At 37.8% G+C, this 248,009-nt stretch overlaps 9 protein-coding genes across 13 annotated transcripts in view; 5 read left to right on the top strand and 4 right to left on the bottom strand.

Annotated features, from left to right (window-relative positions):
• Nucleotides 1-12,880: 12,880 nt before the first annotated feature.
• Nucleotides 12,881-60,360, bottom strand: tbkbp1 (TBK1 binding protein 1). Its single transcript, XM_026915940.3, has 10 exons — nucleotides 60,118-60,360; nucleotides 34,456-34,692; nucleotides 31,023-31,148; nucleotides 30,184-30,288; nucleotides 29,456-29,603; nucleotides 26,985-27,187; nucleotides 23,617-23,678; nucleotides 19,444-19,559; nucleotides 17,242-18,047; nucleotides 12,881-15,514 (listed from the first exon to the last, which is right to left on the bottom strand). Exons 2-10 carry the CDS (start codon nucleotides 34,669-34,671, stop codon nucleotides 15,383-15,385), a joined length of 1,914 nt encoding a protein of 637 aa, XP_026771741.3. The 5' UTR covers nucleotides 34,672-34,692; nucleotides 60,118-60,360; the 3' UTR covers nucleotides 12,881-15,382.
• A 1,841-nt stretch (nucleotides 60,361-62,201) lies between these two features.
• Nucleotides 62,202-69,330, top strand: pdk2a (pyruvate dehydrogenase kinase 2a). Of its 3 annotated transcripts, none has more exons than XM_026915632.3 (11): nucleotides 62,202-62,460; nucleotides 63,224-63,365; nucleotides 63,975-64,046; nucleotides 64,137-64,321; nucleotides 64,846-64,935; nucleotides 65,042-65,119; nucleotides 65,439-65,515; nucleotides 65,610-65,708; nucleotides 66,662-66,769; nucleotides 66,966-67,079; nucleotides 67,952-69,330. In XM_026915632.3, the coding sequence occupies exons 1-11, from the start codon at nucleotides 62,343-62,345 to the stop codon at nucleotides 68,093-68,095; spliced, it is 1,227 nt and encodes a 408-aa protein (XP_026771433.2). In that variant the 5' UTR covers nucleotides 62,202-62,342; the 3' UTR covers nucleotides 68,096-69,330. The 3 variants fall into 3 exon arrangements, with proteins under 3 accessions (XP_026771433.2, XP_034165390.1, XP_034165391.1); XM_034309499.2 differs by lacking the exon at nucleotides 62,202-62,460 and adding an exon at nucleotides 62,781-63,039; XM_034309500.2 differs by lacking the exons at nucleotides 62,202-62,460; nucleotides 63,224-63,365 and adding an exon at nucleotides 63,415-63,676.
• A 6,880-nt stretch (nucleotides 69,331-76,210) lies between these two features.
• LOC113527562 (uncharacterized) lies at nucleotides 76,211-79,908 on the top strand. Its single transcript, XM_034309181.2, has 8 exons — nucleotides 76,211-76,347; nucleotides 77,118-77,192; nucleotides 77,412-77,477; nucleotides 77,563-77,625; nucleotides 77,722-77,791; nucleotides 78,127-78,558; nucleotides 78,676-78,771; nucleotides 78,946-79,908. The coding sequence occupies exons 2-8, from the start codon at nucleotides 77,118-77,120 to the stop codon at nucleotides 79,347-79,349; spliced, it is 1,206 nt and encodes a 401-aa protein (XP_034165072.1). The 5' UTR covers nucleotides 76,211-76,347; the 3' UTR covers nucleotides 79,350-79,908.
• Nucleotides 79,909-80,178: 270 nt separating this feature from the next.
• Nucleotides 80,179-143,845, top strand: myo1d (myosin 1D). The gene is made up of 22 exons (XM_026914807.3): nucleotides 80,179-80,752; nucleotides 91,723-91,931; nucleotides 92,701-92,794; nucleotides 94,224-94,389; nucleotides 96,253-96,306; nucleotides 96,726-96,821; nucleotides 98,314-98,430; nucleotides 98,563-98,766; nucleotides 99,751-99,896; nucleotides 100,004-100,118; nucleotides 100,236-100,406; nucleotides 108,961-109,031; nucleotides 110,257-110,331; nucleotides 110,417-110,549; nucleotides 110,653-110,819; nucleotides 112,023-112,230; nucleotides 119,587-119,810; nucleotides 121,712-121,850; nucleotides 121,960-122,064; nucleotides 122,162-122,275; nucleotides 126,600-126,754; nucleotides 140,862-143,845. The coding sequence occupies exons 1-22, from the start codon at nucleotides 80,658-80,660 to the stop codon at nucleotides 141,016-141,018; spliced, it is 3,015 nt and encodes a 1,004-aa protein (XP_026770608.1). The 5' UTR covers nucleotides 80,179-80,657; the 3' UTR covers nucleotides 141,019-143,845.
• Nucleotides 143,846-144,901: 1,056 nt separating this feature from the next.
• Nucleotides 144,902-151,186, bottom strand: cdk5r1b (cyclin-dependent kinase 5, regulatory subunit 1b (p35)). Its single transcript, XM_026914596.3, has 2 exons — nucleotides 150,530-151,186; nucleotides 144,902-149,007 (listed from the first exon to the last, which is right to left on the bottom strand). Exon 2 carries the CDS (start codon nucleotides 148,774-148,776, stop codon nucleotides 147,862-147,864), a length of 915 nt encoding a protein of 304 aa, XP_026770397.1. The 5' UTR covers nucleotides 148,777-149,007; nucleotides 150,530-151,186; the 3' UTR covers nucleotides 144,902-147,861.
• A 2,653-nt stretch (nucleotides 151,187-153,839) lies between these two features.
• Nucleotides 153,840-160,533, top strand: psmd11b (proteasome 26S subunit, non-ATPase 11b). Its single transcript, XM_026915662.3, has 13 exons — nucleotides 153,840-153,999; nucleotides 155,129-155,230; nucleotides 155,671-155,867; nucleotides 155,982-156,039; nucleotides 156,322-156,516; nucleotides 156,775-156,919; nucleotides 157,860-157,920; nucleotides 158,024-158,086; nucleotides 158,180-158,305; nucleotides 158,510-158,545; nucleotides 158,759-158,810; nucleotides 159,479-159,621; nucleotides 159,785-160,533. The coding sequence occupies exons 1-12, from the start codon at nucleotides 153,909-153,911 to the stop codon at nucleotides 159,619-159,621; spliced, it is 1,269 nt and encodes a 422-aa protein (XP_026771463.1). The 5' UTR covers nucleotides 153,840-153,908; the 3' UTR covers nucleotides 159,785-160,533.
• A 3,097-nt stretch (nucleotides 160,534-163,630) lies between these two features.
• uts2r2 (urotensin-2 receptor 2) lies at nucleotides 163,631-182,379 on the top strand. Of its 2 annotated transcripts, none has more exons than XM_026915929.3 (9): nucleotides 163,631-163,811; nucleotides 164,436-164,647; nucleotides 170,066-170,141; nucleotides 170,224-170,266; nucleotides 172,394-172,458; nucleotides 172,873-172,929; nucleotides 173,630-173,783; nucleotides 177,119-177,196; nucleotides 181,323-182,379. In XM_026915929.3, exons 1-9 carry the CDS (start codon nucleotides 163,744-163,746, stop codon nucleotides 181,368-181,370), a joined length of 801 nt encoding a protein of 266 aa, XP_026771730.3. In that variant the 5' UTR covers nucleotides 163,631-163,743; the 3' UTR covers nucleotides 181,371-182,379. The 2 variants fall into 2 exon arrangements, with proteins under 2 accessions (XP_026771730.3, XP_026771729.3); XM_026915928.3 differs by having other exon boundaries at nucleotides 163,633-163,811; nucleotides 177,073-177,196.
• A 4,432-nt stretch (nucleotides 182,380-186,811) lies between these two features.
• Nucleotides 186,812-189,014, bottom strand: LOC113527660 (urotensin-2 receptor). Its single transcript, XM_026915677.3, has one exon. It carries the CDS (start codon nucleotides 188,110-188,112, stop codon nucleotides 187,030-187,032), a length of 1,083 nt encoding a protein of 360 aa, XP_026771478.1. The 5' UTR covers nucleotides 188,113-189,014; the 3' UTR covers nucleotides 186,812-187,029.
• Nucleotides 189,015-244,259: 55,245 nt separating this feature from the next.
• The window catches only part of LOC113527436 (urotensin-2 receptor), a 24,392-nt gene continuing 20,642 nt past the window's right edge, over nucleotides 244,260-248,009 (bottom strand). The window contains exon 3 of one of the 2 annotated variants that reach the window (XM_026915250.3): nucleotides 244,260-248,009. This exon is cut by the window's right edge and continues 16,374 nt beyond it. The gene's annotated coding sequence lies outside the window, so the exon portion shown is untranslated. The other variant, XM_026915249.3, reaches the window with a different exon arrangement.

The following is a 248,009-nucleotide window of genomic DNA, read 5'->3' as shown; positions in this document are numbered from 1 at the left end:
ATTTAATAACATTTAATAACAGTAAAGTATAAAGTATAAGTATAATACACTAAAATAATACTCAAATATACTAATGAAATACAATTAATCAAGTACTTTCCTATCATGATGAACAGAATGAATAAATTATTATTATTTTTTTTAAATTCTGGAATGGAAAAGAAATAGAAATCTTGAATGGGGAATTGGTGATTGGTGATTAGACAAAAATGCAGCAGTCAGAAAAATGCAATGGTAAGACGGATGTTGGTATTTGGTAAAGAACATGTGGTTTTTGGCACGGTTAATGAGCACAATGTAGCAGGCAGGAGATCAAGAGGAGGAGGGTGTAAAAATATATTTGAGAAAAAAAAGCAGCTGTAGCAGGCAACACCAGTGGCTGTTGTGTGTGACTGAGAGAGAGATTGGCCATGTAGATGTGTGACTGCCTGCACGGTTGCAAGAGGGCCTTGTTTGTCAGCCTGCTCTCTCAATATAAGCGCTCTAATTGCTCAGAAAATTACAGCCAATGCTGATTACAAATGACATGGGCTGACATTACAGTGATGCTGTGACACCCCATATGTCTCCCTCCCACCCCTCCTTTCCTCCTTTCCTGCTCCCTCTGATACTGTGCTATCCCTGGGCGACCTCAATCATGCCCCTGGTGACCGCCTGCTGCCCTCTGCTTGTTTAAGCTGTCGGGTGGAGAGATGTCCCAAAGTTCAATCTTGTCATGCTCTGGCATTGCTTTCTGCCACTCCCTATCCATCAGCCTAGCTGTTTGTGGATCATGATGATGCCTGTGTGTGTGTGTGTGTTGTATTCATCACACTTCCCCCACCTGGTCATAGACCATCCGTATGTTTTCGCTTACTGAAAACAGAATAGCCATGATTTTTGTGCATGAACTGAATACTAATGGTATGTGTTATTTTCTTGATTTAAAACAAAACAGACAAGGGTGTGTGTGATATCTACTGAATGCATGTGGTGTAGTAAGTACAGTAATAACATGGGGTGTATTACTGTACATAATAATCAATGCACTGCATGCACTATATACATATGGCCAAAAGTTTGTGGACACCTGACCCTCACACCCATATGTGCTTTTTGAACATCCTATTCCAGATTTAGTCCCTTTTATAACCTGTTATTATAACCTCCACTCTTCTGGGAAGACATTATGGCAACACTTTGGGGAAGGCTCAAGTTTGGCTGGGATGCTCAGGTGTCCACAAACTTTGGCCCTGTAGTGTAGCTATAAGATGGTGTATGAAAATGATAAACTGTTAAAGACTGGTAAAGATAAGCATAAAATAATTGCATCATCCTATAAGATGATGCAATAGCAATCCCCCAGTTGCAAATTGTTGCTGCTTCACTTTGCTTTATGACAACTGTCTGTGGCATGCTGTAAAAGTAAAAAAGAAAGAAAGAAAAGAAACAAAGCAAAAGAAGAAACAGCAGCAGCAGCAGCAACAACAACAACAGCAACATCAAAAACAGTGATACCAAACTGAAAATAGCCATAACTGGTTCAAGCTTTATAAAGAGCTTTGGCACCCTTTTCACAAATAAAGAGATATATTAGTGGGTAGGTGTTTGTCCAGATCTGCCTGTGTGTGTAAATGCAGGGTGTTCATTCGTGTGTACATGAATCTGTACTGGACCCTGAGGGGAGGATATGTCATCCCTTTGTCCTATCAATGCTAATGGGAGTTTCAGCAGCCAAATACTGGGACTATGATGTATCAGCAGATTGCTAATCCTCCTTTTTATTCTTTCCCTCCTTCCCACACTGCTCCATCAAAAGTGCTACACCTTCCCCACCTTCTCAGGTGCCATTAAATCAATTTCAGGTCTAAACCTTCTGATCTGTGATACAGGGCTATAAAACCTCATCACCTACCTTCTCCCTTGGGTCTCAGCAGCGAGCTTCCGAAGGGGAGGCCATGTTGGAGGAATGAGTTAGCTCAGGGCGAGCAGGCAAAAGGGGTGCTTTTCACTGCTGTGAATCACATTCTCACAAAACACAAACTGTGATTCACCAGTGTTTAAGGTGTCAGCATGTGTTACTTGTGATCAATAGGGAAACCTGGGAACAACGCATTCGGTATTGTCAACAAATACAAACAGCCTTTAAAAGCTGACTCCTGGTGTAGAGGCTCACCCAGTCTTCGCAAGATTCTAGTTGACACGTTTCCCTCTTGACCTCTCCGCTGAAGCTGTGTGAGTTCTATTAAAATCTAGCAGACAGTGTCTGAAGAAACAGTTAATCTTGTCATGTTTTGGCATACTGGCGGCATGAACAGTGAACTTGTGATAAACTTCCTCCTTTATCTTTTTATTCTACTTCATGTTTCATGTCAAAAACAACACCTCAGGCCTGTGACAATTGCAAGAATGTGTCTCGTTATTTGTCTGCATTTATAATATATCCAGTTACTTAACATTGTGCACAGTGGGGTGTATTAAGAGTTGATGACTTAAGCCTATGAAAAGTTACATGTATTCATGTCAAATGTAATATGATGTAACATAAAATCAGGTCAAAAATATTTTAAAAAATTTATAAAAAAAACAATATAATGATCTATAAATGAGAGCATGACTAATGATAGTTTAATGCAAATTTGGTTTAATTTAACAATATGGCTTCCAAGTTGTACAACTCATAAAATATCACTTGGTCCAGCACATCCTATTATTTAGCATTAAACTTTTTTATATTGTGAGCTGAGAGTTAATTGTGTGCACAAATTAATGATGAAGCCATGAGATACAAAATACAAAATTGATGTGCTCTCTTGTAAAGCATACATGCCCACAGTTTGAAGGATAAGCTGACGAGACAACCAATTTTATCCATAAAAATTCACTCCACAATATAACCAGTTTCTCGGGTTAAGAACTGATGCCCTCCGTGCAGAAATATAATTTATCATCATATCGGTTCCAAACGCCATAGTTTTTTGAGTACATTTACAGCAAAAAACATGAATTTCAGCATGAAACATTGTGTTTACCTCAAACTGTAAGACAATAGTGCTGGACTTAATACTGCTCCTTGCTCGAGCTGATATCGCGCAACAAAAATGAGCTCCAATGGCCAAAGTCCACCTGCTAAACTTCAGAAGTCCATAGTTATGCCTGAAGGCCTGAATACTGATATGATAAATCATCACTGCGCATGCTTAACTCAACTCTGAATATAGCCATCTATTAATTTTTCCTCCCAACAGCATACTAAACAAATGACTTGGCAGCTACACTGGGAACCATGAGCATGAAGCAAACCACCAATCTTTAAGTGCGTGGGATGTAGGCTAACCCAAAATATTAAAATGAAAAAAGTGATCATTGAGTCAGGAACAAAGCTCAGTGCTACATCAGGATGTCGAGTTGAAAGACAGCTCAGATACCTCAAGCGTCATTACACTCTAACTTAAGACACTCTAACTTAAGGAAGTCCAACTAGATGGTGATTGATAGAGCCACAGCCAATCAGAAGAGAGGGAAACAATGTGAGAGTATAAATAAATGGGAGTGAGAGAGTGAAAAAGTATGATAGTACATTATAACAGGAAAAAGAATTCAGGACATATTCAAATATGGAGAGAGAGAGAGTGTGTGTGCGTGTGTGCTACTGGTAGATTGATAGAGAGATGGATGGAGAGAGTGTGTGGCATTGATAGAGAGATAGACGAAGTGAGAGTCTCTGTTACAGGTACACTGACAGAGTGAGAGGGAGAGAAGAGGGGTTCAGGCCGTGTGCACAAAGGTGTGTGTGTTTTCACAGTTGGAGTTTGAAATCTTGAAACATTCCAAACCAGGCTCTGAACATTCTGTCTATGGGAGATTTTGGGAATCGTCCGCTACTGGAAAACCATAAGTCTGATCAGTTAGAAAAAATACAGCATGATTAGTTTGAACAGCTTGAAGGACTGTGCTGAGTTTGGTGGAAGTGGCTTGAAAGCTCAAGTTCCAGACAGAAATTTTCAGTGAGGTCAATGGGAATTTTGGCAACTTTGAGCTGCCATAACCAGAAAACTGTAATTCCGATCAGTTAAAAAAGTCATAGCACACTAAGTCAGAACAGGTCTGTGGTGAGTTTGGTGCATGTAGCTTGAAAGCTCTAGGTGGAGTAGCGTTTAGAAATTTCGGGTCTCATAATAATAATAATAATAATAATAAGCTTAAACAGCAGAACAGAATGTTGATAACTAAATTACATAACTAAATACAAGCAGAATACAGATGTGGTAAAAAAAAAAAAACAAAAAAAAAAAAACAGGAGTTATAATTTTGTTCATTACACTACATTTTCAGTAATTAGTTAGAGTTAGCATTCTAGCTGCACATAACAGCACTACAGATGTGCAGAGGCTCGGGGAAACCTTCAGTGCTTGTGCGTGCTTACAGTGCAGCAACCCATTTCCCTTCAACCAGAGGTTATATGTTAGCTAGCTATCCCAAGCTGGTCATTTCAGAAAGGAAAAGGTTCATTAGTATACCCACTAATGCCACTACTACCAAGACAGCAGGTTCAGAGGGAAAAGAAAAGCTTTAAAACTACCTGGCTGGTGCATCTATAGGCCTAAGGTTTCTCCAGGAAATAAATATTTCCTTGTCATTATTGATTGGGTTACCTACTGAGTGGAAGCATTCCACTTATATCAACAAGGAGCTGAGACCACAGCAAAAAAAGATTTCTGTTTGACTCACTACTAGAAATTCACACTGTTCATGGGAGCGAATTGTAAAGTGTCCTGTTCAAAGTTTCCTGCAAGTGAACAAGACACGTATTTCAGATATTCTTAAATGGTCACACATTTTAATTGAACACTCTTGAAGATAATCAGGATTCCCAAAACTGGGGTGAACACTTTCCTGTGCTTACTGCCACCTATAACTGAACTCTAAATTCAGCAAGTGATGGTAGAGAGTAGAGGCAACCTGGAAATCCAAGAACCCACCACAGTTTTCCCAAGAGCTCCAGGTTAATCACAAACATGCTCACTAGGTAGCTTAGCAGAGCCTTCATCACAGCACTGTCAAAAGAACATACGACTTACATCTATTTTAAAAACAGTGCAGGCTTTGCTGTGAATAAACCTGGCTTTTTGGCTCTATAGGCCGGAGCATCACTGCATTTGCACTCTGTTTTGTAATCTTAGTCAGGACGAACACCACATTAAGTTGCTGTCTCCACCATAAACAAGAAAAGGCAAATTCAGCAATGTTTTTAATATTTTAAAACATTAACTTAAATTATTCTATTTATTTTTAATTTTAACCAGTTGTTCTTTTGGACAAAGCAAATTCTGGAATTAAAAAAAAATAATTCTACAACTGTTCTTAGAGTGACACAAATCAGAAAACAAAATTGCATATATTTTGCAATATTGCATATTCCAAACTACCTACAACATCTGTTTTTATTATTGTACTTTTAAAGTACACAATCAAAAAAAGTAAACAGTTTGAACCAAAAAAACAACAAACAGCAAGAAATTAGCTCTAATGTAAATTAGCTTTAATCTAATTGTCCCATCTTATTGTCCCTATATACTCTATTTCTATAAAATATAAGGCCACAGATCCATTTTGATCACTAGTGTTTGTAGCCAAAAATATTAGGTCAAAAATGCTACTCATTAGCCTTGACACAGAAAATGAGCATATAAGTATGAGTTATTGCTCATAGACCACAGATTTGACTAATTGTTTGGTATTATTGATCTTATCTATAATTGTTACCTATACTGCATCAGAAAATTGATCAGTGCTTTTGTGTAGGTGTACTTCTATGTAATGAAAATTTTAGCACAGTTATGTACTTTTTCTACCCTGTCTTCTATATTTGTTCTGTGTTAAGTATCTGTGATGTGCATTTGTGTGTGTGTGTGTGTGTTTTGCCTCTGTTTGACCGAATGGTGGACATAGCACTGATATGTTGTGACAGCGGGTGCCCTAGCTGGTAAGCTGTGAGCGTACGCCACCATATTGCTTGACTCCCTGGGGAAGGGGGATCAGCGTGCCAGCCTTGCCAGGAAGTGATAATAGGCACAACACGTCTTGCTTTCTCACATTACGGCAAGTGAAGGGTGACAGATCGGAGCTGTGATATTGCTGTGTGCAAAAAAGGGCTGCGGCACCTATTTGCCATGTGGCCTGGGATAATGATGAATCTGCTAAACTATGCTGTGCCACACAGCTGCCAACCACAGCAGTGACATGGACTGCGAGAGTGAAACAGGATTTTATAAAAGGGACCACATGTGAGGTTCCTAATATAATTTTTAATCATGAAAGTAATAACAATAATATTGAAATAGAATACTGTTTCCAGTGCCTTGCTTTATAGGTTTTATAGTTTTTTTTTTTTTTACATATTTTGTTTTACAAATGGATCCATCCTGACACTTAGGTGTGCATCCGAACATTATCAAATGTCAAAAATCTCAATATGTGACTAACATGAAAAAAGAATGCATTAGTAATTTCTGGGCCAAATAAAATCAAAACTTTTCTTGACGTTACTGAGTAAAGAGAAAGTGGGTCACTTAGGTTTTACATGCAATCCAGCAGGACTCACTGGCCACAAAAAACAAACCGATACCACAACATTGTAGTCACAAAGAACAGTGCTGTGCGTAAGCAGCACTGTAGACGTTCATTGGCTGTTAGCATCTAACTGTAGACGTTCATTGGCTGTTAGCATCTAAGACGCTACTACTTTTGCTGTCAGTATGTAAGTACACAAAACACTTACTTTAAGGTAAAACCAGACATTTCTCATGCTCTCACATTTGGGTTGTTTGGTTTAGGTCCAGGTAATGAGTGGCTAAGATGTGGTTACTTTATATTACAGTATGAGACCTGGCTACATTACTACTCAGAAAAAAATGTGTAGACCAGAAGGATCAATAAAAGTTCCAACAAGATTTTAAAATGTGTGGAGATAGTGCACTTTTAGGCTCCCTCAGGTTAGGGCAGGGTTTAAACTCTGAGCCTGTTGAGTTTATGCTCACTAAAGCTGGCCTAAAGGCACAGCTTGATGTTTGTTTTTTGATGATCTATTCCCCTTCTTCCACCCTAAGTAATTATTCTGATCCAAAATCTCACCAAATAAACTTTGCTTCAACTCTGCACTCTACTCCCTCTGCCTGGCAGTGCTCTGCCTGCTGCCTCCTCCCCTCTGCCCTTGCAGCTTCCTCGCCTGAGGCCACGCTGTGCTTGGTGAAGAGCTCTGCAGTGAGTGAGTGAGTATGCGTCCTGCCATCAATAGGGGTGAGTTACACAGGTTGGCAGTTCAAATACAGGTCACAGCTCTGTGCTCTCTGTGATTGGCCTTCACCATGCTTCCAACCTCACTGCACTTAACATGCAATAGACACAGGCAGGGGCACAAGGCCAATCCAATAGACTAACACCAAAGGGCGACACAGTTTTTTTCAGATGAATGATCACTGTGAAAACAATCCAGGAAGTGAAATATACTGCAACTGCTATTTTGGCTACTACCATGGCTAGTAGCCAAATATATATAATATAATTGTAGTGTAATTGTAATTTTAATTCTACTAGTACTGGCATATTACGAATAAGCTACAATACCAGTAGTGTTTAGCTGTGAAACACTTACTAACTAAAAACTTTCTGTATATGTAATGAGATGTTTAAGATGCAAATTTGCATTGCAGTAAAGGGTACGTATATGAAAAGGATGGTAAAAAGAGCACAGATGCACAGATGAGAGATACATAAAAGCAGACATAAATTTTTATTTTCAGGGCTTGAAATTAACTTTGTGGACCACCAGACAGTTTTTATAGAATTTAGTAGCCAGTCACTATTTTAGTTTGCAACTGTATGCTTAAATTAATTCAAATGAATCAGTTAATATGTTAAATATCTGTTTATTCTTTGTTATCTGATCAAACATACAGTACAGCATTTCATGCAGCATTGCTGCAAGGACAGTGTGTGCATGTGTGTTTGTGTGTTTGTGTGTATGTGCGTGTACGCATGCGAATGTGCATGACATGAAGCTGCAAGTGATGTGTTTTTACTTGTTTACCTTGCCATTTTTGCATGATGTCTGTTTAACATAGGCTCACACATGAAAAGTTCTTAGCAAGGGTTTTAATTGGGTCATATGAAAAAAGAGTAGGTACTGACGGTTAAGGTTATGAGTAGGGATAGCATTTGTATGTTTTCTTTCAACTTTTGTATTACATCAGTCAAAATCAATCACATTGTCCTTAGTTGCTCTAAATCATACATTTTTTTTTTAAATCCGGGTGCTCTGTTTTCTTACTCTTTGTCCTGCCGGCTATATGTCGCAACATTTGGCCTAGCTAACCTTACCTCAAGGCGAGAATAGAAAAACTGCACAGAAGTCACAGTGTACATAATTAGCTATGAGATAATCTGCCATAGGAGGCTGATAACCTAAAAGAAACATAACAAAAGTGCTACATACTGTATATACACTATAAAATAGTGATTTTTTTTTGAATGTGCATTCCATTGGTTTACCCATCAAAATGGCGGGCAAATTTACAGTGTAAGCTGCCAATGACAAATTTTACATTTAGAGTGTGTTGTGTTAATCTGTGTATGGGGAGTACAGCAGAAGATCTGTCCTGCTCTGTGAGTGGGAATGATGGTGAGGGTGGATGTTCTTTGGTCTGTCTGGCCATCTAGTGGAGTTTTTGGGATATACAGGGATCATGTACAGTATATAACAAACAATGAAGGAACAAAGTGACTGTGCTACCTGATTAAATGTTTCAGTTCACTTGATCCACAGTAGATCTATACAGACATGTGGGGAAAAATTATAAACAGGATAAAAGTGCAACAGTATGGAAAGCACTGGCAGAGGCTGTGTCCGCTTTTCTAAATGACATTTTAGCCTTATGTTTTTCCTCTTTGTTGTACAGAAGGACCTGATGGGTTAGGAAATAAGCTTTAAAGTGACAGATAACGTGACAGTCAGTAGAAGACAGCTAGATGAACTACAGAAAAATATATATTCATTATCAGAACATAGTCAGGCACTAGCTTGTGTAACTCGGACATTAATTTCAGTCAACCAGTGAGATTAAGGTGTTATACTTATTTAATGTGATCACAAACACATACAATTTTTAACATCCTGTAAGCTATTCTAGAGGTCTACGCTTCATCCATACTGTTCAATTTTTAGATCATCTACTAATGTATAATTGCATAGCAGAGGTGAGATGTTGTAAAGGAACATTCTGAGTCGTAAAAATTCTCCCTGAAGCTCATGGTGTGACTTACACTGAGACCTAATTCAAGATCTCTGTCTTTCCTGGACTCAAAAGAAGAAGTACCAAGATAAAGTAGTGGTATTTCAGTGCTTCAAGAGTATAAGATACTTTTAATTAACTCTTTACTGGTTTACTTCTGCATGGATGGTTACATTGTTAACTTACTACCCTGGTCTATTATCATGTTCTCACCTTGCTAAAGCATCTGTAGACCTCATCAGGATGCGTGAATACAAAAATAATCCACAAATAAATTTGTTTATTGCTTTTTGTACTGACTATATGATTTCATGTGACCTGTGCTGCGGTTCCTAAAAGCATTGCAGTTTAAAGATTATTGGTAAAGGGTAGAATGAGTGTTACACTGCTGACCTCTTTCTCTACCAGTTAAGATGATCTTAACTTTATAATGCTTTGGGAAATTTGGCCCTGAATGAATGAGTAAAGAAACCACATCAGAGGAAAGAAGGAGGTGTTAAATGCTTTAACAATCTGTAATATTTCTTTATTCATTTGGAAAGGAAACTATTTAACGGTTTGTTCCTGGAATATAAAGTGAAAGTTTGTCACATACATTTGGAAGATTTACTATAAAATACAAATGCAATCTTGAGTCATAGTTATCCAATTTAAGGATCAGTTTTATTAACATAATCAGTTTTTATTGACTATTTTATAGTACCCAGGGTATATTAGAGTAATAGGAACTCTTTATATTTAAGTTGTGAAATATTTATGAAAAATTGGTAATGGTTGTTTTATTTTATTTTATTTATTTATTTACTTGTTTATTTGTTTATTTGTTTATTACCATAATGGCTTTTAATTTTTTTTAATAGTTTTTATGATCCTTCATAATCCCACATTAGAGAGATGGATTTTACTGAGGTAGATATGATCTAATTCAGAAGTACCCCAGTTAGCTGCAACTTTGTCTAAAACTTGTCTAAAATATCACTGTTGATAGCAGCATATCTCATGTCATTTAATTTGCGCTGATGCAAAGTAAAGGTAAAATACAATATGTATTTTATTTGTGTTTATTTGTGTTAATTGTGCTTAAAACATTAATAAACCCTAGCTACAGCACTTAGAAAAAAGCATTTCTGCCTGTCCCAGCCCACTGTAACTAAACTGTAGCTTGAAATACAATCATTCAAATAGTTCAAAAATCATATATTTTTTAATGTGCAAATCTATTTGGCAGCTCATGCTCGAAACATGGGCTTTTTTAGTTTTTTAGTTTTCCATGACTCATCTATTATAAGTTATGAAAAATGTACATTTTAGTTTCCCCACAACACTAACTTGAACACATTCACCTCTGTAAAATATTTGAAAGAAGAAAATAATGTTGTCTCATTTTTTTCCCTTTATTTTTTAATGATATTATGATACTGACTGATGAGATTACTTTAAAGAGGTCATTCTGTTGCCCAGATTATAGATTGAAAGTAAATTATTAACTTATAAAAATCATTATTATGTTCTTAAAAAGAAGGTAAACTACAATAAAGTTACATTTTTATGACTCACCACAATCATGGAATCACCTGAAACACTGATGCTGTAGGAGCTGTATAGTATATTCATTTGAGAAAGTTGATTCTACTGGACATGAACTGTGTGCTACAAGTCAAGTTTCTTTTATAAATATAGTACAAACAGTAGCACCTAGACCCAGACCCAAAAGGAGACTGTTTGTGTTAACAAAGATGGTGTCTGAACATGTTATGGGCTATAATGTTATAGGCTTTTGACATGTTATGGGCTAGATATATCAGCAATTAAATTAGCTATAAGGTAGCTAAAAAGACTTGCATTTGTTATAAATTATTAGAATTAACAGTAATAGGTGGTTATTGTATTATTGCTTTTACTTCTTCAGATCAAAATATTCTTTCATCCTTTACATTCATGATTACATACTAGAAATACTGACAGTATATCTGATAGATAGTTTGCAGTTTTTAATTTTTTTTTTTTTTAAATTGTTTTTGTTGATGCTGTAGTCTTTAAGGTAAAGGGTGGGGATCGGGGAGGCTTTATTTCCGCTTTTCTTTGAAAGTAAAATCTTTTTATCTTATTTATGGGCTCATGAGTTCATGTTTTGCTGTGTGACCGACTGCTGGGTTTGGGTGTGTGCACGTTTATAATTAAGCATCTAAGCATCAATGCTTGATGTGTCTGAGAGAAAGAAAGAGAAAGAGAGAGAGGGAGAGAGCAAGCGTATGTACTGCGTCTCTGAAAATGTGGTTTTGGGGAGCGGATGGGCGGGTCATCCTGTAAAGCGCATTAAACCCTGTGAATGTATGCGCCTGTCAGAGAAATAGAGAGAAAGGATAAAAAGTAAGACAACAGGGGGTGGAAATGGGGGTGGGGGGATTTCAGGGGGAATTTGAAGGAAAGACATTTAATAAGAAGATTTGGCTGTATTGTGACAAAATATGAAGTGTGATAGTTTAGAATTACAAATCAGTCAATTATTCCATTCCATTAATCAGTCCACGATTAAGCAGGGCTACAGCTCAGGAGAAGAAACTGTCTCTGTTTTTGTAGATTTTTACAGTCCAGTATCTTATTCCTGAAGGAAGTGGCTGAAAAAAAGTGTGTGTGCAGTGTGAGGCCAGTGATCTTCCCCTGCACATCATAGTTTGGTCTTCTCCTGAAAAGTCATTGAACTAAACCAGACAGTAATGTAGAATGTGTGAACGACTTTCTGATGGAAGTGTAGAACTGTAAGAACTATATCATCAAATATCAACTAGTTTCAGCTCTTATAGGCTCAGAGACACTTTGCTTGCACAGCTCTGATGAAGGACTTCTCTAGAAACACTTTACAACATCCACTATTATCAGTGAAGTACAGTGCAGTTACCTCATGTACTGTATACACATATACACACTCACCACACCCTTTAATAGGAACATCTGTACACTTCCTCATTCATGCAATTATTGTATGAATGATCATCCAGTCAAGTAGTAGCAGTGCAATACATAATATCATGCAGACATGGGACAAGCTTCAGTTAATGTTCATAGCAAACAAAAGAATGAGTCAAAATGTGATCTCAGTGATTCTGGCATGGTTGTTGGTGCCAGATGGGCTGAATTGAGTGTTTCAATCACTGCTGATCTCCTGGGATTTTCACACACAACAATCTCTAGAATTTGTTTTGTGAAAAACAAAAAAACATCCATAAGTGGCAGTTCTGCGGGAGGAAATGGACTGTTGATGAGAGAGGTCAGAGGAGAATGGCCAGACTGGTTTGAGTTGACAAGAAGTCTATGGTAACTCCAATAACCACCCTTGACAGCTGTGGTGAGCAGAAAAACATCTCAAAATGCACAAGATATCAAACTGGATGGGCTACAACAGCAGAAGACCATTGAGTTCCACACCTGTCAGCCAAGAACAGGAATCTGAGGCTACAATGGGCACAGACTCACCAAAACTGGTCAGGTGAAGACTGGAAAAATGTTGCCTGGTCTTTTTCCAATACATATACCATATATTCTATATCTAGTAAATACTGTATATAGACAGATTACAGTGACAAAAAAAAAAAAGACGAACAACAGCAAAATGAGTGCATGTTCCATTTTATTTACCATCTTATTTACAGAAACAATAAAATATGACACATTATGCATTTATTTTGAATATTTCTTTTTATAGAATTTTTGAGGTCACTCCTTGCTATCACAAAAATATGTCTATGACTACCTAACTCTTTAGTGCTCTCTCTGCTCTCACAGATTTGGCGAGTGATCGCTCTGTTCCTGTGAATGATATTTTGGAGTGCACGGTAACAGGAGCCATATTCACAAAGTCTTATCCCCTGAGTTATTTAAGAATATCACAAAGTAGTCACACACCAAACGACAGGGCTAGAAGAGAAGAAGATCCAGAGAGGGCTTGCATTTTTTTTCTGAGAAGTCAGTTCTAAGGATGAGAAACATCAGCAATAGCTCTTTAAATAACTCCTGAGTGAACTCTTGTGAATAATGGCTTAAGTTTTGCTTCGTTTCTACACTGTAGGACTCTGGATAAAGGTGCTAGACTGACTCAAAATGTGTGTGAGTTGTATGTGCTGTTGCGTGATTTTGTAGCAGACACCCTGCGCATGCACCAGTCTGCACATCCAGCCACAAGATAAAAACATTAGGCTTGCACTTTAACCAATATGAAGATGGTATGCTTGATTGGTACTTGGTCATTATTTTCAGTCTAGATATAAACCTGGTTTTTCCCAATCTGTCTCTGTGATGATCATAGTGTACTGTTTGTCTAATTTCTTGGCCACTCATATGGCCACACTAAATGGTCCTCTTCATATAGCATGATATCAAGTGTATTTCTCAGCCATCAGGTTACTAAACTGTCTTCATTTCCTGTTTATAATTTTGCCAGTGCATTTAGTTTTGGTGGTCTTCCCTTGCTATGTGACAGCCAGTGTCTGCTCATAGTTATATTTGAGTATGTAATTTAGGCTTTAATGGCGTGATCATGCTGTTCTAGTTTCTCTCTTTAGTAGCTCAATAATTGGGTCACTGGGATATTACGTGTCCTGGCTACTCACCGTGGTATTAGAAATTGCAGAAAGAGTTCACAATACAGGACACACTCTAGAGAGAGTAGCCAGAAATGTAGCTAATTAACATAGCTTACTGTATTCTTGTCTTTGCCTCCAGGGTAGAATTAAAACAAAGCATGTAATTCTTAGTTAGCAAACTTTCCTTTTGCTCTTCAGGAAGCTATTTTCTCTCCTCTGAGCTTGCAAAATGCCTATCTATATACATAGTAGATTTTACAATTTAATACACTTAAATAGTTTTAAATACAGATCAAGTACATTTATGGTACATAAAGTAAAGCATTTTGATACAACAGCTTTGCAATTTGGTCATAAAAAGGATCCTTATTTTGTCAAGTACATCTTAGAGGCATCCATCCTATCGAGTGTTTAGTTCACTGGAAAATGAGTCAGTTTCAGAGTGCTGACTCTGTAGGAAAAAGATTATGTTTGTATAATAAGTGGAATAACTGTGATAGTCATATTAATGCTGTATTGAAAATGCAATATCATCATATTTAGTCTTGTTAAGCCTAGGAACTTAAAACCTGGTAAAAATTAAATTTAAAAATGTCCTGGTAATGTTCCTTAATTTTCTTCATTCAAGAACTTGGTATACAGGAAGACAAACAATAGATGCAGTTCCAAGTTGACATATTATGCGTACTATATTATGAACTACATACATCTACATGTATAGTTTTGTTAAAGGGACATTCTAGCAATCTAAGATGTAATTAAGAGAGACATTTGGTAATATTAAAAATAAATATAATCTATACTGCATGTTTTTGCCTTAGTGTTTAGTAATATTTGTAAAGATAGATTGGATATTAAGGGTTTGTATAAAGTGCTGAAATTTAGACCCACATACAAATGTAGTCATTGGCCAGTGTACTATATTGACACTTTTGCAATGGCCATGATGTCCTGCCCTGCAGGACACCATCTTCTCTAAATTCACACAGTCTTCAATCACTCATTATGAAGTTTAACTAACTGTGTGGCTTTTGGATGCGCCTCTATGGGCAGGACTGAAACAGACAATGAAGAATTATGGAAGCTATAGTTTAAAATAACAGAAGAAAGCCTGCACAGCAAAAATCTCCAGTGTCGAAATAATGCCTCTTGTTTTTTTAGAAGTCAGCCTGGAGCCAAATGAACACTGTGGTTATTGCGGCGTATCTGTATACGACTGTTTTATTGTCTGCTTAGGAGAGTTGGCCTGTAACAACTCTAAGATTTAGCTTGACATCAAAATAGATAATAGTTGAAAGAATGAAATTAAGCCAACATTATGTTAGGAAGGTGTTGTTAAACCTTTATCTCTTAGTGCCATTCCTAATTATAACCTTAGACACTACATACTGTAAATCTCTGATAATCCTCGGGTTATGTGGATCTGGCTCAGATGGCCCGCTCTCCTCTTAATTTAAAATCATCCACCTAAAGCTGTTTTAACAGTTGATGAGTGTTAAAGTGGGTTTTAGGGACAGCGTGGTGATTGTGGTATCAGATCTTGCTGTTCTCCAAGTGTGAGTCAATGTGCTTGATCAGGGCATCATCAGGGTAACCGACAGGAAAGATGAGTTGACACAGCGGGCAGCTCCTCACATCACTCTCCTCCTCTGTCTCTATCCACAGCTACAGACAGAGCACAGATACATATTCTATTATAAATGTACTGCACACATGATCATAATATACCGTATATAGATGATCCTCATTTGTACTCTAAAAAATTCATTTTAAATATATTTAAAACTTTTATTTATTCATACAGGGGTGTTACAGTTTTCGATTTTCACAGTATGATAACCTAGTCTAAAAATGTCTTAGTTTCATGGTAATAAGTCTACATGCACAATCCATATACATACAATACATATACGATCAAATTCCCTAATTGTTTTTCTTTCTGAGAAATGTTTTTGGAGAATGACTTTTCCATAAAATCTCTTACATTGTCAGTATTTAGCATGTTGAGAGTATCATTTGAAAGAGAGTGGCTGCAAAGAAATGTGGAGCACTGAGCCAAAGAAAAAATCTAACTAGCACAGAAAGGCAGCTTAAGCCTACAGCAAACTACACAATTTTAGCCACAGTCCCAGTCCCAGTCCCAGAGGAAGCTGGGGAGTACACCTCCCAACTCAGCGACTACTAGCTGTGCACTCCAGGGTTGACTGCTTGTGTAATGTGCAAGGTCCAGGACACAAATTTCTCTTTTGCAAGTGATTGAGAGTGATTGTGGAGGCTCCAATATTTTCAAGCATGTTTGATGTTCTTGGCGATGAATCCCATAGTGTGACACCCCCTGGGATCTATGAACCCATTTTATTATCCATCTATTTGTGTGGGAGGGTGAGGGCAAAATACGGAGAGAATATATAGACAATAAAGAACAACAATATCACTTATATAAGATTCTATGAGAAATGATCTGGCATTTCATACACAAATGGTTGTTAGGAACAGCAAAAATAAAAACACATGCAACATGATTCCTGCCAATGCAGAATATAAAGATAGCTGTGTTTTTTTTCACTAGCTATATGCTGTTGCCTGTCTTCCAGACAATATTTCCTGTACATCTTCTCTTATTTCACCGCACAAAATAGTGAAAAAGTCACATGATAGACAGCTCTCACATCTTTTTTTGCGAGACAGCGGGATTTGGGGATCAGCCACGCTTTGGCGGGGATCCCTCCAGGTGAAACATCATGTAGTGTGCCTTGTCTGTGTAGTGTGCACACCCCTACAATACCAAACAACTGGTCACATGCCATTCCAGTCATGTTGTGTGAAAGGGTCAGTGATTCAGAGATGTTTAAAGTCATCTAGACGTTTGTCAAAAAGTTACAAATATGCTAGTGGCAGCAGTGGTAGCAATGTAACATGTTTACAACAGTAGCAGATTACACAGCCAATGGATTTGCAGTGCAGTCCGCATCTCCTGTGCAGAGAAATGGAGGATGCTGTAGTATAATTTAGGGGGAGTCCAGAGGGAGAGGGTTGCACAATTTTTGGGGAGCCCCAGCCAGGCACAAGAGGTATGACAACCATTAGAGTAAGGAACTTGATTAAAAGATGAATGTAATAGTCATCATTCAAATGTAATGTACAGTAATAGACGGAACTCGATTTTAATCATTATTTTGAGAAACTCAATGGGGAGGTAACTACTCCGATCATACTACTATCAGGCATGTACACATACACCCACTGATTTTCGGCCTTTGTACAGACTAGTTGAGGTTTACAGGCCATTCTCCAGGGCCCATTAGTGGTGCCTAGTTCTACCAGTTCCAAAGGCTAAATACCCAACCAGAATTTTTTTCTGGGTATCAAACAGAGACTGGTTGCCTACTTACATTAATAGAAGGCCAGGACTGGGCATGTTCTGCATGCAGGTATCCAGGTGAGTGGCAGCTTAAGGTGTTGGGGCGAGCTGGGATGGGGAAGGCTGAACAGGAAGCAGGGCCTCTCATGCTGGAGGTGGGGCCAGAAGTCCCCAGAGTCCGCGGGGGACTGATGGGGTGAGGGCAGGTCCACTCTTCTTCATCCTCTGAAGAGTGTGGTGGCTGGGGAGAGGTATGAAGTGTTGCTGGAGCAGGCTGAGGCTCATAATGCAGATGTGACAATTCTGCATGCTGGAAAGAGAGCTCTCTGGTGTGTCTAGGTGATTCATGAGCCATACTTCCTTCCCCTCCTATGGACTGAATCCCAGGCTGGGAGCCTCGCCTTTGGGCCAGGATATGGCCATGCTGCTGCTGCTGTTGCTGTTGTTGCTGCTGTTTGTGGTAGCTCTCAACGTAAGGACGGGGCTTAGGCAAGGTGGACACGGGGTCAAGGGTGAACCGTGGTGGACGCTGATAGGCTGAAGGGTCTGCAACCTCTGAATAACTGCGGCGCCCTTGGAAACTGGCTCTTAGGTGTTGAGTAGCAGGTCTGCATGTGTAGGAAGCCGGGCCATCGTTAAGTTCGGCCAGGGGCGAGCGGCGGTGCATGTCCGGGGAGAGACGCTGCGGCACTGGAGAGCGACGCTGCTGAATAGGGGAATGGTGCTGTTGAATTGGGGAATGACGCTGTTGGATGGGGGAATGGCGTTGCTGGATGGGGGAATGTCGTTGCGGAACAGGCGAGTGCCTCTGGTGAGGCACAGGAGAATGGCGTTGAACTAAACATAAGACATACAACAGAAGAAATGTTAAAAAGTTCAACACAGCTCTTATCTCTGTCATGACATATCTTAGACGTTTCATCTCATGGTGTCCCCCCCAAATGAGGTGTACACAATGCGTTGTACACAGTGTTTTGATTGGGCTACAGGAGCAAACCCCTGATGATAAACAAAAAAGGAATTGTGCACCTCCAATTGGTAAATTGAACATTGTCTTTGTCCCATGAGCTTCATTCTCATGCTCTTAGTGAGTGTGAAGTATGACAGTAAAATTCTCCCACTCGCGCATCTTTTTTGTTGTGCCCTGTGGGATAGCAGTCCCAGATGCCCTGTAAACCTTCCTGGCAAAAAACAAAAACCTACTCCATAGTAATATAGATCAAGTGTATAAGTGCATAAGAACAAACTCAAGGCACTTAATATGCTCATTGTCTTACTACGTAAACCAGTTAATGTTTCAAAAGTCAGGACTGGAACTTAATAAAAAGTTGCATATTTGCAAATGTTCAGCATATCATTAGAATGACTCATAGGACACATACAGCACTCTAAAGATACACTGATGTCTTTAATGACTTCCCCTTTCTCCTGTGTTTCTTTTTTTAGCCTTCATCATTTTTCCAAATCATGTGTGGGTGAGCTTCATCTCAGCCAACCATTTCTTTGATTCTAAATAACCTTTACACATTTGACTGCAATAGGTAGAACAACAGCCGGTTTCACTTACATGGAAAATACATAATCAAACAAATTCATTTTGATCTGACTGAGAAGTGACAATTGAACCTGAGACTACCAATAACATATGTGGGGCTTCCTGCAAGGGAGAGATAGCAATCAGCTATCAGCTATTGAGAGAGTGCATCACCACTAACTTTGAATCAGTAGCAGTTTTTCACTATCTTTGCTTCTGCTTTTGGTCTGGTTTCCTTTATCAAAGGGGAAACAGCATTTTTGGTTGTGCGGTTGGGTGCAGAAGTTTAAACAGATAAGGAGTTAGCTGTTTATGCATTCAGCAGGAGGCTCTTACAGCAAAAAGTAAACATTCTATAGAAATGTACAATTGTAAACTGGATATAACATAATGGTCTTATTATATTTCACATTCATAGGTGCAACAGTATTATTCAATTCAATTTTATTTGCATAGCACTTTTAACAATAGACATTGTCTCGGGCAGATTGTGTAGACGGTGGATGTAGCGTTCTATTTTGATATATTTACATAATTCTCTGTTAGAGATGCTCATTATAAGCACACTGATGATGGAAATAAATGGCATGCCATGAGCTAATGAGTCACAATGAGTATCATCCATTCTTTCACAGTCTTACCCGGTGACAGTGTACATTAAGGCTAGAATACTAATGAATCTTGATGAGTGTTTGGTACCTGGGCTAGTGTCTTCCTGTGAGGCTTTCCTCAGGATCTCTGTCTGTTTGGTGCTCAGTGCCTGCAGCCTGCTAAGCTCCTCAGTCAGCTCAGTGTAGGCCAGAGCCAGATTCACTCTGAAAGAGAGAAATGGGGGGGCGTATATGGTTGATCTTTGTGTCTTTGCGACTGCTAGAGATCATATTAACACACTCTGCAGTCCACAGAATAACTGAGAGTTCACCATTATAGCCTTCACATAAGTTTGTTTCATACATAGCTAGCGTGCTTAATTACGGGAATCTAGTAGGAATAGCAATAGAACTGGTGCTAGCGCGCGCACACACACACACTTTCAAATCAGTATCACACCAACTGACTCCTTCACCATGGCAACCAAGCAGCAGCACAACCATTGTCAATTTGCTTAACGTCTCTGTCATTATCAATACAGCAGCAGAGAAAACTACATGCTACAACATTATTCAGATTACAATCCTCTTTTCCATTTGCACTCTGTGCTTTTTTTCTTTTTTTTTAGAATCTGATACCTTAATCATAATTCTTTTTGGTAACATCTTAAACCAAATGCAATTTAATTCACTGTTTTATTTTCACATATTTTTTAAACTTTGCTACCCTTTGGTGGTGAAAAAAATTAACACTCAATTATTTACCAGTTAACCACAGTACAGTGTATACTAAAATGAATCACTATCTCATTTCTACTCTAACCCAAAGATGTACTGCAGATTAGGCTTGAAATGACTTGTCATTAAACAAAATAAAAATAAGAGAGGTGGAGATAAGTATGAAAGACTGTGGCAGACTGAAATTCCATCTGTCATCAGATCACCTTTATCTGATCACTTCCAAACCAATTTCGCACAAACCACTGGGGCTTTGCAATAAAAAGGCAGTTCTCTACTCATAGCTCTTCTGATGGTGTCAGATAAGGGCAATGGGGAGAATTTAGACTGACTTGGCATATAAGCAAGTGCACACAAGAAAAACAGCATGCTCTTCTCCCCCCCCCCCCCCCCCCCTCTCCTTTCCAACCTTGTATTTTCACAGGAGGTTAATTAGAGTAGTTGAGAAACTATCCATTATAGCACTATAACCAGCTGCCAACATTCTCCTAGAGCATTCAGCTCAATTAGTGTGTGCTGTGCTCTCTAACTAACTAAACACTGCAAATATTCATGAGTGTTCTCACTCCCATTAATAGTCAAAAGTCACATGCAATACCCAAAAAAAAAAAAAAAAAGGCAGGATGGCAGTTTTTACCTAAAACAGAATTAAGGACTTTATCCTTTATTGTGTTTTATTCTGCGCTTAGTGACTATATAATATAAAATAACTACAAAAACTGCTTTCTTTGTAATATCTAATATATATTACAACTTGGGCATGAAAATAAATTGCCTGAAAAGGCTATGTGAAGGAGAAAGCTAGGGAATGCAATTACTAGCAAACAGGCATGTTATATTTAATGAGGAAGTCCCACTCTATTCATGCAAATGTGTCACAAACTTTCGTGGCTAAATCTAAACGTCAGGAGGAAGCGTAGGACAGCACAGAGTCAAAATACACCTACTACAACAAGCCATCCAGCATATACAGTTTCGTGTCTTACAAATTCACGTTATAATCAGTAAATATTATATAAATTAATTCTGGTTCCTGGTACTAGTACTTCAAGCAAAAAAGATGCAACGTGCAAGCTTCTCTGCTGTTGTTCTGTAAGCTGTAGCATTAGAGCTTTACTCTTACCGTAGTGCTCATCACGTCCCAGCACTGCTGCCCTGGCCATCTGGGCAATCCACGTGCCAGACTACACTCTCACTCTAAGCGGGAATGGTCAGAGGCTCTGAGTCTCTCCTCTTGCTACAGGTGTCTGGCCAGAAACTCATTCTCTCATCATACTGTCTATAGTGAGACACTCAAAGGATCTGTGGGGCTCATTGCTTAATGTTTTAGACAGTGTGACTTTTCACACTTCCACACACACACACACACACACACACACGCGCATGCACACACACGCACACACACACACACACACACACACACACACATGCAAAAATTTACTGACAGTCTTGTAAAAGCTTCACCTCTAGCTTAGAGCACCTGGAAGTCTTTGAAAGTGTGAACTCCTTCCGATAAATGTGTAAAACGGTGTTGTGCAGAGGAAGCTAGTATCATCACAATAACATTGTCTGTCAGCCTAATGCTAGTGAGTATGGACATAAGCACATGTGCGTCATCTATAGATGATCTATAGAGTGGATCTTTACAGAAATGTGACTCTTCATGTGTAAGCATGTGTGCGTGCGTGTGTGTGTGTGTGTGCGCGTGTGTGTGTGCGTGTGTGTGCGTGTCCTGGTTTGAGTGGGCATGCATGTTTATGCGTTGTGGAACCTTTGAAATGATATGGATGAGTCTAAGAATGTACGTGTGTGGGAAGTTGATTCGAGAGGGCCGCATGAGCTGTATATGACCTTTGCTCTGAATCTAGAAGTTTGAAATTTTGTTTACTTGACACTGACAGATGTTGCCTCACAGGCTGCGTATCATGCATTACTGAATAAAACATGAATATCAAATTGTTCCAACAATCTCAGTTAGCACAGCCCACACTCCGTAGTCTACAATCTCTTCACACACCAAAACCAAGCACTTGTGACAGCCTAGCTGTTATTATCTCATACTGGAGAAAGAACAAATACAACCAGAACAGAACATTTGGATGATAGAAAATAAAAACCAAACTGTGTGTGAATAAAATATTAAAATGAGAACCTATTGTCTTTCCAATCCCTCAGTAACTGTATTGCTTTTATGGCATTTTTGTAGTGTCTTGGAGTACTTAGCATGTGCTGCTGACACAATTTGTATGAGGAAAGAATTTGCTGTATAAAACGACTACGTTAATATAATGTGAAACTTAATAATATGCTTTGATGCCATTTATACAACTGCTACTGAAATGACATGTTATTTGCATCATTACAAACATGCAAGTACAAACAGCTTCCTTTCAGAAAAAAAATGGTCAGAACGCATGGTCAGGAAGTATAAAATATGTCTCTCAAAAAGCTTCTTATAATATTTGTTTTTACACTTTTTTTTTTTTTTTTTTTACAGTTCTAGATTCAAAGATTTTAGAAATGTTTTATGACAGGACACATTTTTGTAGTAAAGAAAAGACACACAGTAAACATATTTTAAGATCATCTACTACAAATAAATAAACCTACAATAAACTAAAAGCATAATTCCTATAACTTTAGTAGTTCGGAAAGATACTATAAAGTTGATAAGGAAATTGTGTTGCTAATTTAGTATAGTTTACACATTTCTTCTTTCTTACGAAAAAGTAAAAAAATAGTGCTGCAAAGATACGTAGTTTAGGATTCTTTGGCAGTGATTTATTCCGTTAAACTGCTTCAAAGTTCATCAAAATTCAGTAGATTTACAGGAAAATGCCCATTTCAGTTAAGAATTTCTTTAAAAAACTTTAGCAAATCACCAACCACAAACCACAGAAAAAAATTTTCAAGGAAAATTCGAAAAAATCTTGCAACTAGCTTTGACCATTTACATTAAATGCCAGCACTTACAAGAACTGGCTTTGCGATTCAGACAGAGAAGACGAAAAGAAAGGGGAAGCCGCTGCAAAATTTTGAGGTGAGTGAGGTGGAAAAGGAGTGGGTTTCTAAATACACATCTCTGTCAAGTGCGTACTTTCAATTTTCTCATATTTTCTCCATCAGACAGCAAATGCCAGGCTGGTAGGTAGAGGAAAACAGAGAGTGGAGGAGCTCAGAAAACAACTCTTACAGAGGAAATAAAGACTTGTATTTTTTAAGTGTAAATCTTCAGGAAGGATATGAATGTATTAAGCCACTGCAATAAAACCTTGACAGGGGCTTGGTGGTTTAAAAAGTCCTATCTTTGTCATAGCCATAGTGCCCTCTGCTGCTCAAAGTAACATTCACTGGGTGACGCAGAGACTCTGACTAACTGTGAATGCTGTGTATGACTGTGAATGCTGTGAACTGCTAATAAACCTAAATAAATAAATCAACACTGAAGGCCAAACTCTGAGGAGCAAATGTGGTAAAGCTCATTAACTGCACTTTATATTACAGTAAATGCTTTGAAATAAGGATTGTGTATGTAATTACTTACTGTTCATCTCCCACCTTCTTTATCCATTCCATGTCACACTGGGCACAAGTGGAGCTCACATCCTGCAGCACATACAAACACAAGAAACACACATCACAGCCTCATGTGCAACACATGCACATGTAAATCCATCATGTAATGCAGGGGTACAGATCCTGTCTGGATGAAACAGACAGAATACAGTAAATGCTTTCAGAATGCTGCACAAACCTCTCCACAAACACAACTTTGCTCAGTGTCTAAAGTTTTGTGTTACATGTGTGTCTAACTAAGAAATAGATCATGACAGGACATGCTGTTATAGGAAAATAATCACCAATGGGGTGGTGTGTTGCAGCCTGATGCAAAGTGGAGTTGCTCTTACCACTCCGGAGTTGATTATTTTCCTATAAGAGCATGTCCAGATGTGTTTTTAATTTAATTTTAATTTTTAATTAATCAATCATCATCATGCTTTTTTAACTGTTTATAGTTACATATAATGATGTGGAACGGCCATGAGAGAAGTTCGTTCCTGTTATCTCTTAAGTAATAGCATTTATAATAAACTCGCTCCCACACCAGCTTCTCTGTTTTCTGTCTTTAAGTTAATAAGACAAAAATACTTCTTGTGATGTTTGCAAGAAACCCAAAAGTGCAAGCTCCGCTGTCCTAAAGAGTCTCCCATGGTGAAAAACCTGCTGACTGTTACAAAGTTCTGACACTGGAGACTCCTTCCACAAATGTTAAATAAACACCTCTTTAGAGAAAGCTTCACCATATCAATAATCACCACACTTTTTTATACGTTTATTATTAGTTTTAGATTACATGGAAAGTCTGCTGTGAAAGCTGTGCTGTTATAGAAAATTAATCAACATCTTGTGCCCAATGAGATCAAAATCAACAGCGCTGTGGTATAAACTATTTTGAAGCGGAACCTTTCAACTATTAATAGGAGCGAATAGGAAATAACTCTGAAAGCAGAAGAAAATCAGAAAAGCAGAAGTCTTGTCAGTTTTTAGTATGTATGTAAAACATGAGGAAGGATATGAATATTTTAAGCCACTCCAATGAAAGGTTGATAGGAGCTTAAAAAGTCTAACATTTGGCAGAAACCACCGCTGTGGTATAAACAATTTTATACCACAAGACTGAAGTTTTGATTCTGGTATGAGCTATAGTAAAATTATACCTTTTAAAATAATTATGAAATGATTGTACAGTATTGTGAATGTTACTGAAAAGTTACTATGTATAGGTTAATGTTAACTAGTTTAAACTTTGAGTCTTATGTCAGTTTTGTCATATGCTAATGCTAAATATGTCATATGCTAAATTTGGCTTGCTAGTATGGCACTGTAAAATGTGATTGATTACATCTTATTGTTGTAAAGATTATTATGATAAGATGCAGTAACAGCAATAACTGAATTGATACTACTGTAAAGTAATAGTACAATATTGTACTTTTTACAGAATTATTGTAGTGATGTTACTGTAAGCATGGAGGAAGTCTTCAGGAGAGAGGACTTTGTGCTTTGCGGTGTCTCTATAATGTAACAAGTTGCACTGTGTGATTAATTTTTTAAATAATTATGTGTTCTACATTTTTGTTTTTATGAAAAGATGAATATGAAAACAGTTAATATGATATTGCTAAGCTTCTCTAGTGAAGCACACAATCCAAAGACTTAAACAGGAGTAAAAAAAAAAATCAAAACTGATGAAGAACAGGAGAAATGGTGGGAAATGAAAGCGATTCAGAAATGAATGAGCTGTTGGTCATTGGTGCTGAGGACAAAAATCAGATAAACAAGTACAAAAAACAGCTCTTTTACATCATATGTGAATGTATGTATCCTGGGAAAATACTGTTTGAAGGTTGCAAGTGCATAAAGCGTGAACATGATAAATGTATGCCAATAATGCCCGAATTTTCAGTATTAAAGTCGTGTTGTTCTTTAACAAAGAAAAACGTGTAATATGCGAGTTCTCATGCTTTACATGGAATAAGTGCTTACTAGCCTAGTGCATATCTTGAAGATACACTCAGTGATTTTGGCAGAAGTTCAGGGAGATTTAATTCAATTCAATTCAATTTTATTTGTATAGCGCTTTTAACAATGGACACTGTCACAAAGCTGCTTTACAGAAATAAATGGATTCACAAAAAATATATTGTAAATATGTGAATTTATCCGTAATGAGCAAGCCAGAGGCGACGGTGGCAAGGAAAAACTCCCTGAGACAATATGAGGAAGAAACCTTGAGAGGAACCAGACTCAAAAGGGAACCCATCCTCATCTGGGTTCTCCGGATAGTGCAATTATAAATAAATCCCTTCTATACTGTGTACTATATGGACGAATAGTACAAATGTGCAACCAGTAAATTCATCACAGTTTTTGCAAGAAGTCCGGTTGGTTAAAATCTATCCACCGTCCACTGATGTAGTCCTGAGTACGAAGGTGATTTACAATTCTGTAATAATGCATGGAAGCATATTTGCATTGTGAAGCACAGAGTGGGTTTTGAAGAAATGTAGCACACTACAGGCTAATGGAGGAGTTCATGTCCCAACTATTCAAAATCTCAACTATGCAGTTGTGATAGCATATGTAGTGTGGAGAATGAAAGCAGAACTTGCACTAAAGCAAAATGGAGGAGGCTAAGGATTGATTAGCAAAAGAGGTATAACATTATGAGCACTTAAATAAATAATCTACAATAAATTACACAGTTACAGAAGAGAATTATTTATAATCACACTATCTCATGTCATCCAGGTGAGGATGGGTTCCCTTTTGAGTCTGGTTCCTTTGGCTTCACCATACAGTATAAACAAGAACATCAACACAATAACCTATAAAACAACAAAGCAAAAACAGAAAAGGTATAAAAATCTAAAACTCAAATATAAATTATACTTCAACATACACATATATACATTCCCATATGCACACACACACACACACACACACACATATATGTGGTATATGAGTCACACCTACTCATATACCAACATTTATGACTTAGCATTTAATATTTTGCTGCATTTTATTTATAATATTTTACAGCATTTTACTGTATTCTGTACTTTTCCTCCAAAGCCACACCCCCCAAATAAGATGTATACTCACTGCTTAGGCTAGAACACCTGAATGCTAGTGGAAGAAGGGAAGCTTGAGATAAAATGACCAACGAAAATGTCCTCACTGTTTGGAGGTTGGGGTTCCATATAATATTTTTTTTCAGAGTTTTGTCTTTTATTTTATATGTTTATTTTATAAACTGATACTGGAATTTAAGGGTTTTTTTTTTTTTTTGGTTTACTTTACCTCATATACAACTCAAACTTCTCTAAACTCTACCTGGCGTGTACTGACCTGTTGTCTCTGGTTGTTCTGAAGCTCTCTTAGCTCCTCTTGCAGTCTTTCACATTCAGCCTTTAGCTCCTCCTCCCTCTGACACGCCCCTTGGGCCTCATGCCGCGCCCCTTCTAGCTCCGCCTCCAGCCTCTGCAGTTTCAGGTCGGAGAGAGTATCCAGACTGCGGGAGCTCTGGAGGGTCAAAGCTGGGCAGTCTAGCCCTGGTGTGGAAAAACACAAAACATACACACCGAGTGAGCTATTTATGGATGTCTGAATATTTTTTTGCTTTGATTTTTTTTTTTGTATTATTAATGTAAATATAGACAGAAGAGAGGCTTGTTTATAGCTGATAAAACGTAAGTGATAACAGGAAATAACTTGTTTTGTGGACATTCCATGACGATAAATGTAACTATAAATGAATAAAAAGGATGATGTGCCATTTTCTAATTAATTAAAAAAAGTTCAGGTACTTTCTGCCTAGTTCAGTAATATTTTTTACTTGATTTTGCTGTTGAAATAAAACATGCCCAAGATTAAACCTCAGTTTCTCATCACCAGGCCCTGGATATTTTAATTCCACTTCATATTCACTTCATGGACAGTATCCTGAGCACAAATACACACACTACATTCAACAAATACGGAGGTGATCCTCAAAGCAGCCGCTGTGTGACAGCCTATAATCTCATGTTTGATGTCCGAACAGGCTTTGATCCTTTTTCAGCTCACAGCCTACATTATCAGCGTGTTTTATCAAGCCAACAAACAACTGGAAAACCACTGGACATGCTGATACCTGCTTTAAAAAGCATATGATAACCAAAAACCTACAGTGACTTAATAATAAGTGCTATCATGTTTAATGTCTTTCACGAACACACAGTAGCTGCCGCAGTGCTGAAAGCATGTGCCACGCAGAGGGCAGCGGGCCAGCAGGGCCTCCTCGTTTCATCATGCCAGGCATGACGGAGTGGTGATGATGATGGAGGATGGGAGACTCAGGCGCATCCCGCACTTCTCCCCCAGCGTGGGCGCTGTGATTCAGCTGCTCCGAAAGAAACAGTCCTTGAGCAAGCACCTATTGTGATGGTTCAGCAATAAGCGAGCATGAACTACCACACACCCACATGCACGCCCACATTACCACAGTTTTTCTCTACACTCTGGCCATCAGTTCATATGCTCGCAGCCAAGAACTAATTTCTAATCTCTTGCAGAACAACAGTTTTTCCTTGTGTTGTACAAATTGGTAGAAGTGGATGCTGAAATACATCTTGCATTTCTCGATGGCACTGCATGAGTCAGCTTTTGAGAGAATCTTCCCTCCTACAGGCCAAGGGACAGAGCCTGGTTTATGACCACTGCTGTTGTGCTGATCTGTGAAGTTCTCTTATCTCTTGTGGCTTGTTCTTAACATAAAATGTGAGTGGTGTCAGTGGGAAGATCTGCTCCAACAGCAATCAGAGAACACGGAGAGACTGCAACATCCTGGAAACAAGGAAACATTTATTCTTTCTAGGAGCTGCAGAATAGGGGTGTAATGCAATGCCACTATCTGTAACTGCATGTTTATCTGCATCTGATTAGTGCTCTAAATAGTCACATCTATATCTGTATCTGTAACCTGAAGTGGCTTAAACCAGAAAGATTATTTATTAACTTTTACAATTACGTATGAACCCTATGACTCTCTGCCTATTTACGCTAAGGTAGAAATGCCAGCACTGTCAGTGTTGTCTGTGAATTCTGGCCCTGACAGTTCCTCAACCTCTTATCACTTGGTGCGTAGAATTATTTTTAATCCCGCTTGCAGGGTTATTAGTTTTGTTTGTACCTGCTTGTGATATTCTCTAACAAATTTAGTTGGTCCTATGTTCCAAACTATAAACAAACTACTAGCCAAAATTAAATCATGTGACCCAGAAAAGGAATTTAATAAGGAACTCCTCTTCAAGTATGTTTTCTGCAGGATCCCAGTTCTGATGTACACATCTCAACCAGATTCCCTGTGATCCTTTCTGGTAAAAATAAATGAACAAACAAATAAACATACAAACAAACAAACAAATAAATAAATAAAATAGTGCAGCTCCTATTCATATTTGTATTTTCATCTAGTATTTTCGTATATTTTCATATATCTCGTATATTGTTCAATACAAATGATGTATTCATATTTCTTTACATCCCTACTCCACAAGTAAGAGAGTATGGCATCAAATAAAGCAATGTTTAAAAAATGTCTCAATGTTTCCATGCTACTTTGTTTTCATGATGAAAAATGGCTAAAATTAATTGCTAACAAGGTGTCTCAAAAACAGCGTGAGGATATGTCTTTCAACAGACTCTTCAATTTACTTCTGTATGCTTTTTTCACTTGTCTTTTATGTGAGATACATGGCAAGAAAATAAAGATGTGCATGAAAAAGGGCTCAAACACACAGACACACAGACACACACACAAAGAGCTATTAAGGACTCACTGTGTGTGTCAGGACTGGCATGTAGCTGCAGGTACTGCATGTCTTTGCTGTGCAGTTGTGTGTTGAATTTGTGTAGAGAGCTGTCTCGCTGCCTCAGAGCGGCCTCCAGACTGTGGATGCGCTCCATGTGCTTCTCCACCAGAGATGTCTTTGACACAGAAAGTGTATATAACATACAGAGACATATAATAAAAGCAGTCAGAGACATAAAGACAGGCTAATAACAGAAACAGACTACGGCCATTGTTCTTCAGATTCATTATAAATGCTTTACGCTAATAACAAAAGATGAGCTTGTGAAAATGCAACAGCTGATGGCTAACTGAATGTGTGAGTGTGGCGAGAGGCACAGATGCTCTGACGCTTGCATCATGTAATTTACAAAGCCGGTCTTTTGGCCAAAGCCAAACATGAAGCCATTTGGGATGGATGAATAATATTGTCAGTATTATCATACATATACAGTTAAGGATCTTCAGATTTTAGAAGTAGGACTTGATACAGTGCAAGCCTGAGAACAAAATCTTTTGGCACCTCTTGGGCCCTTCCCCTATTAGGAGGTGTGCACGGTGCAGATTAATCAAGCAGACACCTGGTTAGATAAAGGATTAGAGCAGATGTCAGGGCTACTTATAATTCCTGCCAGTGGTGTCTGGAGCCAAAGTTAGAAAGCATGGCTATGAGAGTTTTGTATGAATGTTTTAGTAAGCACCAGTTCTCAATCTCACCATCTTGTCCAGGTCTCTTTGGAGATTAGTCTTCTCCATGTGGATCTTCTCATAGGCCTGAATAACATCTTCCAGCTGCTCCTCCCGCTCCTTACTCTTTTGAAGCTGGACAACACACACAAAGTGAGTGAGAATTTTTAAATGTAAAAAGTCTAGACCTCCATTGTATAAAAGAAGTACAGAACATCTCCATGAATGTGTTCTAACTAAACATACAGTAACATTAAAAAAACCTCAAATGATAGCCAGCCACTTGTTTCCAGCTTCAGCGATTATCCTATTCTAAACCTCTCGACACTAATCTCCTGCTCTTAGAGATAATGGTGGTTTGTATCAGGCTTCATTAAACCAGATAAAGGCAATTTATTTTAAAGGGCTTTACACCAGGTCTAGCTTAGTAAATCTCTGGGTATGAGCGAGAGAAATAAACACGCAGGAAAAGAAAAAAGCAATGGTTTAGACTGAAATAAAAGATGAAGGTCACTGGTGTATAAGAAGGCAGGCGGGGAGGTGAGAGATGAGGGATGCAGTTATACAATAATGTACGCTAGAGAAATGCCAGAGGCTACTGGTTGCTTATGGAAACCGATAGCAGCTTTCATTAATTGGCAAGTAACAAGTAATGAGAAGCATCAGAAGTAGACTGAGTTGCAGCAAGAGTGATCATCTCTTTACATTGCTGCTAGAGGAACACATTTCTACTTGCCTAAACGCAGCATGAAAGAATATAAAATCTGATTAAATCACAAAGCTGGTTCCACAGTTACTTCCTCTGCCAGAAGGTGGATAAACAGACAAACAAAACTGTGTTGTGTTGCATCATAAACTTCTCCTCTCACCTCATGGGTGAGGATGTTGATCCTCTGCTGCAGATTGCCGTTCTCAGACTGGAGCAGGGCTGTATCTTTGGGCTCGAAGGAGCAGTAGGAGTTCCTGTCCTCGCCAAAGTCATTGATCATAGGAAACTGCACACAAAACACCATTTGAGGTGAGAGCGCATCTTTTACATCATACTATAAAGATCTCATAATCAAATACTTCCCATAATAGGGTGTAAACATGTAATTGTTGCTGAGAACACAACACTCTCTGGTGGGATAATATTAACACACTGATTTAGATGAACAAACAACAAACCGCCCGGGGTGCAGAACACTTGAGATTAAATTTTTTTGCATTATGAGATGATTCATGAGAAACTGAGATGAACAGCACAGAAATTTCAACACTAGATATATGAATATGTGGCCGGTTTTATACTGTGGTGCCTTATGAAAGTCTGCTGTAATTTTGGAGGACACATTTATTTAGTGATTCCATCTCAAAGCTAGAACAAAGTGTTTATAAAAGTAGGAGGAATACGCCAGGTTGTTTTGCAACTCATTTTATGGTATACAATCTCTGATCTGATGATAGAAAATGATTGTGTCTTATCGCTAAAAACAATGGCTCTGTGCCTGGAGGTCTGCAGGCCTGGAATGTGTCTAGTGCTGAAACGAGTCCACTTTGTACTTTGTACAGTCCCTTGCCATATGAATTCAAACACAATCGAAGCTGCCGTTGATGAAAGTTCTGAAGTGATACTGTAGATTTTCAGACTGCTAGGTAACTCTGTTTGACATGGCATAAATAATGTTATTGGTTATATGCTCTGTGCAACTTGGCAGTGCTGGGAAAATATATTGCAATTCAAATGATAAGGTTAAATATATTATTATGCAACTACCTATAGCCTGATATCTGTAATTTATATTGTTGTATTTAACCATTTACTAAAAGCATGACAACATAAAAGACAGAGGGGCAAGAAAAAGCAAAACACTGCACTGCTTTCTTAAACCTCCTGGATAATGCTGAATTGTCATTTAAAAATAATTTATTAATAATAATATTAATAGGCTACAAATTAGAAATAATAAGCTCCAGTTAGTTTTACACTATAGCAATATGTGATTTTTGTTGTCAAAATAGGCTATAAAAGTGATTCTTGATTAGCAACAACAACGTGATGTGTTTTCTAGATATATTTTTAATTAAGTTTAAGCATTATTGTTACCAAATGAAAAAAGACAAAAACAAGGTAAAAAAACAGTCATTGCTTTTGTGTATGTATGTATATATATATATATATATATATATATATATATATATATATATATATATATATATTATACTCAAAACAGTGAGAGAGCTTTGTGATATTAAGATAGAGAGAGAGAGAGAGAGCGAGTGAGAGCACAAAAGTAATCAGTACAAGACACATAAAAGATGAGGACGCACAAAACAGAGCAACTAGAGGGAGAGTTGTGTGTGTGAACTGGCCTGTCACACATCACTGTTATTACTAGGTACAGTATCATTTACTGTTTAATTTGGATGACATTATTAGGGAAAAATGCATTACCCGTGCCAGATAATGATTTCATCTGAATATTCAGCTCATATTTTTGAATGGCAGGTGATATTTTGCTGGCTAGTTAATGACATAGCTAATGGTGAGATAAATGCTGCGAATATCTAAATGTCATCTGTGCTACAATGCATTCATGCATTTGAGAAATTCCTTATTCCTGGTATTGTGCATTTGTGTCAATCTGGAAGACAAAAAAGCTTCTCGGTTGTCCCACACTTGCAGACCAACAAATAAGAAAAAAATCATTCTTTTTACGCATATGAATTAGCTTAGTGTCAGCGCTGAAAGAGGAGCCCTGGCAAGGAGATGACTAAGTTTTACATCACACTCTACCTCAACTCAAACATAACACACTCATTTGTCACCTAATTGTTGCACCTTGTACATTTCACCATCACACAAAATGCATTAGGAGCTTTAAAGACAGAACTGTGTGAATTCGATTCTGAGTGTTTGTCCCTGAACCGAGCACTGTGAGGTCTGTGCTGAGCACCATGTCTCTGAAAACAGCTGCTGTTCAGCACCTAGTCCTGCTGTCACACCTACGTACACCTGCTAAGGAAGGAGTGACTCAAAGAGCTATAAATGGAGCACTCTTTCTCACCTTGACCTGCATAGCAAAAACAACAGTGTTCCTTTAGCACAAGTACTATCACATATAAACTGCTCTTGTCCATATGGTCTTGAATGTGCACCTGGGAAGTTGTTAGCACCTTGTGTAGACCCTGGCAGTCTGGCCAGAGTGTAGAATCTGACAGGAAGAGCAGACTAAATGCCCCAGGGAAGAGGTTAGAGTGGATCATGGTCATCCAGCAGTGCTGAGTGCAGCAATATCGCTCGGCCTCATGCTACAGCAGCACCGGGAAGATTAATGAGGCAATTACAGACAGCAAGGAAGAGGCTACATTCTTTTGGGTGCACAGGGTTGAGGATGATCTTAAATGATGCACAAACATCATGTTGAGTTCATGTAATTATAGGTTAATCTATAAATGGTCACACCGAAACATTGCAGTTCATAATATTAATATGAGCAATATGTCCCCTGTGTTTTCATTGTATTCCATTATCCTCTTTTTGGTGATATATTTTAACTGCATATTTCTTATGGTGTGTGAGAGTGTGTGTGGGCATAGTTTTATATCTTGGTGTGGACCAAATGTCCTCACAAGCATAGGACAAGAGTTTCGACTCTGTGGGGACATTTGGCTAGTTCCCACAAGGAAAACTGCTTTTTTTCACAAAACTGCAGCTTTTATTAAAGAAAAACTGAAAGGATTACTTTTAGTTACTTAAGTTAAGGTTACGGTTAGATTTAGGTGTAGGCCTAGCATTAATTAGCTGCATTAATAATTATGTCTGTGAAAGGTTCTCTCATGGAAAGAAAGTCTGTGTGTTTGTGTGTATGTATGTATGTATGTACAGAATATATTGCCATCGCTGTCATTGTATTCCATAAACTTCTTTTTTTGTAATATATTTTGTAATATATTTTCATCCTATATTTATTATTGTGCGTGTCCACCCTCACACCCTCACCTATTAGAGAAGGTGAGTTGTTTATATACTACCAAGCTTGCAGTCCAGCTGGGTTATAAATAAAGCTCTTTTATACAGCACATCTGGGTCTAAGCAGAGCTCTTCTGAAGCTCAGTTTGGTCCCAAGTGTGATTATTAATGTCTCCCACAGAGCTCAACCTCTCAGTAACAATAGGCCTGTTCATTTATTCAGCCAATCAAAGTGCTCACTGATCACAGCTGCTCCACCGGGCGAGTCTGCACATAGGAGCTGACATCTGATAATCTTTCGATTTGATGCCCCATCTCTTGTGGCATGTTTTCCTCTGAGGCTACATTACCTTTATCTCGTAAAGCTTCAGCTTCCTTTTGATGTCGGTGTTCTCCCTCTCCAGGCCGGCCAGTCGGGTCTTGATGTCCTGGTAAGCGCTGATGAGGGCGAAGTGGGATGCTGAGTACATATCCTCAGGTAAGGGCGATCCTGCCCAGCAGCCATCCTCCTTCAGGCCCTCACTTCCTCCCAACAATCCCAGCTCCCCTCCAAACAGAGACTCCATCACTCACTCCTCTTCCTCAGCCTGGGACAGAGAGACAGAAAGAGATTTATCTGTGTTGTTAAGTTGCTAACTCTGGCTTGACTGTACACATTTTGGTCTCACTTCATTAGCACCAGTGGCTAGGCTGCTGTCCATGCAACCCACTACTCAGTGTTACACACAACATTCCCTAGAGATGGGGAAATATGCAGGACCTTCAGCCTGTGAGGATGCTGTAAGAAAGTGCAGGGGTTACACACTAGGTGGTTGGTCTTGATTAAATATTCAGTAAAGTCAGGACTAGTTAAAAATAAGGATTCCCTGGCCACTCACAAGCTGGTTTATGTCCAATGCTTTATTCAACAATGTTTCACATACGGCAGGATTGAAAGCTTAAGAAAAATTAAGAGAGATATAAAGAATATGTTACATCAAGTTATACATTTTGTTAAGTATTAATCGAAAGAAGGTTCAATTAATGACCTAGGGTATGCAAATATATTTCAAGGTCCTTTACAAAATAATAAAACATAGTAGTTTCTTTGAAAATTTACATTTGGGGACAGCATTTAGCTAAAAAAAAAATAAAAGTAAGTTTGGAAAAAAAAAAAGTTTTCACTGACATCCTCATCTTTTAAAACTGCACCAAAACCAAGTATTTTTTGATTAAGATTACAAAGGAAAATACTTTTAAGATATGGAGAATTTGGCCATCCTTGTTTGATATATCTGTTCATACTAAACCTACGAGTGATCCATGATATAATGTGATTGGATAGCACTAGGTTACTTAGAAATACACTACAGATAAGGAGATGATGATATCACCTTGCACCTAGCCGGAACTGCAAAATAAATTGGAGTCTGTGGATGAAATATGTGACTTGTTTTCCTGTAACAATACCCAAGTGCTGTGGTAAGACTTTTCATGTGTAAGTATAAATGTAAAAGTTGTACTTCATTCTTTTAAAATTTACAAAACTGACATTAGCTTATAAATACCTGGCATTAGCTTACTAACTAACATTAGCTTATATGTAATGTTTTCTTGCATAATGTTATGTAGGGTATAGTTTACTAAAAGGGATAGCCAAATTAGTTATCTATATAAATTAGTCAGCAAGTTTTCTCTGCAAGCATGAAAATGTAAAAAAAGGTATTATCCTTAGCTTATGTGCAATGCTAGGCAGTACATGCACAAGCTAACATTGGTAAAGAGACATTGGCTAAGTTAGTTAGCTAGCTAATTTAGTTAGCCATTTTTCAGTCAAGATTAGCCAGTTATTGAAGCTTGCTATAAGGCGATTATTTATTTGATAACTCCCAGTTAATTGAATAAGACAACTCAGTTGTTTTGGGAAATAAGTCTCTTTTATAGACAGAAAACCTATTTACTTACATTTATATACAAAATTGTCCACTTTGTTATTGACAAGTTAAATAACAAGCTGAAAAAAAATTGCTGTTCATTATGGTACTTACTTATTGAGGAGGTAGTGTGCATCGGCAGTACTATGTATATATTGTGCACCATAAGTAATAAAATAGTGAGCTATCTAGGGAATATAATTTGTCCACTGAGGGTCAGGACAGCACAATAAAATGGCTGACACCCAAATAGAGCACTAAACGATAGTGATGGGATGGATTCAAACACAGCACAAGTCAATAAACAGCACTTACTTCCAGGATGTACGCACTATTGACTTCAGTAGGCCTAGAGTGCCATCTTCACTATTCGGGTTTTTAATATGTACTGTTTGGGTTAAATAGACATTGACAGCAAAGGAGTAATGGCCCACTGTTGGCCCACAATCACTATGGAATCACAGTAATGAACTCTGAATTGGCATCGGTTACATTTGGATAATTTTAGGCCCAAATTCTAAATACCAGTAAACGTTTTGGGCTATAATACACTTGGCACTACCATAACTTGCCCCTATGTGGCAAAACTAATCATTGTCCTGGAATTCTTTGCCATATGGAGGGTGAGGGGACACACCAAATTACCCAAAATTAGTGCAAGAACTCTCTCACTTTCAGTATGTGCTTTATCTGGGCCAGAGTCACTGACAGGGAACACTGGGCATCAGGCAGGAATACACCCTGAATCTGATGCCAGTCCAATTGCAGGGTGCCATGCACACACACACATTCATGCCTAGGAGCAATTTATCTTAACTGGAAAACCTGGAGGAAAACCACAGGCATGGGGAGAACATGCAGAGCCAGTAACCGAGCTCCAGATCAAACCGGGGACCCTGGAGCTGTGAAGCGGCAACATGCCCCACTGTGCCACCCAAAGTGCAAGAACTATAAGTTATAAAATAATGTAAGATAGGTCTAGTCATGTATAGTCCAACACTTTCAGCATTTACCTGACTACTGAATAAGGATATGACTAGTATAAAATGTGAACACACATTGTAGAGTCAGTTTCTGAGTGAAAATGTTGTAGTGAGTTGCGCCTGGGCAATATCATGAATTGGAAAGACAATGCTGTAATATATCAGGGCTCTGGTGTGCTGAGTCTGTACTCTTGAATGTGTGTGGTGTTCAGCTGATGATGAATTGCACCGGTGATGTCACTGACCCCCGTTTATTGACCAGAGCCCTGGGCAGAGCAGAATCACCATGAAGCATACACTAGTGTCAAAACATGGCTACCAACCTGATGAAGTATGGAGGTGTGAAGAGAATTCACTGCACACAAAATGAGTCAGCTGCACCATGCTTATTGAACTATTTTCAGTCGCTTGTGTGTATCATACTGTATATGTAGAAAAATTCTTGGCCAGGCTCCTTCACTTTCTCCATTTTTCTTCCTCTCCTCTCTCTCCTTCAGGGGTAATCCAAAAGAACACCCACACACACTGATACATTTGCTCAGGCATGAGTTAGCAGCATGTACACAGAAGGAGGAAGGGAGAGATTGCTGCTCTGATGAGAAGAAATGTGTTGTGGTGGAGGACAGTAAAGTAATTTCCGGGCATTTGAAATCTTGATATCAACCTATGCATATCCTGAAGCCTAGCCTGAGCTTCTATTTCTGTAAGAACCAGGTGTGTGGCTGACACTTGGCTTGCTTTTTTTATAATCACCACATGTATGGTCTAAGTAACCATGGGAAGAGGATGATTCAGAAATCTCCATCCATCTCACCATTACTGTGATGTCTGAAAGTACAGTGATTTAAAAAATAGACATCTTGTCAAAGCTTGAAATCCTAGTATGATAAGAGGGAAGCTATTTGGACAGTATGGACATTAATGAGGTCACTGAGAGCACCTAGTATGATAGGAATCTCTCCCCCTCTCCTCCAGCTTAGTATCTGCTTTAGAGAGGTCTCAGGTTCTCCACACTCACATTAAGAACATTTTGCCTCCAAAACACACGCACACACCTCTTAGACTAAATCACCTGAATGCTAGTGTAAAAGGCAGAGTGACACCAACATGACTGATAGGCAGGCGGCACGGTGTGCAGCACGTAGTGTTACCACCTCACAGCTCCAGGTTCCTGGTTCGATCATGAACTTGTGTTACTGTGGGTTTGGAGTTTCTATGCATGTTCTCCCTGTGTCTTTGTGGGTTTTCAGTTCTCCGGTTTTCTCCCACCTCACAAAAACATGCCAGTAGGTGGATTGGCTACTCTAAATAGCCCCGAGGTGTGAATGAGTGTGTGAATGTGTGTGTGCATGGTGCCGTGCAATGGACTGGTGTCCCATCCAGGGTGTTTTCCCACCTTGTGCCCAGTGTCCCAGTACAGTCTCCAGACCTTGAATGAATGAATACTTGACAGGCAAATACAGACACAACTTTATCCTGGTTGAATCTTGTTAGTCCATATCAGTTGTTTTTTTTTTCTATTGTTCAGCACTGTTGTTCTGTTCTGTCGTTTTCCATGGCACCACAAAGACTGGAAGAGACATTTTATTGACAGCTGGCAGTATGTGAAGAGAAAATCAAATATTACGAAGCGCATTTAAAGACACTTTAAAGATTTAAGTACTTTAAAGATTTAAAGTATTTAAAAAACGTTGGGCCAAGGATAACCTGTGGACATTAAACCTTCCAAGTATAAAAGCATCCCCTTTTAAACTGCCAGAGATTGAAAGCAGGTATACACAGGTATGCAGACACACACACACACACACACACACACACATTGTCATTTAGCCAAAGAAGCATTCAGATCTTACAAGCTCATTTACAAAGTGAGAGTAAATTAAGAGAAACTTTAATGACAAATTACTGTCTCAGGGGTTTGATAAAGTGAGAAGTACATCATGTGCGAAATCAAAGCTCTACACCAGTGATCTGTGACACTGGCTAAATAAAATCCTTGCCTATACTTTGTCTTTAGCTAATTAGGGATCTTAAAGTAAACATATTGATCAGAATCAGATGATTATAACGTTCATTCTCTTAATCTGGCAGAATGACAAAATACTGGACTTGCACAGAAACAAGAGAGCATCAAAAGACTGGGAGTACCATCATTTTTATAGATTTTTTGCATTTAAATATAAAATGCACAATAAGAGTCATAACATTTGTGTCTTATTGTTTGTGACTGTGACGAGGAGGGAGGGGCCAGGCAGTGAGGACGCACACTCAGTTCCCGGGTTTTGGCACCAATGTAACAAACGTCAAAGACGGGCAAGGAGGAGGCAGGAACCGAGTGAGCTCAAACATAAACTTTAATCGTAAACAGAACGTAAAACACAAATGTAAGGCAAACATAAACCACGCGTGCATCTCTCTCTCCCCCTCAATGTCTCCAGCTGCTCCTTTATCCCTCTCTCCCACTGATTAGTCAACTCAGTGCCAGGCGTGCGTCCTCACAGCCTGGCCCCTCCCTCCTCCTCCTCGTCACAGTGATGTTTTACTCAAGCTCTTCCAATTTACAATTTTGAGCCGTTTGCCTAACAATATACTACAATAACACAATAATCTCACATAGCAGATTTATTAATCAATGTACACTCTTCCACAAAAACACCACTGCCCAATCCACATGCTCGTCAGCTCATCTGATTTAGGGTCAGAACAGTGATCGTTACTAATGTGACATGAAATATGAATACCTCAAATGGATATAAATATATAATTTGTAGAATATACCCAATGATTTGCGAGTGATTCCAGAGAGCCAGTATATCACAAAAGCTTTATCATATTCTTAACCTCTTATCTTGGACACTGCTGCCCGACTAAAGGCAAATATTGGCCGGTGTTTTTATTTTATGCTGTGATAATATGTGCCGTGTTTTGGGTTAGGACTGTGTGATGCATATGTTAATGGCAGCAGATTGTGTGTGTGGGTAAGTGCACTCCTAACTGAATCTATATGTGCTTGGCTTGGAACAGCTGACTAGAGAAAACAAAACAAAACACAAATCACAGCTAGTGTAATGATTGCCTGCAATGTGTTAGAAACGAAATGAGCAAGTGTCTGTACAATCTGGGCCTCCAAGTAAACCCTCACAAAAACGAATCTCTGTCACCCCCTCTTCCAGAAACAACTACACACACACGGCTTCGGTAGCCTTCTGCCCACCGGGACCACACATGTAACTTGTGGATCTGTTTGTCTTTTTTAATTAATTTATAGCCTTTTTTTTGTATATTTTGTCCTTTTGGACTGGATATTCAGATTTTTGGCTTTTGTTCTATGATTGTTATCTGGTTCTGCATATTTATCTTAGATTGTGGGTTTGTGGATTATGGCTTTGTTTTATCTGGCTCTATTAAACTCTACACTGAGATCTGATTACTCAAATGTCTCAGATGCAGATCTACATTCTATGTGGTGGAAGTACACACACACTTCTCTGCCATTACATGCATACACATAAGCTACATTCACACTGCATGTGGCACAAATCAGACCTTGTATTCAAAGACATTTAATGCTAAAAGTTGCTCTTAACTGACAGGTTTCAGAGAAACTCTTAAAAAATGGAAGTGTTAATATTAAGAGTTCTAATTTTTTCTGTGTATGAGTAATTCACAAACAATTTTAGCACTAAAAGTAGGTTCTAAACAAAAACTTCAGAGGACTCCTAAGTCACTAAAAGTGAATCACGAAAAAAACGTAAAACGTTGGCGTAGTTAACGGTTGTGATAAAGTGATAAAGACTTTAAATGGTGTCCTGCTGATTGCAGGACTGTTTCAATGATTGTGGAGTTGTAAGTGCAGACACCTCATCTATTAAGTAATGCAGTACTGCTGGACATCAACATTTACACACCTCTCTGCTACTGCTAATAGCAATTGTTGCTACAGAAATTGAATTTAAGAACTGAACATTAAAAGTGACTGGCTGGTACAGAGGTCAGCATTGCACTATGCTGCACTAAAATTTAAATGCTCACAAATATTTTCTTTTATAAATTTACAAAATTGACTATATTCCACTTGAACATCCTGTCAGATTATCGTATGTTACCTAGCAGGCTATCATTAACACTTCACTGCAGTGACAAGCGTGTACTAAAGCAATACATAACACTTCGCTAATATTTTGTATATTCATTGTAGTAAATTAGTCCTACTGCATAAAATTTACCCTCAAAATAAATCGGCACCTGATGTGATGAGTGAAGTTCCCATGATTCAGTGCCACTTATAACTTCATGAAAAATCATGTTATTACTATAGTATTTTACTATATTGTAAAAATCTTTTACTATACAGTAAAATATACATTTTAGCCTATGAGTTGGGGGAGGCAGCTGACTTCTGTTGACCTCAGGGCCATCACAGAGCAGAACGCTGCAGGAAAAAGGGCAGGATGATGTTAATTATGGGGAGACTGGGAGGTGTTGAGGGAAGAGGATGAGGAGCATGTCCTGCCTTTGTCCTTAGCTAAATATGAGGCACTAAATACGTGGCACAATACACATGATGTGTTGCCACCTCATAGCTCCAGGGTCCAAGCCTGATCTTAGATTACTGTCTGTGTGGCTCCAGGTTCTCTGGTTTCCTCCCACCTCCCAAAAACATTCCAGTAGCTGGACTGGGTATGCTGAATTGCCCCTAGGTGTGAATGAGTTGCCCCTAGGTGTCAATTGTGTATGTGCACGGTGGCCTTTGAAGGACTGGGGTTTCTGGGTGTGTCCTCTTCCCGCTATCAGTGTTCACAAGTTCACAAAAGGCTCTGGATCCACCACGATCCTGATCAGGATAAAGGGTTTTCCCCAAACTGTTACCATAAAGTTGGAAGCACACAATTATACAGGATGTCTTTGTTTGCTGTAACATTACAATTTCCCTTCACTGGAACTAAGGGGCTGAAACATGACAGCATGACAACGCCCCTGTGCACAAAGCGAGGTCCATGAAGACACGGTGTCTCAAAGGTGGAGTGGAAGAACTTGAGTGGCCAGACGTCAATCCTACTAAACACATTTTAGATGAATTTGACCGCCCAGTGCCATGTTCCGAAATCCCAGAAGAGTGGAGGCTAATGTAACAGCAAAGGGGGAACTAAATCTGGAATGGGATGTTCAAAAACACATATGAGAGTTAGGGTCAGGTGTCCACAATCTTTTGGCCATATAGTGTATATTTTAATTACAACATTATTTCATACCTCATTAAACTGACAATAACCTTTTAACAATAAAAGGCTTTATTTGTCTTTAGATTATTATGTCTACGGATTTTAATATAAAAATTTACTCAGAGTGATTTAATAAATATCAGCCCAGAAAATGATCATATATATATATACATGCATGAACGATCATAATGAAAATGGTCATATCACTGCTGGTTTCAACCACATCTACTTGTCTCCTTCCCAGTAATAACTGCACAAACATATGCATCTGGTCTCACTAACCTCCACTGCAGTATATAATCTTTGTGATGAAGCCTTGCCCTGCTAGCTCGTATATCACCTCCACTGCAATGATGGATTCTCTTCTGCTGTTCATTACGTGCATGTTATTGATTAAAAACTTTACACAGTGATGGTATATAATGCAGCCTAATCACACACACACACACACACACACACAAACACACAGGTGATAGAAGATGCTGAGATGTCCATTAACAGTCCTGCGGACAAGGTGCGACTTCACAGGCAGTGATAAAGTGTCCAAGCTACAGGTATGCAAATTCACACTCTCTCTTTCTCCCTGTTTCTCTTCTCCCATTTTGTTTTTTAACACACTCACACACATACACACACACACACACAGTTTTATTTGGCCAGAAAAGACATATTGAGCCCACAAACGTGTTTATGAAATGAGTGTGAGTTAATTGAAACGGTAATGACATATTAATCCCCAAAACTTTACTAAACAAATGGAACACAATGTTCTAGAAGTTGGTTTACATTAGAAGCGTGACACAGAAAACCTCTACACCAGTGAGAAAAGACGTCCCATAAAGTCTGCACAAAAAGATGAAAATAGCATCAAAGTTTGCACTTTGTCATTAAATAATTGTCAGCAACCTTAGAAATCAGACTCTGGAGACCGAAGCAAAGCATCCCACCAGCAAAGCATCCCACATCAGAAATATGCTGGACTTACAAACACCTTCATTTACAGTCGACTGCAGAATTATTAGCAACCTTAAAGAAAATAGGCAAAATGATTGTATAAAATTACTTATAAGTATTCAAATTCACTATTCAACCATGATTTAATTTTTATTTTAAATAAATATATGCACCCCTAAAATAAATGCAAATAAATTGTCACTTAGTGAAAAAAAAAATTCTTGGAAGGCACTCTCTAAATTCTGGAAAACCTATGAAAATAGGAAAATAGATTTTTTCTGCCAGTAATATACTTTGACATCTCTACCTTAAGAAAACCTAAACATATTTTACCAAGTAAGGAGCCAATTCAACAATTGCAGCAGTAAATGCAGCTAGCATGCATAAAGATGTCTAAAACCTTGCTTTTCTTATAATTTGATTCAGGTTTTGGATAGTTACAGTACATTTCATTGCGAAATGAACATACGCCTAATCATTTTAGTTAGTAATCAGATACATACTGTCAAATTATCCATGATGCACTTTCACATCATCATCCAAACAGAAAAAAGTGCTTACATACTCTGTACAGATGAGAAAGTTTAAATGTTTAAATGACTTAATAAAAACACATTAATAGGAAGGAATTTAGTCAACAGAACAGAACTGACTGAATTAATCAGCAATTATTTCCCCACTGATGTTAGCGGGAACAGAGATCAGAGGAGTGAAGAGACAGTGATGAGTTTCATGTTCAAATGGCACATGCGGCATTTACCTCAGGTGATGAGACAGAGACTGATGAGTATGATGCTGATAATTAAAGTGATAACTCGTTTCCCATTGTAAACTAGGGTTAGGGTTAGGGTTATAGCTCTTTCAAATTTGGCAGTAGTTTTTGTAGTTTTTCTCTAAGTAGATTAAGGTATAAATGTAGAGGTAAGCGTGTTTTTTTTTTTTCAGTGGGATTGGAACAAAATCAATAAATGCAATTTTCTCCACTTTCACTTTTGGGATTAGCTAGGTTTTGAAATGACAGAACTTTCTTAGGGTTGAGATATACGTAGAAACATATTTCAGTTCAGGAAAATGTCAAAATGTCATTATGTAAAGGGTTTTTTTTGTAAGTCACCGCATATTTGTTTTGGAAAGATTTTTTTTTTGATACATTCATTGATTCATCCATCTTCAGTAACTGCTTTACCCTGATGAGAGTTGCGGTGGATCTAGAGATCTGGGAAAACTAGGTGTGAGGTGGGAATACACTCTGGATGGGCAATCTGAACACACCTTAGGGGCAGTTTACTGCATCAAGTCCAACCTGTCAGTATGTTTTTTGGAGGTGGGAGGAAACCGAAGAAGACGTGGGGAGAACATGCACAGAGATGCAGCACAGACAGCGCTCAGGAATCGTCAGGATCAAACTGGGAACCCTGGAGCTGTGAGAAAGCATTGCTACCTACTGCAACACTGTGCTGCGTGGCTGTATACAGCTCAAGAAAAAGTCAGAGCAGTGAGTGTGTTTACGTATACCATAATAAACCGATCATGATCATGTAAGCAGCAAATTTCTATAGGTTAGCTTAAACTGAATGAAAGCTGTTATCATATTTCGAAAAAATCTGTTTGATATTAATCATGATTTGTGATTAGCTTATCAGAATCACTTGTATAAAGTTGGAGAATATCTCATATCACAGTCAATAGGCAATTGAAAACCCCAGTGTATTAGGTGTTTGTTTTGACCTTGACAGATCCATTCCTTCTGTGTTTTCCACCCTGTTCAGTGTAGTGTGTAGGAGGATGGTCCTGCACAGGCTGGCCAAGCAGAGACACACCGCACTGAGCAGCGAGAGTGAGAGAGAGCTGAGTCTGGTGGGCAGGTTTGAGTATTTTTACCACCGAGTGGGAGTCACGCAGGCACTGATACTACAGCTGCCTGCTCCTACCATCAGAACTTCAGAGGCTCTCATGTGGTATTGGCATCTACCATCAGCAGTGGAAATGCGCCTTAGTAATTTACAAAATACAATGAGAAGTGTGATGTCTAAGTCCCCCAGGAGAGAACATCTGGTTGGAAGTTAAGCTTATTTAGATTAACATTTAGGAGGCTTGAAATAATGAAGTTTGGGAGAAAGATTATGCCTGAAACACCACATTCCTCCTAGTTGACGTCCTATATATTACCATCTCTCCTTTCGTTCCTTGTCGTAAAGTTTTTGCACCCACAACCTCACCATCTCCTCCCTACTCTTCAACAATTCCTACTCCCACATCTCTCCAATGGGGGGGAAGGGGGGGGGGGGGGGGACGACTATGTGTATGACTTAAAACAGATGCTGTCTAGAAATGCAGCCCAAATTCTGAGTTCTCCCTTTACAGATCCACGGTCCCTCTCCACAACACTGTCAAATGAAGGTGTTGGAACTATACAACATGATGATATGATATTGCAATATATTAATGCCATTAAATACTTTCCAAATGTTGTGGGTATCACCAGGTGCCATTGTTACGTACTATAATATTCATTCATTCATCTTCAGTAGCCACTTTTTTTCCCCCTGGTCAGGGTTGTGGGGATCCAGAACCCATCCCGGTAACACTGGCAGCGAGGTGGGAATACACGCTGGATGGGATACTAGTCACTCACTCATTAACTATAGGGGCAATTCACCTACTGGCATGTGTTTGGGAGGTAAAAGGAAACTGGAGAACCTGGAGGAAACCCACATGGACACTGGAAGAATATGCACAGAAACTCCAAACAAACAATAACCTGAGCTCAGGATTGAACCAGGGACCAGCTGTGCCACCTCCTTGTTGTAACAAGTAACTGGAGATCTATTTACATACCAACTGATTTAGTATCTTGTCTTGGCTCTGTTAAATGTTTTATTATTTTGATCCACTGTTGCAACACACTGGAAAACCGACGTATCATGAAGATGTCTTCAAATATCACCGTTACAACATCAATCTTTCTTTCTTTGTTATTTTTAATTCTTCAACCTACCCTGGTCCTACCTCCTACTCACCCATCTATCTACGCCTGTATCTCTTTTTCAACACTTGCCTCTAAAGCTGCAGAACCACTTTCCCAACTGATATTAAAAGTTCAGTATTAGTCTCCCCCCACCTGAAAGAATACAGAATTATATTCTGTCCTAGTGTGGCCCTGTAACTATTTACATAAGCCTTTAATCTGTCTCATTATTATAGCCCAACTAACAATGTGGCTGTGTTGCTAACAAAAAGTCTACAAGCTCAGTGAAATTTTAATCAGATCCCTCATACTGCATTCCTGCCAAGCCAACCACCTCAAAACACTACAATTATGCACACAAAGGTTCCTTACTCTTGCTTAGTAAGGCTCTGCCCCCAACTAAGGAAATTAGTGTGTAACAAATGACAGAATTAAACAGATATGTGTCTGAAAATCTGCTCACTGATACAGTTCTGCATGCTCAGATCATCCACCCTCACCTCAGATACTGTTTAAATGCCATAAGATGTTTTATCAGGTTAAAACATTTATAAAAGATGCCAGTAGTAGCACCTCTTGATATTGCAGAGCACAGTTTGCAGTTTGCTTTGCTTTGATTACCATTGTGTCATCTATTCATTAGGGCAACAACATACACTATCACATAGTATCACATGGTTTGTATCAGAGCATTTTTTTGACAAGTACCAGTAAAATAAATGAACATGGTATTGGACCGATACCCTATTCCAGTATCGATATGGATCCATCCTAGTTTAGTTAAATTGTTATGGAAAACAAATTCCTTAATATGTTGCCAAAATGTTATCATTTAGGGGCTTACTTTTTTAATTGTAGTTAATAAACAGTTTACAGTAATACAATATGCTGTAACAATGACTGTAATATCATCATATTTACACATACATTTGGCCACCATCTATTGAGTGTTACTGTAAGTATAAAAAAAAAAAAAAGAAAAGACACACTTTCAATGTCAACCAATTTATGCAATCTCATTGAATGCCAAAAGTCACACATCCAACCACAGACAGTCACACTTGTACCCCCGCACACTAATCACGTCCTCATAAATTCAGTCGAGCTCACTGCTGCTGGTGCCTCCAAGAAAGTGACAAGTTGAGGATGAAGTGTTTAACAGAGTACTCTACTGTGGTTCACACTCATTACTTCAAGGACAGTATACACATATGAAAAACTCTTCATACAGGCTCTCGTCATACGAAGGTCCATCCACATTCAACCACAACTCTGTGGATATGAGCTCATTTAAAGCTTGGCTTTCTAAACAAAATTCAGAGGATGTGCTAATGTATTGTCACATGTGGGTGATTCATGAAGGAAAGCAGTTTTAAAGGAAAGGCTAGATTGAGTTTCTCTTCTGTGTGTGTATGTATGCAAGTGAGAGTATATGTGAGAGAAAGAGAGAGAGACTTTGTATGTGTTTTGATGCATTGCTCCATTACTCAAATGAAAGAACCGAAGTGTCCTTGGCAAGGACATATAGAACTGCCAAACAGCACCCCCGTCACTCCAACCTTTAGAGAGATTAATTTAAAGTAAAAAAAAAAAAGAGAGGCATTAGCCTGCGTTATCCTGGCACAATCTGAATGAAAAAAAGTGTATGTTGGTGTCACCGGTGTCCTCATGTGCACACTAATGATTTCCATCACATAAACTCATCCCAACACTCCTGTAAAAATCAGGCATGAGAAGGAGAGGGAGGCAGAGTGCGAGAGGAGAAAGAGGGAGGGTGAATGAGGGAGACGAAGATGACAAGAGAGGGAGTGATGTGCAGCAACCAAGGGAGAGAACATTATAAAGGAGGGGACAGAAAATGGTTCATCACACAACATTGTTAATCCAAAGATGGAAAGAGAGGTGGATTAAGCAGCGAGAGAAGAGGATAAGGAATGAATAAGGAAAGGAGAAACAAGGATGAAGAAAGGGGAAAAAGATAGGATGGGATAAGGAAAGGAAAAGGAAAGGGTAAAAGAGGATGAAATGGATATGGTAAAGGGAAAAGGGGATATGATGGGTTAAGGAAATCACACCTGTCATAGAATATCATAAACACTGAGTCTAGTTTTCAATTAATTAGAGCTAGATTTCATTGAAGCCAAATCTTAGGTGAAGGAGGGTTTGAAAATTAGCTCATTAACTGTATAAGGTTTGTTTAATGTAGGCAAAAACATGACAGGGCAGGGAATCTCCAGTCAAGAGGCTCTAATTTAGACCACAGACTTTCAGTAGGGTTTAAATCTAGAGACTGAAATGGCCATTGCAGAACATTGATATTTTTGTTTCCCCTTCTGTATAGATTTAGATGAATGTTAAGAGTCATTATTTTGTTAAAACCTGGCCAAGTCTTAACCTCCTGGCAGAGGTTGCTGGGCCTTGGACGTCTGGTACTTAGCCAAATTATTGATGCAATAAATCATTACAAAAGCATTAAACAGAATCAAGTATTAATGATTCACCAGCATAATGGAAGCTATTCTTGGATCTGGAAGCTATTCTTGTATTCAAGTCCCTGCTTTTACCAAACAGGATGAAAGTGTGGAAGGGCTTCTTTCGTGCAAGCCAAGCAGCTTGTTCCAAGCAGCTTATTATGAAGCAGATAGCAGCTAATAGTTGATTTTGAAACTATTAGCGATTTGTATCCTATGGGACCCAATAGAAAAGCTGGAGAAGCAGGAATTTCTTACTCTCATCAGGGTGGCAGGTCATTGTATATGAAACTCACAACACAAACAAAGGCCACGCTGATTAACGTGGAAGTGTATTGGACGCTGCATGGTGTGGTCCATTTACCACATCTGGTATAAACTGGGCTTTACTCATTCATTCATTCATTTATTCATTCATTCATTCATTCATTCATCTTCAGTAACTCTAAAGAATCAGCTAAGTTCATTAGAAATTATGCTATCTGTACAACTAAACTTAACCCTGACCTAAATCTCAGGAACCATCATTTAGTATATATTTTCTTTTTGTTCTTCTGGTAAAAGTCAACAGTTTCAGACATTTCATGTTTTTCAATTATCTTGAGAGAGAGCAAAGTACACAAGCACACATGCATGACTGCGCATATACACCCTCACACACACTTGCATGTGCTTTTTTTGTTATAACTGTGGGGGCACGAGTTGTAATTTCTCCTATATGCTTGCTCTTATGGCCACTTCAACTGGAAATCTGTCCACTCTCCGTGCTCTGTTGCCAAAGCAATAATTTACACACACACACACACACACACACACACTTTTGTCGTGCTAAGGCAATTTCCCTCTGCGGCATTCTCATCTGAGCAGACAAGAAGAAGAGGGAGCTATCTGATGCTACAGTCTGATAACGTTCATCTCTTTTCATCCCAGTATAGACTAATGGAAAACAGGCTGTTTTGGTTTATTAGTAAAAATATCAGGCTTGTTAACAGTACTCATGATCCATCTAATGGCAGCACTGTGAACAATAGACTCAGGCCAACTGAGGGTGAGAAACGAGGCATGGGCGAATATACAAGATAGAGGGACAGACAGAAAAAAAAGAGCAAAGCAAAGAGTTGTACAGGCATAGATGGTTATTTTTAAGGTTACCTGAGGGAATTTTAGAGGTCCGGCACTGAGTGCAAGGCAAGTGGGTAACCTGGTTTTCCCTGACTGAACAACCCTCTAAGAAGTGCTACACATACATTCTCAACACATGGACGCATTCTTTACTATACCATACTTCATTATTTCTTCTCTTACATTAATAGAGTAATGTTCCTGTATAATTCATGCTCTGCTCTTATCCTGTTGATTACGGCCCTGATTTAATGGTTTGTGTATATACTTAGTTGTAGTAGACACATGAACAGTACTTACTGAAAGAACTTTTATCCCCACATACAGCATCACTATGCAGGAATGGACAAGCCCAGGCACCCAGGACAGGCATATTTCATGTCCAGGTTATAGGTTTTTTATTTATAGTTGGCCAGTTGACAGGGAGATTTAACAAACAGAAAAAGAAAACAACCTACTCAACCTACTGACTTTAGCAAAAAAAAAAAAAAAACATTTTCATTTGGGATGTAACTATATTTAAACTTAATGCTCTTCGCAGCAGTGTGACGCACATCAATAATATAACTACAGTGCACACTACTCCTTCTCATTCCCACCATCTGCTGCACTACATACATCTGCAGAGGCTCAAAGAACATTTATAGTAGGTGATTTAACTAGTCAGCACAAACGAGATGAAATTTTTCCGCTTTAGGAACATGCAGTTATGTGGAAACACTAACGAAACCAAGCAAACTAAAGTTTGGAATAAAGTTTGTTTAACTATATCAAGAGAAAAGATGATAGCCAGACTTCTAAGATTAAGACTAAGAAGATTATCTTCTTCTATCAAAGTTTCTATATTTGATCATTGTGTTTTTGCTATTTGAATAGTAGCTTTTACATGCAATGTGAGGACAGGACACCGCATCTCATAACTGAAAACTTGACAGTACTCAAACACAATGTGCTACATTGGAAACTCTGTTAGAAGAAGATTTTCTTCTTCTGGTTATGAGATGTGGTCCTCGCATTGCTTGTAAAAGCTACTATTCAAGTAGCAAGAACATATTGATCATAAAGACATTTCTTTCACAAATTCTATATTAATGCACAATTGCTATGTTTCATTAGCTACCACATTTTAGTCTAGTCAATTATGTTTCAGGGCTTGCTGGGCAAGCACACTGGAACTGGAACCTGGGATAGCTAAACAATTTAGAATGTATCCAAACAGGGTAACGTTTAACCAGCCAACACATAGGTAAAATATTAAATGCTATAAAAGTGGGCACAGAACACAGACACCACTGAGGAGACCAAACAGAAGAGCAGCAGGAGCTCCTGTGGCTTGCTCCTGGCTAAACCTTCCCCTGAGAATGTTAAGACTGCACAGAGGAATTTGAACGTTAGCACCTCTATATCTAAGTGAGATGGAGACAGATATAGCAAGAGGGAGTGAAGAAACAGAAAAGAAGTCTCTAGAAACAAACAGAAGAGAACTATCATGGAGAGAAGGACAGACAAAGTAAATGAGGAGAATATGAGAGGTCAGGAACATGCAGCAACACTTTAGTTAAATTCCTCAGCATGTGCAGCATTCCTGTCTGACACTCAGATATATGGAGGGGCAGAAGAGCAGAAACTGGTGGGAGTACTACACCTCTCTTCAGTTATTTTGTCACGAAGCAGTGCTAGGGATTAGTGAATGTGTTTGTACAACTGCATTTCCCATAGTGAGGAGTAAGCATTATTGTTTTGTTATATGGTCAGTATAATAGTTTAACTTAATTTTGTGTTTTGTATGCTCAACTGGAGCCGCTTTTCTCTTTGAAGTCAATGCAAGCTCATCTCAGACAATGCACCACCATATTATCTGAACAATAAAACATGTGCTTCCACATATTACTATCTGTTGTTTACTACCCACCCTTTCTTTGATGAACAGCTAAGATCCTCCTCCTGTTCTGAAAACCTATGAATGTTCAATATTCCTACCGAAGTATCATTTGCGATGAAGCATAAACCAGGAATACAGTGAAGAGAATGCAAACCTGTGGCCATTTCTCTGACATGACTCATGATTCATGTTGTGCTCTTGTGTGGAACTGCAGTCAGATGCCTGCAGCCTTGCTATTGATCTGCAGTCAGCGTGTTTACAGAGGACTGTAATACTAGTGTCACAGTGATGAATGCCAACTGCAAGAGTAACATAAGGACAGGAGGTGGATGAAAATGTCAACTTTGAGAAATGTCTGCTCATACAATTATTCGGACCTTTTACATTTTTGGCCATTCAATTTTCTTTGTTTTTTTGGGGAAAACAAGGAATGTCACATTATTTATTTATTTATTTATTTGTTATATAAAGGTATATATATATATATATATATATATATATATATATATATATATATATATATATATATATATATATACAGATCTCTTCATAACATTAAAACCACCTGCTTAATATTGTGTAGGTCCCCCTTGTGCCACCAAAATAGCTCTGAACTGTCGAGGCATGGACTCCACAGAACCTCTGAAGGTGTGCTGTGGTATCTGGCACCAAGAGGTTAGCAGCAGATCCCTGTAAGCTTGGTCTGCAACAATGTTTAGGTAGGTGGTACGTGTCAAAGTAACATCTACATGGATGCCAGGGCCCAAGGTTTCTCAGCGGAACGTTGCCCAGAGCATCACACTGCCTCCATTGGCTTGCCTTCTTCCCGTAGTGCATCCTGGTGCCATCTCTTCCCCAGGTAAGCGACGCACACGCACCCGGCCGTCCATATGATGTAAAAGAAAGCGTGACTCATCAGACCAGTCCACATTCTTCCATTGCTCCATGGTCCAGTTCTGATGCTCACAGTCCCACTGTAGGCCCTATGGCAGTGCACAGGGGTCAGGATGGGCTCTCTGACCAGTCTACGGCAATATGCCAGTATGCGGGAAGCTGCGACACACTGTGTTCTGACACCTTTCTATCACAGTCAGCATTAACATTTTCAGCAATTTGTGCTACAGTAGCTCTTCTGTGGGATCAGACCAGAGGGGTTAGCCTTCTCTCCCCACATGCATCACTGAGCCTTGGGCGGCCATGACCCTGTTGCTGGTTCACCGGTTATCCTTCCCTGGACCACTTTTGGTAGTTACTAACCACTCTATACCGGGAACACGCCACAAGACCTGCCGTTTTGGAGCTGCTCTGACGCAGTCATCTAGCCATCACAATTTGGCCCTAGTCAAAGTTGCTCAGATCCTTACACTTGCCCATTTTTCCTGCTTCCAACAAATCACATTCGAGAACTGACTGTTCACTTGCTGCCTAATATATCCCATCCCTTGACAGATGCCACTGTAACAAGACTTCACCTGTCAGTGGTTTTCACTTCACTTCACCTGTCAGTGGTTTTAATGTTATGGCTGATTGGTGTGTGTGTGTGTGTATATATATATATATATATATATATATATATATATATATATATATATATATACATCCCATGGTACCTGATTCAGATTTGTCATAGAAAATTTGAAAACAAGAAACAACATCCCTGACATTTATGGGAGGAAATTAAAATGACTGTACATGCCTGAAAATGATTGGTCTTATTTTTACATTCAGTTGGCTTCCTCACCCTGGAAGTTAATGATGCAAGCCTCTTGTTCATACTGGGGCCTTTTTGCAATGAATGTTTTAGAATTAATCCTCAGATCAAACATCTCCTTTAAAAGAGAGCAATATGATAGAGAACATGCAAAATATTTCAGGTGCTTTTAGTGTAAAATCTAGCTTTACTGTATTTTTGTCTCAGAGGAATGCAATATATGCTCCGTTTTTTTTATGTTAACAGGAATGTATATGTATAACAGTAAATTATATTTCATCTAATGTTAACATAACATATTTATGTTAATTAGCACTATAGTATTTAAGTCAGGTCTTTGTTTCTTGCTCTTTGTGTTTTGTGTGTTCTCACTTGCAATAATTCACTTGATATAATAATACATTATTATACACTTATAATAAAACACTTGCATCCACCTCCTCTACAATTCTTGACACACAAACGTATTTGATTACGTTGCATCTCAGACCATTCCCTTCACTGCTACCTCTAGCTACCTCTTTCTACCTAGTAAACTACAACAACTAATAACAACTAAAAACAACTACTGCTGCTCCCGGGAAAAATTGGGATACACAAGCATGTACACCTCCTCAATTTCATATGCCAAATCAGAATTTGAAACATGGATAGTTCATATTTTTAACACAGGAAATGTCAGATAAATACCAGACGTTTCCGTTTTCACTTTTCTTGTTGCAAAAAGGAAGCTGAATAGCTAGAATGGACCACATATACACCGGCGTGCCTATTTTACAGCTATTAGATATTATAAAAAATGGCTAGCTTCCTGCCAAACTGACACAACTCCATGTAATCTGTCAGCTTCTGCAAAGGCACTTCAAATCCTATCCAAAATGGCCCTACTCACACAGGCAAGTGCAAACTGCCTCTGTACCCCTGTGGTCTGTGAGAAGTGACACGGTTGACATTTCTGTCACTGATTGATTTTCTTTGCTTATTTCTTTCCCCCTTTAGACACACTGCCACGCTGCTTATCAGTAATACCATTAATTTGGTTTGAAAAGGTTCTTGTTTGCATATCAGTCACTGACTACTAGTGAGTGAAGGCTAGATGACAAAGCAGAGCATTTGTGCACTTGAGGCTCTGTCCGTCTTTAATAGAAGCATTTCAAAACCAGAGCAGGCTTTTTTACCTCAGGAAACAGGAAAACTCAGAAAGGTTAAAGAGGATCAAAAAGGACATTTTACCGTCTGTTCTGTGCTGGCTCAAACCAGGCTGAAGACAAAACGCATGAACAAAAGAGCATGGGAGGTGGAGTGGACTGATGAATATTCTGACAGGCAAGATAAAGATCTGAAGCAGTGTACTACTTCAGATGCTCTTTCTCGGCTCAAATCACCTCTCTCCCCTTCTCATGTCTTCTTTTCTCCTTGCTTTGCTCTCCAGGTGGCCTTTGTGACCTGCCCAGACGTGCATGAATATTCCAGAGCAGCACAAAGCTCCCCAGGAATATCTGAGTTGCTGCTGGTTGTCACAGGCAAACCTTTGTTAGACTATTAAAATGTCTTACATAAACCTACCTCTTGATTAATTTTGTATGGGAGGTATGAGGTATGAAAATTGTTTTCTTTTCGCATTCAGCAGTTTCAGCATGCGTCATGCTTAGTGAGCCAGTAGATATACAAAAAAGTGCTTTGTAAGTGTATTTATAGGCCATTGTTGCTAATACTGCTGGCCTACAATTCATTGTACACAAGAAATGTGAATCCAAATTGCAATGGAAAATAACGTAAGGTTAATTATTCACCATAACGAAATGCATCCTTACTTTTGCACATAAAAAATATAGAATTTAAACTCCTTTAATTAACCTTTAACCCCTAGTAGGCATGGAACTGCACCTACTATGAAGATTAGGGTCCAAAACTACAGTGAACATGTTCAGTAAAATCGAAGCATGATAACACAGACCCTTACGTTATTAGCTGAATCAAGCTTAATTTAATGCTGGTGATTTTAATGTGAAGTCAAAACAAAAGCTGGCCAATTTGAGATAGTTACAACACAACCTGCTGCTATTTTATGACATGAGATACAAGATGACGACGTGAATCGTAATGAATTAATGATAAAGCAGGGCTCCATAATGAAGCAGCGCTACGAGGCCAAGGGCATACATTATTAAACCTGGAAGAGGATAAGATATTTATGAACACATTTAGATACCAAGAATAATATGTTTCCATCTGCTATCTGCATTTAAAGAAGATTATTGAAGGCACACATAAATCACACAATTTTAACATGTACCTTTTTAATGAAAACTAAACTAATTAAATTGCTATATAATGCGTATAAAATGCATGGCTTGAGATTTGCACATCTCTATTTTTTCTTAAATAAGGTCATTGCTAAACTGTACAATCTGTATGCACGACAGAACAAAAGGTTAACTTTATTTTAGTGCCATGAGTTTGTAGATGTTAGTAGTGACAGACGTTTTACTAGAATCAAGTAAATACCTTAAGCGAAACACAAAACAAAAATGGAAGTCCCACCAGACCCTGGTTATATTACTCAGATTAGCTTCAGGGCAAAAGTCACGATTCACCTCTCAACGTCACACCCTTAAATTAGCTCATGCAGGCAGTTTTCCACAGGCAACATGACAACAGCACCGCAAATGAAGTGCACAGTAATCAAGTGAAGCCTCAAAACAGAGAGAGAGAAAAAATACACCTACCTGTCTGCTATTATAAAGCAATAGCTCTTGAAAAAAATATGATCGCACACAAATGAAAACGTGATCTCACGCAAATCTGTAACAAGTGCATGAATCAATTTGTATGGCAAGTTACAAAAGTTACAGTCATTTGGACCTGTTGTTATCCTACATTTATATGAAAGTGAATAAGATCCAACGACAATGCCATAACGTGTTTACATTCATAGGAACCTTTCATGAACTCAGATTGGATAAACTATGTAGTCAAATTAGGGCGATGGCAAAAGATTTATTATGTTTTAACCAACCAATGAACAGTCACTTATAAATTTGCAGGTTCAGTTCATTTGTTGTAGTGTGACTGATGATTCTTCAGGCCAAAATCGTGAAGCTCTTCATTCTTACCACATAATCTGCCTTGTAAACTGAGTCATACTCATCTGTCATAGAGACAGCTTTCCAGCTGTTTTAAAAGTGCCTCCAAAAACAAGGCCTAAGGACAACAGGCAAAGTTTAAGAGAAGACTAAAGCTGAGTTTGGACTGTGCGATTACAGTGGTCTTTTATGATAATTACTTGTCACACTGTACAAGATGATCCCAATAAAATCGTGGCTGAATTCTAACAGACTGTGCAACGTGTTCTGCATGTCAGATTATACGATGAAGATCTTCTAATGATAGAGATCAGACTAAACAAAATTACTATATTCTGCATACATATTCATCAGTCAGTGTGATCCGGGCTAGTGCAGAAAGCTGTGTCGCAGAAAAAGAAATGTTCTATCCATTCGCATGTCTAGTTTATATTTCGCCATTGCTTCTAATGTATCTGTAGTTATCCTATGAGTTTTGTGTAGTCCTACACTGTGCTCCTATTGGAGGCTTTTGGTTGAGTCACAGCAGCATACACTGAGATTTTAATCAAAAAAAAGACACTGTCAGAACTTTGTCAGCAGCTGTCACAATAGTACTAAATTGGCTGCCGGTGAGCATGGCACAGTATGTGTTCTAAGACTGCGAAACGCAACTCACGACCAAAGAATTCCTTCACGATGTGAGATTTTCGTCTGCAGCAAAGTCTGCCTAAAATTTTACAGTGTAAAGCCGGACTAAGAGAAAGTGCAGCCATGATTTATCCTATGTGATGTATACCTTAGACTGGACCACCAGCACTACGATTTAAACCTTAGACTGGACCACCAGCACTACGATTTATACCTTAGTATGGACCACCAGCACTAGGATTTATACCTTAGTCTCGTCCAGCACTACGATTTATACCTTAGTCTGGACCACCAGCACTACGATTTATACCTTAGTCTCGTCCAGCACTACGATTTAAACCTTAGTCTCGTCCAGCACTACGATTTATACCTTAGACTGAACCACCAGCACTACGATTTAAACCTTAGACTGAACCACCAGCACTACGATTTATACCTTAGTCTTGTCCAGCACTACGATTTATACCTTAGACTGAACCACCAGCACTACGATTTAAACCTTAGACTGAACCACCAGCACTACGATTTAAACCTTAGACTGAACCACCAGCACTACGATTTAAACGTTAGTCTGGACCACCAGCACTACGATTTATACCTTAGACTGGACCACCAGCACTACGATTTATACCTTAGTCTCGTCCAGCACTACGATTTATACCTTAGTCTCGTCCAGCACTACGATTTATACCTTAGTCTCGTCCAGCACTACGATTTATACCTTAGACTGAACCACCAGCACTACGATTTAAACCTTAGACTGAACCACCAGCACTACGATTTAAACGTTAGTCTGGAACACCAGCACTATGATTTAAACCTTAGTCTCGACCACCAGCACTACGATTTATACCTTAGACTTGACCACCAGCACTACGATTTAAACCTTAGTCTCGACCACCAACACTACGATTTAAACCTTAGACTGAACCATCAGCACTACGATTTAAACCTTAGTCTGGACCACCAGCACTACGATTTATACCTTAGACTCGACCACCAGCACTACAATTTAAACCTTAGTCTCGTCCAGCACTACGATTTAAACCTTAGACTGGACCACCAGCACTATGATTTAAACCTTAGTCTCATCCAGCACTACGATTTAAACCTTAGTCTCGACCACCAACACTACGATTTATACCTTAGTCTCGTCCAGCACTACGATTTATACCTTAGTCTCGTCCAGCACTACGATTTATACCTTAGTCTCGACCACCAGCACTACGATTTATACCTTAGTCTCGACCACCAGCACTACGATTTATACCTTAGTCTCGTCCAGCACTACGATTTATACCTTAGTCTCGACCACCAGCACTACGATTTAAACCTTAGTCTCGTCCAGCACTACGATTTAAACCTTAGTCTCGTCCAGCACTACGATTTATACCTTAGTCTCGTCCAGCACTACGATTTATACCTTAGTCTCGACCACCAGCACTACGATTTAAACCTTAGTCTCGTCCAGCACTACGATTTAAACCTTAGTCTCGTCCAGCACTACGATTTATACCTTAGTCTCGACCACCAACACTACGATTTATACCTTAGTCTCGTCCAGCACTACGATTTAAACCTTAGTCTCGTCCAGCACTACGATTTATACCTTAGTCTCGACCACCAACACTACGATTTATACCTTAGTCTCGACCACCAACACTACGATTTAAACCTTAGTCTCGACCAGCACTACGATTTATACCTTAGTCTCAACCACCAGCACTACGATTTATACCTTAGTCTGGACCACAAACACTACGATTTAAACCTTAGTCTCGTCCAGCACTACGATTTATACCTTAGTCTCGTCCACCAACACTACGATTTATACCTCAGTCTCGTCCAGCAGTACGATTTAAACCTTAGTCTCGACCACCAGCACTACGATTTATACCTTAGTCTCGACCACCAACACTACGATTTAAACCTTAGTCTCGTCCAGCAGTACGATTTAAACCTTAGTCTGGACCACCAACACTACGATTTATACCTCAGTCTCGTCCAGCATTACGATTTAAACCTTAGTCTCGACCACCAGCACTATGTCAGTGAACAGAAACATCACATATTCTCCCACACTGTGGATTACACAACAAAGTCTTCACTAAGCCTAAATTTAAACACACATTTTAGACAGGCTCAAACACAATGAGCAGACTTCTGGTGATTTTTTTTAGGGAAATGGTTCTTATTCAGCTGCCACACTTGGCAGTTGCTGTCAGGTGCTGTTTGTCATTTTGCTAAGGTTTGTGAAATATGCTGGCATTAGTTCGGAGCAGTGTGTGGTGATTTATGATTTCCTGTCAGCTGACTGACAGACAGGAAATGGAGCCCGCGTGCACGCGCTTTTCCCGCACTTTTCCTCCAACGGCTATTTTCATTTCACCACGCACACACGTACACGCACACACACACACACACACACAGCACAACAAACACGACACACCAAACTCAATAGTCCAGCTACATAGCAACACAAGTGAAATGGCAATATGACAAACTGGAGCTTAATTATTGGCACCTCTACAGCTAAAGCACGTTTTACAGACTGTATGTTTATAAACAGAATAGAACGCACACACATTCGGGATATTTATCAGAAACTTAGCTTGTGTTTACTACAATTAGTCCTCATTTTCAGCTCTCCCCTTACAATAGCACAGCCTGTTCACTGGCATGTTAAAATGAACACAATAGTGCCTCATTCCGAGGCGTCACCTTGAAGATTTCTTTTTACTCCATCTGGTGCACTAGTGTGCTGAGACGCTCTTACTTAAACCGCCTGCGGGGTGTTTGCATGGATCAGGAGATCTTGGATGAAAGCGTGCGCTTCTGCTCTGCTGGCATCTAAGAAACGGTGTTGTCTGTGCGCCCCGTTTTGCGTTTGCTTGCTGGTGTGTAGTAGCGCGCTGTGTTAAACATGGCTGTGCGCGCGGCGCGCTCTCCGCCACCGTGCACCTCCTGCGCGCACAGGATCAGGATGATGAGGAGGATGATAATGCAGACCTGATCGAAGTCTCAAGCAAAGGACAATCAGAAGTGGATCAGAAGAGGATGAAATACTCACGGTCTGCCATCGATCGGTCTTCAGACGCCATGTCTTAAGTAGGGGGCAAGGCACCCCGGCAAGCGCTCGGATTGATGCCTGCTGCTGATGCTGCTGATGCTGATGCTGCTGCTGCTGATGCTGTGTGTAGAGCAGCTCTCTCCTTCACTGCGCTGCCCAAAGGAGGGGAGATGAGAGACTCCTGCGTGGAGATGCCTCAAAATCCGCGTCACTGTTTCTCAGAAAACATTGAGCACCCAGTTTCCTGCGGTTTTAACAGAAAAATGAGTGATTTGAATTGAAAACCCACGACTAGAGTTGTCTGGAGTGTTTCAGCACACATGCCAGTCTCAAGAGTTAGCTACACATATGAAGAGTTTTGTGCTGTGTGCATTGCAAAGGCTGTGATAGAGGGATAGAGATGGGAATAGGAAACTGACCACAAAAAGGCATTTGACATAAACCCCAATTACATAACGTTATATAATATTACATAACATTAAAAAACACGTGAATAATGTAAGGAAATCTATTGTATTGAGAGAGAGAGAGGGAATGAGAGAGAGAGAGAGAGAGAGAGCTTTGAAGGTATGAATCTGTTAATGCTGCTCTAGTGTAAATCAGGGCATCATGTCCTGGGCTGAAACACAAAGGAAATTTCCACTCAATCTCTTTTTCCTATCCAATGCATGTAATGGCTATACAAGTGCTAGAATCCATTATGTATGTCTTCAGGCTACTACTGTGTTGAGAAGTGGAAGGTGGCCCGAGGACTCAAATGTGTATTTGGTTAGGGAATGGAAATGTACTGGCATGCTGTCTGACCATTAGGACATATGAGCTTCTATATCCTGGTACTCTGCTTGCAGTTTTAAGACTGAAATATGATACATTTAATAAAATGTAAAAACTAAAGCCCTACTCAGATAGATATACATAACCTTACTGGATAAAGATGAGTCAGAGTCTAGTTAGATAATAGCAGAATTGTGATAGATCTTTCCTGTTTTGAGGGAGGTTTTTAGGCATAATTGAGATATTCTATAGCTCCATTTAATAACAAGAATAAATCTTACCGAGGACACTTAATGTTTCAAGGAAAGTAAGTAAACCCCTAACATTTTGTGTAATGTAAATAATTCAAACAATCAGAAAATAGTGAATATCTCTTTCAAAAGCCATTCGATTTTAAGATAAGCCACATGGACCAGTGGCTAGAATAATATATTGGGTCAGAGTGATGTTCCCACACTGACCACACAGTGGTGCACTTTTACTTTCAGGTGGAGAGTGACAGTGAGACTAACACACAGATATCATATATGCTTTATATAACCAAACTAAATACTATATGAAATAGACTGTTATACCTGAATGATTGCTGAACATTTAGTCTTACAGACTCCATAGTCTTAATTTTGCACTGAATAATTTTATTATTCATTTGACGTTTTTTCTTTAATCTTTTTTGTTTTTCTTTTCTTTTTATAGGGCATAATAATAATAATAATAATAATAATAATAATAATAATAAAATATCACTTCTACTACTACTACTACTACTACTACTACTAATAATAATAATAATAATAATAATAATTATTATTATTATTATTATTATTATAAAGGAATTAAATAAAGGAAATAGGAATACAAAAAAAAAGAATAAAAAAGGAAAATCAAAAAGAAAAAGACATTATTCTGCAAACCCCATTAATTATAGTTTAAGTATATTATAATATTATAAGTACTATTAAGCATATTACAGTATAATTGGACAGTGTATTTTATTGGCCAGTTTCAGTTCTTTATATGCTCTCAGAAACTTGGCTAAGGATTTATTTATCAGTAGGTAGAACAGCTCGTCCACTGCCCCACACCAGTCGTCACGTTTCCACGTTGCAGCTGATGTGTATATTAAGCTATCTCACGTTCTGTGACGTCAGAAAAACCGGCAGAGACCGCTTCAAACAGCGATGTTTACTGACTGCTGCTCCAAGCAGCTATACGTAACATGAATATTCATTAAAACAAGTCCCGCCTACATGTCTGATTGGACAGAGCCGGACACGAACCTCAAACCGAGGGCTCTGATTGGTCGAGGACTTAAATTCAGGAGAAGCCTTTTCAGGGCAAACGAAGCGAGCCTTGTGTTATGTTAGACATTGTGTGCTGCTAGTTTGCTTATAAACAGAAAAGCTTTGATTCTAGCTTAATCTTTTCGCAAGGCTAAGCAGCATTTCACTATGAAGTTCGTGAGGTTTATTATGCAGAATTCGGCCTTGGCCAGCGTGCCCAAGCACATCGAGCACTTCTCGAAATTTTCACCATCTCCTCTGTCTATGAAGCAATTCCTAGATTTCGGTGAGTAGTTTTTGTGTTTGTGTTTGGATGAGCCTGACTTGTGCATCGTGTGATTTCTGGGCATTGCTGTTTTAGGGGGAAAAATCTCACTCGAGAATAGCACTGTGATCTCAAGCAGAATAAACAGCATAAATATGGCTTTATAGGGTGTAAGTCGGCGATTTTCTGTGTTGCTTTAAATGATGTGGTAGATGATGTAATTTCGTGCTTTTTATGAAAATTTGGGAGGTGTGATTAAAGATTTTCCAGAGCACAGACTGAGCGAGGCCATTGCTGCAGGGATTGCATCATGTTGATTAGCTGGTCTGTTAGGTCTGTTCGATATACCGAACCCATGACCTTTGTCCTACTGATACTGCAGAAGCGCGCGATAACAAAGGATCCCTTTGTTATCTCACTTTTTTTTGACTAATAGATGATTAAACCTTAGTCTGGAGTGTTTCTGCGAGGAATTTGTTGAATGATCAAACAACAATGCCATAATTTTGCTAACACTAACACACTCCAGTGTTTACTAGTGTGTTTTTAGGTTATTGTAGGGTGTATCACACCTGAAGGATGTAGCAGCTTAATTTCTCTGTAATACTTGTTGGTCTTGCTTTGGACATACCTGCCTGTCTTTTTGTTTGTTTGTTTGTTTGTTTGTTTGTTTGTTTGTTTGTTTTCAACTCTGGATAGCAGAGAAGATATATTACTCTGAATAGTTGTCCTTAAGTCTTAGATATTTGGCATTTTTGTTCTACAATGCCCTTTTTTCTGCCAGGTTCAACAAATGCATGTGAAAAGACTTCCTTCGTCTTCTTGAGGCAAGAGCTCCCAGTGCGTCTGTCCAACATCATGAAAGAAATCAACTTACTCCCAGACAGATTGCTTACTACTCCATCAGTTCAGATGGTGCATGGCTGGTGAGTCATAAGTCATCAAATTACAAAATAACTAAATAATAAAGACTGATGTCTTACAGCCTTTAGCTATGGCTTTTTTTATTGTTGTAGATATTGTAAATATTGTGTTATTTATAGCCCAAGATTTTAGTTACTTAGTAACAGCCCTCTGTGGTTGACTTGAAAAAGGGTAACACGGCTAAGGCTTGGTGACGTCGTGCTTGTGAACTTTGTCCTAGTTTGTGTGCAGTGCGGGGCTGGGCTATGCAGCTCCTCCAAGAGGGTCTTTGTACACATTGTCCTATTTTCACTACCTCTTCTTCTCCTTGCTCGTGTGTATTCTTGTTTTACGACTGTTTTGTTCTCCTTCCTTGTGTGTAATCTTGTTTTACGACTGTTTTGTCCCACAGCTCACATGCTTACTTCCACTGGTTACATTTATCTGCTCAGTTAAGGGTTTGGAAGCTGTCCATAACCATTTCATAATTAATAATTAATACAAGATATGTTTGAGGAAAATATGAACTTATAACTTAAAAAAAAAATTCTCTAGTACATTTTCAAAAGAAAAACAAGGTCCGTAGCATGTCCTTTTCTGCGTTTGGTAAAACTTTTCTGTTTTGCTCTCAGGTATGCTCAGAGTTTGATGGAGATCCTTGAGTTCTTGGATAAAAGTCCCACTGACCACAGAGTTCTGGGAGAGTAAGTGTAATATTACTTCCTCCATGACATGATTATGGCTTATATTTAATGACTTTTCTCATGATCTTGCATGCTTGTTCTGACCCTCAGCTTTGTGGAAACCCTGGTGAATATTAGAAATAGACATAATGATGTTGTTCCTACAATGGCGCAAGGTGTGATTGAGTACAAAGAAGCTTTTGGTCAAGATCCACTCACTAATCAGAACATCCAGTACTTCTTAGACCGATTCTACACGAGCCGAATATCCATCCGTATGCTTATCAACCAGCACAGTAAGTAACAGACCTTGCTTACAGGGTATATTTCACTCTGGGTGTTTTCACATGTAGTGCTTTTTAAATGAACCATACTCAGTCCTGTTGAAGTGGACTCAAAAGGGAACTCGCTGCAAATGGCCTCAGTGCTTTTGATGTTCACAATACGAGCAGACTCAAAAGGGGACTCGGTTCTCTTTCTGGAAATTTTAGCATTGATGAGATCAGTGTTGCTTTATACACTGCCTCAAACTGACATGCTCCTAATTTTTTTTTATGTAATTGTTTATCAGTTATCCAATTGTTTTTAATGTGTTAAAATAGTTTCCAAAGTTAGTGATGAACCCAGGACTCAAGCTACATGTAGAAACTTTCCTATAAATTGTGTTTAAAATATAAACAGTAGTATGTGCTTATCTGCCAGCTATGAAACTAAGGATGGTGGAACGTAGAATGCTGTGGAGATGTGTGGTGTACAGAGTTGATTATTTTAACTTTTACAAAAGAAATTGTTCTAATGTTCTCCAATAATCCCTTTATAGCTCTAATCTTTGATGGTGCCACAAATCCTGTTCACCCCAACACCATTGGAAGTATTGATCCTCACTGTGAAGTAGCAGATGTTGTCAAAGGTGAAGTATAAATGTCTTCTTGACCTTATGTGGTAGTAAATTGAATTTATGTTATAGATATTTTTACATTACTTTTTTTTTTTTAATACAATTTGTCCACATGCAGATGCCTATGAGAGTGCCAAGATGCTGTGTGACCAGTACTACCTCAGCTCTCCTGACCTGGTGCTGCGACAACACAACAGTGAGTGAGGGATTATGTTTAGTGTGTTTAGTCCCAGCATCTGACCATTAGATAATTGTTCTCTGCAGGTTACATAACAGGCCAATAAGTCCCAATGTGTTTGTTAACTCAGCCAGTTCTGCTAATTAGGACTTGTGTACTTTTGCATACTTTTGATTCATACTTTTGTATGTTCATAGATAATTGCTCAACTGTTTGAAACTTATGTAATGTTTGAGGCGATATGGTTGACTGACTCAAGCAGTATTGACACTGCGAGTGAGCTTTAACTGATGCAGGAATGCTGATGCTTAGTACTTGTTCCATTTCTGTCTTGCAGTTAACAACATGAACCTGCCTATTAGCATAGTGTATGTGCCTTCCCATCTCTACCATATGCTGTTTGAATTATTCAAGGTGAGCATGACCTCTTCTCATACTAATCTCCAAAGCTACGTCATTCGCATAACGAGAGCTCAGTGTTGCCATGACAATATTTTTCTTTCCACAGAACGCTATGAGGGCAACTATTGAAAACCATAATGAAGGCACCAATCTTCCACCTATTGAAGTTATGGTGGCTATTGGTGGAGAGGACCTTTCTATCAAGGTCAGTTGACTCTGACAGCTTATAAATTGTATTGTGCTAGGTTTGAAGCTTTTGTCTTTTCTGCAGTGCTAGTTTGGTCTAGCAAGTTCATTGTAACCATTAATACACTCAAACTCTGGTTGTTAGATTTAGATAAGGCATGTGCTATTTGATATTAAGAGTCCATTAACCCAGTGCCTCAGTAACCCATGCCCTCTCAGAGTGGCTCTCCATTTACTGCAGTAGTATTGATGCACACGGACACATTTGTAGTGCTGTGGTTCCTCGCACCCTCCCAATCTGCCCGCTTCATGCTGATGCTTCTTTTCTTGGAGCTTCTGCATTTGTGACTCACTCTCTGCTGCTGTGGATTGTCCCACATAAATACCCTATAGATTTGCAGTTCCCAGAAACTGTTTATGCCTAAGTCTCACCCTTTCTTCAGTGGATACTCTCACATGGATACTATAGACTTGTGCCTAAGCACTACTGCTGTAATCATAAAGACCATAATGCTCAAACTGCACATCCTTTCAATACCTAGTCCCATTTGACGTTATAGTATACAATTGTAGCAGAGTAATGATTTATAATCACACCAACTGCTGTTACCCAGAGGAGGATGGGTTCCCTTTAGATTCTGGTTCCTCTCAAGGTTTTGTCTCAGCGAGTTTTTCTAGCCACTGCCGCCTCTGGCTTGCTCATTAGAGAGCTAAATGTAAATCTGCATCCAGATTTCTGTAAAGCAGCTTTGTGACAGTGTCTTGTGTAAAGCTCTATAAAATTTGAATCGAATTGAACTGAATTGCTGCACACGTCAGCTTACTCTGCACATCAGTGGCCATTTTGTGTTGTTTTTCACACATATATTTAACATACTGTCTCTCTGCCAGTTTTGTGTTTTACTTTGATCTGTTCCTTGAAATTATTTTTATGGTTATACTTCTTTGTCACTTTTCCCTGTATGTCTACAGATGAGTGACAGGGGTGGTGGCGTCCCTTTCAGGAAGATGGAGAATCTGTTCAGCTACATGTATTCAACAGCTCCGACTCCTCAGATTGGCCAGCATAGAACTCCTCTGGTGAGACAGTCTTCTCTTTACAGTTTTCATTTCTTAATTCCTGACACAAAAGTTTCACAGCGTCTTTAAACCCAGACAGGCTATGAAGGAAATATGTATAATAATGACATTTATATCTCCCATCAGCACTCTGTTATCTCTGTTATTTACAGCACATGGAGCATGGCACTGAATTCTGCTCTTGTTTTGTCAATAGGCTGGCTTTGGTTACGGGCTGCCAATCACGCGCCTCTATGCAAGGTATTTCCAGGGAGACCTCCAGCTCTACTCTATGGAGGGCTACGGTACTGACGCTGTTATTCACCTGAAGGTACAAGTCCTTTTGATCAATTATGATTTGTATGGGCCCATTCTTGGGGATTAGTGAATTAATTAACTACAATTTTAATTAATCTTGGCTCCACTTTTTATATAAAAATGATGGTTTAAAACATGAAACAACTTATGTTGCTGGATGATATCTGTGATGATCGTGTCTGATTAGATAAGTGATCTCCTTATAAATTACAGCAATGGAATGTCTGCATAATGTACATATTGCCATCGCAACAATAAAAGGAAATATAGAATAGTCTCTATCTAAAGTTATTATGAACTAGAAGATAGTGACTTGTTTTTCCACTTAAGTACCATATTTACAAGTCATACTGTAATCCTACACAAATATATCTTTAATGCAAGCTCAGTTTTTTTTTTTTTTTTTTTTTTTTTTTATTAGAATCGCTTGTTGCAGGGAGTGAGTCAGTGCACGTTGAGCTTGATCAGTATAACAGTAACTTACCTAAAGCTGCTGGAAGCATAATTTCTCTGAAAACGCCTTTTGAATATTGTCTGTATTTTGTTGTTCGGCATTTGAAACTCATCCAAAACCCGGTTTCAGATTGATTTCATCAGATAACAACAGGAAAAAGCACTTACTGATGTGTCTCCATATTTATGAAAATGATGGAATCTTCACCATCAATTCAGACAGGTTATCTATTACCTGGGGTTATTTCTACTGATTATTTTATAGAAGGTAAAATTTGGCATAATCTTTCCTGACAGATTGGGAAAGGAATAAAAGCCCAGAGATACTCCATTAATAATTACACTATCCTACCTCCCCATGTAAAACCAAACCAATGCAAATAGGGCTTAAACCTGTAAGTATAAATGACATGGTGTTTTTTTCCCCCTCAGGCTTTATCCACTGACTCCGTAGAAAGGCTTCCAGTGTATAACAAGACGGCTCTACGGAACTACAAAGTGAGCCAGGGAGCAGATGATTGGTGTGTGCCAAGCAGAGAGCCGCTGGACCTGGCAGGATTCCGGCTGGCTAAATGAAGACCTTCCGCTTGTCTGGAGTCTCCTGGCTCAAAATAAAGACAGTCCTGGCATTAGGGATCTCACATGGGGACCAGAGAGAGCAATACAGTGTCTGCTAGAAGCCCAGACACTCAACATGAAGCCTTATCACTAGTTAATGCATGCAGTGGATACATCGGCACCATAATCAACCCATGAATTTTTGTGGTTTGCGAAAATCTTTTCTTCCACAATGTTACCTGTAGACCATGTGTGCATGAGTGAGAGTGTCAGAAAATGGTTATTTGAAGATTACAGCTCTCTCCTATGAAAGGTGGAGTATTACAGTGTGGGAGAGCCTGAGCTGCTAACTTGGTTAGTGCGTAGGTGGAGGGCAGCATGATCTTCCAGGGCAGATGGTGGAATCAGTGTGTAGTATAAGGCCTGAGCAGAGCAACTTCATGAGAGCAGTGATAGAAAGGGCCAAAAAGAGTTGTTCTTGAAAGTCTAATATGAATAATACAGCGATTTGTATAAGAGTACATGAGAAGATCTCAGTGTTGTTATAATGTCATCAGTGGTTAATGCAGTCATTACAGGGAGTATTTTCTAGAACATCCATCTTCCAAGTCAGAGATGATGATGACATAGTGGATTATTCCATAGTGATTAGAAGGACCGTTCTTAGAGACCAGTAATGAAAACCTCTGGGTTTATGAAACACCTCAGTGATGCGCCATGATTGTATTATGAAGTCAGACAAAATAACACTGATGCAATAGTGTTTAAATAGAAAGCTAATAAAAGGACATTAGAGTGTAGTGCAGCGGTTGGTTCCATACATTTTAACATTTTTGTTTTGAGCTTTTAAATGCTTTTAAAACATTTTAGTTTTGAGCTTTTTTTTTTTTCCCTTTGCTTTTGAGTTCATTCATATATATTCTCAATTGTGTTATACTGCTATGTTGTATTCTTAATTGTTGTATGTAAGGCCAGTCAAGAAGAAGATATTCTTCTAAATTTGAATCTAATTTTCTGTGCCTCTACTTTTGGAAATGTATTTACTGTATTAAACAAAGCAGCTGTTCTGAACTTGAACCATGCAGAACCATGCAGCTCGTAAGTATTCTTTGTTATGTATATCATGTCTGCTAAGATTTTATATGAACCTTTTAACTTCATGTCTGAATGAGTTATATTTTGTGATAATCTATTTTCCATTGTATCTATAATGAATGTAAATGTAATGGAAATAAACATGACATTTCATTGCATATCCCTCCATCTGGTCACATTAAAGCGTACCAAGATTTTTTTTTTTTTTTCTTTAATCAATTTTGCTTGAACATCACAAGTCATGTAATCCAATCATAGTCAGCATGTTGCCAGTGAGCCACCAGATAAACTGTGTAAAGCGAGGCTTAAGTATCAAGACCTTCACTAGAAAACATAATACCAACTGTGTGTTAAGACGTCACATGCTGGCCATTTGCCCACTCAGCCAAAGGTTATAGACTCGTGTAGTAAACAACTTCCTGTGAAAGGTTACAACGCAGAGAGAATATAGTACATGCTGACGTGTTTATCTGGAGTGACTGAATGGAAGAAAAACTTTGATAAGACCTCTTAAAATAGATTAAAAAAAGCAACATGCTTCCATAATGAGGATCTAATGGGTCTAAAAGAGAACAAGGGTTGAGAATTTGTAAAACCGAATGGAAAAGGAGAGAAAAAATCCCAATACATGAATAAAATTGCAATATTTGTAAAAAAGAATACCTGAAAGAGATTTTGTTTTTGTTTGTTTTATCTCTTTATTATTGTGACTTGAAACACTTGGTGTTTAACTGTTATTCTGAATGACAATTTTGCATGTTAGAATTTTATTCCTTCCTTACTCCAGCTTTTTTTCCCCTGTAAACATGTTTATAAGACAACAGTCACATAATACTGGAAGGATATCATTTATAGATAGGAATAATTTTACATAAACATACTTTTGATGCAAAAAGAAACATTTCCAACAAATTTGTTCTATATAGTGATCTAAATGACTAGAATTTGATGCGCTGTTGCTGAATAAGATTCATTCAAGACCATTTAGGCCATAACATACTGTATGATTTACATCATTTTCATACTCATCAACCTATTCAGTGAGCCCTTCGATCTCTGTGGATAGGGACACTGTCATCCTGGAACAGAGCACACCTATTAGGATAGAAATGTTTCATCACAGGATAAATGTGATCAGTCAGAATAACTTTTTGTTGATTTGCAGTGACTCTTCTCTCTAAGAGAACAAGTAAACAAGAGAGCCCCTTTTCTCCCTTTCCTTTCTGTGTATTTTAAAAGAAAGTAGCTCAGCTAACTTTACAGTACATGGCACACTGTGTAATATATGCCTACTGGTGTTCTATGGTCGAAATGTGGTCGACTCGAAAGGGCCTGAAACTTGAAGGTAAAGCAGAGAAAAAATATAGTACCTTTTCTTTTCTTTTCTTTTCTTTGTGCCTAGAGTGAATATGTTGAATGAATTTTCATAGATAAGAAATGGCGTAAGGAGAATGTTCTGCAGATTGTTTTTTTCCAGCAGAGGGCCTCTGAGTGTGTTCCAACCTACAAAAGCAGGACGGTGTGAAAATGGCAGAGATGTGCAAGTACAGAAGAGAATTGCTGCATGGAGTCAGTTCCAGGAACTCTTCAGGGAAAAGAACAGCTCATCACCATAAACAGCAGAGTGTGTAGTAGAAAGAGGAGAGGGGTCAGATGTGTGCTCCCTGCAGACGCCTCTAGCCTGTTTGTCAGAGACCGTGTTCTCTCCGTGTGGCATGCCTGGCATAGCTCTGCCCTGTTTACTGTGCTCATGAGGACTGCTGATGGTGCTCTCATCCCCATGTTCTCTCTGTCACATTATTGCCTGGTCACATCTAACCGGTGTAGAATGATCACGTGGAGGTGTCAAGTGAGGAACATGACAACCTCCAGATGTATCTGTCTATAATATTACATACAGATTATTATGTGTAACATTTCTTCTGTGTAAGAAAACAAATAGGCTTTAGTTAAAAAACAAACAGGGACAAAAACAATGGAATTAGAATTTTTTTTAAATATAGTTTGTGATTTATATATCTATCTATATCTATATATCTAGATATATATCTATATCTATCCACACACACACGTATATATATGTTTTGTAATATATGTTCTACTTACTTTTTTAAATTACATCATGATGATTATTACTTCATTTGTTCTTTTCACTGACTTGAATATTTATGTAAGTGGACTGGATAAACAGCACAGACTACATTATATTATAAAGTAAACATACTAGATTCCTAATGAACCTGTGTGAAAACCCCATTTTAATTTACATCACTATTGCCATCCTGTGTCCTTTCTATGTTACTGCAGTCTGTTATCCTCTTCGTGTGTAGTGCAGTCTTCATGACCCTCTCTATTTCCCTGTACTTATTAAACCTAAAACCATGCTTCCTTAATTCATGCTTAGATACACACACTTTTAGGCTTTCTTATGCTTCCTGTACACATTTAAAGTAGGGAACTGAAACATTTTAAGAGTGAAATGTTTTGCCAAACATGATCATTTTTATTGTATACTAATATGGCTGGTATAGTAGTACTGCATGCTTTGCATGTGATATACATTTACATTGACATTGATGGCATCTGGCAGATGCCCTTATCCTGAGGGACTTACAAAAGTGCTTTGAAGTCTCTGAATAAATGCATTCTGATGAACAAGGGCATGATGGTTTTATGTATATAAGGTTTGCATGTAGTAAGAAACTCAAACACTACACTACAGAATATTTTAAGATCTCACCCATCTCACTTTTGCTGATAGTGTCAGAATCTTTCACTCAGTCTAACCAATGACTGAGCATGTGCGGTTGCTGCCTGATACTTACACAGGCAAAATCCTAAACAGTCATAAGATACTGTAAAACTGCACCCTTTTTGTAATGCTGTATCTTTGCTGCCAAAAGACAAAGAGCTTCAAAAATAGATATATTAATCAGCTTTTAAATGAGAATTTAGAGTGAGTTTCCATTTTTGCTAACAACATACAGTTTATATCATACAGTGTGACATACAGGCAGTTATTTGTATAACACAGTGCAAGTCACTATTTACAAAAGATAATTAATCCAAATTAATTAGGCCAACTACAATGTTAAATATATAAAATACCAACCTGTGATATACTATCAGGCAAAATAATCAGTACAGAATCATGAAATGGAAGATTTCCAGGCAGAAGTGGTTTTGAATGGATAAACATATCCTTAACATTGCCAGTGGGCTGACTTTCTCTTTAATACAGCAAAGCATACAACAGATTGAGGAATTATGTTTAATATTGTCCCAAACATTGTCTAACGCTAGTCTTAATACTATAATATAGCTTGAAGAAATATGTCATTGTATGGTATTGCTGTAGAAAACTCCAGTCTTGGCTTAAAAACAAACAAACATAGAAACAAACAAATGAAATGTACTCATTTACAAATTCTTACATACTGCTGTTTTTAATTCACTACTCTCGGGATTGCAAACTGCATTTTTGTTTTATTTCAATTTACCGCATGGGTCTTAAGTCATATTTGCAAAGGGCCAGTGTAGCTGCAGGCTTTCATTCAAGCAGGAGTAGACTTTATTCCATTTATTATTATTATTATTATTATTATTATTATTATTATTATTATTATTATTATTATTATCATTCAAATGACTATTAGGCGAGGTTCTTATATATGACTAGAATGAAGACCCACATTTGTCTCATTGAGTATAAGACTGAAGATTGACCCCTGATATATAACACAGTCCTACCATAGTTGGAAAGTTTCTGGATTTATTATATATTTTTTGCTGATCTCATCAGCAGTATCTGACCATAGCAAGTTTTCATGTGCACGTTTCATGTGCTCTTCCATATCTTCCAAAAAAACTGTGTAAAACGAGGCTTAAGTATCAAGGCCTTCTCTAAAAAAAACATAATAGCAACTGTGTGTTAAGACGTCACATGCTGGCCATTTGCCCACTCAGCCAAAGGTTATAGACTCATCCAGTAAACAACTTCCTGTGAAAGGTTATTTATGAATATTTATGTAAGTGGACTGGATGAACAGCACAGACTACATTACATTATAAACATACTAGATTCCTAATGAACCTGTGGAAAAACCCCATTTTAAATTTCATCACTATTGCCATCCTGTGTCCTTTCTATGTTACTGCAGTCTGTTATCCTCTTCGTGTGTAGTGCAGTCTTCATGACCCTCTCTATTTCCCTGTACTTATTAAACCTAAAACCATGCTTCTTTAAGTCATGCTTAGATACACACACTTTTAGGCTTTCTTATGCTTCCTGTACACATTTAAAGTAGGGAATTGAAACATTTTAAGACTGAAATGTTTTGCCGAATTTTTATTGTATACTAATATGGCTGGTATAGTAGTACTGCATGCTTTGCATGTGATATACATTTACATTGACATTGATGGCATCTGGCAGATGCCCTTATCCTGAGGGACTTACAAAAGTGCTTTGAAGTCTCTCAATAAATACATTCTGATATACAGTGTAGGAACAAGGGCATGATGGTTTTATGTATATAAGGTTTGCATGTAGTAAGAAACTCAAACACTACACTACAGAATATTTTAAGATCTCACCCATCTCACTTTTGCTGATAGTGTCAGAATCTTTCACTTAGTCTAACCAATGACTGAGCATGTGCGGTTGCTGCCTGATACTTACACAGGCAAAATCCTAAACAGTCATAAGATACTGTAAAACTGCACCCTTTTTGTAATGCTGTATCTTTGCTGCCAAAAGACAAAGAGCTTCAAAAATAGATATATTAATCAGCTTTTAAATGAGAATTTAGAGTGAGTTTCCATTTTTGCTAACAACATACAGTTTATATCATACAGTGTGACATACAGTCAGTTATTTGTATAACACAGTGCAAGTCACTATTTACAAAAGACAATTAATCCAAATTAATTAGGCCAACTACAATGTTAAATATATAAAATACCAACCTGTGATATACTATCAGGAAAAATAATCAGTACAGAATCATGAAATGGAAGATTTCCAGGCAGAAGTGGTTTTGAATGGATAAACATATCCTTAACATTGCCACAAAGCATACAAAGCAAAGCATACAATAGATTGAGGAATTATATTTAATATTGCCCAAACATTGTCTAACGCTAGTCTTAATACTATAATATAGCTTGAAGAAATATGTCATTGTATGGTATTGCTGTAGAAAACACCAGTCTTGGCTTAAAAACAAACAAACATAGAAACAAACAAATGAAATGTACTCATTTACAAATTCTTACAAACTGCTGTCTTTAATTCACTACTTGAAAACTGCATTTTTTGTTTAGTTTTAATACAAAGCATGGGTCTTAAATCATATTTGCAAAGGGCCAGTGTAGCTGCAGGCTTTCATTCAAGCAGGAGTAGACTTTATTCCACTTATTATTATTATTATTATTATTATTATTATTATTATTATTATTATTATTATTCAAATGACTATTAGGCGAGGTTCCTATATCTGACTAGAATGAAGACCCACATTTGACTCATTGAGTATAAGACTGAAGATTGACCCCTGATATATAACACAGACCTACCATAGTTGGAAAGTTTCTGGATTTATTATATACATATACAGTCATGTGAAAAAATTAGTACACCCCATGAAAGCCTGTGTTTTTTTTAATATAGTTAAACATATGGACATTTGATCTTCATTTTAACAATATTGGGAGATTCAAGTAATATAACTAAACAAATAAAACCAAAGAAAAGTGTGTTTAAAATGTTATGTAAAACGTAATTTAAAAAAATTAAATTTCTTGTGAGGAAAAAGTAAGGACGCCCCCACATTTATTTGTAATTAAAATGGCTAAAATTACCTACAGGTGTATCACATCAGGTGCAAATTATTAGAACATCATTACAGAGCATTATGAAGGAGGCTTGCCTTATTTAAACCTCAGACATTTAGTTTGGTTTGCTCTTAATTGTTGAAGTGAGAGGTATCACCATGGTGAGATCCAAAGACTTCTCTGGGGCCTTCAGAAAGAAGATTGTTGATGCTTATGAGTCTGGTAAGGGATATAAAAAGATATCAAAAGAATTTGTAATCAGCCATTCCACTGTCTGTAAAATCATTTACAAGTGGAGAACATTTAAAACAACTGCCAACATAGCCAGGTCAGGCCATCCAAGCAAATTCATCCCAAGAGCAGACTGCAAGATGCTTAAAGAAGTCTTGAAAAACCCTAAAATATCATCACGGGACCTACAGCAAGCTCTTGTTACAGTTGATGTCAAAGTGCATGAATCTACAATCAGCAAGAGACTGCACAACTTTAATTATCATGGGAGGTGTGCAAGGAGGAAACCATTGCTGTCTAAGAAAAACATGAGGGCAAGACTGAGGTTTGCCAAAGAACACACAGACAAAGACCAAGACTTCTGGAATAATGTGCTTTGGACAGATGAGTTTAAAATTGAATTATTTGGACACCATAACAGAGGGCATGTTTGGTGTAAACCAAATACAGCATTTCAGCAAAAGAACCTCATACCCACTGTGAAACATGGAGGTAGAAGTGTTATGGTTTGGGGATGCTTTGCTGCAGCAGGACCTGGCCAGCTCACCATCATAGAATCCACTGTGAATTCTACATTGTATCAGAAGCTGCTTGAGGAACATCTGAGACCATCTGTAAAAAAAAAAGATGGTTGAAGCGGAACTGGACCTTGCAACATGACAATGACCCAAAACATACCAGTAAATCCACCAAGGACTGGCTGAAAAGTGAAAAATGGAGAGTTCTGGAATGGCCAAGTCAAAGTCCAGATCTAAATCCTATTGAGATCCTGTGGGGTGATTTGAAACGGACTGTGCATGCAAGAAACCCCTCAAACATCACACAGCTGAAAGAATTCTGCATTGAGGAGTGGGGGAAACTTTCTTCCAGTTGATTTTTTTTTTTTTTTGCTGATCTCATCAGCAGTATCTGACCATAGAAAGTTTTCATATGCATGTTAGCATCTTCCATATGAAGTGTAAGAACAGACACTGGTGTGAAAGCCTAACTTCCTTTTTATGAAAGCTTAACTTCCTTTTGCCTGCTGCAGCTCACCATGCTCTAGTGAGATATATAGTCAGTACACAGAGTTTAGGGTCACTGTCTGTGATCTCTTCTTGCATGACGAGGTAAGAAGCAAGCTGTGTAGTAGTAGTAGTAATAATAATAATAATAATAATAATAATAATAATAATAATAATAATAATAATAATAGAAGAATGAATGCCCTATGCATTTTTAGAATTGTGTAGCAATAACCAATAACTAAATTGCATACACATATTTGCGCAGTAATGCTAAAGTCTTAGGCACCCTATTTTTTTTAGTACAAACTTTGTTATAGATTTTTAGTTTATGACTTCTACATTATTGATTCAGTACGAAAACATTTTAGATTTCCAAAGATTAGTTTTCCAGCACAAAATTAAATGTTACAGAAAAATGTTTGTCAGTAAAGAAAGCAGAATATTATGTAAGAGACCACTTTTTTGACAAAAAAACATAATGAAGGCTACTGGGCTGCAAAAATAAGAAGCAAGTGTGACAAAGTCTCCAGAAGAACTGTAGCTGGTTCTGCAGGATGCTCAGTAAAACTTACAGCTCATTTCCTTATAAAACTACACAAATTGTACCTGAGACTACTAATTTTTTTTTTAAAGCAAAGGGTCATCACAGCAAATGTTGACTTTGTTTCATTTATTACTGTTTACTGCTCTTTATAGTATTTTCTTTAAAATAGAAACATATTAATTTAGTTATTTTTGAAGGCATCTTTGCATCTACAGCATTTCTTTGCATGTGCCTAAAACTTTTGTACAGTTGTGTAGATATATTGTGTTTATATTGTTTTACAAGTGATATCATACTTGTTACTTATTTAAGAATTTGTCACATGCAGATGGGGGTCTCAAGCATTCAGATGCTGTCAGTGCTGTTGGTCTGTGTGGCCAGTACAAAGCAAACGGAAGGATCAGTAAGCATGAATTAAACATAAAAACTATTATATTCTGATTTTAAAAATGTTTTGTAAAGCTAATATGGCTTGTTCTATAATATTTTTTTTCTGTACATTGTTCCAAAATATTATCCAGACCTACTTAATAATTAATTAATTATTTAATAATTAATAATATTTATTAAATAACTTAATAATTATTTATCTTTGAATAATTGTGATAACATTGTGTTTTAGTATGCACTGAAAATGTGGAGCAAGGGAGACCATGCTTTTCGGGAACAACTCGCTTTAATGTATAAGGTAGAGAAGGACCACACAACGGTGTTTTCTGGTAACTAACACATCATCCCATAGATTTTACAATAAAATCCTCTGAATTTTTCAGGAAATAGAAGCCCTGAGACATGACCAAAGTTTGATGAAACAGAAACAAGAAGACATGACGCAGGTAAGAGCAGTATAAAATTCATAACGTCATGGTGTAAAAGTAAACATATTGATAAAATATGATGGATTTGAATCAAATATGTACATATTTGTGTAGGCGGTGATGCACTGTACACAAATGCAAGCAGACACATATAAGGAGGTGAATGTGACTTCCCTGGAAAAAGGTCAGTATATCTTTAATCTCATATACATATACCCCCAAACTGCTCCCCAGGCGCCGCAGCAAAAAAGGCTGCCCACTGCTCAGGGTGTGTGTTCACAGTATGTGTGTGTTCACTACTGTGTGTGCACTTGGATGGGTTAAATGCAGAGCGCAAATTCTGAGTATGGGTCACCATACCTGGCCACACGTCACTTCACTTCACTACATAAAAACACATAAGGCTGTTTTATTGTCTTCCTAGTAAACATGATATGATACTGAAATATACAAGAGGATAAAAATTACATGAATCAGTGAATATTATCTGATAGTTTTCTTACCTGCTGTCTTGACCAGGCAGCACCTCTATGCTGTACTCCTTTTCCCAAGAGGAGGAGGGTGATGTCAATGATGAAGGCCTCAACCCCTGTTACAGCTACAAGTCACTCAACCAGGACTGGAGAGCCACCAACTACAGCACCAGGCAAGTTTCCTGTGATCGCAATGTGAAGTGGAATGGCTGGTATCGCCTGTTTTACAGGGGAAAAAGCATCCAAATGCCTGAGCTGTGCGTGAAGAGGGAAAGATGTGGCACACATGCCCCGCTGTGGTTAGTAGGTGGTCACCCACGCAAACGTGATGGAATTGTCACACGTAAAATTTGCGGCCATTGGAACAATAACTGCTGCGCCTTCCAATCCCCTCCCATCCAAGTGAAAGCATGCCAGGGCAATTACTATGTCTACAAGTTTGTCCAGCCACTGGCCTGTCATCTGGCCTACTGTGCAGGTGAAAACTCAAATGTGATTTCCTCAATTCAAACCCAACTTGCTAAATGTGATTAAACATTTGAGAAATCAAATTCATTATTGCGTTCAAACGTTTTTTGTGTAAACCTCATTTCAGATGTTAACACTCTTGTCTGTGGGAAATGTAAGAAAAATGAAATTTGTACCAGCAAAGACAAGATCAGGTGGTTTTGTAAGAAAACAAAAAGAAGAGGCAAGTATAAATATTTTCTCCACCTTTACACATTTACATCTACTGAATTTGTGTGTTAGAATTAAGCTAAAGTTAGAGACAAACTTAATTCTATTGAATTAGATCAGCTAAATATAGATAGAGGGATTATATTTTTTTTGTACCATCATTGCAACATTTTTCTTTCTCTTACAGTGAAAGCCAAAGTGCACTTCTTCGCTGCCTACCCTGGCTCACTGTCTGGCAAAGTGAACCAAATCCGGTACAGTAAGGTGTATGTGAACGTGGGCGGGGCCTTCAACAGGCTCACGGGTGTGTTCACGGCTCCAGTCAAGGGCATCTATCAGTTCTTCTTCTCCACTCAGGCTGCGAGGACTGGGCGTAAGACTGACCTGTGGCTCGTCGTGAATGGCTATTGGGTTTCAGTGTCTCACACTCATGTCAGCGTCTCAAACACAGTAGGAGCTCTTTCAACATACATGACCACTCTGCGCAAAGGTGCCTTAGTATACGTGACCCATAACTGTGGCAACTCCTATGCTAACTCTGCATCCAACACCATTGTATTTGGGGGTTCACTGCTTTTAGCACAAACATGAAGAAAGAGATTTAGCTACCACCTAAATGTGTTCATCTTTAATGTTTTATAATGAAGATTATCTTAATACTGTGTACAGCTGTCAGTCAGGGCCTAGAAAATGACATGTCATTTAAATTTGGCCTAATGGTTTTGTGTGTGTTTACATGCTTTTTTTAAAACTTGCATGTTACTGTTTATCATGCTTGATTTTTTTTTGCTTTGTTTTATTTTTGTTCCTGCCTAATTTTTTAGTAACTCTTTCCTGATATTAATGAATTACTTTCACAGCTGAAAAATTTCCTGCTTTTTACTTTTTTTTATTTTATTTTTTAAGTCTAATATGCCTACTATTGTGTGGAGGTAACTGGTTGCATTGTATGACTGTGATTCCTTGTTATGAACATAGTGGGGCAGTAAAGTTACTTCTGTGTTTAATAGTCTGACCATACACAAGATGGCCCCTCAGCCACAGGTAATTCAACACACATCTGTCAGGGAACCTGCATTAAATTTAGTCATGTTCTTGTATCTTGTGTGGTTATTGAAGGTGTGATAAATAAAATTCCCTGTAACATTCATGCTTAAGGGGTTACTCAGGTAATGCCAAACTCCACCAAGTGAATGATCTTTGCACTTCCCTATCAGATTTAAAAAAAAAAAAAAAAAAAAAAAAGGTTTTGAAAGACAGCTAGACCATGCTATGTGTTTTAAACAAATACACCATGATTGCCTTACATGGCTAAAATCCTGTGATTACTCCTGTTATTATTTTGGCGATTCACCTCTGAAGTCAGTGCCACGGCCATGTGGAGCTCACACACACACACACACACACACGCTGCGAGGTTTAGGTCTGGCCCTTGAAGAGGAGGAGCAGCTCTTACGGTGTCAGCTCAGAAAGTGTGTGTGTGTGTGTGTGTGTGTGTGTGTCACAGAAGAGCTGAGGGAATTTCACACACAGACATGGAGCTGCATTCACTTTAACAGGGGCAACACAAACAGCACTCAGAGGCAACAAGTCGCCCAAAATGATCTAAAGGACAAACCGCGGTTTACGCTGGACTTCGGGAAACAGGAAATAACCAGAACAGTGTCTTTTCTTCTTTTAATTTTAAGGAGACGTGTGAAAAGTAAATGAATTTCACACATAAGACTTGCGAACAGATAATGAATTATAATTCTTCTTCCCTCGCATTGTCCCTTGTATAAGCTGAGCTCACTGTGCTGCGTTCAACTGCTCCAGCGTTTCGGCTGAAGTTTGTTGCTGAAGAGTTGTCGTGGGTATTTTTCTGTTTGTTTGTTTGTTTTAATTAAAACAAAGCGCATTATGGCCGAACACGAAAGTTTGGAGTTTGGAAAGGCGGATTTTGTTCTTCTGGACAATGTGTCTTTGGAAGAGTTTCTGGCCAACCTTAAACTCAGGTAAGCAGAAGCAGGACAGTCTTTCACCTTCACAGGGCTACACACACACACACACACACACACACACACTGCCAGTGTTATTCTGTATCCTCACAGTCTATGTTTACCTTCAAAACACTGAAGCATGGCTATTAAGTTTCCTGTGGGTAACCGGTTTTTACCATGTTTTACAAATAATATTGACAATTTAAATTCTCTCTCTCTCTCTCTCTCTCTCTCTCTCTCTCTCTCTGGTAAAGCATTCGGTTTCATGTTTTTTGGCTGTCAAACTGTTTCTCAGCTGGTTCATTCAGTTTGATACTTATGTATAAGTTTCTGATTTACTTAATTGCAAAAAGCTCAGTTTGTCTTTATACCTATACTTTCTCTCTCTCTCTCTCTCTCTCTATGTATGTATGTGTGTATATATATAGCCTATATCTATCTATCTATCTATCTATCTATCTATCTATATATATATATATATATATATATATATATATATATGCACTTAGTATAGATATTGATATGACTGTTGGTTACTATTAAACACTTTAACAAAGAATAATGTCCCACAAAGTTACATGTTAATGTCACATCCACAGACAACATCTGTATAAGTTTTCAACTCATCCAAGTCATTAAAATGTCTAGTAGGAGTAAGTCAAGGTGATCGAACTTGTGTTTTAAGATTAAATAAGTTTTCTGTACAAATCATGTCACTTTAACTTTTTTAAACTATTAGATATATAAATTTGACATGTATTCAAGTAAGTGGAGTTGCTTAACTTTACTGGATTAGTGGAAGATTGTACTTTCTGAGTACAATACAAGATTAAGATTGTAATCTTTGGTGGCAGTTTACAATGATCAGTCTAGAGAAAGGAGAAAATGTGTTATTTATCCATGCTGTTAATAGAAGGTCCAACTTCGATTCCACTGAGTTTGTATTCTGTAACCACTTTTAACTTGAAATTTTATCACCGTAATACCTGTTATAATCAAAAACCATGGTATGGCATGGTACACCTGAGCACAAAACACTTAAGTCTGTATTTTAGGCACTGTGTTGTACAAAGCAAGTTCACTCATCATGCACAGGATAAACTACAGAGGTTTTTACTGCCTTCTTTTATAAACATATTTGCCATGTTTTTCTATGCATCATGCACAGTGATTGCATTAACCACTGACTGCACCTGTTCAGGCTGGGTGCAGTGTTTGGGTTGGAGGGTGTGAATCATGGAAATTCTCCTCCCATCTCCAACTCTCTGTTAACCTCACTATAACTACAGTGTTATTTTTCAAAGCTCAGCAGTTTTATTATAGTACTGATAATGAAAAATATACATGTTAATTAGTTTCTATATGTTCACTTGCATTACATTGTAGCTCAGTGCATGATACTGATATCGTTTGAGAGATTATTAACTCTAATATCATGGCATCTAGTTTTGGTAGTGTTTGTTTTGTGAACCATTTATAAAGTTTGATTGCACTGACAGCAGGGTTATATAGTGTCCTTGTTCTTCTAGCTACTTCAGAGCTACTTCAGACTTCAGGGCTGAGAGTGTTTGATTTTCTGCAAGCCGGAGATGGCGTGTGCACTTTGTTATTTGCAGAGGGTGTGACCAGGCATGCTTCCTGCTACTTCCCCTGCTCCACATGTGTGTGTCTGGAGCTCGCTGTACAGCAGATATAGCAGGGGGATGCGTAAAAAATGATGAAGGGGCACTTTAGTCATTCGAGTTAGAAAATTTATGCAGCAGCTTTAAGGCTTGACTTTTATTTAGGACTGTGATACTTTACAAATTGCTGAGGAGAAAGCATTATAGGTGATTCCTCTTATATTTCTTATCTTTTATTATGCATATTCTATTAGCTGTGTTTATAAAGATCAGTCAGCCTTTTAATAGCAGCTATTCCATATAAAACAAGAGACTAAATATATAACAGTTGGGATTAAAGCCTTTTCTTAGGATTAAGGAAGGGGGGCATTTTATGAGAAAATCTCCTTCTTGGGGAGTTTAACATACATGATTGAATCCCCCACTCAGCTGTCAGAGACCACTTACGCTCCACAAAGTGGAACGTGTAAGCTAAACAAACGTCAGTACAGTACTATATGGTGTTTTATATTTTAAGTGTTTACATGAATCCCACATGTTGAACGTCGTTTGGGTACCTCTTGAGCACTGCGCAGTTCACGTGCCCTCACTGCCTGCCTTTATATGGCAGTGTTTTGTCTGCCTTGAGGATCTTGGGAAACTTCTGCACATTTCCAAAAACAATTCTGAGGGCTGCCTGGGACATTTTCTGAATTTTTCCCGGCAGCGCCACTGATAGTACAGATGAAATAGCTGATAACCACTATGCCATATCAACAGTATGACTTAATCCTCTCCTGCTACCTCTTTGTCTCACACACATCCTGAGGCACTCTGTAAACAAAATCAAGCCTAAACTGATAATAATATAATGAAAAATCTGGTTCTTAGGTTTGTTGGTCCCAGGTTAGAAATTGCATTTGTCCTTTCTTCTGTTAGAATGTAGGAACTTTAAAAGCATGTTAACAATGATCCACAATTAATCCTTTATCCCAAGAATACACTGTCACGATATTTGGAAATTTTCTAGTCATTGTCTATTGCTTATTTGCAATTTTTGTATATAAAGCCTAACTGCTAATCTTTAAAGATTAGCACACATTTAACAGATAATAGTTGGCTCAGCACCCTCACACATGTAGTTTACAACAGGACTGGAAGAATCATCAATATAGCACACTGTGAAAGAAGAAAACATTAGTCTGCAATCTGATCTGGTTCCTGTGTGCCTGATCCTTGTTGAAAGTCCTTTGTCCATAACTAATGGAGAATGTGGTGTCTGAGGCAGCGAAAGGTGGAATCTCAATCTGTATCAAATGAACACAAGCAGTCACTGTGGTGCTCATTCAGGACTGGAATGCCACTAGAACCTGATCAGCTGGTTGTCAGAGATCTAAACTATTTAATTTCTATGCAACTATGAAACTATAGGACAAATAGGCACTGCAACTCTCCCATTTCAGGGGCGTAACCATTCACTTGTTGCCTTAACAGCAGACTCTTGCTGCATGGATCCCAGCTGTGACACATGGCAACCTGATTCCGTCTCTGTAGAGCAGGCGCACGGATCAAAGTCTCCTTAAAGCTCAGGTGCAATGAACTAGGCTTGACACAAAGATAAAGGTTCTCCTTCCTCTTTCTACATGAATATGAATGGCGAAGCAAAATATGGCCATTAAAAGGGAGGAAACTAATGTTGAAGTGCACACAATGTTATCTGTGTAGACAAATATGAAAGAGTTTTTTTTTTTCCTTGTTAAATATCCCAGAACAGCACTGAAGGAATATTTTCCATAGACTTTGCTAAAACCCTGGGGATCCACCTCTTGCTCTCCCACATTAAGATCCTTGGCCCAGAGATCTATCTGCTCTCTAGAGTCTGGAGCAGTGGCATGCCTGCCCATAGTGGGGGCTTCTTCCTTGGCCAAATCTCCCATAGCTCACTCTTTGTTCCTCCTGCTAATAAAAACAGACAGATAAAGAACACAATGTCCAGTTCAATGCTGACTCTTGTATGGGAAAAAAAATGGCTAAAATCTTAATTATCTATGGTAACAAGACATTTTCATTTTAAAAGAAAGTTTTGGAAGATTGGATTTTCACCACCTATAGCTTTGAAATTATGTTACCTGCTCTTTGAACAAAATATCAACACATATAAAAGTTATGATTATGTAGGAACTTTGGCATTTTTTGCTACAGATGTACTGCAGATATTAGCACCAACACTTGTGTGATTTTGATTACTCTGCCCCTACCTTACCTCTCTTTCCCATCGCTTTCCCGTGTGTAACTCTTTGGTATTTCACCGTAACCAGTTCCTACACTCTACAAGTTAAAAAAAAGCAATATGACTACTCTGTAATGGTGAAAATATTTCTCTTTTCCTGAAAGGCTGGATGAGAGGCTGTTTTTTTTTTCTCGAAAACAGGCCCCTTTCTCTCACTCTCGGGCAAAGAAAAGCGTTAGTCTCACCACAAGAATTTCCATACAACCCTAATAATCTGAAACACATTACTGCCCTTACATAAACAGGACGGTGCATTTTGGCCTTTATTTCCCCTCAAAATAAGATCTAAGACACACCGACGTCTCATTTGTGGACTATGAGCTTTGGCAGATGGGCAGTAAGAGAGCTAGTAATGTTTGAGATGCTCTCTTTTTCCCATATTTCCCTTTCATTCTTTGTTCCTTTGTGTTTATGGTCTCACTATTTTTAGGGTGGCAGCCGATTCCTCACTCCCTTGGTATCTGTTTTTCTTTTTCATGTTTCTCAATTGTTCCAGATTTGTTCTGAGGAATAGTATGTGATTATACTGACACATGATTGACATGAAATAATCAAATCTTTGTTTTTTAAATTGTCTTATGAAAAGAAAAAATAAATGTCTGGGCTGTTCCATTTTTAGAGAATCTATTCATGTACCACTGGCAGTATGAGATTATGGCTATTCTTTTCTAGTCCTTTATTCCCCCCATGTTATTTGAACTGGATATTAAGGCCTTGTGGTTGAACTGACTATATGTTGAGAAGTGAACCTTTACTTTGGTTTAGGAGCATATTCAGCAATAGGGAATTATGATGTGTAAATGTGAGATGTTGCAAACGTGGACAGGGGTTAGATCATTCTGGAGTGTCTGTCCGTCTACCTGTTGATACTGAGCTCTGCTGGCAGAGTGGTGAAATTGTTTGACAGCCAGGTTTGAGTGCACTCATTCTGGGCATGACTCAGACTTAGGGAGAACTTTTAAGACCGCTTTGCTTCTCTACCCTCACTCCTCAGCTATTTATTTACAGTACAGCACGAGTCAGTGTCCTTTTTAAGCTTCCTTCTCTCTTTCATTCGCTCTGCCTTTTCCACTCTCTTTCTGTGCCTTTTCTGTTTTTTCCCCCAGCTTTTCTTTTACCCTGATCAAAATCATAGAGTTCTCCTGAAATAACATGCTGAGTAATGTCTGAGTTTGCTGGATGGCCTCATCTTTTTGTCCCCCCCTTTGGCTTTTGTCCCATCATCACTTTTTTTCTCTGACATTGGGTCAGGATAAAGCCAGTGTGCTAAAGAGAAGGTGGCCCGTGGCCAGCCTTACCACCAGATCTGCTTGAGTCACTTTATTACCCACTTCTGAAACCAGATCCCTGAAACCTGTCCCATTTCTCCTCATTGTCAGGCAGACAGGAGAACAAAAGCAGCTCTGATCTCAGCTCCACAGAGGAAGGCACTGGCCAAAGTGACAAATTTCAAATAGTTGGCTCAGAGGTACATCAGGCTAAAATTTCTGAACTATCAATACAGCATTAATAAAGGTTTAATCCTCAACTTTGTGGATCACACCATCAACTCAATTGTGTATTTTTATTATTAGTCCTTAAATAAATAGTTTGCACTTCAAACGATGACCTGCTTTTCCCTTCTCTTGGCTCATCCTCTACATGCAGACCCTTTATTTTTTACCCAACCACTGCTCTTTTGCGATGTGTCTACATCAGTGTGTCTGAAAAGGAGACAAGTTGGAGGACCAAGACAGGAGTGTGTGTGCCTGACTGAGTCTAGACCAGCAGGAAGGCATAAGACTCATCAGACCACTGAGACTGATTTGTCTGAGTTGGTCAGTGGTGGGAGTTTTTTCTGCTGTAGCTGTCAGTAGTGAGGGAGCTGCTGTTTAGCGCTAAGTGGGTGTTACCCTGGCAGAAGTGCTGCTAATGCAACTCCCAGATGTGTCAGAGAAACAGGGGTGGTGGCAGAAAGTGGGTGTAGGAGGCTGGTACTGAGATCAATTTCAAAGGCCAAGAAAAAGACTTGTCTAAAGTCAAATTAAAGATTATGCAGTGAAGCTGCATAAAATGTTGGAAGAGAATTAAGGTTTTTGAAAGACTAGTTATAGGTTATAGTTTTTCTGCTATAATCTTAGTGTTTATCTGTCACATCATGCCTTATTCAGGATATATGTATGTTTTAAAGGGATTTAATCTAAAACAGAGCTGTACCACCTAATGAAAGACACTATAGTATCAAAGCCTGAAGCGTACATAGGGATTTTGATAATTTATCATTTAGAAATTCAAAGTGGATTTGTTTCAGTCATTTAGCAAACCTCAGCATACATACAGCATCATCTCATTGTTTATGACAATTATTCTGTTATTTCAAAACAGGACAGTAATGCTGCTAATCATTCATTTTTAATGCAGCATGCATAAATGTCATATAAATCTGGCTACACAACAGAGACGGACTCATTATCAGGTCAGACCCATCATGCACTTTGCTGAGCTGTGGGTTCTGGGTCATAGTGAATTATTGATGGTAAATTGCATCTGAGGTATAAATGTGGATAAGAGAAACATTATAACCTTGTTGATACAGTTGAGATAAAAGGATATCATTGTCTGTCTCTGATAGAGGTGTAAAAAATGCACCGTTGCATCATGTTTTTGGATTATTATAACGGACATGATGAATTGTAATATTCAATATAGTATGTGTTATAAGAATATTGTCCTATATTAAGTCGTAGTTTAAGCTTGCATAGTTATTTTCCACTGCTGTGTAAATACTTCCACCTAGGCGTGTAAACCTCAGGCCACATGATACGATAGGATTTCGATTCTTAAAGCAATGATTTGATATTTGACAATATCACTGAACATGGTAAACTTGTGTGTTCATGATGCCCTGGATTAAACTGTTGTGAAGTCACACACACATGTACATCACACTTTCCCACTGCTTCCATTTTTACTGGTGTTTTAACTGATGGCAGGGAATGTTGGTTGCTCTCCACCCTTTATAACGATGGACAAATAACCACAAGAGAGACCCACCCAAACAAGGCTGCAGGCAGTAGTTATCTTCAGCCTGGCCTGTAATTCCACTCTAAAAATGGAGTGGCTCTCACATGGCCTGCGGTGAGGATTTCGCCCCTTGTCCTAGGTGAACAAGGGTTAAAGCTATAGCTTTATCGACTAGCAAATAAATCTGATTAAAACACATACCTCGAGTGTATTTTATCACTGTGAATGCATTCCAGGTTGTTACAAATATCACAGCTTATGATGGTATGGATGGTATGGAATTTAGGGAGGAGAAGTGTTTGTCACATTCCACAAAAGAAACATCATGTTCGTTTATAACATATCGAGTTCATAACCGTTTTCGTATATGCTCACTGAATTGTTGGAGTTCGAGTTTGGATGAATGAGTATCAGTGTGTATGCATAATGTCTGAAGGAGAGCGAGTGTGAGGCACAGTGCTGCAGCACCAGGCTCTGTTGGGAGCGAAAGTAAGGTGGACCTTTATCCCTATCCAGAGCAGCCATTCCAAAGCCTGATGGGAAACAGGGCCAGGAGGAGGGTTGGGGATATACCACTATAACCCCTTTTTTTCACTTTTTCAAAGAAACACAGCTTGAAACCCTGGTGCCATTTCGTATCCTTCCCTGGCTATACTCTGTTATATTATTGGTTTCATTCACAAAATAGCATATAAAATGGTGCTTAAACTGCAGCACTGCCTGAAGGCTTCTATTCTTCAACATTCCTGTGGTGTTAGTTAATATTTTATTCTGAATCTGTTTTTTTCATTATATATTAAATCTCTCTGAGATTAAGCAGTTGTGTTGTGTTTTATCATTTTGCAGTATTTCATGTACAGCTGGTTCTGCATTGGCCTGCTGTTTCCTTAAACTAGGAAGTGGTGATGAGTTTGGAAATTAATTATGACTATTTTTACATCATGGCATCAACAGGATTTATCCACAGGATTTATCTTTCGGCAGCCAATCATATTTTGGACAGGATGCTCTGGTGGAACATATGGCAGCTCTTGTATAAAAGCAGGTGCAGTTCTCTCATTGTTGTTGTGCTGTTGGTAAGTGAGGATGTCATTTATAGGGTTGGTTCAATGCCACTATTCTTTTAGGTTTGACTCAGTAACCTGCTGTCCAAAAGAGGAATAGAAGAATAAACATTAGATTATTAAACATAATGGTTCTATAATCCTCTATGTCCTGTATGCCTAGGATGTCTCTGGCATATTGCCTAAGCCAATAGATTGTCAGGACAGTTTGATTTTTAACTCACAGAACCCACAGTGCCATAATAGTGTGATTGCATAATGATCTTTATCTTAGATTAAGGGCTTAATGAGGTTCTTCAGGCTTACAGGGACTTTCTAAGCTTTATGAGTAGCAATCAATGTAGCATTAAATGGCTCATGGTCGTAAAAACAGTACCCTGCATTTGCCCTCTGCTAGCAGGTTTTGCATATATTGGACCTCATTTATCGATCTTTTAGCAAAGTTGTATGTGGATGTTTTCTGATTTGCATTTAGTGACAGCACAAATCTCTATAAAAGGCAAAGCTCACAGAGATGAAAATGACAAAATGATGACTAAACTTCCATGTTAGTGTGCTAATTTTCCATTGCAAATGCTCAGCCATTGCAATGGGTTGATTATCACAGGCAATGATGAACTATTCCTTTTTGTAGGGTGCTATCAATTGTCTTAATGTAGTATTTTAAAACTTAAAAATTTAAATTTTCATTTAATTTGTGTGTAATTCAATTTAAATAAGATATTTATACCTGACAGAGTAATCCGTATATAAATTTGGAGTAACTCATTCCAGGTATACAAATTGAAGCCTGTCAGTTAAGGAGTCTCGTTACACGTAATTATATGTAAACTCGGGAGCTTTATTAGGATATGAACATTTTTTCAGAGCTACTTGTATTTTCATGGATTCAACATGTTTTGTGTAAATGCTGCCAGTGATTTATGATTAAATTTATTCATGACCTGTTTGATAAATGAACACAGATGACTTTAATAATTATAGTGCCCCAGTTTCCCATGGAGTGGCCACTTTCTGTATGTTCAGTATACTTTCTATAGCCTTATTGCACAAAGGCACACTGATGCTCAGCCATAGGACTGGTGGTGGGCTGTTGTGTAGGGCTGACCTATGCCCCTTACACACAGACATTGCATTGATAGGAGAACAATGGAGCAGGAGACAGACACAAAAGAACCTTTAACTCCCTCTGAACAACTCCCAACCATCAGTCAGTACAGTGCCAGCATCACAGCCCTGCCACGCGACCCGCTGCTCGCTCCTCCCTACTCCAGCAGCACACACAAGCCTTTCTATGTGCACTTTAGCTAAGCTCATGCTTCAACATTACGAATGACTATGAAGATTTGTATTGTTAAGCACTGAGAACTCTTAAAGCTAATCCACCAATGTTTTAAAGCTCGTTCAGGCAGTCTCTTAGGAGGATTTGATGAGGGGACATAGGAGACCATCCAGAGACCATTTCACTTATTCAGACTGTAAACAAATTAAAATATACTGGCATTCCAGACGCACTTTTACATCTGCATTATTTGGTTTGGTAATTTTAAATTTTGGGAAGTGGTAATCAAAGCATGGCATAATATTGATGATAATATTGTAATGTTATAATACAATATAATGTAATGCAGTTTCACACTGCTTTACAAAAGAATGCTTTCAATGTCTATTACTGTGTGTATACATTTGACTTTGGAAGTTACTTACTTTCCGTGAAGGAATCAAAAGACAATTTAATGTTATTAACTACTGATCGGAAGGTCATGAGTTCAAATCCCAGCACTGCCAAGCTGCCACTGCTGGGCTCTTGAGCAAGGCCTAAGCCTCAACTGCTCAGCTGTATAAATGAGATATATGTAAGTTCCTCTGGGGTCTATCCAATGCCATGAATGTAAATGTAATGTAAATGTACAGAGAATGTAAAATCTGGCAATTGTATGTAGTTACACTGCCAAATTATATTTAATTAAATTAAGTTGTTGAGAACTCCACATAATAACATTTAAATTGAATGGTACTGTTCCTATGGTATTGTTATGATATTGTGGGCACAGAAGAAAGAAGTGTTTCCCTATGTCTTAAATCCCAGCTTAATTCTTGATTAATATAAATAAAAAGATGAGATGTAATTGGTGATTTATTTTGTGTGACTTAATAAGACCAAACTTTTCACCATTTCTTTTTGTCTACTTCAAAACCCATGTCCGCTCCATCGGTACAGTGACAAAACTACGGCAGTGTAACAGCTTAAGGGTTTTTTTTAAACCCAAACTCAAACAAACCAGGTCTGAAAATGGCCTAAGTTCACATAAATACAGCATTTAAAGCATTTACATTCTGTAAAGGTGCAGCGAGGCAATCATCATGTCTGAATAAACAGAGCTAGTGATGCCTTAAACCACTGCACGTCCTGATGGGGCAGAGGGAGCTTGGCAGAGGTGCTAGTGGAGAAGAAAGAAAGCTTTATTCTGAGCATGACCCAGGGCTTCTCAGAAGAGGAAGGAAGTGAGGCTTTCATTCTCCAGGGGCCTGAGCCCAAAACAGTCTGCTCCAGCTAGACAGAGAGATTTCCAGCCATTACCTCTCCATGCTCTACAGCTGGACTGTAAACTGGTGGCCTGCTGTGTGATTTTGCCTGGTAGCACCAAACATACAATGCACCATTGCTGTAGGGCGTGCAATAGATAAAGTAAATTGTCAGGGATTTGTGTCATTAATTACAGCAAATTCTCTTTGATGGTGTTCTGTATTAACAGAGGATTTGTGTGTCTGTGTATGGTGGTCAATGACCATTTCATTCAACTATAAATAGGTTACTACACTGTCAAAACATAATCTGAACTCTGTTTTGTGGCTTTTTGTTTTCAGTGTGTGTAAATATGAATGCATTATTTGTTGTTTCTCTCTCTCTTTTTTTCTACACAAAGCACCGACCTCAATACAATACAATGCGTGAATTGTGGGAATACATTGCCCTTTGCTGTAACAATCAGATCCAGTTACTTACCAGGTTATTCTCTACTGTAGGTTTGAAAAGGGTCGCATCTACAGCTACATTGGCGAGGTGGTGGTATCAGTGAACCCTTACCGTGCCATGAACATCTACGGACGGGACATGGTGGAGCAGTACAAGGGCCGAGAGCTGTACGAGCGTCCGCCTCATCTCTTCGCCATAGCAGATGCCGCTTACAAAGCCATGAAGAGACGAAATAAAGACACCTGCATTGTTATCTCAGGTTGGCTACGCTTACGGTGTGAAACACTAAAATAAAGCTATTGGCATTGCCCGTAGCAGATTGACAAATTATTAATCAAATAAATATAGATTGCCTTATTTTGCTTCTTACATGCCTGTCATCTTGATACTACTTAGTTTTTAAAGTGTTGCATTTTTAGTCTGTTTTCCTGGAAATGCAGTTCAGGCTTATATGACGGGATATGGAGTGATTAGATCTGTGGTTAAAGCAGAATTACTCAGTGCTGGCATGGTAATGGTTCCTCACCAAACAGAGAAAGTCGTTCCTCACAATCTAACACAGTACACAGAGCAGATAGCAGATTATTGGACTCATCTATAAAGGGCCCTTTCATGTGACTCAGAGTATTTGTGGTTATTCCACAGTACTGACTCAGTGACTCTTTTGTACATATTTATATTCTGTTGGGGAAATTATTCTGAGGTGGGACACATGGCTCAGGGGATATGAAGGAGCAGTTTAAAAGAACAGACTCTTATATAAAACACTGATAAAACACTGGTGATTCAGACTCGCCACAGATTATGACTGCACTGCAAAAATATTTGAGCCATTTAGTGTCATCTAGTGGTCAGAGGAGATACAGGATCGTTTCAGCTTAGTATTAGGCTTTATCATATGAGTCATGACTTGAATATTCTGTGAATGCTGGGCACTTGCCTCTGATGCATAAGTGAATTAAAGTGTGTACTCATACCACAGGGCCTATTAATCAAATATCTGGATTTTCTGGATTCTCACTTTGCAGGGGAGAGTGGAGCCGGAAAAACAGAAGCCAGTAAATATATAATGCAATATATTGCTGCTATTACAAATCCTAGCCAAAGAGCAGAGGTGGAGAGGTGAGTAAAAAAGTATGCTTTTGCTCCTTTTGCCAAGTCTCATGTCTACAGTATAATAGCCATTAATAATAGCAACTAACTTTACTATAAGGTCCATAAATAAACATATATTTAATACTTAATTAATCTTTTCATACTGATGAATTAATACATGCACTAATCCGTAGCATATCAGGAAATAATAAAGTGTATACATGAACATCCTCTGAGTCCCGTATGAATAGGCATTAAATTAATTGTTGTAATAGTTAAGAATTAACACCTTGTTAACTCATTCTGTTCTTCCTAATGTAAATGATCTTTATTAATCATGATTATTAAAAGAATGAGCTAAAAGATGTTACTACTTATCTATTACGATTATTATGGCTACTCATATATGACTCGGTTAATGTATACACTTCATTATTTCCTGATGTGATAAGGATTAGTGCATGTCTTAATCCACCAATTGTGAAAGCATTAATTAAGTATTAAATATCTATTTATTTGTTGACCTTATAGTAAAGTGTTAACTTGTTGGCTTCATAATTCACAAGCATAATTCATAATGTAAGCACTGCTTAGCTGTTTTAGAGCAGGATTAGTCTCAGATTGAAGCTTTTGAATTGAGAAATGTTACTCAAGCTCAGAAGTAAATAATACATTAGCTTTGGCTTAAAAAGGGATGATTGCAATGGAAGTGAAATATAGAACAGAGTGAAAATAGGCCTGGGCTGAAAAAAGTGGCAAAATGCTGCACTAAGCACTAGTTTTACTCAACTGTATAATTTAAATCTGAGTTTCTGTACAGTAGAGGAATGGTGGATTGGGCACATGAATAGTTTGACAACTTTGCCGTTATTATCTGTAACTCTGACTGCGAATAAAGGCGTCAGTTAAACCACCTGTAATCCAGTTTATGTTTATGGCCCACTCTGGTGATGTTATCATTAGCCTTGTGGTCCAAAAGTCAGTTTTTTAAAAAACAGGCCAGAGTTTAAGTCTGGAACATGAGCATTGCTCTTACACTAATATTAAAATCTGCTGACACAGGATTCACCCAGGCCTTAGTGGAAATTTCCTGGTGGACGTTTTCCTGTGGGTGTTTCAGGCTGGGGTTTGTATAGGTCATAGCAGTGATGTGCAGACTGTGGTTTGACCCATGAAGCATAGCATAGTACACTTTCCACCCTGAACAGCACTCACTGTACTCATTTCTATTGTGCACCATGATTGGGAACAACACTTGACCATGGTGGTGATATTTCAGGCCTGTATGGTCATGGACACATGTGTACCTGCCCATAGTGGCTGAGACTAGGATGTATTTCAGTAGCCAACAGATCTTTTAGCCCATACTGAAATAACTGCGGCCCAGTGAGTGGTTAACTGATCCACAAGGGGCCAATAAAAACTTCAGAAATGTTAACAGTGTGTGTTTTTGCAGAGTGAAAAACATGCTGCTGAAATCCAACTGTGTCCTGGAGGCTTTTGGAAATGCCAAGACCAACCGCAACGATAATTCTAGCCGCTTTGGAAAATACATGGATATCAACTTTGACTTTAAAGGAGACCCTATTGGTGGCCATATCAGTAATTACCTGCTAGAGAAGGTAGGAAATGTTGCAAACATTGAAGTAGAAAAGACAAAGCACCAGCTTAGAATGTTGTTACATTTGGTCCCTATAATATGCAGTTATACACTAACTGGTCATTTTAATAAGAACACCGGTACCCCTGCTCACTCATGAAATTATCCTATCATGGGGCAGCAGTGCAGTGCATAAAATCACGCAAATACAGGTCAAGCGCTTCAGCTAATGTTTACATCAAACGGCAGAATGGGGGAAAAACAGGAGACAGGAGCGGACCACACTGGGTTCCACTCCTGTCAGCCAAGAGCAGGAATCTGAGGCTACAGTGGGCACAGGCTCACTGTAAATGGACAGATGAAGATTGCAAAAAGACCAGGTGATATTTTGCCAATCTTCAACTGTCCAGAACTGGTGAGTCTGTGCCCACTGTAGACTCAGATTCCTGCTTTTGGCTGACAGGAGTTGAACCGATGTGCTGTTGTAGCCCGTTTGCTTCAACGTGTGATGTGTTATGCATTCTGAGATGCTTTTCAGCTTAGCACTGCTGTAAAGAGTGGTTATTTCAGTTACCGTAGCCCTCCTGTCAGCTCGAAGATCAGAAGTTTCTGAAATACTCAAACCAGCCCATCTGACAAAAACAACCACGCCACAGATAAAGTCACTGAGATCACATTTTTCTCCATTCTGATGTTTGATGCTTGGCCTGTATCTGCATGATTCTGTGCACTGCAACATGATTGGCTGATTGGATAATTGCATGAATGAGCATGTGTATAATGTTTCTATGTAAGTGGCCAAAGAGTGTATGTATGTGTGTTTTATATTCTAATATTAAACTGTATGTTTGTTTATGAAATTTTTCTGTGAAGTACTGTGCAAAATTCTTTAGAAAATATATTTACTGCCCAGATAAATTGCTTCAACCATGTGTTCATTTATAGAATTCTATATAACATTAGAATAAATGCAGCTGTACAGTAATGCAATGGAAGTAATATTTAGCATTTTCCAAAAAAGGTGATCAGGTCGAAAGAACTTGTATTTGTTTTCCAAAATTTTCCTCAAGGCACTCAAGCTTTTCCCCACGTTTGGTGAATTCTGGCACCAGCACATCTGATTTAATTTAGTTAGTCACTGATTAACCAAACTAGGTGTACTAGCAGTAGAATTTGACGAACATATTATTGTATTGGATGGTGATTACATTTACCTTTGAGGAGGGGAGAGGTTTGAAAATAGCTAAGCTAACATTCTGACAGACATTTCATAATTTTGTATCAACAAGGATATAGCAAGTGGATGGATATGCAGTAGGACCAATAAAATTTTAAATCCACTTAAATGATTACTCTCGAGTTAGTTAATAATTGCAGTTAATATTTCTTGAAGTTAAAAACACAGCTTGTCATGTTACTGTGAAACCAGAAGTCCTGAATTAACTGCACTGGTTAGACATGTTTTTTGTATTCCTTCCTGGTTAAAAAATAATCTCTGGACTTTTTTAATAATGTGATTTCACTTTTTGTTTTGTTGCCACTTTGATTGCAAACTGAAATTTCACGTCACAATTTCATATGATCTATCTTCAAGTATAAATATATGTTTGCCGTATCTTTCACACCTGCCTTCAACCTCAGTGCTTAACTGTCTGGGACACCTGATCATGAAACTCAATCATGAGCTACTTAAATGTGACATAAAACAAAAGAAACCTTAAGAACCTAAGAAATCAATGTTTTTTTTTGTTTATCCTAATGGTATAAGGTGATATTTAAAATAACCAGCTTTTATTAAGATCAATTACTTTAAACATTATCTATATCTACGGGTAATCTACTTTTGAACTATATTTCATGTCAGTCAAACCTTCTGCCTCTTCAGTCTAGAGTGATCTTCCAGCAAGATGGAGAGAGAAGTTTTCACTCCTTCTACCAGGTGAGTCAGGAGCTGGGTAAAAAATGGTAATAGGGTTGTTTTTGTCTTTGTATCCTGGTTTGGGATGACTCACATTAGCCAGATGCTACAGAACCTATATTTATAATTCCAAAGTCATAGCCATCTCCTGAAAATAAACCATTACCCAGTGTTATGCTACTGTAGGGAAATTACTGTTTTCTCATGTATGAAATGCTGTTTTTGACGTGTTTACAAGGTTGCACAAGCCTTATGTACAATACTTAGTTATTAGACAGCATCCTGGACTTAGTAGATAATGAGTTAAGGTTTGTCTGTATTTCCACTTCTCGTAGTGGACCAAGTTGTGAAAGGTTCCAGGAAATGGATGAAATGAGTACATACAGAAGCATACTTTGGACATCTTGGTGTTTAACCTCTGTGATCTTTATTTGCCCCAGCTGGTGAAAGGCGCTCCAGAGACTCTGCTGCGGTCCCTGCACATCCAGAAAGACCCTATAGCATATGATTACATTAAAGTTGGAGGACATACCAAGGTATTGCATTTAATTCTGCTGAATCAAATTAAGCAGTCTTTAAAATAATTGCGGTGTATCTTTAAAAAGCTAGGACAATATATTGTGTGTCATGTGTGGTATGGATTGTCCACTGTCCAAAATGTGTAATATTTATTACATGATGGTTAAGGCTCTCCCCAGATGAGTGTGTGAGTAAAATAATAGAGGGGAGCTCAGCTGTCTCCACATGAGCATTTAATGGGAGAGAACAAAAACACATTTATGGCAACAAACAATCTGACATCATGGAACATACTGAGTTGTGTGGTTAGCTGAGCCGTGGCACACACCAAAGTGGTTTAAACATTGTGGGCCAGGCTCTACTTTTTTTTTTTTTTTTATAGGAACACTTTCGGGTCAAGCTTCCCTCTGTATCCAAAAGGGTTGTGGTTTCCAGGGTTACCTCCTGTTGAAAATAAGCCCCAGACTGCAGGAAACATTAGCCACCAGAGGATCGGAACGATTAGGAAGTCTGGAGTTGTTGTTCCCTGAGACTTGGGGAGATGGGGAAATTAGTTTCTGCATCAGTGATTCTCTGTCTTTAATTGTGGAGCTATAAATGTAATGTGAATGTAACACATTAAATCAGTTCCTTAGCACAAAAGCAAGGCTGTAAGTAACACAGGATGAATATTGTTTGCCCATTTGAAGAAAAAAAACAAATGTTTTGTTGTATTTAATGTTAAAAGACCCCACACACTCTGCCTAAAATTTCTAAGTTATTATTCAGTTATTCCCCTAAACGCATATTCAAACACTACTATCAATTATTCAGTAACTACAGTGAAACTAATAGGAAGCAAGTTTAGTTACAAGAGTGAGGAATTATATGTGATGCATTCCTTTTTACACTTCAAAATGAAACCAAGAAAACAAGGGAGTAATCAATTTTTTCCCATAAAATTACTGAAAATTGGACTCATTTTTAATTGTTTCCACTTGTTACACCGCACAGACTCTAGAAATCAAATATTCTTAAATTGCAGCACCTGGCTATTTTTTTATCGTCCTCTTTTACCATTACACTGTTTCTATTTTTAAAAAGCGCGTAGTGATCCACATTAGTGCATCAGGTACTAACAACAATATTTAATCTACTCTTCTTGCTACTACACAGTAAATGCTGATACACACCTGAGCCATTCGGGCTGGTTCTTTAACTTTAGCCCAAAAATGAGCCTGAAATGATTAAAAACAAGCAAAGGAGAAATACGAGAGCTTTTTCTTTTTGTAATATTTATCGTTTTTAAAGCCAAAACCATTTTGAACATCTAATTTGCATATATATTTTTTACATTTCGAAATGAAAAATGAAGAATCATAACATATATGGTCCACTGAGGAGTGTTTAGTCCATTTTACATGTTGCACATATTTAAACAACATATAATATTGATCCTTGATTGATATTTATTAATGATACTTGATTTTACTTATTGATACTTACTGTTCTTTTCTGTCATTTCTGTAGTCCTCCATCAATGACAGTGCAGATTTCAAAGCTGTAGCAGATGCCATGAAAGTGATAGGATTCACCACAGAAGAGATCCAGACTGTCTACAAGATCCTTGCTACCATCCTGCACCTGGTACCCATGTTATTTAAAAACTGTGATGAAATATTGGCCTTTGTTTTTCTCACATCTCATGCTCATAAAGTTATAAGTTAATGCTGGTAAACGTGTTGCTTACTGCTGTACACTGTATTTAATTTTTCTCAGGGGAACCTAAAGTTTGGCAGTGACGGTGATGCAACTCTGATTGAGAACTCGAAATTAGTGGCTGTGCTTGGGGATTTGTTGTCCACTAAAGAGGAGAATGTGGAGAAGGCACTGCTCTACCGCACTGTGTCAACCGGCCGCGATGTCATTGACAAGCAGCACACAGACAAAGAGGCCAGTTACGGCCGGGACGCTCTGGCCAAGGTACAGCAGAACCTGCTTTAACCATCCTGCTCATATCTGTAAGAGCAGTCCACACCTGATGGATGGATGGATGGATAGATGGATAGATAGTTGTAGTTTACTGATCCCTAAGGGGAAATTTGGTTTTTATCTGGTAGCCCACATGTTATAAATACTCAAATGAGCATGAACATTTTGACTGGTGATGATCAGTGATGCATTTACTCATTGGGAGTCCGTTATTATAATCAAAGGCCTGTTAACACTTTTACTCAAGTATTTTAAACAGGCATCAGATGCAGTAGATACACATCCACTGGTTTAACCAGTGTTTAACCCTTAATAGTCTGTAAAGGTGCCAGCGCTGTGAAAGATGTTTGCCTTACTTACATAATAATGTAGAAATTATTTGGCATAGAGACTTACTTTGCGTCTTGTCACAAAGATCTGTGGCTTAATAGGGAACAAATCACAAATGCATATTCATTAGTAGCTTTGCAATTTTTAATTATTTTGTTTAGTTTATAAACCAACACTTATCAATGGTTTTGTATTTTTAATCATTCAGTTTTCAGTATTCAAGGTGGATGTTAGTTGTACTGTAAACACAGCTTTCAAACAAGATTCAGTCCAAAGGTCAAGTGTAAGTCTGGTCATACTGCGACAGGTTTGTGTGTGTCATCTACACATCTGTCCTGAAAAACTGCCATAAAACACTGTTTCAAATGTGGACATTTTATTGACTGTTAAATCTAGAGATTAACAATACACACAATTAAGCATATACCTCTGAGGGTTATTGTAGTGCAGGACATAGATGCAGCAATTCAGTACACAATCACGAATTTTGTCAAAATGCAAAAGATACAGTACTGCACCAGAGAATAGTGAGAATAGTGTTCCTAATAAAGTGCTCTGTGTCTATATATGTAATGTACAGTATATTAAGAATTATCACTACGTTGACCAATCTAGTAATGACTTATTGTGTTGCGTTCTGCCTAGGCCATTTATGAGCGCCTCTTCTGCTGGATTGTGGGAAGAATTAATGACATTATTGAAGTGAAGAACTATGATGCCAGGATCCATGGGAAGAACACAGTGATTGGTGTGCTGGACATCTATGGCTTTGAGATCTTTCAGAACAACAGGTGTGTCTCAAATCTAATCTCTGCACGGAGACTTTGACTTCACTGATACAGCACTGTTTCTGACATCTCGCTTTCTGTTTCTATTTCATTTTTTTTACATTCTCCAGTTTTGAGCAGTTCTGTATAAATTATTGCAATGAAAAACTCCAGCAGCTCTTCATTCAGCTGGTGCTCAAACAAGAGCAGGAGGAGTACCAGCGAGAGGGCATCCCATGGAAACATGTAGGACCATGACACGATTCTGTCTCACAAAACTCCATGCATTATATCAGTTTGATCAGATTGTATGATATACTTGTATAACTCATGTATTTTTTTGTATCTGTGTTTTTTTGGCAGATTGATTACTTCAATAATCAGATCATCGTGGACTTAGTGGAGCAGCAGCATAAGGGGATCTTTGCTGTACTGGATGAGGCATGTATGAATGTTGGGAAGGTGACTGATGAGATGTTCCTACAGGCGCTCAACGGCAAACTGGCCAAGCATGCCCATTACACCAGCCGCAAGGTATGGCTCAGGACACTAATTGGTGTCTAGATTCAGCACGCAGGGTTTTAAATTTAAATCAAATCTTGACAAAAGCACTGCTGTATGCAAAAGCGGCCTGTGATACAAGCTCACAGTATAACAGCTGTAAACAGTTGTTCCCTCACTTTCTTTTTTATCTCTTTTGAAGTTAGTAAAAAAAAAAAACACAGCTTGTCAAGTTACTGAGAAACTGGAAAGTGTAAAATTAAAATTTAATGGATCTGAATCACACTGGATCAGACTTGAATCAATTCATATCAGTGCTGAACTGAATCACATCGGATCAGTAATGAAATGAAGTGTATTGAATAGTTACTTGTTTAACAGTATCTTTCTTTGTACTGTATTTTTTACTGTGTATTGAGATTGATGTATCGATTCACATCCTTAGTACTTGATAACACATTTTAAGAAACTGGTAACCTGAATCCCTGAACAAAACAGAAGAGCTGGAGATGTTTATTAAGGTCTAAACCCTGGTTAGGCATACCTTGCTTTGACTCTGTCCATGACAGCATGTTACCCTGAATAGACAGAAGAGGGCATCAGTGATCATTGGAAAATCCCCTGTATCTGGCTCTATATTGAGCTCTAGGTGATGTCACTGCCAACCAATGGGAGCTAGTGAGACTGCAGTCAAGATGTTACAGAGAAAGAGAGGTAGAGATGGAGATTTACTTAGTACTAAAAAGTGAAGCTAGGACAGTGAAGAAATGAGACTTTAGTTACGTCTCGTGTTGACCAGTTCTGATGCCAGCTCTGGTTGCATGAGTTCGTCCATGTTTGTTCTGTTGTCTATCTGTGAGCTGAGTCTGAACATGGACATGCTGATATGCAAGTAAAATCATAAATGTCCCTAGGTGTATGTTTAGCAACTGGCCAAGACAGCTCATTTGTAATGTAGAAGACTACTGCCCACTGTAGAAGTGCCTACTGCAACTACATCAACCAGGAGAGAGGAAGTGATTTCTGCTGTTAGTGTGTATATGTGTGTGGGTGCTGGTTGTATAGATTGCATATTCCATACAAACGTATGTATTCTTAAATCTCCTCTTCACTAAGGCCAAGAAAGTGTATGTACAAGAAAGAAAAGAAAAGAATAGACCTGCTGATGAATGTACTCTGATACTGATGTTAAAACCATATCACACTTTCTATTTTTCATTTCTTCCCTGCTCCATTACTTACCTCTCTAACATTTTATGTATTTTATTTCCTTAAACTGTTCATGTTTTAACCCTGGCATAATTAAGGGACACTCATTAAATGGCTACAGTCAAATCCACAGAGGATTATTTTTTTCTTTTTTTCCTTTCTTGTTTTGCTCCTCATATTTTCTCTGCAGTCTGCCTCCTACAGGAAAATTACATACATCACTGGTTCTAGCTGTGCTAAGGCTTTGCACCCTGGATGATTTGAGGCAGTTCTATTAAAGCACTTATTTTTCCATTAATTGGGAAATTTTTGGGCTCAAGGAAAGGAAAAGAGAGAAGAAAGACAGCAAGGGAAATGTAGATTACATAGGCTTAGTCTCGGCCTTTGAGTGTGTGTATGTTTGAGAGAATTCACACTAGTCTGTCCTGGAGCACCAATTGATTGCCTCCTCTCTGCTTTTAAAGCTTGTTTCCTTGCTAGTTGTCTTCCTTTCACAATAGCAAGTGAAACCGCTTTTAATGGCCTTTTACGACTGTCAAGAGATATTGTGGTGTTCTCATTGGTTTTCATTAAAAATCGTTTGGGGAAAGCCCATTACCGGGACTTTCCTATTTAATATGAGTTAATGCAGATGTACTGACATGCACATTGCTCACAATGCAGATAATTACATGTGTAATGCTTTTGGGAATCCTCACCAACTTTAAGTCCTCTGTCAACATGCCTGCCAAGCATTTACCAAAGATAGGTTTAAAAATATATGTTCTTAAATACCTCATTGAAGTGTCAGCTTATTATTTACTATTTAAAGCATATTTATCACGAACTACAGTTAGACTAATAGAAAGATTAAAAGATAACGTAAAAAGATTTGTAGTTACATGAGTGAAAATATCTGGCCTCTCTGACAGATCCTGGGAGTTTGTTAGAAATTAAATGCTACAAAAACTCCTACTGCTTAGAACTGTGTGGGCATTCCAGATCACTGAACGATAGTCCGTGTCGTCTTCCTGGCAACCTAAACAATTTGCCAACAGAGGTGGAATTAATTAGCATAGAATCATATTGCAAGCGGCGCTGCCATGATGCACAAGAGGTGCGGTTACCACGGTGACCACTCTCTAAAAATAATTCATTGGCTCTACTTAAAAAAATTGAGGTAGCAGCTTGCACAGATCTTTTTATTATGCTGCTTTCAGAATAATACAACTAGATTATATACTTACAACATGATTTTCTTCATGCTTAGACAAGTAAATTAGGTTGAACTAAAATATTGTTAGCTAAAGGAATATGAAGGTACCATCAGTCTTCGTGACACCTGATTACAAGGACAACATATTACCACTAAACCAGCCAGTGTAGTTCTGCACTACACTGAAAAATGAGCATGCATACTCTTAGCTTAGTTTTAAATGTTTAACTGTTTACTCTTTTCAAATTTGTTTTTACTTTATAAGTTAAAAGCTGTGTGTATGACTAGTTACACCATGTTGAAGACTATGACTTTGTGTATCAGGTAATTTGTAGAATAAAACGTATGTGTCTGCAGGTACAAGGGGAATAAAATGGTAGTTATTCATTTAATATGATTGTCTCCTTGATTCACTATGTAGGAGTTTTTTTTTTTTTTTTTTTTTTGGTGTCTTGCCCAAATATTTTATTTGATCCTCATGAGGTGCCTGTGCTTGAGTGGTTGCAAAATTGTGCATTCAAATAGCTTAAAAAATGCATTGAAATAATGGCACTTCAATTTTATGCTAAATTTTCTTGCTTATATTAAGATTTATGTCACTTTGTGTTGATTAAATTTCTATAACAGCACAGCTCTGATAGTAGTTCTGGACGTAACATAAATGTTAGGTTTATATTATTGCATTGTTCTAACAGATATAGTTACATCCACCTCAGACTGCTCAAGAAGATAGAAATCTCTCAATTAATTTTGCAGCTGATAGTACTTTCAGCACAGAAGCCACAGACAATGCTAAGAGGCTAATCATGAAACCGGGATTGCGTATGCTAGTGAATTTGTACAGTACACACTAAGCATGTATACTGTATGTAGTGTTGAATACACTAGAAGACCAACAGTATTGGCAGATACTGGCATATCTTATGTTATGATATGTAATCTTTCATGATAAAATGTTTTATAATTCATATCTATTTGCAAATCTTATATTCATTTTTCTTATAAACTTTCCCCATGTTCTCAGTGTCTCCCACACTCTCACTGTGACCCTCCCGTAATGGCTTTGATCATCCCAGATGTGCGTTATTTTAAAGCCTTGCTTCCCAGCAGCTCTTAATTACAGTTATTTGCTGACACAGACATTCACGCAAGGATTCTATGTTTGGGGAAGGGTGGGTGGGCTTCAGTCCTCCCTCTTGTTTGCTTGTATTTCTGTTCTCTTCCTCCTTTCCCTGAGCACATGGCGGGTGAAGGTGCAGGCATGTGACAGGAGGCCGCCGATGCAGATGGCTGTATGGAGGCGAGAGCATGCTCATTAACTGATGAAGCTTTGATTAGACAGGACAGGCCAGTGAAGCCCATTAGCGGCTGATTTCTGAACCCTGCTCAGAGCTGCACAGAGCAGGATAGAGCCACCAGAGAACCATTTATTACACCAAGAGATCATGCTTCAGTGTAAAATAGTATTGCTCTTTGCTATTTTTTGGAATGAAAATATATGCTTTTAGTAAATATATGCGACAGACAGTGAATTAAATGACTTGGGTGCCAGAGCAGGAGGATCACATATTTTTTATGTTTGTTCTATGGAAATAGACACATGGATTTACTAATGGTCTTTTTTTTTTAAGTTTTGGGAAAAGATTTTCCATCTGTAAGAATACACTGCTTCATTAATCACACATTTTGAGAGTCTGGATGGTTTCTTTTTTGATCACTAATGCTTAGAGAGACTTTTTTTATGTCTAGTAGGTCAACAATCTTTTACTTGTGCCCAGTTTCATTCTGGCCTTCCTGATTTATGTATTTACTTATTAATGTTCTAAAAAATTAAAGATAATTTAACTAATTTAAAGCAAAAAAATATTTTTTCATGGACAGGATATCAAGACGCTTTCAGGGCTGGAGAAGTGTCCAATATGGGGAGGCTAAAAGTAATATCACAGTTATTTGTAGAAGACTTTCAGTATTCTTAACAGTGACAGTTGCTATTATAGTCACTGTAGAGGTCTGTGGCAGTGGAGCAGGCACTGAGTTTGAAAATGAAATTCTGTCTTTACTGGTCATTCTGTGTCCCCATCCTCCTCTATGGTCACGAGCCGCAGGTAGTGACAGAAACAATAAGGTCGCAAATGCTGGGTTTCTCCACAGGGTTTGCTCCATTTTAGGGTGAGGTGCTTGACAATCTGGTAGAGCCTCTGAGAAGAGCTGCTGCACCTCCAAAATTGACAGAAACCAGTTGAGGTGATTTGGGCACCTTACAAGGATGCCCCCTAGTCAGCTCTTGGTAGAACTGTATCAGGCATGTCCCACTTTACGGAGACCCTGGGGAAGACCCAGGACCTGCTGGAGAGATTATATCTCACAGTTGGCTTGGAACCGTCTGGGGTTCCCCAGTAAGAGCTGGAATCTGTGACTGGGGATGGAGAGGTCTGGACTGACCTTCTCAGTCTGTTACTAATGCAATGACTGCCAGGAAAAACAGAAGGAAAATCTATGAATGAGTGAATTTCAAGCAAAATTGTCCTAAACTGCTTTGATGTTTTGACCTGGGTCAGATGTGCTGGTTGAAATTACCGTCCTTTACATTTCACACTTTACAGTTGTCTTCTGTTAATGGTGCCTGTTTATACGTTAGATGTGTGTTGATTTATAGATGTGCAAAAATGATCAATGTCACTTAGCTTTGCTTGTATAGTTATGTCATTTATTAGCTGCTACAGAAGTTTCATAAGCTCATTATGCTTGATATATTAATAGTGCTATTTCTTTGGGAAGTTTGGACCAAAAGTATAAATATTAATAAGAATAAATATTTATTTTGATTATGTATCGGGATAGTTTTTCTTGTCGCCTCAGGGAGTTTTTCCTTGCCACTGTCGCCTCTGGCTTGCTCATTAGGGATAAATTTAAATGAAAGCTATATTTCATTTCAAATATAGGATTTCTGTAAAGCTGCTTTGTGATATTTTTATTGTTAAAAGTACTATACAAATGAAATTGAACATATGGCACATACAATCAGTTATTGTATCTGGAATATGCAGAGAAGCAAGCATGTCTAATTCTGATTTGAGCTTCCACAATTAAATCTAATATGTGAGATAATGTGCTCTTCAAACTGTTTTGACCTCTGCTCTAAAATACAGTGATTCAGATTAAACCTATCCTAACTAGAGGCACTTGACTGTCTAGTTGAGGACTGGAGTTAAACAAGCAACATGGCTGTAACTGGTTGATTATTTGTATGGCAGGTTTGGAGTCCTGACAGTGGTTAGAGTGAGTATATTCTGGTGCCATCGTTATGATCATGCTGTTGAAAGAAGCACAGGTGGTGGGCAGAATGGCACACTGTTGGGGGTGGCAATAGAGCTGGAGGGGGTGGGGGTGGAGCTGGAGTCTGGATGATCCATCAAGACCTAGCCTTAAAGCTGTGCTCACTTTTTTGCACCTCAGAAAAACCTCCTGTCTGCTGGCTCACACAACTCTTCATGCGCTTCATATTTACATCATACACACACACGCTAATCTAAATGAAAGCAACCAGAGTGCTGCATACATACCATGTCTTCTGTAACTTTTTCCTGCTTATTAATGTAGATATTTACTTAGCAACTAATCTGCTCTCATCTCTCACTTGTCTGTTACATGTCACATCTGCTTTCTTTTGCCATCATCAAAAACCAGGGTGTGTTAGAGACTTAGAGGCATTATGTTGAAGATGCTCTCTATATTTAGATGAGGTGCGAAGCCTTTCTGCTTCTCAGTTCCCTCACTTTTACCCCTTTCTGCCGTGTGACTTATCTCTGTCTGGCACCCTCCTTCCATTTCCATCCGACTAGATAATCAAACGTGCATTGTGCATCTGCATATTCTGTTATTGCGCTGATGAACCTTGATGTTCTTTGTTTATAGCTGTTTGTGTGTGTGTGTGTGTGTGTGTGTGTGTGTGTGTGACTGTGTGCGCACAAGCGTGTAACTCAGACTGTGACTGATTGAGATAGATGTGGCGAGGAAGGGAACTCAGCAGGTTGCTGAAGGCTCTGTCTGATCCATCTGAAGCCTGGCCTGTGCTGGCCAGCCGTGAGGTTGTCAGAGCTGTGCAGGCAGATGGGATGGGAGGGCAAAGAATGGAAATGTGATCTGATTCTGGCATTCAGGTCCAAAAATAATCCTCAAGGCTTCTCTCTTTCATTGAAACTGCACCTCTCTTTTGGTATCCTTCCCATCAGTGTTTAAATTGGTCTTTACCCAGCTCCTGATTGTCCCACTTTCTGTGAAGTGCTCTGTGAAGTGGCCTCTCCAATCCTGACAGGAGCTCACTCTGCTCCCTCAGAAGTAAGCTTACTGTCTGCTGCAGTTGAAGCAAACACACACCAAAAATATGCCCATAAAGCCTTGCAGCAGCACCGAGACAATAGCAACAATCCTGCCAGGAATGTTATAAAGAGCCTGAGCAGTGACAGGCAGAAATATATACATAAACCTATGACACAGTGTGCATCATCACACTCTGCTCCCACTTTGGTGTATTAGATGACGGATGGTGTTACTGTTTCATAAGATGCACTGCTTGTCATAAATATAATATTATCAAAAGGATTCTGTGCAATTTAGATGTAGTACAATTTAATGGTTGGTGGAGAACAGTGATATTTTCCACATACCACTCTACTCACAGTCCACTTTAGTAATGGATGGTACACTGGTATAAGTAAGACACTGACAGAAAAACCAAATGGCAATCAGTGACATTTCAAAAATAGTAAGTTGTCTTAAAACTGTACTCGTGGGAAAACTGCTTCACATATAGCCATGCCATTGCCAAAGTGGTGTTCTGACTTTAAGCACTGAGAGTCACGTGAATGAATGAAGATGTGTGTTCTCCCTGTAATAAATGAAGTAGTTTGGTCCCACCTGCCAAGCCACTCCTCCCCTCCAACAGCTGATTTAATACCTTATTTTATTTGACATTTTATATTATACAATGGATTGCTAAGCCATCTATCAGTTTAACTATTACTATTTAGCTATTCTGTATTAACTTATGATACTATTGGCAGGCTAGCTAGATTGCTAGTAAGTCTTGTATGTTTCATCAATGAACAGGAAACACCTACTTTCACAGAAAGAGGCCATAAAATTTACTTGCTTTTATTTCAATTAAAACTCTTGAAAAAATCTTTTGAAAAATATCCAGTGACCACTGTATATCCTCCTCACTGCACAGTATTCAAAAGTTTGTTTTCCAATTACAACCGGTGTACACTGATGTGCAACAAGCCAAGCCGATTGCAACCTTCAAGATTCTGAAGCTAGTGGCCAGAAAAGTGTACAAAAGATATAAGATGCTCCCTGAGGTTCTTGGTGACGTGTCTGAGGCTAAGACTAATGTTTAGGTTACCTACTCCAATGGCCTTGTTGCAGTGCTGGCTAGTTTATTTAATGGCAAGCTAATGTGAGGAAGCAGTGCGCCCCCTAATGTTAGCTCTCTCAGATTCACATAGCAAACATTTTAATAGGATGTTCGAAACATGAGATATTGCACTGCCACTGGACTGGTTTATGGCAGAGCACATCTCGATTGTTGTGTTTTAAGTTTTAATGAAGATTTGTTCTGTGTTTTTAATAGCAGTTTTTACTGAATGATACCAAGTTTCTTATCCAAATTTAAGTCAAAAGCTAAATTTCTGTATCCATCTGCATAACAAATATGTATATCAATGACCAATACATCATCTAAAATGCTTAAAGTATCAGTATAATATGATCTAAAAGTCTCTTTAGTTTCATTGTATTTTCTCTGTCTTCTGTTTTTAAAACCCATTTTTGCCTGCATATTGATATAACGTCTTCTCAGCACTGTTGTATCATGCCAGATAATGCAGGCTTCAATCATAATTTGTAAGCATAAATTTATACCAAATTCATCCTCACTTTCTCTGTTCCTGTGCCAGTCTCTGTGCCTTTCGTCCATTTTCACTTTGTGAGGATTGTTAGACCAGTGCTATGGGCTCAGCTATTGCCTTAATGTCATTCAGTGTTATACTATATCTCTGAGTGGGGGGGTTGCTGCTGTTAGGCAAAAAGTTTCTTAAAGTTTTTTAAATCACAGAAGCGATTGTAATTACCAATGAAAAGCCAGATTCATCTCTTTTTTTTTAAATCTGTGTCTCTTTACAGCTGTCCCCCACTGACAAGAGCCTCGAGTTTGACCGAGACTTTCGCATTCGTCATTATGCTGGTGACGTGGTGTAAGTACACATGAAGAAGGCTTAAGTGCTTCATCCTCCTGAGTTCACCATAGTTACAGGTGCTGGAATTAGCCAGTAGAGTGCTGCTGGTATCTAAATACTGCTATAAGTATACTGAAGAAAAGACTCACTGTGGGATGGAAGATGTTATTTAAGTAATGTATGATGGAAAAATTATACAGAACAGTCACAAATTAAAGGAAATTCAATATGCATTGGCATAGATTCTACATTCATTGCAATTCATCCAAAAGATATTCCCTCAATTGATGTTTTGATGTTGGTGGTGGACAGTGCTGTCTAACAATCTCCCATATGTGTTCAACTGGGTTGAGATCTGGTGATTGTGAAGGCCATAGCATATGATTTGCAGCATTTTCATGCTCATCAAACCGTTCAGTGAGCCCTTGTGCCCTGTGGATAGGGGCATCGCCATCATGGAGGAGAGCACTCTTATCAGGATAGAAATGTTTCATCATAGGATAAAGGTGATCGGTCAGAAGAACTTTATGTTAATTTGCACTGACCCTTCCCTCTTTCCCTACCCAGGTCCTGGAGTACCCACTGTCCTGCACATTTTAGTGTTTTTCCAGCTCTCACAAACTCACTTCAACATAACATGGGCTGTTAATTAGATGATTAATTGGATTGGGAGCAGGGAAAACACTGATATTGTAGGACTGTGGGTAAACCAGGACCAGGCTTGGAAACCTGTGCTCTAAGGGGACAAGTGGACCAAAACTATGCCAAGAAATTCCCCAGAGCCACCATTTTTTTCTTTAATATGGCACCTGTCTGCATTTTCTTTCTACAGTGCCAGCTCTGAAAAACCTGTATTGTAAGCTGTCTACATTAATAATTGGACTTTTTCCATAACTAGCCGAGTTGAGACTGTATGTACGTTAGGTGGTTAGGTTATGTGGTGCTAAAAATACCTTTGTTATTGAAAGTGTATGAGAAATAGAGCACTCTGTGAGTCAGTGGCATGATGCTGTTTTTCTCTCAGGAACCTGAAACACTTAACGTAGCACTTAGATGTCTGAGATTGAGTAGCAAATAAATCTGCCACCCACCTCCTGTCATTTTCTCGGCTTAGGGTTCAGATACTTCTATAATGTTTCAAGTCTTTCCATTAAACAAGGAAGTTTAAATGCACTCCTTCTGTGTGTATATTTAGAGAATTTGTTAACTAATGTCACACTGTGTTCTAAATCTTCCTTATCAGCTACTCTGTGGTGGGCTTCATTGACAAGAACAAGGACACCCTTTTTCAGGACTTCAAGAGGCTGTTGTACAACAGGTCAATATCCTCACCAGCCTGCTTGCTTATTCATGGCCAACATCACTGCTTTGCTTTCATTTAACCGTTATGACTTGTTCTGCAGCTCGAACCCTGTTTTGAAGGCCATGTGGCCTGAGGGTAAGTTGAGCATCACCGAGGTCACCAAGCGTCCTCTCACAGCAGCCACGCTCTTCAAGAACTCAATGATCTCACTGGTGGAGAACTTGGCCTCTAAGGTCAGAATTTAGACAATGTTTGTACCTGCTCGCTTGTTACGGAGGTGAACACATGAACACTAATGTACTGTAATGTTCTATCACCCCCTGTTGGTGTGTACAGGAACCCTACTATGTGCGCTGTATCAAACCCAATGACGTGAAGTCCCCACTTCTGTTTGAGTATGAACGCTGTAAGCACCAGGTAGAGTACTTGGGCCTGCTGGAGAATGTCCGTGTGCGTCGTGCTGGCTTTGCTAACCGTCAAACATACCCTCGCTTCTTACAGAGGTAAGCATCCTCTGCGCACCCTGTCTATTTAGTTATGCCTAAATGCAAAGCATGGTGAAGAGATGATAATAGTTTGGGATGGCTTTTGTGATGCAATGAGTCCAACTTATATTAGGAAATTTTACAGAAAGTCAGTGCATGTCAGAGTTTTTTTCACGCAAATGAAATAGGGTTGGTCATGCAATATGAAAATCACAGCAGTGAGTGTGGCTTATGACTCAGACAGAAGCAATTCCATATTTTTTAATAGTCTAATGACCTCAAGCGCGACAACCCAAATTACACACAAATTAAATAGAGGAATTGTTTTCACTGATGTTCTCACTGTAAATCCTTATAACACTCATACAAGAGCTCTAAAGAGCTGATCAGATTCAGTTCGACACTCCCGTTGCATAAAGACTCCCTGTTAGTAACTCTAATTGAGAGAGATGTTTTAATGTCCCTCCCCAAAATGTTTCTGTGTCTCCAAACTGTCTAAAAGAAGGCCATGACCATGCATTGAATATAATCTCTTATTTAGATAGTGGGGCATGGCCTAATGGCACTGTGGGAATTATTCCAAAGAAACTTATCCCACATTATTTTTAAACACATACAGTGCATTCTGATTGTGTCCTCATTTTAATCTGTTATGAAGTACTAGTATGTAGTTTTTCTCATGAATCTGCAAAAATGCAAATAGAAGAGTTCTCAGAATATTTTGTAAATACATCAACAATAAATAACTGAATACATATAATAAGGTGAGTAAATTTCATTTACACAAGTATTTAGACCCATTACTCAGTTCATTGTGGAAGCACACTTGGCAATGGATTTGATTCTGCCAGCTTGGCACAGCTGGATTTGAGGATCCTCTTCAATTCCTGTCTGCAGAATGTCTCAATCTCTTTAAGGTTGCATGAGAAGTGTCATTATTACACTATTGTCTGATCTGTCCCAAAAAGTTCAGTCAGGTTCAAGTGTAGGCTCTGGCTGGGCCTCTCAAGAACATTCACAGACTTGTCCTAAAGTCACTCCTGTATTGTTTTTGACTGTGTGTTTTGGATCATTGTCATGTTTGAATGGTGAAACTTTACAAACTGAGGTCCTGAGTGCCATTACACACATGACAAAAAGACACCATGAAGATTATACCTTGTCATGGTGACAGGTTCAGTTTTTCACGGCTCTCCCACTCTCCCACTCCTGTCCTGTTAGGTATAAGATGATCTCTGAGTTCACATGGCCGAACCATGACCTGCCCTCAGATCAGGAGGCAGTGAAGCGTCTACTGCAAGGGTGTGGCTTTGAGCATGATGTGGCTTATGGCAAGACCAAGGTGTTCATCCGTACACCACGCACCATCTTCAGCCTGGAGGAGCAAAGAGCCCACATGGTGCAGAGGATCGTCCTTTTTCTGCAGAAGGTGAGAACATAACTTAATGAAGATTGCTGACTTGTTGAAAATGTTGAATGCATGCTGCCACTTGCATAAGCATAGTTAAAAGTAAGTATATCCTCGACCCAAGGAAAAGGAACAGAGATCTAAACAGAAATGTAAACAGAAACAAATAATAGTTAGATTCCTTGTGTGACAATATTGCACGTCACTGTCTTTCTAAGATATTTTTTAAAATTATATAATTATTAAACATTGCAAACTTTACTTTTAATGCTGTTTTAGCCAGCTGATATGCTTTCTTTAGCTGGTTCCCATTTTATATGATTTTATATATTTTATGAGTTTATCAATTCATGACACCTGCTATGGTATCCCTGGATATATCCCTACATGACTCTGTACTATGGATCATATGGCTGTTCCTAATCCTGTAGCAGCAGACATCAAAGTGTTGAATCTGCACTCTGCCAGTATCTGAGATTGATTGTATGACCTTTGTATTGACACAGCCATGCGCTGGCTCACAAACATAGATATTGGCTTGACACCACTGTGTTTACCTTATCCCCTGAGGTAAAGTCCCATTTTCAGGGACAATGCCACTTTATTAAGCACGCTGTTCACCCCCAGGCAATAGCTGTCTCATCAGAGTGTAATATCAGTGCCTTAGCTGAGTGACTGGCACCGAGGTGCTAAACACACACAATCACACACAAGGCGCATTGTGAATTGCGCTCTTCGTGTGGATCTGTCTCCATGCTTCTTGCTATGTCTCATTGTGTCTGTTGTCAGTGTTAGATCATCTGGCCTTTTATCAGCACCTAGCAGACTGAAATGCTTTATGTCAAGAGTACCAGTGTTGGGAGATTTGGCAGAATCTGTGCCAAGGCTCTCATCCCTGGAACAAGCTCACTGACAAAAATATAGAGACTCACAGAATGGCTGCCATTTTTTAGAAATAGATTTTTCTCTTCTGATTAAGGAGGTGCCCCCAGGATGTGTATATCTCTCATCTATTCTCAGGTCTAGAACCAAGCAAAAGAGCTCTGAGCTAAAAGAGATGTGATTTGCATACACATCCGCCTCACTCTGACCTTCAATCCGTCTCAATTCACTGCTCCTTCACTGCTTATTTCACACTGCCATTCTAAACCTCTCTGAGCTGTTCCTCTTCTGTTCTGCTCCCTGTGCTCAAAGACTCACAAAGCTAACACCCATCACATATGGCTTTGAAAAAAAACATGTAAAGCAAAATGGATTAGCAGCTACTAAATACATTCTCTGCATTATTCATGAACCTTCTTCTCCTTTAAATTATTTTTTAATATGTTTACGCCTGGCTGTCCACATCGCATGGAATGTCAGCGTGTAGTTCCAATCTATTAATTAACCTCTGTGTTACAATGTCAAAGGTTTATGAATTAAAATATCATGAATATGCTATTTACTGTAAATGGGTATATCACAGTGTCCTTTGTAGAATGTAAAAGATCTACGCAGCATGATTGATGTGACTGGATCCTCCTGGGCTGCTTCCTGTTGTTTATTTGAATTCCTGTGATGGATTTTTCTGACATGTAGAATATCCAAATTTTAACTCAACAAGCCTCTTCAAATATCTGACAGTCACCTGGGATTTACTTTTCCTAATCCTTCCATTTTGACTTGTCATATAAATCTGTAGACTTTTATTCAAAGAAGCGTTCCTGCGTAAAATTACCATTTAATATATTTTTTGTTGGGTAGTATTCTGTTGTGCACTATTGCTTCTTGAAACCTCTGGTAAAAGGTTTTTTTTTTTTTTTGGCTTCATGAATTTGTATTGTTGTCATGTTTGTGTTCATTTTTGTTCCAGCAGTACAATACTCGGTGTACATTATCCAAATATGTCCACATATTAGGAACAGTTCCATACACTGTTAGTATAAAGGGTTTCTCAAGGGTTCTTTTAATGGTTAAGGGTTCTTAAATGTTCTAAAAGAGGTTCTATTCAGAATCCTCTCTGAAAAGAAAACACTGTATAATTATATTATTTTTCAAAAAGGAACCAAGGGTTTACCCAGTGGGATAAGTGTACTACTAATAGAACTAATATTAGTGACATAGCTCAGTTATAGCCTGGACTAATGTTCTTGAAACTTCTTTCTTGGACAAAAACAACAATTTAGTACAAAATTATTGTAGGGTGCAGCAAACCTGGTATGAAAATATGAAGTGGTACATGCTAATGGTGGCTTGCAGCTGTAGGAAGGTATTCTGTTAATATCTCAGAATAAATGGTCAATGAGAGAATTCACCAATAGAGATTTACAAATAAGAAAAACTGTGATTTTTATCTATATTACACATAGTAGAGTCGCCCTCAGTTACAAAATAGTGGTGTTAAACTGAGGTGAGTTAGCTAACACATGTTACTGTTGATAGTGTTTGTTAAGTGTAAAAGTTAGCTTGCTAGCCATTTAGCTAGTAGGGGTGTAACGATACATAAAATTCAAATTTGATATAATGCAATGTGGTGGTGTCTTGATATGATATATTTCTGATATAGCAGCATGTAACAAATGTAGAATGTAATAAAACATGGCTAATTAAGTGTTAGCTCTCTGTCCAAGCTTTTACTGGTGTTACTTAAAGACGCGGTCGCTGTCTGAAGTGCAGGGCTTTTATTTGTTTTACATTGTGCTGTTTGCTAGTAGTACTCTAATGTCTCTGCAGCATTAGATGTGTTTTGAATCCGGTGTTCTCCACTACTGAGAAGTGTTCTATATTTGCAACTATGAATGCACCTGTGCGTGTGCGTGTTGCTTCATGTTTTCGTCTTGTCCCAGCGACCGTCTCTTTCAGTTGCTCCTTACTGCTAACCATAGCCCGAGCTAATACACTAATAATCACAGTATACTAGAATATTAGCTTGTGAAAAGCAGCATGATTAGGAGAAGCTTGTTTATTTTAATCCCCAGTAGACTCTCCTGATTTGAGATAAAGATGAAACTACTTTTCCAGAGGAGGGAGTGTGGGCTTGATTAAGTTTAATGAAAAACCTTTACTGATGTTGCACAGCATATATTGCACAAACAACCACACATATCTGCACCTTATTCAAAATACAGTCGCACTGTATCTGCCACCGATCTTTGTATTCCTTATATCATATTTTTATATTTTTCCATTACTACCTATATAGTAGAAAATTCCCGTTTATGTAAATTCTATTTTTATATGCAGATGTATTGAATTTAGAGCTTTGTATCGAGCTATACGATACAATACACCATACTGACACACCCCTAAATGCTAGGTTTATGAAGTATCATCATTGATTCTTAAATGTGTCCTGCTACAAGCATGGTTTGTATACTTTACATATTTGGGTCTGTTGAATTTAGGCAGACAACCAAATAACTTACTTTGATATGTTTCTTTTTTTCCCCCACTTTTTTCCCTTCACGTTTGAACACGTTTGATGTGTATGACTCTAATTTCAAGTCTAGGCCATGACTGCGAGAGAAATAGAAATGGCACTGACCCCAATCAATGAATGTGCTAAATACACCATTAATAAGCACTTCTCAAGGTCTGCTGCATAACTCACTGAGAGATGAAAATGGCTTTTATTCATTATTTTGAATGGAATCTGTTGAGGCTACATTGGTACATTGCTCAATGTCAGTAGTTAATTGACGTCTTGTGACTTGCCAGAATTTTGCTTTACCTGTAGCTCTATGTGAAAAGTCTTTCTATAGCAGCAAACGTTGACATTCATAGTGCTTAGGATGTTGAATGTCGTGTCTGTCATAAGACACAATGAACAAAATGAAGAATTCTTAGTAAAAAGTGATTGGTTGTTATTATTTCAACATTTGTCAAATGTAAAAGTCCACTGATTTTAATTAGACATATGACTAATTACTAATTATGTGTCAGAAGAGAGAAATGTTTAGGTGGATGTGGAGGCAGTGACAGTTACGTCAGTGGCCATGCTGTTGCAGTAATGACAGCCCCCTACACACATGCGTGCGCGCACACACACACACACACACACACACACACACAATCAAACAAGCCCACTCCAGCAGTCTGTTAGAGGTCGCAGAAAAAAAAAACATGGTGATCTCCTTCACAGTTGCATGCAGCTTAGCCCTGCATTATTGATTTATGAAAACAGTACTCTCTCTCTCTCTCTGTCTCCTATTCTGTCCTCACTTTCCCAGAGTCTCTGGTGATTAGCGGTTAGGATCTGTTGTGCCTGTGCTAAACCATGTCGCACTGTCAGAGTGTGATGCTATCAGGCCAGAACCCTTGCATCAAGTGTTTTGTGGAGAACCGCAGATATTCCCCAGGAGGTTTAGCACGTGTAGGAATTGTGTGCCTGAATTTGACTCCTGATTGTTTGGGGTGGTTTTGCTGCACTGCGTGCCTGTCCGGCTGATTAATGATAAGCCAGCATGCATTTTCTCAGTCATCTGTAACTGGTGACACCTGAAGGCAAAAGGCACATATAGGAATAGGAGATGCAGTGCTTTTATGATTCAAGATAGAAGGATGTACAGTGATCATTTGTAAATATATTATTTTGTGGAGGGATATTGATTCCTGTGAATGCAACCCAATGTCTGCCAACAGGCTAACTGGCTATTATCATGTCTCTTCAGCCAATGAGTCAATTAAAAAGCAAATCAGAGCTAGTTAGCATAGCAATCTGTCACACTTTATTGCAGTGAGACTTCTGCAGCCTGGCTGTAAATTTGGAGCATAAAAGCACAGGGAGGCGATACAACAATGTGTCCAAGTAGTTAACACACCAATTCGACAGGCTTATAGGAGGGGAGGGGGAACCAGGGGCTGCTCCTGGCCTAATTTACCCACATTCCCCTGGGTACAGCCCGTCTGGCTGCACTCTTGTCTAAATGTCTCTACACAGACTCGGTGCACACACAATAAGTATCCGGCTAGAAACTTTCAATTTAAAGTGACAGGAGGCATCTTGGTATATTGGTTCAAAACAGGAAATATTGTGACAGAAGTGTCAGGATCAGATGTGATGTAGCGTGACTGTGTCGCCGGTTTGGATTGTACTGTGCGGAGCAATGACTCACTCCGATCTCTGGTGGGTTAGAGACATACATACAGAGGGGCGTGGAGAGAAAGGTTGCAGTTTTCTCTGCAATCTCTATCAGCCTATTTAATCTTATTATGGATCTTGTAGAAGGATCATAAAGATGGGTGTTACAATAGCACTCACTGTAACTAGCACACAGATGCAAAGAATAATAATAATTTTTAATAAGCATTCTAACTGCTAAGAAAGTCTACAATGCTGTTTAAAACAGAAGTGAGTCACTGATGAGTCAGTCCTAACAGCAGGATCGGATTATTCAGTTGTTCTTAATTATCTGCTTTTTTCTTTTTCTTTTCTTTTCTTTTCTTTTTTTTTTTTTTTTTTTGGTCAATAGCAAATCTATGACCATATCCGGCTGTCAGTGCAGAATCTAAAAGTAGTATGTTGTTCTGCACAGGCTGAAGTGGCTAGCTGTTTTCATTGACCTGCATCATGACTCACAGATCACACTTTCAGCACATGACGACTGGCTGCATGTTAATAATTAGACTAATTACTCTTGCTCACCAGCAGTAACAAATTATGGCTTTCCCAGCATGCAGCAGTTTGCAGTGACTTTTTCCCCCCTGGATCTATTGGAAATCAAAGCGTGATTTGTTGATTCCACCAGCCAATTTTGAGCTTTTGTTCCAAACCAAAACTTAACAATGAAATTAGGCTATTACTACAATACTTACAGGTTTATACAACAAAAATGCTAATTCTGTGAAATATGACAAAAAAAATGTTTTTTAGCCCACCCGTATTGACACTGGGAGGATATCCAAAACTCTGCACAGTTTCTGTTGTTTGTGTAGTTTATGTCTCTTTCAACTGCTGTGTCAAATATTTCTATTTTAAAATGTGAAAGCATAAGACGTAGAGTCTGTTCAGTGCAAATTCTGATTGTCTGAGACTTCTAAGTCTACAATTTTGGAAAAAATCATTTTCATTCTAGTAATCATCACTAATACCTGCTCATACGTTGGGAGCACTGTTGGTAAAGCATTATTCTTTATATATTTGTGTAGCTCTTTTTCACATTTTGATTCTGAAATCTTGAAGTCTTATGTTTAAAACACTAGAATATTTTAATGTTGATATTTTGTTCAATTACTATGTACAAAATAATTCATGGATCAACGTATTTAAATTAAGGGCACAAGTTCAACAAAAGTAAATAAATAGTGACCGGTTTATGTTACACCCTTTAAATAGAAATACATACATTTACAAAATTAATTTATTGTACTAACTTGGACATTATATCAATATGTAAAAGCTGCGTTATAACTTGCATGGAAATTCTGCCCTTAATATGCTGATCAACAGATGATTTTCTTCAGTGTAGTAATATATTAAGCATAAATCAAACTAAACAAGTTCATTTATAAAAACACCTAATGGACATTTTTGTAATGGTTTCTTGAATACTATTCCAGTGCAGTGCTCAGCATGAGCTTTAGTGCTTTAGGAAATCAGCAAAATGACCACATTAGTAGTCTGGTGTCTGGTCCAGCTAATGTGTTTAAAAACAAAATCTAGCAAACACTTTTGTGATTTACTAATTTTGGGCACTAGTTTCTTTGATTCCATTTATTACCTAATTATTCTTGGTTTTAAAATGCTTTTAAAAATATGTTTTGGTTTTGAATAACAATATATATTTGAGCAAGAGCTACATAACCACTTATATCCAGCCATGGTCACATTACAAACAAGGATAAATGCTTTTAGCTGCTTGAATCAATGTTTGATGACTGGCATCTTTGAAAAATTGGAAGAAAAGGAAATCTAGTCCCAATCCTGGACTACCAGGACATTTCTGGAGCAGATTTTGATGCATGGTTTACTAATGACTGTCTAGTCATGCATGTTCAGATATGAATATTTACTTTTCATGCAGTGTAAAAAATGAGTAAAAGTGCCCATATGTCTCTATTTATACGAACATTCATTCAAGCACACATTAGCTGCCCCGAGTGAGTGAGTCGTTGTGGACAGAAGGGAGCGTGTGGCACTAGCTTTATTGAGAGCTGAGCAGCTTAAACAGCTCCCTGGAGATCCATTACCCTGTATTGTTAATGTTCAAGTCAAGGACTACAGCACTTTGGCCATAACAGATCACCGTTTGTTTTTTCAATCTGCATACATATGTGTGATTTTATTTTCGCAACCCTTGTTATCTCTGTAATGATTTGCATTAGTGATTTTTATTATAATAAGCTGAAATTATGTCTGTTTTCTGTTCCTTTCTATTTTTTCCTCTCATTTTCCTAAAGGTATGGCGCGGCACTATTGCTAGGATGCGTTACCGTCGCATGCGGGCTGCACTCATCATTCTGCGTGCGTACCAGCGTTACAAGGTCAAGTCGTATATCCGAGAGGTGCACCGGCGCTTCCAAAACGTACGCAGCATGAAGGACCACGGCAAGCATGTAAAGTGGCCCACACCTCCCAAAGTACTGCGCAGGTTTGAGGAAGCGCTAAGAAACATCTACAACAGGTCAGAGCCATAGTAAACACAAAAACTCATTATCTTTCTTCCTCTATTTCCTGTCTCACGTACACATAGATGCTCACGCTTCAGGAGCTGAATGGGAATCAGTGCTCTGTTGCAACGTAGGAGTCGATAATGACTCTAGCTCACGGTTAAGTCCTACTCTAGAGCAGTGATAATTAACAGCATGTTTATCTGTGACGCATGTTTTCTTTGTAGAGATCTGGCATAGTAATCACTTGACTCATACAGTGTGGCATGTGATGTCACGTTAGCCTCCACACTCACCCAGTCATTAGCTTTCAAGAAAACTGACCCCAGGCTTGTTTCTCTTACATTTCTGAGTAGATACATAGATACATGCATAGATACATAGATCTGAATTTGTCAAAATCCAGATATCTCTATCCACTCCCACACTCGTATCTGTATCTACATCCACACTACTCTATACCTTTATTTTGTGGGTGCGAATCTCCTTCTTTCTGAATATAAGGTACAAAAACATTTCAATGATTTGCTTATATGAAAGATTTTGCTCATCCTGGTCTATGAAGGGCATGTTGGTAAGTCAAAGGGACTATGCTTGTGGTATTTGGTTTCCAAAGCGCATAACACACCTGATTTAATGTGTGACATGGTCTAAAGGCTTCACATTTGCTTATAGAACAACTATAAATAATATAGCTGCAGATATGAATGTATTTCCAAAGACGAAATATTGAAATGGAAAAAAAACATGTTTTGACAAGACTTTCAGCAAGTAGTTTTTATTTAGAACATAGTAAAAGCAGCAAAATGCACTCAGCATGTGTGTATGCCAAGAGGGTGCAAGGCTGTCATCTGGCTTCTTGCTTTGATTTAACACTTTTCGGTCATGGTATAATTCCTTATGGGTTATTTTATTCCTAATGTTTTCACTATTATTATACAATGTGGAAAATACAGAGGTAAATATGTAATAAAGTAAAAATGTGGAAAATAGTAAAAGCCCATGAATAACACGTAGGATGATGTTTTAAAATATGATGATGCTGTATAGTTTCCAATTTTATGCGTTATGCTTTTGGGTTGTCCGACTATGTGTCTGCCTGAGATTCTCTTTGGCGTGATATTAAATGTTATAGGATTTACATAGAGTTGTCTTTGTAATGAGCAGATCAACTGATTAGATTTTGGAATTGGTCCAAACAGGGTCAAGGTAACAGCAAGGTCAAATGCCTGCAACAGTTTTTCTTCAATAGCTTCCTTCCTGTTCATATTTTAGGAGTATTTTAGGCATGTAGGTTTGTTACAAAAAGGACTAGACTTGTTGGCAGATGATGCATTAGTCTGTCAGCACTATTTGGCATTGAGTTCTACTTGTTTTTTTTCAGCTGTTTTATTTTAGTGCAATATTTTGTACATAACACTGGAATCATAATTATGTACACCCCTACAGTTAATACTTGGTGATGCTTCGACTGATTAACAGCACTGAGCCTCTTCCTGTAATGTCTAACAAGGTTGAGTAATCATGGGCCACAACTCTTTATTTTCTGTTGAAAGCCTTTTGTTTTTTCCTGAAATTTTGTGTGGATTTTACATGTGAGCAGCATTATATTTGGTCAGAGGCAACAACAAGCTCGATTATGAATGACTGAGCTTGTTTGACTATGAACAATCTGTTTGCTTTTATTTTACGTATTCTTTAGGGGTGTCAGTAATTTTGTCACCTGTTTTTGAGAGAAAATAGTATTATGTAAAGTAGACGTTTTTATGAAAATGATTTTCCTTAGGCGAAAGGAAGTTCTCCAGTAGGTTATTTTTGAAACTTCTCCTGAAGGACACTAATCATTCTTGGCTGTAAGTCTGTTGAGAGTAAATTTTTTTCCTCTTTTGTGTGTGTTTGTGTGTATGTGGTGAAGGTGGTGGGCCTGGACCCTAATTAAAAACCTGTCTCCGGAGGAGATGTTACAGGTCAGGGCTAAAGTGGCCACGCTGGAGTGCCTGAAGGGTCAAAGGGCAGACCTCGGCCTGCAGAGAGCCTGGGAGGGCAATTACCTGGTCAGTGTTAGATTGATGTAGGAGCTAAATAACAAAGAACAACACTTGAATTGAATAATGAATGAATTTTGTTTTCACTGTTCTATACTGTGTGTGTGTTGATGCTCAGAAGCGGGATAGTCCTGAGGCAGCATCTTCCTTCACCTTGGTGTCCAGTGACCTGCAGAGGAAAGATAAGTTCATGAGAGTCCTCTTCTCCTGCAATGTTCGCAAGGTACAACTCACCTTTACATCATGTACTTGTATTTGTACTGGATGTCTTTTCTCCGTTCTTCTATAATTTTTAATGAATGTTAATTTTGCTTCTGTAGATCAACCGCTTCAATAAGGCAGAGAACCGGGCAGTGCTAATCACTGATCGTCACCTCTACAAGATGGACCCACTGAAACAGTACAAGCCCATGAAGAGCATCCCACTGTACAATGTACATATCTACTACTAACATCTTTTACTTTATTGCAAACACTGCTCATTTCACCTTCTGGGTTTGAACTGGAAAACTGCATTGGTGAAAATAGAGATATCTGTATCTACACCCACACACATACCATACATGTAATTAATCTCTTTCTCAGATGATTTGATACACATACTGATGCGTAGCGTGCACAAATGATCTTGTAACGATTCAATACACTTCAATTCAGTAGTAATCCAATATGATTAGTTTTAACACCAATACAATTTATTTCAGGCCGAAACCGACATGATTCACTTGAGTTAAATTTAAGTTTTCAACCACCGGAAAGTCTTCTGGACAGAAGACATTGTGCTTTCTGCTTTCTCAGTAACTTGAAAAGCTGCTTTTGTCTTATTATCTTCAAGAGAGAGAAAAAAGAAAAGCTGTTCATAGCTGCTTTAGCATAAGTTATATTAGGAACTAATGGTTTCCTGGGCGTTCTACAACCTTAAACATAATGATAAACTGATCAGTTTATAAACATTGTATAAACCAACCAGATCTCTATCAGTTTTTGACCATTTTCCTTATTATTATTGTTATTTAACCATTTTTCTTATTAACCAGATCTTGTGGCTGTATTGTAGACTGTTGATTTCTTTTTTCCGATTTAAATAATTTTTTTTACACCTCTACCTGCAGGGCATCTGTTTTTGTCTCATTTTGCAAGGAAGAACATTTTTGAAAAAAAGTTTCTTTTTTTTTTTTATACAATGCGTTACAAGTTTTGGATAACATTGCCCAGCTTTGTGCCTTATTAAATTGTCCGTCATGCTTCAAGCAGTGCTCAAGTTGAGCCCTTCACCTGTCTTGCGGATTAGCTGTCACTAGACAGGCTTAAACCTGGAAGGTTGACCTCCACACAGCAGCTATTTTTTTCCCCCCACTTCAAATCAAATGATGCAATCATTCAGCCCCAGACAGTGTGGTTTCCTGAGTTATAGCTGATGAGAAATCGGGATCGCTATAACCTGCAGTTCCAATCCATCTGTAGTGTGTGGCGTGGCTGTCTCAGAGCTGCAGTGGGCTTGAGGCCATATTTCTAGCAGAGCTCTATAATACTGGGCTGACAATGAAGGAGGGGGGTTGGCTCCTGTTCTTAGCACAAAGTATGTCTACAGGCTGTGTATTCGACCTTCTGTCCTATAGAAAAGCCTTACAAAAATATCCATCAGACCTGGATCCATATCTGAATGAAAGAAATGGCATAATTGCACATGTATTTTTTTCATTAAATGCATTTAATTAAAGTATCAGTAAATAATCAGTAGAGTGAAATTCGATTTGACTATATTATAATGGATAAATTAATCACTGTATTTAGCAGGATGATACGTGCATATGGCTGCTGTTTAATAATTGAAGATTAGTTGAAGGAGAGTATCACTTAATGGTTCCTGAATAGGGAAAAGCTTCTGCCCCAACTAACCCTTTTCTGACCCCATAATTATTTATTGCTCCACTGAGGAACAGGGCTCTGTGCAATGATACCATCAAGGTACAAGTGTTTTAGGATGATTTATGGTGATTTGTGATGCCGAAGGATTCTGTGTCCCAGAATACATGTTCAAATGGAAAATGGAAAAAGCATAGCGATATTAAAATAATCTTGATTGTAGTCCATCCCTTGCCCCTCACCCTCCAGCATTCCACTCTGTTCCTCGCTATCCGTTTTCCTCTCTGCTGTTGTCATGCCAACATCCCAGGAGATGGGGTTGTCATGACGACGGAGTGGGAAGAGAAATCAGCTGACGTCTGGTAGCGTTCAGGCATGTGCACTGATTTGCCTCCTCTGTGTTTTCCTTCTGCTCTTTCTTAGATCAGTCTCTTTGTCTGTTCTCTCCCCCTTTGTTTGACTTATTTGTTTATTATAGCTTCTGCTGATCTCTCATTTTTTACTTTGCTAGTTTATTGGATGTTTGATTTGGAAAGATCATAAACATCAACTGAAGCTGGTAACTGTGTATTTGCACCGATGAGCCATAACATTAAAACCACCTGCTTAATATTGTGTAGGTCCCCCTTGTGCCACCAAAACAACTCTGACCTGTCGAGGCATGGACTCCACAAGACCTCTGAAGGTGTGCTGTGGTATCTGACACCAAGACGTTAGCATCAGATCCTTTAAGTCCTGTAAGTTGTGAGGTGGGGCCCCAAGGATCAAACTTGTTTGTCCAGCACATTCCACAGATGCTCGATCAGATTGAGATCTGGGTAATTTGGAGGCCAAGTCATCACCTTGAACTCTTTGTCATGTTCCTCAAACCATTCCTGAACAATTTTTGCGGGGCAGGGTGGCAGGGTGCATTATCCTGCCCGTGACCAGTCGCCAGTTCACTGGTTATCCTTCCTTGGACCACTTTTGGTAGGTACTAACAACTACATACCGGGAACACCCCACAAGACCTGCCATTTTGGAGCTGCTCTGACCCAGTCGTCTAGCCATCACAATTTGACCCCTGTCAAAGTTGCTCAGATCCTTACGCTTGCCCATTTTTCCTGCTTCCAACACATCACCTTCGAGAACGGACTGTTCACTTGCTGCCTAATATATCCCACCTCTTGACAGGTGCCAGTGTAACGAGACTTCACCTGTCAGTGGTTTTAATGTTGTGGCTGATTAGTGATAAATTGAAATAATTTTAAGAAATAGTACTGATCCTGGAAAAATATTATAGTTAAACCAGGGGAGGTGAGATGAAAATGAGTAGATATATTTAGGATCTTAGGATAATGCATTTTGCTCTCTCTGTCTCTCTCGCTCTCTCTCTCTCATGCTCTCTCTCATGCTCTCTCTCTCTCTCTCTTTATCTCTCTCTCACATAAACACACAGAGGAAGAGAGAGAAAGGGAGTCAGTTGTTATGTAACACATTTTCTCAAGAATGGATGAGGGAGGGAGAGTGAGGTTGCTGATCCCTCCTGCCATTACTGCAATGGTTATTACTGGCAGTACAGGACAAGAATAGACCAGGCTGCTCAGCAGTTCTTCCCACTCCTCATTTCCCCATAACATTTGCTTGGAATTGCCTTGTTTGACATCCATTATATACTACATCCAATCTTGAATACATCATTTTATGAATCCAGTGTGGCCACAACAGCTGTCTCTTTTCCACATACAATGCATGAGTATTTTTTATTCTGGACTAACAAGCCATGCATATCGACCGCTCTGTTTGATATCATCTAACGGTATCCTCTCAGTTGAAAGCGGGGATAAATGGTGTTCACAGTGTGGTGTGGTGTTTCTGTTTGCTTAGTCATAGTGATTTTGATCCATTGCAATGTCCATTAGGCTGTTTTCCAACCTGGGCTGATTCTCTGCTCTCCAGACCTCATGCTAAATTCAAGAGACACAGTCAGAGAAAGAATAACATGAACTATGCTAAACACTTCATCTGGAACCAAATACAAACCTAGCTTCACACTGCCCATCATCTCAAAATTTATATTTGAGCCTCATTTGATACCATTTCTCCACATAACACCTTCAAATTCTGTGATACAAGATTATGTATGGCAAGACTGCTCTGTTTGTTGTAGTTACTGAATAATTTATGGTAGTTACTGTATAATAATGTGCCTTGCGATGACTAACTAATTGATTTACAGCATTAATGGAAATTTCTGTCTACTTCATCTGTAGCTCATGAGCTATTACCCAGAACAAGAATTTTGACGCATTGACATGTACTGAGACATGAACGGAAACAACCCATTCTTTGATATTCGCATATAATAAAAGTCTAAAAGTTGATGAACATCAGTAAACATTTGTGTGAAACGAAAAGTTTTTGAAGAACATTTTCATGAATATTTCAGTCTTATGATATATGTCCAGTGTTGGAAAGTGAATAAATACGATAAAAATAAATAAGGTAAGGCATTCTCGTATGTCTGTCTCATCTTTTATTTAACGATAAGTGTACATGCAAACAGTGTAAAGTGCTGATTTTTCTGATATATTTGCATATTTTAATATTTAATTACTGGCCATTGTAAGTGAGATTTTAATAAACAGGCTTTCCGTTCTTTTCTCAGTACAGGGTAATAATATCAAAATTGTTGTCTGTGGTAATCACCCATAAGCTACATATGCGATGGATTGCCGTTAGGTTGAAAAATCCCTGGACTGTTCTCTTGTTCTCAGCTCTTGTGTTTGTCCCTGATGAGTGTGACTCCAGAGCACTGGGCCTGCACTTCCACATTCAGGGAAAACAACAGCAGAGCTCATTAGACTGTGCTCCATTTTCACCCTCCCTCTCCCCCTGCTCTTGTTCTCCCAGGTGACTGGCGTGAGTGTGTCCCCGGGGAAGGACCAGCTGGTGGTCTTCCACACCAAGGACAACCGAGACCTGATCGTGTGCCTGCAGGGCATGGTGCCAGCGGGCGAGAGCCGCATCGGCGAGCTAGTTGGCACCCTGCTCAGCCATTTCAAAAGGTACCAGCTCAGGCAAAACCAGGGCACACTGGCACACATATCAGCCTGTCAGACTTTTCACACAGCCATGACCTCCTCACACCAATATTCTCACTATTATGCAGCACACTGAAGTGAATCATGATACATGTGGCTCACAGAGACACCAAAAATATTGCAAATAGTACAGCGTTTTCTGAAACAGTGATTATACTAGAGTTCAGCTGAGGCAGTGTTAGGCAGAGTGTGACATATGAATTGATTTTTTTTTTGGCGAGAGGGACAATCAGGGAGGATGTAATAGCATATGAATACACTATTCAGAATGAACCTTTTTTAGGTTACCAGAAATCTGGTTGAGACTAGAGGTGTGCATTGAAGTGGGATCCTCTGAATGCAAAAAATCATACTTACATGCACGTGAGAAATCAAATATGAAACTTGCAGGACAAAGAACAAGCACATTCATTAATGTGAACATGAGTTGCTGCATGATGCTTTTACGAGGTTCATTCAATCGCCTGTGCTCTCTGCCTGCTCAGGGCTGCAGTGGTTAAATTAGGCTACTTGATTGTTTATATTTTGGAAAATAGAACCAGTAATAATTAAGCAAGATTAAAAACCAATATCATGCCCAGCTGCTGAGACCAAATATGAACTTTAGTGAGATTGAGGAACTGTCAGAGCCAAAATTCACACACCATGCTGATAGACTACCTCTGTGTTGTGTGGTAGGGTTCATAGTTAATTAAAAAATCATTCTGTTTAGACCTCCCTTTAAACTTTGGGTTTAAATTTAAATACAGTTATGAATATTTTGAACACTAAATAAAGATGCATTGTGTTACACCCCTACTGGGCATGTTTTTATGTGTTGGTTTGTTCTAAATGTCCTCACAAGAATAGGAATATCTGACAGTTTTGAACTTGTGGGAACATTTGCCTGGTCACCATGAGGAAAACTGCTTTTCTACAAAAGCTAAATTTAAAAAAGACGAAAAGAGCCCAAAGATTTCCTTTAGGTTACTGGGCTTAAGGAAAGTGTAAGGTTTAGTTTTATCTGTAGGCATAGCTTTAATTAGCTGCGTTAATAGATATATCAGTGGAAGGTCCTCACAAGAATAGTAAGACAAGTGTGTGTGTGTGTGTGTGTGTGTGTGTGTGTGCTCATGTGTGTGGTGGGGGTGATATCAGCTCACTGGACACTTTAGGACAGAGAGCTGTGTATGAGGTTAAAAAGCTGCTTAAATGCACTCATGCACAAACACACAGATACTAAGCTTGGAAAAAACCCACTAGCGTAATGCTCATTGTCCTTTACGTCACTGCTTACAAAACTAATATTGCAGCACTTTGTGTGAACATAAAGATTAACCAGATGAACTTAGAATCACCTTACAGTTTTTACCTATACTATGTGGTAATGTTTTTTTTCATTTAAAAGGACAGAATGTCAGGCATTTTCATTTTAATGAATTTCATGAATCATTGAGCTGATATTCAGGACTCTTTAAGACAAGAGGATAATGTTGATGGTAGTATTCCGTATTCCTATGGATTTTATATATATATATATATATAATAATTCATGAAGCTGAGAAAATTCTTGTGCTGTAAATAACTCTTTCTTTCCAAGCATTCTTTCCTTGTCCTATGATTACAGAAAATTATGGCTTTGTTTTGTTATCACTACAAACCCTAACAGCTACAGTGTTTAAAAACCCCAGTATCTGATCAGCGGTGGTCCTATGGTGATAGCTTTTCATTATACACAGGGCAGAGGACAGCTGACAAATGTGCATATATGTTTGGTGAACCGGATAAAATGGCGAATACGTCATAGGTGTGGCTCAGTGGTTAAGGCTCTGGTGTAGTGATCAGAAGCCCCATTCCACCAAGCACCTACTGTTGCTACTGGCCCTAGAGCAAGGCCCTAAACCCTGTCTACTCCAGTTCCTCTGTATCATGGCTGACTCCAGCCCTCTGACACCACCTTAACCACAATCTGGAATACCTGAAGATGCAAATTTTCACTATTCTGTATTTGTATATGTGAAAATAATTTTTAACACTCGGGTTTTTATATGCTTGATTTTGTCCCCAATAATTTTTTGAAAGTGGCATCAATTAAAAATATTTTATATAATAACTTTCAGGAGAAACTGATCCAAACATTTTCTAAAGCTATTGCTCAAGCTGTGCTATCATTATGTACGTCATTAATTTATTCATAAAATTATAATTAAAATCAAGATATTTTGGCATATCCAATTATAAACTGAGTCTTTATAACAGCTTATAGGATTGCACTTCTTGGTTTACTTTTTTCTTTCCTTCTAACAGCTCCCAGTGAAGACGTGTAGGTGATAAAACAAATGGACTAAATGTGATTGCAGGAGGTGGCAAAAAAGCTGGTGTGAATTTAGGTGCTGGTTAGAATGGAAGTGCGTCTTTTCTGTGAGATGCGCTTAAATTAAATCGCTTCAGAAAAGCTTTTAGTGGGCTCTCAGACCTGCTGTGACGTGGATTTTTTCCTCTTTTTTGTCCACAGTACTTTTTAAAGCATATAAATTACCTAATAAACTGGCAGTTCAGCATATATTTCATTATTAATTAATACTTATATTTATTTGGGTTTATTTATTTAATTAATATTATTATTTGTTTAAATAAATCTGGCAGTAGTTCTGGCTCTACTTCAGCTGATAGGGTTATATTAATCCACTTGTTCTAATACATTATCATTTTTATAGTAACAGTTCATTCACTGGAACTTGTATGGCAGATGATCCACATAATCTAAGCCTAATAATAAAAACATTAAAAACAAAAGCAAAAAAAAAAAAGCTTTCTGTAAACAGATGCTTATTTAACATTTATTGTCTTGCAGATGTTCCACAACATTAGATGTAACTTTAATCAGTTAAAAAGCATGAAATGTTGTTGATTAATTAATTTAAAAAAAAATTCAATTATCAGCAAATTGCAGCAGTATATGGGAATAAACCACTTTCACTTTGCGTTGGGCTGTATCACATCTCCTCACATCCTATCCCATGTTTTGTTCCTAGAAAAATACATGTTGGCTTTATCTCCTTTTTTTAGTCCCCTTTACCATGGTCTTAACTTGAGCCTTACACAGTCTTAAACCCAGGTTGAATAGCTCCAGTGCGGAAAACACCTTCATTACACCTCTGTGCTAATGATCAGCGGTAAGATGCCCTCTCTGTGGTGGTGTCTATCTGAGTAATGATGATACATGTGCTGAGCAAAAGACTCTGCTCAGAGACTACACGCTGCTCCCTGTAGATACATAATTAACCTTTAGCTCTCCTTCACCACCATCACAGCAGCCTCAGCCTATTTAGCAAAGCCTACGAAGCAGCTATAGCCTCTGGTCCTATAGCACACGCTGCCATGGTCAAATGTATGTGATATGTATGCTTTGTGTTATATAACCTAGTTTTAATCTTATACCAGGATTAACTGTAGCCCCTTGGAATGAATGCTGATTACTCTTAAGCAGTTTGGATTGTATTTTATCTACACTTTGTACATCAGTTCTGCGAGTCCTTTTCTGAGTCCACAGTGCTCCTTTTTTTTTGATTTGGTGCTGAGCTAACAAAATGCAGAATAACCGCAAACAGAATCGTGTTTTTAATTTGCGATGAATAGATGCTAAATCATCCTATCTAACCCAAATCAATCTGAATGAAAGACTATGTGGGTAAGAACATAACCCTCTTATCTCTGGTGATGCCAAACTGTTGTCTCTGATAACACTCCCTGCTCTGTACAAAAATAGTGGATTATATTATTGTCATCATCTAGCTCTCTTTCTTTTCCGTGTTTTACTTTTCCCTTTTTTGCCACCATCCTCAATTTACCTCTCTGCTTCTCACACTTCCTTTGCTTTCTCTCCTCTTCCTCCTGGTGGAAATAAATTATTTAGTGCTGCTGCAGCTCTATGTTTAGCTAGATACTCGGCATTGAGATGTGCACCATGAAAGATGGACTGCAGCTTTCTTGCACTCTCTTGCTCTCTCGTCCTTATATGTTCTTCTATAATTTCTTCTAGCCTGCTAACACACACACACACACACATCCCACAACGCTGCATTATTCAAGAAAGACTTGAGTAACGTTGTCAGCTATCACTAAGTAAAATATATATGACACTGTTCACTAGTCTGTCAACTATTTTCGTATGAAATCTTGACTTGTGAGCTGAGGTGAAACACTGTTGACTCTTTTGACTGTGTTGTTGCAGCCAATAAAGTTTGTCAACTGTATTGATTACCTCTGCAACTTTTTCCAAAGTGAGAAAATCCTGCTGCGCGATACTAACTGCACTGAATCTGTTTCAGTGTGGGATTAAGCTGGGCTGTTCACAAAACTCTTTGGATTCTGTTCCTCTCGGCTCCCACGCTCAGACAGCTGAATGAGAACCCCGTCTCCGTTGATATCTGGCACTAAATCTAAATCTGAAGCCAATTTACCACAGGAATTCATTAACTCTGTATTATTGTAATGTTTTTTTGGTGTAATGAATCATATTAGCATTCCAGCCTCATTTTTCCTCCAGGTGCATTCTTAAAGACGGTTTTTACCTAATCCTAAGATGTGGAGGACATTAGGATTCAAAAATGGCTCAAATACTAAAACTCTAGGCTGCAGGCCACCAAGTGGGTCATCTCAACTTCAGACATTCTAGCCACTTATCTATAAAAAAAAACTTGCCCATTACAGTGTCGTGGACTATCCATATCACTGTGTGTATGCCACCAACAACAATGAGATTTTCAATGCAAGCTATTAACTTCATTAACTGCTTTATCCTGGTCAGGATTGCAGTTGATCCAGCGCATACTTAGGGAGCACTGCGTATGAGGCAGGAATCCGTCCTGAATGGGATTCCAGTGCAATGCAGGGCACCAGGCACACGTACATTCTCACACTTATTCATACCAATTTCAGGAGTTTTGGGGAGTTTTTTGGGAGACCAAAACCAAAGAACCCAGTGGAAACCCATGAAAACCCAGGAAGAAAACATAAAACTCCACACAGACCGTAATCAGAGCTTGGGCTCAAACCCCAGACTCTGGACCTGTATGGTGGCAGTGCTACCCACAGTATCACTGTGCCACCCCAAGATGTGTTTACTAGATTAAAGAAAAAAGTTGAGAGGTTCATGGCATTCCATCTTCTCTACCAAAAGCTAGAAGTCTGACCAAGTCATTGTAAAGCTTAATTTTCAAGCTTCAATGCTTGATGTACCATTTGTTCACATTTAGCTAGAGTTTATTTTCAAATTCTCAATTGTCTGACATGAGTGACAACTCTGTGATGATTGCATTGACCTGTTGATTGTTTACCCATAAATCCCTGTTCAGTACTCTTGGAACGCTGGCAAGAAGGGTAACCAAATTCATCAAAGTTACTTTATATAACAAAAATACACAGTCGTGGATTTGGGACTGTGGTGCATCAGCCCTGGTGTCTGTTTGTCATGTCTACCTGTCTCCCACTCTATTATTCCCTCTGTCCCAGTCTCTCCCTCTGCAGTACCAGTGTCTCTCTCACTGTTGACTTGGCAGACTTGTGCTCCATTGCTCTTTATTGCTCTCCACCCAGCCTTTGATCATGTTTAATACAGTTATTACTCTTAGTGCTTTATGGTGCGCCCCGCGTTTTTGATGCTAAAAATGAGCCACTCTCCAGCCTGTAATAATAAAGCCTAAAAAAAGACATAGAGCATTGTGATGAGCATAGATATTATGCATCCTTTCATGGAATGTGGAATCTAATATAGTACACTCTTGAATGAAGAAATTTGAATAGAAGCTGACAATAAGCTTGTTTTTCTTTTTTGAATACTCCAGCAGTGACCATGTATGTGTAAAATCTCTAACATTTCATGTTGGCAGAGAAGCTTTTTAGGCATTAATTAGTGGTTGGTCATTTGCGTTGTCAGTCAGATGGCTCTTTCTGTGAACATGGGCAATTCATGGACAATTAATTAATGTCCATGTTGAGGGGAAAAAAATACCAGACTTTAGCTAGAAGTCTTTAGCTAGAAGTGCTCTTTAATAATTCTTTAATAAGGAGAGAGGAATAATCATCCCTTCCAATTCCTACCACTGCTATTTCTCCTAAAGATTACAAAGCTATGAAAGAGGGTTGAAAAAAATGGTTCTTAAAAATGGTTCTTAGCTCCTAAACAGTCCTGACTTCTAGCTCAAGTCTGGTAGATTTCATCACTCAGCATGGCTAAGAAACACCTACATTCACAGAAAGAAGCCTTTTGATTAATATGTGTTGCTGTTGGAGTAGCCGTAACAGTGAACAAGGTCTGTTCATTTCTTCTCAAATAATTCTTGCCAGTGGCACGGCTTTTGTCATAAACTGTATCTCAAATCACATACTATGTATATTTTTATTAATATTTACTCTATAACAATTGCTGTACATAAGAGGTTTGTTAAATTCATACACCAAGTCCCTGGCAGGGTAATCACATTAAAAATCCTGTGATGTAAACAATATACTCATAAATTGTCTAGAATAGTAGATCATGCAAATAGAAATAGTTTCTCCAGTCTGCTCATGATGTCAACTCACCTTTCAGTATACTGTTTCCACTGTTTATGTTGGTATCATGTAGACATGTACAGTAGCTTAATTTCTGTGTTATTAAATGGTTTAGCATTCCCTAACAAAAAGCATATAATAGTGTTTTATCAAATATTTCAACAGTGTAAAAATCAGTGCATTTTTTTAGACAGTGTAGTAAAAGGTATAAGCCTGGACTTGGAGTGTGTGTGCTAGTGAAAGTGTGTCAGCATGCTGGCCTAAGCTCACATCTCCTTCAGCAAGGTCATTCTTTGTGCTGAATCCCAAACACAGACTCCAAAGAGTTATGCTCCTTCTCCCCTTGTCTTTCTCTTCCTCTCCCTCCCCCCTCACTCTTTTACTCACTTCCTTCATCCTTTCCATCTCACCACCCCTCCCCCGTTTCCTCTTTTCTCCTTGCCTGGTTTCTTCCTCTACCTCACACCCTCCTCCTCTCTTGCACTCTCTCACCCCACCTCTCCGTCTCTGCTGCAGATGCAGTTCCCATAGCAACCAGTCAATCCATGCTCGGCTGATATTAGTCCATTAGTAAGCTATCCAGGCAAAGAATGCTAATGGCACATCTTGTGTGTGTGTGTGTGTGTGTGTGTGTGTGTGTGTGTTTGTTTGTGTGTTTGTTTGTGTGTTTGTTTGTGTGTTTGTTTGTGTGTTTGGGGGGGGGGGGGGGGTACATATAATCAGATAATTGCATTATCCTTAATGTAAACCCGCATTATCCTTAATGTAAATACAAGTTTGAGGTCAGTTGTGTTTATGCTGCAATTCTCACAAGGCTTGATTTAGGTCAGAGTGGTATTCCCTGCATCAAGCTGCTCTTACTGTATCAACATATTGGTGCAGAACAATGAATTAGCCTTCTGTTACATTACTTTCATAATATGTGGTTGCTCACATATATGCACGTCCTTCCACACTCCCACTGATCCCTGTATGTTTATTTACTCCTTTCTTTATTTCTTGAAAGTATGGTGATTTCCACTGAGCTATAAATAAGGTGGGGGGGGTTTAAAACATTGGTTTAGCGCATGAGTATATGAGTGTATGAATATGACCTACTTTCTCCAACCCTGCATCAGTACACCTCTGCTTCTTTCTCCCTCATGCCCTGCATGCAAACCAGCCAGAGACAGAAATCCAGCACTGCTAGCCCACAGCATAGTTAGCTCTCATGCAACATGCATTCATCTTTTCCTTGTATGTGTGTATCTAACAAGGCAGCTGTTACCAACCTCATGCCTTTTCCTTATCCCTCTAAGCCTCCATACCGCACAAGAACTGACATTAATTAACACTTCTCCTGCTGTCTGTTCCTGCCTCCTACTCAATCCATCCTTGCATTTTATTCCAGTCACCAGCCATTAATCAATGGTGAGCCTCGTTAGCATAGATGGAGTGAATTCTGACATTAGTGAATGGATGTTGGAATAGATTGAGAGATTGAGTTGTTAGTCAAGGATGAATTCAGACCAAAGTGGTAATACAGACACTCCTCTTTCGTCTAACAGTGCTGATTTCTTTAACCTCTTTCAGCATATCAAGTAATATAATTCAAAGCATTTTTCAACCTAACCACTATCTACCGAACCTGTCTTTAGTGAATGTGTGATTACCTTGGACAATAAGTTCGACATGTTTCCATGTACTGAGAAAAGACCAGAAAATAGTTTTTAAAGTAATAGAAGTCTAAGGGCAGTTGTTGTGGCAGTCAATAAACCTTTATGCAAAACATCCAAACTGCAGCATTTCAGACTCCAGATATCCAGTGTTTGGTTTTTAATACCAGTTTCCTTGTGAATGTCCTCCAGACTCCCCAATTTCATCCTACCTCTCAAAAACATGCCACTGGGTGGCTTGGCTACACTATGCCAGTAGATGTGAATGACTGTTTGAATATGTGTGGTGTCCTGCAGTGGACTGACGTCCGATCCAGGTGTGGCCATAACTTTTACATTTTGTTCATATTGTGAACTTCTTGATAAATGACTCAATGAATGACTCAAGTGGAGAGGCCTAGAAAGCTCACACTAAGAAGAAGAGAGTTATCAAGAGAGTGGAAAAAGACTAGCTATTATTATTATTATTATTATTATTATTATTATTATTATTACCACTACTACTAGTAGTAGTAGTACTAGTAGTAGTTGTAGTAGTATTCATACTGTATTTGACTGTTATTTTGTTGCTTTTTAATGCTTGAATGGTAGTCTTTTTTTCATCAAAACAATAAAAGATTGAAATGCACTTTCAGATATTTGCAATAGATACAGTTTCTGAACAGATTACATCTAGACAGTGGGGTTTGGGTGTGTTGTAGAATGCTTTCATGTATTCTTCTCATCAAGGTTTATTTAAGCTATGAACCTCTGTAATTTTTCTTTGTAGAGTTGTGACTACTTTTTAAGAGGAAAGAATTCATGGACAGGGGCTAGCAGCACATGGATACCACAAATCATTAGGGAAAGTGCTGGAATAGATTTTAACTGCACTGCTCCAGCATGCATTAACGTCAAATAAAAATGACATAAGAGTACAATATTCTGTGAGAGTGAATCAAATGAAAACTATATATTTTTTTATTTTGCATTTTTGTTTATTGCAAATAGGTGTCACTAAAGTGTATAATTTTTCTTCATAATCTCCGTTTCATTCAATGCAAATGTTCCAGTACTTAGCCGGTCTCCGGATTCTGCTAGAACTAAATTTACTTCTAATTTATGTCGCACTTTTAAGGTTTTTATTTGACTCACCCTCGTATCATGTCTTTCTCATTCTAAGACTTTTAGTGTTAAAATGAACAGTTTAAATTTGCATAATATATTTATATATTTTAACATTTCAAGACATTGGAATTCGTTCCATTCTTGGAATTTTAAGGTTCTGTCTGACTTTTTTTGGCAATGTTGATTTAATGTTGTAAATATGTAATTTACAATATATTGCTTTTTATAAGTATAAAGACTCTAAAATATCATAATCACAGAATTGTCTTAGATTATGGCTCTATGATCTTATAATTCCAAGCTCTAGATTTATTGATGGAATTCAGCAGCTGCACATCCTTAGGATTCCAGCGTATATGAGCTTTGAGTGAAGGTAAACACACGAAAATGATTTTAATGGCAACCACCAAACTCTACTAATATGGAGAATAGAAAACATTCAGATGTATTCCTTTAAACACACCAACATAAAGCATTCAGCCTTACAGCAGAGTAGATGTTTTATTAATTGACACAGTTAATGGATGTTATTATGACTGGACAGTAGCTATGGAAAAAAAATCCCTTTAGGAGTTAAAAGCATTTTGTGCTGAAGGAGAGGATTACAACTGAGGGAGGATGTACATGCTCTCTTTTTTTTGGGTTGGGGGGCATCTGTCCCATTGTGCTGGGAACTGTTAGGAACAGATTGTCCTGTGCACAGCTGTGAATAACGTGTGTTTCTTGTCCTTGTCTGAAGAAAAAAAAAGTCCATCTGGAAGTTGACAATATGAGCACCAATTTGCTCTACACTTCCAGTGAATCTACTCACAGGTTAAATCCCGTCAGTGTGTATTTATAACCTTGAGTGTAGATAATACGGCACACCTCGTGATGAAGTTAATCTAGCTGTGCTCACACAGAGCCATGATTTAGTCTCTCGAAATAATTAGTAATTATCCCTTTAAAGCACGCATGCTTAGTTTGGCTTATTTGTGAAGTCTGTATATGCATAATGCTGATGCACACAGCTCCCGGTGACACTGAGATCTTCTATAGGGGGCACAATCAGCGTTCTGCTTTGATTTTCTTGGTATCTGTGCATTGCCTTACAGCTCTCTCAGTATCAGTCAGTCTCTCAAAATTCCTTCCTCCTTTGTTCATGTTCTTCCTGTTCTTTTTGCTGTTAAGCTGTTTTCTCTATGTCTCTAAATGACCTACTTGTTAATCTTCTTAAAAGTATGTATCTTCTTGCTTCTTCTCAGAGAGAGAGAAAAGAAAAGAGAGGAAAGAATTTTGCTACAGTTATATGCCTCAGGATCTATCGAAATAGAAAGTTTTCCATGTCTTATACAGAGGAAGTCATGGGACAAAAGCACAGGGAGCACTTTTTTACCCATATTTGCATTTGACATCATGCACAATGCTAATGACTTTGAAGATGCAGATCTGTCACACGCTGAAAATTTTATGGAATGTATATATGGATCTAGTACACTTATTAACACAAAAGACAAACATTTACTAGCAGTTGCTGTATATCGGTTTTTATAAAGTGTTCAGTCGTGTTTATATAAAAACAGGAATATTATCACAGTAAATTCTGGGGCAAATGTAGGACACAGCAAAGTAAATGATAATTATAGAGACATAAACAAAATTTTACTTATAATTACCTTTAATGCACAGAGTGAATTGCAGACAATAGCATACCTCACCCAAACTACATCAGAGAGAGAGAGAGAGAGAGAGAGGGAGAGAGACCTGTGCATGTGAGGAGTGTGCATGCTACAGCCATGTGAGCAACAGAGTGACAGAAAAAAAGAGAGAACTCAAGAAAATGTTCTGTGCCAGGAGATAGGGAGTCTTTCTTCTGAAGAAGAATGAAATGAAGGATGCTGTGTAGCTGCTCCCCAATTCCCATGAAGCGCAGTACTCTTCTTTCTGAAGTGGAGGGGCAAATTAGCCTGAAGCATGTCTGCTATATTTGGAGAGCAGGGAGAGAGTGAGAATTTATCTTCTCCCCATGTCTACTCTATTCTCTCCCTTTTTCCCCAAGTAAACCTGGTCTCCCTCAGATTGGATGCCGATAACCCACAGGCACTCTCAGAAAGTATTGATCAGAGGGGACTGGTGTTTTTAGAGCTGTCTAAAGCTCAGTAGCATATGCTGGTGTGTTAGTAAAAGATGAAGGCCAGGCCAGGAGTCTTTCCCAAACAGCCAGTGTGAGGTTGTTTTTTCTTTTACGTCCATCCAAAGTGTCCTGGAGGGGTATCATCCTTAAACCCCCCACTGATGAACAGATACACCATGCCCTTTCATTTTTACTTTCTCTCTTTCTCTTGTCCTCTGTTTCCCTTTTTGGTCTTATTGAACCACTGAAGGACACAGGCATGGGGAGAAAAAGAGAACTGGAAAGAATTGATTTTCCAGTGGGCCATGTGGCGTGCTTTGCTCCTGTTCCCCCAGTGAGTAAGTCTGGCACAGAGGAGGTGACCCTTGAGTGGGCAGTTCACAGCCTTTCTTCCGTTTTGATTTGCAGACGTCCCTGTTGCTAATTATCTGTCCAGCTGATCAATTGTGGCATTTGGCATCAGTGACCTTAAGAAGTAATGGACTAAAGCCACTGTAGTCACTTGGAAATAGCATGTCAAGTCAGATTTGATTTATCACTAAGTTTGTATCAACTACCATAGATACAATATCACCTGTACACATTGAGCTGCTGCTGTGGATTCAGTCCTCCTACCTGACGGACACTGGACATTTTCTGATGAATCACATAGGACATGATCAAAGCTTAATAAGATTCCGACTGCGATTCCTGTGCTTTTGGTAAGCGATTCTTCAGTATACCTGCAAAAAATCAGTTTGGAGCTGTTCCTGCTATCCAGAAGGGTCATACATGGAACCTTTTCTTAACTAGAAAGCTTCTGTTCTACATAAAAACATTCATGTTCCCATAGACGGACAAACCAAAAACCCCTTTAGGGTAATGGATGAAACCTTTATTTGTAAATGTGTAGTTGGTGGTAACAACCACAGGCTTTGACTATAACTGTTTAACACTCTGAATATGTTGCATTTGGAAATCAGCAATTAATATGTTTTAAGTTGATCATGAATCTGAAATGTCTTGAAATGGACAGACTTGAATAGTTGGAATTGACACTCTTAAATATCCATTACAGTTAAAAATTGTATTATGATGGCTAAAGGCAGCACGGTGGCACAGCAGGTAGTGCTGCTGCCTCACAGCTCCAGGGTCCCGGGTTTAATCCGTGTTGGATTACCTGGGTTTCCTCCCATCTCCCAAAAACTTGCATGTTGCTATGTGGCTATGCTAAATTGCCCCAAAGTGTGTGAATGTGTGTGCGTGGTGCGCTATGTTGGACTGGCATCCCATCTAGGGTGTATTCTCACCTCTCACCCGGTGTCCCCAGGATAGGTTCAGGATCCACCATGACCCTGACCGGTACAAAGTGGTTACTGAAGATGAATGAATTATAACTAGCTAACACATTTTTTTTTCTTTTTTGAGGAACGGAATGTACGTGTGGGAGTTAAAGAAAACGCAGGACTTTCCATTGACAAATAAGCAATCCACATGCCTTTGTTGTGAAATATTCAAAAATCCAAAATATTGAGAAAATGGCAGTGGTGGTACAAATATGGCATTGGCATTCTTTTATTTTCCACGGGAATGCCTTCGAGCTCTGAAGGCTGCACTCAAAATATAATTCACCCTCTTCTTTGGTTTGGCTCTTTCCTCTTGCTGCATATTGAAGTGAAGCTGGTGAGCATCAGTTGTGTGGATTAAAGGTTATTGTATTTCTGTGACTAGTTAGGCTGCTAGACAGAACGGCTCAATTGCAGATCTTCTACCCAATTTTGGAAATCACTGTAGTCTGTTATTTTTTTTAATAATCTTGTTGTGCAGATCAAAGAGGCTCGCTTATCTGTATTTTATAATAGATGAATGTTTCCAAATGAAGTGATGAGATGGCAAGTGGTGCAAGGAAAGCTTGTTGTAAGAGGAGACGGTTATCAAATGATAGCATCCTGTTGGCCGTCAGCAGTGAGCATAACACAAAGAGGACTTTATTGGGTTGCCAGAGAGACGAGTGCTACAGCAACCTGGCTCGTGATGTAACTTGGGTAGATGTGGGCGGAATGGCAGATTTATTGTTGAGGGGTTTTTTTTCATGAGGGGAATTTCTTGTGAAAGCTTCCCTGTGAAGGTCATCCCCCAGTTTAGCAGAGTATCTGCAAGTCTCAGAGATGATCTCGTATAAGAGCTTAAGCTTTTTTTACTAGTCCACCTGCTTTTTTTCAAGTTCTAGGTCTCATTTAAGGATATTGTGTTTGTCATCAGCTGTGTCTTGTTTCTTCATTTTATCCCGTTTTCTATATAAAGTGATCCTGACTACATTGTATTATGGTTGGCTGAAAGCAGCAACAACTTAATGGCTGTGTACTTGAGGGGTTTAATTAAATCTGATTACATACTCAGTAAGCACTTGAGATATACTGCTATCTAAGATTATTGCTTGAAGCTAGAGAGTTTGTAATTGTGCTTTTCCATACTTCCAATCATGTGGGAGCCTTTCAATCTCGCTCTGAAAAACACCCATATGATCTGTTTTTTCATGCTTTGAGCTAATTGCTAGACAGAATGGTATAAAAATGTCCACCCAAAGTAACTGTCGCACTCAGCTGACTGAATGAACCAAAGTGTATGGATCCTTTTTGTTCTCTTGATCTAATCTTTCTCTTTTTCTCATTTTTTTTTCTAGTGAGAAGAGGAAGCTCCAGGTGAATATTGTAAGCCCCATTCAGTGCAGCATGAATGGTCGAAAATGTACCATCGTGGTGGAGCCCAAGATCAACCAATCACAACCTGACTTTACTAAGAGCCGTTCAGGCTACATACTTGCAGTGCCAGGCAACTAAACGACAGCCGCTGTCATCAAGTCAGGAATTTCAAAATGTAAGCCATACTGAATTTGATAGAGAAAGATGGTTCTCTATAATAGGACATCTAGAGAGCAAACACCATGTCCCTGAATTTCACATTTCTACTCAGTATAATCATGAAACATAGGATGAATGATCAAAAAAACATTCCTAAGTGATTATATACCCCTCGCTTGAGAAGTGCATTAGCAAGATCAGTGATGTCATGGTAGATTTATTTATTTGCGCTTTCAGCCAAATGAAGGGAATGACACACATGCCATATTTATACACTACACAAAGAACACAAAGTACAAGCCGTAGGAATATGGAAGTAATATTTTGACATGCTGGAAAGTGTTTTTTTTTTTTTTTTTTTTTTTTTTTTTTTTTTAAAGAGAATATTTCTGTTTTTGATATAGCACTCATTTGGGATCCAGTGTGGATAGAGTATAGCTTTATGTATATCACAGATCATAGTGGCCATATAGGAAATATTTAGACTTATTCAGCATACGTTTTGTAGAAGGATGTGTTGAGCATATCCATAAACTCACTGAGTGCTCAGAGAGGAGCATTAAAATCTCTCATAACTTAAATACTTGTCATGCATATTTTCATATATGAAACTTGCAGATGTTGTATGTGGATGTAAAAGAGGAGAGAGTGAACACAGTTTATATAAATTAGATGCTGTTTATATACAAATACCAAGTCACTTTTTGTAGGAAAGTAAAACATTCCGGCAAAGAAAGGGAAATTTCTTTTCCCCCAAAGAGCTGTCATTTGTTTTTCTTTATACATGGCTTAAAGGGTAGCTCTTTTCTACACGGCTGTCTTTCAACACTTTAATAAATCAAAGGAAGCCAGAGTGTTCATTCTTCAGTTCTGAACCTGCTCACACTTGAAAATATAATAATGATCATAAGTTCTTCCTTGTGCAATAGTAATTCAAAGCAAACATCTAGTGTTAGAGCCCACTTCTACATTTCCAAAGAAAGATCAGAACATTGCTGTTTGACAAAATTGGAAAGTTGATTTTTTTTTTTTGAAGAAAAGGTTTCCAGTCCTTCAATCCTCAATGTAAAGCCTTTGGTTATTCATATTAACTGCTTTAGAAGCGTATAGTTTTAGTGGAAAATCCCAGGATGTCTGGCCTAGATTTAGAAGTGGCTGAGGAAAGTAATGATAAAGTACTAAAGAAATGTGCTGCTGGTCATTCCAAGCAGAGCTGCATAAATCAGTTTAATAATTACCATTTAATTCCTAGGGGTTTGAGGGTGTAGCACACGTCTGTTGTATATTATCCACTATGCTGATACTAATGTGGTCTAATTGTGCTATAGCATTCAGCAGCATTACATTTAGTGCCTACTGTAAGTCGCTTTATTAACATTTATAAGTGAATGCACAGACTTGGAGCCAGTAGAGTTTTGGCGGCTTTGAAAGGAAAAGACTACATGTAGAGTTTAATGTAGACTTTCATCATTGGCTCCTTTTTCAGCCTCCGTGGTCTTCACAATACTGCTCACATACACTTCTGAGACAAAATAAAATCTAAAAAAAACTAATCATAATCACATGCTCTAGTTTCTAATTCTGTCCTCTACCTGATCTCATATATATGTATGTGTGTGTGTGTGTGTGTATATATATGTATATATATATATATATATATATATATACACACACATACACACACACACAAGAAGTTCTGTCCTCTCCCTGATCTCTCCATTGTATACATCTTTCCTGCACCTTTTGGCTGTTTGCCTGGCAGGCATAATCTCTGCCACACTGAGAGAGGCAGACACCATGTACACACATAATATATCCCCACGCCATGTTGACCCAGACATACACACACTTTTCTGTCTAGTATTAAGACAGCACCCTGCTACAGATTCCTCATCAGCCAGTAACGCTCTCTGCTCAGGAGGAAAGGACCAAGCCTTTATAGTGCACTCTACATCAGAGCAGTACATGTAACACTAATACTCGCATCCCATCATTTTGCATATTGAATTTAAAAGTGATATATTTTGCCCCTTATTTTATTCTTTGTTTTTAGTTTGTTTGTTTCTTTTTATTTATCGGCTCCCCATATAATTTTTGTAGAACCAGAATGGATATCAATTAAGAAGTCTTTGTTTATTTGAGATTCAGCACTCTTGGCTGTGTTCAGAAATGTGTACTGTACTTCACATCCTTACTACTTTCCATCACCTTGTTAAAGAGATGTAGTGATTGTTAAGTTGTATGAAATCTTGTTACATTCACTCTCAGTCTTGAAATATAGCCATCGCCTTCTCTTTGTTCATGTGATCTTTATCCGTATTGTGTATTTCTGTGATTTGGTTCAAATACCAAATAGTCAGAATGTTTGTTTCCTGTTCTAATCTGTATAATTTTGCTCTTCCATCTGAAAATGTATGTGCCTAATTTTATATTTCATTTATTTAATTACTTGCTTAATTTTGATACACAGAATTCAACCAAGTGAAAAGGGAATATTATGAATGTGCATTTTTAATGGTAAATGGTCTGACCAGGGCTTTTTGAATTGTATATTAGTGTTGTCTTTTGGTCAAACATCTGACATTTTAGTCATCCAAACACTAAAGAAAAGACATTTTATTTTTCAGTTTTTAATTTGTTAAGTAACCGTAAATCAAAATGGGTTTAAAAAAAAAAAGGAAACAAAAAAAAACAAAGAGAGACCTGCTCTATTTTGTTGCCTAATCTTTAATAATCGTCAACTATTGGGTATATGATATGTTATAACAAATATCACTGCTCAATAAACATCCAGTACTTGATCCAATATGTTGGTATATGGTGATGTAATGTGTTGTTTTTCTTGGTGGTGATAAATTCTGCAGGAACGAGTGTAATGAACATTATGAATCACGATGACAGCACTATTGTTGGCTGATCATTTAGTCTTCATTCTACATGTAGTGATGAAGCTTTTCTCCCACTGCTACTCTGAAACCCAGACACATCTCACACAGCTCTAACACCCACTTCACCAGTCTGGGATTCATACTGGATGCAGAGAAACCTGAATAATACACTGAATCAGTTTCAGTGCTGAGCAGGCAAAGCTTTAGTCATGTCTGGGCTTGAAAATCATCCTGTTCAGTGAACTGTGATGCATTAATCTTTTACTATATTTGCTTGCATTCTTGTAATATACAATGTCTCAATCATTTATAGTTCAGATCAGAGAAAATGGGAACCTGAAAATGACTAAAATGACTAAGACCAAGATGAAGCGATTTAGTGAGAAATAATCCCACTGAGCTAATTATGCATTACAATGAATCAAGCAGCTATAATAATTATAAAAGAAAGAAAATATATTTTTAGTTCATAGTCTAAAGACCTGGATTAGCATTGTCTATTCATAATAAATGTAAAAGTAATAGTATCTTATTGAGACATGATACAGAACATTGTTTTCTGCAGCTATAATATAATGTAGAAGAATACATTTTCCTCCCTAATTTGGTCAATTTGGTCACCCCTATGATACGACAACTACTAGGGTGGGTGGGGCTAAAACATGATTCCTCTGAGACAGGTGAAGCCAGCCTACTGTATCTTTCCATCAACTGTTGCTCATGCTGTGACACAGGGCAGTGTAACACACTTAAAGGTAGACATTATTTACCCTCTTCTGCATACATGAGCTCACAGTCACCCATGATTGACTAGTGTCACTGTGATTGACAGGGGAATGATTAATGCCATCTCTCTCACCCAGAGAGCACAGCCAATAGGCTCCTAGCCACAGACGGCTGTGGCATCATCCGAATCTGAACCCATGATCTCCCGACTATAGTGCAACTTCTTTTCTGTTGTGCCACTCAAGAGCTGATAAATACAGAGTTTAATGAAGGAAATACACTTAGAAAAAAATAATGACAGCCACACAGTTGTGCATCTTTAACGATCAGTGCATTTTTTCCATCACAGTACAAAAATAAATAAAAATAAGCAGAACCGAACTGAAAAAAAAAAAATCTATTACAGCAACAGCTTTTTCTATTGTTCTTGTAACAGTTCAGTGCCCTGCCCACCCACCAGTCCATGTTGTTTTCTCATCTTAAAAGCATTGCCTTACATTGTCCCCAGCCCCCATAGGAAAAAAATACCTTACACACTCTTCTATACAAATGATCTCTCACTCTCACGCACACATGCAGTCATTGAGAGAGCCTTTCCTTTTTTTGTTTTGAAACACTGTTTCTTTTTTGTTCAACAAAGAAATATGACAAGATACTGAAATAAAGTGACGTAATTTTCTCTCGTTTCTTTCTTTTTAAGTTTTAACAACTGACTAGCCAGTGATGTAAGTGGGGGGAAAATGGCACGTTGTTGTGATCGGTGGTAAGTGATGGCAAGCAGGCAGTGAAGGGAACTCCCCTGTATTAGTCCCTATGATTTGAAAGCCCCTTCAATTTTCCCAGAGTAATATCTGGAGAAAAGTGCAAGTCTTTATGGCCTTATGGTCCTTATTCGGCTTTAATATCTGATCCACACATTGCACATTAACAACCACCTCTCACATTCTCCTCTCGATTCCAGTATGCCCTCTGTCACACATAGCAATGCAGCAGCAAGGGCATGTATTCATACAGTTCCCCTTCCATCCATTCATCTTCAGGTCTCAGTGGTTCGAGGCAGCCTTCAGCCATCATATCATGAGAAAATAGCCAACATGGAACAACGTACTGTACAGAGCTAAATGTGACAATGTGTGCTTATATGATGAGTAGCACTTTTTCTATGTCTGTAAAGAAATATTCTACTGAAAGAAAGCATGCGTAATTGATTACTGCTGAGATGTATAGAAAGATCAACTTTGAGGTTTCAGTCTAATATCACAATGCAACTGCAGGTTCCAAAATTACAGCAAGGTTTTTCTGCCCTAATAAAAAAAAACTGACGTGATGACAATGTCAGTTATTCATATTTAGAACTAATTCATAACATTATTTATTATTATTACATTAATTAAGTATTCGCCTGTGATCAACTGTTTCATTCAGTGATATCATGCCTAAAGATCCATGTCAGATTTTTAAAAAATTCTTCTTAAATTCTGGACGAGGATCAAACACATTCGCACCTTGACCATTTCCTTCATATTTGGCTTATGAGTGCATGAATCAATCACTCTCTCAGGTGTTCGTTCATCATCCATGGTGATGTTACGTGACATAAAATGCCAGAACTAGACTGTCTGTAAATGATTATCTCTTCTACCTGTTGTTTTATTAAAAATGTGGTACATCTCAGCAGAGGAAGAATGGTCTCAGGTATTTATAGGCTGAAACCAACAGCGTCTCCTTGTTGCACAGATGAATACCCTTGGTGATACTCAGATTTGTCAATGGATATGGATGAAGCTCTTAGATGGAATATCCTTAACTAAATCCTTCAAAACGCATCACCCACAATCTTCATTTCCACCAAAGGTAACCAGGTTTACCACAAATCACCTACGTCTAAATGCTACACGTGAAAGTAGCCATTGTACTAGTCATTTATACAATACATTAATAAACTTTTAAATACAATGGATGTGCTAAGAGAATAAATAAACAACAATAAATTAAGACTGAATAGATATTCTTACTTAGAATTAATGAACCATTTCAAAGATTGCCCCCCTTTGGTGTATTTTTTTAGACCTACATGATTTTCATCAAAGGTATGGCACTGGTTTTGCAAAATTTACATTAAGCTTTTTTTTTGTCTATATGGATCGTTGCCCAACTAGACAGTGACACAATGTGACACAAAACAACAAAAGATACTTTGTACAATCATGGCTCACTGTAGCAAGCATAGCTAAATAAACTTACACTTTGATTAAAAAAAAAAAGGCATTCCCTAATTGCAGATGCAGTTGGTTCTAAAGATTCAATGGAATTAAATAAATAAAACATTTTTACCCTCAAAACACCATACAAAATTGCATGGCACACATGCATCCGGTTACATTTCCAAGTAAAAAAGAAACAAGTAAATCAATGGATAGAGCCCCAGAGTTGCACTGCAGAGTAGAACTTAAATCCATATTGATGAAAATAAAGTAGGCCTTTTACAGCGGTGTGCCTAACACCTTCCACCTTCCACCCCGCTGTGCAGTGCTGCCACAATGTCAAAATTCATCGATAAAATATATGTATCACTGGAGCTCCCCTTCTCCTTATTGTCATCACAAGACATATTTATACATACTGCTACTAAAGCCAAAGTGTGTGTTATTTAATGAGCATCCAACAGCGTGGCTGCAGTGTGGGTGTGATGTCCTCTGCCTCGTAGTCACAGTCTCAGTCCTCACTGTCTGCAGCGAACCAGTCTGGTAAGACACCATTACACAAAAGGCAGTACACATCTCCAGTACTCTGTGGCCGGTCAGGCTTCTACACATTCATACTTAAATTGATGTTCCTATTCCTAATGTTTTCTTTGTCGTGTTTTTCTGTTTTTTGATCTTCTTGATGTCTTTTTTTGTGGGTGAATTTAAATATTAATCATACAAGACTACTTGGGTGCACCCAGGTCTGGCATATCTGCCCTGAACCTTCATCATATACAAACCTGGTGGAACTTTAAGATCAAATTGTTAAAATTCAGTAGTTTTGTCAACATCTGAAAGTAGTAATGATCAGTCGTACCTTGAAAAGGGTAAATTTGTATAGATTTCATACATATTAAATGCATTCTCATAATATAGAGACTGCTGTCTACTAAAACTTTTGGAATCCCATTCAAAAATGCCAGACTAGGGTGCGATCCCACTTTATACTCTTCAGCGTTCCCTCACCGGTCTAGCCCAATGAGTAAACGGCTCCTCTCCTCTTCCTTCTGGCTCTCGTTCTTGAGGTCTGCGAACACCTGGGTGAAGTAGTGTGGGTCTGAGTTGATCTGCAGCATCTTGGCACTCATCAGGTTGATTATGGACAGGCAGCGGTCCCAGAAGGTCTCCTTTGAGCTTTCCACCAGGAATGGCTTGAGAGGATAGGAGATTTCATTGCCCATGTAGGAGTAGGACAAGTAGAGACAGGTAAGAAGCACTGCCTGCAGCTCATGTTCTGTGGCTAGTTCTGAAGAGACCACATCTCGACAGAGCATGTAAACAAAGACAACGTTAGCTGGTGTGATGAAACCTTGGTCCTGCCAGCCTTGCAGCAGCAGGGAACGGTCCACGCTGCGCAGCCATAACACTGGGTCAGTAGGAGAAAGGTGCTTGAGCCGGTAGCACCTCCGGCACAGGAATTCACCGAGGCAGCGCAGCAGCTCACTGGTTGAGGCCTGAACGATCACCCTCTTGGGCGTGCCAGGAGCCACACTAGAGTTGGACAAGGGTGCTTTCTTGACAGATGAGGCCACATTGTTAGAGCTTTTAGAGCCTTGGTTGGATGGGCTTGACTGCTCCTGGGTGAATGTGGAGAGGTTGGCACAGGACTGTGACTTCTTCAAGTTCTCATTGTTCAGATGAGTGACGTTGTTCTGGTATGTCGTATTGGGCTGCACCTTCTTAGAACCCTTTTTCTTGGTCGAGACAGCTACTATCCGCTTCCACGGTAACACGTTGATGAGCGAGTGACGCTTCAAATTCTTGTCTTTGGCGTTCTTGCTGTTTTGAACAGCCGTGTAGGGGCCCACTGTGGCTGGACCATCCTCAAACAGGGCAGCCTTCCGGTAGCTGGGAGAGAGCGACAGGACGGTTCCCATGATGCCAGAGATGGATGTGCAGAGTCCTCACAGCAAATGCACAGAATATGCCTGGTACTGGAGCTGAGGATCTTGCCTCACTGCTTCCAAAAATGGAGACCCAGACACCAGGCTTAGTGTAAGGTCAGCATCAAAATATGAACTGGTGCTCAGCCTAGACAACAATGGTGTCTGGGTGGAGAATGACTGAAGGAGCTCTTTCCTTCTTCCAGAATTCTTTTACTCCACTCCCTGTAGGAAATTAAGTTTAAATTTCATTAAGTGTTCACATACACACTATGCAATTTTATTATTTTATTCTGTTATGCTAGGTTGCATTTCTCTAGTTTTTCAGTGGAAGAATACTATCATTGTTATTGAATTATTTTATTTATTTTTTTTTTTTTTACATGTGTAGCCATACCCATACCATCAGCCATAATTTTTTATTGATCTAAGGTAAGATATTGTGTGCACAACTGCTTAACACTTAAACACAATGCAACTATAAGTCATCACTGGGTTGTTTTTGTCTTTGCCAGTGCTGGGCCTAAATGTGTAACAGATACCAAATCTAAGATATCATGCTCAGAATAAAAAGCCATTAAATAGTACGAAGGATCAAATAATTGCTGACTCACTACTCACTATGTATATATGTATTTTTAAGTTATATTTTTGTATTTCTGCACAGCAAATTCTTTATATTGGTATTTATGCTGACATCTGCACCAAGAACAAATCCATGTATCTGAACATTGTGATTCTAATGCAGATCTACCTTAGTAATTGGTACAACTAAGAAATATTAAATGTCCTCTGCCACACCATAAAATCCACCAACAATAACTGTTATTATTATTATTATTATTATTATTATTGTTGTTGTTGTTGTTGTTGTTGTTGTTGTTGAGGCAATTTTTTAAAATAAATTGTCAGATAAAATCTCATTGTCTCTTTGGTGTTTTTCACCATTATGAAATACCATCATAATGGAGGATCCCCTTTATCTGCCATGTTGTAGCCTGTATTTCACATGTACTAGGCATATTAATCAGAAAGTAGTTTGTAGGCTTAATACAAACCCTTAACTGCTATTTTGCAAAAGCCATAACTGTAAAAATGAAAATTTTTGATTACAAAAACAGACTATATGGTTTACTTATTATGGACAGCTGTTGACATTACAGATGTGGAAAACCCCAACGATGTACAATACGTAGAATATTCCTGTTGGATGAAGGGGGTAAAGCTGAAGATAAGTGATAAATCGATCTGTTCTGCAGCAGAGATCGACTACATCTGCTCTCAGGAATACGCAGCTCTGGATTTCTCCTATTTTGCTAGATAATCTGTTGCATTACAAGATGCAGCATTTTGTCAGTAATGTGATGTTTATGAGTAACTGATGAACTGAGGAAAGGGCGATGCGGGATGTGATGCGGCTGTCCAAGGTTCTGAAAATGTGCAGAGCTCATAAAACCATCCTCTGATGGGTGTAGGCCTGCGGATATTCCCTTTCCTCCTATATGTTTTTCTTCACATCTCATTAACCATCTGTATTCAGGAATATTTCAACCAGCCCATGTTTACAGTGAAGGCAGTGAAATCAAACAGAAGCACATTTACATAAATCGGGCTATTAATCTAACAGATTATGATCGATCATTTTTACACTTCATCCTCTTCATGTCTGATCTCCATGTCTGATCTTCATGTCTGATCTTCTGATCTCGCTATAGCTGGGATCCATGAGGAGATTCATTGTACTCACCGCACGATGTTCCTCTCCACGGTGTGAGAAAACACGAGCTGCAGTAATGGCTGCTTCTGTATATCCTGTAATACGCTGCGCATCAAGGGAAGACTCGAACAACCATATCAAGAAATGCGTTTTAAAATAAAGAAATAAAAAGTACGAATAACGTATTTAAAAAACGAATCCAAAAAGAAAATGGCGTTAACAACAACAACAACAACAACAAAAATAAAAACAAGGAGAATCCGTCAGTCTTGCCAGAGGTGTGGGCATGCAGTCTGTGATGTGCTCTAGTGCTTTTGCCTCTCTCTCTCCCTCTCTCTCTCTCTCTCTCTCTCTCTCTGTGTCGGTTAGAGATGCCGAGATGGAGGGATGAAGCAGTGCTATCTCTCTCTCTCTCTCTCTCCCTCTCTCTCTGTGTGTGTGTGTGTGTGTGTGTGTCGGTTAGAGATGCTGAGATGGAGGGATGAAGCAGCGCTCTCTCTCTCTCTCTCTGTGTGTGTGTGTGGGTCAGAGATGCTGAGATGGAGGGATGAAGCAGTGCTCTCTCTTTCCCTCTGTGTGTGTGTGTTTGTGTTGGTCAGAGATGCTGAAATGGAGGGATGAAGCAGCTCTCTCTCGCCCTCTCTCTCTCTCTCTCTCTGTGTGTGTGTGTTTGTGTTGGTCAGAGATGCTGAGATGGAGGGATGAAGCAGCTCTCTCTCTCTTTCTCTGTGTGTGTGTGTGTGTGTTTATGTTTGTGTGTGTGTGTGTGTGTGTGTTGGGGGGGGGGTCAGAGATGGAGAGATGGAGGGATGAAGCAGCTCTCTCTCTCTCTGTCTTTCTCCGTGTGTGTGTGTGTGTGTGTGTGTGTGTGTGTGTGTGGGGGGTTTGGGGGGGGGGGGGGGGGGGGGGGGGGGGGGGTTGGGGGGGGGCTGGAGGGGGGAGCGCTGGGGGGTGTCATGCTATTGGTCCGAGCTTCTCCTCAGCGTTGTGCTGTACAGCAGTGATGGAGCGCCTCTCTGCGCCCTGCCCCTGCTCCTGCTCTCACACAGCTCCTCCCACACACAGCACAGAGAGCTTAACCAAAACCCTCCAACATCCTCATCTGCTCTAACACCATGCCTTCAGTGCTGTCATTTCACTTCTGAACAGCTGGTTCCCTCCCGGAAATAAATCACATTTCACATACACGGGTTTGACATGTGAGTAATATGTGATCAGGTGAAAGTGAAATTCAGCATGCTGTCTGTCCTGAAACTGCACACGTGAACTCAAGTGAACACGTGACACTATGTGAATAAATAAACAAAATGTCCTACATGTGAAAAATAAATGAACCATATGAAAGAAATAACGTGATTGGTCATTTGGATTGAGTGGGTTTAATCTAAACCCTTAACTAAAAAACAAGCAGGTCTATAAATGATGTCAACTTTAAATCTAATGACAGTTTTAATAAAACTGTTTTCTGTGAGTGCAAAGCTCAGGAATAGAAAGCTCTATGGCTCTAACAGTTAGTCTAACTATTATTCTACACATTTAAATGAGCCAATTGGACTATGTTCCTGTAATAAATGATTTGTGTGAGAAATTCACATGTGAAAATAAATTAATCATGTGAAAAAAAAACCTCTTCTTTGAAAATAAATAAACCATGTGAAAAATGTGTAAGAAAATAAATTGTGAAAAATCACTTGCGAAATAAATGAGTCATGTGCAAAATCAAATGTGAAAATGAATAAATCTTTTGAAAACAGTCACATGTGGGGGAAAAAAATTACAAATTTTTTTTGTAATTTTCACATATTAATCACGTGATTATTCCCATGTGGAGCTCATAAGACCTTCCTGTAAGGCTCTATGGAACCCGGGACCTGCTGTTAGCCCTGCTGCACTGCACTGTAACACTGCTTGCTGTTGAGATTGAACATGGCCATTCATAATAAACTATTTAGAGTTAATATCATATATATGCTCAGACTATAAGCCATCATGATCCTAAAACAGGAGCCACATGGGTGGCACAGGGTGGCAGCTTCCACCCCTGATACAACCCCACACTAATCACCCCAACTTCAACTCTGACCTCAGATTAATGTCTATGACACTGTGTATTTCATACAGACTTAATGTGTCATACATTCATAAAGGCTTCCTTAAGGGTTCTAAGGATTCGTAGCTTTTTTTTAAGCAGTTATTCTCTTGTAGTGAAACACACTAAAGAACCTTGAAGGGTTTCTCCAGAAAGACAAGTGAAAGGACACTTACACTTAATGTTTTTCTACATTTAATATTTTTCCCTAAGACTGTTTGTAAGCTTTTTTTTTTTTTTTTTTTTTTTAACAATTAGGAACTAGAGAGTAGAATATTGAAACCATTCATTTTGTACAAGTAAACAAATGAGATATTCTGCAAAAGTTGTTTAGTCCTATACATCTGTGGTACTCAAAGTGAGTTCACTCCCAGTGAGCCATAAAGAAAAGTCAGTGGGCCTTTGAACATTATAATTTTTATTTATTTATTTATTTTTCCAGTTGTGGAAATCATCTGGAAATTTATTATTGAGTCTGAGTTTAAGTTCTTTATATGTCACATACAGAGAATTATACAGTGTGTAATTCTTGCAGTGAACTGAACTGTGTAAACATTACAAAAAGCAAAGACACACAAGGCACATATGACATGTACACCACAAAAGACACATAAGACATAAAGTGCAAATAATGCAGGACAATACAGTGCAGGGAAAATAATAATAAATTTCTCTGCACAGAATGCACATTGGGATATGCAAGCACATCTGATATACTGTATGCTATTGAGTTATTATAGTCACTTTGGATTGAGTGGGTTTAATCTAAACCCTTAACTAAAAAACAAGTAGGTCTATAAATGATGTCAATTTTAAATGTAATGACAGTTTTAATAAAAATGTGTTCTGTGAGTGCAAAGCTCAGAAATAGAAAACTCTATGGCTCTAACAGTTAGTCTAACTATTATTGTACACATATAATTTAATGAGCCAAATATCTGAATAGATAGTTGGACTATGTTCCTATAATAAATTCTGTGGAATAGAGGTCTTGGCTGCAAAAAGTTTGTGAACCCCTGCTGTACATCATTAATTGGTACCACAGTGTGCTATGTAATGCATTTGTAAAAACCTGGACAAACTCATATAATTCCGACCTCACAGTGCTCAGAAGCCGGAATAAAATGCCTTCTATCGTGGCAGGGAAATCTGCATGACTTATATTCTGATATTTAGATTATAATACGGCGCGAGGAGGAGCAGAGCCGATGGGAAACCACGCGGCACTGCAAGCCCCACAATGCTCTCGCTCCTATTTGACTACATATTTGTGGTGCTGTGCGCAAGGGCTTGTGGGTAGGTAGGTTTTGAATAGGGAAGATGGCAGCCGCGGCAGTGGTTGAGTTTCAGAGAGCTCAGTCTCTTATTAGTACGGATCGAAACGCTTCTATCGATATTTTACATTCAATAGGTAAGCCGTTTCGGGTGTTTTTCACTATCTGAGTGTTTTCAGTAAGATGTGTGCTAGCGGTTGTGTGGCAGTCTTTCCCCAGGCGTGAGCCGGCTGCCGCGGTGCTGACTCACTGCACTGTGTAGCCGCTCTAATCATGCTAACTGGCTAGCCTGCTTCACCAGCCATGTACACCACATTAGCTTAGCCTGCTATGCTAACCAGCCTCGCACTGGTCAAGGCCGCGATGACAGAGATGATATTTAGCTGTGTAATGGGAAAGCAAAAGAGCAAACCGTTCAGTTACATAATTCTAAAAGCTTTTATTTCTAACAGTGGTGTTGTTCCCATGACTTGGCTGGGTGTCCAGGTGAAATCACATTAGCCAGACATTAGCTAGTTAATCAACTTGTGGTGCACCCGGGTTTAGAGAAAGACAGAGGATGTTCTCGCGTTCTGATTTAGCTAGCTAGCTAGCTAGCTAGCGAGTTAGCTTCCTAGCTACCATTTTAGATTAGACAGTAGCGGTTAATGTTAATGCCGCTTCTACAGCGAGCGTTAGTCAGCGGTTTAGTTAAAGTTTACCGTTCATTAGTAAGATAGCTGACTATCTTTGTGTGCTTAGGTATGTTGCCTGCCTTTAGACCTTAGTTTATGATAATAGTTTGTCATGGTAATGTGAGTACATGGAGTTTAAGATGTTTCTAGAAAAAGTCATTCTAATTCTTTCGCATAAACTATATTAAGACGGTAAAGTAGATATTAGCTAGCTAATGCTAATGTCACTGAATGAACTAGCTAACTGAATATCTAGCTAACTAACATTAACAGACTAGAGGATTGCTGTGTCTTATCTTAATCCAGTTTCTCGATTTTAACTTGCATTTCCAAATTCAAAAGTTTGGTTGAAATTTTAATAAAAAAAAAAAAAACCAATAGTTAAGGTTTTTGCTCAGTAGCTGAACTGTGGTTCTCTTACAGTACAGCACCTTAAACACAGCTTCTTTGTGCTCTTTTATGTTTTAGCGTTTATCGCTACCGAAGTTCTAGGTGTGCTAAAGTTGTGTGCAGACAGGTTACTGTAGTTTCACTCTTTCAGCCTTGTATACAATGACTGTAAGCACCTAATCTGTGCCTGATGTTTCCTCAGTCAGGCGAGATGTTCAGCAGGATGATGAAGAGGCAGTACGTGTCAAAGAGCAGAGCATCCTGGAGCTTGGCACTCTCCTGGCTAAGACAGGACAAGCTGCAGGTAAGATTCTTCATCCTGTAATCAACCTGTAATCATTTGTGTTACAACAACCCTGGACATCAATCCCATTGTTAGTAGTTTTCATGATGTGTTAGCATTAGTGATAATACCAGTGTCCGATCACTGTATATTGGCTGAAACTGACACTGTCACAGTAACTAAGCCGACTCTCGGAAAGCTTCTGATGCCAGGTTGTACAAAATGTCAGCACTGATTTAAGACAGGTTGTGTCATGATTTGTGTTGTCAGTCAATATGTGTTTACGCCATAAAATACTTTAGTAGATCAGATTTGCAAAAAGCTGGGTCTGATCGAGTTCCAGTGTTTCAGGCCAGTGTCAGGACTCAGTTTGTTGGATTGGCACAACCGTAGTTAGCATTAAGACCCCTTGTTTGATCCTATCACACACATCACCATGATGTTATAATTTGTCTTTCCAGAGCTTGGAGGGCTCCTGAAGTTTGTCAGACCTTTCCTGATCTCCATAAGCAAGGCAAAGGCGGCACGACTGGTGCGCTCTCTGTTGGATCTTTTCCTGGATATGGAGGCAGCCACAGGACAGGAGGTTGAGCTGTGTCTGGAATGCATTGAGTGGGCCAAAGCTGAGAAGAGAACATTCCTCCGACAGGCTCTTGAGGTAACTATGTTTGCTGTATACACTTTGACATTTAGAGAGGCTGCATGGATGAGCAGTATTGTAAGAAAGTGAGAAAATGATACTCAGGTGTGATGCATCATTTTTGTCCAATAGGCTCGTTTGATCTCACTTTATTTCGACACTAAGCGGTACCAGGAGGCTTTGCAGTTGGGTGAGTTATTTTACAGAAAGTTCCTTTTTTTCCTCAGTGCAGTTTGTCTGAAGCACTGATTTTGTTTCATTTGCACTTGGGCATTACATATTACCACTCTTCCTCCTTCTATGATTCAAGTTTCATAACATTAGTTATGAATAATGGAGCTGATGCATTGTAAAGAATGAATAAATATATTGTCCTTGCAAAACTGGTGTGTCAATGAATTGAGAAGTGATTGAGAATCGATTTTAATTAGATGCAAGGATATGTTGGATAATCTGTTGAATTGTTCTACAGGCTCCCAGTTACTCCAGGAGCTAAAGAAGATGGATGACAAAGCTTTACTTGTGGAAGTCCAGCTGCTTGAGAGTAAAACCTATCATGCGCTCAGTAACCTGCCCAAGGCCAGAGCTGCCCTTACCTCTGCCAGGACCACAGCCAATGCCATCTACTGTCCACCCAAACTTCAGGCAGCTTTGGACATGCAATCAGGCGAGTCTTAAACACATACTGCCCAGTGTCATGGTTGAACATTGTAAATATTGTACATGGTTGAACATTGTAAATATTAAACCTTGTAAACCCATGGCTTAGTAACACCGCATCTAGGATTAGTTAATTAGCTAATTTTAGCTCAGCTCACCAATATTGCTGTCAGTTATGTTTGAGTAATTTAATTTTGCTAGGGCTAATAACAGACGGTAAGAATTCTGTATTATCTCTAACATGAGGTGTTTGTATGTTCTGTAGGCATTATCCATGCTGCTGAAGAGAAGGATTGGAAGACAGCATATTCTTACTTCTTTGAGGCTTTTGAAGGCTATGATTCCATCGACAGTCCCAGGGCCATCACTGCGCTGAAATACATGCTTCTCTGCAAAATCATGCTCAACTCGTAAGTAAAAGAGCAGCTTGTAGATGCTCTCTTAAGAGTCTAAATTGTATGTTTTGTCCTCTCTTCAGTAATGTTTTTGTTATGTAAGGTTCTATTAGGTAACACTAGATTATTTGCAGGTACATACATTGTGTAAATAATGGCCATTTCAGCAGTGCGATCAATCTATTAGTAGAAAAAGCATAGAAACTGATACTGGAAGAGATTTTCACACACAGACTGGAAGTATTTACTCCTGAGCAGTGATAGCTCACCCTACATGCACACTACCACATGACAAAGTGACAGGGGACCATTCATTTTCTGTGTACATGCACAACACAGAGCCATGATTTCAGTGACTGCAGAAAGTGGCAAGTGCCAATTAAATTGAGATTTTTTTTCAATTATTTGCCAATTATGTATGGTGCAGTACAGCGACAAATCAAACCAATTACCTCAAATGATTGATTCAACCAATCCAATGGCAAGTGACATTTCTTCAGTTCAATGCTTTGCAACCTTAATTCCTAATGTACTCTGTGACTCAGAAAAATGAAAGAAAAACTATCCTGTTATAGACAAGCTCTCATTAAATGTGTAATGTAGAGCTTGGAAGAAAGTAGCAGAGGTCATTTGGTGCCTCTGGTGAGTGATTATAGCTAGTGCAGTTAACTTCCTTTGCTACTCTGCCTACGAAGCCTAGCATGTGACATGTAAATCAAACAACCGGTTTCACTATTTAGTGAAAGTTTTAATATCATTACTACCATTTAACATCAAGAAAAACCTGCTGAACAGTGCATGCCCCCAAGTGACACCAGTGCTGGTACACATCCATAAGAGACGAGCTACCAGTGTGATGAACGACTTGTTGCTCACTAGTGTGAATGTAGCATCATGCTGTTAGTGGGCAAACTGAGGTCAGTACACACTCCTGAAAATCTCACTTTGTTTCCAGGCCGGAGGAAGTCCAAGCCTTGATCAGTGGCAAACTGGCCTTGCGTTATGCCGGGAGACAAGTAAGCCTTGTTTCATGCCCATATTCGAGTGGTTTGTGTGAGGATTGTTTTCCTGTATGTGTACAAAGTGTGTACTACTTCTTTTCTGCCTTATCTATAACAGACAGATGCACTAAAGTGTGTAGCGCAAGCCAGCAAGAACAGATCATTAGCAGACTTTGAAAAGGTGAGACTTGCTGAAGCTTACATAGGCAAATTCAAGTTTTCCATCTTTCGTTTATTGCCTAAGCTTGTTTCTTGTGCATGTCCACTCATGAAGGCGCTGACTGAGTACACGAAAGAGCTGAGAGATGATCCCATCATCAACACACACCTGGCCAAACTCTATGACAACCTTCTGGAGCAGAACCTTATCCGGGTCATTGAGCCCTTCTCCAGAGTACAGGTAGTGCACACATCCTAAACAATAACCAAACAAACTAAACCACACATAATATAAGCACATTTGTCAGGTTAATGAAACGGCTTCTGCAGTAGTATTGTTGGTGTAACTTAAAAACAAAAAAAAACTGTGTAATGCTGTTTTTATTAGATTGTTTGGCTTTATTGGCTTTTGACTCTGATGGTCTTATTTTGTTTTATTTTCTAGATAACACACATATCAGATCTCATCAAACTCTCAAAGGTAAGTTACTTGTGTAGCTTGGGTCATATGGAATTTATTCTTCTCATTTTTACTTTTTTGAATTCATAATAGACTCAATTACTTCACTAACACAAGAGACACGTGCCAATTAGTGATGTGATGAGACATCAGAACCTGCTAATAAACTAAGCTGACATGTAACCAAACCTTTTGATGTTATAAACCTGGGTGCTTAATTGTTTTGTCTTACAGGGTGATGTTGAGAGAAAGCTGTCGCAAATGATCCTGGACAAGAAATTTCATGGTAAGTCATTCGATTTCATCCTAACTGTGGGGGTATTTATAAAGGATTGAGCTAACCTAGTTGTTACAGTGGTTATTATTGCCGCATACATATTATTGCCGCATACAATATGGCCAAAAGTTTGTGGACACCTGACCATCACACCCATGTGTGGGTCTTCCCCAAACTGTTGCCACAAAGTTGGAAGCACAAAATTGTCTACAATGTCTTTGTATGCTGTAGCATTAAGATTATCCTTCACTGGAACTAAGAGTCCCAAACCTGTTCCAGCATGACAATGCCCCTGTGCACAAAACAAGGTCTATAAAGTCAGGGTGTGTGAAGGTTGCAGTAGAAGAACTCGAGTGGCCTGTACAGAGCCCTGACCTCAACCCCACTGAACACCTTTGGAATGAACTGAAACACTGACTGCACCCCAGGCCTCCTCGCCTGACATCAATGCCTGATCTCACTAATGCTCGTATGGCTGAATGGGCAAATTCACACATCCACGCTCCAAAATCTAGTGGAAAGTCTTCCCCAAACTGTGGAGAGTATAACAGCAAAGGGGACTAAATCTGGAATGAGATGTTCATAAAGCACCTATGGGTGTGATTGTCAGGTGTCCACAAACTTTTTGCCAGTGTAACCACTCCCTAGCATTGTGTGGCTCTGTCTCTTTATTGTAGGCATCCTTGACCAAGGTGAGGGAGTCCTGATCATATTCGAGGAGCCTCCTGTTGATAAGACCTATGAGGCAGCCCTCGAAACCATCCAGAACATGAGCAAAGTTGTGGACTCACTGTACAACAAAGCTAAGAAGTTGACATAGGTATGCTTCAGAGTAATTGCACTTCCATTTTTGCATCCACAGATTTATAAAGCTCTGAGCTATAGATATTTAAACTGTTAATGATGGTGAGTTGTAAGGTGCTTTATTTGTCTTTTGACCTGTGGTTTGAATTAGTAATTATTTTCTTCTGTCTCTCTTGCAGAACAAACACAAAAGGATGCTGCTCTGCAGAGTGGATGTGTGTGAGTGTATGTCTGCATGTGTGTGTGGCCAACATGTGGAACCTTTTTTTGTCAAGGCGAGAAGGGACAATATAGAGTAAGAATCACAAATTTCAACGGGATTCACTTGTTCCAACTGAGTTTTTAACTCCTCTTTCAATGGACAATTTCATCCTTCTCTTCTTAATTTTGATGGTTTTTTCCTCCCCGATGTATCTCTCATCGGCCAACATGGCCATCAGGGAATATTGTACAACTACAATAAAGTCTCATAAAGTCACCGTATAGCATTGTATAACTCTTCTACGGTTTAAGTTACAGCCTCTTAAGGTGCAATACTGACCTCACTGTGGGTAAAGGGGGAACTGTGGGTAACTGTGGCTGTCTCCATTAGTCCTCATGGGAACATATATTATCCTGCGTGCAGGAAGATACCATTAGGAAGTGACATAACCAGGCATTTATTACATTTGCATGGTTAGGGCCTTAGATAGTTCTGTAGCAAGCACAGTTGCCAGCAGTCAGACAGTCTCAGCCATTTTGTTCAGATTATGTATTATACAGTTTAACATTTGCTCTGGCAGTATACTTTTCATTATACACATTGTCTTTAAAATCTATAAACATGTTTGCTGTATTAAGCACCCTAGAGTTGTCCTGTTATGAAAAAAGCATTACAAATGCTAACGTTTGACTGCAGTAGAAATAAATTTCTTTTTATTCCACTGAACTATAAAAGCTCCTTCTAAAACACACAGTGTAATTTCACCAGGATTCAAATGATATTTTTCTGAGATTATTTTTCCCATGTGTTAAAACACGGATCTCGATCTTTGATTTATGCTTCGTGTTGCAGGAGCAGCACAGGCCTGACAATACGTTATTTTACAGAATTTTTTTTTTTTTTTTCCAGGTTAAGATTTCTTGCATGTCTCTGTGATTTATTTGGATATTTTATACTTTGGGAAGTTCATGCTTGCTTTTGTACCTAAAAATGGTAAGGTGTGAATGAATACTTGTAGATATCCTGGAATGCAAATCGCCAAAAAAAAAAAAAAAAAAAAAATTCACTTCGAAGGAGGTGTTAGGAATTGATTTGCTCACTTTGCTCACTCTCTATTGGGATGTGCATTTTAATTATTTCAGTTTTTTTTTTTTGTAAAGAAAAACATGACTACTAAACATGTGGTTACTGATGAATATACCAATTAACATTTTACCTTTGTGTGGAAGACTTTATTTTTCCTGTGTGGTAAACAGTATAAGCATAAATACAGGCCTTTGACATGACAATGGTAGACAGTGGAAATTTGACCTGAAGCAAACAGCTTCTATATCATGCTGCCTAAACTAGATGATTTTGCCTTATTTTGCTTTATTCTTCTCAAAAGCCAAGAAGGAACTACGTCCATACTATCATGTATGCACTCATAATAAACCACATGAGCAGAGTAGGATCAGACCAGCGGGAGAGATTTTGCATTATTTTGTACAAAGCACTGAACAGTTTGGTTTCTCTTTCCTCCTTTGGTTGTCTAGCTCTTGTATGTAATCAGATCACCTCTATTTGCGATTTACCAACACAAACACTTGTTTCACAATTAAATCAGTATCAAATGTGCAAGTGGTTCTTTCTGACCTACAGTCACTCAGTGTATCTAGTGTTTAGATGACCTCAAATAAATCATTTCTGCTATTTCTGGTCATAAACATCTGAACAGAGTTGGAAAGCCCACACACAGTGGCTAAACATTTGTATTTCTAAAACAGCATTTGATTTTTAGTATCTTTTGTGTGGCAGTTGACCTCGCTCTAATATGTACCTGAGGGCTCCATAAATTTTGCTGGTGTGAGGGTGGATGTACTTATTTAGCATATGAATGTCTCAGTTCTTCATCATTAGACCCAGTCCAGTCTGAGTACTGCCTGGTCATTGCTTAGTGTGTGTAGAAGCCCAGCAGAGGAGGGAGATAAAACCTACTTTCTTCCAAATCACTACTGATGCTATTCTGGATGGGGAAAATCCAATCTCCTAGAGCCTTGAGTGAAAATGAAAATTAATGACTGCTTACTGAGCCAAGTCATAACATTATGTGTCCTTTTCCTGTAGAGAATCATAATTAGGAATTAATCAGCAGTCCTGACATAAAATATCAATACTGACTCTTTTCTTATCATTTTCAATGAAAATGAATGTGTATCACATAATAAAAAAAAAAAAAAGGTTTGAGATAAATGTGGCAAATATGTGTACACCATCCAAACTATTTCTCCTTTCCCTCCTCATATACATAATTTGAAGTTTATTAAATCAAAGTTCACATGTCATTTGGTCAATTGTCATCATAGACATGGCACATATTTATTTTAACAGTGGTACTACCCTTGATATTACCAGATATCAGATAAAGCATAATTTCTGTCAAAACTGATCCTTTTTTTTTTTTTTTTTTTTTTGGACAAATCTGTTAAGTTAGGAAGAAATCACGCCAAGTTGTGCTGTTATAGCAAAATTACCGGCATGGGTGGTGTAATGTGGCCTGCTACCTCACAGAAGTTGATTAATTTTCAATAACAGTATGTCCTGAAGTGTTTTATTCCTCTTACACTACAACAGCAATTTGTCAATGATTACAACGTATTTTATTTATCAAAAAATGGCATTGTATCTGTGACATCCATGAAATAAGTTAGTTCCAGTTTTCACATATGTAACAGCAGTATAAACAGTCATGTTCTCTTCTCTTTTTCTGTCTCTTGAAGGCAGTAAAACAACAAAAACCAAAAAACACCAACTTGAGAATCCAGAAAGTGTAAAAAAGTCCTCTTTATGACTTTAACTTTGTTACGAAAGTGCTGACACTAGAGATTCCTTCCATAAATGTTAAAGAAACAGAAAGTCTTTCCTTAGAGAAAGCTTCACCATATACATTTTCTTTAGTATATCAGTGAGTTTAGATTATGTGGATAATTCACAGCATACAAGTCCCTGTGAATTATCCGTGTCGTGGCAAATACTTCAGCAAATGAGAATAAGAAAATGAGTTACAAAGACAATTGGTTCTGGATGCCAAAAATCCATAGACTTTATTGAATCAAACAACAAAGCCGAGATAGTCTCCAGAGCAACTGATTTACATAGTCATGGCCCATGCTTTTATACAATTCTAAAACAATGATCTCATCGGATAGAGTTTTCTCTTCTTTCTTTTAATCACACACCTGCCTCTCGCCCCAATTATTTCACTATCCCCTTATCTTAGTTTTAACCGTGGCGAGAGTTCAGTCAGTTTATGGTTCAAAAACAACATTAGTCTTCACATTAAAAACACCACCTACAAGGTCACACCAGTTCGTTCTCACAGAAACATCCCTGTAGGATCATAGGCATAAAGTCACCCTTCACTGTACTACAAATGGTACAGTGTAGTATATAAGTGAAGCTCTGAAAGTTAATACATGAGGTGATTTAAGGTCACTTTTCAATACTGTTGCATAGATACTGACTGATATAATACTGATTAACAAATGATATTGATATAGATAACAGGAAAATTCCTTCATATCTGTTACTGCAGAAAACCATCCATCCATTAATCTAAATCATCCAGAGCATTAATCTAAATATTAAAGCCGTCACTATTTTCAGATCTGATGTTACAGATAATTAATCATCACTTCTGACCAATAAAAATGGACAATTCTACAAGGCTGTGGTAGATATTCTACAATGTTGTTTATACTATAGCCTGATCTTTATAAACCCGAATGAGCAGTTTGTCGCGTTCCGCTTGAGACTTTTATTTTGAAATGATACGGAGGCGGAAATAGAGTAGCGTTACCAGCTTCACGTGGCGCTGTGTGTTTAATCTGTGCGTGGAGAAGTAGAAGGTGGCATGCCTGGTTTCCTGTCAGTTCAGCTGATGAGTGGAAGTTTACAATGGCAGTGCAACGCCGAGGAAACGTTAAAACCGCAGACACAAGTATCATTGAGAAAAAAATTAAAAGGTAACACATTAACCAGTCCATCTGCTACACAACACCTTTGTGTAGTTTGGGTTGAATCCCAAATGACACTTTACACACTGTAGCCTACTAGTGCACAAGCCTACATGTAGTGCATAGTGCATAATGGAGCCTGTACTATGAATAACATTATTAAAAACTGCAAGGATTTTATATGCTCTGAATCTTTAACAGATGTGTGTATATACAGTGTGTGTACACACACACACACACACACACACACACACACACACTTACACACTGTAGCCTACTAGTGCACAAGCCTACATGTAGTGCATAGTGCATAATGGAGCCTGTACTATGAATAACATTATTAAAAACTGCAAGGATTTTATATGCTCTGAATCTTTAACAGATGTGTGTATATACAGTGTGTGAGTACACACACACACAATCACACACACTTACACACTGTAGCCTACTAGTGCAGAAGCGTACGTGTAGTACATACTGCATAATGGTGCCTATACTATGAATAACAGATTGTTAAAGACTGCAAGGATTTTATATGCTCTAACAGATGTGTGTATATACAGTGTGTGTGTATGTGTGTGTGTGATCAGTAAATCTGTAAGTGTATTAGATTGTGGCATGTGTTTGGGGCAGGGGGATCGCACAGAGACAGGCGTCATCATACAGAGGATACACTGCTCTCGTGCTGGCCCTTGTTGGCACGTGTGCACTGCTGATCTGGCTCTGGTCAATCTGGACTAATGACATCATGGACACTATGGTCTCCAGAGGGGAAATACTCACACAGCCCAGAGTGTTCGTAGTCCAATGCTCTGAAGATTATCAAAAATACAAGCAGTTCCCAGGTATTATCACAAGCACCTATATTATCACAAGCACATGCATCTATTTTATTATTTGCTTTCCTACAGACTTTAGCTCAAGCCCTTTTCTAACACACCTGATCTAGTCCATCAAAGTCTTCTGAAGTGGAGCGTCCAGGACTTTTCATACATCATACATCATACATCACTTTTTTCATACATCACTTTACAAACACATGATAAGATGATGTGTCAGAATTACTCTTATATTCTTAAAAGTACACTTAACACTTAACTCTTAGTTAAACACTAGGAGTAAAATATGTTGTAAATGTTCTCTGAGCAACAGGAGAGGAGTAGGAGTTATTCCTAGGAGTAAATTTTGCGACAGTAGTAGTAGTAGTAGTAATTCGATTAAAAAAAAAATAAATAAATAAATAACACGTATGTGGTACTAGCAAACAGGAGTGCACCAGAAGTAAGCTATTAAACCAGACACATTCACAACAGTGATGGATTCTGTGTTCAGTTGAATTGTGTGTTCATAATAATAATAATAATAATAATAATAATAATAATAATAAGTAAATGTGCATTTGAAAAGCTACAGTCTCAACAATAACAGATTAAACACCACTTCTACAGAGGATATGTACTTACTCCATATTTACTTTCAGAGGTGTGTTCAAGGTTTTGTCTGTTTAATTAATAACATCTGTTTGTTCTCTGTTCAAATGAAAGTTCCACCGAACCCAAACACAAACCCTGTAGCTGAGCTAGTGTAAGAGAAATAAGAAAATCAGAAAAGAGGGGAGATTTTGGTTTAACCTGACTAGGCAGGATAAAAACAGTTTATAGAGATGGCGGAAGTGATTAAAAAACTCTGATAAACATTAAATATATTTCTAGTGAAATATATTTTCAGTGATTCTAGTGCTGATTTGTTGGTTGGTGTCATATTTTAGTATTTATTTATACACTCAACATCCACTTTATTAGGAACACCTGTACACCTGCACATTCATGCAGTTATCTAATCAGCCAATCGTACGGCAGCAGCTCAATGAAAAAAATCATCCAGGTACAGGTCAAGAGCTTCTGGTAATGTTCACATCAATCAGAATGAAGAAACAGTGTGATCTCTGTGACTTTAACTGTGGTATAGTTGTTGGTGCCAGATGGGCTGGTTGAGTATTTCAGAAACTGCTGATCTCCTGGGAATTTTACACACAACAGTCTCTAGAGTTTACACACAATGGTGTGAAAAACAAAAAACTTCCTGTGAGCGGAGGGTCTGCAGGCTGAAACAGCTTGTTCCTGATAGAGATCAGATGCGAATGACCAGACTGGTCTGAGCTGATAGGAAGTCTACAGTAACTCAAATAATCACTCTTTACAACCGTGGTGAGCAGAAAAGCATCTCAGCATGCACAATACATCAAACGTTGAGGTGGATGAGCTACAACAGCAGAAGACCACATCCAGTTCCACTCCTGTCAGCCAGGAACAAGAATATGAAGCTATGATGGGCACAGACTCACAGAAACTGGAAAGCTGAAGACTGGAAAAAGACAAGGTGATTTTTTTTTAATAAACTGCCCAGTTTGGGTGAGTCTGTGCCCATGATAGCCTCAGATTCCGCTTCATCTGGTACTATCGTCTATGCCAAGCTCAAAGTCACAGAGATCACACTTTTTCTTCATTCTGATGTTGAGTGTGAACATTAACTGAAGCTCTTGACCTGTATCTGCCTGATTTTTTTTGCATTGCGCTACTGCCACATGATTAGCTGATTAGATAACTGCATAAATGTACAGGTGTTCCTAATAAAGTGGACGGTGAGTGTATAATTCCTGTGAGAGGTTATGTGTCATGCTGACATTTACACACTCTTCACAATGGCGTTTAATAGGAGACATAAGGGATAATGGCCAGGTTTCTCTGTTAGCTCCTAAAGACAAAAGAGATTCTTTTCTCACTTACCATTTTCCAGTGACATTCAATGTCATATTAATGAGAAATCTCATACAGAAGTAGTGGAAACAGCAGAGGTGGGATTCCAGACTGCAGTGCAGCTACTAGAGATGTATGAGATGACGAGCACGTTGGTGTTGATGGTAGCTGAAATTTGAAGATCTGGAAGCTGATCTGTTTGAACTGAGAGTACAGATGAGGAGATGAGAGAGCTGGGTGCACTACTAAAGCACTGCTGCATCACTCTTTTTAGGTACTGCCTGCCTTCAGCAGGTATTCAAACAGCATTGTGGGTAATCTAGAAAACTGATAACCAATGTTTATAGAAAATAGACCAACATATAGATGAAAGATCCTGTGTTAATTATAAAGCTTAATATGCAAGTCGTTCATGGCTGATTGTTCTTTTAATGCCATGTAGCCAGCTGTTTGATGGTAATCAAAGTACCGGGTATACCAATTATAACATTTCAAACAATCAGAAAAAGTGTACTATAAGAGCTAAAGTGAATGACATTGTGATTAGATGCGAGTAAATGAAGGATAACTGGTCTAGGGCCTGAAGCACTTTATAACGGAAATGTGCTTTTATTTATATTTACAATGTACGTATTGCCTCATGCTGTTTTACTCTTGAGATCAAATGGACAGAGCATTCCACTGTGGCAAGTCCAAAATGGAAATTAGCCAAATAGTTTGGTTTGGATTTGATTACCGATTAAATCTGTGAGTAAAAACACAGATGTGTGTCTCCGTACTGCAGCCTTCCACTGCTCTTTCCACTTAAAGACACTTCAGCAACACTCCAGAATACCTACCTGTTTAAGAGTACTCTTAATCCTAAAGACCTTCTAGTAAATGCTCCTAATCCCAGGCCTCAGTGTTGGAGTAAATTTCCTGATTTCTATTCATTTCTTGCCACTTGAGTCTAAAACTGTTACTCTAAGTGGCTTTATACGCACAGACCCAGATCTGCTAATAGTGATCATTCCACAGATTAATTCGGTTCTCTGACCACGCGTGCAAATTTGATTAGAATAGCCGGATTGCGCTTTCTGAGGTAATTGAGTGCTCCCATGTTGATGAGAGAGGGCAGACATATTGAGACACGCAATCATGATCAGCAGTTGGAGAGCAGGAATGGAAAGAGAAGGAGCTCAGTTTATTTCTCTGGCAGTACAAGAGCTACTGTTAGAACGCTGGGAAGCGTTTGAAGCCATAATAGATATTTTATTGTCAGATTACTTTTATTTCCACTGTATGATTGGCCTGGGGGGCTGAGAGGAGGAAAGTATAAAAAATTTTCTTCTGACTACAGATATCAGCAGTACTAGGAAAATAGGATTCACTTTACACACACACACACACACACGCTATATATATATATATATGTATATATAATTATTTTTGCATTCTCCAGCAAAAGAGCAGTGCATATTTTGAGTCAAACTGTAAAGAAATCACTTGGGGTTGTATTACTTATGTGTGGTGTTAACAGCTTTAACAGCTTAAAACTGTACCTTTCTATAAGGAGATTTTCAGGATTAGCTAAAGGGTCAGGGTGATTTTATAACACATGTATGCCTTTTCTTATTATTGCATCAAATGTAATAGCTTCCTGGCAAAAGAATGGAGCACGCGTGGCTGGGACGGACTTGCCAATTAGGCAGCGATTCAGAATGGTTTAGTCTTCTTTACGCTGATCCACATTATAAATCCGGGATTATTTAAAGTTGTCAGCAATTAAATTCAGCAAACTCAGTAATCCATGTGTGAAGAACAGGTTCCGGGTTATTAAACATGGAATGGAAAAGTGAGCACAGTAAGAGGTGACACCATATACATTTATATAGAAAATAAGTGGTCACATAATAACATTGCAGAATCGGCTGTATAGCTGCTCAGGAATTTGGCCAACATGAACGTGATTCATTAAGTTTATATGAATTGCATTAAAGTAGTAGACTTGGTGTTCGGCAGTTTTTTAGCATTAGAACTGAATGTGTTGGAATGAAGCTCTGCAGGAGTTTTCAAACTATACAGTGCTTCTCTAATAAATGTGTTACATCTTTGAATGTTGTTAAGGTTGAGATTGTACAGCTCACGCCTTTGGTTCCTATTTAAATTCTTGTTCTGTTGCACAGAGCAGTTTTTGCCAATGCTTGTTGTGGAAAGCTTGGTATTACATTATGACTGCATTTGTTATTTGAATGAGATTTGAATGAACAGTGTGGCAGAACAGTGGTGCAGAATGTAGTGTTGCCATCTTACAGCTCCAGGGTCCTTGCTTCAATCTTGAGCTTGGATTACTGTGTGTGTGGAGTTTCACATGTTCTCGCCATGACATTGTGGGTTTCCTCAGGGTTCTCCAGTTTCCTGCCAACCCCCAAAAACATGCTGGTTGGTGGATTGGCGACTATAAATTGCCCATAGGTGTGAATATGAATGAGATTGAATGGGAGTGTGCATGGTGCCCATGTTGCCAATGTTCCCATGGTAACCCTGACCAGGATAAAGCAGTTACTGAAGATGAATGAATGAATGAACAAGCAACTGTGAGCAGGTTAATGTAGTGTCATGTAATGTCATGGTTTTAACATGTATGAAATGTCTAGAACATAAAACATACAACACACACACACATACTATAAAACTGCTCTGAAAAAAAAAAAAAATCTGTAGGCATAGCTGTCTGACGTAGATCCTGGGGACAAAAGACCCAAAACTTGACCCAAACTATAGTTTGTGAAATTGCCATTCAGATCTGCACACCTCCATTAGTTTCACTGTGAGCAGGTTAATATTGCATACTATTTGTTTAAAAAGAATTTGTTCAAACTGTTTGCAGTTCACACGACCAGAACTCTTTCTGATGGAAGAGCTCGCAGCGTTTTGGTTCAGATACATTGCAATTTACTTGAGGAGCTTTTTTTGGATGGTTTTCTAATACTTATTTTTACTTCTTTTACCTGGCAAGATGAGATGCTGAATTTAAATATTGAGCTTAGACCAAAAAAAAAAAAAAAACAGGCTGAATGTGAGACTGCATATGATCATGGCATTTAGATATGAGGTGAGCCATTTTGGTTATGAGTGACAGACTGCATTCAGCTGAGAATGCTCCATATGGAAGTCATTTACAGGTTCGCGCACAGGCATCAAAAAGATTCACGCACCCCGAACAAAAGAAGCGCCTCAGTTAACGAGTTTCCCGGCCCAGTTCAGCCTCTGCATCTTTCACACGCTGTAAATCAGCATGTGGATAAGAGCTGGAAGGAGCAAAAACACTGCAGGTCAGATACCCTGTGTAATGGAAACACACGGAATGAGTTAGGGATGTTAATTTGAGATGTTTACTCTGTAACATATTCTTGTCACATCATAATATTAAGATTTTGTTAACGACAGAACAGCTGATTAAAAAAAAAAAAAAGCCTAGATGTTCACTTCGTATCTGTTAATGTGTGGAAAATGTTCTGTCCTCAGGCTGCACCCCTACCAAATGTGGCCGAGCGGTTTCAGACAGCGTTGTAACCACAGACGAGGCACAGATACTGAGGAGGTGAACACACACACTCACTCTGAAACCCGTCCAAGAGAACTGCACACACTCTTGTAATAAAATGTTCTCTCGGATTCCACAGGATAGCGGAAAGGGGCCTGGAGCTCGGTGGTTCAGATGGAGGCGTGAGTAGATTTCCTTAATCTTAGATTCAATCTGTAATCTCATTACTAATTTTCTCAAACATCTGATGACAATTAGCTGAGTCTAAGTATCTATCCAGGTGGCAATTTGCTCCTCTGTGCACATCCCTGTAAATTACACAAGGGGGCAGTATACTACTAGACCATTCGTTTAAAAAATGCAATTAATCTGACAAGCAATGCTCAGATGTTAGTCTCATCAGTCTGACTTTCGCATGTTAGATGTTATACTCACCCTTCTTTTTTTTTTTAAAAAAAAAAATCACACATAGCCTCCCTGAAGGATTTGTTTTAAATTATAGGCACTGGAAAACCTGATAAATTGTCCTGTTTTTGAAGATCGTAGAGTTCTTTAGTTTAAAAAAAAGCAATTTAATTTGTTTTATGTCATGAGAAAAATAAGTCTGAACCTATTTCTAGACTTATAAGATTTTCCTTAGACTGATTCTTTAGGAAATGATCATCATCATAAATCTGAAATTCCAGTTCAATTCAGTTACTTTGCTATGATTTAAAATTTTTTTAAAATATCTCAAATATTAATAAATATATTTGGTAATACTACCTTGGCCCAAAAATGCTAGCATACTTTATTTAATATTTTTTTTAATATTTTAGTTAATTCGAACATTTTAAATGATTTAGGTGAATCGCCACTTTCGGATCGAGACCTACACCTGACACCCACAACCATCAGCCTAGTTTATATCACCTCAATACCTGATGTAATTTTTAATGCCTATGAAATGTCATTTTAATCCAAATGAGATATTTTTAAATATAAATCTCTTGCGAAGTCCTAGAATGTCCTGGAGCTTCATTTTTAAAGCATCTGTTTGGACATTTGTACCCTGTTACCAAAGGCAAGACGTGGGTCCAAGCCAACTTGAACATTTTCCGCATTTAGGCTTCCATTCGTTTTTTTTATGCTCAATCTGTTCCCACATATTCAGAGAACTCATGAATTTATATAAGTACAAGCATATTTGTTAACAGCACATGCCAAACACGCATGCATAATTTTTCCTCTTCTCACTCAGAAATAAAGTGATGTTCAGCTTCACTGCTTAATAATTAACAGACTTTGTGTTCATCCCCAAGCTGATGTAGTTTTCGCTACCAGCTGCAAGATGAACATGAAAAATAAATAAATTAACTAACATTAAAATAAACAAATTGAATGAAAACTCAAATTGACAAACTGAACTCTTTTACTGAGAAGCAAAAATTAAAAATGAATAGTTCAAAATAGTGATAGTTTTAGCAGTAAAGAGAATTTTGTGATATTAATTCTGATCACTTGTGCGGCATGGTAACGTCGTGTCAAGATTCATAATGGCTGCTACATTCATAAAGGGAAAGAGAAACTTTTGGGGCTCTTCAGCTTGTCACTATAATAATAAATGCCTTAAGCACTGGACCTTCCTGCTGCTAAAGCAACACTATTAAAGCCACAGTTCTTTTAATCCTAGCTTTGGGATTAGTGCTTTAAAAAAATCAATGACAGGCAGTAGATGAATCACAATTTTGCAATTCTCTGACATTTTATTTCTTACCACAGCTTTCAGGACACCTTTCAGAAATATTACCATTACGGTACTTGGAAGGCTTTTCAGACTGCACAAAATCCTGTCAGCTTTCCAAGAGGCTTATGGTTCAAGACACTAACCCAGCCTCGCTGCCTCTTCATGCAAGGCATCTTTTTATGAAGTGTGGCTGTGTTGAGCTGTGGGCGGAGCAGTGGTGTGTGTTTGGGATCAAGCCAGATGCTTTGGGAATTATTAATGTGTTGTGCTGAGACTAAGTGCAGAGAATCCCACAGCTGCCATGCATCCATCTGCTGAGCGTTGCAGCAGACTTAATCACACTAAAGTGCAGAGAGACTGTGAACACTGTAAGCACCGGTACCAAGCAGCCTGCATTTTTTAAATCTCATCTGGAATATTCATTTAGCTCTGTGGGGAAGCGTTGCTCTTGTGTGTTTTCCAGCACAGGCTATTGCTTTCATAAAACCTATGCAACTGTATGTTTCCAATTATTTGATCTGCTCTGTGTGTGTCTGTGTGTGTGTTTGTTTGTGTGTGTTTGTTTGTGTGTGTGTGCGAGTAGGCATCCATTCTGGATCTGCACTCTGGAGCTTTGTCAATGGGGAAAAAGTTTGTCAATATCTACAGGTGAGCAAATAAGTCAGGCAAACACCACTAAACAGAAACATAAAATTGTGCATGTGACTCACCTCTGCTCAGTTGGTTTATTACGTCTCAAAGCTAACACAATGTGTCTGACTGTGCCTTTCATCTGCACATCAAAGTCTGCATAATCACTGCCTTTTTTATTGGAAAACCGAGCAAGACTTTTATTTCTTAACACCTGGATTTTTCCCTGAAAAGTCTGCCGTTTTGTGGAGTTACACTGCAGACTGACACCGTTCACTTTACCATGTGGCATGTGCTGTTGGGTCCAGGATGCTACAGTGTGTCTGCACTGAGCCTGTATATGTTTACCAGTCCTTTTATTCCAGTCTTTATATATCAGGATCGTTCAGGGTCAATCCATTTTATTTGGCTCATCTGCTCTCTTTTCTCCAGATATTTTAGTAATCAAATAAGAGATATCTTCACTGAAGAGGATTTTGAACTCTACAGGTATATCTTCAATTTTATTCATTCAGTCATTCATGGTAGTGTCAGCTTTAAAGTTATTGTACTGTCATTTTTGTGCAGTGGCTCATTCACAAATTAATTAGAGAAAAGTAGAATCGATGCTAAAAGATATTAAAATGAAATATCAGAGTATACTGGCAGCATGACAATGGGCCAAACAAAAGGCAAAATCAACAGATAGATACTTTGAAGAGATGTTTTGTCATATCCTTCTGTATTTCTATGATACGATGAAGGCATTGTGCCACTTCTGGCAGATTTGTAACAGGTACGTCACAAAAAATAGGGCAGTGGGCAAAGATTGGCAGAGCAATCTGGCATAGTTACAACAAATGTCAAGAAGAATGTGTGAGGCAGTGGGTTATGGGGCTAGCTGCTGAGAAGATATGAAAAAATAAATAAAGGGAGGGAATTCAAATAATTAAAGAAAATTAAAAATGCAGTGTCATTGCACTATTTATATCTTATTAATATCACTTTTTGTTTTGTTTTTTTTTTAACCTTGTGATCATGAAAGAACATCTGTGAAAACTAACACACAAAATCTATGTGCTGCTAAATGACATTTCTTTGTCTTCTTCATTTTCATAAGGTCTAACTTTTGCACTTGATTTTTTAAAAAAAATCATTCTTTAAAAAAACACTCATGAATTCCTCATGAATATGTCCTACTGCAAATCAGGGCTGTACGTGGCCGCATTCAGAGGGTGATTGCTGAAACATTTGGATTGGACTCCAGTAAGCTGTACCTCACCAAGCCCACCTTCTTCTCCCGCATCAACAGCACCAGTGCTAAGACCACTCATGATGAGTACTGGCACCCACATATTGACAAGGTGACACACACACACGCATTGATCTCACAGGAACTAGGGGTGTAATGATGCATCGTGACACACGTTATACTATATATGGTTACATGGCCATGTTATAATGGTTAGAAAAAGCTTTTCAGTGGTTTTCAAACGACACCAAAGGCCGCAGAAACCGGGCATTTTAGCCAACTTTGGAGCTCCATTTCTGCTATTCAGCTTATTATGTTTCAGTAAGTCATTTTCAAAATCCCCAGATCAGACACTTTGTTTATTCAATCAACTTTTGTGGGAGAATTTATACATTTATTTATTTTTAAGATAAGGTGAACCAGTAGTACATTTTGTACAATATTAAACTTGTGTTTGTAGCAATTTTTGATTGATTTTGACAAAAACGTACATTGTTTTTCAATGTTCACAATTCAGAAAAAAAGTACTCTTTTCAGTCATAATTTTTCTTCATTCAAATTTTGTTCAAAATATTCTGAGAATCGAATCGAAATCACAAAGCCAGTGTCATGAAAGGAACCTGTATGCTGACTGGTTCTTTTTAAAGGTTACACCCTAACAGGAGCCTGTATTCTGATGGGTTCTTTTGAAAACTTGCAATCATGATCAAACCTAACATATGCTGACCTCTAAAATATCTGAACACTGGTTCAACAAGTAATGCTTTATCTCCAGCATCTTTCTGATGGCCGACCATTTCTAATATCAGTTAGTCTCACATACATGTTTAAACTAGATGGGGACTTCGGAATTGGGGATTTCACCAAATCCAGTCAATGAGTTATACACCATTCTTGAAAGAGCTTCCATCTGAAGGCGCAGAAGGCCTGTGTACTACAGACTCTTGAATTCCAGAGTGTTTCCTCAACTGTTAGATCTCAGGCCTCTATTTGTGACTCATTCCAAGGGCCCAAACTCAGAAGCACAGGTGACCTGGCTGAGGGTGCCAAAACTCTCAATCTTTTTAGTACAGCAGATCTGCTCAGGTAGAAACCAATGTCCTTTCAACCACCTTGAGGCCACAAACAGGCGTAGTTGCTGAATTCTGTATAACAGCGACTGAATCCACAGTAGAGGAGGACAGTAGATGGTGCGGTGATCAGTACATCCAGTGTGCTGTCCAGCTCTACTAAGGGGAGCCACAGTCAGCTAGGTATTGACTTAGCATAGTTAATTCTCACTATGTCATCAGACACTGTGTCCTTAAATTGGCCAATACCGAGGCCTGTCTTTGACTTCCAGAGAATTCAGACAGTGGCTGCACGAGTATGTGCATGTGTGTATTTGCAGAAATTCATCTAATCCAGCAGACTAAACTGAGAACAGCACACTCTACTGAGGAATAACATTGAGCAATTCATAAAATTTTCATAAAATACGGCTGAACAGTGTTCCATAGCATTTCACCAGAAAACGCTAGAACTGCATGAAAAATACACTCATAGTGAGAGAAGAGATTATAGGAATCTGTCACCAGTTTTGGAGGAAAGGTTCCCTGTAGCTCTAACCGTAGTCACAAGACATTAAGCAAATAGCTTTGAAAGGTAAACATGGCATATTCTAGTGGTATTTATTGCAAATACTGTCATTTGTCATTTCATGACTTTGTAGGAAAGTCTTGACATGCCCTCAGGAAAGTATCCAGGTATTTCAGAGGGGTAAAATAAAACATTCCTTCCATAGTCAACATGAGTGTTTTAGAGCAGGAAAATCACTCAACTGTGCAGGGCAGAGTTACTAATTATGTAATCTATAACCAAGTCTATTGCTTTTCATTGTCTTTCTTTGCATAATGATTTGATGTATAGTAAACCAAAGAAACTTTTTATTTTGCTGTGTTTTGGTGGATTTTATTTTATGAAATATTGCCTTGCAATGTTTCAATGAAATTGTTTATCCTATAGCATCTACTTTCTTGTGATCTTACTTCAGAGTTGCAACCTAGTGCTTACAATGCAGTGTTTCGAGATCCCCTTCAATTATCTTCTGATATTTGGTCGAGCTTAGGAATGAAGTCAGAGTGTGTTTCATTGGAGATGCAATCTGCTCTCTCCCACTCTAATTGGGGAGGGGGGATTGCTTGACTCTTGGCCTGACTTCAAAAGCATCATCGCTTGAGATAATCAGAGCAGACGATGAGCTACATGGGAGGAAAAAAAAAAAATCCATCTGTTTACTGAAGTCAGCATTTATAATTGAATCTTATGCTATCTTTAAAGGCACATTCCTGGCAGAGTTAATATATGATTTCTCACAGTGCAGGATTTTAGCCAGAGCTCACCACAGACTGTTCATTTGTTAATGAATGTGGTGAGCAGATGTGTTCTTCAGTGCTTACATAAGATGCTTCCTAGCATGCTGATGAGAGATGAGCTCACCTTCCCTAAACTCTTAATCTAATCAGTAATGAATAGGCTTATAAAACAGTCTGTTTATTTATTTGTTCCTTTATTAAGGTTACTTAAATTTCTCGGTTGTGATTAAACTGAGATTATAAGTACCTTTACGCATGTTTGAGTTTGAATCATGATTAAATGCTTTATACATTTACAGTAGGGAAATCTGTGTTTGGAAATGTATATATGTCTGAAGTGTGATCTGTTTCTTTTGATAGCAAACATTAAGATGATTAGATACTGAATATTTAAGACAGGGCCACTTGTCTTTTCATTCTTTCAGGCCACTGTGTGTTTATAATACAGCTGCATAAGCTACATTCAGAAACTTCCCTGCTGCCATCACCTGTCATTCCCCACCACACATGTTCTAATTGCCCCCCCAGACTACCTTTTACCTGCATTTACATAGAAATTAAACCACTCAGGTATTAACATGATGCAATTTTACATGCTGGCACCATTTGCTTCCTTAAGATTAGAGAGGACCTTTTTATCTGTGAAGTATGAAAGAAAAAAAACCCCTGGGATTTAGACTATTTCTATTTTCTTGAATATGTCCTGGAGACAGCCAAAGCAGGACTGGTCTTATCCTTATGGAGTTCCTAATAACGTTAAACCTGAAGTTAAATCTAGAAATATGAGACTTATTCAATTTGGATACACTGGACGTTCCCATCCCATAAAAACTCAGGGACACAAGAGTGGAAAACTGTCAGTGCATGATAAGGAAAATTAGAACTTATTTATATTAGATTAAGGAGAAAATGTTTCACAGTGCAAATCATTTAATGTTATTTATTCAATTTAACCGTGAAATATGATTTTTTTTGGGGGGGAAAAAGAAACTTGCTTGGAATGTGTCTGGCAGATAGACTGAATTAGCAAATTTATGGTTTCTCCAGGTGACATATGGGTCCTTTGACTACACATCATTACTCTACCTAACAGATTATGGTCTGGATTTTGGAGGGGGGCGATTCATCTTTATGGACCCAAATAGCAACCGAACAGTGGAGCCCCGTGCAGGTACACATCACTTTGCTGAATTAATTTAGGACATCATCTAGTATTTTGTTGAATTAAATTGTAAAGTCAAACCTGAGCACATGTGTAAAATCCTGTTGAAAGTGAACTAATTGTGAGACCAAATTTGCCCTCATGTACTGGTTGAATAAGTACTTAGCATCTTGACAGTAATGCAGGATAATGGAATTGTTAACAAGAAGCCTGTAATTTCTCTGTCTATCACTTACGCTAGGTTGATATGAAAGGTTTGTGCCAGCTTGCTTACGGCTTATTTACAGTTTTCTTGACGCTGCTTTTGCATGACACTTTTTAAACAGTGGTAGATTTGAGGCTTGGATTACAGTTAGGCATCTTATTAATGCAACGTTTTAAACATTTAAGCTGCTAGAAAGCTGCCTTTTTTGTGTTTGGGCTGGGTGTCATGCTGAAAGTCAGTTTTCATGGATTTAACGGAGTTATCTGACTGAACACATGTGATGTTCCTGCCTCTGCATTTTGTCTTCAATTTGTCTCCATGTATTTCTAAGTAATTTATTTGTGCAGGTATGTAATTATTGACCCAAGCTGTTTTGCTCATGAGCCACTGAGTCTGTAAGAAGGTGTCAATTATTTGTGATTAGTGGTGATAATAATAGCTTCCTGTCCTTTGAGAACTACATTACCTGCATTCTCTGCTCTTAATGTTTGTCCATTACCTGGATCTCTTTGAGGATCTTTATTTCTTTATGCACTAATTTAGAAATGTGTGTATATTGATGAACATATTTACTAGTAGCATTAAATGAACCATTTTTGGTAATTCAGACTGACCATGAAAATATTTGTGGATTAAAATAACATTTGGGAAGGACAAAAACACAACTGTCATCATGCTTTTGTACTTTTACATTGCATATTTTTTGAAACACAAGAGTATTAGTCATACTTACCAGATAGGCTGTTTTACTGCGAACGCACGCTCTTCGATTTATCAATCATTAGAGTATTGAATGTTGTGGAAACAAACCTGTGTTACTGACTCATCTGTTGTGCCTTTTCTTTTATGTAACCTTTCGCTAAACCCGCATGTTGACACGATCCACAAATAGCCAGCTGATTAGGCTGACCAGTGCAAAAAGGCACGCTTCTATTGTATGGTCTGATGGATTATATGAAAAGCTTTTTTTTTTTTTTTTTTTTTTAAATCTATCTAACCTGAGGGGATAATGACTGCCATTCGCTTGCTAGAGCACTAGCACAGCTCTATTTATGGAAACTACATATTTAGAGACTAAGCTAACTTTTTTGCAGAAAAAAGCATCTCGCTCTGCACATACCACACAGGAGAGAGCTAAAGAGAGGCGTTCTGTCACTCGGTGCGCTCTGAGCACGTGGAAAGTTGCAGACAGGGTAGTTGATATGCTTTTGCTTAAAACTCCCAATCACAGAAGGGGTTCTCTAGTAAGCGTAACTTCTGGGTACAAAAAAAACAGCAAACTCAGGTGCTGTAATATTTCTCAACCTTTCAGTTTTGAAAGAACTTTGGACACATCCTGTCCATCAGCGCACTGATGTTCAGGTTATCGTCCTCCCTGTCGGTTCTGAATTGCTGTATGACACATTGAAAGGGTTGGTCTAAAAGAGCCACAGTTTTCTGCACAGCTATGCTGAGACAGTCATTTTGTGTTGATTAGCAATCATGGGCAGATGAACCTATGAACTTCACTAAGGTAATTACTAGCCTGGCAGTAAGCTCAGCAATGGTGTGACTGATAATCAGCCTCCCTCTGAGGGGGAGGGGAACAATGACAGGCATTAGCCACTTGAGAAACGGAGTGGAAAATGGGATGTGGGGAGGTGGTGGGTGGAGGGCGGATATGAAGGGCACTGATATGAGGTTCAGAGGGCGACAGGTCAAGGAATGAAATAGATATAAGGCATGTGAAGAGAAATAAAAGGCCTAACGGGAGGGGAAATGCTAGCGGGAGTGGAAAGGTGTTAAATAAAAAGGGCACATCTGTCTGTCACAGCGAGGAAACTGGAATATGGTGCTGGAGGCATGCTGGGGGGGAGGGGAGGGTAAATGGTGGTTAGGTAGGGGAGAACAGCTGCTTTCACAGATTGGTGAATCACAGCCACCAACCGCAGGGGACAACCCGGAGGTCGCTCACTGTGTTTATAGGAAGTGAAAGGTGTGTTCCTGCCTGTTACTGCTCAAATCAAATGTGGCAGTGGACTGCACTGCGAGGGGACGTTTTTGGCTCGGTGTTTGTCCAAAAGGAGGGATAGCAGAGAAAGAGACAGAGGAAGTTTTAGAAAGATTAAATTATAAAGGATTATACTGATCTGTTTTGGATATGATGGAATGGATATTATCACTGCATGAGTACATTCATTCAGTACATGAGTCTGGTATTTATTTATTTATTTATTTATTTATTTATTTATTTATTGGCTACTTTACACTGAGGATACAACTCAGGATATTACTCATATTCGATGTTGCCAGGTTTTATTGTTTTTACTCTATGAAGTTAAAGTGACAGCAGAATGACTGCTTAAAATTTCATTTGCATTTATATTACAAAATATAGGAATCACATCCCATTTATATTGTCCTTCCATTCTTGGCCAGCAATTTGCACCATAAAATGTAACTGTTAAACATTAAGAGCACAAAGGCAGGGAGTAGTTTACTTCAAAGAAGCCTAAGACACAAATCATGTGAACAGATAAGATGAGAATGGAGAAGAACAAGAGCTCCCCATCATCTGTGAAACCAGGAAGTCAGTGTCAGTGGCCGCTATTAAAGTGGCTCACTTGTCTTTATTAAGTGTTAAGTAATTGTTGCATAATATTCTCAGAGATTCTCAAGATGTTATGATGTTTAATGATAAGCGTATGTATAGGAATAGCACATGCTGCTGGTTTTAGAGAGCTTGTCTTGCAAACCAATTAACCTTTTCACTAGGCTAATTACACCATCATACATGGTCCAATTGTGAGAGGTAAAATCAAAGCATATAGATTACAATTTGTGACCATTATTGACTAAAGTCAGTGTAAGGATTCTTAATTGTAGCAAAGGAACAGGACTCATTAGATTGAAGTTCACATGATTTCTAGGCTGACTTGTTTTTCAGTCATTAAGGTTTGAATTGAACACATTTAATTGAAGGGGTCAGTCAAACAGGCTAATAACTATAAGAACTCAATAATAAATATAACTGCTTTGATAATGTTTGGTTGCGATTTTCACTCCTGTAACACAATAATACAAAAAAAAAATAATAATAACAAATAAAGCATGGACCCCCTGGCTATGCTTCATGACCCACTGCATTAATGGTCTGAATCAGTGAAAGATCAGGCATGTGACTATTAATGTTACTCCTGCCATTACACATCCTTCTTTATCCACCAGATACCTAGTTCTGTGTTTAAATAATAATGTTTTTGAACATTAAAACCTCTCAAACACAAATAGCTCTTTGTACTGAAATGGTTATTGGGTTTGGTGTTGCTTATTGCTGCCACTCACTTAAATATCCAAGCCAGGTTCATAAATTGTGCAATCTCTAATATTACAGACTGGCCCTCAGTTTCTTGGATTTGTGTAGCTTTAAAGAAAAAACAGCTTTTACTCAGTAAATCAGTAAATGCACAACCACCTTCCTAAAGTTCAAAATGATTTCCATGCTAAATAGCAGTCTTCAAAGGTCAAAGCTGTGCGGACATAGCAGGGGTAATTCACATAAATATCTTACTTTTGTAACTGTTTCGTTTTGGTGCCACAGATCATGTTATGTAGCTATCTTATGTAGCTATCTATTTCAATAGTACAGTTCTCTCTGAACAGACGCACGCTTGTCCAATTGGTTTTGATGATGCCCGAGTGGCCAGTGAGCATGAAGCATTTTAAATGTGTGACTACGGTCCTGAGACACACTAGGAATTTCTGTCACTACTTTTCTAAACAGTGTCATCACAAGCACAGCTTCTCTGTGTTGCTTACCATTTATAGCTTAAAACATCACATACATTTAATACCAAACTGAAAACAAACTACAATTCAGTGTTCTATGTTGAATGTTGGAATTATCTAAAACACTCTCATCTGTGATCATCATACTCTTTTTCTTCGCAGGGCGAGTGTCTTTCTTTTCCTCAGGCTCCGAGAACCTCCACCGTGTAGAGAAGGTGGCATGGGGCACGCGTTACGCCATCACTGTGTCCTTCACGTGTGATCCTGATTATGCTATAGCTGATCCCAGCTTACCATAGGGTCCTCCTGAGATACTGGCTGGAGCCCTGGGACAAAAAAAAAAACAGAACATGAGAAGATACTTAACTATTCAATTGAAGATTTCACATTCCTATTTTGTTTTCTTTGGGAAAGATTTAACAGACATTAAGAACTTGCTGAATTGGAAGAACAACAATAACTGCATGAGTTATAATTGCTCATTATTTTATTGAAAAGAAAATTTTCACAATTTCAAAATCTTATTTCCTGTGGACTTTCACTCCTCTCCTGTGTTTCTTCCTTTGACTTTCTCTGCTTGTCTTTTTCCAGGTAAGTAGCGTCTTCTTGGCTGTATCCCTTTTGTCACAGTTGGATCAGTTATCACAGATTGAACAAACAGCACAAGTGGAAATTCTCAACAGGTGGTATGAATGAAATTGCTCATGAAGATCAAATCACTCATGGCCTACTGAGGGAGCTTTTCAAAAGCGTTTGCGGGAGTTTAGCTTTCAATACCTTTCCTAGACTGCACTGTGTCTATTAGAGTGAAAATGTCTGAACAATGGCACTGCAATGCATTTTATCATAACTGTTGAGAAGTCTTCTAAACAAGTGTATTTCAATAGCACCATCTGTCTGTCAATCATGTTCCCTGAGAGAGGGAGCATAAGGTCTAAACAAGCTACTGTGCTGGAAAAGTTTATTAATGCAAAATATTCCGACCAGACCTTTTACTATCATGACATGCACGGAAATACATCAATTTGCTTGCTCCCTGGAAAGTACATCTTGATCTTGAATTAATTCTGCCAATTCAAATCATGACTAAATGATCTTTGCAATAAATGTCATTTATTGATCTCAGTGCTTGAGATTTAATTGAGCGTAGTTAAGCTTAATACACTGTTTTATTGCTGTCATCAGTGGAGAATATTAAACAGTGGTTCTGAGACCTCAACCAGATTCTTTCCCCAGAAGGCATTTCTTCCATTGCTTCACGTTACACAAACACATGCCTGGGCCACAGAAATGAAGAAAGATTTAAAAAGTCCAAAAATTGCAAAAGGTGTCCTGATATTAGGTTCTTCATAAATGATCATCTTCCTAGATTATCCTATGGTATGGAGTGTGTAACATTTAATCCTAACTCTTCTGATTTATAATCATAAATATTCAACGTGTTTAAAACCCTGCATGGGGGGACCCACTATCTCTCATCAGGATTAAAACGACAGAGCTGAGTTCAGCTGAAAAAAAAGTCATCTTTGTTCATGAGAAATCCAGGATCATTTGGTTGAGATCAATGCATAATGTGAAAGTGTGTGATGTTTTATTCTGGGCAAATCTCGTATTGTAGAGTGTTTGGTGTCTGAAGAAATATCCAGAATATTATACCTGGGGTCTCTCAGTTAGGATCGTATAAATCCACTACCATGGCCCAGGCTTTGCTGATGGATGTGAAGCATGCTGAGTGAATGATTGAGATGTTGAGATGAACTTATGAACCCCAATTGATCTCTTTGCTTTCTCTACTGGCCATGGAGTGGAGTTGTGTCTTTCTGATGCCAGGACCACATCTGAGAGGAAAGTATCTTTAGAGAAATACTGCAACTAAACAGATTTGATAAGAAGGTTATCCATGGAAACATTTGAATTATTTATAGAGGGTTATCCAAAGGTTTTTCTTAGATCTATAGCAGTATATCTGTCCAAAGTCATTTCTGGTATCTGCTTAATATCCCTTACTTTTGAACTAACACTAAAAGTATTAACCTTCACCTGGCATCTTACAGTCTTATACTGTTATTTTAGCATGAAATAATAGTTTTCTTGTGTGTTGCTACATCTGGTATGCTATGAAGTAATCACTTACTTGGTAAACTTGGAGAGGAAATTGATAACCAGTATTTAACATCTGTTAAATATAATTGACTGAGATTTTGAAAATTGAAATGCAGTCTGCAGTTTGTCATTATAACATGGCACTGTCATGACGTAACTGTGGAATCAATGAGGCTATTGACTATGCATGATTGTGTTGTACCACGTTGTGTAATTTGCTTTTGTGTCAAGTATCATAGTGGTTTTATTGAGACGTCATTATTGGTTATGGTTCTACTTTATTATTCACTATGCATCGAAACCTCAGAATCATAAAACCACAAATGTACTATTCCATTTCCATTGTAGCAATTCTTAAAGCAAGGAGGTAATTTTTGTGTGGCTTTTATTATTATTATTTTTATTTGATGGATTCACAGTCTGAATGTGGACTGATCTCTAGGATGTTCTTTTCCCACTGGCATTACATCAGCAACAGGTTAATAAGAAGAGTCTGTAATATTACTTAATGAACTATCCATAAATTCAGTACATAGTGTGGAATTAATATGTATGTGCAGGTTGCTTAATTAATCATTGAAGTGAAAGGTTTGCAACGGTGGTTTGTGAATCTCGTCAAGATATTCTTCATATCAGTGTAAATGATGTGCGTGTTGAGGGCGGGGTTGGGGCGGGGTTGGGGCAGCCATGTTCTTTACTTGAGGATAAATGTCAAAACATGGTCATTTATTTCCGTTGTGAAGCCATTCATCTTTGAAGAGCTGAAGTTTCACCTTAATGTCATGGTTGAATGAGAATACACATATTCTTAAAGTGAGTGGGATTAAATTGAAACACTGACACAAAATTCTGCACATAGGCAGGCAAAAAAAAAAAAATGCTGAAAGTCTTAAAAATGAGCGAACTGATCAAAAGATGATAGTTGATGAATATACACTTCACATCACAAGGTGGGCCTAGGGTGCACCATATGAAAGAAGTCATACTGCTGATGTTACAGACAAGTTATGCACTGTATGGTTTTTTTTTTTCACCTGTGTTAGATATAAAGCATTTCCACACCACAGGGGTGTGTTGTCTCCTGTGGGGTTGTAAAAGTTTTAGCTCTTTTTCAGACCTATTGTTATTCATGATTAACGTCAATAGACAGAATCACAGTTTCTCCTGCCTCTGGGATCTGGCAGATTGTTTGATGGAGTATGGGTTTAAGTTTACATACTTGGATTGCATACATCTGTCCAGATGTGGTTCAATGTTTTATTGATAGCTCCACAGTGGAGAGTCAGAGCATAGTATCAGTAATGTCAGAACCCAACCATTTATGTCATTTTTCTTATTCAGAAAGACTTTGGGAGCTGCATGTTTTGAGAGCTATGTAATACTATATTGGAAGCAAAGTCAGTACTGCTTACACAGTAATCAGACTTACTGACTGTCCTGGTAGTTGTATGGCTGCATTGAAGAGGTTAGTAACCCAAGCTTCCCAGTGGCACATTTACACTGAAATCATGGAGGAGCTGTTTTATAAAAGTGCTCGCTGCCTAACATAATAATAAAGTCAGAGATTTAATTCCAGGAATATCCAAGAGGCTCTTACTGTAAAGGTGAAATAAATTTAATAAACAAATAAATAAATAATAAATTAATATGTTTTTTCCCCCCAACACTCTCCTTTGCAGCTCGGGTAATTTATTAAACGTGACTTTAGTTAATAAGGGTTTTCCCAACAGAGCTATTAGGTAAAATGAGACTTTCAGTATGTACATCTGACTCAAATGTTCCACTTTCTATCTGACCTGGCATTAATAAATAACTGTCTTCTAGTGACTAGCCAGGTCCCAACGACTGCTTTAAATCCAAATCACTACTCTGACCCTGGACTGGTTTTTGGGATTTTAAAACGTCAGGTTTTAGCTGTGAGCTTTTGTTCTTTTGCCATCTCAGGAGACCCGGAGACTGCTTCTTTTTTTCCCCCCTTTCTTGTTATCGCCAGAGAGAAAAGAACACAGTAGAATGAAGAGCAGATTTATTTTCTCTATACTGCTGAGAGAACTGTGCTTCAGGACTGAAGTGCTCCAGAGCTATTAGATCATGTCCAGATGTGGTTCAGTGTTTTATTGATGTCATTTTAATAACTCTTTAATTGAGCTCTCAAAATATTTGATATTATTCTGATCAGATTTATAGTATGCTGACTGTATTATGAATTGAAGAATACATGTTGGTAGTTGAGGACATGTCCGTCCTACATGTTTACATGTGTTGAGCAGATGTGTGTAGTGAACATTTACACGAACGACAACTGCAGAGAATTAAAGCACCAGCTTATAGGTACTGTTTTTCTGCTGTATGCATATGTAAAGAGAGATCTGAGATCAGTAGATGTTGATCCATTCATGTTGGATTGCATGGAATACATGAATGAATGTGTAGTAGTGCTTTAATGCATGCTTAAGCAAAATCTGTGTTGTAAATGTGACAGTTACAGATGTTACCAAAGGCATACACTCCACCTGGGAAATTCTCAGAAATGCTTTGTTAAAGGATGGCGAGTTTGCCTCGTATCTAATTAATTCAGGTTAGCCTAGAGTGAGGAAATTGGTATGGACTCCGACACCTTAATTATTCCACATTCACAAGTTTCACCAGTTCCGGGAAAAGGGTGACATTTGTGTCACTCTGGGTTTCTGCTAATGAGATCTCATCTGTCGCACTGGGAGTTAAAACCTGAATTCCTTGTTCATTTCCAGGAAATGGGGTGTGAAATCATGTTTTTAATGACACACTGATCACAGTGACAGAGATGACATGATCTACATGCATGGCAACCTCTCAGAATGAAAAGGAAAAGCTGAACAGATGAACTACAGGGTGTCCCAAAAGTCTCCATACATAGGGGAAATTAACACTTTTTAGCAAAATGTCTTCCAAAATTTTTCATACTTCATTTATAGTACGTATAGTTTTTCAGATAGCCTTTAAGAATACCTTTGACAAAAGAAGAACGTACTGAAATCGTTCTCATGGCTGGATCGGGAAGCTGTCCCAAGGTTGCGGTGGACTTGAACAGGAAACATGGCAAGCACATCACACACGACACTGCTGCCAAACTGGGAGCCAAAGTAGAGAGAGACGACTCTGTGTGTGTGTGCATGTGTGTGTGTGTGTGTGTGTGTTTACAGAGAAATGGTAATCATGTAGATGTATTGTAAATAAAGTTACATTTTGCTAAAAAGTGTTAATTTCTTCTATGCAAGGAGACTTTTGGGACACCCTGTAGATGCTTCAGGAAGCTGACGCAGTGGCTCCAGAGATTTCAAAGAGCTCCGGTGCTGTATGTGTATGAAAAAGTGTGAGCATTCTGTGAGGAACATTTAACTATTTGTATTAAAAGTACTGGATCTGTTGCCTTTGTATTTAACTTGGGCATAAATAAATACTTGTATTCACAAGAAAATGGGAGAGAAGAAGGAAATAAAATAGTAGTATATTCTAAAAATAATATATAATAAATAATACATAATATATTTGATATACATAAGCAATAATACATTATTATTAAGTATTTTGATACTTTTCTGTGCATTTGTTAGAGATTTATTACAGAGTTTGTGTGAAGATTTAGCTCATTCTTGTGCATGCTGCTGAGTGAGTGTGAAAGATGAGGGGAGGTGTTTCACATGAATGATCACACTAAAATATTTACCTGGACATGGCCATGGTTTTCCTCACATGTCTCCTGGTCATCTTCCTCTTCCTCACCCCTTCACTGCACCTTCAGCTGTGACATGACCAGCGTCTCCGAGTTAAACTCGAACTGATTGCTCGACGACGCGGACTTTCCCCACGAGTACAAGCTCGGCGGCCGCTTCTTGAAGGACGACGTGTAGCGGTAGAAGCTCTTGTGGCGGTTTTGCAGATACTCCCGGTAGTTCTTGGTGAGCAGCGTGTACAGGAACGGGTTGATGCAGCTGTTGCTGTAGGTCAGGCACGCCACCAGGTAGTTAATACACGTGCGGATGTGAGGAGCCAGGGCCAGGGGTTCGTGGTAGAGGGGCAAAAGCTGCCATATCCAGAAGGGCAGGAAGCAGGCCCAGAACACGAGCACGATCGTAAATATCATTATGAGCACTTTTTGCTTAGGTGACCGCTTGTTGCCCTTGTTTAGAGCCGAGCTCCTCTGTGATTCAAGGTATGTCCTGGCTAATTTGGTGTACAGGTAGCCAATGATCAGGCCAGGCGCCATGATACTGGTGCAAAACAGAACAGTCAGGTAGATCTTATACGCCTGAGGTGCCCAAGTAGGAGCGCACATGCGTTTGACGCTTCCGTCCGCGGCCTTTCTGCTCGTCTGGTTCACCATGATGATCATAGGCATGGTTAAGAGCAGAGAGAGTATCCACACCCCCCAAGCCATGGCTTTGCGATAGCTTTTGGAGCGCTTCACGTTGTCCAGAGGCTTCGTCACGGCCAAGTAGCGCTCCATGCACATGACGGTTAAGGTGAAGATGCTTGCGTGCATGGTGAGGAGATCCAGACTGAGCAGTATGCGACAGCCCACGTCCCCGAAGTACCAGTCCTTGAGGAAGTACGTGCACACCACGAACGGGATCGTGGAGAGGTACAGCAAGTCCGCGAGCGCCAAGTTAATTATCGAGATGTACATGGAGGTGGCGAAGCGAATCGAGTGGCACATCACGACCAGAGTGTACACGTTTCCCGAAACGCCAACCACGTAAACAAGCGAGAGCAGCGTGCCAAAAGTGGAGGTGATGACCAGCTCGTCGGTGGAGCCCGAGTTGCTGTTCCGGGGTGCGCCTGCGAAAGAGCGAGACCTGCTGAGATTCATCGCGCCTGTCCGTGAAGGCGCCGGGGCGCGGAGGTGAGTTCGGCAGGTGCGCGACAGAGACTGCGATTGAGAAATGCGCGCACCCGCCGGCGCCTCGCACCTCCTGACGTCACCACCACGTCTCAGTCCTGGCGTTTAAAATTACTTGAAGTTGACACTCTACTTTACGCCTTAATTTCATCGAAACCATCAGCCCTGATCCGTGTGTCGAGGATTAGGTGCGCATAAATGAGCAGTGATGTGCGTCCAGGATGCAGCTTTGAACATCAGGCATAACGTCTGCTTTATGTACAGAACAGCTGGTGTGGCTACGGCGCGTCCTTTACGCACGAAGCCTCTGCATCAGTGCCTTAACCAGATATTCTCTATCAGTCCATAAATCTGACAATAGTCTACCATGTGTGCATATGGATAAGATCAAACTGTGTTTATTTATTTATTTATCTATCTATCTATTTATTTATTTATTTATTATTTATCTGTTTGTCCGGGAAGTTTGCATGTCTTTGTTTCCTTGCTTCAGAGCGCACTGCGCCAGAATAGTTCACATTTCTTCACATTTCATTGCTTTAACATTTGAAGTCATTACACAGAAATGCTTAGGCATCTAACTCACAATATGTCTTATCATGTAGCCTTTTATGCGTAAAAGTTTTGCGCATTTATTTGCATTTTAACAGAAACTGTAATAATATTACAACACAAGCGCGCGCCTGCCAGAAGAGACACTTTTTTGTGTAAGCACTATCCTGTGATCAAATAATGGTATTGACTGAACAGCAGATATCTCAGAAACTTTATGATTGCTGATGCTGTTAATCGGTGAGCGGTGTAATCTCTCTGTGCGTGTGTGTGTGTGTGTGTTTTCTGGGGCAAAAGACTGAAATCAATATCAATTTGTTTTAAAATACCAAGAGGAGGAAAGTATGCAGCACTGCACCTATTGCAGAAATATTAGAAGCCTGAGCCTGAAATATTAATCCTGGACCAGAGCAAAGTTAGCTGTCAGAAGCAAAACCAGTTAAAGCTTTTGTTTGGGGGTCGTGTGCTCCATAATGATGAGGTTTTCACAGCATTTAAAGTCAGTACCACAATAAGCTATAAAAATAAGCAAAAATAATTAGCACATATAATGAGTGATCTCTTGAACTTAAACATATAGAGTCACTATAGGTTTATTTTAGTACAATATTCATTTCAAACGTTTTTCTTTATTTTTCCCCCCTGCAAATCAGTAGTTTTTTTTTTTTTTTAAACTGATCAGAAAAAGTGAATAACTGGCTTCAGTGAGTTATCTCTTCTATAGAGATTTATGTTCTTCTTTGTACAAGTCTTAATCTCCTGGCACAGACAGTCTGGTTTTAGGCTACAGTGTCCTGCTCCTGATACCATCTGAACAAGAGCCTCGCCCACCAGCCACAAAACAGCCCCAAAAGGATCAATGAGCAAGCACCATATTTTTACAGTGGGTGCTTTTGCATGTATTTTTTTTTTTAATTATATCTAATATCTGTCTTGGGCAGATCTACAACAATCTGTGTCTTCTGTGCTGAAAGCTGTTTGATTTTGGATGAGTAAGGTGTTATGTGTTCAACCTCATATTTAGACCACAAGGAAACAAACATTTTAAAGATTTAAAAAAAAAATTTTTAATCAAAATGTAATTTTGATTAAAATTTGTGATTACCATTGAGTACAGACTGAATCCTCCATGCTGTACAACACTTAAATCTAGAATCCTTAATGTTTTCTTCAGTTGTACCCATGGCCTAAATTAGCTATGAGGACTCCAGATCTTGGCAATTTCAAAAGGTGTTGGTTTATTTATTTATTTATTTATTTTCACCTCTCATGTAGCCCCTTGTCCAGATTCAATATGAAAACAGTGACATACTTATAATCTGATGGCAGAGTGTAGTATTCTATGCAGAAAACTTTCATTCCCAGGCCAAATCAATAGTGATGATCTCTGAGTTCTCAACTGATCTCAGAGATTTGCCCACAGACTTTTCAGCTTTTATGTTTATCTCTCATGAGACACTAGACACCAGACATTTACTTCATTTTTAGAGGTGCAACACGCGCACAGTCCCCTCCGAAAGTATTGGAACAGCAAGGCCAATTCTTTTGTTTTTGCTATACATTGAAGACATTTGAGTGTGAGATCAAAAGATGAATATGAAATGATAGATCAGAATTTCAGCTTTCATTTCCTGATATTTACATGTGTTAAATAACTAGCCAATATAACTATTTGGAATATCCTGGAAAAGAAAGAAACCACTGGTGTGCTAACAACTAGACAACAAACAGGTTGGACAAGGAAAACAACAACACTTGATGACAGAAACATTGTGAGTGTCATGAAGAAAAACCCAAAAGCAACAGTTAGTGACGTCAACAACAACCTCCACAGGGCAGGGTGAAGATATCACAATCCACCATTCTAAGAAGACTTCTAGAGCAGAAATATAGAGGCCATACCAAAAGACGAAAACCACTCATCAGCAGTAAGACTCAGAAGGCCAGATTTGAATTCTCAAAAAATACAGAGATGAGCCACAAAAGTTCTGGAACCAAGATTAAAGGGATGGAAAGGCGAAAGTGTGGAGAAAGAAATGATCTGCTTACGATCCAAAACATATGAGCTCATCGGTCAAGCACGGTGGAGGCAGTGTCATGGCTTGGGCTTGCATGTCTGTTTGTGGAATGGGCTTATTAATCTTTATTGATTATGTAACTCAAGATGATAGCAGCAGAATGAATTCAGAATTCAGAAACATTCTGTCTGCCAATTTAATCTGTCAAATCTGTCTGCATCCATTCTAATTGGGAGGAACTTCATAATGCAGCAAGACAATGATCCAAAACACACTGCCAACACAGCAAAGGATTTCATCAGGGGGAAAAAAGTGGAAGGTTTTTGACTGGCCAAGTCAATCACCAGACCTGGAGCATACATTTCATTTCCTGAAGAGGAGACTGAAGGGAGAAACACTCAAAAACAAACAACAATTGAAAGAAGCTGCGGTACACGCCTGGAAAAGCATCACAAAAATGAATGCAACAGCGTGGTGATGTCAGTGGATCGCTGGCTTGATGCAGTTATTGCAAGCGATATGCAACCAAATATTAAGTGTTATTTACTTTAAGTTACTTTAAGATCATCTTTCAATACTTTTGCTCACCTAAAATTGGGTGGTCTGGCACCACATCTAGATGTAAATATCAGGAAATGAAAGCTGAAGTTCTGATCTATTGTCTCATATTCATCTTTTGATCTCAAACCCAAATGTCTTCAGTGTATAGAAAAACAAAAGAATTGGCCTTGCTGTTCCAGTACTTTTGTTGGTGACTGTATTATAGGCTGGCATAGCTATGATATAAATGTGTGAGTATATGGCAGAACACATGAATATTTTTATTATAAATATGAGTGTTTATAAAGACAGTTAGAGGTTTGTAAAATGCAAACTCGATTTTTTTTCATTCATGGAGTACTCATAACATTACAAGCTAAATCAGCTTGCTAGTTGCTGTGCTGTTAGCTCTTTAGTTGGCTATAAATAAACACTTTATGTTAGTTCAGTCCTTATTGTATTGCAGTGTATTCTATTCTATTCTGTTGCATTATATTCTGTAACATTAATCATTAATAAAACACTACCAGCATGATAAAGTTAATTATTAACTATTAAATTCATAGCATTGTATCAAGTAACATGCATCAACAATAATTTAATAATTAAGTTCCAATGTTCCAATATTTTGGTAGTAATTTAGGCTGCTTTTTAAAATATTAAATTCAATAAAATTAAATAGTCTATCTAGAGTATCAGTAGTTTATGGGAAAAAAGGATAACATAACGGAGATTAAAAGTTAGCAACTGATATAGTACACAACTGGCATTTTCATATATTAACTATGAGAAATTTATGAGGACCTCACTAAAATTTTTATCCTGGCTACGGCCCTCGCTGTTGCTTTGTATGGGTTATTGGTTTATACATTATAACTTTTTTTAGAATGTGGAGTTTTCTCCACACAAGACAGTAGAAACTGTCCAGAAAATATAAAAGGAAACTGATGGAATGCAAACTTGCTAATTAAGAACTGAATAAATAACATTTACAATGGCAGGTGAGGTGTGTATAGTCACTTGGTGTAAATTGGATGTTGTTAACAGTGTGTTATCTGTAAGAGTTTTTACCTTCAGCACCTCCACAGCATGAGTGTTCAAAGATTTTACTTGTCTTGGGCTGCATTAGGAATCAGTTTAGTGATATATATCCATCTGGATCTGTAAATAACTTGTATAAATGTATCAGGTACCTCTCCTCTTGTACACCAGATTTATAATGTTTAACTATATGGCACTGTTTCCCTACTTATATACCTACTTGTGAAAAATCTTTATAGAGAAGACTGCAAATCCCATCTGTTTTTATCACCCTCACAATCCCCTGGTATCTCATGCTTATTGTTAAGGTCATATTTTTTCTGATTTGTTTGTTTGTTTGTTAATAATACAGCTACATTGGCTGAATTATATGGAAAATATAGGAATCAGGTTCTGGATTATTACTTTGTTAGGAGAATTATTTTATTCCACTCAATGGTCTATTTAAGATCTTAATGAATGTCCAAGACCTCGTGCTCAATGCACACAATGAGTTTCTAACATAATAATATAATCACCTATATATATATATATATATATATATATATATATATATATATATATATATATATATATATATATTTAAATATAAAAAAAGATATAATTTGCTATATGTTAACAGTTAATATTAATATTTGTTCATATTATATTCTTTTGTGGTTGTGTTAGATGGCTGCAATCATTTCTAACTCATCATGTAGACTTTATATAGTATAGAATTTGAATTTCAGAGATGATAGTTGCTGTATTAAAGCATATTTTTCACTTTTTCTGCATAGATTGCATGTTTGTGTTGATATTCCATTAATGTAGCAGGCAAAGAAAACTGCAGCAAGAGAACAAAGAATATTTTAATGTAATGGATGAGAAGATTCCTCAGAGACTGAAGCATTTAACCACTTGAATCACATGGAGCTGAGTGCCGTAGCGTAATTGTTCGAGTTGAAATGATGATAAACTCAGATCGAAAACAATTACACAGGCCAAAGCTAATTTAACAGCCTTAAGGAGGTGTTGGTCGGTGTGAAAATGTACTGCATACTGAGAATCCTTAATGTGACCTGGGTTTGAGTCGTTTAATGTTACTGAGTATCTCAGTGAACATCTGTGGGATGAAAAACTAAAATTTATTTCTCCAGCGGTTTCCAGGGTAATGACCCTTTCTGTCATTTAACAGTCTTTAAAAAGACAGAAGAATAGCCACACTGTTCTTTCACCATGCACATTATTGCAGAAAGCATAAGAAATCTGTCTGATTAATATTATTTATTAATTCCTATGTGGATGTTTTTGCCTGTCAAGTTGCCCGCCTAGGGAGAAACACAAAAACATCAATCAGAAGATATTCATTCTCAAAAGACCTTGACATAAAGGTTACAGACATATGCCTGTTTATTATGCAATTATGGCTCACAGTGCTATTATATGGTTGCCCTGTTTTTCTTTTATTTATTTATTATATTTTCATGGTGCCTGGTTTTAAATGAAAATCAATTCTGCTGTCGAACTCAGTTTCCCTTTAGGGCACATTACTCTTTTTTCTATAATAGATATTTATATTTAGAACTCCAACTGAGACTGAGGTCTTGTTCCCAGCGAAGTAGCATTAAAATAAACACTGTGCAATTTAAGCCATGCTGTAACACACAGAAGCCACTGAGTGATTGTTTTTTAATGCTACTCCAAAAATCAGCAACATAATTCAAACAGGAACAGGTCAACATGCAAACAAGGTCATCGTAAACAAATCCATGTTTATTTAATATGGTTTGCATAGAAATGAATCCGGTTGTACTTTTAAGACTTTGACGTATCTTATCTAACAGTATTTTATCTGTTCTAGATTAACGGGATATTATTCTAGGAAGGTCATTCCCTCAACACGAAGACAGAAGAGTTACACATCACTGTGATTTTTATTGGCAAGTGGGTTGGCCATCTGTAGGAAATTACACACATACCAACATATTTATCCTTCTTATTCAAATACAGAAATAATGGATATAGAATCTAGCTTGGGAATTTTAGACTTTTTTCTATTTTTGTTCCTCATCAGCAAAATCAAATGTAAAATACTTTAAAAATGCTCATACCAATTAGACATTTTAAGTTACTCTCATATGACTTTTAGGAGACTGAAAAAGCCTTTTTTTATTATTTTTTTTGTCGATGTAGTTTTTTTTCTCTTTATATGAAATCATATATTTTTAATGAATGTATATATTTTCTGTAATCTCATTGACTTGTTTTATATGGCAGTGATTTAGATCTGATTACTGCCATAGGGTTTTATTTCCTTCCATTTGAGATGCTTATTTTTATTTTATTTTAAGGAAATACTAGCACACATGATGTAGAAAATGATGGTAAAACTTAGAAAAGGTAACATTAATAAACACTGACGTTGATCGTTTCCCTGTACATTTAAATATAGAGATTTTTTCTTTTCAATGGTACAGATGTCATCACTTTTTTGATTTTTTTGTTTTTTTTTGTAATCCTATCACTTTAACCTCTGCCCTGGCTCTAGAGTTGGACAGTCACACTAATTTTCAGCCAAAATGTCTTAAATAAGCACTCTACATTAAATTTGCATGTAGGTTATACTGTATATTTTCGCTTTTAGCAGAGTGTGTTCATTTCTGTTTTCTCCCAAAGTACCACTCTAACAGTACGAGTGAATCATTGTCAGGCGATCATTCAAATGAGCAACAAAAATGTAGCCTTAAAAGTAACCTTATAAGTGCATAGGCGAGATCTCAAAACCTTCCATTAAACTCTACCCTTTCAGTTTCAATATATAATGGCTCATAGCATCAGAAATAGTGTAAAGTAGCTGCTTTGTATTTTCTTTGTCTTTGAGGACAAGCTATGATTTCAGCCATGTCTGATTTGCATGAATGTCATTTATCAGAGCAAAATTTAGTACATCTGTGATAATATGTGATTTTAAATGCTTTTGAAAGCGAATACAAGAATAGTGTCTTAATTGTGATTGTGAGGCTATGGATGACTAATAGAGGAACAATACACTGAAATAATACAATAGCTATTTATAAAAATGAAACACTTACATGCAGTTCTTAGTAGACAGAGATTTTGATAACTGGCAGCTTACACCATTCCCTGTCATGCTGTAGGTTTTTTTTTTTGTATGTTTATTTAGAAATTTTTTTCTACATCTACAAGGTTGAAACTGATCCATCTTCAGTTGAACTAATCCATTCTTGTGCGTTTTTACTTTTTCAAATGGTGGACATTGATGCACACTGGCTTAGTCATTAGATCAGTAGTATAAGTATAAAGTACAGAATATATATCCCATGCTGCAACTGTTTGTGGACATGCTGTTGAAAATCTGTATGCAGGTAATTCACTTAAAAAAAAATCATCCAAAGTTTCAGTGCTCTGGCTTCTTTGGAGAGAGACCACAGTGTACTGCTCGTCCTTCTGTCTTTGGTCTCTTTCATATTAGTAAAATGATTAACATGCAGTACTAAGCGAGCATGTAGGTGTGAATTACAGTCACTACACAATACTGTGATTGTAAAGCTGCCTTCCTCTCACCTGTTGTAATTATACCTCACTCCCACCATTTTAGTATTGGAGATTGTCAGATGTTATCATCAACTCCATTGCACATAGTTCATAGTTTTGTGAAACACACACGCTCACACACACACACACACACACACACACGCACATACACTTTACAAGGGGACGTGTACTACCATCAGTCTAGTCTATTGTGCATAGAGAACATGCACTCATGCACAGTCAATTACCCCTTTTCAGCTTAAGGGCATGTACTTTATTGCCATGGAGGCAGTTAAGGCTCTGTGTCCATTGCACTGTGCTTGTGGCTTGTCAGATCTTACTTCAACCACATCGAAATCATTTTTGTACACAGTCAGTTGCAACTGACATCTCTGTCAATGATTTTACGCTACATCTAAAAAGTATGCACAAGCTGGCCTGTGGCTAAAAATGAAATATACAAATTTTCCAAAGCAAAATAATTCAAAAGCAGATTTTGTATAAATTAGGCACGAGTAGAGCACATTACTGTGCACAGTACAGCATCAGTGTTGATGCATCTCTATCATTTACAGTAGATAAGCAAAAGCAATGAGTAGTGCAATTTGTACCCAGCTGGAACAGCATGCTGTCACTTCCTGAATCAACTGCAGCTGAATGATGTTGTTGTTGTTGTTGTTGTTGTTGTTGTTTTTGGAGCTACTCTCTGAACTCAATGTTTTGTAGCCAAACGAGATGTATATTTCACTGCCATAAAAGGCCAGAGGTGCTGTGCTAAACTGATAAAATTTAAAAAAAAGACCACCAATTTCATGTAACTATATTAACCCATAAATTGTCTTGTGCCAACCGTTTGCACATAACTCCAGTTGTTAGGCATGGACATTTTCAATGACCAGTTTATGAGGTACACCTAAATTGTGTTTACACTCATCAGCTACACTTTTTTATTTATTTGTTTTATTTTTTATTTAACGTAGGTGCACATTGTATGTGTGTGGTAGCCTGGGAAAACCCTTCACTTGGTATAAAAACAAGACAGCTTATTACCCAAAGAACACCAGAGCCACAGTGAAACATGGTGGTGGCAGCATCATGCTATGGGGCTCTAGTCAAGATAGAGGGAATCATGGATAGCTTCAAATACCAAAGTTTTTGTGTCAAAAATACCCACAGGCCTCTGTTAGATAGCTGGAGAAAAATGTCACCTTTCATCAAAATAACGACTCTCAAACCATACACGCTTAGTTTTATTTTTCAAAATGATCCATAAATATTAACATCGTTGCGCTTATGATGATTACAAACTGTTCATATTGTTTTTAGGCATGTATACTTGCTGATTGGATGTACACCCTGAGCCTTTCAGAGATATAGAAGACAATAATTCTTCGTTTAAGTACACTTATTTCCTGCTCTCTTTCTCTCCAGGCAAAACACATTCACCTTCACCTTCACAAGACAGTCTTTGATCTCTCTATCATCAGGTGTTCCAAAAGAAACGGACTTTTGTGGATTGAACTTTTTTTTTCTCCATGCAGATCTAAAAGGCAAGCAGAAGCAGTTTCAGAAAATTAGCCACTGTCAAATGAAAACATTTTTCATCGAAAATGAACTTTCTTATTCTGATACTTAGAACACAGCATTCAGTCTTTTTTGGCTTTTCATAAACACATAAAATTCTTTGTTCTGAACATTGTGTTAATTTTTTGTTTAATGGCTCTGTTAAAATTATTACCAGACAAAGGGTAACACTGGCATTATGGAAAGCAGTCAGTGGATGCAATTACATCTGCCATTATCTTTTGGAGTAGTTTGGAGAGTACAAACAAAATACACCTATTTTATTTGTAATCTACTATATTGGTATACACAATATGGTTCAACAGGTTTTTGCCCGTGTGACTCTGGGTTAGCTCTGACAGTCATTCTGAGAGAAGATGGATTAGATAAAGTGGGAACAAAAGGGCCAATAATATAAATTCTCTCTCTGACCTCTACATTGTGAAAGTCTGATTTATGACCTGATCCACTTTTAGCTGGTCACAGACCATGAGGGCATGAACAATGTCATGCTTTCCCTTCCACTGTAGCCAGTATTTGGTGTGCAAGTCCCTTTGTTGTCTGGTGTCCTTGTCGAGAAAGTGAAAACCTCTACTGATTGTGCTCATTTAGGAGGCCTTTTGATCATAGATCATTGGATCTGTAGCATAGATTAGTCTCTGATCCTGATTGCAGGAGCCAACCCATCTCTACAATTCTGCTGGGCTTTAGCCAGTGGCTTTTGGTGGAGAGAAGTACAATTCTGGCCAGAAAGAGGGCAAGAAAATTGGGAGTGGTGGCTCAATGGTTAAAGCTTTGAGCTACTGATCAGAAGGTCATGAGCTTATATCTCAGCACTGCCAAGCTGTAATGGTTGGTCCTTGTGCAAGACCCTCATCTGCTTAGTTGTATCCTGTCTCAGTTGTAAGATGCTTTGAGTTGTAAGTTGCATCAACCAAATTATACAAATGTTCTTAAGGTAAAAAAAAACTGAGCTTATCTGTAATATGCCTCTGTAGATATCTGATCTTATCTTGTTACATCACATTATCTTCCCAAGTACTCACAAATAAAGAACTTCTCACAGAAACATATAGTAACTAATAATCACATTTAATCTTTTATTTTAAGAACATTTGCCAATTTGGTTGATGATTTTTGGTCAAAGCAACTTACAGTTGAGACAGGATACAGCTAAGCAGATGAGGGTCTTGCACAAAAGCCAACAATTACAGCTTGGCAGTGCTGAGATATAAGCTCATGACCTTCTGATCAGTAGCTCAAAGCCTTAACCACTTAATTACTTATCACTTAACCAATGAGAATGAATCTTTGTTATTTAACCTGCTGATGAGTACCAAATGTTGATAATTCAGTAATAATGCAAGGTATATCTACAGTAATACAACTATGTAAATGGTTAATTGTTTCCTGTTTATTTATTTATTTATTTATTTGAGAAACAAATGCTGCATATGTTTATATTGCACATTAATTATCATAACACTGTGGCAGTAGTGTTCATACTGTTCTTTATTTCAGCTGAAGCCCTATTATAAATTTACACTAACTGGACTTAAAATACATTCTCTTGGTGCTGCAGGGTGGATCTCAGATGCGTTATCATATACTCTAGTATCCAGATGACTAAAATGCATACAAATTGTTGTCTTATCATAATATCTGCATTTTTAAAAGAAAACTTTAGCCACTGATTTTGTTTGAAGGAAGGAAACTCTTAATGAATTATAATTAAAATCTACTTGAAATAAAATAAACACTAATAATGTTGAATTAACTCGGTACTCATTAATGTCTAGCTAGTCTTACAAAAGCACAATAGGTGTTCAGAGCTGTTGATATTACTGTGTGCAGTCCATTTCCTGTGTTCTTTGTTCTTCTAATTTTCCTTGCCACTTTATCCAATCTAACTAATTGTACTCCAGAATGTACTGCTAGATTGCCAAACCAAGTGAGTACATCTTAAAATAGACCTCATTGGCACTGGCCCCCACTGAAATTTGGTAGGCCCCCATGGGTGTATCCCCTTCTGAAAGTGGCAGTTGATAGATTTATTAAGCTGTCAAGTCACGGTCACACAGGAAGCAAAGAAAAAATCCACTCTGTAAAAAAAGCACATTTACTTGAATGGAAGAGGATGCTGTATACACAAAAGGGATTTGTTTGTGGTAGCAGTTAATTACTTTGTTTGTCTCAAGTTCACCTAGATGAAATTTAACCCCACAAAACTACCAATCTTGGAAGGGAAGTGGGCCAACAGAAAACAACAGCATGGGGCTGAGGTCATGTCTTTCTAGAAAACTCAACATGGAGGAACTGCTTATTACCCTTTTTATACAACACCCTGCTCAAACACCCTGCTCATACAACAGCAGTATGTACATACATACACACACATACACAGTTGCTAAAAATGCATATGTATGTATGTATGTATGTACATACATACTGTTTAGTGGGAGCTAACAAGCTCTCCCAAACTAGCTAAATGAACCTGCTAATAACATTATATTTTATATTGTATGAGCAATCAGTGAGCAAACAATCTAGTGGCAGTAGCTTGCACACTTTGTCGCCACCACTGATGCCCTTTTATATGACATTTACATGCCTTTCGTTATGGTGAATTAAGTCTTCCCCTTTGTGAAGCCATTGCCTGTTTGGCTATATGAAACATGGCTGCTGCACCCATTTGCGTAAAGTTGAATGTAGCTGAACTTTTCCTGTTGAATAATGACCCAGATTCCACTGTGTGAATCTGACAGAGCAGTCAACTGTTCCCTGTGTTGGTGTAATGATTATCATTACTGTGCGAACACTTTCTTCTATAATTACAGGCCAGCTTAATCATAATGCTGTTTAAAATGATTTATATAAAGTTAATAACATGTAGAAAGCCAAACTGTATTGTTTGAATGGATATATTTGGAATTTATATTTCAAGAAGATTACAAATGGAAGTGGATCTGTTATGTGAGACCTCGATGCAAGCAGAACAGTTCCAAACTTTTTGACTGTAAGGCTAAAGAAGTTCTGTTCACTGCTTTTGAGTTTGAATTTGGAAGATTTTTCTATAAACAAGCAAATTTCTTTTGTAGTTAAAGTATTTGCATACTGTATTGGTTTTCGAGTTGCTTGTGGAATTTGTGTTGTAATGGCTTTAGGTTTATGTGCGTGTCCACCAGGGTTTTCAGACTCCATTCCTGATGCCTGCTTACTTTAATTTTAATACAACCATCACCGAGTTTCAACAGTTTCAATCCTCCTGGCTGCCTGCAAGGTTTGTGGCAACCTTCTAATTACAAGTATTAAAAGACACAAATTCAGGTCACAGAAGAATGACCAGACTGGTTTGAGCTGACAGAAACTCTATAGCAATAAAAAAAAAAAGAAAAACACTCTTTACAACAATGGTGAACAGAAAAGCATTTCAGAATGCACAACACATCAAACCTTGAGGTGGATGGGTGCCAGCAGGTGCCAGTCCTCTCAGCCAGGAACCTGAGGCTACAGTGGGGACAGATTCACTGAAACCTAACAGTTTAACATTGCAAATGCATCACCTGGTCAACTGTCCAGATGCTCCACCAGAAACCGTATGCCATCAATTCAGTTCCTGCTTAAATTTAAGTCCATCAGTTTTAAATAAATATTTAATTTGCTGTGTGGCTGTTATAGTTATATTTGGCACTATATCTTAATTTGTTTGTGCATACCACACAAAAGCCACATTGTCTCAGCCTGAGCCCAGCCCAGGAGACTGAGGATGCCCTAAGCTCCATTTATAGGCAGTTTTTTCTCCATTTAACTGTATTTCTCCATTTCACTGTATTGCACCACTTTATGTATTTCTGTATTTTTCATGTTCTCCATGTAACAATATAACTGATTGTTGCACAATACACATAAACTGAAATACAAGCTATGGAGAACAATGAGATATTTAATATCTCATTGTTCTCCGTTTTTACATAGAGTACATACACTGCCCGGCCAAAAAAAAAAGTCGCTGTTTAGATTTTAATAGGCAAATACATAAGAGTCTATGAATAGATCATTATTAGAATGATTATAATGTTTCTAGCATGTTATATTGTGAAAGAATGGTTCAGAGAGCATAAAGAATCATTTTCACACATGAATTGGCACCTCTGAGTCCTGACCTCAACCTCAGTGAAAGTCTTTGGGATGTGCTGGAGAAGACTTTACAGAGTGCTCACCTCTTTCATTGTCAGTACAAGATCTTGACCAAAAATTGATGCACCTCTTGATGGAAATAACATCACAACATTTATTTCCATCAAGCGGTGCATCAGTTGAACCATTCTTTCACAATTTTAACCCTGATGAATCTTGGCAGTGTCATCCTGGAATATGGCCATGATATGTCTTTCTACATGGTTATTAAAGAACTAAAAAGCTACACACTTCATCTCTTAAGATTAAAAGAACTGTTGCCAAACATATAACATGCTAGAAACATTATAATCACTCTAATAATGATCCATTCATAGACTCTTATGTATTTGCCTATTAAAATCTAAACAGCGACTTTTTTTTTGGCCGGGCAGCCCTAGTGAAAAAAAGTATACTTTATTGTATTTGTAATATATTTCCTGTTTCAATAGTACATTCAAATATACTAACAAAAAATTGTACTAACTTTAAATATATAAAAAGTGTATTACCACCATGCTTTTACCTATTTTTACCATACAACTTTTAACACACTTTAAAATAATTGTAATGTAGTATATTTTCTAAAAATATATTTTACAAAAATGTACTTGAATTGAAAGTTTTGTTTATTTTTTTTTAAAGTGTATTTATTTGCACTTTGTGTAAATATATTTTAGTATTATTTTTAACTTATTTTTAAAATGACCATTGTAAGTTTACTTTCAAAGTACATTATTAAATAACCTGAAGTTGTAACATACTTTAAGTTCAATTTTGGAGTAATTTTTAAGTGGACTTCTTCATGCTTGCAATTCACTTCATTACTGCTTACAGAAAGTAATAAAACATATGATAAATGCGTTGAAAGCCCATTTAAAACATTTATAAATAAAGTCTGTGCACTGCACAAAAGGCTACTCTTGTAATTGTGATTAAAGTATTTTAATAAATTTATACAATGTCACAGAGAGGTCCAATGTATAAACATCTATCCATGACTAATTTTATACCAACAGCACACCATATGAACACAAGAAAATGTGTTCTACAGGAAAGTAACCTTTTATCGAATGTGTTTTTGAAATGTTGAACAGATGAATTTTGGGGGAAATGAGCAATTAAATTAGCATTAGCCGATGCTATTTTGCTTAGCTCGCTATCAGTGCTGTGGCTGAAGCTTACAGAGTGCTAACAGTTAGCCTACTAGCTAATCCGATAGACTTAATATTGTTCGGGGAATTTAGTTGGCTTGGTATTGCTAACTTCATAGAGCTAGCCATTTATAAAGGCAGCGTTGCAGTTTACACACTTGGTAGTTGATGTTTAGCTGTTTGTGCTCTTGTCTGAGGGGATATGTGCATTTTTAAAGTTGCTATTCACACTTCTTGTTTTTGACAGCGAGGCCGCGAATTAGCCATCATCTCAGTCTCCAGTTAGCTTAGCCTGTTAGCTAGCTAGCTAGTCGTGTGAGTGAGAGAGAGAGAGAGAGACGTTGCTAAAGTTCGGTGCTGTGCCTCGAGATGCCCGCGATGTTGGAAAAGGGTACGACGGAGATTTCAGGGAAAAGAAGAGGCGGAAACTCGGTGAACAACCCGACAAAAAGTTTTACTTCCAACGGCAACAGTAACAATTCTCGGTCAGTGATGAGGAGCAGGGTAAGTGACGGGTGGTACAGGCCCGGGTTGGCTAATCGGGAGCAGCGGGAGGATTCCCGGAGAGCCGGTCTGTTTTTGACCGCGAGGGTCGGTGTTGTCATGCCACTGGGTTGAAATACAGATGTCTGTTATTGAAGGTACATGTTATTTATTGTAATGACCCTGACAAGAAGTGCATTCAGCATTGGGGGAAAAAATTAGCATATTTTTTACTCAAAAATAATATATTTATGGTATATTGCTTGTGTGTTTTGAAGACACTCTTAATTAATTTGTAATGTACTTGTAATACAAAAAAGTACTCTTTAATATCACTAATCAAGCATGCAATTATCTTACACAGGCATATACTTAAAGTGTACTAAGTATACTTGAAGTTGTTCCAATTTAGCACATAAAAGTACACTAAATACACTTAAAGTTATGCTTTACTGCAATTTAATTAAAACTAAAAGATACTTAGCACAAAATTAGTTGTTCCAAAATAGCACACTTCAAGTTAACTAATCATTAACACACTTAAAGTATACTGACAGTTAGTCTGGCTGCAAGTATACTTAGCATATTTGTTTTTCACTTGGGAGTGCATAATTTCCCAAACGTTTCAAGGATGTCACTCCACTGACTTGATCTGGACTAGTTAAAACTTGTGCACTGGATATGTCAGGACTTCACAGAAAAGTTTGGGAAAACTGGCTCCACTCAGGTCAGCCGCTGTGGCGTACAAACCTTTTTCCAGGATAAGAAGAACTCTGCTTTAAAAGTTTTTACTTTGCTGTTTTGTTGTTTGAGATTGTTGAGTGAATTATAGTATAGGATGCCTCCTGGTGTGTAATCACGCTACATCATCTCCCTCTTGCTGTTTCTTGCACCCCCCTGTTTTTATAAATGTAAAATCACCCATGCTGCCACATGTCCTTATCTGCCATGTTTCAGCGACACTGGTCACTGTCCTAAGTGTCACAATGACACTTAATTTCAAAGTAGGCATCAAAACACCTCACCTTATCACCTAATTCATAATAATGCAAAAAAACATTTAAGATAAACGTTCATAATTGTCCTGCACCAAAACCCCAGACCCTCCTTGTGAAGAGGTTTACAGTTAGCAGACAGTAATGTAGAGAAAGAAGCAGTCTGAATGGATGGAGTAGTGGAAGCTCTTTTAAGAGTCTTGTAGACAAAATGAGCTTATAAAGATTTGGCATGATGGAATCTGGAAAGTACTTCTGAAGACATTGGAGAGAGGCACTGAGGGAGAAAATATGTTTGATGACCTTCACATCCCAGCACTACACCACGCCTGAATAATTTAGCCATTTGATGCACAATTTTCCAGAGGCAATGATTTTTCTTTTAGGTTCATTACTGTGTGTGGAATATTACTCTACCCCCTGTATAGGATGTATTTATTTACCCTCATTGAAGTGAGGGTAATAATGAATGTGTAAACACACACACACACACACACACACAGATATTTTCATTGACATTTAAAGCTAGTCCTCTTACCACTCTCATCAGATTCTTTCAGAAACACAGCAAATGGCTGCTCCATTTATTTCTGGGCTCAGTGGGTCTTTCCAGATGGTCTAACATGTCCCGGGTCTCACAGTGCACCACTTCTAGCAGGTCCCAGTTTAATACCTTTGTCAAATTAGTATGAGAATTATCAGTGCCACATTTCAGAACTAATTCAATTTCTTCATGGTGTGATGGAGTAGGTCAGAAATTATATGGCACACTTGGCTCTCAAACCTGTTTAGTTGGAAATAGAAAATGTGCTTTACATCATGTAAAAAGGCTATTAAATGCATACATTACTAGGCTAATTTAAAGGTATATTTAGAGTATAGAGGCACACTGAGCCCTCACACTCAGAGAAGGCATTTTGTAGAACACAATCACACATAAATCATTCAATAAGCACAGAGTGCTCTGAACTTCAGATCCAGATTGTCTTGGTTCGATAAGGAGGTGGCGGTGTGTATCAGCATTCACAGGAGCAAGACACGGCTTAAAAGTAAAATAATTGGCTTGACTGACATAAAAGAACAATAAAATACAGTTATACAACCATGTGCATGAAGTGGTTCAAGTTTCCCTTTTTTGTGTCATCTGCATTATCTAAGGTTCAACCTTTACTTAGACTTATAGATATTATAGATATAGATTATTATTATTTATATTATTAAATTTTAAGTTTCTATCGCTAGGTTCTGTTAATCTTGTCTCAACTGACCCCAAGTTTGTTTAGACCTAGTTAGAATTTTGTCCTTTTAGATTTCATCTAATGCTTTTATCATAGTTTGGTTCGTTTTATCCTTTATTTTAAATTTTACAATCTTAGTTTTGGGCATATGTAATTTAATTTTATTTACCTTTAACACTATTTTATGTAATTTCATTTAATGTTACAGATTACCTCTTTTCTGGGTTTTGTCAAATGTGTTATGACTTCTGTAAACTCATGCAAGCTAGACTGATAAACCAACAATAAAAAACAATGTACTACAACTAGGACTGAAATAACCTAAGCAAAACAATAATAAATAAATAAAAAAAAAAATAAATGTGCTAGGAAATCATAGTCTCTCAGTCCTACCACACTTCAGTAGGTAGTTCAAATTGGATTTCTAAGAGCTCTCATAAAAGTCAGTTCAATTCATTGGGTGGCTCTCTGTCTGCTTCAAAGATTGAAGGTGGTTCTGAAGATCTATTGCTCAGGATTCTGATTGTCTCAAAAAAAGAAGAAAAAAAAAACAACCCTGACCTATAGAAAGGATGAACAGCTGAGTGTTTAACCAGCAGTGACTGATATTGCATTTTTAAGGCAAATTAGTGACCATTCAATGCTTTCTTTCTTTATTTGATACAACATCTGATGTAATTTTAACTTTGCAATGTCTAATTTTCCATTTCCATTTTTCTGGCTAATTTCTGACTGCAGCTTTTTTTTAATGTGAAGGGAAAAAAGACTGAAAACATTTGGCAGTAGTGGCCATGCCCCCTCAGCCAGCGGGTGAGGCAGAACAAGCTCAGCTCTCTACTAGGACTGTTTGCAGCTAGCACTACTGCAGTCAGTTCAATTAATATTTATTTTTTTTTTTAACTGCTGAGAGGTTTTAAACATGAATTATTGTTACTCACATGAAATGTGGGGTCCATCTGTGAGAGAAGTTAGTTCCTGTTTTCACTTAGATTATAACAGCTTTTATTATACCACAATCCAGTTGAGTTCTCCATTAATTTTATAGAGTGTACTGACCCTGACAGTAGTACTGATTTTAATTCAAATCACATGTTTATATTAATCTAATGTGTTACTGCTTCTATAATAACAATTCATTCAGAGGAACTTGTATGACAGAAGTGCGACGTAATATAATGCTAATAATAAAGATAAATAAACATGTTACTTAACAAAGAAAAACATACACTGTATGGTCAAAGTTATATGGACACATGACCATCACACTCATATGTGGTTCTTCCCCAAACTGTTGCCACAAATTTGGAAGCAAACAATTGTACCAGATGTCTTTGTATACTGTAACATTACAATTTCCCTTCACTGGAACTAAGGGGCCTGAACATGTTCCATCATGACAGTGTCCCTGTGCACAAAGTGAGCTTTATGCAGACCTGGTTTGTGAAGGTTGGAGAGGAAGAACTCCACTCCAGGGACTAAACTGGAATGGAATGTTCAAAAAGCACATAGTGGTCTAACAGTCAGGTGTCCATAAACCTTTGGCTATATACTATATAATTGTTGATATTGTAAAATGTTAATTAAGGAGATGTTTATATAACATTTGTGGAAGGAATATCAGAGTGTAGTATCAGTCAATAAGTTTTCCAACGTGAGCGAGTCTTCAGGACAGTGGATGTAGCACCAATTTCTTGGTAATATGACAAGCTGTGTTTTTCTTATTTAAAAAAAAAAAAAAAAAGAACTTCAAGTGGCAGAAAAAAAGTGAGGCTGTTGAATAACAAGTGATAACAGGAATTAACTTGTCTTGTGATTGTTCCACAACATTAAAAATGATTAAAAAGTAAAACGTGTTTTTCCTTGTAAAAATGCTAAATTGTAATTGCTGGCAAATTGCTGTGGTATTAAAAGGAATTAAATGTCTCTGGACATGCTGTTATAGAAAAATAATCCATGATGGGGCGGTGTGACATGGGCCGACTCTTCTTCAAATAATTGATTACACCTGCATATGTTTGGACAGTAGCCCAGACAAACCAAAGTCACACAGTTCAGCTTTTGTTACTGTCCATTAAACTGAGCAGATTATGACCTGGCACGCTGGCATGCAGTGTGCATCAGCTCTGGTAATCAGAGGATGAGGACAGCCTTTGGGGTTATTGTTGCAGCCTGGAGAAGGTGAACATTTTTCCTACTGCCATTCCTGCTTTCAGCTGCTGAAGCGTCTGGGAGCTTCTGTCTGGCTTTCGACTCAGACAGAAAGACATATTGCCTGAAGTGCTGCTTCCTCTCTCCTAATCCTGCAAAGATATGCAGTCAATTTGGCTTGCCACTTAGTGTGCTCATATAATAGCAGAGAAATGTCACTCAGAGCGTCAGCTGCCAGAAGCAGTTACACTTAGTGTCATGTTGTATTAATTATAGAAAAATGTAGTCCCTGATTAAAGATTAGAGCCTCAGACAGACTTGCTAACTAAAATATGAAGCGTCTGTTTTAGCAAAGCTTTAAAGCTGTTTTAAAGGTATTAACAGTATTCCACAACTGTCTTGCCATATGTTCTTAAAAAAACAAAAAAAAAATTGTGTTTTGTTTATTTTAGTCTCACTTATGTTAAAGCACGAGGGAGACTAAAATAAAAAAAAAATGTTGATGAAGCATGCATAACCATTTATTGTGTAAAATTTGTGATAAACGTTGTGAATGAACGCATATATGCAGCTCCTCAGAGGTACTGCTTTAGTGCTACACAACCCCGAAAACAACATCTATATATCTTGTACATTGAGAGAAGATTGGTCTAGACTCCACACAGCTGTGTATGTGATAGCTTTCTAAGCTGATCAGTTTTGATAGACCATCACACACACAGTCATGGTGATGAAAGCTGCAGCCGTGATGACAGTTATTAGAGACAGGAAAAAGCCTTCTCTTTTTATTTTCCTCAATCTGGTGACAGCATTTGTGTCTGAATGAGACAGTATTGAAACAAACTAGTATAGAAGTTCAAGCTGCTTATGGTCTGCTCATTTCAGAGGAGTTACTTTAAGAAGAGTTTAAGAAGATGACATATACTAAGGGTAAATGCATGTTAAATCAATGCAATTACATAGTTTAATGAAAGTATTATGGAAGAAACTGTATTTAACTGTGTTTATGGGTTTTTTTTTTAACATTTTTGATGATTTTAACATTTTTACTTCATACCTATACTGCAGAAAGTGACATCTTAGCAAGTGAAATACTCAAATTTAGCTAAATCTATCAAATCTATTACCTAGGCATTTCTAAACTTTTTACTAATTTCAAGCTTGAAATAATTTTATTCTATTGGCAGATCATTTCTCAAATTTTCAGCATTTATTTCTAGAAAAAAGCAAAATTATCTGCCAAAAGAAAAGAAAATTTTAAAGATTAAAATCAGTAAAAAGGATCTAATAACAGGCTGAATAATCTTATGTTTGATATATCTCATAATAGAAAATTAATTTAGATTGGGAAATATATTCCAGATATTTTCACTTGGTAAGATATCATTTTTGAGCTGTATGCATCACAGATCTATGTAAAGTTTTGGTATTTTATTACTCAAAGATACCTGATTCAACTCACCAATTAATTACCAGCTTCAGTAGTTATGTTTGAGCAGGACAATCACCAAACTGTGCTGGAACCTGGCACTCCCATGTACTTATTCAAAGCACTTTAAGGACATTAAGGAAATATGAAAAATGACATTTTTAAAATTATATTAATCTCTAGACCGTAAATCGCAGCGTGTTTGAATGAAAAGTATCATGATCAAATCTCATTTTGATTTATAATTAGTCACAAATGATAAATGTGATTTGCAGGTTCACTTTAACAGTGCTGGATTTAGGCAGATTTTCTTTCCACTCAATGATGTGATGTTTTTATAGACGTGCTGTTTCCAGACAGTAAAAGTCGACAGTGCAGCGTGCTCCCAGTTAATGGGAGGAGTCATTAAGGAGCAAATAGCGAGCCCCCCCAACTTTTTCTCTATGATTTATGGCTAAGAGAGGATACACAGATGGGGTGGCCTTCATCCCATCTGAGGCCTGGGAGGGCGAAAGGCAGATGGCTGGAGCAGGAAAAATACTTTTGTCTACCCATTTCCTCCTTCCACAGTGCTATAACAGATTTGTGCCTCTCACTAGAGAATTTCCTGGTGGTAAATAGAGCTTTAACAGATTAATTTCAACCAAAATTGTCCTGCCCTTTATAGGTTGAAAGCACTCATAACCATACCTGTTGTATAAAAGCAGTTAGAATCACTTTTCTCAGCTTTTCTTTTCTTTTCTTTATTAGGAAAGCACAAAATGTTCTTCGTGTCATTTAAATAAGCACACTCAGAGCAATTCCCAAGCTGACCCTTAGATTACATGTTTCTCAAAATTATTATTATATCCTTTTAATGGAATGTGAATTACTGGCTTCTTTGTACAGATAAATCTTCTGGTGGTGTTCTCATACTTTTAAACCTAGTCCCCGCTAATGGTGCCATGTTTTCTTTGACAGGGCTGCACAATGTCTCAAATTACTGACATCATGTAGGCTTTTTACACTCTCATGTATGTGGATAATCTAACATCATCAGTGATACAACCCATTTGGCTGAGAGCTATTCTGGAGTTACTCAGCTGAGTGCAGTTGGCACCTTAACACTGCATATAGTTATCAAATTCTCAAGGGGATAATGGGAGGTTGGAGGAGTTGGGGAAGTTGTCTATGTGCGGAATGTCAGCTAGTTATATATCATGTCGTTAATCATGTATGAATATAACCCTTTAATAACCTTTGTGGAAAAATCCCATACATATCATGTGATCATATCCATCTAACATGTGATTAATATGTGACTACATGTGAAAAGCACTTGAAAGTGCATTGTAATGTTATGAAATTTCACATAATGTTCTCAGTTTCAAGACTGCTGGTTGCACTGGGCTCACAGTTGTCAAACAAAGCACAATTAAAATCTCTCTTTTTTTTTTGTGCCAAAGTACATGTGGATGCTGAGATGTCTTTTTTGCTTTGGACCATTATCTTTAACCCAAGTCATTTTCAGACCCCCCCCTTTTTAAAGACACACTTATACTCCTTTTAATCCTTCTCCCTGGCCTACTCTTTCTCCCCTTCTTCTACCAGTTTTCCTTCTGCTTTCACACTTTCTCTCTGGTCTACTTCTCTTCTCACTCCTGTTTCCTGCTCATTCTTTGGCTGCTCTGTCCCTTCTTTCATAAAAGGATAATTATTTCAATACTTCATTTCAGTATTTTCACATACACGCATATGAAATAATGAATTAAAACAAAAATGCTAATGGTGTGATTTTGTTTTTGCATCATGAGTTCATACTAGCAAAATAACACTCACTCTCTCACTCACTTTCAGTAACTGCTTTATCCCGGTCAGGGTCGCAGTGGATCCGGAGCATATCCCAGAATGAGCAATGCCACTTTTATTTGAAAATGCATAACAATAATTTTGGTATTCAATTAAACTACATATTAACACTTGCTAACTTAACTAATGCTTTTGATTTAGTGATCTAATATGTGTTTCAGTAGGCTACATGTAATGTAAAGGTGACTTTACTATTACTTTCTTTGGTCCTGTAGTGAATTTGCATGCTCATAATATTTGCTTTTCGTGTATTTTAGTCCAGTAGTCAATGTTAAAACAGAACACCTTATGGCATATTGTCATATTGGCATATTGCCATTTTTCTAAATGATTATAGTGGATCACAGCAACGTTGAGTCTAGTGACACCCCTTGACTCCAAGTACACATACAGTATGTGACATCATGTGAACAATGTGATAAATAAAACCACATGTCATACATGTGAAATCATGTGAAAAAAATCATATTAATCATTAAAAAAATCACATGTAAAAATGTGTGAAATATAACATATAAATTTGTGTGACTTTTCTCTATGGGAACTTTAAGAAAAACTATAAATATTTATTCCTTGATCATTATTCCTTGATCAGCTGTGAATAGTTTTTTTTGTAAATAAATCATACACATTGACAAAACATTACCAGTGTCATTGTTAATTGCAAACATTGTTAAGAAACAAGAACACACTGCTGAGCTTAGCAGTAGTGAATAACCAATGAAAAAACACAGTCAGTGAAAAACCAAAGTAGCATGATTACTTAGATTACTGTAGAATGGCTCAAGATCACAATTCCGAATGTAGGCATAGAGGTGTTAATGACTACTAAAAATGAACAGATTAAATGTGGATTGAAGATTTCTGAACCAAAACGAAGGTTTATTTAAGATATGTAAAACAGAGCATAGTCATCAAATTTCCAATCACAAAAGTATGGAGTCTGAATTAAAGCTATTTAATGCTTCAGTGGATGTATTCTTGATATTTCAGTGTTTCAGTCAGGAAAAATACTAAATTGTAAAAAACCAGGGAAAATCCCAAGTTATTTAAATCTTTTAACTTATGAAAGCCGATTTATATTACGTCAGGAAGCAATGATATAATTGTTGTCTTGGCTCAGTACTCCAGTGATTTTCAGGGCTGTAGTCATGATCACATTTGTCCAATACAAGTTGATGACTAGCCCTTGTCCAGTTTTAGTGAAGACTACAGGGTCTTAAGTTCGAGCCTTCCTTTCAAGACAACGCTTGAATAAGAATGAATTTACAAGTATATTTTGTTTAAAATTAATTACTTAAAAAATCAGCTGCACCTACACCCTATTCCCTGCAAACTGCACTCAGGGTGTTATTTATCCACCAGGATTTGTTGTTTGTACATTAACCTATACCTTTATTGTAGTACTTTGTGTTGAACATTTCTACGTGTGTTCCTTTACGCCTGTCCTACTTTACAGCATGTAAAATTGTTCTAAAGTTACCAGACAGTAGTGTTATAATGGAAGTGCTATTATTTCCTTATGTTCCTCCAGTACTGACAGTATTATCTTATGTTTTATTTCCTCTTGTAGTAAATAATGTATAAGTGTTTTTTGCTAATTAATTTGCAATTGCATTTTTGAGGTACTATGGAAAATGAATTCATATCTAGATTACACTGTTTAAAGCTGTGGACCTAACCACTTAAATTCAAAAGTTAGATGTTTTGGCATGGATCAAGAGTATGCAAAGTGTTTGCTGGAGCACTAATAGTTGTATTTTTTTCTTAAAGGTATGCCACCAAGGCATGCCAGAGCACATTATGCTACAAGTTGGCATTAAAATATGATGTTCACAGAGTGCAGTCATTTATTATTTCCATAAATTATTGGTGAAAGATGATGTGCTACTGTGTCTTGCAGGGTGTGAAATCCACAAAGGATGCACCAGGATATGCAGATGATGTGCAAATTTCATCTAGAGAATAGATAAGAGATGCTCTCTCATACCTTCTGCATTCATCCAGATATTAATATTTAGTTTTAATCACTATTATTCATTATTAAAGCTTGACTTCATGTTTTTTCAACCGAATACACTTTGGTACCCATCAGAATATGAACGTTTTTTTTTTTTTTCTTGTTGCAAGATCTATAAAATTCAAGTCACAACAATAACACAGTGACATTTATAGCATTGATTAGGTTGACAGTGTGGTCAGAAAACCCAGGTCTTTAGCTCATGTACAGTTATGTGAAAATATTTGCATCTCCTTTGGTTTCTAGGTGAAAAATTATTAGTTTGTCTACAAACCAGTATAAATTCCAATGATGAGAAGATGACATGACCAAAAATAACCTAAAAAAATTCATGAAATCTACAACAACCAATAGAACAACATACAACATTTGTATTACAGTCAGAAATATAAATATATTTATCACTATTATCTACAGTGAATATAAAAAGTCTACACACCCCTGATAAAATGGCACATTTTTTTGATGTAAAAAAAATGAAACCAAGATACATCATGTCAGAACTTTCCACCTTCAATGTGAAATTACAACATATAAAAATTAAGTGAAAAACAATCGGAAACATTTTAGGGAAAAATAGGAAAAATAAAAAATGTACAATAACCTGGTTGCATAAATGTGCACACCCCTAAACTACTACATTGTTGAAGCACCTTTTGATTTTATTACACCACTCAGTCTTTTTGGCTAAGAGTCTGTTAGCGTCGAACATCTTGACTTGGCAAAATTTTCTCACTTGTTCTTGCAAAAACATTCTAAATTCGTCAGATTGTAAGGGCATCTCCTGTGCACAGCCCACTTCAGGTCACCCCACAGATTTTTAGTTGGATTCAGGTCTGGGCTCTGGCTAGGTAATTCAGAAACCTTGATCTTCTTTTGGTTAAACCATTCCTTTGTTGATTTGGATGTATGCTTTGGGTCATTGTTGTGCTAAAAGGGGAAATTCCTTTTCATCTTCAGCTTACTAGCAGACACCTGAAGGTTTTGCACTAAATTCGACTGGTATTTGTGGCTACATGATTCTCTCCACCTTGATAAAACCCCTAGTTCTGGCTGAAGAAAAGCAGCCCTAAGGCATGATGCTTCACTGTGGGTGTTCTTTCGGTGATGTGCTTTTTTTTTTTTTTTTTTTTCTTTTTCTTTTTAAAACCAAGCATACCTTTTGGAATTATGGAATTATTATACCTTTTGGAATTGGTCTAATCAGAGCATAACACATTTTGCCACATAGTTTGGGGTGATTTAGTTGAGCTTGGATGTTTTTTTGTGAGAAAGGGCTTCTTTCCACCTTACCACCCTACCCCATAGCCCAGACATGTGAAGAATACAAGAGATTGTTGTCACATGCAGAGAGTAATCAGTACTCGTCAGATATTCCTGCAGCTTCTTTAATGTTGCCGTAGGTCTCTTGGCATCCTCCCTGTTAAGTTTTTGTCTCGTCCTTTTGTAAATTTTGGAGGGATGTCCTGTTCTTGGTAACGTCACTGTGGTGCTCCATTTTCTCCACTTGTTGATGACCTTTACAGTGTTCCATAGTACATTTAATGTTTTAGAAAATTTTTGTATCCCTCTCCTTATCAATACCTTCTGACAGTGCGAACCTGTACAAGCTTTGTAAGCTCTTTGCAGACCATGGATTCAGATGTCAGATGAAACCAAAAAGATGTGAATAAAATCCTACAGAAACAGCTGATCTTTATTTGGGGTTTATCAGAATAATTTCATTGATGACAGTTGTATGGTAATTACTTTTGAACATGAGATTGAATGTGATTGGTTCATTCTGAACACAGTCACATCCCCAATTATAAAAGGGTGTGCACACTTATGCAACCAGGTTGTTGTAAGTTTTTTTTCCTCCTATTTTTCCCTAAAATATTTCTGATTGTTTTTCACTTAATTTTTTATATGTTCTAATTTCACATTGAGGGTGGAAATAGTTCTGACTTGATTTATCTTGGTTTAATTTTTTTTTTTTAAACCTGCCATTTTATCAGGGATGTGTAGACTTTATATATCCATTATATTACTGTCTAGGTCTACACTTTTTGAACATTTTTGGTGGTTGGTATATTGGTGCATCTGTAGCACATGAAATGTTTTATTGGTTTTCATAATTTAAAAGGATATGCAAATTCCTGCACTCTAATGCAGCCAACTTGCTTAGTGCCACACCATCGTTACTGTTGACTAGCTCAACTGACTTGCTAGTATCCTTAGCACTTACTTTATTAGATTGCCTTGCTGGCACCAAGAACCTTCTTTGTTTCCACAAAGAGAATAGATGCAGTGCAATATAGCTTCAACTAAATTAGCTTTGGGGTAAAAATACTAACACTCTGAAGTGAAGGTTACGGCCTCATGAATTGTTACACATGGATTAGCAAGCGTGAATACATTTATCATAGCCCTTTTAACATTATTATACACTATTATTCATGAGAGTTTACTTGCATAAACATACTTATAATATGCATGCACAAAGCATAAATGATAGACTTATTAAAAAGCTTTTTTCCAAAGAAAGGATGGACTTGCACTTTAATTCAAATTTAAATGTCTGTTCAATTTGGTGTTGCTTGCTTTTAAAATAAATTAAGGTAAGTGTTATAGGCTCATCATGTTCATATAACACCCTTCTTTCCACAAATTAGCGAATAGCAAGAGCCCAGTATTTCAAACAAATAAAAGAGATTTTGCATTTGTTATTATTCTCTATTTATTCTCCATAATCTTAACAATGATAATTCATTCAATATGAAGCTTAGTTAGAGTAAATACAGGAAAGGTCTGTATAAGTGAATGTTTATCCTCAGTGGTAGTGACTCACCACCTGGCTTTCAAAACAGAACATTTCAAATTCTCTCCGCGAGCTCTTCATTAGTCTGAAATTAGACCAAATTAATTGAGCTACATTTTGATGGCTCCCACTTGTGCACACAACACCTGACAGATATTTGACTTGACAGGCTGACAATCAAAGATGGATACTGAAATGTTGTGACTGTGGCACATAGCCTGAGTGATATGTTTCCAGTTCACAAATTGCCTAATATTTATAGTGTACTGGCACAGATGGGTGGAAGGGGTATATTTTTATATCATGATGGGTCCTTCAAATATAGGATTATCTGACCTTGTGTGGACATTTGGCAGGTCCCCACTAGGAAAACTGTGCAGCTTTATTATTTTTTTTAATGAATAGAGCCAAATGGTTTTTTATGACTGTTAGGATTAGATTTACATTATTGACATGATAGTGAAAATGATGGTTTCTCTCTCTACACAGTTTCCTGGATTTGTTGGATGTATTATGTGGTCTAACAGTCCAATAAGAACAGAGAAAACTAATTTGAAACTTAACATATTGGATCTTTTTAATTTGTTTGTACTTTAGTGCTACTGGCATAAAATATGTTAAAGTTAAACAATTAAATGGAAAATATTGGACCCCTTGCATATACTAAAACAGTTATTAAATAAATTCACATTTGGTGCATCTTACAATATGTATATATACAATAAAAGTAAGACAAATATATATACTTAACACACTCATGACTTCATGGACTTCCTGAATGGTTTTAATGAAATCATCAAATAATTGTTGTCTATCCCAGAGCAATGATAAGATAGATTTCAAAAGCTTTATCTGGCACCTTTCTACCAATAAATTCTACATTTGGAGGTAATTTTGGGAAAGTGTTTTAAAGAAAATAGAGTTACAGTTTCTTGTTTAGTTTTTATTTTGCCATTTGTCAGATTATCAGATTCATTTGGCCAGCATGATTGACATTAGCCAAAGATATGGCTCAGTGTTGGTCAGTAAAAGACTAGCTTATCTAGCATGACATGTGTCTTAGGGAAGAAGCAACAAACCATAGTTAAAGCAGCAGTAGCTGTACCTCCACAGATTTCTCTGGAAAGCAGTACAGTTGTTAAATGACTGTAATGATCCCTCCATGGATTTCTCTGATAATCCTGCAGGTGTAGAATCATAGGCCAGCTATCAGCCAGTGGCATGAATCCCAGATGCTTCACACATTGATTTTCAGCAGTAAACACTAACCCACACTCTGGTACATATCACTCCCACCTCTTCCTGTTAGTCTGTGAGTCTTGTTTACAATTTTAGTTAGAGTACTCTGGAAAGAGGAGTTTTCCATCATCCAGAAGGTATGTAACTATTCTAAACTGAACTAGAACTCAGTCTCACAATTGCAAATTCTCATGAGCCAACTTGCAAGAAAGTTTTGAAATAGTAAAATTTAGGGTGAAATGTTGGGTTACATTGATAACTTTTCTTACGACATTGTTCTTACAGGATCCACCTCACTTAGTTAGAATTCATTTGCAATGTGTATGCTCCAGTTCACTTCGTTTACTCTATCAAAAATCTTCATCATTTTATACAATGGCAACATGAGCTTTTTTTTTTTCTAATAGTTAAAGATCCTGCTTTACTGTATCTCCATAATGAACTTGTGCTTTGGTCATCCCCACTTAAATGAGCAGGTGGAAATTACACTGTAGCATGCTAATGGACTCTGGTCTGCCATGACTTTGCCCTTTATTTAACACACCACATTCCTGTTGTAGAGAGTTTGTGCAATCAAACATTTTATTAACTGATTTATTTGTTAATTTATTTAGTTCAACACCAGATCTACTGACTGAAGTAGAACACGCTGTGTTCCTTTCTCTTAAATTGCCTAACTATTGTCTGGCAACTCTCAGTGCAACATTTCCAAATAGTAGCCTCAATGTTTATAAAGAATTCTATGAACATTTGTATTTTTCAATTTACCATTCCTTCTTCAGTGCCATACTTCTGCCTGTATATAAATATTATCTAAAATAATATAATATTAGTATACTGTATAATGGAATCTACTCTTACGCAACGGCAAAACGTTATGGATAATTTTTAAAAGATTAACGAGATAAAAATTAAAAAAAAAAGGTCATGCACCAAAATTCTTCCACCTGTATTTTAAATATATTTGACAGTTTGTGTGTGTATTAGACATTGTAAAGTTTTCTTTTTTAAAACAGGCACTTTTTCAGACACACTCAAAACAGACCTTTATTAACGAAACTGAATTCAACTCGATGCAATTCAGTTTTAATTGTATAGCACATTTAACAATGGACATTGTCACAAAGCAGCTTTACAGAAATATATAAATTCAGGATGTAAATTTAAATTTATAAATTTTTCCCTAATGAGCAAGCCAGTGGTGATGGTGGCAAGGAAGACTCCCTGAGACGACATGAGGAAAAACCTTTAGAGGAACCCATTCTCATCTGGGTGACAACAGATAGTGCGATTATGAATAATTCTCTTCTATAACTGTGTACTACATGGTCAAAAGGTGCAATTGTGTATCCAGGAAAATGCATTAGAGTTTTCACATGAAGTCTATTTTGTTGAAACTGAACTTTGACTCCTCACCATTTGGCAACTATAGACTATCTCGAATCTTCCATTTCTGAGTAAAGTAGTTGAAAAGTAGTCTTTTCACAGTATTCATGTGAAAGAGTATTCATGAAAAATTCCAGTCTGGCTTCAGACCACAGCACTGAAACAGCATTAGTAAAAGTAGGAAATGATCTGAGTTTGAATGCTGATGCAGGGGGTGTTTCAATACTTGTACTTGACACAATAGATCATATAACGCTTCTTAAATGGCGTGAGAACTTGGCTGGTCTTTCTGGGACTGTGTTAAATTGGTGTTCTTCCTATTTAACTCAAAGACAATATTTTGCTCGTGTAGATGAACATGTCTCAGATAAGCCTGATCTTCTGTGTGGTGTACCACAAGGCTCTGTATTTTTATTTCTTTGTATATGTTGCCAGTGAGTCAGATTATTAACAAGCATGGAGTCAATTTTCATAGGTATGCAGATGATACACAGTTATGCATATCTGTAGCAACAAATGATGTAACTAATATTGATAAGCTGTCCGTCCAGCATTGTCGGCTGGATAAATAGTCATTTTTGACTGTAATGTACTTCTCACAGGTCTTCCTACTATACAACAAACAAACTACAACTTGTGCGATATACAGCAGCAAGAATTAACACGTTCTAGAAAATGAGATCATACTAAAGCAGCTTTAGCATGACTCCATGGTTTTCTTTAGAATTGACTATAAAAGTTTATTACTAGTTTTTAAATCTCTTACTGGTTTAGCACCTACATTCCTCCCTGAATGTCTGGTAAATCATGTTCCAAATAAAGCCTTAAGATCATTTAGTTCTAGCCTTGTCCATATTCCAGGTATAAAACCTGGAGTGGTGAAGCAGCCTTTTGTTTTTATGCACCAAAGATCTGGAATGTATTATATCTGTTTTTAACATATCAATCTCTTTTTATTAAAAAAAACCCTTACTTTTACATTACTTTTTTATTATTATTTTAATACATTTTTAACATACATTATTTTAATTATTAAAGTTACATTTATTTGTATGCACTTTAAGCTGAATTTTAGATGTTTGAAAGGTGGTATATAAATAAATGTATTATTATTATTATTATTATTATTATTATTATTATTATTATTATTAGTCTTTCAGCTTTATTTTATGTTGTTTTATTTTTATGTTGACTTCTGCTATATTTCTGGATATCATCAGAGCCATCTGTCTAACATTGCACTAATGATTAGATAGAGTTCAAAGAATCTGAAGAACATTACCTCATCACCAGACGTGTGTCCTTGAAAGTCATAAATGCAAATTACCTCAGCCCAGTGTGTGGCACGCACAGAACACGTGATTAATAGACCTTTCAACTGGTAATTTGTATCACTTATTAAATTCAGAACTGTCAGAACAAAACAATTGGCTGATGCAAAGGTTGTAACAGGTCATTTCTGTCTTCTCCTAATAGCCCTACTTTGTATATTCAGCCTAGTTGACCGGGGACCAGAAGGAGTGTTATTTTAGGAAATAGAGCAGTGCTGCTAGATCAGAGAAGAGAGAGCAGAGTAATGGAGCAGCTCAGCCTCAAGTTAAGCCTCATCACACACATGCTGACTGGCATTAACATTAATGATACTGACTGTGTGACTTCTGACTTCCTCACAATATAAATAAACTGATGAACAAGTGATACTTACCAAACAACTGTCTCGGTTGCAGTAAAACATGCCATAACCAACCTAGAATTTTCCCCAGATGCATTATGTAGTGTAAGTAACAATCCGTCTAATCCACACAATTACTGATTCATTTCTGATTCATAACTGACACTAGCAGGACTACCAAAAGCACATTTATTTATTTATTGAAATGTTTTATTTTATTTTATTTGATTTTATTGTTTTTACACCAAAGGTGTAGCCTCAATGTGTGAATTTATTAGTTCTGTAGCAGCATAATTGTAATGACATATGTCTTTTTACATGTATGCATTTAAAATGTTGAGCTTTTGTTGGAGGGACACGAAGTTATAGATGCCTGTAAGTGTGTGTATATGTGTGTATTCACTCATACCATGGAAATAGCTTTTTTATTGTTAAGCTGATGTGAGATGTTTTTAGCAATAGTTTTCAAGTTTCTTTAAAGACTGTGATTTGATTTTTGATTGAAGCAGATACATTTTCCATTGCTCTATATTCCATCAGAAGGTTTGGCCGTTGTGCAACACTGTGCAAAATGGGTTTTAGGGTGGAAGGCTGACCACTGAGACAACAGTGTACATAAAATACATCCGGAAAAGAGCCCTAAAATGTCCCCTGACCTCTCATACCCAGCACACACCATATTTCAGCCCCTACTATCTGGCAAAAGATACAGACTCTTGATGACAAAGACAAGCCGCTTCAGAAAAAGCTTCCTTTCATCTGTGATCTTCCTTCCATCTTTCTCAATCTATGCTGCCTTAGTTTCCCCCACAAAATGTACAATTTCACAGTGTTATATCTGCACTTTTAGGTATTGGTGTTACACATCAGCTCAACTCACTACTGCTGCTACTAGTTGCCATCAGTACTACTATACCTTTTTGCACATTTACACTTCATCCACTTTTATACTGACTCAGCATTAATTGAATCTTATTCATGCACGTGTTAGCTCGCTGTCCTGTCTTACACTTTGTTTAGTGTATTGTTTATTGTTTAGTGTTAATCTGTACTGAACTAAATTATCACCAACGCTGTTGTATGGCAATGAAAGTATCTTGTTTACTCATGTAGGTGTAATGAGTATCATTACCATTCAAAGAGTCATATGACTTAAACAGTCATAATGTTGTAGACGAAGTTTTTAAATTATGCATACGATATATAGAAAGTAGGAGTGTGCGGTTTGAAAAGAAAAATACAGCATAAATATAAGATGGGTGGGGTTGTGTTTAGATGGAGGTGAGTTGTATGCCTCACAGAGTTAGTGTAGATTGAAACAGTTAAAATTGAAGCATATCTGTTCTCTGAGTCTTTTGTGAGATGAACTGAAAAAACCTTCAGAAAATCTTTTTGGTATTAACAGTACTTCACAATACAGTGCTTTTATAACTGCATATAATAACTCATTCCCAGGAAAAAAAAGGTTCTCAGGGACTTGCTCTTGCCATGTGTGCTATGTCAAGTGTTGGTTCAAGTCTTTGAAATAAGCATCGCTCATAAATGTATGAGTAAAAAAAGTCATTTAATGGTTGAAATAATCATAAAGTTGTTATGTAGTATATCTTGATGTGATGTTTGCTATTATAACATCAAGTTGTTTCTATGTTTCTTTTATTTTCTAGATTTTAGCCATGAATAGATTTCCACTAATTGCTCTGTGAAGTGGCTGGATGATTGTTACCACTTGGAGTTGTGTGTTGTGCAGTATGTGAGCTTGACTTTTTGTTTATGTACTGTAGTGGAACTAGCTGTGTCTAAATACATGTGCCAGCTGTAACATATTTTCTCTGAAGAACTTTGCCGAACCATTTCACAATGAATGCTTTGTTAAAGAAATTATGAATTCTCACAGTACTGCAATACCTCAGATGTGAAAAATATAGTATTTTTCCTTGAAGAGTTACATAGAAAAATATTCACTTTCATCAGGACATCAATACGTCGTCACCAGGCACTCACCCATTTGCATTCATTTCCCATAAACTATAAACTCCTAATTATTTTTTGTGCCAGAGAGCGTCTGCTCATCAAAGCCAATTAAAACAATGCTTAATTATTTAGACGATGGATACTTTTAAAAGGAGCAGTGTTACGTAATGACCATAGTAAAACTTCGCATGTGCTGGACTGTTTTGAACGAATGAGGGGTGTAACGAGGAATTGTGCATAATCTACTAGCCAGGCAGGAGTTCAGACTGAAAGATGTACACCTTTCTATGCTCCAGAAAACGTAACTTTGAGAACTTGATGTCTGAACTGCTTTATTTATTCATTATTTTGGAAATATTTTATTTGATGAAAATAGCAGGGAGCATAAAGCTTAGGTAGTAGTGAAAACACAGACGTGATTGAACTGGTCACAGAAAGAATTATGTTTTATTTTTTATTGTGTGTCTCGACATATTAAATGTGTAAGTATTGGGCTTACAACTTAATGTGACAAAGTGATATAATTACGGAAGTACTGAATTTTATAATTGATAACCTGTACCCATGTTTTGGTTAATATCAGTCAGTTTCGTTTAAGCTGAGTCATATATGAATAGGCATTAATGATGGTACTTGTTAAAGGTACTGTACATCCAAACAGATGGGACTGTTTGGAGACAGTGAAAGACTTTGCTTACATTTTGAGATCAATTTGGCAATTTGAGATCATTTTACCCTTTTGTACATCTCCAGGCCTAAACTAACCCCTACCACAGGACATAATATAAATACAAAGTAACTGCTGTATAAATATTGTGAAATGAATGCTCTTTTTCACACAAATGGGAGTATCTGCCACTGTCAGAATTCCAAGACTACAGGAGTCATGGGAGGACAATTTTGCATGATGCAACGTTTCAGTGACTTTTCATGAAATTAGGCTGATTTAAAGCATTATTTCAAGTAAACTTAAAGTTAGATTATGAAATCCTGTATTCATTACGACTGCTTAGCTGTACGTACAGTTTAAAAGTGGTTTAAATGAAATGGAACTTAAGAAAATCAATAATCCATTTTCTTTTTTTTTATATTCAGCGCTCTGACTTTAATTTAAGTTTGACCTTTTAAGTCATTCATTCATCAAAAACTAGAAGCTTTCTGGAAAACACCTAAAAAAAACCTTCCTCCATGATTCAAAGTCATTACTCAAAGCTATTTTCTGGGCCACAATGACACAGTTGCGTTCTCTATCATCTTCTACTCTGTCAGAGTTTCAAATCTGACGAGTTGGTGTTGACAGAACAAAGCTGTCCTAAATCTTTGATATTTCTGGTGAAGTTTCAGATTTTAGGTAGGTTCAGTGATGTGCCTTCGTGGTTTTGAGGTTTTTGAAAAGGTCTAGATTTATTAGTTTAGGACTAATCTTTATCTCCTTTGCATAAATCTGATCACTTTCAGAGATGGACTCCTCACAGATAATCTTTTTTTTCGGGCCCATCTTTCATTTTAAATGAGGCAGATTTAACAGTCATTCTCACTCCAAGTCTGATCTAATCTCATTGTGCATGCAGCAGCAACAGTTCTTGAAAGCTGTCCAGATATCCAGACAAAAATGTTCTCACACTGTGCTGAAATACAAATATGTGTTTATTATTATAGCGAGTTACAAGTGTCAGAACATTGAATTTTTACCAGAACTGTCTGAACACGCACTACTGTTATTATTATTATTATTATTATTATTATTATTATTATTATTATTATTATCAGAAAGAAGGTTTTCAAAGATTTCAAAGTAGGTTTCAAAGAAGGTTTGTTAGTTTATATTTTACTAGCGTATCAGCTAGATTGACCAGGACATGGTATATGGTATGAGAAGAATAAGAACTGATATCATAAAGACAGCTTTTGTTGATATTGATCAGTGGCTGAGCACACAATGATGTATGCTGGATTTTTGCTTATAAGCACAACCCAGGATTTTATTGTTGCATTCATGTGTTGAAAATAAAAGCAGTCTAGTGTATAGGCAAACAGGGTAATACTTATATATTTTATGTTTACTCGTTTATCAGCTTTATTATGGTGTGAATTTTGGCTAAACCTGCATGTCAGTCATTTATAATGGGACTTTATTTCAAAAAATGTCACATGGTGTTGTCACTTGTTATTGATGGGGCACAATGGGCTCGAATTTCATGCAGATGCAGGTATAATTTGCAGGCTCCTTTTTTGCTAATTTGGTTACTGGTTACAATTTTGTGGTCAGGAATTAATGGCCTCACTGCTGTGGGTGGAATGGTGCAACAGGAGTATGACATTTGAAATCTGATGGCGCACTGGGATTTTCAAACCCAGTCAGGTCCAAAAATTACGCAGATGTGTAGTGACCAGAACCCCCTCAAAGTGCAAATGCAATGCCAAAAGTTTTCCTTCCAAACTCCTACCAGGTCCTGTATAATTATTTTTGTATGTACATTTATTTTGTGTGACATGAAAATGAAAATAGGGCTTAGAATTTAATTTCATATATTTTAATATAATCTAATATAATTTTTTATTAGAAGGATTGCATTTTACATGTATATTGACTTAGGTACATTGGCCAAAATAGCAGTATTCCACAGAAGAGTGACAGAACTAGTACTGTACAAATACTACTACAAGGCATGCAATGCAAGTATTGTATTCAGATATTAATACTGCTTTTATTAAAGCATTATTTTACAGTAATGACAGTTTATACTTCCAGCAGTCCAGCTAAGGAAAGACAGCGAGTGCTGAAAATAAGGATGTTTTTTGGAAGTGGGATCAATGAAAGGAGATTGTTTTGTGTTTAGGTTAAAAGAGTATTGTTGAAGTTGACTCTAGGTTAGTCAGAGCAAGAATTAGAAATGTGTCATTCCAGGCTGGGAATTGCATCATAGGACTTTGAGAATCATTGTGCATAATATTGCTAGTAAATCCTTTTATGTTTTTTAAACATCAAAAAGCTTTTCATGTTTCCATCAGCTTAGTCACAATGAGATCAGTAAACACATGGTGATCTGATTTGATCTGAACTGATCTGATTTGAAGTGATTGCCAGTACAGCAATGTCCACCAAAGCTCACTGAAGCACTGATGCTGGTTTTCTCTGCATTATTTGTAGATGTTTCTGCATTTAAGCAATGCTACACTGGCTATATTTGATTGAAGCTTTTGTGCAGAGATCCATGTAGTGTGTGTGTGTGTGTGTGTGCTTAAGAGGGTATAACAGATATGTAACATACATTTCTTTTGGTATATCTAATAGAAACATTTTACCCAACCATTTTAACTATAGTTCTACATTTCTTAGCTTTGGCTTTAGGTTTATTTCTGGAAAGATGTTTCCCTGTAGCTATGGATACCTAACACCTTGAAATGTATAGGTTACATCCTTTTAAACTTGACATGGTGAATACCACAGAACCTTTAACAGAAAAGAGACAGTTGTTGATCTGCACAAATACAGTAATGGAAATATATTCAACAGAAGACATGAAGGCTCTTTTGCTGCTTCAGGTAAATGCTTTGGTAAATCTAGTTTTACAGTAAAGTTCATTATAATTACTATGTATTATTATATTTACTGTGTATTCTAAAAAGCCACAACACTGTTACTGCAGTTGTACAGTAAGGTGCTTTGATGCCGTACAATCTGCCAGCACTGTGAATATTTTCCAACTGGCTACAGCATTGAACTGAAAAACACATTTAAGGTAACATTCTGGCTCGAACACAGCATTTTACTGCTGAATTTACTTCAATTCTTTACAGTTTAGAACACTCATATGTTAGGGGGCCAAATATTAAAACACAGAGTGCAAAGTGCCTGGGCTTATTTTCCAATAGGTTATCTTTCTAAAATCATTTTGGTGGAATGTGGATTAAATTAAGTTTCATTCCAGCTGCAAGAGATAAAATGGTCTAGTACATCAAATCTATTCATCATTCGTCTTGGCTGCCTTTCTGTATATTATGCATACTTTATTTTGTTCTGAAGTTCTTTTCATCACTTTTTTTTTTGTCTTTCACGTCTTACAGCGTTTCCAGCAATGTGCTTGTTAATGAGAGAAGTAATACTTTAATTAAAATTCTCTTGTGTGCTGGAGTTCATAGTCAGGTCAGAAACAAGCGTTGATGTTGTGGACCAATATTTGCAAAATGTGCTCTTTGGAAATGTGAGCTAAGATTTCTTTGGCATTCAGCTGAGCACGTCAGACTGCATGTGCGTGCTCAGGATAAGTGAAGAGGATAGAACAGTAATGTAGTGGCAGATGTTTTGTGAGGAAAGAGTTATTGCCCTTTGGATAGAGCCAGCTGAATATACTGACTCATCTGTGAGGCTGTGATTTTTTATTTTATTTATTTTTTTTTTACTGTCTTGGCTACAGTGAGTCGTCTTTAATCCTCATGTTATATTAAAATTAGATGACTTATTTGCATGTCTGGTGTTATACATATGACCAAATTAGGTAGTTAACCCTAGCTTATTAATAAATTATAGATATTTACATAAAACTTTATATATAAATAAGGTATGGAGTTTCCTTCATGGTTCTCTGAAAGCACAAAATAAACAATCAAGAATCTGAAGACCCTAGATCCAGCCTCCTGACTATTCTTGCCGAACAACTGTTAGCTTTTTTCAATTACATTTGTAAATATAATGTGGCACTGAATGGAAGCTAGCTGGACATGAAATCCAACTTAGCAGTGTCACTTGGACTGTCCTTTTATGTAACTTTTGTAGTAGAGTGGATATTATATTTTGGATGCAATTTTAGCTTTGTTATATAGAAATAATGGGATTAATGAATGTTATTAGTGATTTAGATTAAGATTAGTTTAAGATTCTTCTCCACATAATTAGCAGAAACTGTGATCTGGCCTCACTGAGGCTGAGAGCACATGTGGCAGAGAGTGTAGGCAGTGAGAGGAAAGCCTAAAACATAAACATCGGGTGAAATGATCAATCTTTATTATATTATTAGGTAATGTTAACAATAAATGTTAAAAAATAATGGCTAAGATAAGATTGGGGGGGGGGGGGGGGGGGGGGGGGTGGACTTAATGGATGTAGCTTTAAAAGATCAAAATCTATGTTCATAAAAGTTTTTATGTTCTAACAAAATGTAATAACAACACCTGCTTAATAACTGTCCTTATTGCCACTAGTTTCCTGTAAAGTATAGATTAATGTTCTTGTTTTAACTGTACAGTAACTGTAGCTTTAAACTCTCTGACATAATCTTCTCTCTCTCTCTCTCTCTCTCTCTCTCTCTCTCTCTGATAGCTGTTCAGCAGTTGTCGGGCTCATGTACACTTATCTTACTGACATTTGTTTTCTTTGATCTTTTTCCTTTTTATTTTGACATATTGTGTTTTATTCTTCTCTTGCTCATGTCTTCTTCTTTTGCTCTCTGCTTTCCTCTCTGTTCTTTTTTCGCCCATCTTCTGACTCACCCATTGTGGTGTAGCTCAAAAAAACGAAATGATCAGTATGCTCACCGGCACAAAGGAATCGAAGACTCAGTGCAGACTCGACAGAGCATGTCATTACTAACAACTTCCTAATGTCACCCACAGCCTTCTCTGAAGACAGCTTATTTATTTAATTATTTATTTATTTTACATTGTATAGTAATGCTTGATGTAGTGGCACCTCAAAAAAAAAAATGCATTTGTTGCATATGCAGTTGAATACGCATTTTGGAAACACCTCCAATCCGTATATGTAAACTGCCTGCTTCTTGCCTCTGGTAAACAGATAAAATAACAAATAAAAAATAACAATCCACCATTCCAAGGAATCATGCACACAGTGAGATGAGATCCCAAATGACTTCCTGTTCTCTTCATATTCACTATGTATGATTTAGCAAAGTGGTCTTTCTTGTAGACCCTGTATGGAGCATTAAATGTGATCCCAGTAACTCTCTGTTTAAATTTAACTTCTTACATGTAATTAGAAAACTTATACATTATTTAAAATATAGACAGGAAACACATTTCGAAAGCTTTACATTAGGTGACTAAAAATTTAAATGTGTAAATACGGGGCTTCCGAGTGGCGCAACAGAAAAGCGTTCATTTGGTGGAGTAAATTTTATAAAAATTTGTACTGACATCCATCTCCATCACCTTGTACTGGAGTGTCAACACCAAAAACAAGCAAGGCTTGTAGAAATGGAGTTTTGAATTAACTTGCTTATAAAGTTGAGGCCTGCAGAGCTGTTTTTGCCTGTTTTGTCTTACAGGCAGTTCAAATCACTCATCATCACAGCTCATTATAGAATCCAGTAATCACCATCATTAACACAAACCAGATGCACCTACCATACAGCAGACCATTTAGTCAAGCAGTCTACTTCTCTGTTTCCCTTTTTAAATGTTAATAGTACTGTATGTCTATGAAATTTGTTTTTTCTTCTTGCTAATTGCTATATATAAAAAAAATTTATGGGCGACAAGGTAGCTCGGTCTCACAGCTGCTGAACTCAATCCTGAGCTCAGGTTACTGTCTGTGATTTCTGTATATTCTGCTCAGGTCTGCATGAATCCTCTGGGTTCTCCCACCTCTCAAACGCAAAGTGGTAGGTGGATTAACTACACTACATTTTAGTGGGTGTGAACTGGCACCCCGTCCATGGTGTATTCCCGCATCATTCCCAGGACAGGAACATGATTACTTCAGTGGTTACTGAAGACCAGTGAATGAATAAATGAAACATTTTATGCTGTTTCAAACATGTTCATTTAGCTATCTTTTTTCAAAGGAAATAGGAAAATGCATGCAAAACAGTATACCAGCCACTAAAAAATCATTTTGAACAGCAGTAGTCCAAGTCAAAAATCAAAATCAATGTCAGTATGCAACTTTGTGGTATTTGGAAAGAAATGTGTTATTGCAAGCAAAAATTGTAATACAGCTTAAACACTTTCAAGAGATATTAAAGTATTCAGCCAAGTGCCTGAATAAAACGTCTTCTAGAAAACAGCTTCACAGCACAACCTGAGGAGCCTACATAGAAATCTTGATGGTTAATGTTAACTAGCTGGATAAAAACACCGCGGAGACATAGCCGACATGAGAAACCATTAGCAAACTAGCTGGATAATAGTGGCTAGCTAGATAAGAATCACAAATTTGTGAATTAAAAAAAGAATGAGTAACAAAATACACCCAGTGAAAGCAGTAAGTGGTTCAAACAACTCAGTGACCTGGTTTGAGAAGACTGAGGCTAGCTCTGAAGAAACACACATCATTAATGAACTAGCCAGTTAGCATTAACCAGTTAGTTAAAAATACACAGGATGACGTCTGGTCTAGGGATTCACAAGACATGGACAGTTAGCCATTGCTTAGCTGGATAGCATGAGCTAGGTAAAAAAAAAAATCAGAGAAGAAAATACTCAAAAGCAACCAGGCACTGAAACTAATGTTCATACGCCAAACATGATAGAGGTTGTAAGAATAAAAGCAGCCAAACAGGGATACTAACACTAGCTAAGAAGCTTAAACAACTGTGTTTTCAATAGCTAGATTATTGACACACAACTAAAATGTCATACCTGTTCAGCAAGCAAAAAGATCTCCTCATCATTCCACTTCATATTCTCATTTTAGCTTCAACTCTTTTACTCTCTGTTCCAGGGTTTTGTTTTATTTGGGTGGCTTGATCAGCTTGATTCATTTACACATAGAATTGTATTTATTTATGATAAAATTTATTATAAACTTGCGAGTCTAGTTGAGCTTCAAGTCAGAGCACTGACAATAGCACGTGTGTCAGGTAAGTAGCAGTGGAGGGAATAACTTCATTTAATTTTACATTTTAAATTGTTAGATAATATAAAGGACGTTCATGGTGTCAGGTCTCATTTGGTTCATTTACACTCACATAAAGACATCCTGTGTGATGACGTGGTTTAGGCTTCTGCCATTACATCAGCAGCATCAGCTGCAGGGTCTCACGCTGCCCTGACATCCACTGATAAAAAGTAGCTCTTTGGCGTCATAGTCAAGGAATTGCAGACTCTTGCACTGGGAGCAAGTGACATATGAGATGAAATTCTGTGTGAGGAAAGAACAAGGCCAGGGCTTGTCATAAGGCTGTGTTAGGGATGTGGGTGTTTGTGTGTCTGTGTGTGTCTCCTGTCATTTCTGTTGGAGTGTGGTATTGGAGTGTGTTAAGTCTCACACTGTCTGAACATAGTACTTTTTTTTTTTTTTTACCTATCTTTCTCTAGCTTCTCTAAAACCTTTACTGGTCCAAACCCATGGAGTGGAAAAAGAAACAATCATGAGCAATTAAACTGATAGTGTTCAGGCAGCTTAGGTGGAAAGGTTTAGGCGGTTTGGAAAGGTTTAGGCGGTTTGGAAAACTGAAGGTGATGTTGAGCTCAGACTTATTTTTAAAATGATTTTCATAATATTCTCCTCAGGGCCACATGTTTTCCACTTTGAAATGTGGCACAGTGGCATCTCGAGAGGTCTATTAAGATAATTAGGCACAGAATCAAACACCACCTTAATTCATTTATGTAAGATCATGTGTGATCATGCTGCCTATACACAGTGAAAACACAGTTACAACTCATCTGGGAATAAACCAAAAAAAAAAAAAAAGAAAAAGAATATTATAAACAAGACCACACAAAAAAATCTTTCATAACCAAAATGTCCCTGTGAATGATAGTCTACACTTAAAAATACTTGCTAGTATATTTATAATATACAGTATTTTCCCTTCTAAGGAATGATTATATATATACTAGCAAGAATGAGGCTTAGACATGCACAATGCTCTGTTTTGTGTGTATATATATATACACACACACTGTATGACAACATTACTTAAAATGATTGAATTATTTATGAAATGAAATGAAAGGTGATGATGAAGAAACCCAGCAGCTGTGATGCTGAAGAAATGCCAAAAGAAGTGCAAAATAAGCAAGAGCACTGATGCATGAACCTCATTGTATGGATTTTTTTTTTTTTTTGGTAAGCAGGCTCAAAGTCCTCTTCACATTCTGCTCTTTACAAAGGCTCTGAAGGAACGTAAATCTCCAAAGATACCACATGAAAATCTAAAAATGAAGGCCTGGCTCAGTGTGAGAATGCTTTCAGAGCCATGAAGTGGAAAAAATACACAGGACCAGATGTACTAAGCTGTTTGAGCCTGTTTTTGGGTGTAATTTAGGTTACATTCTGCATGAAAAGCCTTGTGTGATATGTTTGAAAATAGCGTACAAGTCTAAACACTCAATTTAAGCACAGAGCATGCAAATTGCACAACTTTCCCTCATACATATGCAATTGAGGAAGGATCATGCAAAAAGTGTCAGGTAGGAGCAAAAAGGTTGAGAAAATGGAAAGTGTGTCTGATTACATATTCCATTCTATATACTAAACTTTGAGAAATTAGCAGTGGCCAGTTTTTACACGCTAAACCCTTTGTTGTTTGGAGCAGTATAAGAAGTGTTCTAGGGTGCATTGACTTTTTTGGTTCATTCTTGTAGATATTTTTATGCATGACATCATGTGTATTATGCACCTATAAAAATAGAAACTTGTGAAAGAATTATACCGGGCATATTTGCATATTTTAATACTGCTTGTCAGTTATCAATTTTAGCGACTCTTATCATAGCACATGGAACATCAATTTCACATCAAAAGATATGTAACAAGACTTTTTCAAAACAATGTACAAGACAGTAAACCTTGAAACTTTGAAGCTGCAGTTGATGGAATACTGTGGGCCGTTCTGTATACATCCATCTTTTAGTTTAAACCAGTAATCAAAGGGCACATTAGCCACATCTATGCGCTCTGAACCTCTAACTTATTATCTTAATTACTGAACTTGCATTCCTTCAATCCTGTGCTTTTTGACAACTCTATTATGTTGTGTTTTCAGTATGTCTGTGCATATGACAACCTTATTTACAATGATTAAATGATTTATTAAATGAAGTGACAGGCGATGATGAAAAGACAGCAAATGTGATGCTGAAGGAGTGCCTTTACATCTGCTTTTAAACCACAATTGGTGCTTCACAAAGAGCACATTGGCAGACATGTCCCAGGCACAGTTTGCATCATGAGCTACAGCTTTAGCAAATTGAACATTAATTTCTGACACATTGCCATCATGTTTTGTGGCCATATCAGGTTGCGTTTTGTGCTGTGCCTCCGGTAAAATCTGACCCAGAAAAGCAATGAAAGCTAAAAAAAAACCCCGCATATTGCTTAAGAGACTGAAATGTGTTCTCACTTTTAAAAAATGCCAATATTTAAAAAGAACCAAGTGGGATCCAAGGTAATCCAGTGTAATCTAAGAAAATAAAGGAATAGAGAATTATGAGATAATATGTTTCCAGCCTACACTAACACTAGTTCATAGCTAAGAATCTTGATAAGCTGAAGTGATAGGAATAATTTCAATATCAGAAACAAAAATAAACAGTAAATTAAAAAAGGACTGTAGCCACATCAAGTCAAACATACAGCTGGCTCTAAATGTTTCCATTTTATCATGGCTGTATAGCTGTAATACAGCAACCACCCTGGATATGCACTGCATTATATACACTGAGTATACACACATCCATCACATTTCCCTCTAAAATGAAAAATTCTTTCATCAATCTGCAAATAATAGTTCACAATGAATTATTAATGAATAATAATAATAATAATAATAATAATAATAATCAGCCATCCCTGGCTGGAAGCCAATGGAGCAAAATTGGCTGTGCTTTCTGGGTGGGAAGGATGGCATGCTTTCTTCCATGTTAATCACAACGACACCAACCAATCGTGGGAGTGTGTGATGCAGTAGTTGGCTTCATGTGTCTCAGAGGAAGCATGTGTTAACTTTCACCCTCTCCAACAACAACAACAACAACAACAACATAATAATAATGATAATAATGATAATAATAATAATAATAATAATAATAATAATAAATGAATTCAGTATATTATTTACACATGTATTTAGACCCTTTATTAAGTTTTGTGTTGAATTGGTGATTGCAGCCTGAAGTCTTCTTGGGGTTTAATGGTAAAAGCTTGGCACATATGGATTTGGGGATCTTTAAGATGAAGCTTTACCCCAATCTGAGTTTCAGAGCATGTCTGAACAGGTTTTTCTCCAGGATGTCCCTGTATTTGATCCGTTGATCCTGACAAGCCTTCCCATCCCTGCTGCTGAACACATCCCAACAGCATGATGCTGCTGCCTAGACTGCTGAAAAAAAACTGAATTTTAAATTACAGCTATAAAATAACAAACTGAAGAAAAAGTCAAGGTGACAGAATACTTTCCGAATGAGCCGTACGTCACTCTCTTCCCTTCTCCTCCTCTATGTGTCCATAGGAAAAACTGAATAAAACAGTATAATTATCAGAGCTTCACTAGATTTTGTGATTGTAAAAGTCCAGCTTGGTATGATCAGCTACCAGCTGCCAAAACACAGACTGATCTGGTTAAACTGGTAGACCATCATTGCCAGCTGGTAAGCTATTTTCCTGCTTCTGTATTACTTGGCTAAATTGATCAATAACTGGTTGAGATTTTCTAATTGGCCTGTTATTTTTATTGTTATTGTGTTATTGTCATAAAAATAATGTGTAACAACTGGATAAATCCATGAAAGAAATGTTCTTTGCTCGGGGTAATGGTTTCGAATGAATTTTGAAAGAATTAGTTTACATTGTGTGCTGATAAGCAACACCAAATTTTATTAGCGTTATCATTTTAACCTCTTATTAATCTTTGTAATTTCATTTGGGATTACTGATCAGCGATACATAGTTACTGCTGCAGGACATTATTAAAAGGCCCTTGACATAGTTCATGTTAGCTAGGCTAAGAGGCTATTAGACCAATGCACATAACAGTCACATAGGACGTCTGTTTGCATATTAACTCTTTGTCATGTTTCCCCCTTCCGAGTTTTAATTGTGTTTCAGTGCTAATTGTTCATACCCTCTGCATCTGGCTTTAATTGTGTATCTCATTAGCCTTTATTAATCCAGGTATTTATGCCCATGTATTTGTCAGCATCCTTTGCTATGTTTCTTGCTTCCTAGCAGTTACAGTTTTGAGGCTTGGTGCCACTGGTCCTGTTTACTAGCTCCTAGTAACTATATTCTTTATCTCTATATTTGTCTAATCTTATTTACTCAGCTTCTTTATACAGTGAGGGGAAATACGTATTCAGAGACTTTTCTCTCTGAATATACTTCCTATGCATATATCCACTTCAAATTTACACATACAATATGTTTTGTACTTAGAATTATGAACAAAAACATATGTATACATAATCATACAAAAATGTAGTAGCAATCATGGTGAAGCTGAAGGAGCTTCCTAAAGTTCTCAGAGACAACATTATTAAACAACACTCAAATGGAAAAACCCCCAGAGCCATAACAAAGACCTTAAACTTCCATGTCAGTATACGCTTTGATAATATGCAAGTGGAAAGTGCACAAAACCGCAAATAATTGTCCCCGGACAGGTGCGCCACACAGGATTTCAGAACACGCTCTCAGACTAATGATAAGGAAGGTAAGAGAGAAGCCAGCAGTCTCTTGAAAAGAGTTTCAGCATGACTTCAAAGCAAGAGGAACAACCCTTACACAGTTAAATAATAAGTGATGAACTGCACCACAGGGGGCATGGTGGCTTAGTGGTTAGCACGTTTGCCTCACACCTCCAGGGTTGGGGGGTTGATTCCCGCCTCTGCCCTGTGTGTGTGTGGAGTTTGCATGTTCTCCCTGTGCTTCGGGGGTTCCTCCGGGTACTCCAGTTTCCTACCCCAGTCAAAAGACATGTGTTGTAGGCTGATTGGCATCTAAATTGTCTGTGGTGTATGAATGTGTGTGCGATTGTGTGTTGGCACCCCGTCCAGGGTGTCCCCAAGCATCACGATATGGGGCTGCTTCCCTGCAAACGCGACTAGGGTATGGGTTTAGAGTAGAATTTCATCTATTCAACCAAGAAACTGAATATGGGGAGAAGATGGACATTTCAACAAGACAATGACCTCGAACATACTGCCAACATGACTCATGAGACCTTGCATGACCTAGCCAACCTCCTGCCTTGAATCCCATTGAAAATTTCTGAAGATTTTAAAATTGTGAGGCCAGCAGATGTTCCCTTGTTACCTTGGGGAATGAAGATGTTTTGAAAAGAGGAATGGGACAAAACTGAACCACAATGCTGCAAAAAAGCGAGTAATTTCTTATTGTAGATGTCTCAAAGGTGTAATTGCCAACAACAGCTTTGCGAGTAAGTACTAATACTGGTAATATGTGGTGTATTTAACTTTTTAAACATATTCCTTTTATACTTCTGAATAACAACTTTTTGTTCCTTTATAATTATTTATATTATTTATTCTTATTTATTTGTTCTTTTGTTCACATTTAAAGTGGATATACGCACAGGAAGTATATTAAATAACTAAAACTAACTAACTAAATAACTAGATTAATTTCTGAATTTTTTTAATTAAATTACAGCCTGAAGATAATTACATAATTACATGATTTAGATTTTTTTTGTTTGTGTGCTATCAGACACAATAAATTAACATATTTATTGCATGCTTATGAGTACATATATGTTCATCACGCTTGTGTAGTGTGCTGTCAAGTATTTGGAGTATTTTCCTAGAGAGTCTCTTATCCAAGTGGTATTTCTAGATGGATATCACAGAGCACGCTGCATCAGAAAACAAGGATGTTATGGTTTCAGTGTTCCTGGTTTACTAAGAAACCTTCGATAGGGTGCAAATCCTGTTTGAAATTACATTGCTGAGCATTGTTTTGTATTTAAGAGGAAATCAATTGGAGTCCTCATTATACAGGATTTGTGGAAGGAAGTGTACAACATCCTGCAGCTTGATGTTATTGTTTATGCTCTTTAGGTGGCAACCCGAACTCATTTGCCAATTAGAGCTTGGCTCAGTATGTAAAAATCAATTTGCATCATCATATGCAAATGCAATGTTTTAAGTAATGAGGGAGAACTGCATGCTGCTTTGGTCATGCCACAGCTGTTTCTTTTTAAGGGATGGATGGGAATTTCAATTTCCATGTTCTGTGTCAAAGACAGTTTAGTGTTCATAAGTCTGTACACAATGTGTTCTTTTGGTCAGTCTGCCCATAGATCATCACCTGGGCTGGTTGTGTTGATTCAGTGTGTCCTTAACAAAGTGGTGACTCACCTGCTGAACAGGGAATAAAGAGCTGCTTTCTTCCCCTCTAAATTCACAGCTCAGCTTCCTGACTGCCTTCCTGCTCTAGGAGAGAACAAAACTGCAGGATTATACACTATCCTGTGTGATACTCTATGTAGTGTGACCATCACCAGTAAGTAAGCTGCACAGTTTGCATGCCCTCCATGCCAATAATCAGTACTGGATTAAATTCTTATTTATAATTTAGCTATACTAGTAACACACTTGTTTTAAGTAACTAATATGTATGCATGTCGGCTACTTGGGTAATAAATATATATTGTGCATATTATACATATTATATTCTGTATGTAGTATTTATCTACATTTTTACTCTAGATGTAAACACTTAATCCTGTGTCCCTTGATCACAATCCAAAGCATGTTCCAAGCCATATCGAGATGCAAGTGACCTTAGCATCCAACATGCAAGGACGAATGTAAATAGAACGTCTATTGTAACAACTGGATCCATTTAAAGAGGTTGTGTGAGAGAAGGTTGCTGGGAACACTACTTAACAAGCAAACAGAGAGATGCAGCCTATGGAAGATTGGACAGAAAGAGCCTAGACAGGAATGTGCACAATTAAAATCATGCTTTCTTGCTTGCAAATTCATAATACTTCAATTTATACGAAAAGTTAGGAAGGTTAGGTGTTAATATTGTACTGTTTCCCTTAAGAAATGCATAAAACCAAATCTAACCAAATTGATCTAACTTGTTTAAATCTGGATTTTCAAGGTTCATAAATTAATAATATGACTGACCTGTCTTCCAGGCATCTGACACTAAAAAAGCACAAAAATAGTAAATAAATACAGATCTAAATCAATGGCAGTAAGATCACACAATCAAAAATGCACACCAACTTTTTTTTTTTCTTTTTTTTTCTGGTTACAGTATAACAGTTGAGCACGTGAGTACAGAATACCGGGTATTAGTGTATAATGAGAATGAGGAAAAGCACACAGCCTTGAGGGATTTCTGTGCCCGATAGCCAGGTATCAAAAAGTGGGTGACTCTGTCACACTTACTGTCAGTTGTTTGTCAAGAAATCATTAATGAATCAAAATTTTGGGTTGTATAGCAAGCAGAGGGGGAATCATCCTGTTAGAGACATACTACATACAGTTTGTGATTCATTACAATGTGATTGTGGAAGAACAAAATGAAAAAGACAATAAAATTCTTTTTAACTAACACGATATTTAGTGTGTCACTTCCACTTCTGTAATGTCTCCAATTCCAATTTTTCCCAGCCAACAACCATGTCACATGACATTCAAGAAAACATCTATCACCTATCACCTTAAAGCCAACCACAAATGTTCCTAATTTACCCAGTCCTTGAAATAACCTAGAGTCATAGTCAGTGTGAAATCCCGCTCCAGCATTTCTCCAGAGACGTTATTAAGCTTTTGATCGTTACTCATTTGTCTTGCTGTTTTGGCCTCTCTTGCCTGACTTATTACCTGGACCTAGCCCTTTTGGTTTGCTTTCCCTCATTGTTAGCATATTAACACAAATCCCTTTCTAAATGTGATAGAAACAGTCAATAATCCTATAACTTGTATGTCCATTTTTTGGTTTTATAAGTGGCTTTGGATCCTCTCAGTCGTTAGAAGGAGTTAGTTTGAGGAGGAATTTTAAACTATTGTATACAGTGTAATGTGCCACTCATTCTGCAGTTGACTATAGATCATCAAGATCTTACCTGTATTTTGCATTATTCATCATCTCAGCAGTATTTCTGATGCATGTACATTATAAGACATAGAGAATAGTAATAGAGTAATAGAGAATATAGTATATTTTGTCATTTTGATTAGGTGGTCACAGAAAATTTGCATGGTATGCAATTTGCATCAACAAGTTTTTTTCCGTATTTTTTGTATTTTCAAAATACTTTGTGTGGTGATACCATGTAAAGTGATGCTCATGCAAGTCTTGCAGTTTGGTACTCGTACCAGAGCTGTTAAACATTCCCTGCTATCACCAAAGACTTACCAAAGGCACCTTCTGTTTGTGAACAGCTAATGTACAGCGCAGCAGCTTCCAAATTCCTGGACTCATTAAGGAGGAAATGGAGAGGTAAATGTGTTGACCACTCATTATTATCCAGCATGCTATGAAAACCATGCCCGTTGTTACTGGATTTTTAAAAGCATTCACACAGACTTTTAATGTCCTGTTATTATTGATTATATTTTTCGTTGGCTAACGGTCTGGAACTACCCAGCAGACAGAACTGCTATGACCTTGTAGCTATTTTTAGATCTTAACAATTCATGGGAGTAAAGTATAATCACATTCAATTTTGATACTTTTGAACCAAAGAGAGTATAATTGACCCGTCCAGTGAGCTTTCTGAAGGATATGTAGCATTAGATTTTGTCTACCAAAACTCCAGAACACCAGAAAATTACCTTTATAAACTGAAACGGCAAAATTACCCCTACAAAAAAATCTCTCTATAAAAAAGTCCTGTATTTTATTTCACATTTTGGTATATTTTACCACATTCCCCTTCTTCTTTTCATCATCTTGTGCCTGTTGAACCACCATGCTTTACTACAACAATGGTATTGTTTATTATAATATTTATTCTCCAAGTCACAAAGTTTGTGGCATAATCCAAACACAGCCCTTATCGAATATTTTAAGGCTTTTTAATCAAAACCACATGTTGCTCTTTTGTCACCAGTGTATCACTTGTGACGTGACACGGTGCACACAATGACCTGCATTTGTCAAAATACCTAGTACTCATTCATACTTGCCATTGGACTCTTGATAGCCTCTTTGATAAGCCTCTTGTTTTGTCATAGAGTCTGGAGCAACTGCCTAATCTCAGCAAGATCTGGGCAGTGCCATATGCCTTCCACTTGTTAATGGTCTTTACTGCGCTCCATTGGATACTTGAATACTTGCCTACGTTACAATACCTTTTTTTTTCCCCCTAAGATCTCCAATCCGGTTTGCATTTGCGTCTGTGTGTGAGCCATTAGTTTTAAAAGGCCTCAGTGCTGAAACAAGCTGCATGCACATGTTTTTGAAATCAGTGTCACATACATAATCCACCTGTGTTGTGAACAACAAAAATTTTGTTTGCGAGACAATCCATCATTGCCGTAGTGATAAAATAAAGAAAACTGGCAGCATAAGCCTTCACCGCAAAGTTTATTTGATCTGGAGGTAGGCTGATTGCTCTCCTCCATTTCTCTTCTACGTTATCCACTGCCAACACTTGAATGATGAATATAGTGATATGTGCATGCACTGTGTGTGTAGTATAAAAAAGACACCCGAATTCCAGTATAACTTCTCATTTATGGTCACGTATCCACAGGGCTGGAAAATACTGGACTGAATTTCGTTACTTATTTACAAAGATTTGTACTTTACAGGATTTTTATTTAAATTGAATACTTAAACTTGTAAGTAAATTTACAAGAGAAAGAACATACTTTTTGCTCCCTATATTTTCTTTTTTTTTCATATTTTCTTCTGTTTTCTTTTGCCCAGCTGCTATGCCAATCTAAATTTTTTAAGTCATGCAATCAAATTCATTTAGCTTTATAACTTTATAGCTTTATAACTTTATACATTTAACTTAAAGCATTCAGTTAGCTTTAAGCTAGATAATATTTAATAAATATGTAACAAAATAAATAAATAGAAACTCTTATCTGGATTGCTAATTTTTGATCAGTTAATAATATTTACTTTTAATCTTGAGTACGTGAGCATGTTTAAATGTAGACTTTTCATGAATTTGACTCCACATTTCTACTTTTAGCTGAATAAGATTTGACCTAGTGTCCATATTTTTACTTAATTATAGTTTTTCTGTACTATTTCCATGAAGTCAAATTTAAAAATGGATTGTTTTGAATATAAAGGGTCAGGCTTAGTAATATAGCCTTCTATTCATGGCATGCAGGCTATTATTCCTCTATTCATCTGTTATTAAATATAGCTGGTGGCTTATGTTGCCAGTTAGCATTAATTGAGCCATGGCTAGCATTACCCTGATTAGCTAACACAATCATATTCACTTGAAAATTTCAAAATGCATGGCTTGAATGAATGTGAAATTAACATAATGTTAAAATTCAGGATTTTTTTTAAGGGAAAATTGGTACTTATCTCTTAATAAGTTATTCATTGCTGCATTTTTTAAAACTATCCTGATGCCTGGCAGATGTGAAGCACACCTGAATCCCACTGAATAAGAAATTTTTCATTGCAGTATATATAAATCCCCCACCTACTATAACTGTCTAGTTTTTCCATTTAGGGAATGAATAGATAAAAAATGTCTTCTTAATAGCGGTCATTGCGGTGTATTGGGGTTGCAGCACAGGGAATTGTTAATTGCTGTAACTTCTCATAAAGCCGGAATGATTTAGGGCTTGGCACACAGTGTTGCTTTAGTGTGCAGGCCAAGCCTGGCACTGCTTCTGCTAGCTCATGCTCTTGCGTGCATCATAAACTCTAACGGAACAAAAGATATTATCATTCATTCTACAAGGAGAATATTTGCAAAGTATATTTGCTTCCTGGTGACCCTGGATAAAATAAAGTCATTTCAGTGGAGTCAGGCATGTCACTTAAATCCAAATGGGCACGCTTAATAGTCAGTCCTGAAGATCTGTAGTGGAAAAAGTAGAGAAAAATCAACTTCATTGAAAGTATAAGTACTGAATAAAAAATTGCTCATTTAAAAGTGGAAGTTAAAGTTAAAGTTAAAAAGTAAATATTCTTTACAACATTTTAATATACCAAAAAATTAATGGTTCATAATGCTTTGCACAACTTGATTTGTTTGAAAAGTGGTGTTTAATGTTTACTTCTTTTTACTTTATTGTTTACTTCTTTTTACTTCATTCATATAGAATCAAACTAGACACCATCACCCTTGTTTGTTTGCTTTTGTATGCATTTTTCCCTGAGATCAGGTTCAGTAAGGCTGCTTAACTGCTTAAAAGTGGGCTGCTTAACTTTTTATAAGGACCTGTAAGTACAAATACATTTTTGGGACATCAGGTTCTTCATCTTTAGCACATGAAGAGCCAGTGATGGTAATAGGTAGCCATTCTGCAAAGGTGATGTGGTACACATACAAATAGGTGTGGATTTTATTGGATGTTTTAAATATAGTTAATAAGTTAAGTTAATGCCCAAAACACAAGCAGGTGAATGTCTAAATGAATATTTTAGTGACTAAAAATATTTACATGAAAATTACCTAAGCAAATTCTTTTTTTTTATTATTATTTATACTTCAGTACAAATTTTCTACAGTGCAGTACATCCAATTCACTATTTTCCATCCCAGGTGGTTTTGCAAGTAGAAAACAGCAGACCAGTAAGGATCAACATTCCTAAAATACTAGGAAACTTGGATTTATTGAATTAAAACATTTTGGATAGAAAGCAACATAAATAACATGACTATAATCAGCATGAAAGAACTGATCTGGTGGTAATCACCGAGTAAATCATTTGGCTTTGTGGGCTTTATTGAATACCAGCATATCTGGCGTTGCCAGAGATCCGGGGTTGATCCCTTTAGCAGGGCCTTAACCCTCAACTTTGTGTAAAAGTGTCTTCAAAATAAACATATGTAAATTATATATTTATATCAGACTTTTTAGATTATAAGAATAAATAAGGCCTGACATTATGCAAAAGTTGCCTTTTATTTAGTTGAACTTAAACAGTCTGACCCACAGTGTCAGTCTTAATACAGTAAATTATTTCCTTCAGTCTAAAAAAATAAATACAGCTGAGCAGAAATTCCAACTTCAAATGGTCATCAACATCACTATCAGACTTTTTGTAGATCTGATCTTGAGGCTAATCTGATAATTAGCTGCAGTTCAAATGCGGATGACTTTTGATTCTTGCATGCTAATCTGAGTGACTGAGTCACGGCTTATTAAAGGCCACAGGACAGGAGGCCCAGAGTGAAAATGTGATGACCACGTACAAGTGTGTGACAGGACTTAATCAGCGTTCATTCATGTTGAACTTAATCAGCATTCATTCATCTTGAACTTTTCCAGTCACACTTCACCAGATGATTCTGTCCCTCTCAGCATTAGTATAGCTCTCATTTTGATTAAGCTATTCTAATGATTTTGATATTACAGTGATGCCCTAGGCCCTTGACGGAAAAACGTACTTCAGGGCAGCCTTTGCATGACACACACACACACACACTGGACGGTTGTAATAGTGAAATCTGCCAAAATGGTTTCATTTAGAGGCTAAATGCATGAGTGGTAAAATACAAGTGGTATGAAGACTGGAAAACAAAAATCAATAAACTTGTGTTAACATGCTGAATTAATTTATCGCCTATTGCTTCTGTAACTGCTTAATGTAATCTAGGTTATCCTGTGGCTAAGTCTGGAAAATGCTCTGTTGGTCAGCAATAATTTTGGACAAACTGATGTCTATTACAGGATGGTTACACAAAAAGTAGCTGTGCAATTAATTTGCAGAGCTAGGGGGAATTTAGATTGTGTGTGTGAGATTACAATTAGGAATTCAGGAATTTAATATAGGAAATTAAATTGATATCTCTAAGAGATATCTCTTGGAGATATCTGCCGCTTTAAAAGGATCTCATTGTTCAATGCATAACTTCACATACAGTTTTATTCTTTCAGCTGCATTTTGTTAACAATGTGGCACAAGCTGTGGCAGAGAGTGTCAATGCTATGATTTTTGTTGTTTATATTACTATAAATGTATATATTGCTTTTCTTTGTAAAGGCACATTATGAAAAAAGAGTTCAATGGCCAGAAGTAAAAAGAATATCTTCTCCGAAGGAACATTAATGTGCTCACTTATGAAAAGAGCAAAGTGCAGAATAATCTGAGAGAGGAAAGCAACTTGCTGACATCAATAAAAATAAAAGATAGCATTCTTCATTAATTTTACACTGGTTTCATATATTAGGGGAAAACATTTACTTCAAACTGTAAAGAACCAAATTGCCAAAGGGCAAATTAAAGTTGTAAGGATTCATTTTAATTTATAATTTCCTTTGTGCACCAAGCTTTAATGTAGCCATATTAATACCCAGCTTTCACTGTGCCTTGAAATGTCTTCACCATCTAAAGCAAGATGTCTTCAGACATTTGAATGTCAAGAGGAGCCAATATCCTTTTATCGTTCGGAGAAATAAACCAAAACCTAAAAAGAAACCTTTTTTATTTAAGAACGACAGTAGATGTTCGTAGATGATCCTAAATGAATCTTTATTAAAATTCTGTGTCAATGTAATAATAAAAAAAAACAAAACCATGAAACCATATTGAAAGCAATTGAAAAGCTTTCTTATTGAAAGCAATTTTTAAGCTTTGTAGAAACATCTTGACATATAAAAATATCTTGATTTTCCTGAAACTGTCAAACCTTCTCAAAATAATCTTTCAGTCCTGACATATGTTTTAGTCTAGTAAATATAATTACCTAATAACTGCATTTTTGATGTGAGGAATTTTAAATGGTCTTATTTACAACAAAATTAATAACATATTTATTGTACGATGATAAAAGCGGTTTTATGACTTTCGGCACAGCTACAGATCACGGCCTGTTGCACCACTCAAACCAGACAATTTTCAGCTACATAATGATTGATTGAACATGTTTTCCAATTAGGCACAATTCACCTGGGAAAAGGAAATCATAGCTTTGTGCTGCTAGTAAACAAACTTGAAATATTTCTAACCATTCCCTGAGTGAATTTGATGGATAGCAAGAACATGCGGTTCATATAGACTATAAAATTAGTTGATCTACAAAATCTACAACTGAACATGTAATTTAATAGGTTTGACCTTTTAAGTCAAGTATAAGTCTGAACCACCAGATAGACCGAACGCATAGTTTTCAGTGATTATACCTTAAATCCATGTTAAATCCACTATCCCCATGTAGTGCATGTGGGTTTGTATATAATTATAGCAAGACACATGGTTAAGCTTTCAGTAGAGATTAAATTATGTTTTTATTGAATGCTCATTCTGTACATTACCCACAGTGGTTCTCTTAAATAAAGACAAAACCCTTTGCAAAGACACAATGAGAACATGAGAAATAAAATAAATGTCTGATCTTTGTAAAGAAAGCTGTAAGGAAAAGAAAGTATTTACAGACTCTGCATTGCACATCCAATTCCCTTTAGCCTAATACACAAAGCAGGTGTGCAGTCTGGACCCTTAGGCAAAAATGTGTAAGTTTTCACAAGAATTAAGATGTTAAACACAATCCCCATATGTTCTAGATATTTGGTGGCCTACTGAGGAAAGAACTTTATCTTTTGCTCAATAGACAACTTGTCTGTTTTTATATACAATAAATACTTGTAAGGCTTAGAGGAATTAATTCCTTCACTCCCTTTCAAGGGCTGATGCATCCAGCTTTCTTTGTAGAATCTTTTCATTACATCTCGTGTGACATTGGTAAGCCACTTGTTTTCATGTAAACAATCAGTTTGTCACCAATCACAACATTTACAAAGATGACAAATCCACTGAATTAAAGAGTGCATGCTTGTTTTTTTAACTTACATCTCAACATCAGAAAATGATCAATTGTAATATGAACACGTATTTTGACACAGTTTAATAGAAATGATGAAAAGAAGCCTTTTCGCTGTGCATGAATAATAAATCTGTCCTCCTAGCAGGTCTGTAAAGGGTCATTGCACAGACTTGATCTGGACCCTGATTCATCCATTTAAAAAGTTTTACAAAAGCAAGCAGTCGTCATGATGTCCCTCTCAGAAGAGTTTCAGCTAAGGTGTGCGCAGAAGAATAATGATCTCAGGTCAGCTCACAGGACAGATATTGAACTGCTGTCAGCCTCAGCACCAGGGTGTCAGGGCAATGTGAGGAAGAAGAAAGTTGTGTGGTGCACTCTTCTCCATATCAGTCTGCAGCTGTTAGTTATAGCGCAAGGGCTTGAAAAGGTTCAGTAATTGTCTACTGCAGTTAAACAGTGAGCCTTTCATCAATTTGCTGCTTTTAAGTGAGGTGGAGATGATGGACGAATTTTCCCGGCTGTCAACTTCATAGGAGTGGGATCGGCATGAATATAGAATACATTTGCTGTCTTCTCAATGGCAGCTGCAATACAATTTTCTGCTATACACTGCTGAATCAATGAGCCCAAAATTATTTCGAAGGAAACAAAGCAAGAAAATAAATTATTTGGAGAAAGAGATATTAAAACTCAACACTAAATCAGACTTTGGTAGACGAACCGGACTATTTGTCAGGTTTTATCATGGAATGCATGGAAAAGGGATGAAATTGTTTTAGGCAGGAACTTCTGGCCCTCTTCTTAGCTGTTTTGCTCCTTTTCTTCGTTCCTTGCTTCCTTCCTATGGAGGACGGAGATGCCTGTCGTCTTGGCCTGCTCCTGGCTCTTCCTCTCTCTCTGTAATAGTAAAATAAAGAAACCCCAGTTAAAACCCCAGGCTGTAGACTTGGCAGGCCTGCTCTTAGACTGTTGGTTCATGCTGACCCAGACCACTCTCCCATATGGCCAGGTTTTAGAGCGTGAGCGGTTCTTGTTGAGCAGACTCTTACCTCAGTGTGGAATTGATTAAGTCATGCAGAGTGGCCAAGCCTTTATCTGTCTTGCCTTTTGCAGTATTGCCTATTACGGTAGTGCCTTACCTAGAATGAAATGCCTGTAGGCCATGATACTATAAAAATCAGTAGGTTTATGCATTCTGGACTGATTCTCTGTGTGCTGAGGGATCTGTGCATTACTCACATCCTGGTACAGTATTTTATATGTTATTATAAAACAGTTTGGCACTTTTATACTTTCATACGTTTTATACGTTTTCCATCTCTTGAAAACATCTCATACATTAATTTGCAATCTATTAAAGGTCTGTGGATGTTGGTGTGAGTTTTATGGATTTTTTCCTTCAGACAGAACTAATGCAATTACAGGGGGAAAAATACGAATGGAAGGAAAAATAAATGAGTAGAACCAGGAACAAAAATCTAAGTGCTGTGCAGGGCTTTTGGTCATAAATGCCATGGTCCACGACGTATTTTCTGTTATCCTATAAAAAAGAAGAGAAATAAGTTAATTAACTGACAACAGCCTGGTCTTCCCTGATATCTTGGTTATATCATTATTGCTTCCACAACACAGGACAGCATGCTTGCACTATTGCCAGAAGAGGTGTTAACACATTGTAACAGGTGAAACCACTGTGTAACTATCAGCATGACTTGATAAGTTGAGCCTTGCTTGAAAAAACGTTCATTAGGCTTTAAGGGTGACCTGGGGAAAAAGCATGTAAAGCTGATAATATAAGCAGATTTCCCACACACGTGCCAGCCCTTGAAGATTATTTTTAAATATTTGTCTTCCTCAGAACTGAATCTGTTCTCAGATTCTCATGTTAATAATTAATAATTGTGTTGTCTTACCTTCTTGTCTTTAGCCTCTCTGAAGGGCTCTATTTTCAGAATTATAGCACATGCACAGAAACAAGGACTTATATTTCTGGCATCTTCTTTACCATTGGCACAAGTGCTAACATGGTGCAGAAGGGCACAAATATGAAAAAGGGGTTAGGTTTGAAAGAATGGATAATGTAGGGGTGTGGTTAAGTGTGACGATGTTATCTTTTTTTTCCTTCTATCTTTTGAGGCCATGCCTAGACATGAAGCATTAGTGGAAGGTAATGAGAAAGAATGAATAAATGTAAGCGCAGATTTGACTGCTAGTGCAATTTATGTCATAACAGCACTGACACTGCTGAGTATTATGTAGAGAAAGTAATTGTTTTAATAAAATCATGGAAATCATGGGGGAAAAAAAAACACCCCAGTATGCACGCATGTTTTTGGACCAAAATAGTCGAAAAATTCCATCACATCGGTTGATTATAAAGTACAAACATGAAAAAATTAGCTTGCGCCCACCAAAATAGCAACCCGCTGGCATTGACCAGCAAATAATGGCTGTGCTGGAACAAAAACTAAGCCCACAATGGCAGTTGACCAGATTTTTCTCTCTGGTGTTAACACACCTAAGCATACCAGATGTACATGGTCAGCCTTGGCCTCGTAACACAAAAGGAACAACCACTGTTTCCAAAAATCTGAGTAAAAGTGATCAGTATGTTTTGATATTCAGTTGCAGTCCTACATGTTCAAAGCTTCCAGGTCCTTTACAAAGATTGATTCATGATGTTTTATTACCTCATTTAACTTTAGATAAAGTTTTGCCCAGTTTCAATTAAATTGTTGGAAATCATATGATGGTTGTAATATAACATGTAAGTTATGGCTTAAGGCTTCTCCTTGGCCATTTGTAAATTTCCATGTAGATCTGTAGCTTAGATAGATTTGGTGTTAAATGCATGCTGTACACTAGATCTGAGTTATAAGCCCTACACAGTGCATACTCCGAACTCTATAATGAATTGACAAATAGGTGATTGAAAAGTATTAGCAGTGAATACGTTCATCATGAAGAAACAACCAGTGAATTTGCAAAGATCACTGTCTGATGCTGGATGATCAGTCATTATAGTTATATATGTATAGCTGTAGACATACTAGCTATCAGATATAAAAGACTATGAAGCTTTTCAAAATTCCAACTGAATGATATTCATTATATGATGGTAGCCCAATTTTAGCAGGCTACCATCTGCTTTTTTGTGGTACATCCATTTCAGAACTAGTCTGTAAAGTGTACTTT

Source organism: Pangasianodon hypophthalmus, chromosome 12 (assembly GCF_027358585.1).
Source record: "Pangasianodon hypophthalmus isolate fPanHyp1 chromosome 12, fPanHyp1.pri, whole genome shotgun sequence".
NCBI classification, from domain to species: domain Eukaryota; kingdom Metazoa; phylum Chordata; class Actinopteri; order Siluriformes; family Pangasiidae; genus Pangasianodon; species Pangasianodon hypophthalmus.
The sequence above is the reverse complement of the archived record's forward strand: the minus strand, read 5'-3'. Positions and strand labels throughout refer to the sequence as shown.

Excerpts from the sequence above, each read along its gene's own strand:
- tbkbp1 (XM_026915940.3), bottom strand. The coding sequence starts at position 34,671 with ATGGAGTCTCTGTTTGGAGGGGAGCTGGGATTGTTGGGAGGAAGTGAG. Across the intron at positions 31,149-34,455 it reads TGAAGCTTTACGAGATAAAG|TTTCCTATGATCAATGACTT; the intron begins GTAATGTAGCCT and ends TTTTGTGTGCAG. Across the intron at positions 29,604-30,183 it reads AAAGAGACCTGGACAAGATG|ACATCTCTGGTGGAGAAGCA; the intron begins GTGAGATTGAGA and ends TCTGTGTCAAAG.
- pdk2a (XM_026915632.3), top strand. The coding sequence starts at position 62,343 with ATGAAGTTCGTGAGGTTTATTATGCAGAATTCGGCCTTGGCCAGCGTG. Across the intron at positions 62,461-63,223 it reads GAAGCAATTCCTAGATTTCG|GTTCAACAAATGCATGTGAA; the intron begins GTGAGTAGTTTT and ends TTTTTCTGCCAG. Across the intron at positions 65,516-65,609 it reads TGCTGTTTGAATTATTCAAG|AACGCTATGAGGGCAACTAT; the intron begins GTGAGCATGACC and ends TTCTTTCCACAG.
- LOC113527562 (XM_034309181.2), top strand. The coding sequence starts at position 77,118 with ATGGGGGTCTCAAGCATTCAGATGCTGTCAGTGCTGTTGGTCTGTGTG. Across the intron at positions 77,626-77,721 it reads AACAAGAAGACATGACGCAG|GCGGTGATGCACTGTACACA; the intron begins GTAAGAGCAGTA and ends ATATTTGTGTAG. Across the intron at positions 77,792-78,126 it reads TGTGACTTCCCTGGAAAAAG|GCAGCACCTCTATGCTGTAC; the intron begins GTCAGTATATCT and ends TGTCTTGACCAG.
- myo1d (XM_026914807.3), top strand. The coding sequence starts at position 80,658 with ATGGCCGAACACGAAAGTTTGGAGTTTGGAAAGGCGGATTTTGTTCTT. Across the intron at positions 98,431-98,562 it reads TTGCTACCATCCTGCACCTG|GGGAACCTAAAGTTTGGCAG; the intron begins GTACCCATGTTA and ends AATTTTTCTCAG. Across the intron at positions 99,897-100,003 it reads GAGATCTTTCAGAACAACAG|TTTTGAGCAGTTCTGTATAA; the intron begins GTGTGTCTCAAA and ends TACATTCTCCAG.
- cdk5r1b (XM_026914596.3), bottom strand. The coding sequence starts at position 148,776 with ATGGGAACCGTCCTGTCGCTCTCTCCCAGCTACCGGAAGGCTGCCCTG.
- psmd11b (XM_026915662.3), top strand. The coding sequence starts at position 153,909 with ATGGCAGCCGCGGCAGTGGTTGAGTTTCAGAGAGCTCAGTCTCTTATT. Across the intron at positions 155,868-155,981 it reads TCCTCCGACAGGCTCTTGAG|GCTCGTTTGATCTCACTTTA; the intron begins GTAACTATGTTT and ends TTTGTCCAATAG. Across the intron at positions 158,306-158,509 it reads AGCCCTTCTCCAGAGTACAG|ATAACACACATATCAGATCT; the intron begins GTAGTGCACACA and ends TTTATTTTCTAG.
- uts2r2 (XM_026915928.3), top strand. The coding sequence starts at position 163,744 with ATGGCAGTGCAACGCCGAGGAAACGTTAAAACCGCAGACACAAGTATC. Across the intron at positions 172,930-173,629 it reads GAGGATTTTGAACTCTACAG|GGCTGTACGTGGCCGCATTC; the intron begins GTATATCTTCAA and ends ACTGCAAATCAG. Across the intron at positions 177,197-181,322 it reads AACAGTGGAGCCCCGTGCAG|GGCGAGTGTCTTTCTTTTCC; the intron begins GTACACATCACT and ends TTTTCTTCGCAG.
- LOC113527660 (XM_026915677.3), bottom strand. The coding sequence starts at position 188,112 with ATGAATCTCAGCAGGTCTCGCTCTTTCGCAGGCGCACCCCGGAACAGC.